This window comes from Haliotis rufescens, unplaced genomic scaffold (assembly GCF_023055435.1).
Source record: "Haliotis rufescens isolate VD_foot unplaced genomic scaffold, xgHalRufe1.0.p SCAF_2, whole genome shotgun sequence".
Taxonomy (NCBI): Eukaryota; Metazoa; Mollusca; class Gastropoda; order Lepetellida; family Haliotidae; genus Haliotis; species Haliotis rufescens.
The window spans coordinates 15,457,076-15,689,385 of NW_025963890.1; the positions used below are offsets into that span (position 1 = coordinate 15,457,076).

A 232,310-nucleotide genomic window follows, 5' to 3' on the forward strand; every position below is an offset into this window, starting at 1 on the left:
TTGACAACAATATCATCACGTGACTAATCACGGGTCCGGGTAGTCCCAGGTCCTACTCAGTACCACCAGACCCGGGTATCCGATTTACCGATCCCAGCTCTAGAACATGCAACAAGCATAAGTTGCTGGGGACCAACTCTAACCCTGAACCCAAGTGAACAAAAGACATCTACAACCCCAAGACTTGTAACAGTCAGTACAATATCTACAGGACATATTATGACAAGTGTCTTTTTATAAATCTTTTATTACCAAAGCTGATGATGTTAACACTGGCTGCAGGAGGAGCAGCCATGCTCCACTTAGAAGTATTTCTGTAGAGGCTCTCCCAGGGTCCTCTCCATGTCAGCTATGACAGTCTGGCAGCGTTTTTCAACTTCCTCGTTTTCATCTGAAAAACCAAAACAAAGGTAACATATTTTTAAAAGCATGAGCAATCAAACAACCATTATGGTTACTGATCCACTGCAAGATCAGACCTGTGAAGATCCGGGTAGAATAGCTCTTCAGCAACCCATGCTTGCCGTAACAGGCAACTAACAGGATCGGGTGGTCATGCTTGCTGAATGGGTTGATGCATGTCATCTTATTCCAATTGCATAGATCGATGCTCATGATGTCAAACACTGGACTGTCTGGTCCAGATTCAATTATTTACAGTACGCCGTCATACAGCAGGAATATTGCTGAAAGTGGTGTTAAACAACAAACAAAAGCAAACAACAAACAAACAAAACAAGCAAGATTTAAGACACTAACCCTCCATGAGTTCCGCGAGGAAAGGAATGGTCTCGGGCAGCAGTGGCAGGAAGTCGTCCAGAAGCTTCTTGTGGAACTCTTCTATTACATCCAGGGAGGCAAACTTGACCTGCACAACAACACCTGAATACTACAAACTGAGTCAGCATTATGCATCTTGAAAGTATGTTAGGAGTGAGAATGCAGTAAAGCCCCTTTGAAGTGGGGAAGAGTGATGCACGTCTTGGACATTTACCATTTTTGGCATGGTGCTGACAACCAGACTCACCCTGATTGTAACATGGTTCAGCTTCCATGAATAATGGCAACTACCTTCCACGCAGAAATTAATGAAAGTATCTGTTTTACCACAGCTCACCTGGGGGGAGGGGTTCCTTGTCTTCAGAAGGATCTGGTAGTTCATGGATTTCCAGAGGGAGTCATCTCGAGCTGCCACAGCAAACTGGCCGATACATGGAACCAGATTCTGAGAAACTCGACTCTTGTACTTCTCCTCATCTCCCTGGGTGTTCTCAATCTGAACATATATAAATGTGAAATAAATAAATAAATAAATAAATAAATATACATACATACATACATACATACATACATACATACATACATACATACATACATACATACATACATACATACATACATACATACATACATACATACATACATACATACATACATACATTCGTTTGTCCAGCCCACCCAGCCCGTCACTGTTCCCTCCCAAGTCCCTGTTTCCTCCACATCACTATTCCCTCTCTCACCTGCTCCCTCCCACCATGTGCCTGATTCAACTCTCCCCACCAAGCACATCTCTGCTCCCTCCATGTCCTTGATTCCTCCCGTCCTGCACGTCCCTGCTCCCTTCTTCCGCCCTCACATCCCTGTTTGCTCCCTCCATGTCCCTGCTCCCTCCCAAGCCAAATGTCCCCATCCCCTCTCTCGTCCCCTGCTCCCTCCCACCCCACATGTCCCCAGCCCCTCTCTCTCGTCCCCTGCTCCCTCCCAGCCCACATGTCCCCACCCCCTCTCTCTCTCGTTCCCTGCTCCCTTCCACCCCACATGACCCCACCCCTTCTCTCTCGTCCCCTGCTCCCTCCCACCCCACATGTCCCCACCTCCTATCTCGTCCCCTGCTCCCTCCCACCCCACATGTCCCCACCCCCTCTCTCTCGTCCCCTGCTCCCTCACACCCCATCCCCTCTCTCTCGTCCCCTGCTCCCTCCCACCCCACGTCCCCAGCCCCTCTATCTCGTCCCCTGCTCCCTCCCAGCCCACATGTCCCCACCCCCTCTCTCTCTCGTTCCCTGCTCCCTTCCACCCCACATGACCCCACCCCCTCTCTCTCGTCCCCTGCTCCCTCCCACCCCACATGTCCCCACCTCCTATCTCGTCCCCTGCTCCCTCACACCCCACATGTCCCCACCCCCTCTCTCGTCCCCTGCTCCCTCCCATCCCACATGTCCCCACCCCCTCTCTCATCTCCTGCTCCCTCCACATCCCTGCTCCCTCACATCCAGTGACACACACGTCCCTGTTCCATCCTTCTCCACCAAGCACTAACTGTAACTCACCTGGTCAATGATTGGCTGCATGAGTGTGTCGAACCTCTCGACTGTCACAAAGCCGTCACTGTCATGAAGGAAGCACTTGTATAGAGTGTCCAGCACACAGGACAACAGCTGGGAAGACATCTTCCTGGACCGCTTGCCCTTCCCGAAGTACCTGCCATCTGACAGAAACATCATCAATATTTCAACCGAGTCATTCATGTAACTTCAGTAGTTTCTGACAAACTTGTCCCAAGTATGCATGGAGCAATAACTTTATCTAAAATTATTTTTTTACCAACTTTTGAAGTCAGTTTGAGATGATTACCAGTACAACTTCTCTCCTTTAACTCAGTCTTTGCGAAAAAAATTCCCCAAATGAGAAGTGGATGAATTGACTCCATTCTTATAAGCCGCATTTCGTGGCTGGGGATAATAATTATGTGTGGATGACACACATTCAGCCAGGTCACACTTTGTAACCTTAAACGCCCCAGAATGTATGCAGAGCATGCTCTGTGATCTGCTTGGGTCCACAGCTTGTCGTACCTCCTTTACTGGTGTTGTTCTGGTCCAGGACCTCTGCAGCATGCTTCACAATGTACCCGGCAAACAACGTGAACAGACTCTTCAACTTCTCCGCCAGTCTGGAGAGACAAACAATACATCTGGTTTTACAGTTCCTGGCAAATTATCTCCAGAACAACTGGTAACCTGTGACATATTCATGGGCACCACAGTGGACATCCTCTAGAAGATCTATACGGAGCACAGTACAAATGAAGCTCAATCTCATTAAAATCAGACCTTAGTTCTTGCTACCGCTAAACAAAGATCTGAAGACATCCCATTGGGGGTCACGTCAGAACAACCTTTTATCTGACTAATCAGAGCCTTGCTTACCAGATTATGAAAGTGACAGTCGGAATGTGATTTCTAATCATGCAACCTCGAAAACTTTAACACAGGGTATTCTGAACGACAGTTACGGGTTAAACAACAGAATCCATACAGTCTATACCATCTATTAGCCATTCCAGAATGTTCTTTTGTTCAGGTTTCAAATTTGTAATCGAGAATTTGTCAAAATATGTTTCGAAGTGTAGTCGCCAATTTGAAATTAGTGCCGTAAAGCAAGAGAAAGGTCCCTTCTGATCGGACAATCTATTGGCCTGTCAAAGTTCGCACAAGGTCGGTCTGACGTGACCTGTAATGGGATGTCCTCAGATCTTTGTTTAGCGGAAGCAAGAACTAAGATTTGATTTTAATGAGCTTGAATGAAGCTTTGTTTGTTGTTGACAGAACAACACGATCCAGTGATTGATTACGAGCAACGATCCAGGGTACTATGACACCTGGCCCATTTGTTGCCTCTTACAACCAGCATAGTATGCTGGGGACAAATGCTAACCTGGATTCTCCAAGGATTAAATGTGGCAGATGATGAGCAGTAATTGTTTTACGCAGATTTTATCTATATTCCAGCAATATGACATCACAGGACTCCAGGAATGGGCTCCACACTTAGTACCCATGTGGGCAATCAGAACCCGGGCTTTTGGAGTGACAAACTAACGCTTTAACCACAAGGCTATTCACTGCCTATATTCTCCCCTATTGTCTAGAGATGGGACACAGACAGACAGACACAGACAGACACAGACAGACACACACACACACACACACGCACACACAGACAAACACAGACACACACAGACACACAGACACACACACACGCACACACAGACACAGACAAACACAGACACACACACACACACATACAGACGCAGACACACACACACACACACACACACAGACACACAGACACACACACACACACACACACACACACACACACACACACACACACACACACACATTCTGAGTAGACTGTAACTTGTCCCACCTGTCTGCCAGCCTGTAGAACACCAGGACCCGCATCTTCGTGTCATCTTGTCGGGTTGCCCAGTCAAACACCTGATACAAACAATGCAACATGTGTGATTGGCAAAAGATTTCACCACTGACTGATTTTAACCCTCCAATGGCACCACTTATGGTAGTTGTAGCCAAACATTTTCAACCAGTGGCGTTTTGCTAAAACTTATTAACTTATTATCTAGTCAGCATAAATGTAGGATGCAATTTACCTGGCATGATTTAAATATTCCACCGATGGCATGATGGATTTTTTCTCAAATAGAAAAACTCCTTCTAAATTCCCTTAGAATAATCTTGATTCATGATTATGCCTGTATCATACAGGTTGTTACGGGGGAACTGAGAAGCCATACTGACCTTGAAGAGCATGGGTCTGAAAGTTGCCTCCGACATCTTCATCACCATACAGATGACTGTGTTGATCACCGAGTCTTCAATCTGGTTTATCCTGCTCAGTGATTCCTAGTAATATACACATCATTGTTACCATTCTTGACATACCCGTAATTTGTGCCCAGTGAGTGTCACATAACACAGACACTTACATTTATTGCCAAAAGAAAAGAAGCCTTTATTCATAGTTGAAAGAGTGAGTGAGTGAGTGAGTATTGTTTTATGCCGCTTTTAGCAATATTCCAGCAATATCACGGCGGGGGGACACCAGAAATGGGCTTCACACATTGTACCCATGTCGGGAATCAAGCCAGGTCTTCAGCGTGACGAGCGAATGCTTTAACCACTAGGCTACCCGACCGCCCCCATAGTTGAAAGATGGCAAAGGATAAAAAAGTCCAAGCCTTGTCACATGGCCTGCAAGAGATGATGATACAGTCTGTGTTTGGCCCTAAACTACTTGCATTGCCACATCACCTCGCTGCTTACTCTCTCAATGTTTAACATACATTCCGAAATACTGTAAATGGTGGCTTATTTCCAACTGAAGTGGCAATGGTCCAGTGTTCGAACAAACAAAGTGAATTTGTGTCCCTGAAGTCTCACCTTGGGATAGTTTGACCTGAAGTCGAGACAGATGAAGAAGAAGGCAAGGATCTCGTTGTGGAAGCTGGCAAGGTCCTCTCGGTTCATCTCCTTGATGTGGGCCTCCAGCAGAGACATGAGACACTCCACACATTCCTGATACAGCACATAGTGGGTAAATGGCTGCCATAATCTCAAAGCTCAATCTAACAGTGACATTTGTGGGAGTTATACTTGGGGCAAAACAATTTAAAACCTAAACATGAAAGATAAAAGAATATAAGGCCTAAAAAAGATAAGTCTTGGTTCTCAGGCACCACCCACATCGTCATAAAGTCCGCCGCACGTTTTGTTTTTTATTTCAATTTTCAAAACATACTTACTTCTCAGTTACATGCGCACTGCTTTACTGCATTGACGTCTTATGGTCATGGCGGCAATAGGAGTTTGTATGCCTGTTTTTGTAGGGTGGCCCTTTCCCAGGTTGATGGTACACAACTGTTTATTTGGTTACATACTAGTTTGAATAAGCAGGAAAAAATCACCGCCCGCAATATATTTTCAAAAGTCATTGCCTGAGAACCCATTCTTTTATTTTTTCAAGCCTAAAGTAATTTAAAATTATGTATTGGAGAAAACACGCTTACAAGGTTTTGGTAGACAGAGCATGCCCTGGGGAGAGGGAAAAACCAAGGGGGCGAAGCCCCCTTGGTTTTTCCCGACCCCCGGGGCATGCTCTGTCTACCAAAACCGAGGGACAGTGTTTTTCCATACTTATGAACCGTTTAAATTGATTAAATGTTATAACGGGCATCTATAAATGAGGCGTTTCATTATAGCGCTTCCTTGGAGACGTGATATCACAACTTGCACGTGAAACTCGCTGACTTGCCAGGCGTCCAAGAGCACTTGGATGTGTCAACAACAAAACACAACTAAAATACTTACTTTAAAATGAAAGTGAAATCTTCGGTTTCTAAATGTTTGTGTTGCAATATTCCACGTCTTTTAAACTTTTCAAAACGAAAATTCGCAAATTTTAAAGGTGTTTTTTGCTTTATAAGATTTTCGACTTTAAACAATCAAACTGTTACATAGAGTTAGTTGCGACGTAACAGCTAGCAGTTACTGCACGTGCAAATTGTGCATCATTGATAAGCACTTGTTTAAAAGCACGTGTTTTGAAACCTCGCTGTCCTTTCACCAGAGACTCTGAAGTGATGTCGCTTTTAAATGTCCACGCGGAACTGTACACATGACATTCAATTTTAATTGAATTAAAATTTTGAAAGGCTACTTGTTGTCATTTTTTCAGTTACTTGGTTAAACCTGGGATTTGAGGTTCTACTTTGAAAGTAAAACCTCTTAATAGGTTTTAATGCCTATAGAAAGAACTCTCTTACTTAATAGAGATCCCAATGAATAGGTTTATAATCTGGGATAAGACATAGTAACTCATGCTATCGAAACATCAATGACTTGAAATGTGATCAGGCTGAATTCTCCCCTGATAGTTGGGAGCAGAGTTCCGTCCACAAATCTACGTGGGGGCAAGCCAAGAGTCGAGGATTTGATCCTACAAGCCGACCCTTCTCATCAGCAAGGTGTAGACACAAAACCATCTGTGCCCCTTGGTTGGTTTGTTGTTTAACGCCGCACTCAGAAATATTCCAGCTATATGACGGCGGTCTGTAAATAATCGAGTCTGGACCAGACAATCCAGTGATTGACGTCATGTGCATCGATCCACGCAATTGGGATATGATGACATGCATCAACCAAGTCAGTGAGCCTGACCACCCGATACCGTTAGTCGCCTTTTACGACAAGCAAAGTCGCCTTTTACGTCAAGCATTGAGTGCTGAAGACCTATTCTATCCCGGATCTTCACGGGTACTGTGCCCCTTGGAAAAGACTAAGAGTGACAACACATACTTGATGTTCTTCCACCAGGTACTCGTAGCATGACACAACGGTTGGAAGGATGACACGTGTTGGTAGAACTGTGGCCATCGCGTGACTGCAAAACAAGAAAGATGTAGTCTTGGGTGAACACACAAGCATGAGTATGATGCTGAGATTCTTCATCAGGATGAATCTGGGATTCAGAGTAACAATCAGCTGGCCTAGAACAGTACAGTCTCATCTCTGCACAGTTCACAATCCCTCATAGATAACACATCAAGAAGTCCATTCACTTAGTTAACAACCCTTCAGATGTCGTAAGGTTACATTTCTGGAGTGGCCCAGTCTGACATCACAATACTGTGAATGTGTCTTGTGGACAAAGACACCTCCAACCAGGTGTGTTAGTAGGAGGAGAGCTATACCAGAGAACTCTCTTGCCTTGGGAACATGCTGACTATAAAAGTCCAGTTTCCACCTTTGCCCAACTAGGCTGGTATTATGGAGTTACATTTTGGCTGGACTAATGAGTCCATGGTTAGTCCAATCAACAAGCAATTTCGGTTGACTGAAGGACTTTCAAAGCATGTGTACCACCAACTGGGCGTCGACAGATATTTTGCAAATCTTGTCATGCTTTTAATCAAGGTGCTCAAGTGATTTGATGCACTTCACAAAGAAAGGCCCGTTATATTTCAATATAGATCTTGATTATCGATCAGATCGTTTTCATATTTTGTTTGAAGCAATTGCAAGTCATAGGAGAGGTGGAATCTGATTGGTCAATAGGAGGGATATTGAAGGGACATAACTCGTAATAGCCACTGATGGCGCTACGATCGAGCACAGAAATTCCAGCCAAATTTGGCAAGGGTGGAAACTTGACTTTTATAGTCAGTTGACACCCTTGCCTCAGAAGATGTACTAGATAGCGATTTTATAAGGAACAGGTTTTCAACTGAGCCTTGAAGTATAAGAGTGCCATTGATTGCTTTAGATCGTATTCCAGCAAGCATATGATCACTACAGTCAGAGACTCTGAAAACGCTTGAAACAACGCCATAGAAGACAAAGCTAGTCTTACCGAATGGCTAGAAGACGCTGCTGAACTTGTGGCTTCTGAGGAGATTCCCCTCCAGACAGGAGACAGTACTGGAAACAAACACTTGTATACAACAGAGGACAAACTGGTCAGTAATAACCGAGCCGTTTCTTCTGAAAACTATTATCTGAAGAAGAGTCTCAATTCATCATCTACAGAAATGCAACACATTCATGGGATTTTAATGTATTCCAAACACACCAATAAGAAATAAAAGATTTGTGCATACATTTTTTTAAATTGTCTTTTTTACACTTCCATTGTAAGGGTCAGTGAAGGATCCTTATATTACTCCTATACAGTCTTTGAATAAATCCTAATGAATCTACACTGTTGCAAGGAAGATAGTATCTGTATATACTGACATGTTTGGTGATGTCCAGGATGTAGGGGCTGAGGAAGTGCGGCAGATTCTCCACCACCTTGTTGACGACCGTCACACAACTCTGCAGCAGCAGCTCATTCCTGCAACACAGTCGGTCTGTGAACATGTGGTGTTGGTCAGTGAACATGTGGTGTCGGTCAGTGAACATGTGGTGTGGTTGTGTCGGTCAGTGAACATGTGGTGTGGTGGTGTTGGCCTGTAAACATGTGGTGAGGTTGTGTCGGTCAGTGAACATGTGGTGTGGTGGTGTATGTCAGTGAACATGTGGTGTTGGTCAGTGAACATGTGGTGTCGGTCTGTGAACATGTAGTGTGGTGGTGTCGGTCAGTGAACATGTGTTGTGGTGGTGTCGGTCAGTGAACATGTGGTGTGGTGGTGTCAGTCAGTGAACATGTGATGTTGTGGTGTCAGTCAGTGAACATGTGGTGTCGGTCTGTGAACATGTAGTGTGGTGGTGTCGGTCAGTGAACATGTGATGTTGTGGTGTCAGTCAGTGAACATGTGATGTTGTGGTGTCAGTCAGTGAACATGTGGTGTGGTGGTGTCAGTCAGTGAACATGTGATGTTGTGGTGTCAGTCAGTGAACATGTGGTGTTGGTCAGTGAACATGTGGTGTCGGTCTGTGAACATGTAGTGTGGTGGTGTCGGTCAGTGAACATGTGGTGTGGTGGTGTCAGTCAGTGAACATGTGGTGTTGTGGTGTCAGTCAGTGAACATGTGATGTTGTGGTGTCAGTCAGTGAACATGTGGTGTGGTGGTGTCAGTCAGTGAACATGTGATGTTGTGGTGTCAGTCAGTGAACATGTGGTGTTGGTCAGTGAACATGTGGTGTCGGTCTGTGAACATGTAGTGTGGTGGTGTCGGTCAGTGAACATGTGGTGTGGTGGTGTCAGTCAGTGAACATGTGGTGTGGTGGTGTCGGTCAGTGAACATGTGGTGTGGTGGTGTCGGTCAGTGAACATGTGGTGTCGGTCTGTGAACATGTGGTGTGGTGGTGTCGGTCTGTGAACATGTGGTGAGGTGGTGTCGGTCTGTGATCATGTGGCGTTGTGGTGTCGGTCAGTGAACATGTGGTATGGTGGTGTCAGTCAGTGAACATGTGATGTTGTGGTGTCAGTCAGTGAACATGTGGTGTGGTGGTGTAGGTCTGTGAACATGTGGTGTGGTGGTGTAGGTCAGTGAACATGTGGTGTGGTGGTGTAGGTCAGTGAACATGTGGTGTGGTGGTGTAGGTCAGTGAACATGTGGTGTGGTGGTGTCGGTCTGTGAACATGTGGTGTGGTGGTGTCGGTCAGTGAACATGTGGTGTGGTAGTGTCGGTCTGTGAACATGTGGTGTGGTGGTGTCGGTCAGTGAACATGTGGTGTTGGTCTGTGAACATGTAGTGTGGTGGTGTTGGTCAGTGAACATGTGGTGTGGTAGTGTCGGTCAGTGAACATGTAGTGTGGTGGTGTTGGTCAGTGAACATGTAGTGTGGTGGTGTCGGTCTGTGAACATGTGGTGTGGTAGTGTCGGTCAGTGAACATGTGGTGTGGTAGTGTCGGTCTGTGAACATGTGGTGTGGTGGTGTCGGTCTGTGAACATGTGGTGTGGTGGTGTCAGTCAGTGAACATGTGGTGTGGTGGTGTTGGTCTGTGAACATGTGATGTGGTGGTGTCGGTCTGTGAACATGTAGTGTGGTGGTGTCGGTCTGTGAACATGTGATGTGGTGGTGTCGGTCTGTGAACATGTAGTGTGGTGGTGTTAGTCAGTGAACATGTAGTGTGGTGGTGTCGGTCTGTGAACATGTAGTGTGGTGGTGTCGGTCAGTGAACATGTGGTGAGGTGGTGTCGATCAGTGAACATGTGGTGTCGGTCTGTGAACATGTGGTGAGGTGGTGTCGATCAGTGAACATGTGGTGAGGTGGTGTCGATCAGCGAACATGTGGTGAGGTGGTGTCGGTCAGTGAACATGTGGTGAGGTGGTGTCGATCAGTGAACATGTGGTGTCGGTCTGTGAACATGTAGTGTGGTGGTGTCGGTCAGTGAACATGTGGTGAGGTGGTGTCGATCAGTGAACATGTGGTGAGGTGGTGTCGGTCAGTGAACATGTGGTGAGGTGGTGTCGGTCTGTGAACATGTGGTGTGGTGGTGTCGGCCTGTGAACATGTGGTGAGGTGGTGTCGGTCTGTGATCATGTGGTATTGTGGTGTCAGTCAGTGAACATGTGGTATGGTGGTGTTTGTCTATTGTTGTGGTGGTGTCGGTCTGTGAATATGTGGTGTCGGTCTGTGAACATGTGGTGTGGTGGTGTCGGTCTGTGAACATGTGGTGAGGTGGTGTCGGTCTGTGATCATGTGGTGTTGTGGTGTCGGTCAGTGAACATGTGGTATGGTGGTGTCAGTCAGTGAACATGTGATGTTGTGGTGTCAGTCAGTGAACATGTGGTGTGGTGGTGTAGGTCTGTGAACATGTGGTGTGGTGGTGTTGGTCAGTGAACATGTGGTGTGGTGGTGTCGGTCTGTGAACATGTAGTGTGGTAGTGTCGGTCTGTGAACATGTGGTGTGGTGGTGTAGGTCAGTGAACATGTGGTGTGGTGGTGTCGATCAGTGAACATGTGGTGTGGTGGTGTAGGTCTGTGAACATGTGGTGTGGTGGTGTAGGTCAGTGAACATGTGGTGTGGTGGTGTAGGTCAGTGAACATGTGGTGTGGTGGTGTCGGTCTGTGAACATGTGGTGTGGTGGTGTCAGTCAGTGAACATGTGGTGTGGTGGTGTCGGTCTGTGAACATGTAGTGTGGTAGTGTCGGTCTGTGAACATGTGGTGTGGTGGTGTAGGTCAGTGAACATGTGGTGTGGTAGTGTCGGTCTGTGAACATGTGGTGTGGTGGTGTCGGTCTGTGAACATGTGGTGTGGTGGTGTCGATCAGTGAACATGTGGTGTGGTGGTGTAGGTCTGTGAACATGTAGTGTGGTGGTGTAGGTCAGTGAACATGTGGTGTGGTGGTGTAGGTCAGTGAACATGTGGTGTGGTGGTGTCGGTCTGTGAACATGTGGTGTGGTGGTGTCAGTCAGTGAACATGTGGTGTGGTGGTGTCGGTCTGTGAACATGTAGTGTGGTAGTGTCGGTCTGTGAACATGTGGTGTGGTGGTGTAGGTCAGTGAACATGTGGTGTGGTAGTGTCGGTCTGTGAACATGTGGTGTGGTGGTGTCGGTCTGTGAACATGTGGTGTGGTGGTGTCGATCAGTGAACATGTGGTGTGGTGGTGTAGGTCTGTGAACATGTAGTGTGGTGGTGTAGGTCAGTGAACATGTGGTGTGGTGGTGTAGGTCAGTGAACATGTGGTGTGGTGGTGTCGGTCTGTGAACATGTAGTGTGGTGGTGTCGGTCTGTGAACATGTGGTGTGGTGGTGTCGGTCTGTGAACTGGTGTGTGGTGGTGTCGGTCTATTGTTGTGGTTGTGTCGGTCTGTGAATATGTGGTGTCGGTCTGTGAACATGTGGTGTGGTGGTGTCGGTCTGTGAACATGTGGTGTGGTAGTGTCGGTCTGTGAACATGTGGTGTGGTAGTGTCGGTCTGTGAACATGTGGTGTAGTGGTGTCGGTATTACAACAGTCTGCAAATAATGAAATCTAGACCAACAAACCAGTGATTGATATTCCACTGTCTAAAACGGCAAACAAGAAAATACCCATTTCAGCCCTAAACTGGTGACAAGAACATGAAACCAATGCCAATACACAAATCTTGATATTAACCAGGTTAGCAAAACAGAACCGGAAGTTACACAATGTTCTGAAAACCAAACGACGACATCCCATGGGGCTCACCCAGCCAGCTCTTCAGTGCGGCCCAGGATCTTGAGGAGTTTGGGCATGAACGTGGGGAGGTGGGGGATGACATGGACCTTGAGGTCGGCCGAGATCTCCCCAACACACAGCAGTGCACACGCCAACACATTAGGGCTGTCCTTCCTCTTGGTCAGGACCTTGCAAGTGAGCTGCAGAACCTGAAATGGGGAACATGCTGCAGTACTGCATGTGTCATATCAACATGGACCCAAGGGCTTTGAATTAAAGCCGGTTAAAGAATATTTCGACCAGTGTTTAAAATCATCTGATACCGAACAACACATCATGGAAGTGAATAAATATTCAGTTCTAACCTTATACTACGGCCCAAAAAACACAAATTTTGTGGTATTTGTTTTGTAAATTCTGCAACCGAATTTGATAATTCTGCACATAATTCTGCAAACTTTTAAGCATAGTTTCTTTGCACCAGGCATGTTTCTCGAATAGCTTATTGAAGTGAATCTGGTGATCTACAGTGTAAACATACAGACATGCACTTCCGGAAAGCAATAATACAAAATTCAACTTCAACTTGAAATCAGGATATTGATTTCATTTAACCATTTCTCGTAACGTAAAATGTCTAAAAGATATTTTTTTTCTTTAACATGTTTAATCCATATAACACAAACAACTAAAATAATTATTTGGAATGACATAAAATATACAATGCACAATTGAAATAATGTTCATTTCAGTAAACCTATGCGACTTTTAAAATTTTATATCCAGCTTTCGGCTCACAAGTTAACATTCTGCGGTGTATTTGACATTCTGTGACAGAAAAATGCAAAATTCTGCACAAAATGTGATTTTTTGGCAAGATGGATATATTTCTGCACCAAGTCTGCATTTCTGCAGATTCATCTGTCACCACGGAATCACAGATTACTGCTGGGACTGAATGTAATTTAACGTTATTCTTGCTGTATGATGGCTGCCTGTATATAATTGAGTCATGGGAAATACGAGTCAGACTTCTCAGTTGTCCCCTATTTTGACTTATTTCGGAGCTCAATTCAACTAGGGTTTATGTAACATTAGATTTTGAGAAAAAGGAAGAAGTCCTTCCACATTTCCAACAGCCTCAGGACTAGTGGCTTTGTCTAACCACATGATCCTACGGAACCTATTCTACTCCAGAACCCCACAGTGTCATGGCAGAGTATACTGAAACAAAGCAACTGTCACACAGTTCATGTTATCTTCAACACCACTGACCTTGATAAACCTGTCAGGGTGTTTAGTGCCCAGCAGACGACACAACACCTTCAGGCTGTAGAGAGCTGTCTGACCATTGACCCCTGTCTCCTCAAGGTCATCGGAGTCCAGAGTTGTCTGTTTCACTATGGCAGACAGTTCATCAACCAGCCCCATCATGATTTTCTCCTGTAGAAAACATCACCATCATACAATTCTTCTCTACACAAGAACATACAGCATTGAATGTGATATTCAGTTTCAATACGGAAGCTGTTATATTTTCCTGCGGACAAAGCCTTGAAAACCCAAGAAATTTATATGAGGCACATACCCTTTGCTATAATCAACCACATAGTCCGGACTCCCAGTTTCCCCAGTAACAGTGTCTGGACTACAGGGTTTCCCCACTTACAGTGTCCAGACTACATGGTTTCCCGACTAACAGTGTCCAGACTACATGGTTTCCCCACTAACAGTGTCCGGACAACAAGGTTTCCCCACTAACAGTGTCTGGACTACAAGGTTTCCCCACTAACAGTGTCTGGACTACAAGGTTTCCCCAATAACAGTGTCCGGACTACGGGGTTTCCCCACTAACAGTGTCCAGACTACATGGTTTCCCCGACTAACAGTGTCCAGACTACAGGGTTTCCCCACTAACAGTGTCCGGACTACAAGGTTTCCCCACTAACAGTATCCAGACTACAAGGTTTCCCCACTAACAGTGTCCAGACTACATGGTTTCCCGACTAACAGTGTCCAGACAATGAGGTTTCCCAACTAACAGTGTCCGGACTACGGGTTTTCCCCACTAACTGTGTCCAGACTACATGGTTTCCCCACTAACAGTGTCCAGACTACAAGGTTTCCCCACTAACAGTGTCCAGACTACGGGGTTTCCCCACTAACAGTGTCCAGACTACAAGGTTTCTCGACTAACAATGTCCAGACAATGAGGTTTCCCCACTAACAGTCTCCGGACTACAGGGTTTCCCAACCAACAGTGTCCAGACTACGGGGTTTCCCCACTAACACTGTCCAGACTACAAGGTTTCCCCACTAACAGTGTCCAGACAATGAGGTTTCCCCACTAACAGTGTCCAGACTACAGGGTTTCCCCACTAAAAGTGCCCAGACAATGAGGTTTCCCCACTAACAGTGTCCAGGCTACAAGGTTTCCCCACTAACAGTGTCCGGACTACGGGGTATCCCCACTTACAGTGTCCAGACAACAAGGTTTCCCCACTAACAGTGTCCGGACTACAAGGTTTCCCCACTAACAGTGTCTGGACTACAAGGTTTCCCAACTAACAGTGTCCAGACTACAAAGTTTCCCCACTAACAGTGTCCAGACTACATGGTTTCCCCACTAATAGTTTCTGGATTACAAGGTTTCCCCACTAACAGTGTCCAGACTACGAGGTTTCCCCACTAACAGTGTCCAGACTATGGGGTTTCCCCACCAACACTGTCAGCCCTATGAGGTTTCCCCACTAACAGTGTCCGGACAACGAGGTTTCCCCACTAACAGTGTCCAGACTATGAGGTTTTCCACTAACACTTCTGGTCATGAGGTAAACCCACTAACAGTGTCCAGACTACGAGGTTTCCCCACTTACAGTGTCCAGACTACATGGTTTCCCCACCAACACTGTCAGCACTATGAGGTTTCCCCACCAACACTGTCAGCACTATGAGGTTTCCCCACTAACACTGTCCGGACTACGAGGTTTCCCCACTAACAGTGTCAGCACTATGAGGTTTCCCAACTAACACTGTCCAGACTACGAGGTTTCCCCACTAACACTCATTTAAATGTGCCACAGCCTTGCGGCAGTTGTTCTACATAATGTACAAATCCTTTCATTTCCTGATCGTAAAGCAAAGTTCATTTTTCATTACCTGACAAAAAATAGACGCATATCACTTTTACAGCGCACTGACCTGTTCCTTATCCACAACGTCCTTGACCTGCTGGAGGCGTGAGTTGAGGAGCTCCATGGCCTTGCGCTGGACAGTGGGCAGGCCGTGCTTCAGCAGCCCCGATATCACCTCCACAAACACGTGGTCCCGCAGCAGGCAGGCGATCTGGAGAAACAAGCCATGAATATGGATATTCATCTAATTGTATACTTACCCCGACACAACATATTGCAATTTCCTATTTCGATCCTATGACACAGAACCCAAAACATGCATCTTCCTCCGCAGGAGCGACGTCTGCCCTTGGTTACAATGTGTTGTGTCAGGATCAGAAATGACCTGTTTTTGCCACACTCGGGGACAGTCCACCAATATTCTAGTGGCCTGTAAATAACAAAGTCTGGGCCAGACATAAAACACATCAGTGCATTATGATACACAATCAGCCGAACATTTTGACCAATCCTACTTATTCAGCTCTTACAAGTGTTGGGTGCTGGGGACTCTCTCTGCACAAACATAAAGCCGCCATGTTGTCTGGACAGGCCAGCCCGCCTGTATGGGTCCCTACAAGATGGCGACTGACAAATAAAATAGCTACAATCCTTACAAGTAATGACACTCAAAATGATAACAGCACTGATGGAACAATGAGTGAGCGAGTATGGTTTTACGTTGCTTTAAGCAATATTCCAGCAATATCACGATGAGGGACACCAGAAATGGGCTTCACATATTGTATCAATGTGGGGAATCGAAGCCAGGTTTTCGGTATGATAAGCAAACGCTTTAACCAGTAGGATACCCCACTGCCCTGATGGAACAATGAGTGAGTGAGTGAGTGAGTGAGTGAGTGAGTGAGTGAATATGGTTTTACGCCGCTTTTAGCAATATTCCACGATATCACGACGAGGAACACCGGAAAATGGGCTTCACACATTGTATGATGGAACAATGAAAGGAGACATGAAAGTGGGGGCCACGTCAACAATTGAAAATAGAATAAAAACTTTGACATATTTTATCGAACAATCCTGTTTGTATGATTCTATTGACAAGTATAAGGTCCCAGGCCTCTCCGTGGGGTGACAGTGTCTCACAGCTGCACAGGTAAGTCTCACCTTATCGATCATGTCATAAGGTCCCAGGTCTCTCCGTGGGGTGACAGTGTCTCACAGCTGCACAGGTAAGTCTCACCTTATCGATCATGTCATAAGCCTTGTGGAGGTAGGCCTTCCAGAAGCGAGAGGTGGGTTTGTTCTGGTGCTTGTCCACAGTCCTGGAGATCTGGCTGATGTACTGGAGAAGCGTCTCAAGAAGAGACTCAAAGTTCTTCTGCAGTGATTTCTTCCCCTCCTTGGCTGCAACCTTCAAATACCAGAACACCTCAACACAACTGCAACAATCAACAGATACCAGTTCACCACGGCCCAAAATTATCAGTCATGCCTTGACTCCAGCCCCAAAGTTTGAAATTCAAAATGGCTGCAGAAAGCCAAATATCTATTTAAATTGATTGAAAGATATCCTTGTAATGTGAAAAGGGAGTGAGTGAGTTGTGTTTTTGACTAGTATTTCAGTGACATCACAACAAGTCAGCTCAATGTGGGAGGAAAGCCAAGGGGATGCAGACTTTAGTCCTTGTAGAACCCACAAGCACGAGTATGGCGCCGATAAACCAAGAGTCGAGGTGAGTGAGTTGAGAGCTAAACATCACCTTGTGATTATCTCAACCATATAGTGAATGACGAGAAGCTAACTCAAGATTCTGGGATTCAACAGATCATAGACTGTGCCACACCTTACTCTGCACAGCCAAGTGTGGCGTCTTAGATGACTGGACCATGCAGATTATGGGGGGCCATTGGGAAAACAAATACAAAGTTAAAATAAAGGACCAAAGTATGCAATAATAGTCAAATGTTACAAAAATAGTATTAAATGTTACTAATAAAGGTCAAAATACAAAACAAACAGACGCCTGTCAAAAAATACAAAGTTGAAATAAAGGTCAAAAGTATGCAATATAAGTCAAATGTTACGAAAAGATGTCATATGAAAAGAAAGAACAATGTGTACTAAAGAATGTCAGTGCACACGAATGGACGCTAAACTGCTAAGGGACGTTGACAATAAAGAACACCAGATGGCGCTGCAATTTGTAAAACATTCCGAGTTTAATCGGCTTGTTCCACTGTGTATATGCTAACTGCATGGCCGCCCATAGCAGCTCCCAAGAAATGTCTAAACATATCAATAAACAAGTTCTGACCATATTTCTGAATTTGGTAAAAGTCAGCATCAACAATAATTAAACCTCAATAATTCATAATAAAATCCATTTTCTTGTTTTATTTATAGAGTGAGTGAGCACGAGTGGTTTTACGCTGCTTTCAGCAATATTCACACATTGCACCCATGGGGGGAACCAAACCTAAGCCTTTGGCATGAGGAGGAAACACTTTAACCACTAGGCTACCCACCCACACCTTGTTTCATAGAAGTGCCTACCCCAAATTTTGGGAATTTTTTAAAAATATTTATGTTGTTCCAATTAACATTGTGCTACAAAAAGGGTCATGTGATTGTTCTTTAACCAATCAAGTCCCATCCTGTAACGTCCTCCTACCTGTGACACAAACTGCTGATGAGAGAGGAGGGCGACGAACAGATGGACGCCAGCATACTTGAAGTGCCGCAGCTGCTTGGCAGTGTGGAAGGGTACACTGAAGATCTCACTGTCCTCCTTCTTCAAGGACCCCAGGGACTGAGGCACACTTTTAGCCTTGATCACTGTGTCTGCACATACACAAGTAATAGTGAGTGAGTGAGTGAGTGAGTAAGTGAGTAAGTGAGTGAGTGATGTGAGGGAGGGAGGGAGTTTAACGCTGCTTTGAACATAGTATTTCAGTTACATCACAGCATGTCTTGCAAGTGATGCAGGTCTTAGACATTTACCACTTTTGTGAAACCCACAAGCATGAGTATTATGCTGACAAATATTGAAACATTGTAAGGCCAAATCTTGGATTTGAAGCCAAGATCATAGGTTCCTGGCACACCTAAGGGATGCAACTCTGTACAACGAATTATTTGCCTTAGAAACTGGAACACCTGTGACCACTAAAGTAACAAAAAGGTCTCCATGCATAAGTGTAAGACAAATAGTAACAAAAAGGTCTCCATGCATTTGTGTAAGACATATACTACTAAAACAAAGTTAAGGACCATCCAATTCTTTCGTATTACTGTAGTTAATCTATCATGCAATGACAGATTAACTATGGGCGAGTTGAAATGGGGTTTAATGACACGTCCAAGATGTCTGCTTACTAAGTGACATGGATGCATGTGTGTGTGTGGCTGCTTGTACTAGTCCAGCTAATGCAGACTTTATAGCGCTTGCCCACTGAGATACCATGTGGCGGTTTAACATGTATATCCCACTCAGACACAGTATACTGACTCCTCGTTTAAGCCCCTTAATGCTGAGCACCAGACAGGGTAACAACAAGTACCATCTTTTAACATCTTTTGGTATGATGCGGCCAGGGATGGAATCCCGCACCTTCCGCTCTCCGAGCAGATGCCCAACCACAAAACAACAAGGGCGGTTAAGAATAACTATAGTAATATACATAAATCTAATGCTCCTTAAGTTTTTTTGAGGAGAATATGAGGCAACATACCATCTTTGTCATCCGGCAGCTGGGAGATATACACAATAGCATCCCGGGCCGCCATAAGCTGGGTTGCTGGTGAGAAGGAGGTTGACAGACTCAGGATGAATTCTAGTTCCGCAGGTGCTATAGGTCCCGACATCTGGTAATACAAGAAATATGATCAGACAACATGATCAGACATGTCATTATTAACAACCCACCAGCATTGTACAGGGATGTGTCCAGGGATTTATACAGGATTCAAAACTTGTCATAGAGAAAAACAAAATTGTTATTTACCTCAAACTGATCAATGAAATACAAGTCACGTCTCAAAGCCACAACATAAGTTTTTACTACACAACATGAACTGGGAAATTCGTAATTCCAATTTGGGAATATTTACCGACATTTGCTGCAGACTTGGGGCTGAATATCGTCCTCCAAGCACGTTTAGAAAAATCCCTGATGTCCCTTTTGGATAATAGTGTCACCACCTTGTGATAAACTGACAGCTTGTACCTCAAATTCTTTTCAATATACTACTCAAAAGAGTGAGTTGGGTTTAACGCCGCTTTTAACAGTATTCCAGTTATATCGCGGGGTGTCAGCTTAATGCGGGAGGAAAGCCCGAAATGATGCAGGCCTCAGACGTTTACCACTTCGGTGAAACCCACTAGCACAGGTATGGTGCTGACAAACCTAGAAACATAATCGGGGCGAACTGGGATTCGAACCCACAATCATAGGTTTCTGGCGTGCTCTGCTCAGCACCTTAGACGACGGGGCCACCCGTGTCCCCCTACTCGAAGGAAGTTAAGGAACATCCTACAGTTACTCTGTCCTGGCATGATGACAGAGTAACTATAGTAACATGAAAGAATCCTACAAAATTATCTCCAAGCCAGAGATGATGTGTTTTTGGTATTTAAAGGCAAGTGAAATACCTTGAGAGCTAGTAGTGGTCACTAGCCTATAACTAGCGCATAGAATACCCGGTGGTCTTACACTGCAGTGGTCAAAAGCATCATGTTACACAAACCTTCTCTTCCAGAACGAGATGGGAGTCGTCCGGCCTGGCGCTACGCTCCCGCGTCACCACATGCTCGATAAACAGAAGCAGGCATCTCCACAGGTATTGCTTCTGTCCCACAATCCTCACCAGCTTTGTGTACAGCATCAACTTCCTATGTTGTGGGATATAGGGATAGGCGTCGACGAAGACACGCATCACCATGGTGATGACCTCCTCTGGTTTGCTAGTCAGACTAGATTTCCGAGGAGAGGATTTCCCTTCACATGTCTGCAAGAAAAACGTTAAACCAATCCTCACTAGTCAGCTCATTCAACAATCATGGAGTGCTAGTTGCCTATCCTGCCCCGGAATCTTCATAGCGGAACAGAAATAAGTGATGGAGTGTGTGTTTAATGCAGCACTAAGCACATCTTCCCGAGGCAAGTGTGTAAACTGACTATAAAAGTCCAGTTTTAGTTTTGACTGCAGGATTGCAAAGAATGTGTACCTTTGTCAACTGGGTGTCGACAAATATTTTGCAATTCTTTTCATGTAAATCATGGTGCTCACGTGATTTGATCCACTTTGTGGTGTAAAGCACGTTTTATAACAATACTGATCTTGATTGGCAATCAGATCGTCGTGATTGGGCGGCACCATTTTGTCTGAGGCAAATGCAAGTGATATGAGAGATGGAATCTGATTGGTCAAAAGGAGGGACATAGAAGGGAGATAACTCATAACAGCCACTGGTGGCGCTAAGATCGAGCTTTGAAATTTCAGGCTATTTCGGCAAGGGTGGAAAATGGACTTTTACAGTCAGTTAACTCCCTTGTCTTGGGAAGATGCACTTAGCAATATTCCAGCAACATGACTGGTTTGTAAATAATCAAGTCTTGACGAGATAATCCAGAGATTGATATTGACAGAAACAAGTTATCATGAATGCAGTGACTCACACTGATGAGTGCGGGGATGACGTTCTCCAGGATCTTGCTGATGACGTGGAAGCTGTAGCTGTCGTCCTGGCGCAGGATGTTGGCGCCCATGAAGGTGAACACTGTCATGATGTTGTGCAGCAGGTGCTCCTACAAACAGACAGACAGATATATGTGAGATTGTAACAGGTGCTCCCACAGACAGACAGATATATGTGAGATTGTAACAGGTGCTCCTACAGACAGACAGATATATGTGAGATTGGCACTGGTGTTCCTACAATCAAACAACACATCCTACATGTGGAATTGCTATGATCCTGCACTGAATATCTTGTGTAATTTGTTAATCATCTTATACTTTTTAATACACCATAAATGTTAGTAAGAACAACCTTAGCTTCCTCACAAGGTGTGACAATGGATCAAAATAATAATAGACTTCCCACTTCATTTATTTCTTCCTATCAATCAGTTTAGTATCTGTAGGTAAACTCCACTGAAATAGCACCACATTATTCTGTACAGGGTATATTTGCACAAAAGAACTGCTGGAAATTCAGTTTTCAAATGGTTTCAGTGCAGTGTTGTACTTTCCTCATAACATGCAACAGCAACATGTGATCCATACCCTTTGAAAAATATTTTTCCGACCAAACTTAAAACATTAGGGATTGTTATGCAAAGATTGTCCGGCATACTGGGCATATCTTGGCGGACACAGTCAGCACGAGCAGGGCCTGATGATGAGTCTGTGGGTTGTCCGATGTCCGGATACACTGAACGATCAGCTCCATGCTGAAGTGTTCCTCGGGGATGGAACCTGCATCGTAACAATGGACAATACAGTAGATGCGTCGTCATCCTGAGCACTTCCCCTCTCTTACACAAATCATACAATCTTTGTTTGCAAAATACACATGGTATTGTTTTATTTTGCACTTTAATCATGTAATTTCTGATTAGAGATTAATGTACATTCTCATTGTGAAAATACTTTGCAATGAAAGGAAATTTCCTGAGATATTGATATTATTTTGAAACACTATTTTGAAAATAGTCAATAATCTTTCAAGCTGTTAATCAAAGAATTTTATTGTACTTTAAAATAAGAATGTTCAGTCTACAGGGGTGTGAGTGTATAAACTGCAGGTGTGTGAGGGTACAGACTGCAGGTGTGTGAGTGTATAAACTGCAGGCGTGTGAGGGTACAGACTGCAGGTGTGTGAGGGTACAGACAGCAGGTGTGTGAGTGTATAAACTGCAGGCGTGTGAGGGTACAGACTGCAGGTGTGTGAGGGTACAGACTGCAGGTGTGTGATGGTACAGACTGCAGGTGTGAGGGTACAGACTGCAGATGTGTGAGGGTACAGACTGCAGATGTGTGAGGGTACAGACTGCAGGTGTGAGGGTACAGACTGCAGATGTGAGGGTGCAGACTGCAGGTGTGAGGGTACAGACTGCAGATGTGTGAGGGTACAGACTGCAGATGTGTGAGGGTGCAGACTGCAGGTGTGAGGGGACAGACTGCAGGTGTGAGGGTACAGACTGCAGATGTGTGAGGGTACAGTCTGCAGGTGTGAGGGTGCAGATTGCAGGGGTGTGAGGGTAGGGACTGCAGGTGTGTGAGGGTACAGACTGCAGGTGTGAGGATAGACTGCAGGTGTGTGGGGGTGCAGACTGCAGGTGTGTGAGGGTACAGACTGCTGGTGTGCGAGAGTACAGACTGCAGGTGTGTGAGGGTACAGACTGCAGGTGTGAGGATAGACTGCAGGTGTGTGAGGATACAGACTGCAGGTGTGTGAGGGTACAGACTGCAGGTGTGTGAGGGTACAGGCTGCAGGTGTGTGAGGGTACAGACAGTTGGTGTATGAGGGTACAGACAGTTGGTGTGTGAGGGTGCAGACTGCAGGTGTGTGGGGGTGCAGACTGCAGGTGTGTGAGGGTACAGACTGCTGGTGTGCGAGAGTACAGACTGCAGGTGTGTGAGGGTACAGACTGCAGGTGTGAGGATAGACTGCAGGTGTGTGAGGATACAGACTGCAGGTGTGTGAGGGTACAGACTGCAGGTGTGTGAGGGTACAGGCTGCAAGTGTGTGAGGGTACAGACAATTGGTGTATGAGGGTACAGACAGTTGGTGTGTGAGGGTGCAGACTGCAGGTGTGTGGGGGTGCAGACTGCAGGTGTGTGAGGGTACAGACTGCTGGTGTGCGAGAGTACAGACTGCTGGTGTGTGAGGGGACAGACTGCAGGTGTGTGAGAGTACAGACTGCTGGTGTGTGAGGGTGCAGACTGCAGGTGTGTGGGGGTGCAGACTGCAGGTGTGTGAGGGTACAGACTGCTGGTGTGCGAGAGTACAGACTGCTGGTGTGTGAGGGGACAGACTGCAGGTGTGTGAGGGGACAGACCGCAGGTGTGTGAGGGTACAGACTGCAGGTGTGTAAGAGTACAGACTGTAGGTGTGCGAGGGTTTGAGGGTGAAGACTGCAGGTGTGCAAGGGAACAGACTACAGGTGTGTGAGGGTGCAGACTGCAGATGTGGAAGGGTACAGACTGCAGGTGTGAGGGCACAGACTACAGGTTTGTGAGGGTGCAGACTGCAGGTGTGCAAAGGTGTATAGACTGCAGGTGTGAGGGTACAGACTGCAGGTGTGAGGGTACAGACTGCAGGTGTGAGGTCGCAGACTGCAGGTGTGAGGGTACAGACTGCAGGTGTTTGAGTGTGTAGACTACAGGTGTGTGAGGGTGCAGGCTGCAGGTGTGGAAGGGTACAGACTGCAGGTGTGAGGGTACAGACTGCAGGTGTGAGGGTACAAACTACAGGTGTGAGGTACCTCCATCCTGGTCAGTGTTGAACCTGTTACACAGGTTGTAGATGGTGGTCAGCAGCAACTGCTTAATGTACTCCGCACTGTTGTGGTCCTCCAGGTCAAGCGCTCTGTCAGGGACAGAAGAAGGCTATTTAGGTCTACATTAATTGTAAAGCATTAGTTCTGAGGGCTAATTCTTTCCATGAAATCCCCCTTGGCAAACTACTTAGAGTATGGGGATCAATTGTGCCTTTTTAAGCCCCCTGTAGACCTACTTCAAGTACTTCTTCCCTAAAGGCCCCTGTGAGATATGCCTGAGGTACCGCACACCAATCATGCCCCTGAAACTCCATTAGAGACATGCTTTAGGATTCTACTTTTCAGTGTTGATTAGTTGGTGTCTACCCCATCATTCTGCCAAGTCGTTCTATAATTACTGACTGGTCCCTGAGCAACTTACTTGGCCAGGACCTGGAAGCAGACGGGGATGAGTTGGGCTCTGTTGTCCAGCTTCTTCTTGTCCTGGACAGCCTCCAGGATGATGACCACTCGCTGCCACTCAGGACGATCAAACACAGCTAGTGTGCTGCTCTCCTCCTCTGGAAGCCTGGAGTCAAGGGGTTGCAGGAGTGAGTGAGTGAGTGAGTGAGTGAGAGAGTTGGGAGTGAGGTTTGTTTGTTGTTTATCACTACACTCAGCAATATTACAGCTATATGGCGGATGTCTGGACAAGATAATCCAGTGATTGATATCATGAGCATCTATCGATGCAATTAGACTATGATGACATGCATCAACCAAGTTAGCAAGCCTGACCTCCCGATCCCATTAGTTGCATCTTACGACAAGCATAGTCGTCTTTTATGACAAGCATTGGTTGCTGAAGATCTATTCTAACTATAATCGGGGAGTGAGAAAGAGTTTGGAGAGGGAGGGGAGCTAGTAGGTAAGTGAGTGAGTGAGTACGGTTTTACGCCGCTTTTAGCAATATTCCAGCAATATCACGGCGGGGGACACCAGAAATGGGCTTCACACATTGTACCCATGTCAGGAATCAAACCCGGGTCTTCGGTGTGACGAGCGAACGCTTTAACCACTAGGCTACCCGACCCACCCTGGAGCTAGTAGGTAAGAGATCACGTAAGTAAGTGAGTGGGAAGAGAGGTGAAGGGAAGGAAGAAGGGAAGGAAGGTGGGGTTGAATACAGCTTTAACAGTTTTTGAACTGTTTTTCTATTATATGTTTTTCAACTGTTTTTCAACTGTTAAAAAGTGACAAAGGTCATTGATGTTTACCCCTGTGAAGAAACTCATAATAAACTCGCTGATAAAACAATATCATTATCAGGGTGAATCTGGGATTCAAACACAATCAGCAGATCCTGGCAACAAAGGGATGCAACTCTGCCCCAAAATAGTGCATCAATTTCCCCATGGCAAGTGAGGGATGCAATGGTTCACAGATAGACGAATCATGAATTTCATGGTAGGCATTTGTAAACAGTTGACAAAATTGTTACAAAATTGGATCCAGTGACATTGAAAGAACCTTTAAACTGTGCCTAAATACCGTTTTTCACATACTGACAATCTTTACTAAGCAACTTCACATCACAGTTTCTTACTTTCTCTGTCGTTTAGCTTCTCGGACTTTGCGAGCAGTTGATATCTGTAGAACTGGTTTCAGTTCAGATATAATATGTTCTGCTTGAAGATGAAGCTGTGAACAGGACAAAATTTGAACATGTAATAATCAACTCAGGAACACATTTAAAACATGGAAATGTGAAAAAAACCCAACTAAATAGCCTGTAATCTACTGTAACATAGTTGGTATGTTATCTCATGTCCAACAAATATCAAGAGGTGTAGGATTCTTTGGTTTGTGTAGATGAAAGTTTGGCAGACTTCACAGAGGTTTCAACAGCAGTGAGTGAATGTTGTTTTAGACCGTAGACATCAAAGTTCCTGTCTGCAAAGGGCAGAACAGTCACCGACTGATCAAGCAGCCATCTACGTAATCTGGGCACAATCTGGACGTCCCTATCCTCACTAGTTAAGTCTCACAACAAATATGGGTACTGTTAGCTATAAGGGCTGGGTCGGGAAACTCGGGTCGGGTGGGAACTGAGTAGGACCTGGGTACCCACAGGACTACCCGTACCCGTAGTTAGTCACGTGATATATTGTCTAATGACAAAAATTATCTAGAACTCTATGGTTACACTACAAGTCACTTATGTTCGCAGTTCTTTCTGAATATTCACCCATTCCTTCCAACTTTCATATGTTTGAATAAAGATAACATTTTGTCAACTTCAGTGCTATGGTGAAACTTTTCCCAACCGAACTGTTTGTAAATATCTCATGAGACCCGGGTAGGTTTGGGTAATAGGAGGGTGGGTACCCAGGTAGTAAATCTGGACTCGTCCCAGCCCTATTAGCTATCCCCACATGGCATAGCTAGAGTGAGTGAGTTTAATGCTACTTTGGGCAGTATTTCATAATACAGGTTTTAGACATTTACAAGATGTGAATAGTGCTGACAAAGCTAGAAACATGGTCAGGGTGAATTTGGGATTCGGACCTATGAACTTAGGTTTCTGCCATGCCTAAGGGAAGCAACTCTGCATAGCAAATGAGAGGCCTTGAATGACTGGGCCAACCATGACCCAAACAATATGAGCAGTCAAAAAGGTGAAGTATTCAAGGTTTTTCATTTCTATAACAAAGATGGCACATCCTTAGTCGGACTAAACTTACAGTTTTCTTGACAGTCTTGCGGACGCTGTTGGACACGTTGATGTTGGCGGTGTTGAGCCAGGCAGTGAAGAGGCTGCTTAGGATGGCCTGTTGTACTGATCTGGTAGGTAGACCATCGTACACTTCACGACTTATCTGTAAGGGAACTCACTGTGTTGAGGGATGCACATTATATGTTTTCCATCTACAGTCAATGAGACTATCTATATCAAAGCTCATGGGAATCTTTTGTTTCATTTGATAAAATCACACATTTGTTATATACATGTATGAGGTGTAAACAAAACAGTTTTGAAAGGTAATGATTTGAGTGAGTGAGTGAGTGAGTGAGTGAGTGAGTGAGTGAGTGAGTGAGTGAGTGAGTGAGTGAGTGAGTGAGTGAGTGAGTGAGTGGAATTTATCACTGATTTGAACAGTATTCCAGCTATATTGCAGCATGTCAGCTTTATGTGGGAGGAAATCCAGAAGTGATGCAGGTCTCAGACATTTCCACTTTGGTGAAACCCACGAGTACGGGTATGGTGCTGACAAACCTAGAAAGTAAATCTTGGCGTACCAGGATCCGAACCCACGCCCATAGGTTTCTGGCTCCCACCCCATTAAACAGTACTAACATTATTTCAGCAGTGGGTTTCAATGCTTATTATGTGAGGAAGCCAAATAAGACACAAATTGTAGCGTTGTGAGGTGAGGTGAGGTGAGGTGAGGTGAAATGGGGTTTAACGTCGCGTCCAAGATTATTGCACTTATATAGCGATGTGCATGCACGTGTGTGTGTGTGGCTGCTTGTACTGGTCCGGACTGATGCCGATTTATAGTGCCAGCACACTGAGATACCGTGCCGCAGTTTAACATGAATACCCCACTCAGACACAGTATACTGACTCCGAGCCGACCAGTCCTTGTTTTAGCCCTTAAATGCCGAGCGCCAGGCAGGGTAACAACAAGTACCATCTTTTAACGTCTTTTAGTATAGTTGTGAGGTGAAATTGGGTTTGACACCACATTCAAGATTATTGCACTTACATAGCGACTTGCATGGATGTGAGCATGTTTGTCTGTGTCTTTGTGCATGTGTGCTTGTGTGTGTGCATGTGTGTGTGTGTCTGTGTGCATGTGTGTGTGTATCTGTGTGCATGTGTGTGTGTGCATGTGTGCTTGTGTGTGCGTCTGCATGTGTGTGTGTGTCTGTGTGCATGTGTGTGTGTCTGTGTGCATGTGTGTGTCTGTGTGCATGTGTGTGTGTGTACATGTGTGTGTGTCTGTGTGCATGTGTGTGTGTGTGTGCATGTTTGTGTGTGTGTGTGCATGTTTGTGTGTGTGTGTGCATGTGTGTGTGTGTGTGTGTCTGTGTGTGTGTGTATGTGTGCTTGTGTGTGTGTCTGTCAGCTTGTACTAGTCTGGACTTATGCTGGTTTTATAGTACTGGCCCACTGAGATGTATGCTTCAGTTTAACAGGAATACCCGCTTACTGCCTCTGAGTCAAAACTCAATCTGTTGCCAGTGTGACCACCTCTGGTCACCTCATGATCTTGGGCGCTCGGCATTCAGGGGACAAAACAAGAACTGGTCGGCTCAGAGATTACTGTGTCTGAGTTGGGAATGCATGGTAAACTATGGCATGGTATCTCAGTGGGCAAGCACTATAAAAACCAGCATTAGTCAATATCAGTACAAGCAGCCACATTATCATGTGCATGCACTTCAATATAAGTGATAATCTTGGACACGACGATAAACCTAATTTCACCTCTCCAAGCTACCAACTAGATATCGGAGCCATAATATTATCCTCCACTACACCCTGCCCGAGATGTGGAGCAGAACGTAAACCAAATGTGTTTCTATAAATAGATAGGGGATAACAAACCTGATCAATGGCCATCTCTGCAACCGATCGGCCGGACTGCACTGGGTTGAGTGGCGACTCAATGGCCTTCACAAGGACGTTGAGAGGCAGACTGGCATCCTGGACACAGGCGATGGTCTCCGAGGTGTACCTGCCTAGCAGCAGTTCCACACAATCCAGCTCCAAGCCACCAAACTTGTCCTCAGGGACTTGGAGCAGACGGTCAAGTAAGGGAAGTAACTGTGTCATGTTTTCCTGAAACATTATGGAAAAGTGACAAACTGCCTTCTGGCATAAAAAATGATGCAAGGATTCTCAACTGCCACACAAACACCAAGCTAATTCTAAGCGGTGAAATTGCACCAGTTCACCTCTTACATTTCAATAGCCCACACCATCAATAAATGAGTGAGTGAGTATGGTTTTACGATTTATGTGGTGCTTTAACAGTGAAGATGGGGCTAGAATATTGTGAGTGAGTCAGTCAGTTGGGTTGAACGCCACTTTTAACAGTGTTCCAGTTATATCACAGCGTGTCAGCTTAATGTGGTAGGAAAGCCCAAAGTGATGCAGACGTTTACCACTTCGGTGAAACCCACAAGCAGGGGTATGTAGCTGACAAACCTAAAAACATAATCGAATGTGCCCAAGGGGCGCAACACTGCACAGCAAATCGTGGCGCCTTAGACGACTGGGACACCTATTCCCCCCAGAATGTTGTAACATGCCTCAGTTAGCCTGTAAGTAATCGAGTCTTGGTCACTAGAGGGTCGCGATATAAAACATATCCCGAAAATATGGGTGCAATACAGTTATATTTCATAAGTTGATACTCTGTCTTTTTGCAGGAGAATCAAAACCCTGAATCAATTGTTTTAAAATTTCGGAGATCGAAGATAGGATATTGTAGGGCAGAAACAGGTAGTCCAGAGGGCATGGGGATATCCTATGTATAGTCTACCAGGAAATACTTTGTGTGAAGATCTGCATAAACTGGTTGTTGTCTTTATTCACGTTTTCAAACCAATATAACTTGTAAATGTAATGTCATATGTATCATGATACAGGGGTTGAAATTCAATGTATTGTATTGTGGGCCTCGTACCAGGATACAATACTGTGACGTCATATTGTTACACAGCTATGCGTCAATCAACCCAGTGGTTGATAGCGTGAGCAACAGCCATGCCTTTGAGGTAACAATCAGCCATGTTACTCACTGTGACCACCTGATCCTCACAATAGTCGGATCTTACAAAATGGGGACTGATCAAGGAACCACACAGCATGATGCTTTTAGTTAAGAAAAAAATGACTCAAGGTCGTTGTTTATTGTACAGTAACACACTGATGCACCCCCATGTGGTTTATTCTTCCTGCAGAGTTTCATTGCTTATAAACAAAGACCACGAGTCGTTTATTTCTTATACGAGATATCAACATTATTTACCAGTTTACAACCTCTTTAGAATGTTGATTAAAATGTACAAGCATTTAAAATATTTAGCCAAATAATAATGATGTCGGACAAGTCCATTTTATGAACAGGTGGGTTAAGTTTAGTATTTCCTGCATATTCTAACATCGATCATCCGTACTCTCAATATATCTCTCCTACTTTTGGATGCGATTGTTTAGTCACTGCATTTACCTGTGTAGCCCAGCTACATTTATGGGGAACAACTTACTAGACACTTCTCTCTCAAAAATAACATCGTCAAATATATGACATCATCATTTTGCGAGCACATATTTGAATCTCCAGAAATGACATCATGATGGAACAATGCTTTATCGTGAAATAAACCATGCTTCGTTCTTCATTGTTCTTTGCGATTTATCACATAGCTATCTTATATCAATTGCTGAGGACTTCAGTCTGATGTTTTGAATGTTTACTTGAAAGAAACCCTTGCCTATATTCTTTACTCATCAAGACCCGTGAAGATTCCGGGGTAGAATAGGTCTTCTGCAACCCATGCTTGCCGTAAAAGGCGACTATGCTTGTCAAAAAAGGCGACTAACGGGATCGGGTGGTCAGGCTCGCTGACTTGGTTGATGCATGTCATCGATCCCAATTGCGCGGATCGATGCACATGATATTAATCACTGGACTGTCTGGTCCAGACTCGATTATTTACAGACCGCTGTCATATAGCTGGAGTGAGTTAGTGAGTGAGTTGGGTTTAACGCCGCTTTTAACAGTATTCCAGTTACATCACGGCGTGTCAGCTTAATGTGGGAGGAAAGCCCGAAGTGATGCAGTTCTCAGAAGTTTACCACTTCGGTGAAACCCACGAGCACGGGTATAGTGCTGACAAACCTAGAAACATAATCGGGGAGAATTGGGATTCGAACCCACAATCAGAGGTTTCTGGCGTGCCCAAGGGACGCAACTCTGCACAGCGAATCGCGGCGCCTTAGACGACTGGGCCACCCGTGCCCCCGTCATATAGCTGGAATATTGCTAAGTGCGGCGTAAAACAACAAACCAACCAACCAACTTTACTCATCAAACACAGACTTCCAACATCAACCTGTACAAGAATGTACAACACTCACCACATTGTTGACAGAATGGAAGATTCCAAGAAGTGGTCTGACGATCCATAGGGGCGTTGTCTTGGTAACTAGAACCTCCAATAAGTTTTCGACAGCCCCTGATACAAAGGAATGTGAGCGTGACCTCCTGCGTCGCTGTTTGGGAGAAGACATCTTTTCTTTTGCCACCGTCTTTTCGATCATGTTTACAAACACCTGCAACAGATACAACTTTGAGATGACATGTCATCAAAGACAACTGTTTTGCAGTGAACCTAGTACCTCAGCCAGGAGTTCTCTAATCTGCCACAGTCTGTTCCATGTTTATCACCCTGTTTATTTTTAAAAAACTAAAAAACTCAGAAGTGATTTTTAAGTAATTGAGGAAAATTTCTTCACTGGGGTGACCCATTGCATTTAACCTCGCTCAACGACTTCCTTTAAAGAAATATTTTGATCTTATGTTGCTTTAGGTCTTCAAGCTTTTGGGTATCGCTCAATGACTTCCTTTAAAGAAATATTTTGATCAAGTGTTACTTTAGGTCTTCAAGCTTTTGGGTATCGCTCAATGACTTCCTTTAAAGAAATATTTTGATCATGTGTTACTTTAGGTCTTCAAGCCTTTGGGTATCGCTCAATGACTTCCTTTAAAGAAATATTTTGATCATGTGTTACTTTAGGTCTTCCAGCCTTTGGGGATCGCTCAATGACTTCCTTTAACAAAAAGAATGTTTAACTGAACTGCTACCTGTGTGAGGGATACGGTCTTAGACAGACATTGCTGAGACTGACCTGTGCCATGTAGGTTGGATCACTGCACAGCTCCTCCTGACTCAGTAGGACAGTCTCCAGGAGTGACTTGTACAGGGCGGTATTTGTGCCACACTGCTTGTAGAGAGTGCCGAGGCAGTGTAGAGCGAGCTCCCGGAGCCGATCATGGGGGCTGGAGAACACCACCAGCAGACTGCACAACACTGGGGAAGACAGCAGGGCAAATAATTAGTGAACATCATGCTTACTTTTCTGTCATCTTCAACCTCAATAAATACCTAAAAATGGCAGCAGGTTTATTGTGATCCTTTCATCTTCATTTCAAATGGCAACTAAAGATGTCCCTTTACGGAACCAACACTTACCTATTTCCAGGTGTAACCTAAGTCAGGCCAGTTTGAAAGATATTTTTGTTTCTGACAACAGTTTTTCAAACCTTGGTAATCAGTGAGGGTTCTATTTGCCCTGTATCTCTGTTATAAGGTTATAAATTCAATGAAATAATTCCATAATCAGAGTATTCTGTTTATTTTATCATGTTTTATATAAAAAAAAGAGTGCTATAAGCCTTAAGAAGATATAGGCACTTTGGTTGCCATATGTCATCAGAAAAAATGATCAAATGTGAAATTAATACACAAAAGGCCCCTTCTCTGGAAAATATAACTCAGTCTTGATAAGCATCATGATAAGATATGCTAAAGTACTCACGGAAATGAAAAAAACCCTGTTTTCCTGGATTTAATAATCGACACAAAGCATTACGTAGATGTAAATACGAATTATAAAACAACTGGAAAAGTACTAGTCTGGATTTGCTAGTTTTATCTCAGTGCTCAATACAAAATGTACTTTACAGGAGGTAATTTGTAGGCACTTTCAACATTCAAAAATAAAACTAAGTCCAAATTGACATGGCAGAAACAGGCTATAGGCATTATGCAAATTAGCCTGGAAAAAAGTTATCAAAACAACAATAAAAAAACAGCTATGTTTATGTACATAATAATAATGACATGTAAGTTGTTGTTTGAGAAGGGAATATGTTACTTTTACGTTCTGATATTTTGACGATGATTCACTATCCCACAATGCCACTCACAAATCACTAACCACTGACAAATCACATGCACGTGGGTTTCAAGCACCTGTTTTCACCTGTCGTCAAGGTGTCATAGGTCATGGACATTCACCTTGATCTACTAACACCTGGTTATGCTCAGTTTCACAATAGTCTGTTTTGTTCATATTTTTACACACTTTTACGTGTAAAAAGACATATAAACCTTTGATACGCTGTATTTGTGCCAAGGCCCAATTAGTACTAATTGAGTTGTTTGAATATTTATATATTTTGTATATTAACTGCATTTATTTAAAATCTGAGATCGAAAAAACAGGGTTTTTTCATTTCCATGAGTACTTTAACTTCAGGAGTTTCTGAGAAAAATTGTCCCCATTGCACACACAATTCACTAAGCAAAATAATTTCAATTTTCAAACTTTGTCTGAGATGAGCATTAATACTTTCATTCAAGTAACTTTAGAGAGAACTTGTCCCCATTTCACACAGTATGCACTAAGTTGAAAAGCAGGGAACAAGGGCCATAACTCTCCAAAATAATAAATGACAGGACCAATTTTCAAACTCACTCTTGACAAGTATCTCTTTGATAAGCATTTAAACTTTTATTCATGTAACTTCAGGAGTTTCTGAGAAACCTTGTCCCCATTTCACACAGTATGCACTAAGTTGAAAAGCAGGGAACAAGGGCCATAACTCCATAACTCATTTGAGATCATGACCAGTAACATTAGTGTGTAAAATTACCATTTCTCTGACTTAAATAGTTTTTGAGATTAATTGTCCCCTTTGAGAAGCGGACGGATGGAAGGACGGACAGCCGGACGATTAACTCTATTCCTATTTATTCCACCCCACTTCGTGGCGGGGGATAATAATAATGACATATAGAGGGCGTGTCTTCCGACACCAGATGTCACGAGGGTCATGGAGGTCATGTTGGGCAACAGAGTGCTGAACACGCTGATAGATCGTCATTCATTTCCAGGTAAGAGCAATGTGCCACATCGTCCTGAGGCAAGAGCGTCCACCGGCCTTATTATCAAAGTCTTGTTTCCACCCTTGCCACATCAAGCCCACTTTCCTGTGCTAAATATGATTGGACTATCGAACATGTCGAGTCCAATCAGAGAACGTTTCACAAAATCAACATCCACAACTTGTGATCTACGCGAGGTGGCGACAGGGTCGAGCCAAGAAAAGTGGCCTTGATGTGACAAGGGTAGAAACAAGGCATTGAGGCTAGTGGACACGTTTGCCTCGTGAAGATGGTTTAGAACCGAGGAATACATTGTTTCTTTGGTGGAACTTGAAGATACAGTGGCAAGGAGATACGTCTTAGGTGAATAAAGAGGACTTCACTTGTGTCTGAGTGGACTGAGAGTGAGTGAGTGAGTGAGTGAGTGAGTGAGTGAGTGAGTGAGTGAGTGAGTGAGTTGGGTTTTCGACGCTTTTAACAGTATTCCAGTTATATCGCAACTCTGCACAGCGAATCGTGATGAGTAAGACGACTGGGCCTCCCGTGTCCCCCGGCAGACCATAAATAACTGAGTCTTGCCCAGACAAACCAGTGATTGATATGAGCAATGTCCTACACATTGGGGTACTATGACAGGCAATCCACTAAGTAGGGTTGAAACATTACATTGGCACACTCTTGCATAGTGAGTTGTCATGCGACAATACGATACACGATACGTTTTTTCTGTATCGATTCAAGACGATACACTTGCTAAAAGAAATTACTTACTACTCGTAAAACGAAACAGCACTTTTGTCAGTCCAATATCATGAAATGTGTTGTAATTAGCATTTCAAGTTCACTACAAATAACAGCCGCTACGAACATCCGTCTACAGCTGGCTTTACCTTTTGAACATACTCTGAAATAATTCTAGGCAAGAAATTTTTATGTGATTTGACGTAAATATGTGTATTGCGATATGTATCATATCGTGACCTATATATCGTGATGCGTATCGTATCGTGACCTTGCTGTGTCGTTTCACTCCTAACACCCAACCTGACCACTGATCCACTAGTAGCCTCCTACAACAAGCACAGGTTGCTGGGGACCACGTCTAACCAAGAACCCCACTCCACAGTACCTGGGCCTGGTCTGTCGAGGACCTGCACAGCTGTCTTCTCCTCTATGGCCTGCAGCTGCATGAAGCCGAGACAGAGAGCCCGGGCCTGGAGGGGCTCGGACAGGTCCAGCTCCGCTCTGTGCGGGTTGGCATGCTGGGTCCATAGCAGGCAGAACAGCTTCAGCAGCTGCAGCTTGTCAGGGAAAACAGTCTGCAAAGGAAGTGGTTAATAATGACCCTTCGAAACACATGAACAGAAAAACATTGAGGTGAGACGTAAATATAAACAGTTGAAGAATCTTTAAATACACAATGCCTTATAGAAAGTGGTCAAATGTAACAAATGTTATATTTGGGAGTACACTTTGTTAGTAAAGTACAAATTTTCGTACGTTTTTCGAGTGGAGTCCCATCTGGAATTCAAACCCACACTGCCAGAGTGAAGCACCTAATCATTTGCAAAAAGTCAGCAGGGAAGGTGGATGCCTCGGTGGCTGAGTGGGTTACATAGCGATTAGGTGCCTCAAGCTGAGAGTGTGGGTTTGAATCCCGGATGATACTCAAGCCCCTAAAGTACTAGAATTTATACTTGACAAAGAAAGTGTAATCCAAAATATAACACTTGTTATATAGAATCTAGTTTCATAGATTCCAGTAATAAGCCAGACAAAGCAGTGACGTACTTCACAAGCAAAGATCCGTGCTGTTGGGGCATGATTACAATCATCCAGGCCACACACTGTAACCACACATTGTAACCACACACTGTAACCACACATTGTAACCACACACTGTAACGACAAACTGTAACCACACATTGTAACCACACTGTAACCACAGTTTAACCACACACTGTAACCACACATTGTAACCACACATTGTAACCACACACTGTAACCACACATTGTAACCACTGTAACCACACAGTTTAACCACACACTGTAACCACACATTGTAACCACACACTGTAACCACACATTGTAACCCCACACTGTAACCACACATTGTAACCACACTGTAACCACACAGTTTAACCACACACTGTAACCACACATTGTAACCCCACACTGCAACCACACATTGTAACCACACTGTAACCACACAGTTTAACCACACACTGTAACCACACATTGTAACCACACACTGTAACCACACACTGTAACCACACATTGTAACCACACTGTAACCACACAGTTTAACCACACTGTAACCACACATTGTAACCACACACTGTAACCACACATTGTAACCACACATTGTAACCACACACTGTAACCACACATTGTAACCACACACTTTAACCACACATTGTAACCACACACTGTAACCACACATTGCCATCAGTCATCTCTTACAACAAGCATGGGGTACTTAGCCATGTCTATATGATGTTTTAGTGAGGTGAGGTGAGGTGAGGTGAGGTGAGGTGAAATTGGGTTTAAGGTCAAGTCCAAGATTATTGCACTTATATAGCGACGTGCATGCACATGTGTATGGCTGCTTGTACTAGTCCGGACTGATGCCGATTTATAGTGCTAGCCCACTGAGATGCCATGCCGCAGTTTAACATGAATACCCCACTCAGACACAGTATACTGACTCCGAGCCAACCAGTCCTTGTTTTAGCCCCTTAATGCCGAGCGCCAGACAGGGTAACAACAAGTACCATCTTTTAACATCTTTTGGTATGACGCAGCTGGGGATCGAACCCCGGACCCTCCGCTCTCTGGGCGGACGCTCTACCACCAGACCACGGAGGCGGTCGATGTTTTAGCAACACATTCCAGCCATATCACTGCTGGGGACAGAAGTACTGGATAACAGCAGCGTTAACATACAAACATCGCTGGTTTTCAATGAATTATACAGTAAACTACGGCTATAATGAACTCAAAGGGACCACTAATTTTAGTTTGTTATACATTATATAACCGTTGTACATCATAACCATATATACAGCATATACACTGCAAAAGTCCGGGACAAAAAAACCAACATGTTATATCCATCAATTCATTATAAATGTGTTCGTTATAAACATAGTTTACTGTATATTTCTTCCCCTTCAGTTGTTCCTCATAATCATCTTAAATCAAAATAAAAATATAATATATTTTTTTGAAAAATTCATGATACTGAATATTTTCGTAAAAAGGCATATATACTGTATGAAGTGGCAAGAAGTAGCCATGAAACACTGTTAAAAAGAATAAAGAAGTTGGTATCCATAAATCCATCATGTATTCACGTTCTTCCAAATTCTAAATGCCTTTCAAAGACTTCAGTCATATACATAGGCCACATGTCAAACGGTTAACTAATATACAAGGAGTTAACAGTTAGACCTTCTTACTTTCATCAAAGCAGCAACCAGGCTCTTCCCATGTGCTCGGGTAGCATGTTCATCCACGAGATCTAGCAGTAGGTTAAACAGCTGGACCACTGTCTTCAGCCAATCATCCACCTTCCTCCCATCACCATGGAAACACCAGAAGTCTGTTTCTACAACACGTATCAAGTAACCATGGTAACATTTATTGGTCTCGACTTCTGGACTATTGAGGGAGTGAATGTTGTTGCCATAGCAACATTACCCATATCGTCATGTCTTGTATAATAGTAAAAGTCTTGGGCAGGCAGTGGTCTATACCATAATCAACAGTCTAATCTGTCGGGGCCATGTCACACAGTGCAACCACCTGATCCTCATAAATGACTTTATGGAACCGTGAAGATCCGGGTTAGAAAAGGTCTTCAGCAACCCATGCTTGTCAGAAGAGGTGACTAACGGGATCGGGTGGTCAGACTCGCTGACTTGGTTCAAGCATGTCATCGTATCCCAACTGCATGGGTCGATGCTCATGATGTCAATCTGGATTGTTTGATCCAGATTTGATTATTTACACATTGCCGTCAGCGGCGTTAAACAACAAACAAACAAACAAACAAAATGGCTTTACAACGATCCAGGGAACAATTCTGTTTTGCAATAATATTGGCACATAGCTCTAGTAACAAGTCCTATCATGCCTATAGCTTTTGGCGATTTATATTTCAGTATTAACATGTAGATATATATACTCTTGTAACAAGCCATACACGGTCATTTTGAGAAAACCAGTGAAAAAACTACACAGATTATGATAACAGTGACACAAGTAAGAATTCATGATAGGTAGAATATATTCCATTCTTGAAAGCTTAGCCTATGCTTATATGGTAATGCTCAAAAGTATTGCACATTGCCATACTCAAGTGAGTGAGTGAACATGGTGAATGAGTTGGGTTTAAAGCAACTTTGAACAGTATTCCAGTTATATCAGTGCACGTCACCTTGATGAGGCAGGGAAGCCCAAAGTAAAGCAGGTCTCAGGCCATATATGGTGCTGACAAACCTAGAAACATATTCAGGGCGAACCTGCATTCTAACCCACCATCATAGGTTGCTGGTGTACAAGGGATGCAACTCCACAACGAAATGCAGTGACAGAGACATCTGGACCACCAATGCCTGCCCAACTTTGTCAAACATGTTAAAGGGTAAAACCTGCTTACAATTATGCCTGAAGACTTGCAAAGTGAACAGGATTGGGACGTGTCCGAGGTCCACAAGTATTACTCACTCAACAGCTCCTCTGGTACGGTCATCGACCTGATCAGCTGCCTCAGCAGGTGCACCATCACCTCGGGGGGAATCTTGCCGTTCTTCTTGAAGTTGACCACACAGCTCTGCAGGACAGACTTGAGAGATATCTTCCCCGATGAGGAGATGGTGTGCTTGGTGGACATCAGCTTCTGGAATACACATCTTAATGATTACTCATGTCCCATTTTGAGAGATGTCATTGCTGGGTTCATTCTTACAATCTTTCATCATCCTACATCTTGTAGTTCCAACAAGCGTCATCGAGAGATGACATATACCCCCAGTCTGGTGCAATTCAGAAATGGAATTTGGCTACTTATACCCTACTACTGGTTCATTGCCATTAGATACCTGCAGCTCAGTGATGAAAGAAATAATGCTGTTCAGTAGTTTTCAATATCCCAAAGCATCAATAGGCACCCGTTCACCATTAGACTGATCTGAATAGCAAGTTCATTCAAGAAATATTTAACTGTTTTGGAGTTCTGCTCCAGAAACAAGCACTACTCTCAATTTTAATATAAGTCCAACCTGTTGTCATGAAGACAAACAATTTTTTTTAACAAAAACCTTCCAAATCACGGACAAGCTGAACGCCATATCCCCTTTTTTTCAAACTGGGGGTAAAAATGTTCAAGTAATATCGATGGACAGACCAATGAATGGGCAGACTGACAAACGAAATGAGCCACATTTGAACTTTCATGCAACAGTGATGACTGCAGATCGTGGCAGTTCCCACTTCGGTGATACCATGGTGCATGGGCATCATAATCAGAGTGAATCAAGGAGGATTCAAACCCATACAAGACTTTTGAACAAGAATACAGTTACAACCAGAGGTAGGAAATGGAAATGATGTAAAAACTCGGTTTCTCTGTGGCAAAGCAAGAGTTGTGTAATTACCTTGTCCAGTGTGACCTTCTGCACAATGTGGAGCAGCTCAAGGCCAAGTTGTATCTTCAGCTTGTCATCATCAGTAGTGGTCATAGATTCACACATGGCCGTCATCACCAGGCATGTGAAAGCACCCAGTCTCGGAGAAGAGTCTTTCAGATCATACAGAGCTCGGAACTGTAACCATGGCAACCAAGTCATATTCCATTAAATATCTGACAAAAATGTAAGTGGTTCAATTTCAGTGAACATGTGCTGACATAGTAAAGCAACAAAACAGCCATAGCACAAGCATGGGCTAACATTATACCTGGGTGAAAACTGAACGAGTGAGCATGGTGAGAGAGTTGGGCGTAACGCAGGCTTGAGAATTTCAGTTACATTATGGTGTGGCAGCATTATGTGCGAATACAGCTAATGTGATGAACAAGTAGAGGCATGGTGCTGACAATTCTAGAAATACTCAAGGCAAACCTGAGATTCAAACTCAATATATGTTTCTGGCTCTCCAAAGGGTCCCAACACCATGAACACTGCACAAAGCATTGTGGTGCCCTTGACCACTGGGCCACCTGTGGCCTCTGGTGAGGCATGAACCAGGGGCTTTGGTGCATTGTCCAAAATCAGCCTGCCAGCAATGTTACCAGACACACAGTCAGTTGTGCAGTGCTCCAGTGCCATATTTCAGGATGGATTAGTCTCTGTTTAGCAGAAATTAGGCAGACACTTTAACTTAAAAAGAAAGGGAAACAATTTTAACAATAAGCAATGAGCCTGACCACCCACACCAGCATAGGTCACGGATTCAAACCCAGAATCCAGGGAGGCTGCAAGGAGAGAGTGACAAGCCTCAGATTCTCACCTGTTTCACGGAGTCAGAGCCATGACACCCCAGCATCGCCTGACCGAGACACTTTGTCAGCATCTCATTCATACCAACAAAACTGTCCACAGAGCGACCGGACCCAACAACTTTCAAGAAAGAAGGCAACCAATCTGGAAAAAACCCATAGTCGTCCACATCACAGAAGGATTGCTTTGAGAGTGTTGAGAAATGAACAGCATATGACAAATCAAGCTGAAGATGAAACACGTCGTTGGCATGACAATTACAAATGAATATTTTAGTTAAATCATGCGGGTTTGGTTTGTTTCTTATTTAACGCCGCACTCAGCAATATTTCAGCTATTTGATGGCGGTCTGTAAATAATCAAGTGTTTACTAGACAATCCAGTGATTGACATCATGAGCATCGATCCACGCAATTAGGTTGCGATGACATATCAACCAAGTCAGTGATCCTAAACACCCAATAAAATTAGTCGCCTCTTATGACAAGCATGGGTTGCTGAAGACCTATTCTAACCCAGATCTTCACAGGTATTAAGTTCGTGACAAGGAACATGGTGAGAGCACCTCCAAAGTAAAGTAATGGTGGAAAATAGGTCCAGGGTAATGAACACAATAGCATTGAGACATAACACACAGGATCATCAAGGATGCAGCTAGCTGTTGAAATCTCTCGGCATAGGACAAAATGTTGGCAATTCAGGCCCACCTTTCTTTAATGCTTTGAGAAGCTTGTTCCTCTTGGCCAGGGATGACTCAAACACCTGCTTGACCAGGTCGACCTGGGACATGTGCCCTGACAGGAGGAAGAGGTGAGTTACCACAGCGACCAGGGCGACGTCCTCCGAGACAGCCTTCTCCTCACACACCCACTTGAGGATGTAGGGGCACATGGGGCTACAAGAACAACACACTGAATCAGCATGATAGACACATCAATGCTAATAATCCTGACTTGGTATGAGATAGCTATGAGATAGATGGCATGGCCGGAGTTCTATCCTCTGACTAACCAATAAAATTGCTGCAAATGACTGAATGAATATGATCGTATCTGATATGTATGAATGTAATGGTTGGTTGGTTGGTTGGTTGGTTGGTTTGTTGTTTAACGCCGCACTCAGCAATATTCCAGCTATATGACGGCAGTCTGTAAATAATCGAGTCTGGACCAGACAATCCAGTGATTAATATCATGAGCATCGATCCACGCAATTGGGATCGATGACATGTATCAACCAAGTCAGCGCGCCTGAACACCCAATCCCGTTAGTTGCCTTTTACGACAAGCATAGTCGCCTTTTACTGAATGTAATGGAGGTGCAAAGAACAAAGTATTACTCAAGTACATACTGCATACCAGGCTATTGAGGCAAACTTTGAAGAAATGAATTTAAAACATTTGAAATAGAAAAAGACATATCTAGGTGCTCTGTTTGTTGTTTGACACCGCACTCAGCAATATTCCAGCTATATGATGGCGGTCTGTAAATAACTGAGTCTGGATAAGCATCGATCCATTGGGATATGATGAGATGCATCAACCAAGTCAGTGAGCCTGATTACCCGATCCCATCAGTCACCTCTTATGACAAGCATAGTTGACTTTTATGGCAAGCATGGGTTGCTGAAGACCTATTCTACCCCGGGTCTTCACAGGTCTCTCTTTATATGAACACATGGTTGATGTGTATAAAAATAAGTATAAACATGATGAGATTTTGCCCCGAGGCAAGGTGAGTGAATGTTGTTTTACACTGCAGTCAGCAATGTGCCTGCTGTATTACGGCAGCCTGTAAATAATCAAGTCTGAACCAGGCAAATAATGAGTTCATAGCCTTGGACCTTGCTTTATGGTTCCGATAACACAATCAGCCAGGTCTAACAGAGATACTCTCAACATTGCCGGCTGGGGACAAGGCTGAATTGGGTGGGTGAGGGAGGGAGGGAGGGAGGGAGGTAGTGAGTGAGTGAGTGAGTGAGTGAGTGAGTGAGTGAGTGAGTGAGTGAGTGAGTGAGTGAGTGAGTGAGTGAGTGAGTGAGTGAGTGAGTGAGTGAGTGAGTTTGGTTTAACGCCGCTTTTAACAATATTCCAGTTATATTGCGGCGTGTCAGCTTAATGTGGGTGGAAAGCCCGAAGTGATGCAGGTCTCAGACGTTTACCACTTCCGTGAAACCCACAAGCACGGGTATGGTGCTGACAAACCTAGAAACATAATCGGGGCGAACCGCGATTCAAACCAACAATCATAGGTTTCTGGCGTGCCCAAGGGACGCAACTCTGCACAGCGAATCGCGGTGCCTTAGATGACTGGGCCACCCGTGCCCCCAAGGCTGAATTGAACTACCTTTGCTGGTTGTTGCTATCACTGACCTGCTTGGTGGTGTGCTGTACGTCTGGAGCAGCTGCAGCAGACAACTCTGGAGCTCTGCCTTGTCATCCACCAGATCAAGCAGCTGCCAACACAAAATGAAGCTTGCTTGAAATTTATTTTGACTACATTTAAATGCTTGCAAATAATGTTAGAGAACCAATTCTCAATCAAGCTGTAAACGTGGTAAATATGGTAAAAAAATATACATTTTACTGAAAAGAACACACCTTGAGAACAGTTTTGAGCTTTGAAATCAGGGCCAACATCAACACAGGAAACAGGATCAATGGGTCAAACAGGGTCAAGTTATTTATAAGACAAGAAAAAGAACAAATCATCTTTCATTCATTGCAAGGCGAGCCTCACCTTCTCATACTGCAGAATCATCTTCACGATCTCCGGGTTGTCATCTCGCAGTCGTGCCAGTACTGACTCGGAAATGAAGTCAGTGTCCTCAAGCTAGGCAAAACAATCAAACTGTTTTTTTACTTCAGAAAAAACTCTTGATCATAAATGATGAGATTTGAGTATACAAGCTGTTGTATTTCACAGGGATTAGTTGTACATGTTCTGTAACAGATATCGCAGAGGAAACCTCTGACCAGGGCTTACAACTTAACAACTGCTGGTGAATCGGATCCCGGTAATTCTTTATTTGAGTAACTGTGACCTTGACCTTTCATTCAGTTCAATTAGCTCATGTTTGGTGCAGACTGAAAGAAAGTATTTCTGTCACGACCACATCTCTCAGCTACCCCCCTTCCCAACATGTTGAAGCATGCTGAATGACTGCAAAGACAAGACTGGTCTACTAGAAACCAACATCTCTAGCTACCCACCTTCCCCATGTGTTCAAGCATGTAGGTGACAGCGCTCTGTCTGACTAACAGTACAAGACTGGCCTACTAGAAACCAACATCTCTAGCTACCCACCTTCCCCATGTGTTCAAGCATGTAGGTGACAGCACTCTGTCTGACTAACACAGTACAAGACTGGTCTACTAGAAACCAACATCTCTAGCTACCCACCTTCCCCATGTGTTCAAGCATGTAGGTGACAGCACTCTGTCTGACTAACACAGTACAAGACTGGTCTACTAGAAACCAACATCTCTAGCTACCCACCTTCCCCATGTGTTCAAGCATGTAGGTGACAGCACTCTGTCTGACTAACACAGTACAAGACTGGTCTACTAGAAACCAACATCTCTAGCTACCCACCTTCCCCATGTGTTCAAGCATGTAGGTGACAGCACTCTGTCTGACTAACACAGTACAAGACTGGTCTACTAGAAACCAACATCTCCAGCTACACACCTTCCCCATGTGTTCAAGCATGTAGGTGACAGCACTCTGCCTGACTAACACAGTACAAGACTGGTCTACTAGAAACCAACATCTCTAGCTACCCACCTTCCCCATGTGTTCAAGCATGTAGGTGACAGCACTCTGTCTGACTAACAGTACAAGACTGGTCTACTAGAAACCAACATCTCCAGCTACCCACCTTCCCCATGTGTTCAAGCATGTAGGTGACAGCACTCTGTCTGACTAACACAGTACAAGACTGATCTACTAGAAACCAACATCTCCAGCTACCCACCTTCCCCATGTGTTCAAGCATGTAGGTGACAGCGCTCTGTCTGACTAACACAGTACAAGACTGATCTACTAGAAACCAACATCTGTAGCTACCCACCTTCCCCATGTGTTCAAGCATGTAGGTGACAGCACTCTGTCTGACTAACACAGTACAAGACTGATCTACTAGAAACCAACATCTCTAGCTACCCACCTTCCCCATGTGTTCAAGCATGTAGGTGACAGCACTCTGTCTGACTAACACAGTACAAGACTGGTCTACTAGAAACCAACATCTGTAGCTACCCACCTTCCCCATGTGTTCAAGCATGTAGGTGACAGCACTCTGTCTGACTAACACAGTACAAGACTGGTCTACTAGAAACCAACATCTGTAGCTACCCACCTTCCCCATGTGTTCAAGCATGTAGGTGACAGCACTCTGTCTGACTAACACAGTACAAGACTGGTCTACTAGAAACCAACATCTCTAGCTACCCACCTTCCCCATGTGTTCAAGCATGTAGGTGACAGCACTCTGTCTGACTAACAGTACAAGACTGGTCTACTAGAAACCAACATCTCTAGCTACCCACCTTCCCCATGTGTTCAAGCATGTAGGTGACAGCGCTCTGTCTGACTAACAGTACAAGACTGGTCTACTAGAAACCAACATCTCCAACTACCCACCTTCCCCATGTGTTCAAGCATGTAGGTGACAGCGCTCTGTCTGACTAACAGTACAAGACTGGTCTACTAGAAACCAACATCTCTAGCTACCCACCTTCCCCATGTGTTCAAGCATGTAGGTGACGGCACTCTGTCTGACTAACAGTACAAGACTGGTCTACTAGAAACCAACATCTCTAGCTACCCACCTTCCCCATGTGTTCAAGCATGTAGGTGACAGCGCTCTGTCTGACTAACAGTACAAGACTGGTCTACTAGAAACCAACATCTCCAACTACCCACCTTCCCCATGTGTTCAAGCATGTAGGTGACAGCACTCTGTCTGACTAACACAGTACAAGACTGATCTACTAGAAACCAACATCTCTAGCTACCCACCTTCCCCATGTGTTCAAGCATGTAGGTGACAGCACTCTGCCTGACTAACACAGTACAAGACTGGTCTACTAGAAACCAACATCTCTAGCTACCCACCTTCCCCATGTGTTCAAGCATGTAGGTGACAGCACTCTGTCTGACTAACAGTACAAGACTGGTCTACTAGAAACCAACATCTCCAGCTACCCACCTTCCCCATGTGTTCAAGCATGTAGGTGACAGCACTCTGTCTGACTAACACAGTACAAGACTGATCTACTAGAAACCAACATCTGTAGCTACCCACCTTCCCCATGTGTTCAAGCATGTAGGTGACAGCACTCTGTCTGACTAACACAGTACAAGACTGATTTACTAGAAACCAACATCTCTAGCTACCCACCTTCCCCATGTGTTCAAGCATGTAGGTGACAGCACTCTGTCTGACTAACACAGTACAAGACTGATCTACTAGAAACCAACATCTGTAGCTACCCACCTTCCCCATGTGTTCAAGCATGTAGGTGACAGCACTCTGTCTGACTAACACAGTACAAGACTGATCTACTAGAAACCAACATCTCTAGCTACCCACCTTCCCCATGTGTTCAAGCATGTAGGTGACAGCACTCTGTCTGACTAACACAGTACAAGACTGATCTACTAGAAACCAACATCTCCAGCTACACACCTTCCCCATGTGTTCAAGCATGTAGGTGACAGCACTCTGCCTGACTAACACAGTACAAGACTGATCTACTAGAAACCAACATCTCTAGCTACCCACCTTCCCCATGTGTTCAAGCATGTAGGTGACAGCACTCTGTCTGACTAACAGTACAAGACTGGTCTACTAGAAACCAACATCTCTAGCTACCCACCTTCCCCATGTGTTAAAGCATGTAGGTGACAGCACTCTGCCTGACTAACACAGTAGAAGACTGGTCTACTAGAAACCAACATCTCTAGCTACCCACCTTCCCCATGTGTTCAAGCATGTAGGTGACAGCACTCTGTCTGACTAACACAGTACAAGACTGGTCTACTAGAAACCAACATCTCTAGCTACCCACCTTCCCCATGTGTTCAAGCATGTAGGTGACAGCACTCTGTCTGACTAACACAGTACAAGACTGGTCTACTAGAAACCAACATCTCTAGCTACCCACCTTCCCCATGTGTTCAAGCATGTAGGTGACAGCACTCTGCCTGACTAACACAGTAGAAGACTGGTCTACTAGAAACCAACATCTCTAGCTACCCACCTTCCCCATGTGTTCAAGCATGTAGGTGACAGCACTCTGCCTGACTAACACAGTAGAAGACTGGTCTACTAGAAACCAACATCTCCAGCTACCCACCTTCCCCATGTGTTCAAGCATGTAAGTGACAGCGCTCTGCCTGACTAACAGTACAAGACTGGTCTACTAGAAACCAACATCTCTAGCTACCCACCTTCCCCATGTGTTCAAGCATGTAGGTGACAGCACTCTGTCTGACTAACAATACAAGACTGGTCTACTAGAAACCAACATCCCTAGCTACCCACCTTCCCCATGTGTTCAAGCATGTAGGTGACGGCACTCTGTCTGACTAACAGTACAAGACTGGTCTACTAGAAACCAACATCCCTAGCTACCCACCTTCCCCATGTGTTCAAGCATGTAGGTGACAGCACTCTGCCTGACTAACAATACAAGACTGGTCTACTAGAAACCAACATCTCTAGCTACCCACCTTCCCCATGTGTTCAAGCATGTAGGTGACAGCACTCTGTCTGACTAACAGTACAAGACTGGTCTACTAGAAACCAACATCTCTAGCTACACACCTTCCCCATGTGTTCAAGCATGTAGGTGACAGCGCTCTGTCTGACTAACACAGTACAAGACTGGTCTACTAGAAACCAACATCTCTTGCTACCCACCTTCCCCATGTGTTCAAGCATGTAGGTGACAGCACTCTGTCTGACTAACACAGTACAAGACTGATCTACTAGAAACCAACATCTCTAGCTACCCACCTTCCCCATGTGTTCAAGCATGTAGGTGACAGCACTCTGTCTGACTAACACAGTACAAGACTGATCTACTAGAAACCAACATCTCTTGCTACCCACCTTCCCCATGTGTTCAAGCATGTAGGTGACAGCACTCTGTCTGACTAACACAGTACAAGACTGATCTACTAGAAACCAACATCTCTAGCTACCCACCTTCCCCGTGTGTTCAAGCATGTAGGTGACGGCACTCTGTCTGACTAACACAGTACAAGACTGATCTACTAGAAACCAACATCTCTAGCTACCCACCTTCCCCATGTGTTCAAGCATGTAGGTGACAGCACTCTGTCTGACTAACACAGTACAAGACTGATCTACTAGAAACCAACATCTCTTGCTACCCACCTTCCCCATGTGTTCAAGCATGTAGGTGACAGCACTCTGTCTGACTAACACAGTACAAGACTGATCTACTAGAAACCAACATCTCTTGCTACCCACCTTCCCCATGTGTTCAAGCATGTAGGTGACAGCACTCTGTCTGACTAACACAGTACAAGACTGATCTACTAGAAACCAACATCTCTAGCTACCCACCTTCCCCATGTGTTCAAGCATGTAGGTGACAGCACTCTGTCTGACTAACACAGTACAAGACTGATCTACTAGAAACCAACATCTCCAGCTACACACCTTCCCCATGTGTTCAAGCATGTAGGTGACAGCACTCTGCCTGACTAACACAGTACAAGACTGGTCTACTAGAAACCAACATCTCTAGCTACCCACCTTCCCCATGTGTTCAAGCATGTAGGTGACAGCACTCTGTCTGACTAACAGTACAAGACTGGTCTACTAGAAACCAACATCTCTAGCTACCCACCTTCCCCATGTGTTCAAGCATGTAGGTGACAGCACTCTGTCTGACTAACACAGTACAAGACTGATCTACTAGAAACCAACATCTCTAGCTACCCACCTTCCCCATGTGTTCAAGCATGTAGGTGACAGCACTCTGTCTGACTAACACAGTACAAGACTGATCTACTAGAAACCAACATCTCTAGCTACCCACCTTCCCCATGTGTTCAAGCATGTAGGTGACAGCACTCTGTCTGACTAACACAGTACAAGACTGATCTACTAGAAACCAACATCTCTAGCTACCCACCTTCCCCATGTGTTCAAGCATGTAGGTGACAGCACTCTGTCTGACTAACACAGTACAAGACTGATCTACTAGAAACCAACATCTGTAGCTACCCACCTTCCCCATGTGTTCAAGCATGTAGGTGACAGCACTCTGTCTGACTAACACAGTACAAGACTGGTCTACTAGAAACCAACATCTCTAGCTACACACCTTCCCCATGTGTTCAAGCATGTAGGTGACAGCACTCTGCCTGACTAACACAGTACAAGACTGGTCTACTAGAAACCAACATCTCCAGCTACCCACCTTCCCCATGTGTTCAAGCATGTAGGTGACGGCACTCTGTCTGACCGAGGCCTGTCGGTGGTTGAGACACAGGACAAGACTGGTGCTGTTGTCAGGGAGGATCTGGTGCTGGGTTGTCATGGCCGACAAGTTCAGGAAGGAAGTGATGGCTTCTTTCTCTTCCTGGCAACTTGTGGACAGCATCACATCATCCGTGGCAATATCCAGAGCATTCGGGTACCTGGCACACAAAACACCATGTATTTCAGCATCTTAAGCTATTTCCTCTGAACAAACGAAACAAATCCTTAATTCACACAAACATTACTACTTTTCGGCTGTTAAACCATGATTCCCAACCACATCAGTTTACAGCAGCAATGGATAGACTTCAAACCATGTGAGCAGGTCAACACACAACAGCTTGAGGTGCTCTGTGAATACAAAATCCTACCAGCCCACATCCTTAACCCTCCCTAAGGATCACATACTTGGCCTCCAGCTGCCTGACGATGCCTCGGACGGTGGTGTGGTGAGACTCTTGGTGGTCCTGGTCGCGCAGAAGGTTCGAGATGAAGTTACGCAGGACGTTTCTGAAATAATAAATGTCACAAGTTCAGGCAGCTTGACTTGGTTGACCTTTAATGAGACAAAGTAACAATGTATTAAAGGAAAAGAACAAAGCGATAGTCTCCAAAACCCACTTAGCCACACTAACAGCAGCCTTAATTTGCTACAATAAAAGTAGTAGGCTCCCCAACTTTATTTTGCAACAATGACGGGAGTCATCTCCCCAGGTGCATTTTGCCACAATGACAGTGATAACGCCCAGCCTTACTTTGCCACACCAATGGCGGTATTCTCCTGCAGTGCCACGTTCGTCAAGAGATCCTGCAGCAGTGACATGAGCTGTGGTCGTGGTCCACCCTCGTCTTCGCTGCTGTCGCTGCTGATGATGTTGAGAGCGGACTCTTTGAATGCTGCAGGCACAAGGTTCCCGAGGAGAGGCTGCAGAAGAGGCTGGACGTTGTAGGTTTCTGACAGCTTCTTGATGACTGATGCGAGGGTGGGCTGGCGGGAGAGGTACTTGAAATTCCTGAAAGTAGGCAGCAATAAGGAGGATAAGGTATCAATCAGAAGAATTCATTATCCATTTGTTTCAAAAGAGATACCTTCAGATTGTTTATCTCTTCCAATTTTATTTCTTAAATTCAACCTTGACATACTAAAATATGTAGGCTCTTAAAAGAATCAAACAAGTATAACACCAAGAGAGGCAGGATCTTAAACATATCTACAGTGTAAACGGAGGTGATGGATTGTGCCAGTAGACTACTTGTATATCGCAAATGGGTTTGTTTGTTTGTTGTTTAACGCTGCACTCAGCAATATTCCAGCTATATGACAGCAGTCTGTAAATAATCGAGTCTGGACCAGACAATCCAGTGATTCATATCATGAGCACGCAATCGAGATATGATGACACGCATCAACCAAGTCAGCGAGCCTGACCACCCACTCCCGTTAGTCGCCTCTTACCATGCTTACAACAAGCATGGGTTGCTGAAGACGTATTCTACCCAAAAATGGAAACAGCGCTTACTTCTTATGCAGTTTGGTGACATCTTGAGTCTGAAATATGATGAGGATGCAGGTGACCGCCTCTGTAGCCATCTGGGGGTTGATGAACTGAAACAGAGTTGATGGACCATAGATATGATGTATCTTGTCAGGGGTGTTCGGTAGTGAGGTGGGGGATGACAATCTTATATAACATAGCTACGCAATAAATTGCAAAGAACAAATTGCATAAAACATTGTTCTATACCGATGTCATTTCTGGAGATTCAAACATGCACTGGCAATTTGATATGATGCGTAAATTGGACAACGTTATTTTTGGGAGGGAAGTGTCTAGTGAGTTGTTCGCCATAGATGTAGCTGGGCAACACAGATATAAACGCAATGGCCGAATGATCACATCCAAAAGTGGGAGAGATATGACAACCGGTAATGGGAGAAAAGTACAGATAATAAACATGAAAATTGTGAGAATATCCAGGAACCCCCTGTTCATAAAATTTACTTGTCTGACATTCCCAAGGTTGGATTGTATTCAGGGAGTCATAATTATTTAAATACTTTTAAAGCTTGTACATTTTATTAACATCTGTAAAGAAGCTGTACAAAATGTTGATATCTCATATAAGAAATAAATAAATGACTTGTAGGCATGGTTATTTCTTAAATAATTAATTCCTAATGACCTTATAAGATCAAAGTAATTATATAACAGTTATAGGTCTCCCCATTGTGTACCATAAGAGAAAATGAGAAGAGAGTGAACTTGAAACTTACTTTGCAGACAAGATGTATGAAGGTTTCTGATAGGTCCTTCTTGACCTTTGCCTTGTGAAACAGCTCTGCCATGATCATGTAAGAGGCTGCCTGATAGGCTCGAATTCGAGACTGTAGGCCTCGTCCTATTGGCTCAATGAGAACAGACAGCAGACGTTCATTGACTTTGTAGACGTCCAGCACAGATATGACAGTCATTGCATAGAAGGAGAAGACAGTCTTCAGAAACTGAGGGCTGTTGGTGTCTTCTGCATCCTCATTGGCCTGGTGAGAAAAGATACATTTATTAAGAATGGGTGGATGAATCTGGTCTTAACACCACTGAGAAGGAAAGCCAAAAACTATGTAAGTTTTAGTAGTATACAACTTCAGGTTAACCAAAAATAATCCTTTTATTATATTGACGGACTAACTAAGGCTAATAATTAAGGAGAATCTGATCAAACCACTGAACAGCAGATCCTGGCACTGCTAAGGGAAGCAACTCTTGTCTCAGATAACTTTGCCGCCCATGCACCTCTTTTAACAATATCAGGATCATGAAGTCAATGAGATATTGCAGAAAAGAACACACTTCATTCCGAAAAAGTTTCCCATTAAATACAATATTTACAGTGAGTGAGTGAGTGAGTGAGTGAGTATGGTTTTACACCGCTTTTAGCAATATTCCAGCAATATCACGGCGGGGGACACCAGAAATGGGCTTCACACATTGTACCCATGTCGGGAATCGAACCCGGGTGTTCGGCATGACGAGCGAACGCTTTAACCACTAGGCTACCCGACCGCCCCCAATATTTACAGTCATCATCATGATCAAACACAATAAGACATATGCACCTTAAGATTTGCTGTGCTTTTTAAAAAACTACTAAAATGTTCAAAGCATAGATTCAGAATTTAGATGCCCTTCAGAATCAAAGATACACAGTTTGTTCATGAGATGAATGATGCCAAACTCACCTTTACAAACTTCGGCACCATATCACAGAGGAAAGAGAGGAAGGCTGTGTTCTTCCAACAATGGCTGATCAAGGTGGACCTTGCTAGGTGCACTCCGGGTTTCTGACAAACAGTAACCATACACCAAATAGAGTAAACAAAAGAATACATGACACAGATCCAGTATGACACTGAGGCAACTTTCTCTTCCAGGTTACCTCCCTTTGAAGCAGCTCCGCCAAGCTCCCTACAAAAGCCTGATGACAGGGCTCTCTATACTACCACTGCTACCAGACAACTCCTCTCGCCACAACCTTTAGCTTAGCTTGCCACATGCTTCGAGGTGAACTCGCAACCAACTGACCTTCACATTTACATCAAGTGATCACTGTCTTGAGGCTGAATGCTCTTCCTCTAACTTAATGATTTTCTGTTTTCTCAGTTTGAATTTCCATTTCATTTCAACTACCATTGGTATAGTGAGAATGTTACTGGAGTTGGGTGCTTTTTTGTTTGTCTCAAATCAGATTAAACAAACAAAATGTAAATTATTGTGGGAAATAGAAAGTCAGCTGTAAAGCTATTCAAAATTCACAATGACGTCCCAAAGACAAAGAGACAAACATAAATGTCACTTCATTTGGGGTTATAGGACAAATTTCAAGATTCCATACTAATGGCAGCGATGTTACTATTGGGAAGGAGCTTGCAGGTTCACAACTTAATTGCATTTAAAATATCAAACTGAATCAGTTGGGACCACCACAATAACATATTATGCCCTTGTAGTCACATTGATCCATTCAGTTATTTCACAATCACATCAATACAATATATCAAATTAAATTACATTTGAAAAATGAATTGCTACAAATCTGACAAATCTTCACATTCATCAAGGTCCTGTCAGAAAATGCTATCATTATGTTTATAGATACAAATTTCTGGTGTATGAAAGAAATATACTACAGCTCAATCACAACAGTCTCCATGAAACTATGGGTGTGCAAGGCAAACCAGTGGTTGATAACATGAGCACCCCATCAATGCCGCCAGGTCCATCGACACACAATCAGTGATTCTCGTAGTAGTTGGCTATGGATCTATCATGGGTACTGGGGACTAGCCTATCCCAAGATGCCCTACAAGGGTGTTCCTGGCATTAGACGGACATTTGTAACAGCAAATGAAGAGAAGGAACAGGCCACCTGTATGGACTGCAGCCAGCTCCAGTGTCGGACATCCTTGTTGTTGAGATCCAGCAACTGGACAGCTCGGACGAAGATCTTCGTGTCGTGATAGGGCAGGATACACATCATCAGGTCATCCACGTTGTAGAAGTGGATGTGATATCTGGGACCAAAGGAGACAGATTCGTAACAATTCTACAACAGTTAGACCTCAACCTTACCCTCAATATTTCAACTTCATGGCTCTGCTTCAGACCAAGGTTTGAATTTGTCTGTTTGTTTATTGTATAACACTCAGCAATACAGCAATATTCCAGCTACCGGTATATGACCGCAGTCTGGAAATAATCAAGTCTGGACCAGACAATCCTGTGATTGAAATCATGAGCATCGATCCATGCAATTGGGATGCGATGACATGCATCAACCAAGTAACCCCGAACCTGTTAGTCGCCTCTTACGACAAGCATGGGATGACCTATTCTAACCCGGATCTTCACGAATCCATGACTAGTGGAATCTAGTACATCTAAGGGATACAACTCTGCTCAGCAAACTGGAGCACATTAGACAACCAGGCAGCCAATATCCATTAAAGCAGATACTTTTTCCTCATTTTAATCCAAACGTTTTAAACTTCTTGGTTTAACTAATTTTTAGGGATAAATCCTTGTCAGTATGTAGGAAAATAAAATGTAAATATTTATTCAAAACCCTCTATGAATATGTCACTGTGAGTGTTGTAACAGTTGTTGAGAGTGTCACATCATTTCACCAACTGTAACCTATTGCAGTTTAACCATTTGTTTGAGAAAGATTTTTGTGTTGGGACTCATGTTTGTTTTGGCGGCATAAAAAAAATTTACCCAAATTTTGTGGGGTTAGTGGAGCGCATAAAAGCATGGTAAACCAATTAGAAAAAAGACTTACCTAACAAATAAAATTGGAAATTTTCCAATAAATTGTATATTTATATACTTATATTCTCTCACACTAAGCATTTCCTCTTCCTCTTCGATTTTATGTGGAAACTCTGCAAATCCTATCAGTGACGGAGATGACACGGAGATAGGGGGAGGCGAAAACTGTATCTGACTTCCAAAAGCACCCTTCAATGATGGCGGAGAGGGTGCAATTGCTGTGTAAGGCCATGGTGGATGCGGCAGCCCGAGTTTCATGTGGGTTGCATGCAACAGGTGGAGGTAACCCAGCAAAAGTGAAAGCCCGTAGGACGATCGAGTGGAGCCAGAAGGAGATCGTGGTATGGTAAACTTCCTTTTCTGCCGCAGTCGAGAGCGGAATGAAGAGCCTCTTCCAGCAGCATGGACATGGACTCGCAGGCGCCAAGTAAGTATGAAGCGCTTTTACTGGACATGAGATACTTTTCCGAACCCAAGATCGACATCAGTGGCGGGATCATAAAAAGGCAATCAGACAGTCCTGGAAGCTGGTTCTCCACCACAAAATCCCAGGGCAGACCCAATAATACTTTTCCATTCTCGGACCATTCAAACTGAACCCTGTTGACAACCAGAGCGTGGATCTCACTAATATGTGCAGCAGTTGCATGAGCCAGTAGAAGATGGGCTTGGAAGTGATTACCTCAAAATCTTTGTCAGCAAGCGCTTCATAATCCGCAGAAGTCAGATGTTGAAGTATGTTAAGATCCCAAGAGAGAGGCCAGAACTGGGATGACTGGTCTGCCAACTTGTAGGACCGAATGAGCGATTTGAAGTTTAACAGTTGGGATATTCGATCCCGTGGTAGTAGCAATGACAGAGTTCATCGCAGCGAGATACTCATGGATCGCAGGCCATGAAGATATTCAGCGATTCTGTTGTGTTTTAGCAGAAGTGTAGAAGTGGAAATGTCATGAGCGTGACATTAAGCCTCAAAAGCTGTCCACTTGTGGTAGTAAAGATGCTTGATGATTTTCACTACCCTCTGGGAATAGCTTTTAGCAACAAGGGATCTATGCAAATGCCCCAAATGCAAAGATGGAGCGTAGCGAGTGACGGGTGGAGCAACTGGGAGTGAGGCTGCAGAAGGTCGTCTCAAACTGAGGAGCTCACATAGATCTGGTTGGGCAGTCACAAACTGAGGGTACCTTTGTTCCTTTTTCTCACATTCTTCTAATTGGTGTTGTTGAAGACGAAGGAGATCCACGGAAACCTGCAGATGAGTGTCCCTTGTTACATCCTGGTCCACTTCCTGGATACGATCAGTGAACTCATTCTGCTTACATACAGTGATCCAGATGTAGTTCATGGAGAGAGGGAGAGGGATTTGAGACTTTGCGTTTGCACTCTGTACAGCATGATTCAAGGCTACACCATCCGACAATTACAATACTTTGATGTGGGTCAGAGGTCAAGTAGGTTCGTCGACATTGCAAACGATCAGAAAGCAGAGTATCTGTCGCTTTTTCCTTCTTCTTTCCCATTCCCATTGGCATGGTATCAAAAACAGCTACGCTAAGGATAGGGAAATTGTTGAGAGAAAAAAACAAAACTAACATGTATTCTCTAATGATCAAACTCGAACAAAGGAGGCACGTGATCAGGTTGTGTAGGTCGCTATTCACGGGATCACATGTTTGACCCTTTTGGTTGGGAGGTGACTATAGTGATGCTGGGGTGTGTTCTGGTGGATTCTTTGTTAGAGTGAGTGAGTGAGTGAGTTGGGTTTAACGCCGCTTTTAACAGTATTCCAGCTATATCGCAGCATGTCAGCTTAATGTGGGAGGAAAGCCCAAAGTGATGCAGGTCTCAGACATTTACAACTTCAGTGAAACCCACGAGCACGGGTATGGTGCTGACAAACCTAGAAACATAATCGGGGCGAACCGGGATTCGAACCCTCAATCATAGGTTTCTGGCGTGCCCAAAGGACGCAACTCTGCATAGCGAATCGCGGCACCTCAGACGACTGGGCCACCCGTGCCCCCGCTTTTTTAGAAGCTGATAACTCTGCTCAAGCATGTTACCACACAGAATCGAAGAAGAAAGAAGAAATGCATAGTGTGAGATAGGACAGGTTAAAAATTACACTTTGGTTCAAAAACTTGTGAAAAAACAACCCAGATATGCTACTGCCTTACCTCTGAATTAACCATTCAACAGACTTTTGGGCTGCCTTGAGTAAGAAAAATGGAGATAGTTTCAGCAGAAATTTGGAGATGACGGTGTTGAGTTTTTTGTTGACTTCCTTGGATTGGACGCTTCTCTCGAAGGTGAGGGAGCCCTCGCTGAATAGACTCTCATGGAAGTCCAGGAAGGAGGGATCAATACCCTCCAGCTCCTCAATACCATTCACACCTGCAACACACAACACCAAAATAAAGTCCAAATTTGCATTTCTGGGTACCGAACCCCCCATTTCAAGACCCCTACCCGTTGTAGGTGTCAAGAGTTGGGTACACAAAATGTGAATTATTTTACCGAAGCCCTGGCAAAAAGTATTTAGATATATGTATAAAAGGATCTGGTCATGCACACACTGATGTCTGTAGGAGTGGGTGCATAGTCAGAAAAAAATACTAAAATTAGTGACTTTTAGTGTTACCATGGTGATATAGTGAATTTTTTCATTAATTGTCAAAATTAAAAAAGATCCTGATGATGAACATAGAGCCACAAGAATTCTTCTGGGATAATTGGAACATTATATCATCATGATCATCATACAACACGTAAATGGGAAAAGAATATGAAAAATAAGTTCCTCCACAATTATAACATGTTGATATAATAGCTAAAAAAATAGCTATTGATAAGAAAAATAGCTGTATTTTTTAAGAAAATCCAAATATTGAAATCAAATTTACACCTCTCCTATTGGTGTACAGAATTTTCACCAAGTTTGAAATGAATCTACGAAGTAGTATTCAAGTGATAGGTCTTACACAAAAATGCCTACAGAAGGACGGACGGACGGACAGAATTCCTTGATGTATGGTAATTATATACCCCCGTCATTTCTAGTCCTTATAATGATAACATATAGCAAAACCCTTAAAAAGGGCAATTTTCTACTAGTCCTTATGATACCTTTACCATTGGGCAGTTTGGCAAGGACTATAGGACTAGTGCCAATTTCTAACCCTGATCATCCTATGAAATTTATGAATGAACAATTTCATCAGTGATTTGAAAGTCCCAAAAACTAAACACTAAGTGTATATTACTGTTTGACATGTTTAAGTAATACATGTTAATCTGAAAAATAAAAGTCTGACCTTAACACCACAAAGTGGGGGTTCTGAGAACCTCAGTTTACATTTTGTAACAAAGAAAAGTATATACCCTGATGTAACATTACATACCAAGGGCATAGAAGGTTTCTTTATCAAATGTAGCAGCATCTTTGGGGTCGAAGAGAAGAGAGACTTTCCGCTTGTCTTCCCCGAGTATGGCCTGTGTGTGAGGGACAGCCAACTGCTGCAGCTGACGGGCTAGAGACGTCGCCATCCTCGCTCACGTCACTGTATACCAGCTATCTATCAAATACAAGCAATCTATGATCAATAAACAACAGAGTTTGAGTGAATGTTGTTTCAGGATATATTGGGCTGTCAGTTAAATTCACGCCATATCATGGCATCCTGTTGATAAGCAATGTGAACCAGTGGTTGCTGGCATGAACAACAATCTATGTCAAGATATGACACCATAATTTATTAGTTTGTTGTTTAACGTCACACTCAGCAATATTCCAGCTATATGACAGCAATCTGAAAATAATCTAATCTCCAGAGATTGACATCATGAGCATAAATCTACACATTTCGGATTTGATGACGTGCATCAACCAAGTCAGCGAGCCTGACCACTTCATCCTGTTACTCTCTTACGACAAGCATGGTCACCTTTTACAGCAAGAATGGGTTGCTGAAGACCAATTCTAACACGGATCTTCACAGTAATGATCTTTAAAATAATCGAGGCAGGGGTTACGGACGAAGTTTTACCAAACACGCTTCAAGTATTCAACACAAAATCAAGTGTTTCAAAAAAAGATGTTAAAACTGTTGCTTTACCATATAAAACACCCAATATCTTGTGCAAGTCAGATCCGAGCACTTTTCAACACGTGGGTTACAAGTCGGAAGTTGTTATATACGATGCGGAGCTAAGCACATAAGACGTTTCGGAGGAATTGACTGGGTCCTGTCTATTACAAGAAATTAACGGATCCGCTAAGGGGCAAAACTTCTAGTCCTTAGAATCAAGTGTAAACAATGTTCAGCTCTCAAGAATATCTGGACAAGAAGACGGGTCCGTATGGCATCGGCAGATTCAGTTACTTGCAGTCGCTGGTTACAGAATACCAGGACATCGATGATCAAGGTTAGATAGCAACGAAAAGATCAAGACAACCTGCAACAATCGCAGGAAAGGGAGATCACGAGGTCCCCGTTTTTCGCGCACCAAAACATTTATGGGTGTAACTTTAAACAGAAACGAAATTGCGTTATTAAATCTGATACAGTATAAGACTGTAGGAGTATACCTCGAAACTACGATGTCTAATCACCCAACTGTTTGTCTAACCCAACTAAATACAATCCTTTTACCATGTTTAGACACAGCAAAATAGTATCACCACGATCACAGTATATCTTTCTGAAATCGGCAGATAATTTAACTTTAATTTACCATGTGTACGACAAACAAACCTTAGCCAAGGAAAAAATAATTATGTTTTGTTACAGACATACTAAACATGATAAAAGCATATCATAAAATTGTCTACCAGGTATATTGTTGGAAGTTGTGATAGTTTATTGTTTGGTGTTTAACACAGCACTATTCCAGTTATATAACAAATGTTCTGTAAAGTCTGGACCAGACAATCCAGTGATTGACATCATGAGCATTGATCCATGCAATTGGGATACGATGACATGCATCAATCTAACCAAGTCATTGAGCTTGCATGACCACCTGATCCCATTAGTCACCTCTTACGACACGCATAGTCACCTCTTACGGCTAGCATATGGGTTGTTGAAGACCTATTCTACCCTGGATCTTCATGGGTCTGTTGTGTTTGTAATCAAAATATCATAATAGTAATACAGGATATTTGTGATAATGACAGCATTGATCATGTTGATGATGCAGTTGAGGAAATTGTAATGTGACGTCCAATAACAAGCCCATTACCCATTGTCTCTGTCCGTCGAAGCATCTTGTATTGATGGTCATCATGGTCATTTCTTGACTAATCTGTCTCACAGTCCCTGAACCATATTATTTTCCCTTCCCCCCACTCCTTTCTGTAATGCAAAAGTCCTAAATGAAGCAAGTCTAGATTTTCCAAAGTATATCCCAACTCCCAACTTAGGGCTGCTGCTCAGTTATTTGTTTCTTTCAAAATTCTATATTTAAGCATTAGTCTATGTCTTGACATTCAGACCCCATTGCAGCTCTTGGCTGGACTGCATGATGCTTCTGAATGACCATATATGTACCGTATTTGACATAATAAGCGCCCAGGGCGCTCTCAAAATTAGATATAGGGGGCTCTTATTAGAATATTATCTTGGTGAAAAAAAGGTTAATGTACGACAGATATATTTTTCCAGAATGTAATTTCCCATAATTAAGGGTGCACATAACACATGTGTGCGTATTATACGCGAATAAATAAGTCTTGTGTACATTGATCAATTGGAAGGGGTGCTAATCATGCTAATTGGGATTGTTCACCAGCCAATATATTAGCAAATGTTACCGTGGACGCTTATTAGAGCGGGGCGTCATTACGTCGAATACGGTATATGTGTACAGTTGGATGTTCTTAATCTCACATTAAATTTAACAGTATAGAATTTCAGTGTAACAACAGTTGACAATATACACTAAAACCTTGCTAGTCCAGACCTTTATTTTGGGCTCCTGTATATGGAACTCGTTGGGGATGTCTCTATGTTCATGCTAAGAATGCTTTTGTCTTTTAGGCAGGATTTTACAAAGTAAATGAATATATAAATGCTTAAAGACCAAGATCAAAGAAATCTTACAGATGGATATATATAACAATGCTGTACAAATTGCATACAAATAAATTTATGATAGAATTCTCTTTCTTTCCAGAAGCTAAATGTCAAGTACTGGCCAACCTTGCTAACTTTGCATACGACCCAATTAATTATGACTACTTCAGGAAGCTGAACGTACTGGACCTGTTTCTGGGTAAGACTCATGACTGATGATGAACTCCCTTAGCAGAGATTTTTTATCACAAAGCAGTCAATCTATTTGTAATTTTACTCAACTGGAAATCATACCACACATTTCATGAGCCACAATCATGCAGTTAAGATTCGTTTAGTTAATGCAAGAGAATTCGTTATATTCATTTTAGCTCACCTAAAAGAAGGATCAAGGCAGCAAACATGATGGGTACAATTTTGATGCTGATGAAAACATTAGTGTTTTCTTCCAAAGATCAAACTTGATGATTGTTAGTTTGTTGTTTAACGCTGCACTCAGCTATATTCCAGCTATAATCCGGTCTGTAAATAATCAAGTCTAGACCACACAATCCAGTGCTTGACATCATGAGCATCGATCTACACAATTGAGATACGATGACATGCATCAACCAAGTCAGCAAGCCTGACCACATGATTCCGCTAGTCGCCTCTTACGGTACGAGATGATTGAAACCCTGGAACATGTTTCTGAGATTTGCATCTCTTAGGCATTCCTCCCACATTAACATGATTAAGTTGACACATCAAGATATAACTGGAATACTGTTTTAAAGCAACATTAAGTCCAATTTTTCATCTTGATACTGTCAGTATTTGCTTTACACTGCCGTATTTGATTATTTGCCAGATGCACTGGATGAATCGGATGAGAAGCTGGTAGAGTTTGGGGTCGGTGGTTTGTGTAACTGTGTGCTAGGTAAGTACTGATGTACACACTTGTGTGGTAGTTAGAACGACAGGCGTGGTGAGGAGATATGGTGTTGAACGTCACTTTCAGCATCATTGCACTTGTATTTATTGTTTATAGCGATCTTGTGGGTGTGGGTGCTTGTACTTGTCTGGACTAATGCCTATTTTCTTCATAGTGTTAGTCCACTGAAAAACCTTGCTGCAGTTTAACATGAATACCTCATTCCGACACAGTATACTGGCTCCAAGCCGACCAGTCCTTGTTTTAGTCCCCTGAATGCCAGATGCCAGGCTAGGTAACAACAAGTACCATCTTTTAAGTCTTTTGGTATGACACGGCCGGGGATTGAACCACATGACATACATCATGTACATGCGAGATGTCTGTCAGATGACAGGGATGAAATAACGCATAGGCTTCAGTATTTTGAAGTTTAATGTTCAAATGTATGTTATATACATGATAAACATTAGAAAGTTCCTTGAGATTTCGACCCGTGAAGATCCGTGTTAGAATAGGTCTTCAGCAACCCATGCTTGCCGTAAAAGGCGACTTTGCTTGTTGTAAGAGGCGACTAACGGGATCGGGTGATCAGGCTCACTGACTTGGTTGAAGCATATCATCGATCCCAATTGCGTGGATCAATGCTAATGATATCAATCACTGGATTGTCTGGTCCAGACTCAATTACCTACAGACCACCGTCATATAGCTGGAATATCGCTGAGTGCGGCGTAAAACAACAAATCAACCAACTAACCTTGAGATTTTAAAATAAAACGGTCCTCTAATGTGATATTTTCTTCATTCCTCATAGACAAGCTGAACAAGGAATATATTCTTCAGAATGGTGGGGTGGCGCTTGTCATCAACTGTTTGTCTAGGTGAGTTGGGGCAATGATAATATAGATTGCATGTCTCTATTAACATGTCATTATAGTTTCCTTCACACGTTTGTTATAAATGCAATTGTACCTATGTTTTAAGGACGGTATGCTGTTAATTAGCACAGAATGTATGGACATCATGTATATTTTGAATATTTCATGCAGACAGCTATTTTCAGGTTAAGATACATTTTAAGCATATCTGATGATGAATCACTTTATTTGTTCTCATATTTCTGCAGCCCAGTAGAGGAGACCGTGCTGTCAGCTATCACAACACTGATGTATCTTGTCACCAATGAATCGAAGCAAGGTGCAGTCATGTTCATCTATTTTCTGGTTACCATGGTTACAGAGTATATCTAGATATTTCCTCCAAGGAGAATTGGTGGCACAGTGGGCCAGTCGTCTAAGGCGCCACAATTTGCTGTGCAGGGTTGCATCCCTTGGGCACACAAGAAACGTATGATCGTGGTTCGAATGACGGTTTGCCCGATTATGTTTCTTCAACATCATGCTAAGGCTCATTGGTTTCACCCAAGTGGTGTCTTTGCATCTCTTCAGGCTTTCCTCCCTAGTCCCAGATCAAGCTGGCTCACCGTGATATAGCTGGAATACTGTTCTAAGTGGCAGTTTACCCATCTTACACACTCCAAGGAAAATAACTGCTCACTATGTTACCATGGTTAATCTACAAAGAAGCCAATATCATTATCATCTATTTAACATTACAAGTTTGGAGTAAAACATGATTATCATCTATTTTACATAACAAGTTTGGAGTAAAACAAGATTATCACCTATTTAACATTACATGTTTATCTTTGAACCTGTTCACCGTATATACTGAGCAAAAAGATATAGGAAATATGAATTTTTTGGGCAATATTTTTTTGAAATTGTGTGCTGACTCTTCATTACAAAAAATATATCCTCCCAAAAATTCATGTTCCCTTACTTTTTTGTTCAGTATTGTATGCCTGGTGCACTATGAGTGAGTATGGTTTTACGCCGCTTTTAGCAACATTCCAGCAATATCACAGTGCGGGACACCAGAAATGGGCTTCACACATTGTACCCATGTCGGGAATCGAACCAGGGTCTTCGCCGTGACGAGCAAACGCTTTAACCACTAGGCTACCCGACCAACCCCTTAGTCAGTGAGAAAAATTTCATAATATTCATAGAAAGTATTAAATGTCCAAGTGAAAGTGATGCAATAACAAGCTGCATAATCCGGTTAAAAAAATAACCTATATGGGGCGTGGCTATGATTGTTATAAGGGGTTCTTATGATAGAGGTTAGCAGGTATTGATGGTCACTTGGTATGAGTACTTGTGTGGCGGAGTACCATGGAAGATCTTATCTCTGAAACCGTGTTCAGTGGCACAGATTTTGGTTCACTTAGTGACCACTGATTTGCCTGGGCAAGGTCTGCTTACTTTGCACGATGCTGTAACATTGCAGTCTACTATGTACACCCCACAGATGCACTCTAGCAGTGGATCAAGGGAGGATGTTCACAGTGTTTGAACCTATCACTCCCCCATCCACCATTTGAAACCAATCTGTAGTGACCCAAGCAGGGGACCATTGTTTAAAGCGCCAGTGGTTTGAAGTTCACCAGCATCACCAAGTTGGCCTCATATTCAACTCCATCTTGTTTTTACTTCAGAGACATCTCATAAACCACTCTGCTTTCCATGACCATTTACAGAGCTGAAATTTTGTGTGTGGTCCCTACATTGGAATCTCTAATATTGTATTCTTGGTGGTGATTCTTGGTTACAATAGGTCCTGAGTAACCTATGCTTGACGTGAGAGGTGACTTGTTGGATCACTCTCAGTTGATAGCCAGTCTTTGCACCAAGATGGCTTTAATCACTGCTCTGCTGGCAGTTCACAGGCCAGTGCGATCTACCAGGACAAACAGCAAAACAAAAAACCTTTTAGGCTGCATAACAAATTATATGTTTCTCTGGTTCAGTTTTCTAAACAAGGAAGAGAACGGTTGGAAATGTTTATATTCTATTGAAAACAACAGTGATGCAGGAGGAACAACTTGTATCTCCCCCCCCCAAGGATACCAACAAACAAAACTAGGCACACTTGACCCTCACATACAATGTCGCTTGTACATCTTGCTTATGGACCCATGAATATCCGGGTTAGAATAGGTCTTCAGCAACCCATGCTTGCTGTAAAAGGTGACTTTGCTTGTCCTAAGAGGCGACTAATGGGATCGGGTGGTCAGACTCGCTGACTTGGTTGAAGCATGTCATGGATCCCAATTTTGTGGATCGATGCTCATGACGTCAATCACTGGATTGTCATGTCCAGATTCGATTATTTACAGACCGCCATCATATAGCTGGAATATTGCTGAGTGCGGCATAAAACAACAAACAAACAAACAAATCTTGTTTATGGATACCAGAGTAAGCTTCATATGACAGGAAATTGGGAAAATATTTTTGATTTGCAATTAAAATGACTGATGCCCAGGATTTAAAGTGATGTGCCGATGCCCAAGAAACATTTTCTATTTTTAGCTGTATGTATTTGGTACTGGTTTTACAGCTGGCTGTTCCAACATTCAGACAACATCTTCAGACTCATGTTGCATATAGACTTGGGAACCACCTTGTTCTTCCAGAGATCACAGCCCTGCCTGTGGTGGAGTGTATGCTGAGATTCTCCAGATCCTTTAACAAGCAGCTCTCCAATCTGGCGCTGGTCTTCCTACAGGTACTAGAACCTTATGGTCAAGTGGTGTTGTGGATAGAGTGTCTGTTGAAGTGTGGAAGGTCGGTGGTTCAGTCCCCAGCAGCGTCATACCAAAAGACAGTAAGAGATGGTACTTGTGGTTACCTGCCTGGCGCTCGGCATTAAGGGGATGAAACAAGGACTGGTCATCTCAAAGTCAGTACATTGTCTCTGAGTGGGGTATCCATGTTTAGTTTGTTTGTTAGTTTGTTGTTTAACGCCGCACTCAGCAATATTCCAGCTATATGACGGCGGTCTGTAAAATAATCGAGTCTGGACCAGACAATCCAGTGATTGATATCATGAGCATCGATCCACGCAATTGGGATACAATGACATGCATCAACCAAGTCAGTGAGCCTGACTACCCGATCCCGTTAGTCGCCACTTACGACCAGCATAGTCGCCTCTTATGACAAGCATGGGTTGCTGAAGACCTATTCTACCCTGGATCTTCATGGGTCTGAAAGCTTCATAAAATCAGTACAGAGATAGTATATTTCTGGGTCCAGTAAATGTACCCCCAAATCCCTGCATTACTGAGGAGCTATGCATTGTCTTATGTCTATAGCCAGCTTTGATCTAGGCATTTTGTGTCATGCTATGTGTGATACAGAGATTTGTCTGTGTCATTAATCAGGGTAATCATTACTTGCTACATAAATAAACAAGTGTTGCTTGCTGAATTTTGAATAAAACATTCAAGGACACCGAATTGGCCCTTACCTCAAGTGTTATCTAGTGGTACTATCCTCTCGGTTCATCAGTGAATACTAGGAAAATGATCTGATTTCATTTGAGGTCCTTTTAACCTGTCTAATGTTCTATTGGTGATAAAGTATTGCCCTTTTGAAAGATACACTTTTATGAAATTCCACCATGTTTTGTTTGAAGGACTATTGTACCAGGGCCCAAGTAGAGGAAGCCCAAGCAGTCCAGCAACAGCAGCAACAGCAACTGCCTCACCCTCTCAGTGAGCAGGTCTCCTGAGTCTTGTCATGTATTATCTTTATCCTCCATGTGTTGGAGCCAAGGAGTGGAGCTGCAGGAAGACCAGCCACACCCCTCCCTGTGTGTAAGGGGTTGGGACTTCTGGGGTGCTTGGTTTGTGGTGACACATGGTGCTCAGAACATGTGATGACTTGTGCATATGCCACAGCTAGGCCATGTGGTGACTTGAGCAAGTGATGACTGGGCCACATGGTGACTTGAACAAATGATGACTGGCCAACTCAGTGATGAACAGGTGATGACTTGTGCATATGCCACAGCTAGGCCACGTGGTGACTTGAGAAAGTGATGACTGGGTCACATGGTGACTTGAACAAGTGATGACTGGGCCACATGGTGACTTGAACAAATGATGACTAGGCCACATGGTGACTTGAACAAGTGATGACTGGGCCACATGGTGACTTGAACAAATGATGACTGGCCAACACAGTGATGAACAAGTGATGGCAAAGTCACATGGTGACTTGAACAAGTGATGACTGGGCCACATGGTGACTTGAACAAATGATGACTAGGCCACATGGTGACTTGAACAAGTGATGACTGGGCCACATGGTGACTTGAACAAATGATGACTGGCCAACACAGTGATGAACAAGTGATGGCAAAGTCACATGGTGACTTGAGCAAGTGATGACTAGGCCACATGGTGACTTGAACAAGTGATGACTGGTCACATGATGACTTGAGCACACACTGATATTTATCAACAATGATCAAGTGATGACTGGGCCACATGGTGAGTTGAGCATGTGATAATTTGAGCATGTTGGATGAATGGAATACTGGATGACATTAGCACACATAAAAGGACCTGAGTTTGGCATTAAACAACAAACAAACATAAGAGGACAAAATGAATGTCTCGCCATGTCAAGAATACTGAATAAAAAAAAAGAAAACAAATAAAACAGCATAAATACAGTGTTGTTGTGTGCATGGTGTTGGGAGGTTTTAGTGATGCAGGCAGTGTGGGAAAGCAACATCTCAACAGTTGATGTGATGCAGCTCCTGCTGACAGTGAAGCCTGAGTTCTGTACAAGCTGTAGGACTGCCCCTGGGCCCCTCTAACATACATGGGCCGCCGACCTGTTCAAGTGGATTAAGAGAGGGACAGGAATTCGATCTGCATCATACCAAAAGATGTTAAAAGATGGTACTTGTTGTTACCCTGCCTCAGCATTAAGGGGCTATAACAAGGATGGTCGGCTTGGAGTCATTATATTGCTTCTGAGTGGGGTATTCATGTTAAACTGCGACACGGTATCTCAGTGGGTTAGCACCATAAAACCGGCAAAAGTCTGGACTAGTACACAGACACACACATGCATGCACATCGGTATGTAAGTGCAGTGATCTTGAACACAATGTTAAACCCTATTTCACCTTACATATGAGCAGTCAGGTAGCCTAATGGTTAAAGCGTCTGCTCATCACGCCAAAGACCCGGGTTCGATTCCCGACACGGGTACAATGTGTGAAGCCCATTTCTGGTGTCTCCCGCCGTGATAGTGCTGGATATTGCTAAAAGTGGCGTAAAACCTCACTCACTCACTCACCTTACATATAGGCAGCACATTGTACTGGTGATGGGGGGGATGGGAAGTCCTTTGCCAAGAACTTCTTCAAATCACAAGGAAAGACATAATACTTGTACAGGCTTTTTATTTATATTTGGAAACATGCAGATACATTTGAGTCATTTTTCAGTCACAAAATCAAGTTGTAAGCAAGGTATATGTACACGCCTAATAAGAGAAAAAAATTAATGTTTTGCATGAAACACTTGTGTCAATCTAGTTTCACTCCCTGATACATCTACCTATGGGTCTACTACATCAAGCAGTCTGGCGTACACTTCACCTGCACCTATGTAGAAAACACAATGTGGTTCAAACACCAATATTATGTATTATCATTGCTTATAAGTACAAGTAAAAATTAAAAATATTAGTTAATATGAATACTGACAACCAGTGTTGACCGATGAATCCAGACTACAACCATGACAACACTGGTAAACATTGAGTGTAGGAGTTTTGCTTTTTGCACTTCTCCAGCCATGGTGGGGTACAATAGCATTCAAGGCACCGTTTGACTAAGGTTATAATGAATTGATATCAATTTTTTTATCATACATTTTTTATGAGCTTGTGTCGTGAAAATAATATTTTTCTAAACCTGATGTGTTATTCCAGGTCAGGTCAACTAGTGGGTCACAGAAAAAAGATAGATGAGAAATGGTTAACAAATCATGTAAAACTGTTTTTAGGGGAGTTGCAGTGGAGATCAAATTCATAATGAGTTGTTCAGGCCTTTACAAAGACTTGAAATTACAAAGCTAAACATTATTTTCCAAACACAAGTCAAGTTTCAAGGGGAGGTCTCAATTTGGATTTCAGGTCACATGCACCTGATAAAAATACTCACCAAATACTTGTGTGTGACAATAATCGTAATGTTTATGTTTTAAGATCAATACTTCTCCATTTGATGCATTAAAGAGTTTGTCACATAATGTTTAACAATGTTTATCCCCCGAGTTGATATTTGGTCTTCATAGAGATAGGCATTTTATACCATTGTTGGGGCAACTCTTACATGTAGCTAATTATGGACTATGAAAAAGACACCCACCCCTCACACACCTTCATTATAATGAATAACCTTTTTATAAAGACGAAAACAGGTAGTAATTTTGAAAAACAAACAACTTCTCGTGGGATTATTGGGATTTTATTGTCTTGGGTTATGATGTACAGACAGTGCTAGTTGAAATCTTCAGAGATCTCCCGGAGAAAGTTAGGATAGACTGGCCTGTGTCCATTACAACATCCCTGACGGAGATGTCTGCCTGCGACCAGTGCATCGCTCACTGGACATGTCCGCCTGTGTCCAGTACAACATATCCAGTCTCACTGACCATTACCCTTTGTTTACTCTGTCAATTCTTTTTCTGAAAAAACAACAACAAATATTACAGAACATTTATATCTTCATCTTGAGTTCACCATTTTGTAGGCAGTTTCCCTTTAAAGGTCAAGTAAAGTGAAAACATTGATTGCGATTCTTTTGCAAATTTTTATTTTTCAAGATACATTTAGTCAATGAGAGTGAGTGAGCATCGTTTTACGCCGCTTTTAGCAATATTGGGGACACCAGAAATGGGCTTCACACATTGTACCCAGGTCGGGAATCAAACCAGGGTCTTCCACGTGACGAGCGAACACTTTAACCACTAGGCTACCCGACCACCCCCTTAGTCAGTGAGAAAAATTTCATAATATTCATAGAAAGTATTAAATGTCCAAGTGAAAGTGATGCAATAACAACCTGCATAATCCGGTTAAAAAAATAACCTACATGAGGCATGGCCAAAAGCTACCAGCCCAGTGGTGACAACTGTTTTCATTGGCTGTTACGTTTGCCGTATTTATCTATCTTGTGATTCTTAGTCATAACATATACTTTTCCTGCTATTTCTGTTAATCCTACAAACATTGCATACTTTGATGAATGTGTAAAACGACCCTTGATCTTGACATTGTGAATAATTAAGATAACAATTAAACATCGGTAATTAGAGTTTTATTACAAAGACCCTTTTTGGGTAGTAAAACACCAGCTGCCCTATTCCCTATTCCACACAATAAATGCCTGTCAGGGATTAATCCCCTGAGTAAACAACTGAAGGCATCTTAGTGTTGTTACTGACGTGACATAAGTGGTGGACAGGGAAATCAAATGAATGAGCAGACAAGACGATGTATCACAAAACCCAAGGCAGAAGCATGCAGACTGGGTATCGGCCCGATCATCATGAGCCATTCGTCACCACTCGCCCCTTTCCGTAACCTGCAAGAAGACTCGTCCCCCTGTCGATGAATGTTATGTGCGAAAATACGATCAGAATGCGCGTATGATTTCAAGTTCTTCGTCAAAGAATCCCTCAGAAATAAGTTTTGATTTTACATATGTCTTGCATCTAAAAATATACCCAAGACACAGTTAAATGTGTTCTATCATACTGTATAATTCCGCATATCCCGATGTGCTTTTGAAATATAGAAATATATCTGGAAATATATATGAACCATTACGCAACGAGTTGACAATTGTTTTAGGTATACCCGTTTGCGCTAAGACGGAACCCGGTCGCAAAAATGGCCAAAAAGGGGCACGAGTCGCTATTCGGCTTGTCCCGGAAAAACACGAGTTGGTCACGAATGTATCATGAGCATTGAAATTGAACAGCGCATCAAACACAGGGAACCCGTTTTAACCTCCACCTCCAGGAAGGGGAATCTCCGCAATGGAGGAACTTTTCGTTTCAGGGACAATTTCAACTATGATTTTTTTATCATCTGTTTTATGCTATTTCTGTTTTTAAAATTTAAATTTGGTCAAGGATATTTTATTAAGTATGCCCCAAAAGTGACAAATCTGCTAGGTTGCTATGTCGACTTTACTTGCTTATGAGTTAGGATTACAATTTTTTTTCTGAAGTTGACAATATTTTGGTGTACGGTAACCAGTTCTCCGCATACAACTTGTTTGTTGTTTAATGCTGGGCTTGACAATATTCCTGCTATTTGAAAGCACCCTGAACAAATTCTTGTCTGGCCAGACAATCCAGTGATTGATATTATGACAACAATACATATGATCGGGGTATGCAAATCAACTAACACACCAAGCCTGACCATTTAGTTGCCTCTTACAAGAAACAATTCCTCAGCAGGAACAAACAGTTTTAAAATCTAGGTAGAAGCAGTTAACAATCCACAGATACTGACCCACTGGAACACTGGGTAACAAAACAATACATTCATTGGTGGAGTGTCATACTATTCAATGGATTGTTTGATTTCAATGAAGTAACGTCATGATAGTGCTCTTACGTCTCACAAAATGGTGGTAAAAATCCTGATGTGCACTGGCACCGATTCGGGTACAAACACCTGCCTCCATTCTGACATGGTTGGGAGCAGATTGCTGAAACAAAAGTGTTGACATAACATTTCTGCTGATCATTTCATTTGGTAATGCAACATGTCCTTATCTGTTTCTGCTTGTGTCTTTTAGATGTTACAAGAGATTCAGTGATGCATTAATATATATTGTTAGCCCAGTTGGTTTTCATATCATAAATATCATATATCAGGAATAAAAATTGTATTAAGCGAAATTTGGCTAGCAAAATACATGTTTTTTTCATAATATGTGATATTTACCATACAAAAACACAAAGTAGGCATTTCTGTATTGTATAATGTCATTTCTAAAGATGAAATTTCACTCAAAGAAGTAGCATAAGAAACCTTGTATTAATACAATGTTTGAGTAACCACCCAATTTATCATATAATGCAATATAATTTGCAGCCATGATTGTCTACAGAATTTCTGAACAGAATTCCAGAATTCCAAGGCTAGTCAACAGACTTTTGAGCAAGTAGGCAAGTATTGATATGGATAGCCTAAAAGTAGTTCCCGGTAGATGACCTCATTAGCGTACTTATCAGATTGGTTTATTGCATCGATAACAATATGTGAGATGAATTTTAAAAATGAGAGTATAATTCTGCATTTCAATGTGAATGATTAATATTGTTAGCAATGATCAGCGCCATGAGGGTAGAAGCCCCACAAGGTGTTCTCCGTGTAGATGGTTACCTCTATGACATCTTGTGCCCTCGTAGCCTTGTGGACAGCCACACCTGTAGGGAGCCGCGCAGGTGCCGCCATTCAGACACGGCAGGATGCAGATCGCTGGGGAGACAAGCAGTGAGTGAGTGAGTATGGTTTAACACCGCTTTTGGCAATATTCCAGCAATATCACGGTGGGGGACACCGGAAAATGGGCTTCACAAATTGTACCCATGTGGGGAATCGAACCTGGGTCTTCGGGGAGATGAGCCAACGCTGTAACCACTAGGCTACCCCACCGCCCCAAGACAAGCAGTACTCATTGCCAGACCATGTCTTCAGACAGTGCGTATCTCATCTCATTCAGAATCAAATACTATGAAACTCCGCCAATCTGGGTGGTACCGTTCCGAGTGAAATCACCCGGATTAATGTTGAAGAAATGACTCAATCTCATTAAAATCAGATCTTAGGTCTAGCTACCGCTAAACAAAGATCTGAGGACATCCCATTAGGGGTCACGTCAGAACGATCTTTCATCAGAGCGTCGCTTACCAGATCATGAAAGTGACAGCCGGAATGTGATTTCTAATCATGGAGCCTCGAAAACTTTAAAACGGGGTATTCCGAACGATAGTTACGGGCTTAACGACTGAATCTATACAATCTAGACCATCTATTAGCCATTCGAGAATGTTCTTTTGTTCAGGTTTCAAATTTTTAAGCGAGAATTTGTCAAAATATGTTTCGAAGCGTAGTCGCCAATTTGAAATTAGTGCGTAAAGCACGAGAAAGCTGCCTTCTGATTGGCTAATGTCGACTTCTTGTCAGTAATTCCATTGGTCGGTCGGAGTTTGTGAAAGGTCGGTCTGACGTGACCCGTAATGGGATGTCCTCAGATCTTTGTTTAGCTGCAGCGAGAACAAAGATCTGATTTTAATGAGATTGAGAAATGACTTTGGAGACAATTACCATTTGGTGAAACCCAGAAGCACAGATCTCGTGTGAACCCAATCAAGGATGGTGTCAAGACTTCACAGTCTGGTACACACTGATTCATGATAAAAGAATGCAGTGTCTGCAAGCTCAAGACTCCGGGATTTAAACTCACCACTAGCAGATCATGACAGCTAGGGGAGGCAACTCTGCACAGTAAACTACTTCACTTTTGACCGCTACCACAAATTTGATGTGCTAGTACGTGTTACGATAAACTTGAATAGAAAGCTCATGTGTGTAGAGGTAACAGTGTTTTGAAACTGACAGTGATATAACCATGTTTTTCAATTAGCTAAACAGTGACCTTAGATTGATCCCGACAATCTTCCAAATCCCAAACTAGATGATGCATATTATAAGATAAGTTGGGGATAAAATAATTTCAAGAGGGTATTTTACCTCATGTGACCTTGGTCTTATGACATGACCTTGTTTTGGTGACACACATCAATAACCTTCAATGGATACTGAGCTAAAAATAGACACACTTCTCAACACAGATTAACTGTATCAGAACATGCCAAAAACACAAAGACCATGAACAATACAATCTGGTCTTGCACTTGTCATATATTTGAGACCGTACCTGTTTGACATCTGATGCCACCCCATCCTGACATGCATTTGCACTTGTTGAGGCCAACGCATCGTCCACCATTAAGACATTCAAACTTGCACTGAGCTAAAACCAAATAAAGGTGAAGGTGAAGGTGAAATTTGGTTTAACGTCGTGTCCAAGATTATTGCAATTATATAGCGACATGCATGCACGTGTGTGTGTATGGCTGCTTGTACTAGTCCGGACTGATGCCGATTTATAGTGCTAGCCCACTGAGATACCATGCCGCACTTTAACATGAATACCTCACTCAGACACATTATACTGCCTCTGAGCCCACCAGTCCTTGTTTTAGCCCCTAAATGCCGAGCGCCAGACAGGGTAACAACAAGTACCATCTTTTAACGTCTTTTGGTATGACGCGGCCGGGGATCGAACCCCGGACCTTCCGCTCTCCGGGCGGACGCTCTACCACAAGACCACGGAGGCGGTCACCCAAAAAAGTAGTATCTAATCAGATCATGTGTATTTTGCAGTCATTCAGCACACTGAGTATGATGGGGATGAAGACTACAGAGGCCTCTGTATCTCAGAATCCCTTTCAATAGCGATGTAGTTCCGTAGACTAACATCTAGTCTTTGAATTAACATATTTTACAGATAAAAACAGTGGTTAAATCATAGTTATGAAATATAATAAAAAAAGGGACCCAGAGACTCTTCATTTTCAGATATCTTAAATGCAGTAATCTAGACTTGCCAAATGTAATAGACTTGCATGGGTTTTTATTGGGTATATTTGTTTTAGGGTTGGTATGATAGACTATGTAGTCCCTGCGAGTCTGGTCCAACTTAAGGCGCAAGTTGATGGAGTTTATGAATGCTTCGACAGTATTTCAGTTATGTGACAGCCTGTCAGTTTGATATGGAGGAATGGTGCTGACAAACCTAGAAACATTATCAGGGCATATCTGAGATTTGAACCATGGTCATAGTATCCTGACACATCTAAGGAACGCAACTCCGTAACTTGGATGACTGGGCCAACGGCGTCGTCGTCTTACTTAAGACCTGGGTCAGCTGCAGTAGATAATTCCATTTGAATACCATTAGTTTTACAAACCCAAGCTTCCCCTTTCAATCTCAGATACCTAAGGAACAAATGACCAGACTATAATGTGGGCCGGGTCTAACAAACTAAACTTAATATGAGTTCAGTCAGGGATTTATCAAGGACTCCAACATTGGTGCCCTTCGAAGGCAAATTTGGAAAAGAACATCATAATCTTAACATCTTCTCAATGAAATAATGTTAGAGCCCGTTTTGGTTATCTACAACAATAACAGCATGAATTGGGTAACATTTAATTCCAATTTGGGAATTTTTACTGACATTTGCTCAAGGCTTGGGGCCAAATATCAACCTCACAACAGGTCTAGATGACCCAGTGATCCACGCCAATATTTCGTGATGTTACGGAGCCTGATCACCAGATTGTCTTGAGTTAGCTCTTACTCTCATGGGATACCAGGAACCAATTCTACCCCCGAAACCACGAGGTTTTTAACAGGATTTCTCCCTCTTTAAACCTGCTGCAACGCAACTGAAGTCCTAAACTGTTCAATCCCGACTGTGCATTCTGGCTACCCAGATAGCCACACCCTAATTCCACTTATCATACCTCCATGTCAGAATGATGAGATCTGATTGGGCCACGTGATCTTGATAAAATACTTTATCATTCCTCCATGTCAGAATGATGAGATCTGATTGGTCCATGTGATCTTGATAAAATACAATGTATCTCGCCTTGGAAGGAAATCAATTTCTGAGCAGGAGCATTAATCCCTTATACCCTGCCATTAGCAAGACAGCCTGCTCATGGTTTTCTGAGAGGCAGAATAAATATTTTATACCCCGCTTCGAAGCAAACAGCCGCGCGCTTTTTCCGAGTCAGCGAAAGTCACGTGACACAGCCTAAACATAACCTCAGCTCAATCGACGAGCTGTTTTCTATCAATTTTGAATTTGTGTTAATTCTTTTACAATGTCATATTAAAACATATCGTTAAGATAAGCTTGTTGTAGACGAATCACTCGGGGTATATTGTATTTTGTGTCCCTCGTCTCCGGGGGAGACGCAAGACACATAAAACCCCATGTACCCGAGTGATCCTGCCACAACTTATAACACCTCCTGGTATATGGTGTGTGTTTTTCTATTTGGACTACTGCACCAGTTTACCTGAACACCCGATCTCGCCGTCCCAATCACCGGTCTCTCCACACGTCAACCTGGGTGGTATCCTAGCTGGGGTGAGGCCAGGCCGGCACATGAACATGACGTGGTCACCATAGAAATAGGACCGACCAATCAGCATCACGTTCACCATGTCTCTGATCTTGGGACGACCACAGTAGATTTCTGTGACAGATGACAATAACAGTCAAACGCCTTGAAGAGATTGCATGAAAGCAGGGCCAAGAAAAGTTCAGTTGGCCAGGTCGGGCCCCCTTACTTACATTGCGCATTGTTAATGAGTGATTGCTCCTTAATGTCATGTGTGTATGTTAATAATGTGTGTATCAATAACACATAGGTCTAGTCGTCGATAATGGAGTAACTAGCAAATAGTTTTGGTCAGACCCTAATTTTACGCAATCCCTTCATTTAAGAAGAACATGGGTCTGAGACGATGCATGGACCATATATATTACTATCTGAAAATGATAGTTTTACGCCCAATCTCATTAAAATCAGATCTTAGTTCTCGCTACCGCTAAACAAAGATCTGAGGACATCCCAATAGGGGTCACGTGAGAACGACCTTCCATCCGACCAATCAGAGCGTCGCTTACCAGATCCTGAAAGGGACATTCGGAATGTGAATTCTGATAATGCGACCTCGAAAACTTTAACACGGGGTATTCCGAACGATAGTTACGGGTTTAACGACTGAATCCATACAATCAAGACCATCTATTAGCCATTCCAGAATGTTCTTTTGTTAAGGTTTAAAATTTGTAATCGAGAATTTTTCAAAATATGTTTCGAAGCGAAGTCACCAATTTGAAATTAGTGTCGTAAAGCACGAGAAAGCTGTCTTCTGATTGGTCAATCCTTTGGTCGGTCAAAGTTCGCGCAAGGTCGGTCTGACGTGACCCCTAATGGGATGTCCTCAGATCTTTGTTTAGCAGTAGCGAGAACTAAAATCTGATTTTAATGAGATTGTTTTACGACTGGCGATAATGCTCCTATGAAAGTATTTCAGTTAAAAACGCAACAAAACCCTTTTCATTTTCAATAGAAATCACTGCTGAAAACAAATTGTTTGATTCTGACAATACCATGCGCTTGTGTTTATGAATCACTGTCAAAAAGTGATGATACCAGGTGTTCGTGAAAAGGTGAGCGTATCCTGCCCTACCAGTGGCACCCATCACAAACACATGCAAATGCAAGGCAATTGTTCACCTGAAAAAATACAGGAACAGGTATTGTTTCAGCCATGGTACTCACTGGCACAGTGTCCAGTTGGCCTTGACCACAGTCCACCCTCGAGGCACTCGGCCATCATGTCCCCCTGGGGCTGGTACCCGGCCTCACATTCTATGGTGGCGCTGTCCCCCACCAGGTACCCTGACCGGATCTCGGCCGTGTTGGGAAGATCCACTCTCGGCTGACAGAAGTCAGCAACACCTGAGGAAAGAAAAAGCTGAAAGTTACTATAAGTAATCTTATGACTTGGTTCAAAAATAGTTAGTTTAAAAACCATATAACCGAGGGTTGAAAAATTAAAAAATATATCCCCATGTTATGGGTTTTCGAAGGTTTAAGAAACATTGATAGTTTTCTCTCTAATCACATGAACAACTGAAAAATATCTCATTCACTTATAAAGGAAAACTTTCTCTTAAAAACAGGTCATCATCTGAGTATTTACAATGTCTGTGTGACACCAAAAACCTTGTTATAGCGCGAGTAATCGCAATAAACATGTCCGTCCGAAAACGTATGATGTCCGAAAACCTATGATCCGACGATATATGCAAAAACGTTTGTAATTGATTTCTTGAAAATATTTTCGTGAGGTTAAAATTAAAATGGATACAAAAGTACATGTGCTCAGCAAGATTGGACAGTTAAGTCACAGCACTACAGGCAGCTCGTACATCACATTTGTTTTGGTATTGTATTTGTTTTTGCTGTAGCATCTCACTACATTTTATGGTTTGTTTTATCACTACATGATCATTTGCAATCTGTGTTGATCTCCATTTCTACATTTGAATCTTTGAGGTTTTGTTTGTTGCTTAACAACGCACTCAGCAAAATACAAGCTGCATGACATCGGCCTGTAAATAAACAGATCTGGGCCAGACAATCCACAATCTCATAAAAATCAGATCTTAGTTTTCGCTACCGCTAAACAAAGATCTGAGGACATCCCATTAGGGTTCACGTCAGAACGACTTTTCGCGAACTTTGACCGATCAATGAAATGACTGACAAGAAACGACATTAGCCAATCAGAAGGCAGCTTTCTCGAGCTTTACGACACTAGTTTCAAACTGGCGACTACCCTTCGAAGCATATTTTGACGTATTCTCGATTAAAATTTTTAAAACTGATAAAAAGAACATTCTGGAATGGCTTATGGATGGCCTAGATTGTATGGATATAATCATAAAACCTGTAACTGTTGTTCGGAATAACCCATGTTAAATATATCGTGGTTGCATGATTAGAAAATACATTCCCACTGTCACTTTCATGATCTGGTAAGCGACGCCCTGATTGGTTGGATGAAAGGTTTTTCTGACGTGACACGTAATGGGATGTCCTCAGATCTTTGTTTAGCGATAGGGAGAACTAAGATCTGATTTTAATGAGATTGGACAATCCAGTGATTTATATTATGTTGTCAGGGTACAATGACACTCAACCAATGTTTGCCTCGTTAGTCGACAAACATAGGCTACTGGGGACCGACTCTAACCCGGAGTCCCCCCCTCCCCCCTCAATGGCCAAATAAAGTCATCAAAAGAAAACTACATATGAAACAGGTAGCATGTAATCGTTCTTCTAACTGAAGTTGTGGATCTTGTTGTCAGAACAAAATAGCAGATTAGAGGAGAATTGTTAATATTTATAAATGATGTTATTTTCAGTCAGGAAGTGGGATGGAAGTAAATCAAATTGAAGTGTCTTATTTTTACCACATTTAAAAACTGGACGATTCTATCTGTCTTGACATTATATGAGGTGAGGTGAGGTGAAATTTGGTTTAATGTCGCGTCCAAGATTATTGCACTTATATAGCGACGTGCATGCACGTGTGTGTGTGTGTGTTTGTTGCTGCTTGTACTAGTCCGGACTGATGCCGATTTATAGTGCTAGCTGACATTATATGACCTTGAAGGGTCAGTTGTGAGTACTCACGGCGACACTCCCCGGCAGGCACTGACCACGCCCCTCCTGCCTGACACACCGACTCCATCTGGCCCTCGGCTTCATACCCCGGCAGACACTCCACTGTGAGGGAGTCACCCTGTACGTAGCCGGAGGAGACGGGGCGGGAGTGGTCCACATCGACAGCGAGGTCACACAGGTTGGTGAATGCTGAAAGTTTACACATGTAACATAGCTATGAACACACAATGCCGTTGAGAAAGTGGTCAAATGTAACACGTTATATTTGGGATAACACTTCTTGGTAAAGTACAGATTCTAGTACTCTGGGTTGAATCTTTACTAAGACAGTGTTATTCCAAATATAACATTTGTAACATTTGACCACTTTCTAAATGGCATTGTGTGTTCATAGCTTTTGGCCATGGGAGGTGTGTCAATTTACATTGTCAGAGGGGTACACGAAGTATGTTATCTAGACTACCAGTTGTCGGACTTTGATTTTTGTGGAAGTCTTGATGGCTGAGTGGGTTAGATCGCTGACTTTGTGTGCTGGCGATTAAGTGCCTCACTCTGGCAGTGTGTGTTCGAATCCCGAAAAAGTAATAGAATCTGTACTTTACTAAGAAAGTGTTATCCCAAATATAACATGTATAACTACATGTAACATTGCATGAGGTGAGGTGAGGTGAAATTGGGTTTAACGTCGCGTCCAAGATTATTGCACTTATATAGCGACGTGCATGCACGTGTGTGTGTATGGCTGCTTGTCCTTGTCCGGACTGATGCCGATTTATTACTGATGCCGATATAAAGTAACACCTGGTCTCTGAAATGAACATATTTTACAGAAAATGAACAGTTGTTAACTTATAGTTATAGAGATTCCTGAAACTGCAGTAATCTAGACTTGCCAAATATTATAGACTTGCATGGGCTCCATTGGATATATTTGTTTCAGGGTTTGTAGGACAGACTATAATGGAACTAAACATCTATTTTTCAAAGCCATCTCTTACTTGAACTAACAGATATAGACAAAAGTATATACAATCTGTATCTTACAGTGTTAAGCAAATAAAAGTTACATTATCTGACCTATACTGCAGGCAGGTAGTTCACCGCTCCATCGCCCCGAGATGAGACAGATCATTGTAGACTCCCCGCTGAGGGAGAACCCATCTCCGCAGGAGAACTGAATTGTGTCATTGTAGTGGGTGCCGCTGACCGGGTCTCCGGACACGACCACGACATTGGTCGGCACCGAGATCGGACCACAGTCCACCACTGAGAACATAACAATGACCGTCACCCTTAGGGATGAAGTATCCTCATGTGGCTAGTCAAGGAACAAAATATATTCTTGCTCTCCTCTTGCTTTTAATGAATATTCAATGAATATACTGCAAGATGAAATCAATTTGTCTGTTCTTACAAACACTGCTACGAAAATCATCATGACTAAATCTAATCACGTCTTATTGCTAATAGAAATAATTTTTGCACACTTTCAGTATGAGGATACATTATTAGAGTCATCAATGCTGTTTTTATTAAAATATTTCTCTCAGATTATTTTGCGTAAACAAATTCGTCATTTGAGTAACCATTTTATATAATGCTTAAAATTTTCAAATATAATTTTATAATCTTAAAATTTTCGTTCATAATCAGGCTTTAAAATGTTAAAAATAATGACAAAGAGTAAAACGCATGTTCAGGGCACACACATGCGTATAAGTCGAATATAGCACTTACGTGAACAAGTCTGCCCTTCGCCACTCCAGGTTCCATCCTCCTGACATGTCATCTCTTCTTCACCAATCAGAATCTGTCCCTCTTCACAATAGTACCGCACGGATCCACCATAGCTGAAGTCGGACCCCACAAACAGTGCGTCAGTTGGCGGGATCCCACAGTTCACCTTGATGCATATCTGTCCCGAGGTGCTCCAACTACCATCCGCCTGACAGACACCCTCTGCTTCCCCAATCAGAGTGAACCCAGTCTGACAATAAAACCTCAACGTTTCTCCATACGTGAACTCGCTTTCATCATACAGCACCTCTGTCTCGGGTCTTCCACAGTGAACAATATGACAAGATGGCGCTGTCCCTGACCACTCTCCATTTGCTTCACAAGTCAGATCAGCATCTCCATCAATATTGTACCCTTCTGGGCATGTGTACACTATTCGGCCCCCAAACAAGAAATCTGACCCACTGAAATCAGCAGTTCTTGGAGGCTCTCCACAACTGACCCGCTCACAACGAGGAGCAAGACCACTCCACACCCCACTGATGAGGCAGGTTAATACAGCATTGCCTACCATATAATATCCTTCAGGACAGGTGTATGTCACTGATCCCTCATATGTAAAGTCCGATCCGGAGTACAGTGTTCCTGATGGTGGTTGACCACAGGTGACCCTGGAACAGTTCGGTGACCTGCTACTCCATGTTCCGTCAGCTTGACATGTAATCTCTGCTTCACCTTCCATATTATACCCAAGAGGACATTCATACACAACCCTTCCTTCAAACGTGAAATCCGATCCAGAGAAGGCTACACCTCGAGGTGGTTCACCACAGTTGACTTTCTGACAGAAAGGAAATGACCCACTCCATGATCCTTCCTCCATGCAAGTTGACTCTGCCTGACCGACAAGTTCATAACCAGGAGCACAAACGAAAGAGATTGTTCCCCCAAAGTAGTAATCCGTTCCTGTATAATCAGTTTCAGTTGATGGCATTCCACAGAAGACTTTGCTACAAACCGGAACCTGTTCGCTCCATGTCCCATCTTCTTGACAGGTGTGCCTGAGTGCTCCAGAAGACAAGCTGTAGCCAGTTACACAACCATAATCAGCCACGGAGTGTAAGATAGTCGAGGTGTAACTGATGGAGGTATAATCAGCTAGTGCAGGAGGCCCACAGTCCACAGGAACACAATCCAGCCTGGCATCACCCACCCATGTTCCCATGTCACAAACAGCTCGGGGATCTCCTTGCAGGATATATCCCGAATTGCAAACATATTTTGCTACTTGAACTACGCCCACAGTCTCCACAGTGACTGATGAGTGATCAAAGACAACGGGAGGGCCACACTCGATCTTTTCACACAGTGGAACATCTCCTATCCAGGAACCCGAGGCTCCACATTCTAAAACATAGTTGCCATCTCGTCTGTATCCTGGATAACACTCGTAGGCTACTGCTTGTCCAAAGTCAAAATTGTCACCAATGATTGTGGAGAATTGTACAGGGGGTGGTTCATGGCAGTTGACTGGGTAACAGATTGGGGCCTGGTTGGTCCACCCACCTTCTCCGTTACATTGTCTAAGCACGTTTCCTACGACATTGTATCCAGCTTCACAGAAGTATGTCACTTGGTCATTAAATCGAAACGGTCCCTCTGAGGTACCTCCGTTATGTGTCCTGAAGCCACCATATTGGATAGAGTCTGGGGCTTCACAAGAGACGGGTTCACATGTTGGTGTGTTACTGCTCCAACTGCCATGTTCCTGGCACACGAGCAGATCATCACCAACGACCTCATATCCACGACTACACTGGAATCTCAATGTTGACTCGTATGTATACTCAGTCCCAACAACCAGGCCATTCTCAATGTAGTCTATGGAAGGACAGGATACTAAACTGCACTGAGGAGGACTGTCAGACCAGCTTCTGCTCTCCAGGCACCGCAGCGTGGAGGCGCCGTCGATCTCATACCCAACGTTGCATGTGTAGGTGATGGTGACCCCCACGGAATACTGACCAATGTCCGAGCTCAATGTAAATTGACTGTTTAATACCTCGGGTGGTGATTCACAAACAATTATTTCACAGAAGGGTACTTCCGCACTCCATTTTCCGTTTGCTTCACACACGTGTCTATTCTCCCCCACCAACAGATAGCCGAAATCACATGAGTACTCCACAACATCCTCAAAGAGGTAGGATGCTCCTGATACCATTCCGTGCTGGGGTGGCCTTGGCATCCCACACGTTGCTCTGTCACAGAATGGACTCTCTGTCTCCCAAAACCCTGTCGCCAAGCAACGTCTGACCCTACTTCCAACCAACAGGAATCCTTCATCACAAGTGTATGTGATGCTCTGTCCGTATATAAACTCCCCGCCTTCAATCTGTCCATGGTTGATAGGCACGGGAGAAGGACAATGAACAGGAAGACAAGCTGGAGCATCAGTGTCCCACAATCCTGTGTTGAGACATCTTCGCGACCGTGATCCCATCAGGTCATATCCATCATCACACGTGTAAGTTAAGACTTCATCCGTGGCTACAACATTACCGTGTTCAACATTTCCTGGTCTTGGACAGACGATCTTGGTACACGATGGTGGGTTGCTGCTCCAGGCTTTAGTGGCTAAACATCTGATCCTCTCATTTCCAATCATTTCATAGCCATCGTTGCAAACGTAGGATGCTTCGTCGTTGTAACTGTAGCTTACTTTAGGGTATATCAGCCTTCCGTTTGGAATAGTGGTTTGTGGATTTTGGCATCGGATGAGAATACACATCGGTGTTTGTCCCGACCATGTTCTGTCTCCCTGGCATTCTCTTGTTTCTTCTCCAATTATTTCAAAACCTTGATCACATGTGTACACAAGCTGGCTCTGATACGTGTTGTCCGACTCGGATATAGTTCCATGATCAAATGTTCCAGGCTCTGGACAAGAAATTATCTGGCATGTTGGGAAAGGTGAATCCCATGACCCGTCTGGTCTGCAGCGACAGGTTGAAGCAATTCCAATAAGTTCATATCCAACCTCACATCTAAAATTCAATTGACTTCCAAATGTGTAAGTGCCCTCCACCGTTAGATGCTCAGTTTGTGGTGGAGCTGGGCAGGATACAATCTCACATCGGAAGGAAGGTGACGTCCACGAACCATCACTCTGACATTGTACCTGAGCATCTCCTATAGGATTGTAGCCAATTACACATTCAAGTGACACTGCAGACCCAAACACTGTTCCATTTTCCAGATTTACCACAGCATTGGGAACCTGAGGAGGTTCTCCACAAGGAACTGGCTCGCAGGTTGGTATTTCTATTGTCCAGGTAGCATCCGGTTGGCAAGAGGCAGATGATTCTCCAGTCAGTATATATCCAGTGTGACAGGAAAATAGCACTGTATCACCGTATGTAAAGCTATCCCCTGACATCTGTCCATGCACAGGAGCTTCTGGTGGTGGGCACTGGACCTTGTTGCAAGTTGGGTGCAGACTCAGCCATGATAGAGTTGGTAGGCACTGATTCATCCCTACCCCGTCCAGCTCATAACCTTCATTGCATATATACTGAAGGATCCTTCCTAAAGCATAGCTATCACCAACCACACGACCATTTTCCAATTCAGGTGGACTTGGACACTCTAGCATGACGCACGAAGGATCTGAGCCTGACCATTCACCTGTATCTAAGCATGTTCGTGATGATTCTCCACGAAGGACGAAGCTCGGTTGGCAACTGTATCTCACTAAACCATCAAGCGTGTTTGACTGCATGATAGTCCTTCCATAGTCAATATCTGGTAAGTCTGGACAGACAATAGAATGACACCTTGGAGTTGATGGTTCCCAAAGTCCATCTGCCCCGCACGTTCTCTCAGCTGTTCCTTTTAGTTCAAACCCTCTGATACAGATGTAGGATGTGGTTGACCCATACGTATACACAGAGCCGGTTATTTCTCCATTGACAAAAGCACCTGGTGGCCCACATGATACTATTCTACATATTGGAACTTCTGACGACCATCTTCCTTGTAAGCTACACTGAATTTTCCTTTCTCCGTCAAGGACATACCCTACGTCACACTCAAAAGAAGCATATGAACCATATTCCAACCCCGCCATAATGACGCGCCCATGTTCGAAAGCGTATGCTGAAAGGTCATCACATGTAATTCTATCACACACAGGTTCGGTCAAGCTCCAGGTACCGCTCTCCTGACATGAACGTTCTGTGGCCCCATTAAGAACATATCCTTCAAAGCATTCATACGTTGCTTTAAGGCCATTAGGTGACACAGTCACTCTTCCTGAAGTCAGCTGTGCTGGTGTCGGACAGACAATCTTAATACAAATCGGGTCATCCCCGCTCCACTGACCACTGGAGAGACACGTTCTTTGGGAGGGTCCTTCAAGACGGAATCCTCGCTTGCATGAAAAATCAATGACAGTGTTGAATTCACGTTGAAAGCTTGATGCACGCCCGTGTGCTAGCTTTGGCCTCGGGCATTCAACAATTTCACAAATAGGAATAGATGCATCCCATTCCCCATTGGCCTCACATGACCTGTTCTGTGACCCTACAAGGTTATAACCCTCATCACACACGTAGGATATCAAGGCCCCGTACGTGAAGTTATTCCCCAGCATGCGACCGTTAGATGTAACAGCTCCCGGCTCGTTACATTCAACAGGTGTGCAAACTGGTTCTTCGCCAGTCCATACTTTGGATGCAGAACAAGTTCTGAGAACTTCCCCCCTTAAGGTATAGCCTTCGTTGCATGAGTAGGACACGACTGTCTGATATACAGTCTCAGTGGTGTTCAGAACTCCATACGCGATTACTGTCAGACCTGCACAGTGAATAGGATTGCATGTCGGCTCAGCCCCTTCCCATGAAAGATCGGCCTGACATCTTCGGACTTCTAAGCCAACGAGTTGGTACCCAGAGTCACACGTATATCTTACTATTGACCACAGTTTCAGATCTTTGTAATGGAGAGCCCCATTGGCCACATTCTGAGGAGGCCTACATTTAAGAGGGCTGCAGACGGGTGCTTGATCTGTCCATGTTTTGTCCGCTTGACATGTCCGCACAGTTTCCCCCAACAATTCATACCCTTCGTCACAGGTGTATTCCACTTTACTCGTGTATGTCAAGCCGAGGATGTTCACGCTTCCATCTTCAACTGCCTCTGGCTGAGGACACTCAACAGTCTGACAAGTAGGAGCCTCTGCTGACCAGCGTCCATTACTGGTACAGGTCAAGGCTGCCTCCCCTAACAAATCAAACCCATCATTGCAAAAATAAGTGACCGTTTGTCCATAAGTGCTCCTTCCAACCAGTCGGAAGTAACCATAGTCAATGTCTACAGGAGGAGGACATTCTTGAGGATCGCACACTGGAAGTGTATTGGACCAAGTGCCGTCTTCCTGGCATGTCATCTCAGTGGCGCCATTTATAATATACCCTTCATCACATTGAAACGTAGCGACACTTCCATATGTGATAGCCACAGCTAGGACTCGGCCGTTTTCAAGCTTGGCAGGTTTCCCGCACACAAGAGGCTTACAGACAGGGGCTGCTCCGCTCCAAGAGGAGTTGGTCAAACAAATACGTCTTTTGTTTCCTTTAAGTTTAAATCCACTGTCACATTCATAGTTAACAGCGCTGTTTAAATAGAAGTCATCACCAACGATTTCGCCATTTCGAATTTCATTCGGCTCTCCACAATTGACAGGCTCGCAATTCACCTCACCACTCCACTGTCCGCCCTCGAGACATTCAATAGTATCGTCTTCACTGTGCTGGTACCCGTCATCACAAATATACTCTATCAGTGACAGAAACTCAAAAGTGTCGCCAAAATGCTGCGCATGCGCCACAACAGGTGGATCCGGACAGACGATGATCTCACACACTGGCAAACTGACACCCCAGTCTCCAGATGGCTGACAGCTGATTCTCTGTTTTGAATCTGCGGCAAAGTCATTTCCATAGTCGCACTCGTAGTTGATAAGAGCTCCAACAAATGACTGATCTGGTGATGACGATGGTCCACCATTGTCTATATTAGGCGGACTGCCGCAGTACACTGGGTCGCATGAAGGGACGCTCTTGTCCCAGGTACCGTCTGACTGACATCTGACGGCATTGTGTGGCGTTAGGAGGCGGTTGCCTGGAGTACATTCAAATTCAACCACAGTTTTAGGTCGGTATGTATCTAATGGGTTGGAGATGCGGGTGTTCTCAGAGATCGGTGGTAGCTCGCAGCTGATTTCTGAAGTACAAAATTATGGAATAATAGCTCATACATGAATCATAATATATGTTTTATTCAACAATATTTATCATCACATTTGCTGTAGATTCACTGCATCTGAACAGCACCATATTATAAATTGTCCTAATAAAAGTAGCTAGTAGTAGAAAAATAGCATGGGAGTTTACATTTTAAATACCTGCCCGTTAGTAAGAATATGGGACATCTATGTCTATGACAGGGCATCATTCCCCATCCCCGAGGTCTATGATGGGGCATCATTCCACACACCCAGGTCTATGATAGGGCATCATTCCACACACCCATGTCTATGACAGGGCATCATTCCACACACCCAGGTCTATGACAGGGCATCATTCCACACACCCAGGTCTATGACAGGGCATCATTCCCCACCCCTAAGTTTATGACAGAGCATCATTCTCCACCCATAGGTCTATGACAGGGCATCATTCCCCACCCCTAGGTTTATGACAGAGCATCATTCCCCATCCCTAGGTCTATGACAGAGCATCATTCCACACACCCAGGTCAATTACAGAGCATCATTCCTCACCCCTAGGTCTATGACAGAGCATCATTCCCCACCCCTAGGTTTATGACAGAGCATCATTCTACGCCCCTAGGTCTATGACAGGGCATCATTCCCCACCCCAAGGTCTATGACAGAGCATCATTCCCCATCCCGAGGTCTATGACAGGGCATCATTCCCCACCCCTAGGTTTATGACAGAGCATCATTCCCCACCCATAGGTCTATGACAGAGCATCATTCCACACCCCAAGGTCTATGACAGAGCATCATTCCACACCCCAAGGTCTATTACAGAGCATCATTCCCCACCCCTAGGTTTATGACAGAGCATCATTCCCTACCCCAAGGTCTATGACAGAGCATCATTCCTCACCCCTAGGTCTATGACAGAGCATCATTCCCCACCCCGAGGTCTATGACAGGGCATCATTCCCCACCCCGAGGACTATGACATAGCATCATTCCCCATCCCTAGGTCTATGACAGGGCATCATTCCCCACCCCTAGGTCTATGACAGAGCATCATTCCCCACCCCGAGGTCTATGACAGGGCATCATTCCCCACCCCGAGGTCTATGACAGGGCATCATTCCCCATCCCGAGGTCTATGACAGAGCATCATTCCCCACCCCGAGGTCTATGACAGGGCATCATTCCCCACCCATAGGTCTATGACAGGGCATCATTCCCCACCCCGAGGTCTATGACAGAGCATCATTCCCCACCCCGAGGTCTATGACAGAACATCATTCCTCACCCCTAGGTCTATGACAGAGCATCATTCCTCACCCCTAGGTCTATGACAGAGCATCATTCCCCATCCCTAGGTCTATGACAGGGCATCATTCCACACCCCAAGGTCTATGACAGAGCATCATTCCTCACCCCTAGGTCTATGACAGAGCATCACTCTCCAGCCCCGAGGTCTATGACGGGGCATCATTCCACACACCCAGGTCTATGACGGGGCATCATTCCCCATCCCCGAGGTCTATGGCAGGGCATCATTCCCCACCCTAGGCCTATGACGGGGCATCATTCCCCACCGGAGGCCTATGACAGGGCATCATTCCACACCCTAGGTCTTTGACAGGGCATCATTCCCCACCGGAGGTCTTTGACAGGGCATCATTCCCCACCGGAGGCCTTTGACAGGGCATCATTCCCCACCCTAGGCTTATGACAGGGCATCATTCCCAACCCTATGTTTATGACAGGGCATCATTCCCCATCCCGAGGTCTATGACGGGGCATCATTCCCCACCCCCAGGTCTATGACGGGGCATCATTCCCCACCCTCCATCTTCTGTGACGTACCTGTACATGTTGGGGCATCATTCTCCCATTCTCCGTACTCGTTGCAGTATCGTGTCTTAGAGCCCTCAAGCTTGAAACCTCTCTGACACTGGTAGCGTATTCGGTTGTCATAGTTGTAGTTGAAGCCTTCCACGTAGCCATTTGCTATGTTACCAGGGTAGCCACATTGCACCTCTAGAATACAATCACACATGCATGAAATGACACTGTTTTGTTTTATGTTCATGTAGTGTTTTTCGGGCATGGGTGGCCCAGTCGTCTAAGGCGCCGCAATTCGCTGTGCAGAGTTGCGTCCCTTGGGCACGCCAGAAACTATGATTGTGGGTTCGAATCCTGGTTTGCCCCGATTATGTTTCTAGGTTTGTCAGCATTATGCCCATGCTCATGGGTTTCACCGAAGTGGTAAACGTCTGAGACCTGCATCACTTCAGGCTTTCCTCCCACATTAAGCTGTCACGCTGTGATATAACTGGAATAATGTCAAAAGCGGCATCAAAAACCCAACTCACTCACTCATGCAGTTTAATGTCTCACTCAGCAACATTCCAACTATAGTACAGCAGCCTGTAAATACTCCCACTAAACTAACCAGCCATGGATACTATGTGCAATGTCCCATGCCATCGCAATCAACAAAGTTGAGACAGATCACCCATCTGATCACCAATTCTAACCTGAAATCTTCACAGCACTACTGTAGTAACTATTAACTTCCTTCATTCATCTAATATGCACCCAGTTTATCCAGAGATTAGTCAGACCTATTTGGCAATATTCCACTTTCATTATAGCATCATGTGCATAACCGAGTACAGCGCTGTCAAACAAGTGATTGTAGATCAAACAAGTGATTGTAGATCAAACAAGTGAATGTAGCGTGAAACAAGTGGTTGTGGCATCAAACGGGGATGTAGCATCAAACAAGGGAATGTCGTTTCAAACAAGGGGTTGCGGTGTCAAACAAGGGGTTGTCACATCAAACAAGGGGTTGTCATATGTGAATGTAGTGTGAAACACGGAGATGTAGCTTCAAACAAGGGGTTGTAGATCAAACAAGGGGTTGTCATCAAACAAGTGAATGTAGATCAAACAAGCGATTGTAGATCAAACAAGTAAATGTAGTGTGAAACACAGGGATGTAGCATCAAACAAGGGGATGTAGTGTCAAACAAGGGGGTGTAGTGTCAAACAAGGGGGTGTGGTGTGAAACACGGGGATGTAGCATCAAACAAGGAGATGGGGTGTCAAACAAGGGGTGTAGTGTCAAACAAGGGGGTGTAGTGTCAAACACGGGGATGTAGCATCAAAAAAGGGGATGTAGTGTCAAACAAGGGGGTGTAGTGTGAAACACGGGGATGTTAGCATCAAACAAGGACATGGGGTGTCATACACGGGGATGTAGCATCAAACAAGGGGATGTAGTGTCAAACAAGGGGTTGTAGCATCAAACAAGGGGATGTAGCGCCAAACAAGGGGATGTAGTGACAAACAAGGGTATGAAGGATCAAACAAGGGGATGTAGCATCAAACAAGGGGATGTAGCATCAAAAAAGGGGATGTAGCATCAAACAGGGGGATGTAGCATCAAACAGGGGGATGTAGCATCAAACAGGGGGATGTAGCATCAAACAAGGGGATGTAGCATCAAACAAGGGGATGTAGCATCCAACAAGGAGATGTAGCATCAAACAGGGGGATGTAGCTTCAAACAAGGGGATGTAGCATCCAACAAGGAGATGTAGCATCAAACAGGGGGATGTAGCATCAAACAGGGGATGTAGCTTCAAACAAGGGGATGTAGCGTCAAACAAGGAGATGTAGCATCAAACAGGGGGATGTAGCTTCAAACAGGGGGATGTAGCATCCAACAAGGAGATGTAGCATCAAACAAGGGGATGTAGCATCAAACAAGGAGATGTAGCATCAAACAGGGGGATGTAGCATCAAACAGGGGGATGTAGCATCAAACAGGGGGATGTAGCATCAAACAAGGGGATGTAGCATCAAACAGGGGGATGTAGCATCAAACAGGGGGATGTAGCATCAAACAAGGGGTTGTAGCATCAAACAGGGGGATGTAGCATCAAACAGGGGGATGTACCATCAAACAAGGGGATGTAGCATCAAACAAGGGGATGTAGCATCCAACAAGGAGATGTAGCATCAAACAGGGGGATGTAGCTTCAAACAAGGGGATGTAGCATCCAACAAGGAGATGTAGCATCAAACAGGGGGATGTAGCATCAAACAGGGGATGTAGCTTCAAACAAGGGGATGTAGCGTCAAACAAGGAGATGTAGCATCAAACAGGGGGATGTAGCTTCAAACAGGGGGATGTAGCATCCAACAAGGAGATGTAGCATCAAACAAGGGGATGTAGCATCAAACAAGGAGATGTAGCATCAAACAGGGGGATGTAGCATCAAACAGGGGGATGTAGCATCAAACAGGGGGATGTAGCATCAAACAGGGGGATGTAGCATCAAACAAGGGGATGTAGCATCAAACAAGGGGTTGTAGCATCAAACAAGGGGATGTTGCGCCAAACAAGGGGATGTAGTGACAAACAAGGGTATGAAGGATCAAACAAGGGGATGTAGCATCAAACAAGGGGATGTAGCATCAAAAAAGGGGATGTAGCATCAAACAGGGGGATGTAGCTTCAAACAGGGGGATGTAGCATCAAACAGGGGGATGTAGCATCAAACAGGGGGATGTAGCATCAAACAAGGGGATGTAGCATCAAAAAAGGGGATGTAGCATCAAACAGGGGGATGTAGCATCAAACAGGGGGATGTAGCATCAAACAGGGGGATGTAGCATCCAACAAGGAGATGTAGCATCAAACAGGGGGATGTAGCATCAAACAGGGGATGTAGCTTCAAACAAGGGGATGTAGCATCCAACAAGGAGATGTAGCATCAAACAGGGGGATGTAGCATCAAACAGGGGATGTAGCTTCAAACAAGGGGATGTAGCGTCAAACAAGGAGATGTAGCATCAAACAGGGGGATGTAGCTTCAAACAGGGGGATGTAGCATCCAACAAGGAGATGTAGCATCAAACAAGGGGATGTAGCTTCAAACAAGGGGATGTAGCATCCAACAAGGAGATGTAGCATCAAACAGGGGGATGTAGCATCAAACAGGGGGATGTAGCATCAAACAGGGGGATGTAGCATCAAACAAGGGGATGTAGCATCAAACAGGGGGATGTAGCATCAAACAGGGGGATGTAGCATCAAACAGGGGGATGTAGCTTCAAACAAGGGGATGTAGCATCAAACAGGGGGATGTAGCATCAAACAGGGGGATGTAGCATCAAACAGGGGGATGTAGCATCAAACAAGGGGATGTAGCATCAAACAGGGGGATGTAGCATCAAACAGGGGGATGTAGCTTCAAACAAGGGGATGTAGCATCAAACAGGGGGATGTAGCTTCAAACAGGGGGATGTAGCTTCAAACAAGGGGATGTAGCATCCAACAAGGAGATGTAGCATCAAACAGGGGGATGTAGCATCAAACAAGGAGATGTAGCATCAAACAGGGGGATGTAGCATCAAACAGGGGGATGTAGCATCAAACAGGGGGATGTAGCATCAAACAGGGGGATGTAGCTTCAAACAGGGGGATGTAGCATCCAACAAGGGGATGTAGCATCAAACAAGGGGATGTAGCATCAAACAGGGGGATGTAGCATCAAACAGGCGGATGTAGCATCCAACAAGGAGATATAGCATCAAACAGGGGATGTAGCTTCAAACAAGGGGATGTAGCATCAAACAGGGGGATGTAGCATCCAACAAGGAGATGTAGCATCAAACAGGGGGATGTAGCATCAAACAGGGGGATGTAGCATCAAACAGGTGGATGTAGCGTCAAACAAGGTGATGTAGTGTCAAACAAGGGGATGTAGCATCCAACAAAGGGATGTAGCATCAAACAGGGGGATGTAGCATCAAACAAGGGATGTTGCGTCAAACAAAGGGATGCAGTATCACACAGAGGATGTAGCATCAAACAAGGGGATGTAGCGTCAAACAAAGAGATGTAGCATCAAACAGGGGGATGTAGTGACAAACAAGGGTATGTAGCATCAAAAAAGGGGATGTAGCGTCACACAAGGAGATGTAGCGTCACACAAGGAGATGTAGCGTCACACAAGGGGATGTAGCATCAAAGGGGATGTAGCATGAAACAAGGGGATGTAGCTTCAAACAAGGGGATGTAGTGACAAACAAGGGGATGTAGCATCAAACAAGGGGATGTAGCGTCACACAAGGGGATGTAGCGTCACACAAGGGGATGTAGCGTCAAAGGGGATGTAGCATTAAACAAGGGGATGTAGCGTCAAAGAAGGGGATGTAGCGTCACACAAGGGGATGTAGCGTCACACAAGGGGATGTAGCATCAAACAAGGGGATGTAGCATTAAACAAGGGGATGTAGCATCAAACAAGGGGATGTAGCGTCACACAAGGGGATGTAGCGTCACACAAGGGGATGTAGCGTCAAAGGGGATGTAGCATTAAACAAGGGGATGTAGCGTCAAAGAAGGGGATGTAGCGTCAAAGAAGGGGATGTAGCATCAAACAAGGGGATGTAGCTTCAAACAAGGGGATGTAGCTTCAAACAAGGGGATGTAGCATCAAAAAAGGGATGTAGCTTCACAAAAGGGGATGTAGCTTCAAACAAGGGGATGTAGCTTCAAACAAGGGGATGTAGCGTCAAACAAGGGGATGTAGCATCAAAAAAGGGATGTAGCTTCACACAAGGGGATGTAGCTTCAAACAAGGGGATGTAGCTTCAAACAAGGGGATGTAGCTTCAAACAAGGTAATGTAGCATCAAACAAGGGGATGTAGCATCAAAAAAGGGGATGTAGCGTCACACAAGGGGATGTAGCGTCACACAAGGGGATGTAGCGTCAAAAGGGATGTAGCATGAAACAAGGGGATGTAGCATCATACAAGGGGATGTAGCGTCAAACAAGGGGATGTAACATCAAAAAAGGGATGTAGCTTCACACAAGGGGATGTAGCGTCCAAAAAGGGGATGTATGGTCACACAAGGGGATGTAGCGTCAAAAAATGGGATGTAGCGTCAAACAAGGGGATGTAGCGTCACACAAGGGGATGTAGCGTCACACAAGGGGATGTAGCGTCAAAAGGGATGTAGCATGAAACAAGGGGATGTAGCATCAAACAAGGGGATGTAGCGTCAAACAAGGGGATGTAGCATCAAACAAGGGGATGTAGCGTCAAACAAGGGGATGTAGCATCAAAAAAGGGATGTAGCTTCACACAAGGGGATGTAGCGTCCAAAAAGGGGATGTATGGTCACACAAGGGGATGTAGCGTCACACAAGGGGATGTAGCATCAAACAGGGGGATGTAGCATCAGACAAGGGATTGAGTTCAGGAGCAACAATTAACACCACAGAAACTTGACCAAAGGGTGACACACTGTAACCAATCGATTCTCATTAGTCGGATATATGGATAAACAATAAAACATTGGGCACTGGGGATATCATTCATTATTATTTGAATATATTATATACATATCATAACAGAAAAAAGATATCCTACCCTGGACAACCAGTGATGTCTGGCTCAATTCGGCCATCTATTGTTTTCTTAGTCTGTGGAATACTACTAAGCTTATAACTCCTTGTTCAATGTGTCATGCCCGTAAAGGTTACTACTGATCATGAGTGAGTGAGTGAGTGAGTTGGGTTTAACGCCGCTTTTAACAGTATTCCAGTTATACCGCGGCGTGTCAGCTTAATGTGGGAGGAAAGCCCAAGTGATGCAGGTCTCAGACGTTTACCACTTCGGTGAAACCCACGAGCACGGGTATGGTGCTGACAAACCTAGAAACATAATTGGGGCGAACCGGGATTCGAACCCACAATCATAGGTTACTGGCGTGCACAAGGGACGCAACTGTGCACAGCGAATCGCGGCGCCTTAGACGACTGGGCCACCCGTGCCCCCACTACTGATCATGAGAAGGCTGCAGTATTACAGAAAGTGACATAGATACCTGTTCTACTTTTACCACGATATAGCCAGTGTAAACATGAATTAAACCCTTACTCTGACAAGCCGGCGATTCTGTCTCCCACTCCCCAGTGACAAGACACTGAAGCCTGTCGTAGCCCGCCAGCTGGAAGCCCCGGATGCACGAATACTCCGCTGTTGACCCTGGACTGATGCTAGTGAACGACACCTGGCCGTAGTCTGGCTTCATTGGCGTCGGGCAGTCTGAAACAGTAGGGTTACATCTTTACCCCATTTCCACCCAGCTTCCCGGTCAGCACTTCAAAACATACACGTTCTTCTCTCGAAGGCTGAGCCAAACAATTTCCATGTTACTCACAACACATGTTTCAGAACATCCGTGTCCAGAGGACGATTTACTTTTCTGGGTACAACCTGTCAACAAATCATAGTGTCAAGCTTTTTCGAGAACAGATTATTTTGAAATTGTTCACTTGGTCAGGTAAAAAGATTTACTTTGGTCAATACGGACAAGGATTTGGATGTTCCATCATAATTTAAAAAGTCATATAATTATATCGAAAATGTGTATCGTATGAAAAGTTTGCTTGTTGTTTTTACGCAGCACTCAGCATATTCCAGCAGTATGACGCCTGCCTGTACATATTCAGGTCTCGATAAGTCAAACCAGAGATTGACGTTTTGAACCACGACTCACGCCGGCAGGTTGCGATGACCCAATCAATTAAGTCATGTTCTGACCAATCGTTTTCTTATGTCGCCTTTAACGACCAGCATACCCGGAATCCCCACAGGGTGTGTGAAAGGTAAACAAAGTTACTTTCTAGTTCGGTTGAAATAAATATATTTATGACCAATATACGGATATGTAGAAAATATAAAGAGATGTAAGAGCTCGGAAGACAATTCAATTCAATGCAACGAATGACCGACTGGTATAATGTGTGCCTTACATAGTACCATCATGTATTCTACATTGTACTTACCTGTAGTTTTCAGACACACAGTACCAATACATGGGTACCCGTGAAGATCCGGGTTACAATCGGTCTCCAGCAACCCATGCTTGCCGTAAAAGGCGACTATGCTGATCGTAACAGGAAACTAACGGGATTGGGTGGTCAGGCTCGCTGACTTGGTTGATGCATGTAATCGTATCCGAATTGCGTGGATCGATGCTCATGATGTTAATCACTGGATTGTCTGGTCCAGTCTCGATTATTTACAGACCGCCGTCATATACCTGGAATATTGCTGGTGGCGGCGTTAAACAACAAACAAACCATTCATCGGTATCCCCGTAGAGGTCACTGCACCGTGAGCGATGCGTCCATACAGAACCCCGCCGTGTGGTTAGATGGAAAATGGACATGCTGTTAGGAAATCGTGTATGGAGTCATTCCAAAGAGGTAAATGTGGTGTCGTTCAGGTGTTTAAATAACAGTTTTGCACAAGATTGAATAACAGACATTTTGTTGTTTCCACCCATGCTTACTTACCCTGCTGTTGCGGTTTTGACGACACAGGCATGCACATTGATTTTTTAAAAACAATCGAAGCGATTTCATTGTCGGAGTCGAGCATGAATTATATATAATGACATAGGTTGAAAAGACTGATCGTTTTATGTCAGTCACTGGATCGGTCTGACGCTAATTTCCATCATCAAATCTTTTCTCTCTCTCTCTCTCTCTCTCGTGTGTGTGTGTGTTTGTGTGTGTGTGTGTGTGTGTGTGTGTGTGTGTGTGTGTGTGTGTGTGTGTGTGTGTGTGTGTGTGTGTGTGTGTGTTCTGGTGGAGAATTGTTCGGTATATTTTCTAATGTTCTGACATTGGCTCTCTGTGTGGCTGAAATATCGCCGATATGACTTTAAATATTCACCCCAAATAAAAACCGGAGACATCCGTACCGCAAGCTCTGCACAGCAACATATCGCTCCCAATGAGTGCAACACGGTCAGTGAAAAGCATTCTTTCTTCTTGTGTATGTGAATATGGTTTCAAGCCGCTTTTGGCAACATTCCAGCAAAACGCACGGCAGGGAAAAACCAGAAATGGGCTTGACACAATGTACCCATGTTTGGAATCGAACCCGGGACTAAGGCGTGACGAGCGAACGCTGTCGTGTATGAGATGCGTCACGTTGATAAGTGTGGAGGGTTTCCTATTGATATCTCATCTAATGACTATTTCCTTAAACCAGATGGTTGATCTATTGTTAAAGCCCATATGTCAGGTTAGGGTGTGTTTTTCACTTGACAGAAATCAGATGAGATATTTAACAAAACGATCTGTGATGTTCACAAGTTTTTTTAACTTGTTTATAACGGAGAGGAGAGACGCTTACACTGACTAAACGAGAATAAGTCTGTATTACGTTTACCATTCTCACAAAGCTTTGGTTATTTGAGCCCCACGTTCAGGTTGTGAGAATGGCCAATTAATAAACAGTGAAACTAAGTTAATACACAACGCACACACGCACGCACGGACACTAGTTAATGGTCAGTGCCTCACCAATCATGCATGTGTTCCCAGCAGTAATCGTTCTGAATGCGGGGTGTCCGGATTAACGGTGTCCGGTCTAATGAGGTTTCGGTGTACATGTCACTCACGACCATCCCCATCCCCGTGTTCTTCGGCCTGCCTCTTTTAATGGCCACAGTCAAACTTTTGCCGACATATTTACAGGTAAAATCGTCAGTGTTACCATACAACTCGAATGAGGTCGCCATTTAAACAAGATATGTCAAACGTCAAGATATGAAATGGCATGCTACGTTCAACCGTGTCATGCAAGCACAAGCACTGTTTGAGCATTCTGGAACAGGAGGCTGCAATGATGTTGATGTCAAAGCAGAGGTTCAACGCTTGTTACTTGTATTTGTTTGGACAAAATTGATTTAAAACTTAACACTAGGATCAAAAACAACCCAAAAACATGAAACGTATGTCAAATAAATTTATTGCAGCTGGAATCAGTTTTGGACAAAACACGGTCTGGCGCTGGCATAATACAAAATGACTTTATACAATATCCCGAATTTACACAGAAGAATTTGAACAACCAGAAGAGCACCGATGGATACAAACAAACTAACACTACCTATGTTTTGTTTTAAGGGAGATAGTATTTGACCAAAATGCTCAATCTCAACAACTGACGTATATGACCATGGACGTACGATATCATGTACTGTGTTCAAAAAGCAATATCTTAACAAACATGTTCTAATTGCCGTCCCAAATATTCGTAAGGAACCAACCATGTGCAATGTATTGCGAAGTTGTATTTTGGAGTTATGTTGTTGTCGTTCGTTGTATTCAGCCAAATTCGAAATACTGCATGTCCCAAAGGAACTGGAGGCTATGGACCTGACGTCAACCAGGGTTATATAACAGACGTAAGACCGACGAGACCGGCACACTTCTAGAATTCCATAAAGATAGAGTGAGCAGGTTTTACGCCGCAGCTAAAAGTATGGCAGCGAGTGAGTACAGTTTTGAGCCACTTTCCAGCACAACGCACGGCTTGGGAAAACCAGAAATGGGTTCGACTACAGAAGCCTTTTGGGGCAACTTGTTTTTTCTCTCTTTTTTTTCGTGAAATTTCAAGATACTTAGTTGAAATTTCAAGAATTTATCTTAAAATTTCAAGTTATTTTCTTAAAATTTCAACTTATTATCTTGAAGTTTCGGCTTAGTATGTATCTTAAAATTTCAGCTGAGTTTCTTGAAATTTCAAGAAAAGAATAAAGAAACAAATGGCCCTAAAAGGTTTCCGTACGCGACACATCGTACACACGGAAAACAGACATAAGACCTACAAGACTGGCGCATGTCTAAAATTAAAAAAAGAGAGTGAGCAGGTTTTGCGCTGCATTAAAAAGTATTGCACAGAAAGTTGTGGCAGAATACAAAAAAACTGGATTAACAATGTTCCCTAAACGTTCTTTATTTATAATAACATTTATTTATTAATTTTTTTTCTCAATGTATACTACTCAAAATATGTTAAAAAACTACAATTAGAATGCTGTGTGTTGCAATACCCACTAACCATGACAGATTAACTTTATGAAAAATAGGGTGTCCTTTGACTTCTTTGAGTAGTAAATAAAATCTTTCATATCTATCTATTAATCATGTCAAAGAAGATATGTTTTATGGTCTTTTTCAGTATGACATATGCACTGTTCGTCAGCATGGTCATACACAGTAATGGTCATCAAACAAGCACATTCACATGCAGAACAGACTTGATACATGTCACTACCCTTGTAGGTGTTAATCTGCAAACTGATTAATAGAAATGCAATTACACCAACATAGAAAATATAACATTGACACAGGCACTAATAGCAAAAATATACCACTAAAAAGTTAAGGACCACACGATTCATTCATATGCCATGACATATTTACTTCTGTAATATGAAAGAATTGGGTGGTCTTTAACTGTTTTGAGTAGTATAGGAAACATTGTTTTCTGCTGTGAGCTCAGATGCTGAAGATGTACGGTGGAGAAGTCACATGTTGTGATACGAATGTCAGTTGGTTCACACCTCAACCCATCAGGTACAGATGTCGCAGGGGGTGGGGAGGAGAGAAAGGGTATTATTTTTTCAGGTGATGACAAAGTGTTACTATATTGGGTGTGTGTGTGTGTGTGTGTGTGTGTGTGTGTGTGTGTTGTTGGGGTGGGGGGGGGGGGGGGGGGTGGGGGGTGGGGGTGGGGTGTTATGGTTAATTTGATAGTTTAAGACCAATTCCCCAGCCCCTAGTTAAGTCCAAAAGAGGGGTACAACCTCGCTGACAGGCACACACAGGGGGGAGCTTCAATTGAGCCCCAGCAACTCTATGCTGACGTATCTTTTTCATTTTTCAAGAAATCTCTGCACAATGTACGAAGAAACTCTCCATCTCACTCTTCTATCTCTGAGACCAACTCTACGGTGCATGTTCTGTGTTCAATAATTCTTCGAGGCTTTCCTTATTTGTCCCTCAAACTGACAATCAAGCTGATAACATATATATATGGCTGTTCATTTCGGCGACAAAGCTCAAATCACTTCATTTACAAATGATGCATTAAATACAATCACATAGCACGACCATGCTTCATTCATACTGACCAACGAAATAAAAGCCTCACTTGAAATCATGGCTTATAAAATTTCCCCAAGATTGAAACAAAATGTTGTTTGTTGGTTGACCAGATAAAAAATATATTCCGAAAGTTAAAAGCATGCATACCATCGTAGACATGTATGTCAACAGCTTCATTCATTAGTAGACCGTTTCATGTACTGACAATGCTATCCTCCTTATCAGGTGCTTCTGGTTTGATTGATCTGCATTAGCAGATTTTGAGGGGGAAAGGTTATATGCGACAAAGCAACATACGTTCTAGGTGAATGATTTCTTTTTGGTAAACGGTTCATAAATCAGATTTCATTAAATATCTTATTTAAAAAAAACCCCCATATATATGATATATATATATATATATATATATATATATATATATATATATATATATATATATATATATTGTACACAAGCTGTTGCGGTTTTTTCGTGGGTCAGTATATTGCCATTCGGTTACAGAGCATTCGACGCAGGCATATCACAAAGGTGGACTACAGATTGGACAGCCTTCTAGTCACAGTCGTCATCATTTACCTCCACAGAACGTAGACGTGGCGTCCTTCAGTGCCCCCCTGATTCCATTCCTGACGTCGGGCCAAGCGACGATGTTTCCGTAGAACTCGGTACACTCTGTCCTCATGGAATCGATGCTGTCGAGTGGGAGTTCCCTGTCCCACACGTTCAGGTGAGCGATACTCCCAACGAAAGCCTCGCGTGGATCGAACCCACCGCCCACCGAGTCTTGTTCCTGGCCGATCACAAACATGCCGCCACCTGGTAATACAAAATAGCATTCACGTCTCAGGGGTTAACAGTGTATGGTTTTGGTGTTTTGTTTGTCGTTGGATGTATTAGATAATAATAGTTTGTTGTTTAACGCCGCCATCAGCAATATTCTAGCTGCATGGCGGCGGTCTGTAAATAATCGAGTCTGGATCAGACAATCCACTGATTGATATCATGACCATCGATCCACTCAATTGGGATACGAAGACATGTATCAACCAAGTCTGCGAGCCCGGCCACCCCATCCCATTAGTCGCCTCTTACGGCAAGCATGGGTTGCTGAAGACCTATTCTAACCTGGATCAACGAGCTAAGAGGACTTATGGATTATCTGTCATGTTTGAATAAATGGCGCAATTCCCGAGCCTTTGTCGAGGAACATACAGCTTTCATTCCCGAGGGACTGATAATCTTAAGGCCGAGATTCAAGAAGGTTATTCTGTAAATTACTCATTGACACTTCAGGAGAGAAAATGAAGAAACACATATGAAAAACATTATGAAAAGCAATGTCAGCTCTACAGAAAGACTTCACTAAAGGAGCCTATTCAATTGTGATGTCATGAACAATGGAAAACGTCATGTCATATTTTTCTCAACAATAAAAAAACCGTGACGTATTACTGCTTCAAATGACTAATCAGCATTGATAACCGCTTAAATGCACGTGCAAATATGGGAAAGATATTACACATGTATATAGGTAATATTAAACTTTAACCCATGGTCCCACCCTTCTCCCCTTGGCGTCCTCCCGTCACCTCACACAGCGGACTTTGCAGGATAGTGAGTGAGTGAGTTGAAGTTTAACGTCACACCGGCAATATTTCACCCATATCGTGACGAGACAAAATTACACATTCATAACCAATATCTTCAGACTGTAATATCGTGTCGTCCTTTCCGGGATAGAACAGGTCCCCATCACTCGATGATTGTTGTAGGGATGTATAAGTACACTGGTTGATAGTATGTCATTGTACCCTGATGACGTTGATTATTCCTCATGCTATCAACCACTAGTGTGTCTGAGCCAGATTCGATTTTGTACAAGCTGTCGTAATATATAGCTGGAATATTGCATAACTCTCTCACGCATTTGTTTCGGAACTAGTTCCACCAACGCAACTACCTTATGGCACTATACGCACCACGTTTATGCTACTGTAAAAAGGTGTATCATGTTTTTTAAACTCTCTGAATCAAATCGTTTACCCAGTTTCTGTTGAGAACACAAATCTTTCTTTTCAGTGAAATAATGTAATGTCACAACGCTACTGCTGCACAATTGTTAACTTGCTACACGACCTGGCCAGGTCACCCAAGTGAACACCATCAATTACCTGCAATTGGTTTTCCAGTGGAGAGATTGAACCCGCTGTCACTCAAGAGGCCGTCGATATATAGTTTCCAGGAACCCCTGTTGGCTGACCACGTGATCACGATGTGATGCCAGATGCCGTCATTGGTTGGTTCATCCGTCATGACCTTCTCCTCATTTACCATGAAAGCGAATCTGAGGAGAGGTTCCAAGATTATAAAAAAAAATCAAAAAGTTCAGAGTGAGTGAGTTGGGTTTAACGCCGCTTTTAACAGTGTTCCAGTTATATCGCGGCGTGTCAGCTTAATGTGGGAGGAAAGCCTGAAGTGATGCAGGTCTCAGACGTTTACCACTTCGGTGAAACCCACGAGCACGGGTATGTTGCTGACATTCCCGAGAAACATAATCAGGGCGAACCGGGATTCTAACCCACAATCATAGGTTTCTGGCGTGCCCAAGCTACGAACTCTGCACAGCGACTTGGCCACCCGTGCCCCCTAAAAAGTTCAGCGATTAACAGTATTATACGTATTATAATTTGACATGTATGTCCCATTTAATTTTTTGAATTTACCATTCTTTGTGTTTTTAGATAGCTTGATGCTACTATTTATGGACTCTCTATGGTTTGCGTCAATACACACAGTACCTACCCGTCATAATCTGTCAGTGTCAGAGCATTGTCAGAGCCTGGTATGGCGTACGAAAAGGGCGTTCCTTGGTTGATGTTGTCATTGGTCTTCATCCAGAAGGAGACCGTGACCACAGACATGTCCTGCTTGATGGGCACCTGGACATGGTCAGTTCCGGCCGACGGGAAGTCCAGCTGGTAGTTCTTGTCTAACACTGTGGACAAAGTTTTACATTCTTGTAAATTTTCTATTTTCTATTGTATTGTTCTATTAAACCCAAGGCAAATTTTTCAAGTATTATCAGAGCCCCGAGAAAATTGAGTGATCAGGCCCAAACAGGCGTTCTGCTGAATCCGGTGGAATTACAAGATGAATTCCAAAATGAGTTAAACTTTGTATAATGTGAATATGTCATCAAAGAGCAATCCATGTGATGGTTTTAATGTCAGTTGGTTCTTGTGCAAACTGCATATAGTGAAACCTCATTAAACTGGGCGATTGTTTTAGGAACGTCTACTTTAAGATATTAATCTGTAACAATGAATCATTTAACTACACATTTGTTAATGCATTAAATGTTATTGAGTGGTGACAACAGTTACATTGTTTGTTTGTTGTTTAACTCCGCAATCAGCAATATTCCAGCTATATGACGACGGTCTGTAAATAATCCAGTGATTGACATCATGAGCATTGATCCACGAATTGGAATACGATGATATGCATCAACCAAGTCAGCGAGCCTGACCACCAGATCCCGTTAGTCGCCTCTAACGACAAGCATAGTCGCCTTTCACGGCAAGCATGGGTTGCTGGAGACCTATTCTACCCCGGATTTTCACGAGTTACATTGAGCTTGACTTATGGCAGAGATTGAATGTTGTTTAACGCCAAATCAATTATATTCCAGCTACATCGCGGACAGTAAATAATCGAATCTGGGCTAGACAAACCAGTGGTTGATATTATTAACAACGTCTCCTGACATCAGGGTATTATGACACACAATGAACACCATGTCACCAGGCTGTTCTTTGATCCCATTTAACTAACTCTTACGACAAGCTCAGGGTCACTGGGAACCTAATTTAACCCATGTTCAACGGCGTTAACGATGTATAGTTTACGACATATTCACGCGCTGTTTGCGAACACCCAGTGTTATTATTGGAACATTCCAATAATTCGTAAAAATATGTTGTATTTTGCAATGTTACTTCTGATCATGTGACAGACATTCAAGAACAAAAACTCCCAAGGATTTGAAATAAGTCGGCAAAACTAGCATTGTTTTAACAAAACAAACGAATAACTGTGAAACCCCGCTAATCCAGACGGTGCATTTCCCAGAGAAACTGTTGTGTTAACAAATGTCCGGATAAACAAATGGGTACAAAATAATGTTTCTGTGAATTTATGCATGCATTACGGGCACTAAATGTCCAGAAGAGTGGTTTCCGGATTAACGGCGTCTGGACTAATGAGGTTTCAATATACATATCAATGCAGACACTCACCTGCGTCACAGTTGACGCCGGTATAGTTGGCGGGGCAGTTGCAGGTGTAGGCGTTGATCCCGTCCTCGCATGTGCCGCCGTTTTGGCATGGTGTGGAGGCACACTCGTTAATGTTTCGCCCGCACAGCCTCCCTTTGTAGCCCGCCTCGCACTCACAGCTTCAAGCACAAATTGAAATAAAGAAAATAAAAACCAGCGAATTGATATTGTCTTGTTCTGTCACAGTACGTGTGTGATCGCGAAAAACTGCAATAACACCTTGGCAGTGGACACCAAGAATGGGCGTCCAACATTGTGGGAGTTCCAACCAACAATCCCTTGTACAATTTCTGTCAGGGGTAGTATGTGGGTTGGGAGGTATGTACATTAAGCGACTCATTAAAGCCCCTTATTATGGCATTGCGTTTTTACCATCAAAATGTTAAATGAAAAAAACGTTGTCTCGATCTTATTGATGCATGGAACTGTAAAAAACAACGACAGACAATATAAATGTTGCTGTCATATGTGCACCTGTGTGCCACCTGTTCGTTGACCTCGTCGACATTACTAACATTGCCAAATATGAAATATCATCAACTTGCGATATCAAGAGACGGGATCCAGCTTATCACTTCTGTATGCTAGTTTAAGAAAATGCAAGGATGTGCTTCTTGCTATTGTAAACAGGCATCAAACACGGGTTCAACAGAAGCAGGCTGATCTACCACCATTGGACAAGATGAGGCATACAGAAGTAGGCCGATCTACCACCATTGGACAAGATGAGGCATACAGAAGTAGGCTGATCTACCACCATTGGACAAGATGAGGCAAACAGAAGTAGGCTGATCTACCACCATTGGACAAGATGAGACATACAGAAGTAGGCTGATCTACCACCATTGGACAAGATGAGGCATACAGAAGTAGGCTGATCTACCACCATTGGACAAGATGAGGCATACAGAAGTAGGCTGATCTACCACCATTGGACAAGATGAGACATACAGAAGTAGGCTGATCTACCACCATTGGACAAGATGAGGCATACAGAAGTAGGCTGATCTACCACCATTGGACAAGATGAGGCATACAGAAGTAGGCTGATCTACCACCATTGGACAAGATGAGGCAAACAGAAGTAGGCCTATCTACAACCATTGGATAAGAGGTATCAGTCTTTTCCTCAAAGGCGAAAGTATCTTATCACATAAATGTATTGATAACTGAAACAGGCATTTAAATGCTATTAACGCATTACTAAAACACACTTGTCAAGTCATCCTTTGATAGATCATGTCATTTTAAAGAGAATTGAAGGCAAAACGTTGGTAACATAATTTGAGCACAATAATCACCTAAATCCGTTCTCCTCATCGTGACAAATCCCGTGCCTGCACGGGTTCTCCAAACACTCGTCAATTTCAATCTCGCATGTCTCGCCTGTAAAGCCACCTCGACACGTGCAGGTGTATCCGCTGACGTCATCGATGCACGTGCCACCATTATGACAGCGAGTGTCAGAACAGTCGTTGATATTTTCCTCGCAGGTCGCACCTGACTTCGTGATTAGTGCATCATTACTAACAAGCACACATACATAATAATCATCATAATCATAATCATAAGTAAAGCGACAAAACCCTTTCCATATCCAATAGAAATCTCTGCATAAAGCAGAGTCGATTGTACAATTCCGACTATATCATGAGCATGTGTTTATGAATCACTATCAAATAGTAATGATACCAGGTGTTTGCGAAAAGGAGAGCGTATCCTTCCCCACCAGTGGCATCCGTCACAAACACATGCAAAGGCAAGTCAATTGTTTACCCGAAAAAATATGGGAACATATGGTTCAAGTCAAAATAGGGAATTGCAACGGACATCATTTTTGTTGCTGATGCGTCAGGTTAGGAAATGTCCTCCACATGTCGAACATAAAACTTTTGGAAAGCTTAAACAGTTCAATAAAATGTATTTTGAGGTACTTGATCGTCTACATTTTCATGACTCATGAATTTATTTTGAAACCGTTTTGAGCCGGAAAAAATATTTGAACCAAAAATGCATAAACTACATTTATATCACATATTGAATACTATTTTGGTCGTATTTCGGATGCCAAAGCTAATTTCCATAAATTACGTATCTGATCTTATGCTTGTATACTATACTTTTATCAAGATTACTCATTGGGATCAATGACTATCTAGCTGTAATATTGCCGATGCGGCGTTAAAAAATAATCACTCACTCACTCTATTAATATAATTATTAATAGTGGTCATAAACTGATGGTAAGAAATAACGAAACATACTTGGAACGGCGCTTGTGAAGGACAATGCAAAACCAGCATCGCATTCCATAAAAAATTATTCTGTGAAGGATAGTTTCCGGATCAGAAAAAAAACAACCAGAAAAGAGTTTCGATATTTCACAGCGATATTCTGGTGCTGTCGGGGGAGATGCTCTACATGAACCAAACAATACACGGGCACAGGGTGAAATTTGGCGCTACGTTGCTAAAAATTATCCGGAACATAAAAAGACATATAAAAAAAATATCTTTCCACGTGTTTCCTTATTTCTTCGAACCAGTGTATACGAGTCTAAAGAAGTTAAGGACCACCCGGTTCTTTCACATTACTATAATCTGTCATGCCATCTGAAGGAATCGAGTCGCCCTTAACTTCTTTTGAGTGGTATATATACTATATTCCACATAACCTCCAGCAAAGATGACGAATTGTCTTTCCATCATTGAAATCCCAGCATGTATTGTTTATTACATGAGGTGAGGTGAAATGGGGTGTAACGTCGCGTCCAAGATTATTGCACTTATATAGCGACGTGCATGTACGTGTGTGTGTTTGTGTGGCTGCTTGTACTAGTCCGGACTGATGCCGATTTATAGTGCTAGCTCACTGAGATACCATGCCGCAGTTTAACATGAATACCCCACTCAGACACAGTATACTGACTCCCAGCCGACCAGTCCTTGTTTTAGCCCCTTTATGCCGAGCGCCAGACAGGGTAACAACAAGTACCATCTTTTAACGTCTTTTGGTATGACGCAGCCGGGGATCGAACCCCGGACCTTCCGCTCTCCGGGCGGACGCTCTACCACTAGACCACGGAGGCGGTCTGTTTATTACATGAAGTGATCAGGTTACTATTTCCAGGTGTATCTCATGCAAGGCATACTCTCACCTTGATAGGCCGAGTCACAGTGACACAGGAACCTGTTGGCGCCGTCTATGCAAGTACCGCCATGTTGGCACGGGTTGGATGCACACTCGTCCCTGTTCACCTCGCACTTTTTACCTGGTTGATGTTTCCAAAAGTCAGTAACAAAAGAATTTTCACATTCCTTCTATTTACATAATTATGTTAATGTAACAGTTTCATGTTAAAGCTCATCCCCAAAGAATAAAAACTGTATGCTTATTTTATATTATTTTGGGGGTTATCAGAAAGTTTTTTAATTAGACTTTGATTAGTCTAAACAACCTTAAAAGAACATTAAACACAACTTTCTGAACCATCCCCCAAAACAACAAAGAAACACAATTTGTAGACCCAGTAAAACGATTATTTCATGCATAGTTTTGTGATAAATCTAACATACAATTTTCGTGTTGAATATTGTTTATCACATCTTCCTGAGGCAAGGGAGTTATCCGACTATAAAAGTGAAACCCGGACTTTATTATAGTCAGTTAACAGCCTTGCCACGGGAAGATGTGCTTATCAATACTCGAGGAATACTAAAATATATTCGTTTCTTTTGCATCATCCTGTTGGCCCAAGTTTTCCGATAACTATCCAATCTATACATCGCTCAAGAGTACGAATATGTTTCAAACATGTGAGAGCTGAAGCGATATTTACATATAGCGAGTTGACTGGAACCCGGCTCCAGTAACAAAGACACCGTTTCGTGGACTTGGTATTTTTCCTCAGCAAGATATGTATGAGCAGAGGTAGAACATTGCTTTCATTCTTCAGTGAGGAGGGGTGTGGTCAAATCATACATTGGATGATATATCTGATTGCGGGGATACGGATGATTTACTGTCTGTGTTTCAGTGAATCAAACGATTCATTGGGGGTAAATTTCATTAGGGACCACATGTGCTTTTCAAAATTGGGTGGGGTCAAGCCCGAGGATGTGGCATGTAGCAGTAGAAAATTTTGTAAATCTATTTGTAATGAATGTCGGCAACAGCAGAATATTGAAACGCTACTAAAACATCAAGCGCAAGTCGTGACCAGATTTTATCCGCGAGTGCACAGGCGGAATCCAGATGGAGGTCCAAGTGGTCCCCCTTTTGAAAACCAAATGAAGATGTTGTAGCCTGTAAAATTGACTGAGAGAGGATTTTGATATTTTGGATCCCTTCCTTTTAAAAATGTTGGATCCGCCCTTGTTTACAAACACCAAAAGCTTAATCATGGGAGAACTTTCGGGATGGAACATCATCTGGAAGGTTGGCTTTACCTGTAAAGAGCAGCAAGAGCGCGATTCGAAGCCTTTTCGACCTGACTTATGTCTTATAAACTTGCCAATTGCACTTATTTCTTGCTACTCTGGCTTCAAGATTTAAGTATTCTGGACAAGCCTGGTTTTTAGGACATTCGGAAGTGACAAAATTCGGAGCATTCGTGAGTGCACTTACATTAAATCCAGGGCATGTTACTTGTTGCTGACACCATTTATTTGACCCACTGCATTGCCTCTTTGATTGTGAACCGAAAGATTTGTGTGGTCATATACTAATTTAGTTCTGTACATTCGCGAACACCTGGTGTCATCACTGATTTTCAGTGGCCGATTCATATAATTTTCACAGCCCTTTGTGCCAAACGGAATCTGTTTCAGCGGATAATCAAGATTTTTCTTGCATTAACATTTTATTTTTACCGTTTTCTGGGTTAACCTTTGAGTTTCAGTTTTGGAAATCACATATAACAAAATGATCTTGTAAAGGTGATGATGATGTTTACCTGAAAAACCGTCCGGGCACGTGCATACATAGTCTACTTGTAGGTTCACGCACGTGCCGTTGTGGAGGCAAGGTAGGCCTTTGCACTGGTCGACTTGTGTCTGGCACACGGTCCCTGGGTGGAGGAGAAAGGGAGAATTAATTCACGAAATATGGCTCTGGTCAATACTCAGTTATATCCCTGAGCGTAGCTGAACAAAGGGGGAGGGGTGACAAATCGTAGAGGTGCCGGGGGCACGGGTTGCCCAGTCGTCTAAGGCGCCGCGATTCGCTGTGCAGAGTTGCGTCCCTTGGGCACGCCAGAAACCTATGATTGAGGGTTCGAATCCCGGTTCACCCCGATTATGTTTCTCGGTTTGTCAGCACCATACCCGTGCTCGTGGGTTTCACCGGAGTGGTAAACGTCTGAGACCTGCATCACTTCGGGCTTTCCTTCCACATTAAGCTGACACGCCGTGATATAACTGGACTACTGTTAAAAGCGGCGTTAAACCCAACTCACTCACACGTAGAGGTGCCAACAGGCCATGGATCATAATAGAGGCGAACATTGGATTCGAAACCAGGACCAGTGGATCCTGCCATGGATTAGGGACCCATTTGCCCAGTGGCCACACCTTGTATAAAGCAGATAACTATCATGTGTATTACATCAAAATATTGGATTCCCACATTAACCCGATTCCGATCCAGTTATATAAGATGTGACAGGGTGATATTTTAATTCGATTAGTTGACAATTTAAAATGACAGACATCATGGTTGTGTAGATAATCTTGATTATAGAAAATTATTACATTTATGGTTTTATCAAAACACAGTATCCTTTGAAATATCTGGGCCCGTGAGGGGGGGTCGGGTAGACTAGTGGTTAAAGCGCTCGCTCGTCACGCAAAAGACCCGGGTTCGATTCCCGACATGGGTACAATGTGTGAAGCCCATTTCTGGTGTCCCCCGCCCTGATATTGCTGGAATATTGCTAAAAGCGGCGTAAAACCATACTCACGCACTCACTCATTCACTCTGGGCCCGTGTAGATTCAGGGTCAGAATAGGTCTCCATAATCTTGACTTACTTACAAAATACCAAATTCTGGTCTTACCAGTAAATCCAGGCATGCATATGCATTTGAAACCGAATCCTCCTTTTACTTTACAGGTACCGCCATTCTCGCAGGGTTCTTCAAAACAAAGATTAACCAGGATCTGTGTCTGCTCATTTTGGGGAAGAGAGGCGTCACTTTGGAGGTCCCAGTCACCTGATATACAGAAACATGTGTTAAGAAAAAATTGGAAACAAAGGCTTTGCACACTACAAAAGAATTAGTAGTAGCAGGTGCTGCTGAGGCAGAAGAGGATGCGGTGGTAAAGGGTAAAAGTGTTGTTACTGTTGTAATAGAAGCATTAATGAACGTTATTGTAGGTTATGGACGTGTGTCAGTTCATCCATACTGACTGTTGTGAATCTGTCTGTAAATCACCAAACGTTCCACAATAGTTGCATACATTGTAGACCCATGAAGATCCGGGTTAGAATAGATCTTCATGCTTGCCGTAAAGTGCGACTATGCTTGCCGTAAAGTGCGACTATGCCTGCGTAAGAGGCGACTAACGGGATCGGGTGATCAGGCTCGCTGATTTGGTTGATGCGTGTCATCGTATTCCAATCGTGTGGATCGATGCTCATGATGTCAATCACTAGATTGTCTGGTCCAGACTCGATTTTTATATATACCGCCGACATACAGCTGGAATATTGCAAACAACAAACAAACAACAAAGTATTCATTGTAGCAATGGCATTTAGTCGGGTGCTGGTTTCAGTAAAGATCAGTATTTACTTCAGGTGCATTGGCACAATAAGAACATGCAGCACCGTTTTCATCTCACGTCCGGAAGGACAATTTGTAGCAAGGGGTAACAGACACTTTTATGGGTTGGACGATCTGACATGCTGGAAGGGAGGTCTGTACCCGGACTATGTTTCACACTGGACACGCTCTCACATGACAACGATCATCCCAGTAATAAAGGTACTAGCCGGACTATCACTCATCCCGGACACGCTCTCACGCTACAACGATCATCCCAGTAATAAAGATACTAGCCGGACTATCTCTCATCTCAGACACGCTCTCACATGACAACGATCATCCCAGTAATAAAGATACTAGACGGACTATCTCTCATCCCGGACACGCTCTCACGTGACAACGATCATCCCAGTAATAAAGATACTAGCCGGACTATCTCTCATCTCAGACACGCTCTCACGTGACAACGATCATCCCAGTAATAAAGATACTAGCCAGACTATCTCTCATCCAGGACACGCTCTCACAATACAGCGGTCGTCCCAGTTCTTATAATAGAAGCAGCGATAGTTGTTTAAGAATTAGCAGCAACATCACTAAACGTGTTGACAAGAAACGATTGTGACCTCCATACAGGACAGGTGACAATACCTTCGCAGTCTGTGACTGATGACGCCGCGGAGTGAGTGGTCAACGCTCGGTGTGGACACTGGAAGCAGGCAGACTGGCCCTCCTCCTGTTGGAACGTCCCCTTTGGACATGGAAGACATGGCCTGAGGCCGCTCTTGGACACATAGCCAGCCGGACAGCGCTCTGGAATAGCACCAAAAGAAAGTGTTATTTGACAATGTGGTTTTTGAAAGGCCCGAATAGCACTAACCGAGTTGTCTAAGTAAACATATATCCCTTTAACGGAAGGTCATGTTATTCCCCGAGGTGAAAAAAAGTGATCCCAACCATATCCCATGACTACATTTTGTACAAGTAGTCTTTCAAACAGACCCTGAAATGAAGACATCAGCAAAGCCCCAGGCAAAGTCTACATGTCTAAATACCCGTGAAGACCTGGGTTAAAATGGGCCTTCAACAAACAATGCCGGCTTTGTCGTAGGCGGCGACTATGCTTGTCGTAAGAGGCGACTAACAGGATCGGGACTCGCTGACTTGCTGGATGCATGTCATTGTATCCCAATTGCGTAGATCGGTGCTCATGATGTCAATCACTGGATTTCCTGATCCAGACTATATTTTTTACAGAGGACCGTCATATAGCGGGAATATTGCTGAGTGCAGCGTTAAACAACAAACAAACAAACAACATGTCTAGATTTCTTCAATTCTGAAAACGAAGAGATCCACTCGGCTCCTTTATGCTATATATCTGAAGACAATATAAAGAAAAAACTGTTTCATTGATAGTCTGAGTGGAAGTTCATTTATTAGGTTGAAGAGTATATACAAACGTGGACAAAACAAACCTATGTAGTTCTGCATTATCTGCGAATCTGAAAGGTGTAACGTAAGTCTACCTTGGCAGTTGTCAACCGTCCGGCTGCCCCGTTTTCTGGTGGTTCTGTTGGTAGGGCAGGGAAGACACTCTGTCTGCGCATACTCCGACCGGTAGAAGCCTACGTCACAGGTCTCGCACCGCTCCAGACCGTTGAAGGAAAAACTTCCCGGAAGACACTGAGCTGAAAGGTAACCACAGCAATTAAATATGTCTGCAACGTATACCATGGTACGTGGTGATTCCATGTTAGACTAGAGCACCAGCAACCTATGCTGGTCGTAATACGTCAGGTTCGGTGACTTGGTGTCATGTTCACAACATCGATCACTGGAATGTCTGGACGCGATTATTTTCAGACCGCCATCATATAGCTGGCATATAAACAAATCAACAAAAAACAAACTGTTACAAATTATATCATGGATACAACAGAGAAGAACTGATCCCAAGGTGCGCTATAGACGATAGAGAGAGCAAGAGAGTTAACTGACTATAAAAGTCCAGTTTCCACCCTTGCCGAATTAGGCTGGTATTATGTAGTTAACATTTTGGCTGGACTAACGAGTCTATGCATAGTCCAATCAAAATCGCGCACCGAAATCGAAATCCGGTTCGTGAACTGTCGTGCAGATTTCGGTCGATAGCAGGATTTGCAAAGCATGTGCACCGCCAACTTGTTGTCAGCTGATATTTTTCAAATCTTTTCATGTTTTTAATCAAGGTGCTCACGTGATTTGATGCATTTCGCGATGTAAGACCCGTTTTATCACAATATAGATCTTGATTATCGATCAGATCGTCCTGACTGGGCGCCACCATTTTGTGTGAAACAAACGCAGGTGATACGAGAGGTGGAATCAGATTGGTCCATAGGAGAGGCATAGAAGGGGTATAACTGGTAATAGCCACTGGTGGCGCTACGATCGAGCCAAGAACTCCAGTCTAGTTCGGCAAGGGTGGAAACTGGACTGGATGATTTAATGTTGCTGGACGCCACAGTGAGGAAAATGTACGAAGGATACTAGATCCACGTAGAATCGTACTCAACGACAATGTCTGACATTCTCGTCAGATTTGTACCTGTTTTGGAGCATTCGAACTGTATAAGGCTGACTCGTACCCAAATGTGAACGATTCGTACCTATTTATGTTTTAAAGCAAGATGTCCGATGTCCTTTAATTGGTATAGAACGTGAATAGGACACACCCACAAATATGTTTCTAATCATGTATTCAGCACTAAATTCTTATATATTCTGACCTGCACGTTTATAACAATGTTTTCACAGCACACTTACATTGCCAAAGACCCATGAAGATCCGGGTTAGAATTGCAACCCATGCTTGCCGTAAAAGGCGACTAAAGTGATCATGATGTCAATCACTGGATTATCTTGTCCGGACTCTCGATTATACAGACCGCCGTCATATAGCTGGAATATTGCCGAGTGCGAACAAAATTTAACAAACAAAATATGGCGTTGTATGGCTTATCGACCGTTAGATACGTTTTGAAAGGGGCGGTGGATCATGAGAGACATTTATTTTAACAAGCCTTACCTTTGCACTCTTTTGACGTCCTTGTGTTTGTCTCGATTGTGGACTGGTTCCCCGGGCACACGAGGCAGGCCACGGACCCCTCCACTGGCTGGTAGGTCCCCACAGAGCAGCTTTCACAGGTCTTTCTGATCACGTTGAAGTACATCCCGACGGGACATTTGACTGAAAATATGAAACAAGTTGAGGGCCATCCGACTCTTTCATATTACAATAGTTAATATGTCTTTTCCTTATCCCTTTTTAGTAGTGTATTTCAAGACATCCCTTTATTGCTATCAGCAGAACATAACCCGGAGCTACTACACAATGAGACCGCCTCCACCCGGAGAGCGGAAGGTCCGGGGTTCGATCCCCAGCCGCGTCATACCAAAAGACGTTAAAAGATGGTTCTTGTTGTTACCCTGTCTGGCGCTCGGCATCAAGGGGATAAACAAAGGACTGGTCGGCTGGGAGTCAGTATACTGTGTCTGAGTGGGGTATTCATGTTAAACTGCGGCATGGTATCTCAGTGTGCTAGCACTATAAATCGGCATCAGTCCGGACTAGTACAAGCAGCCACACACACACACACATACATGCACGTCGCTATATAAGTGCAATAATCTTGGACGCGACGTTAAACCCCATATCACCTCACCTCACCACTGCAGGAGAGTGAGGGTTAACGTGGGAGGCAAAGACACACTGAGTTGTTGTTTTTGACCTTATAACTTCGACCTCAAGTAAGTCAAAAAGAAGGTCGTAGACAACCACTACTTCTGGTGAAATCTGGACGGATCTGGTGCCGAGAACCATGGCTATGTCAACCACGAGTACATAAGAATTTTCATTTCTGTTATGATACACCAAAGTGCCAGTCCGTTTTCTTCATAACCCCCCCTCAGTGAGTGAGTGAGTGACTTGGGTTTTACACCACTTTTAGCAATATTCCAGCAACACCAAGACGGGGAACTCCAGAAATGGGCTTCACGCGTTGTAACCATGTTGGGAATGGAACACGGTTCTTCAGTATGACGAGTGAATGCTTTTAACCAGTAGGCTAACCCTCCTCAAGCGCGCAACATTACCAAATGTAGTTTGTCATGATCATAATCACATAAAAGGCAATATATTATACAAAATAAATGCCCAGTTTTTGTCATGATTTGTATATTTTTAGGGGCTCGATCCCGTGGTGTGTTGACACCCATTCCCCGATGCTTTTCAGCCTATCCATTCCTATAAACCATTGGGGCGGTCGGGTAGCCTAGTGGTTAAAGCGTTCGCTCGTCACGCCGAAGAGCCGGGTTCGATTCCCGACATGGGTACAATGTGTGAAGCCCCGCCGTGAAATTGCTGGAATATTGCTAACAGCAGCGTAAAACCATACTCACTCACTATAAACCATTACATGCCCTCGTAGAAATACTATTTGTGTTCATGCCTACCACACGTGCTTCGAATCTGGACCATGCCCTCAGGGCACATGAACTTGGGTTGGTTGGGGTTGAAGGTCATGTTCTTAAAGTTCATCTCTCTTCCACCAAACCGGAAGTTGAAATGTCCTGCCTTGGCGTCTTGCTGCAATGTCTGAAGAATCGTCTTCAGGTTTTTGGTAATGGCGAGTTGGCGTCTGTCATCTTCTGTCTCGTTGCCAGTCGCTGTTACTGTACCTAGTGAAGAATGAGACCCACTGATATCCAGCCTGCATGTATACATATACATATACGATAGCTACGCGATAAATCGCAAAGAACAATGAAGAACGAAGTCTGGTTTATTTCACGATAAAACATTGTTCTGTCATGACGCCCTTTCTCGATGACGTCGTTTATTGGACGACGTTATTTTTAAGAGTGAAGTGTCCAGTGAGTTGTTCCACATATATGTAGCTGGGCAACGCCGAAAAACGCGATTGCTGAACGATCGCATCCAAAAGGGGGAGAGAAATGACAATCGGTATTGGGAGAAAAGGTACAGATGATCGACCTGAGGACTGTGCACCTGTGCATAAAATGGACTTGTCAGACATTGCCGAATTTGGATTCTATTAAGGGAGTCCTCATGGTTTATTCTCCCTGCAGAGTTTTATTGTATGATAAACATCGCCCACTCCTAACTCATTACTTAAATAGTATAACCACACTAGTGCTACGGCTTTTGTGCATGTGGGAGAGTTAAGTTTAACGCCACTTAAGTAGGAGGAGAGACCAACTTGATCAGAGCGAATCTGGGATTGGAACCCATGATTATAGGTTCCTGGCAAGCCTAAGGGGCGTAACTCTACAGGCTTATTACCCCGTCTGAGGCGACTAGGCCACCCGTGCCTGAGCTGACATACGTACTATCATTAGATATAATCAGTGTTGGGATCCTACCTTCCAGCTTGAAGTCAAAGATGAGCAGACTGCGACCATGGCCTCTACTTCTGGCGAGTTGTTTCTGGTATTTGCTGATACTGCGCTTCCTGCGTCGGCGTTTTCCAAGACCAATGTGGATCTTGTTGTAGTCTAGGTAATATAAACGTTTTGTAAGCTGAGAATGAACATGTTTGTTGGCAGTGGAGTTCTTTAAAACAGTGCGTTGTGTTTCACGCTGCTTTCAACAATATTCCTGCCCCACCACGGCCGGTAACGCCAAGACGTTAGATGGATATGATTAATTCTGTGTTCTTCATTGTATTGTGTGACGAAGAGACTTTGAAAGAAGGAATGAAAACTTCACTAATTCTACTCAGCTTGCTCAGTACAAACATTATAACAATGATACCGGAACATTTGGAGGACATAGGAATATATTTTACAATATTTTTATCTTTTATAGAACTTTGCTATTTACATATTTATTACCGTATGTGCGACAACAACAAAAACATAATTAAAAAAGAAGGGGGCCTCACATCTTGTATCAACGTGGGGATCGAACCCAGGTCTTAGGAATGCACCGGGCAGTGTTTTCATATTATTCTTTCTTACTGGTTGTCTGACAAACTTACCTGATCAAATGACGTTTACGGTAACCGTATGTTTCATGGTTTAACCAATTAGGGATTGGATTTCTATGGGGCGATAGGAAAACGTTTTGAATGAATAGTTTGTTAAGAAAATGACATTGATGAATAGTTTGTTAAGAAAATGACATTGATGAATAGTTTGTTGAGAAAATGACATTGATGAATAGTTTGTTAAGAAAATGACATTGATGAATAGTTTGTTAAGAAAATGACATTGGTGAATAGTTTGTTAAGAAAATGACATTGATGAATAGTTTGTTGAGAAAATGACATTGATGAATAGTTTGTTAAGAAAATGACATTGATGAATAGTTTGTTAAGAAAATGACATTGATGAATTGTTTGTTGAGAAAATGACATTGATGAATAGTTTGTTAAGAAAATGACATTGATGAATAGTTTGTTGAGAAAATGACATTGATGAATAGTTTGTTAAGAAAATGACATTGATGAATAGTTTGTTGAGAAAATGACATTGATGAATAGCTTGTTGAGAAAATGACATTGATGAATAGCTTGTTGGTAGTGGTGAACAAAATGAATAGTTTGTTTTGTAGAAAATACCCAATGGTAAATGTGTACGTGTTGATAGTGACAATGAATAGATTGTTTGATGGTGTTTAGTACATAAATAGTTTGCTGGATACAGCTGGGGAAAAATGGATCGATTTCAAAAACACAACTCCACCATATATAATCAAATGGATGCTCCCTATTCTAATAATTGTCTTTCCACTACAACATGCATCAACACGCTTTGCGCTTTAATGGTTGTAGAATATATACGGGACTATGTCATGAGCTGTGGATAAATATAAATAATGTGGGCATTTCTCTTACAAATTACAACTTTCGTTACTATTCGACAAACGCGTAAACTCGGACTGACCTTCACCTTCCTGACACGTGGTCTCAACCTCATCAACTGAGCAGATGAAGTTTTCTTCACAGAGGTCGGATACCTTGAACACAACATTTCAAAATCACCAGCTGACACAAAAAACATCGAGTGAGTGAGTATGGTTTTACGCCGCTTTAAGCGGGGCCGGTCGTCTGAGGCCCCGCGATTCGCTGTGCAGAGTTGCGTTCCTTGGGCACACCAGGAACCTATGATTGTGGGTTCGGATCCCGATTCGCCCCGATTATGTTTCTAGGTTTGTCAGCACCATACCCGTGCTCGTGGGTTTCACCGAAGTGGTAAACGTCTGGGACCTACATCACTTCGGGCTTTCCTCCAAGATTATGCTGGAATACTGTTAAAAGCGGCGTGAAACCTAACTTAAACAAAACACGGTCGCTGCACTCGCTGTGCCGCTCGCAGTCACCTGATCCATACCCAACTATCTTCATGAATTAATCATCGGGATATTGCGATATTTTAAGTGGCGATGACTTAATATTAGCTGAGATCATGATGCGGAAGGAGTGACTCATATCTAGGCATCCTGCATGGTTTTAGTAGTCTCCTGCTGAATTCAGAGGAAATGCGTATTGTCGTAAAACACCAAACAAGATTACCGCCTCCGTGGCGTAGTGGCGTCTGCCTGTTGCATCCCATATGCGTGCCCTAAACCTATAATTGTTGGTTCGAATCCCAGATTCGTCTTGATTATGCTCCCAGGTTTCAACACCCGTACTCATTTCATCAAAATGGTAAACGTTCAAGACTTGCATCACATCGGGCTTTCCTTCCACATCAGACTGAGTGAGTGAGTGGGTGAGTATGGTTTTACGCCGCTTTTAGCAATATTCCCGAAATATCACGGCGGGGGACACCAGAAATGGGCTGTACACATGTCGGGAATCGAACCAGGGTCTTCGGCGTGTCGAACGCTTCCACATCAGACTGACACGCTTTGACATAACTAACTGCAGCGCTGTTCAAATCATTGTCAAGCTAAACTCATTCACTACTTCCCGTAGACTAGGAGTGAGTGAGTGAGTATGGTTTTAAGCCGCTTTTAGCAATATTCCAGCAATATCACGACGGGGGACACCAGAAATAGGCTTCACACATTTAACCCATGTCAGGAATCGAACCCGGGTCCTCGGCGTGACGGGCTAACGCTTTAACCACTAGGCTACCCGACCGCCCCCGCAGACTAGGAACACATACCCGCAGGGAAACATTCTTCTTGAAGTTCTCCTCTATTTTGTGCAGGATCTTCTTCTCCCTGCACGGAACCTTTCCCGTGAACTTCACCGATGCCGGCTGTACGACATCATTAGAGATTTGCTTCGCTGTAGAGAAAACGGTGACGTTAAAATATGAGACAAGTCGGTTCTTACGCAGATTATGAAGGAATATTTTATCCTTGACGCAATGAATTTGTGTGAGTGTGTGTTGGAGGAGGAGGGGTACTGATTATTTGCTTCAGAGTGTTGAAAACAAATTGCCTGGCACAAAACAAAAAATGCATTGTTGGAAGATGTTTTTAATCCAAGGCACTGTATATTTAGACGCATAGTTCGTATTTTTGAAAACAACATCTGCAGCTGAAAACTGTTCATGTCTGATCTCAGTTCAAATACATCTCAGACCGTCTCCGTGGTCTAGTAGTAGAGCGTCCGCCCGGAGAGCGGAAGGTCCGGGGTTCGATCCCCGGCTGCGTCATACCAAAAGACGTTAAAAGATGGTACTTGTTGTTACCCTGTCTGGCACACGGCATTAAGGGGCTAAAACAAGGACTGGTCCGCTCGGAGTCAGTATACTGTGTCTGAGTGGGATATTCATGTTAAACTGCGGCATGGTATCTCAGTGTGCTAGCACTATAAACCGGCATCAGTCCGGACTAGTACAAGCAGCCACACAAGGACACAGGTGCATGCACGTCGCTATATAAGTGCAATAATCCTGGACGCGACGTTAAACCCCATTTCACCTCACCTAAAATACATCCCAATACACCAATCTCACCTGAACAGTCGGGGAAGGGTACCTTCCCTTGGGGTTCCCAAACATTGTCATAGGCGCACCTGTAGTCCTCTGCAGGGGGTATGGCGAAGGCGTAACCAGGGTGACACGAGATGGAACAGTGCACAGCCTCATCAGTCTCGTGACACGTGCGGTTACCATTGACAGGCGGTGGCGGGAACTCACATGGATGGGCTGTCATGTTCATATTAATTATATATTTCCTTTGGATTCATTAAGACAATAGAAAATGGCTTCTTTTGCCACTACCAAAGTTAAGCAATGCACTATCGTAGATAATCATATTACTTTATGATGTGTGATAAGAAAAGGTATTTTTCGGCAAAATATAAATTCGATATTTTTTTTAATTTGATGAAAAAAAAGGCGAAACCCCGATCATCCGGACAGAACCGTTGCCAGTAGATTCGCCCGGACGCACATAATTCCGGATAAAAGAAGTACGTAGAATTACATTTTTAATTATATACAGGCGTTTCAAAAAGCGATCCCCGGAAGGAGGGATTTCCGGATTAACGGATTTCGGTCTTACCATAAATTCATTTAGGGTTTTCCCGGTAAAAACACACACACATGTGAAAATTTTAGGTTTTTTTATCACGAGCTGAAGGTAAAGTGTTAGTTTTGCCTAGTTCGGCAACGGTGGTAAATGGACTTTTACAGTCAGTTAACTTCCTTGCCTCGGGAAGATGACTGTGGACTTGGTAGGTATTTTTCGGATAGTTTGTTTTGCAATATTAACACTTGACCTTCTTGTTTAAATATTCTCTTGGTTGCTTTCTGTTATACATTAAAAGACAATTTAATAAAGAAAATCGTAACAAAATGTTCATGTCAGGGATTTTTAAGTCCAGTAAAGTGTAGACCTAGGTGCCGTTGTACAAAGCGATCTTAGCGCTAAGGTGATCATAACTCCCATACCGTAACATAGACTTACGACAGGCGTAACGCTGAGGTTGTTTAGTACAACGACACCCAGAACAAGTTTATTTAGATAACACAATTCACCTACGTATGACGCTGATATCCAGGATGCACGTGTTGTTGTTGCCGCTCCCGTCTGTGGCCGTGTACGTCACCTGGGTTACACCAATCGGAAACCAGCCCTGGTCATGTGACCTAGAGATATTCAGGCCCTCCTCAGAGTTGTCGCTGAACTGTGGCTCCTCCCACGTCACGTTGCCGTACTTATCAGGGGAGACAACCGATGGTGGCGAGAAACATTTGTCGACAGTCGGAGGGATTGTGTCTGAAATAAGGAATTATTGATGTCTTATAACGAACATTTATGTTAGGTCCAAAGACATGAATCCGTACAGTTGTAATGGTGACACTTTTGGCTTGTATTGTGTAATGAAGCAACAAATTGTCTAGTAACGAAAGAAAAAAAAAACCTTTTAGAGGTAAAGTTGGTGGGTTGGTTTGTTGTTTAACGCCGCACTCAGCAATATTCCAGCTATATGACGGCGGTTTGTAAATAATCGAGTCTGGACCAGACAATCCAGTGATCGACATCTTGAACATCGATCCACGCAATTTGGATACGATGACATGCATCAACCAAGTCAGCGAGCCTGACCACCCGATCCCGTTAGTCGCCTCTTACGACAAGCATAGTCGCCTTTTACGGCAAGCATGGGTTGTTGAAGATCTATTCTACCCCGGATCTTCACGGGTACTACTACAGCATGTCCGACAATACCCCACATTGACTTAACCCGCTCTAATGCAATTTATCTATAGTTACTTAACACTGATAACTGATGAAGAAAACGGTGTGGAAACTGCCATTCCTAAATCTTATCATCAGTTCATTTACTCCGATACGATATGAGATTGCACCACTTACCTTTGACCTTGATGGTGAACGAGCAGTTAGCCTTGTTTTTGCTGAAGTCCTCCACGATGTAGGTGACGACATTGATGCCGATGGGGAAGCGTGATGAAGGCGACACCGCCGGCTCGGCTGTCATGGTCGGCAGGAAGCCTGAGTTGTCGACAGACACCGGCACCTGCCATATCACCTCCGCTGTGCTGTCATCAACGCCCGTCTCAGTCTCGATGCTGCTGGGACACTCAACAAATGGTGGCTTCTCATCTGGAAGAGAGAGTGAGCGTTTTGAAAAGTATTCCAGTTAAATCACGACATGTCAGTTTGATGTGGGAGGAAAGCCCGAAGTGATGCAGGTCTTGGACAAGTCCTGCACCATGACCGTGGAATATATTTATTTTATGAAAAATAAATAAATCTAGAAACGCATACAAAAGCAAGTCTAGCCAGCTCTAGCTAGCTCTATTCCACGTCAGCATAGGGATTTTTTTAATTTTTAGAGTCAAGAAGGATATTGTGTAATATAAGATTTCAGAGACTAAATGTTACCACTTCGGTGAAACCGCAGGGCACGATATGATGCTGACAAACCTAAAATCATAATCGGGGCGAACCGGGATTCGAACCCGATATGGGTTACTTGCTTGCCCAAGGGGCGCAACTATGCACAGAGAATTGCGTCGCCTTAGACGGCTTGGCCTCCCGTGCCCCCTCATCTGGGAGAAGGCTTGTTGAAATATTAGGGGACTGAGTGAGTTACTGTTGACGCAACTTTGAACAGTATTTCAGTTATATCACGGCATGTCACCTTAATGTAGAAGAAAAAACGATAACATTAATTATTGGTGCACAAAACGGAAACCAGTGTAAAACTGAACCGTTACTAAGTGTAGCAATAAATCACTTGTTCCCACCGTGCCACCCCATTGCCGAGCGAGACAGATATACCATATACATCATAAGTTCACCTTTTTCCGAAATCAAAACATAGGGGCAAACAAGCAGCTTGGGTTATATACTCCCCAGGGAGCTGATAATGACCCTCGAATGCTTACTGATTCCTTGCCAACGTAATAATGTGGTGACGAATGTGGTGTCGAATGTGGTGACGAATGGGGAGAATGGAGATACTATACACTGGACACTCGAGGATGATGAAACAGTTCACTGTTTCACTGTCAAATATCTCATTCACTTCATATATCAACTTCATATGTCAATCTATGCACACACGTTATGGAGCGGAGATTGGCCGGTGCTGTTCGTAAATTTCAATTTGTAGGTGTTTAAGGAATGCCAGTGAGGAAATTGGACCCACATGTACACCTGAATAACATTTCCTGAACCAAATACTTCTCTAACATATGTCAACCGATATCTTAGCTTGCTATAAACAACATAAAACACGTCTTGAATGTGGTCTTACATATAATGTGTAATATACTGAACAAACAAAAACAGGGATCATGAATAATTTTGGGGATATGTTTTATTAAATTTTGCGCTTCTTAACGTCTTCACTACCAAATATATACCCAACTTAATTTGTTCAGTATTCAACTGCTTTAGCATAAACATATATCTCGTGTCTGAGGAGATGAGAGAATGTATGTTAGAGAATATATGTTAGGTTTAAAATTAAAATTCCGAGGAAAAATATTCCAATGTCAAATCAAGAAAAGGTAGAAATCAACTAAGGTTTATTGGAATTGTATACAGAAATGGCAAGTACCAGTTGAACTTTGCCATGAAGATATTGTCTAAATCGAGTGGAATGAGTGAGTGAGTGAGTCGGAGTTTAGGCTGCGTGTAGCAATAGTCTCGCATACCACGACGGGGGGCAGTCGGGATGCGCTTCACGTGAATCGAACCCGGATCTTCCGCGTGACAGGTGAACACTTCAACTACTGGGCTACCTCAACACCTCTAAAAGTAACGTTCATTGGGATTGGGTATAGTAACATCTCACTGTATTTCTGTGTAGAAATGTCCGACCTAGACATAAACACTTGATATCTCGAACCTGTGTGTAAGTAATTAGGATAAAACTGACACGTTTTTGAATCTCTGGATGTCTTAGATTTCGAAAACAATAATGATTCGACACGGGCAAAAGCTGAAATAGATTTTTGCTGCTTTGGATGAAATAGATCAAATCTATATTGAGGATATTGCAGAAATCCCTAAAAATGGACCCTCTAAGTATCAGATGTCATGACAGTCATGACAGTCAGGCAAAACACCTGTCAACTTAACCCCTACAGAGCGAGAACATCTGGGTGCCTGGTGGCTCAAGGATTACCAGCACGTCATTTGATCAAGTTGAACATTCATACATCAGCACTATACATTAAGTTGTATACATTTGCATCATTAATCCTTTATACCTGATGTAACACTGACTCAAAATCGACATTTTATATGACTTTTAATTATTAATTATTCAAATTTGAATCGAAGCTGCTAAATTTTGAATAATTCAGATCATTCATCACTCGATATAAGGTATGTCGAATTGTTGCAAAACCCAAACCAAAAAATTAGCCCAAATTTTCAAAATAACCTATCTGGAACCATATTATGGAAGCAAAGTTAATCTTGTCATAATTGGTAAAAAAAACATGCCCGCGTTGCAAACATTGCGAAAAAATATTGTATAAACGAAATTTGAACGAAAACGAAAAAGTAAGTAGGTCTCTGACCTTTTGTGTGACAATGTTACATCTCACCTAAACACTCGTTGTACTTGTCTACTGTAGGCGCCCAGTTACCGTCAGGAGTACACTGCATGGTGTGGGGACCGTACATTGTGTAGCCTCGCAGACACGTCATTTGACAAGTTGTGCCAAATGATACCTCCCCGGCTGTGCACACGGCAGGGTGGACGCTCCCGTCCTTCAAGGGCGTCAGGGGCTGACACGTGATCTCTGAAGAAACATGTGAACGATTCCATGTATTAATATGTTTGTAACTTTTCGGTTGATTGAGGTGCAGCATTGATCGTCAAAGTTGTTGTTGTGTATACCCATGTGATCAAGGTCGAATTTATTTTTAAGAAGCCTGTTAGGAATTACCCCGAGCTCAAACAGCCAGTCAAATCAGAGACCATAAAAGATATTTTATGGTCTCTGGTCAAACACAGTGTCTGTTTCTTTGTTTGTCGTTTAGCGCCGCAATCAGCAATATTCCATTTCTATGACAATGGCTAAAAGTAATCAAATCTGGGCAAGATAAAACCAGTGGTTGATGTTATGAACACCATCCAACACCATCGGGTTACGATGACGTGCAAGTCAACGAGCCCGACCATCCGATCCAGTTTAGTCGCCCCTACAGAATGCAATAGATCGGTCCCGAGACGATTCCGGGTTAGAACTGGTCTTCAGCCAACCATGCTTGCCGTAAGAGGCGACTAACGGGATCAAGTGGTTAGGTTGGACTTGGTTGAAGCATGTCATCATCCATATTGCGTATGTCGTAAGCGGCGACTATGCTTGCCGTAAGAGGCGACTAACGGGATCGGGACTCGCTGACTTGCTGGATGCATGTCATTGTATCCCAAATGCGTAAATCGATGCGCATGATGTCAATCACTGGATTGTATGGTCCAGACTTGATTATTTACAGACCGCCGTCATATAGCTGAAATATGACCAAGTGTGGCGTTAAACAACAAACAAGCAAACAAAAAGCAATAGAGAGTTAGGGACCAATTCTATCCCGGGTCCACACCTAAACAATGAAATTCTACCTTCCTCCAGAAGACAAGTATGCATTTACAGTCTTTGTGTGAAACGAAAAAGGAATGTAGCTTATTGAAGTGATTTTCGTGATACAAATTTTCAACAATCGTTAAGCCACGTGTATTAAACTATCCAACGACATCGAAGCCCATGCCTACCCCTGCATCTGGTGGGAAGTCCAGTCCAGACTGCAATGGCAACACATGTCCTCTTCCTGGAGCCGACTAGCTGGTAGCCGTTGTCGCAGGTGAACCTGCACACGGTGGAGAAGGTGAAGTCGTCGCGGCTGCAGATCATCTGTCCGTCCTTCGGTACCGGGAGCGTTGGACACGTCTTCGCTGAAAGAGTGAGTTGGTGTTAACGTCGCTTTGAATGGTATTTCAGTTATGTCACGGTGTGCCAGCTTGATGTTGGAAGAAAGCCCGAGTTGGTGATGGCCTTTTACGTTTTTAACCTTAATCCAAGCGACAAAACTATTTCAATAATCAGGAGCAACCTCTGCTGAAGGCACTTCATTGTACGATTCGGACTTAGTCATAAGCACGTGTTAATGAATTAATATTAAATAGTGATGATACGAGATGTTCGCGGCAGGTGAGCATACCCCACCAGTGCCTCCCGTCACAAACAAATGCTGAGGCAAGTCCGGCATACGGCAGAGGTACAAATACTCGCGGTTTCCTACGCAGGCCATACTCTCGGCTACTTCTGTAGGTCATACTCTCGGCTATTTCTGTAGGTCATACTCTCGGCTACTTCTGTAGGTCATACTCTCGGCTACTTCTGTAGGTCATACTCTCGGCTACTTCTGTAGGTCATACTCTCGGCTAGTTCTGTAGGTCATACTTTCGGCTATTTCTGTAGGTCATACTTTCGGCTATTTCTGTAGGTCATACTCTCGGCTACTTCTGTAGGTCACACTCTCGGCTAGTTCTGTAGGTCATACTCTCGGCTACTTCTGTAGATCATACTCTCGGCTAGTTCTGTAGGTCATACTCTCGGCTACTTCTGTAGGTCATACTCTCGGCTACTTCTGTAGGTCATTCTCTGGGCTACTTCTGTAGGTCATACTCTCGGCTTCCTATGTAGATCATACTCTCGGCTACTTCTGTAGGTCATACTCTCGGCTAGTTTTGTAGGTCATACTCTCGGCTAGTTCTGTAGGTCATACTCTCGGCTACTTCTGTAGGTCATACTCTCAGCTAGTTCTGTAGGTCATACTCTCGGCTAGTACTGTAGGTCATACTCTCGGCTAGTTCTGTAGGTCATACTCTCGGCTAGTTCTGTAGGTCATACTCTCGGCTAGTTCTGTAGGTCACACTCTCGGCTAGTTCTGTAGGTCATACTCTCGGCTACTTCTGTAGGTCATACTCTCAGCTACTTCTGTAGGTCATACTCTTGGCTAGTTCTGTAGGTCATACTCTTGGCTAGTTCTGTAGGTCATACTCTCGGCTAGTTCGGTAGGTCATACTCTCAGCTACTTCTGTAGGTCATACTCTCAGCTAGTTCTGTAGGTCATACTCTCAGCTACTTCTGTAGGTCATACTCTCAGCTAGTTCTGTAGGTCATACTCTCAGCTACTTCTGAAGGTCATACTCTCGGCTAGTTCTGTAGGTCATACTCTCGGCTACTTCTGTAGGTCATACTCTCAGCTAGTTCTGTAGGTCATACTCTCAGCTAGTTCTGTAGGTCATACTCTCGGCTACTTCTGTAGGTCATACTCTCAGCTAGTTCTGTAGGTCATACTCTCGGCTACTTCTGTAGGTCATACTCTCAGCTAGTTCTGTAGGTCATACTCTCGGCTACTTCTGTAGGTCATACTCTCAGCTACTTCTGTAGGTCATACTCTCGGCTACTTCTGTAGGTCATACTCTCAGCTAGTTCTGTTGGTCATACTCTCGGCTACTTCTGTAGATCATACTCTCGGCTACTGGCGTAGATCATACTCTCGGCTACTTCTGTAGGTCATACTCTCAGCTACTTCTGTAGGTCATACTCTCGGCTACTTCTGTAGGTCATACTCTCAGCTAGTTCTGTAGGTCATACTCTCGGCTATTTCTGTAGGTCATACTCTCAGCTAGTTCTGTAGGTCATACTCTCGGCTACTTCTGTAGGTCATACTCTCAGCTACTTCTGTAGGTCATACTCTCGGCTACTTCTGTAGGTCATACTCTCAGCTAGTTCTGTTGGTCAAACTCTCGGCTACTTCTGTAGATCATACTCTCGGCTACTGGCGTAGATCATACTCTCGGCTACTTCTGTAGGTCATACTCTCAGCTACTTCTGTAGGTCATACTCTCGGCTACTTCTGTAGGTCATACTCTCAGCTAGTTCTGTAGGTCATACTCTCGGCTACTTCTGTAGATCATACTCTCGGCTACTGGCGTAGATCATACTCTCGGCTACTGACGTTAGTCATATTCTCGGCTACTAAAGTAGGTTATACTTTAGACAACTAAAGTAGCTCATATTCTTGGCTTCTAACTTAGGTCATACTTTCGGATACTAAAGTCGGTCATACTCTGGGCTACTAACGTCGGTTATACTCTCGGCTACTAACGTAGGCTATACTCTCGTCTACTAACTTAGGTCATACTCTCGTCTACTAACGTAGGTCATACTCTCGTCTACTAACGTTGGTCATACTCTCGTCTACTAACGTAGGCCATACCCTCGTCTAGTAACGTAGGTCATACTCTCGTCTACTAACTTAGGTCATACTCTCGTCTACTAACGTAGGCCATACTCTCGGCTACTAATATAGCGTTGTCATACTCTCGTCTAGTAACTTAGGTCATACTCTCGTCTACTAACGTAGGCCATACTCTCGTCTACTAACGTTGGTCATACTCTCGTCTACTAACGTTGGTCATACTCTCGGCTACTAATATAACGTGGTCATACTCTCGGCTACTAATAAAACGTGGTCATACTCTGGGCTACTCACTGACACAGCTGGCGTCTACACCTGACCAGGTTCCATTCTCCTGACAGATCCTCAGACTGCTCCCCTGCAGCTCGTAACCTGGCTTGCACCGTAGTCCACATGCTGCGTTAAACACGTTGTTGCATTTGTTGTTGACGAAGTAGCCGTTTTCCGGAGGGTCGAGAGCTGGACAGGTGAAAGCTGAAACAAAGATATGTTTTTTGGTGTTTAGCTCTTGACAACATGCACGGGTGGTATGGTGGGTATGCGTGTTGTGGGTAAGAACGGTGAATGAGTGAATGTTGTTTTACTCCACAGTCAGCAATAGACAAGCTATCGCACAGCGACTTCTCAATATAATGGACTCTAGGTTGACAGCAGGAACAACGCTCCAAACCGCCGGGAATCAATGACACAGTCAGATGTCACGAACAGGCGGCTCTTGCGACAAGCACGGAGTGGAGAGGATTGCTATGTCCCGCTTGTGTGTTTGTTAAAGTCGCCGTCAGCGATACTACAGCTGTATCATGGCGACCTGTTATGATCGAATCTGGACCAGACAAACCAGCGTGTGAAATTTTGAGAAATACCCGATGCAGTACGATAAAACTAGCAATTAGCCTGACTACCCAATCCATTATAAACTGCCAGGCTAAGCAATATACACCCATGTTTGATTGTGGCTAAAAATGAAGCCAACAAGAAATGGTTATACGATGGTGATGCATTTGATACGGGCCTAACGTTTGCAGATTTTCGGTGACATTTTCAGCTTAGTAACGTCATGATAACATTTGTAACCTTTTGTCAAAACCAATTTTTTTCAAGTGTGTAATTTCTTTTGCCGCTGTGTAGTTGAAGCTGGATACAATATTATATGGATATCAATAATTTACAACTTATTTGTGGACAATTGGACGATATGTGGCAGCCTTGGAACTCATTTTACGCTTCTTGAAAACTCATTTACGTTCTAACCTGCGCACTCCGACGTGTTCATGTTGACGTATCCCTTTTTGCAGCTGCAGTCGGTTATGGCCGCCGTCCCCGAACCTGTCGTCTGATTCTCATCCGGGCACGGCATGCACATGCTGACGTCGCCGGGACCGCTTATGTTTTTGTACGTGCCGGGGGGACAGGCTGACAAAATAATTACAGACAAAACAATTATACATCAGATGAATCATACATGGGAATTGTTATTCGTCACCCAAAAAATCAAAGTCGTCAACTACATATTTGGCGACATATACTACTCAGAAGAAGTTAAGGACTACCCGATTCTTCCATATTACTATAATCAATGTCATGCCCTGAATTGGATGGTCCTTAACCTTTTTTGAGTTGCATAATTTAGGAATGGATAGGCTTTTCTTCTATTTAACTGAACTTGAAGCCCATGAAAAAATCGTTCACACGGCCTGCTTTAAGAGACCGGCAGATCTTTTCATTTTTTAAAGTTTAACAAGAGTATTTTCAGTGTTTATTTCACTGTTATTTCGTCAAAGGGATAAGTTTAGAGTTTATCCGAGTTCAATACATATTGAGTAACCAGATATCAAGGTACTTAAGAGATAAACCTTCTGGCTTTTGAAATTTGATGTTGTCCCATTAGATTAGATACCTCTTATTATAATTTGGAACTGAGCGCTTGAGCTTTAAACAAAAATATCTTGATAAAAACTCAACTCTTATCATAGCCCGTAAACATTCTTAATTCCCTTCACAGCGATATCAGCGACAGATGGCCCTTGCCAATCCCATGCATCGCGCCGTTGCAACGTGTTTATATGGAAGGCATACTACGCAAAAGAAGTTAAAGGACCACCCGGTTCTTCATTTTACTAGTATAGTCATGCATGAAAAATGAAGTATGGTAAAATTAAAGAATCGGTTATAGTTGCACTGTGTAAGTACCTCTACACATCAGCTTCTCGCGACCTTGAAATGAACGACCACGTTGTATCAATGCGAGTATCTAATAATCTATAAGTGAGTGAGATGGGTTTAACGCCGCTTTTAACAGTATTACAGTTATATCGCGGCGTGTCAGCTTAATATGGGAGGAAAGCCCGAAGTGATGCAGGTCTCAGACGTTTACCACTTCGGTGAAACCCACGAGCACGGGTATGGTGCTGACAAACCTAGAAACATAATCGGGGCGAACCGGGATTCGAACCCACAATCATAGGTTCCTGGCGTGGCCAAGGGACGCAACTCTGCACAGCGAATCGTGGCGCCTTAGACGACTGGGCCACCTGTGCCCCTTAATAATCTATAAGCGTATTGTGTAGGTATGTATTGAAATACGAAGGAAAAAATATTTTTGTCCACAACAAGTTCAGTCTATTAGCTATATATCATTATCTTAAAGACCCATGAAGATACCGGGTAGAATAGGTCTTCACCAACCCATGTCTGCTGTAAGAGGCGACTTACGGGATCGGGTGGTCAGACTTGCTGGCTTGGTTTATGCATGTCATCGTATCCCTATTGCGTGAATCGATGCTCATGTTGTCAATTACTGGATTGTCTGGTCCCGACTCGGTTATATATACAGAGCGCCGTTATATAGCTGGAATATTGCTGAGCGCGGCGTTTAACAACAAAAAAACAAACATTATCTTAAAGAAATAGGCTTCAGACATTTTACCCATGTTGGGAATCGAATGTTTTGGATGTGATGAGGCACTGCATCAATCACTAGGCTACCCTATCACATCATGGGTAATGCGCTGAAACAATGGGACAAAATGAGGAGAAAGTGTTCATTAATGGTCTTTTTCATGGGGAATAAGACTTAGTGGTAATTAAGTGTCCGACATCGCCTCTCATTTGATTCTAGCTGCAGAAGAACACTTAATTAAACTGATCACGTCGCTGTATTCACATGTGCAGTCAAAGCCCCTGATTGGTTTATACTGCCATATGTTAATCCGGACGATTTTACATTATAACGTACCGCCCGGATTATCAAATTTCCGGATTAACCATTCATGTGTAAATTGTCATATCACATACAGAGATTCCCAACAGCAGTTGTCCGGATTAACAGGTTCCGAACTAACGAGGTTTCACTATAAAGGAGTGGGATATCACCAAAGAAACCGTTTTAAATAGAATGACTGGCATTTTGTAACGTTTCGAATTTCAACTGACCCTGTACACCAGTTCCTTGCATATATCCAACAATTACTGTATGCTTTCGAAGACACTGATGTCAAACACTTTTCACAATATGTTTGACCATGTCTTCTTATAAACCGTGCTTTGGGTATTTTAGAAAGTTCCACAATGATGAGAGTATGATTAATTACCTTTACATCCATATTTTCCGATTCCTTGTCCGTAAAATCCTGGTTTGCACTGGCATTCGTATTTTCCTGTATGTGTCCCGCACGCGCATGTCGCGTTGGCATGGCAACAGTTACCTCCATTTTTACACAAAATGTTACATCTGCTCCTGGGCTGGTACACGTAAGATCCGGTGTGGAGATCTAATAATAGAAGTAATCAATAATTGATCTGGAAATTTGATGACATGTTCATACTATTCCATCTTGGCTTACAACACAATCACATATATTCAATATGCCGAAGACCCGTGAAGATCCGGGGTAGAATAGGTCTTCAGCAATCCATGCTTGTCGTAAGAGGCGACTATGCTTGTCGTAAGAGGCGACTAACGGGATCGGGTGGTCAGTCTCGCTGACTTGCTTGATGCATGTCATCGTATCCCAATTGGATGGATCGATGCTCATGATGTCAATCACTGGATTGTCTGGTCCAGACTGGATTATTCACAGACGCGGGCATAAAGCTGGAATATTGCTGAGTGCGGCGTTAAACAACAAACAAACAAAATGTCGGACGTGCTCATATTGGAAATCAGATCGGACACATATTGGGATCATTAACGTTTCAACTTAATACATGTTGCGGCTACTGATTAAATAATATCAAGATTTAAGTGTTCAAAGTTTGAAGGTCAAAAGACGTCGACCACCATCAAAATGCGCCCATTAGCGTCGAAATATGTTTAGGTTCTATCATGGATACAAACATGAATAGCGTATTTGTTTTATGAAACGTTTCAATTTCATTTGCCATTTGATTTTTTTTAGCGAAAGGTGAGTGAGTGAGTGAGTGAGTATGGTTTTACGTCGCTTTTAGCTATATTCCAGCAATATCACGGCGGGGGACACCAGAAATGGGCTTCACACATTGTACCCATGTTGGGAATCGAACCCGGGCCTTCGGCGTGACGAGCGAACGCTTTAACCACTAGGCTACCCGTTCGAAAGGTGAGACAACACGCCATGTTTAACATTATTTCCATCGCGACCATTGTATTCAGGCATATCCATATTGCATGTATACTAAGAAATATATTTGGGGATAGTTTTATTTATTTAACCTCAATATGATAATAAATGGTAAAAGACTTCTTTCATGCTGACCACGCCAAACATAATGCAACTGTAACGCGCAATTATGAACCTTTTTTACGAGTAGACCTATTCTTAAAAAAACATATCGCACGCGAGATCAATAGTTACTACTGACACAATTCTTGACTCCAGACCATGTGGCTATTGTGCTGTTTAACTGGTAGCACATGTAAAACTGGGTCCCAATCTTGACATTGCGACCATTGGCTTCGTGACCTCAATACGGAACTAAGTGAGTCTTGATCTTAACATCAAATATATGACCTTGACCTCTGACCTTCATGGAGAGCCCGTCTTGCCAGAGCCTCAAATTCTTCAAAGCTGTCGAGAATGTAACAAGTTTCGTTCTTGGGCACAGACGCCATGTCGTACAGCTCCCTAAAGTTGCCATTTCGGATGCCGAACGTGAATATCTTCACTCCATTGTCCCTGAGAGATTTAGCTTCCGGTCTGGGGTCTCCGCCATTAGAGAACCCGTCCGTTATCAGGAATATGGCTTTAGTAGCATTCTTCCTGGCCCCCTTCAGAACCACCTGCATGTAGGATGTGAACAGCGCGTTATTACATTCATTAATATTCATAATATGCTTGTCGACTTATCACAGTGGAACATCCTAACCTTAAAGTACTATACCAACCTAAACTATGAGGGGCCTTGATGACTACAACAGCAATAAGTATATAAGATACACTAGGTGTTATTCGTTCATGTGCCTATATCAAGTGAAATGTGAAAATAACTACTAAAAATGTAAGATTCTTCTCGCATAGCTGCTGCATTTAAGGCAAAATATAATTTTACTATGAAATTGGAAAATTACCCGATTCTGATTGGTAAAAATAAAGTATCAAATCACCATAATCACCTCTGATTGGAACAGCCTATTTGACGACCGTATTACCACGGAAGCATTTTTATAGAAAAGTACTTCATTTTTCAGTCATTGTCGCTGAGCATTTTTAAATAATAATATGTACAATTATAGGTTACAAAATGCAGAGGCGTGGCTCTGCAATATTCAAAGCATGTGTAGCAATACATTTTGTGCTGAAACACGATATGAATCGACAAAGAGATGTATTTCAACAGAGAGCTTGAAATATGGCATTTTGCTACACTCTCCTACCCAGAGTTCCTTGCGGCCAGCCTAGTGCCTCTGCAACATCTCGAACAGTCCATTTAACAGATAACATATTTTTTAATCCATTTCAATTTGTGAAAAGTCTACACATTTATCTAATCATATGTTATCATGTTTCTATTTGCGTGCTTTCCCGTACGTGCTGTCATCTAATTTCTATTGAGAGCTAGCAATACGGCCACTTTGATGAATAAAGGTATATCGTCATGCTCCTCACTGTTTATTAAGATATCTTTATAACTATACAAAAGAAACTGTTAAGCGCACTAAAAGACTTTCATGAGGCTGAAACGCACTTCCGCGACTTTTCTGCATTATTTTGCGTCAATCAGCAATAATCTGACATCATACTCGTGACGTGGTGTCCAGAACAACACCTTGCAAGGCATGCTTAGTTTTCCTACTTCATACTAACTTAAAAAGTTGGTGTGCTACATGCTTACAAGCCTGTTTATTTGTTTGTTGTTTAACGCCGCACTCAGCAATATTCCAGCTATATGACGGCGGTCTGTAAATTATCGAGTCTGGACCAGACAATCCAGACATGAGCATCGATCCATGCAATTTGGATACGATGACATGCATCAACCAAGTCAGCGACCCGATCCCGTTAGTCGCCTTTTACGGCAAGCATGAATTGCTGAAGACCTATTCTAACCCGGATCTTCAATGTCTGTCATATGTTCGAGTGAAGTATATCTGCTTGAGCATATACAGCGCCATATTTTGTTTCAAGGATGTTGATTCCGTTATTCAGATCGACTACCCATTCAAAACTTTGGACTCAACCGCTGCGTCATTCAATATATCACCAAAGAGTTCGCGTTTCATATAGTCAATCATGGCGTTCCAAATTCATTTCAGCGCGTTTAGATCTACAGGTAACCTTGCTCTACATTAGAATCACAGTATGTTTATCCCCTAACTTGTATGTAAACAGTCTTGTATGTAAACAACTGTTTGTATGTAAACAGGAACTCGTAAATAACCAGATACGTGTATGTGAATAAACAGCTAGTCATTAAACAGGTTATTGTATATAAAGTAGTGAGTGAGTTGGGTTTAACGCCGCTTTTAACAGTATTCCATTTATATCACGGCGTGTCAGCTTCGTGTGGGAGGAAAGCCCGAAATGATGCAGGTCTCAGACGTTTACCACTTCGGTGAAACCCACGAGCACGGGTATGGTGCTGACAAACCTAGAAACATGATCGGGGCGAACCGGGATTCGAACCCACAATCATAGGTTTCTGACGTGCCCAAGGGACGCAACTCTGCACCGCGAATCACGGCGCCTTAGACGACTGGGCGACCCGTGCCCCACGTATATAAAATAATTACTCCTAAATAAACAGCTACTTGTATGTAAATATTCAGCTACACGTCGATTTACAACTACTTGCAGGTTAACAGTCATATTTAAGAAATAAACGACAAGTGTGAGTTGTTTATCGTACAATAAAACACTGCAGGGAGAATAAACCATGGGAGGCGTACGATAAACAACGACCATTCGTCGTTTATTTTTTTATATGAGATATCAACATTATGTACATCCTATTTAATGATGACGATAAAATGCACAAGCTTTAAAAATATGTACCCGTATTTAAATAATGATGACTCCCTCAATAGAATCCGACCTTGGCAATGTCGGACAAGTCTATTTAATGCACAGGTGGGTATTTCCCGCATGTTCTCACAATCCTCACGTCGATTACCGGTATCTTTTCTCCGCCCAAAACCGATTGCCATATCTCCCCCGCTTTGGAATGGGATCGTTCGCGTTTATCTACGTTGCCCAGCTACATCTATGGGGAACAACTAACTAGACACTCCCCTCTCAAAAATAACGTCGTCCAATTTACAAGGTCATCAAGTAACGAGCGCATGTTCGAATCTCCAGAAATGACGCCATGATAGAACAATGTTTTATCGTGAAATAAACCACGCTTCGTTCTTCATTGTGCTTTGCGATTTATCGCGTAGCTATTTCATATATGTAAATAGTTACAAGAATATTAACAGCTACTTGCATTTAAACAGTATCAAAGAAACTATCATGTTATTCCCTCTTTAAAAACACCTTCTGTGGCGAGCAATCCTTATTAGATGTGGGGCGGTCGGGTAGCCTAGTGGTTAAAGCGTTCGCTCGTCACGCCGAAGACCCGGGTTCGATTCCCGACATGGGTACAATGTGTGAAGCCCATTTCTGGTGTCCCCCGCCGTGATATTGCTGGAATATTGCTAAAAGCGGCGTAAAACCATACTCACTCACTCACTCACTTATTAGATGTGACACTAAAAGCATTTCACATTGCACTTGCAAGATTCAGATGTGGTTCACACGAACTATTTATCGAGACGGGAAGATATATGGGGATCGTGAAAGAATTTGTCAGTTTTGTGATTTAAACACTGTAGAAAGTGAATACCATATCTTACTACTTTGTCCGTTGTATGCTGAACTCAGAAAATAGGTCATTGATAAATATTATATCCGTTATCCAAGTTTACAGAAATTTGTTAAATTAATGTCAAGTAAGAATTAATGTAGTAATAAAGAAAAAGCTGTCAATGTACATTTTGCATGCTATGAAGCTAAGAAGCTCCAAATGCGTTACCTTATAAATGTAAATACACCCATTACTATGTTACACGTACCGTTACTATAGACCTATGGCCTCGCAGTATTATGAATAAACACATGTACGAGCATTTGAACAGCTGCGTGCATGTAAATAACTTTGTGTAGGAAAATAACTACATATGTACTTATTTTTTTATATATTTAAAGCAGGCCAGATCATTCAACCCAGATTTCTGTTTATAACAATTTAGCGTAAATATTTTTCAAGGCATGGACTTTATCTAAGATTCGTTAAGGATTCATATATATCTTTAATCTTCTTCGTCTGTTTGTCAGTAAATAAATCTTCAGACCTGAAGGCAGGGTTCACTAACGCATATTCAATGAAGGAGTGGAAATGTAAACATATCAGCACATGGGATGGTTGTGACTTCTTACGCCATAACTCCCGCAGCGCGCAATTAGAAGCGCCATGTGAGAAAACTTAACCTTTGCCTCACAGATAACGCCATGTTATCGCAACTCTTGCTGATAACTCTATAACTCTAAATCATCGCTTGTGGTGCTCCCAAACAACGTTTACTTTATTATTTCCATTGCGATCCCTGAAAAAAAGCTTTACCAAACATAAGCCATGCATCCATGCTGAAGTGTAGTTTCCCTTATGTTGACTATTAGACATAATTATTAACGTGCCACGGTACAATCCTATTAAAACTATGAATATCTCTGGCATGTGTTTAGTAATGTATGTGTCGCAGCAGTATGGTAGTAATGTCTTTTAGATAGGCCCCCCTCAACGTTAGCATGTTTATTTGGTTTTATTTACAGATCTATTACGTCTCATATGTTAGAAAACAAAAACATAATCATATGGAACTTTAATTGTTTGTTGTTTTATTAATGTATTATTAGAGAAAATAATAGTATTCTGGCTTACATATCATTTTGAGGAAGATCAACGAAACAAGAGAATATATCTAGGGACAGATTTTAGACACAAGAAAACGGATATTAAATATTAGGACACTGGAAGTGTTTCATTTCTTGAACATTATACCGTCTCTGTTACATAAGTATACGTCTGCTCCATAAGTATACGTCTGTTACATAAGTATACGTCTGTGACATAAGTATACGTCTCTGTTATATAAATATACGTCTCAGTTGCAGAAGTATTTGACTCTGTCACATGAGTATACGTCAATGTTACAGCAGCACACGTCTCTGTTATAGAAATATCCTTATCAGTTGCACAAGTATTCGGCTCTGTTACGTGAGTACAGTCCGTGTTACAGCAATATTCGTCTGTTACAGCAGCATAGACTCTGTTATAAAATTATAAGTCTCAGTTGCAGAAGTATTCGGCTTTGTTACGTGAGTATACGTCCATGTTACAGTAATATTCGTCTGTTACAGCTGCATACGTCTCTGTTATAGAAATATGTCTCTCTTCCATACGTGTACGTCTCTGTTACACACGTTTACGTCCATGTTACAGCAGCATTACATAAGAATACGTCTCAGTTACATAAGTATACGTCTCTGTTACATAGGTATACGTCGCTGTTACATACATACATCTCTGTTACATGAGTACATCTCTGTTACATAAGTACACGCCTCTGTTACATACGTACACGTATCTGTTACATAAGTACACGTCTGTTACATACGTACACGTCTCTGTTACATAGGTGCATGTGTATGTTACATAAGTACACGTCTCTGTTACATAAGTACTGGTCTCTGTTACATACGTTCACGTCTCTGTTACATAAGTTCACGTCTCTGTTACATAGGTACATGTCTCAGATACATAAGCAAACATCTCTGTCACATACATTCACGTCTCTGTTACATAAGTTCACGTCTCTGTTACATAAGTTCACGTCTCTGTTACATAAGTACACGTCTCTGTTACATAAGTACACGTCTCTGTTACATAAGTACACGCCTCTGTTACATAGGTGCATGTGTATGTTACATAAGTTCACGTCTCTGTTACATAAGTACTGGTCTCTGTTACATACGTTCACGTCTCTGTTACATAAGTTCACGTCTCTGTTACATAAGCACACATCTCTGTCACATAAGTTCACGTCTCTGTTACATAAGTTCACGTCTCTGTTACATAGGTTCACGTCTCTGTTACATAGGTACATGTCTCAGTTACATAAGCACACATCTCTGTCACAAAACTTCACGTCTCTGTTACATAAGTTCACATCTCTGTTACATAAGTTCACGTCTTTGTTACATTGATACACGTCTCGATTACATAAGTTCACGTCTCTGTTACATTGGTACACATCTCTGTTACATAAGTTCACGTCTCTGTTACATAGGTATACATCTATGTTACATAAGTTCACGTCTCTGTTACATAAGCACACATCTCTGTTACATATGTACATGTCCCTGTTACATAAGCACACATCTCTGTTACATATGTACATCTCTGTTACATAAGCACACATCTCTATTACATAAGTACACGTCTCTGTTACATAGGTATACATCTCTGTTACATACGTTCACGTCTCTGTTACATAAGCACACTTCTCAGTTACATAAGCACACATCTCTGTTACATAAGCACACGTCTATGTTACATAAGTACACGTCTCTAATACATAAGATCACGTCTCTGTTACATAAGTTCACGTCTCTGTTACATTGGTACACGTCTCTGTTACATTGGTACACGTCCCTGTTACATAAGTACACGTCTCTGTTACATTAGCACACGTCTATGTTGCATAAGTACACGTCTCTGTTACATAAATTCACGTCTCTGTTACATAAGCACACATCTCTGTCACATAAGTTCACGTCTCTGTTACATAAGTTCACGTCTCTGTTACATAGGTTCACGTCTCTGTTACATAGGTACATGTCTCAGTTACATAAGCACACATCTCTGTCACAAAACTTCACGTCTCTGTTACATAAGTTCACATCTCTGTTACATAAGTTCACGTCTTTGTTACATTGATACACGTCTCGATTACATAAGTTCACGTCTCTGTTACATTGGTACACATCTCTGTTACATAAGTTCACGTCTCTGTTACATAGGTATACATCTATGTTACATAAGTTCACGTCTCTGTTACATAAGCACACATCTCTGTTACATATGTACACGTCCCTGTTACATAAGCACACATCTCTGTTACATATGTACATCTCTGTTACATAAGCACACATCTCTATTACATAAGTACACGTCTCTGTTACATAGGTATACATCTCTGTTACATACGTTCACGTCTCTGTTACATAAGCACACTTCTCAGTTACATAAGCACACATCTCTGTTACATAAGCACACGTCTATGTTACATAAGTACACGTCTCTAATACATAAGATCACGTCTCTGTTACATAAGTTCACGTCTCTGTTACATTGGTACACGTCTCTGTTACATTGGTACAAGTCCCGGTTACATAAGTACACGTCTCTGTTACATAAGCACACGTCTATGTTGCATAAGTACACGTCTCTGTTACATAAATTCACGTCTCTGTTACATAAGTACACATCTCTGTTACAGCCAGATACAACTGTTACAGCAGCATGCGTCTCTGAAGCATACGTATACGTCTCTGTGTACGAATAAGATAATATACCTAGATGTACATAATGTCCTGAAAAAATGTCACATTCGTACCGAACCAGAACAAACTCTTTTCGATATAACCATCTAATAAAAGGTAATTTGAAAAAAATCTCAGTTCTAAGTAAACCCTTTATTAGGTCAAGTGCTATCGGGGCTTTTGGTGTACATGAAATGTTGTTTCTGCCTCCTATTTCTCCGCCTCGCGAGGTACTGAAAACAAGAGAGTGTGACCTAGTTTTCTGTCGCATTGTCGTCGTCCTCTGTAACAACAGAAACTGCATTCCGGGCATGTATTACAATAACGACTGCGACGCGACACAAGAGCTCAACTAACATTGTTGTTTAATTCTTCAAATATCTTCCTCAACGTTATCATATGTAAACCGACCGAAATAAATATAACAGTGTATGTTACTTTCAATTACATCATATTATTTTTTGAAATCTTAATTTCTGTTTGTTATCATATAGAAGTGTGATTAAGATGCGTTTACATTCACCAATGCAAAGTGATAAAAATGAATGTTAGACAATGGATCATATCCACACGTCATTTAAAGTCGCGTTAGCCATTTAAACACATTTCGTTCTAGGAATTGCATTAAAGGAGACAAACAAGATGCGTTTACAAATTTCAGTTAAAATAATACTGTCAACGTCATGTAAAAACAGTATGATCTTTGATACAAGATGTCTGATTAATACCTTACCTCATTAAATTTACCATATCTGTTGCATAACTCTATTTGATTAAACAAGGGGGGCATTTACTCAGCATAATAACTAACATGTGTCAACATCGAAGGGGTTAACCGTCCGTTACATAATGTTTACCTTTGCTTCAAGGAAGGCCCCAAGGGTATATGTACCCCCTCCAATGTAATTAACCCTTGGCAGCTCTTCTCCAAGTAAGCGACACTTATGCTTGTCAGCATTGGGCTGTGTTAGATGGTCGACATGTCTGATGACCTTCCCTCGAGACGAAAACGTAATGACTGACACTCTGGTCTTGTTCACATCCACTGTAAAATCAGCCAGCAGTTTGCGGACGAACCGGAGTTCCTCGAAGAAGTTATCTGCCCCTACACTTGATGAACTATCCACTAAAAAAACAAGTTCCACTTGACCGTTCTCTGTTGCCCGGAGACGCTGGACATGGCGCTTCAACACAGCGCCTAATGTCTCCACTTTAGTTTTAAAATCCGCACTGAGGGGTCGGAACAACGAGTTGTAATAATCTCCTCCATAAAATGCCGCAGAGCTCGTGTGAAGGAGATATCCTAGAGTTAATAGCTGTAGCAACGTCGGCCCGAATCGAATATCCCGTATCATTGTAATACGACTGTTTAACACATATTGAGAACATCCACTCATCCACAGGCAAGCTGCACGGCTTTTACCAAGCAATGACCAACAGCTGACGGTGGGGGTTCGTCTTCCAGAATGAAAGAGGTTCCAAGAAAAACGCTGATATAAACAGTTCCGATAAGCCGCTGCGGGTTGAATAACAGAGGAACCGGTACGGCGAAGATGGTACACAAGGCACTGATTTTCCGTGTGTCCACGGTGCGATTTCCCTCTCCTCGGGGAAGGTGTTTGGATATGTAATTAACAGGACATGTGTTTCGTGTGGCCAAATACTTGTAACGGGATCTGCAGGCTCAATCTGATCCCTACACCTCCACTCGGATTTCACACACGCGGCACACATACCAAGACATCTGTCCCACTTTCAAGACGCTGCCAGAGTGGTCACAACATGTATGGTTGTGGTGTTTGTCGGACGTCTATGTGTTCATGCTGTGATTGGGCAGTAGTATATGGTGGATGGAATCACTAGGGTATGTCAACTCAAGGATGTGGGGAGTGTAAACAGTGTTTAAGACCCGTGAAAATATGTATTCAGATATTGTGTATGCATTCTTATGAAACAAGATCATAAATCATAAATACGAATATTTATCTTAGGATTTTAATGATGAATATTACCTTCTTTTCAAAACGTAAATTCTTGCGAAGGAAAAGGAGAATATTTGTATTCTTTATTGTTTAAAAAAATCCTTTTTGTTTTATTTTCCGCACGACGTTGTACTGGTCGTTTTAAGCTCGTAGTATTATGTTACATGCATACCAATTATAGAAGGGATATTGTGCACATGGAACAACAGTTGCATTCCTGATTAAATAAAATATTCGTCCAAAAGAGTTACGAAGTATTTTAAATTTAGGGAGTTGTAATTTAAATGTGCATCGGTGATATTGCTGCCATATAGTGAGAAATATGCAGTGCGTGGCCAGTTCATCTGTTGCAGTTACCTAAACCGTTAAACATGTTTATTCTTTTCAAAATTCGTGTTCCTTCACCAACCATAATATTGAGTCACACAAAGAATATATAGCACGCCACTTCCTGAACCAGGTCCTGTCTACACATTTCAGAATCAGCGCAAATCTTAAATCGCGTCCCTATGTGAAAACTAGTCACTGTACATCCTGGCTCCATAACACCGGAAGTTGTTTCATCGCCGCTGTCATCGCGGGCTCCATGATGCCCCTTTCACGGCCAGATTGTATGGCGTGCTCGTTGTGTGGGAATTAATTGGAATCGGCTTCAAGAATTTTGCATCAGCACTTTCAGAGGTCAACCACATGAAAATTCTGTTTATGCGCGAATGACGTGTCAAATAATTAAACGCAAATGTGTGAGGCCTGTGCAATTCTCAAATATCACGGATACAATGCGAACCACATGCTTATCAAGAAGCATATTTCACTCGTTGTTGAGAGAAGATTGACATAACGCTTCTGTGGAGTAATAGTTTAAACATTCCATTATGTAATATCAATAAATGGGGGAAAACATCTTGAAAACATTTTTCATACACGTGTTTAAATTGTCTTTTGCCTCCATCACGATTTACTGTCAAGGACCACTATCCCCATCACATTATTCTGTCAATAAAGAACCATTACCCCCCATAAGAACGTGCCGTGAAGAACCATTGTCTCCGATCGCAATTTTTTTTGTCAAGATCAAGATCATTATCCCTATCACGATATGTTGTCAAGAGGCATTAATCCGCTAGCATAATATGCTGTCAAGATCCATTATCCCCATCACAATATGTTATCAACCATTATCCCCATCACAATATGTTATCAACAACCATTATCCCCATCACAATATGTTATCAACAGCCATTATCCCCATCACAATATGTTATCAACAGCCATTATCCCCATCACAATATGTTATCAACCATTATCCCCATCACAATATGTTATCAACAACCATTATCCAAATCACAATATGTTATCAACAGCCATTATCCCCATCACAATATGTTATCAAGAACCATTATCCCCATCACAATATGTTATCAACCATTATCTCCATCACAATATGTTATCAACCATTATCCCAATCACAATATGTTATCAACAGCCATTATCCCCATCACAATATGTTATCAACAGCCATTATCCCCATCACAATATGTTATCAACCATTATCCCCATCACAATATGTTATCAACAACCATTATCCCAATCACAATATGTTATCAACAGCCATTATCCCCATCACAATATGTTATCAAGAACCATTATCCCCATCACAATATGTTATCAACAGCCATTATCCCCATCACAATATGTTATCAACAGCCATTATCCCCATCACAATATGTTATCAACCAATATCCCCATCACAATATGTTATCAACAGCCATTATCCCCATCACAATATGTTATCAACCATTATCCCCATCACAATATGTTATCAACAGCCATTATCCCCATCACAATATGTTATCAACAACCATTATCCCAATCACAATATGTTATTAACAGCCATTATCCCCATCACAATATGTTATCAACCATTATCCCCATCACAATATGTTATCAACAACCATTATCCAAATCACAATATGTTATCAACAGCCATTATCCCCATCACAATATGTTATCAACAACCATTATCCCCATCACAATATGTTATCAACAGCCATTATCCCCATCACAATATGTTATCAACAGCCATTATCCCCATCACAATATGTTATCAACCATTATCCCCATCACAATATGTTATCAACAGCCATTATCCCCATCACAATATGTTATCAACCATTATCCCCATCACAATATGTTATCAACAGCCATTATCCCCATCACAATATGTTATCAACATCCATTATCCCAATCACAATATGTTATTAACAGCCATTATCCCCATCACAATATGTTATCAACCATTATCCCCATCACAATATGTTATCAACAACCATTATCCCAATCACAATATGTTATCAACAGCCATTATCCCCATCACAATATGTTATCAAGAACCATTATCCCCATCACAATATGTTATCAAGAACCGTTATCCCCATCACAATATGTTATCAACAGCCATTATCCCCATCACAATATGTTATCAACCATTATCCCCATCACAATATGTTATCAACAGCCATTATCCCCATCACAATATGTTATCAACATCCATTATCCCAATCACAATATGTTATTAACAGCCATTATCCCCATCACAATATGTTATCAACCATTATCCCCATCACAATATGTTATCAACAACCATTATCCCAATCACAATATGTTATCAACAGCCATTATCCCCATCACAATATGTTATCAAGAACCATTATCCCCATCACAATATGTTATCAAGAACCGTTATCCCCATCACAATATGTTATCAACAGCCATTATCCCCATCACAATATGTTATCATCAGCCATTATCCCATTACAATAGGATATCAAGATCATTTTCTCCATCACGATGTACTGTCAAGATCCATTATCCCCATCACAATATGTTGTCAAGAACCATTATCCCCATCACGATATGTTAACAACCATAATCCACATCACAATATGTTATCAAGAACCATTATCGCTATCACAAAATGTTATCAACAACCATTATCCCCATCACAATATGTTATCATCAGCCATTATCCCATCACAATAGGATATCAAGATCATTTTCTCCATCACGATGTACTGTCAAGATCCATTATCCCCATCACAATATGTTGTCAAGAACCATTATCCCCATCACGATATGTTAACAACCATAATCCACATCACAATATGTTATCAAGAACCATTATCCCCATCACAATATGATATCAAGAACCATTATCCCCATCACAATATGTTATCAAGCATCATTTTCCCCATCACAATATGTTATCAAGAACCATCATCTCCATCACAATATGATATCAAGAACCATTATCCCCATCACAATATGATTTCAAGATCATTTTCCCCATCACAATGTGCTGTCAAGAACCATTACCCCCATCACACTATGTTAACAACCATTATCCCCATCACGATATGTTGTCAAAAACCATTATCCCCATCACAATATGTTAACAACCAAAATCCACATCACAACATGTTATCAAGATCATTTTCCCCATCACAATATGTTATCAACAACCATTTTCCCCATCACAATATGATATCAAGATCATTTCCCCCATCACGATGTGCTGTCAAGAACCATTATCCCCATCACGATATGTTGTCCAGAGCCATTATCCCCACCACAATATGTTATCAAGAACAATTATCCCCATCACAACATATTATCAAGATCATTTTCTCTATCACGATGTACTGTCAAGATCCATTACCCCCATCACAATATGCTGTCAAGAACCATTATTCCCATCACAATATGTTATCAAGAACCATTATCACCACCACAATATGTTATCAAGAACCGTTATCCCCATCACAATATGTATCAAGAACCATTATCCCCATCACGATATGTTATCAAGAACCATTATCCCCATCACAATATGTTATCAAGAACCATTATCCCCATCACGATATGTTGTCAAGAACCATTATACCAATCACAATATGTTATCAAAAACCATTATTCCCATCACGATATGTTGTCAAGAACCATTATCCCCATCACAACATATTATCAAGATCATTTTCTCCATCACGATGTGCTGTCAAGATCCATTATCCCCATTTTGATATGTTATCAATTACCATTATCCCCATCACGATATGCTGTCAAGAACCATTATCCCCATCACAATATGTTATCAAGAACCATTATACCCATCACAATATGTTATCAAGATCATTATTCCCATCACGATATGCTGTCAAGAACCATTATCCCCATCACAATATGTTATCAAGAACCATTATCCCCATCACAATATGTTATCAAGATCATTTTCCCCATCACAATATGTTATCAAGAACCATCATCTCCATCACAATATGATATCAAGATCATTTTCCCCATCACGATGTGCTGTCAAGAATCATTATCCCCATCACATTATGCTGTCAAGAACCATTATCTCCATCACAATATGTTATCAAGAACCATTATTCCCATCACAATATGTTACATGTATCAAAATCATTTCCCCATCACGATGTGCTGTCAAGAACCATTTTCCCCATCACGATATGTTATCAAGATTAATTATCCCCCATCACGATGTGTTGTCAGGAACATTATCTCCATCACGATATGTTATCAAGATCAATTGTCCCCCATCACGATATGTTATCAAGATTAATTATCCCCCATCACGATGTGCTGTCAGGTACATTATCCCCATCACGATGTGCTGTCAGGAACATTATCCCCATCACGATGTGCTGTCAGGAACATTATCCCCATCACGATATGCACACTTTGCAATTTTAGCTATTACTGTAAGTAACATTCCTTATCACCGGAATGGCTTGTTTTCACTTTATAAGTATTAGCTATATGCAGCTATTTTCGTTACTTAATCATCGCGATATTTCATGATTCTATTTCGTTTGTTTTTTTGTTGTTTAACGTCGCACTCAGCAATATTTCACCTATATGACGGAGGTCTGTAAATAATCGATTCTGGACCAGACAATCCAGTGATTGACGTCATGAGCATCGATCACACGACGGGGACATGCATCAACCAAGTTAGCGAGTCTGACCACCCGATCCCGTTTGTTGCCTCTTACAACAATCATAGACGCCTTTTACAGCAAGCACGGGTTGCTGAAGATCTATTCTATCCCGGATCTTCACGGGTTCGTGATTCTATTTCAAGTGGAGAGGAACAGTCTGGAGGTATAGTGAAAATACAATGCCGCAAATTAATTTTTCATACCCTTCTCACTCACAACATTCTGCCTCCGGTTGGGCCAGTCGCTGTTTTATCTCCGTAATACCGCACGCAGGCAGGGAAACAACAAGACCCATCTTTTGACGCGGCCAGGGAACGAACCACAGACTTTACGTTCTCGGGGCAGACGCTCTATATGCATTTGCTATCGATTCATAAACAAATTACGGTATTAATTCATTCCAAAAAATATCCATAAATATCCTACATCAATCTGTATCACCATCAACCGTTTTTATCAGCACCGCGCATGCATAAGTAGGCCAGCATCATGTGGGTTCCAGATCTCCGTGGGAAGGCAGGCATGTGGTTGTTTAGCTCCTAGCTTTGAACACACATACACCAGCTCACACCCGCACGATGCCTTCTGAGATATGTGTATGATCTTATCTATAAAGGAGTTGATAAAGGTTAAAAATTTCATCGAACTGTGGGTTTTTAATGTGGAGTGATGTCTTACATATCTACAGCTAAACCGCCTTAAGATAGCAGACTCGAGGAAATCGCGTTCTCGTAAACCCGTGAAAAGAGCAGTCCATTTTGTTGACATGCGGAGATGAAGGGATAGTGCACGTGCAAGTCACGGTGTGGTCGCACGTGCAATACGTGAACATACGTGCACTAAGAATCGAATCCTCAGATAACACTTTGCAGCTAACTATCATTGAAGATCTGAAACTTTCGACAAGGTGGTGAGGTGAAATGGGGTTTAACGTCGCGTACAAGATGATATAGCTACGTGCATGCACACGTGTGTGTGCGTGCGTGCGTGCGTGCGTGTGTGTGTGAGACAAACACAGCATATTGACTCCGAGCTAACCAGTCCTTTTTTCGGTCCCTTAATGCCGAGCGCCAGACAGGGTTACAAGAAGTACCATCTTTTAACGTCTTTTGGTAGGGATTGCCTAAAAGTCGGGCCAAGAAAAGTCGGGCCGGGCCGGGCCGGGCCAGCGGGTAATACTAAAAACGGATTGCAGAATAATAAAACGAAACGCGCATATCTAGGCAGATCTCAAATGTCCACAAACGTATAGCTTTGCTCATTTAATTGAGTTTGAATAGGACGCGGCCGGGCCTCCCGCTCACCGTGCAGACGCTCTACCACTAGAGCCCATTTCTGGTGTCTCCCGCCGTGATATTGCTGGAATATTGCTAAAAGCGGCGTAAAACCATACTCACTCACCCACGGAGACGGTCTCATTGACAAGACCTGTATTCACTTGTAGCAACAAAAATGGCATCGAGGGTAGGGTTGGAGCCGTTTGTTCGAAACCGATTAGGGGTAATATATGTATATTAACACACTTTGTAAACATAGTTGCTGTAGTAGTATGTTAGTTTGCTGTTTGTTGTTTAACGCCGCACTCAGCAATATTCCAGCTATATGACGGCGGTCTGTAAATAATACAGTCTGGCCAGAAAATCCAGTGATTGACATCATGAGTATAGATCTACGCAATTGGGTTATGATGACATGCATCAACCAAGTCAGCGAACCTGACCACTTGATCCCGTCAGTCGCCTCTAACGACAACTATGGGTTGTCAATTCTAACCCGGATTTTCACGGGTCAGTAGTAGTAGAAGTAGTAGTAGTAGTAGTAGTAGTAGTAGTAGTAGTAGTAGTAGTTAGGATCTACATAGCTATAGTAGTAGTAGTAGTAGTCGTAGTAGTAGTAGTAGTAGTTAGGATCTACATAGCTATAGTAGTAGTAGTAGTAGTAGTAGTTAGGATCTCAAAGCTATAGTAGTAGTAGTAGTAGTTAGGAACTACATAGCTGTAGTAGTAGTAGTCGTAGTAGTAGTAGTAGTAGTAGTAGTAGTAGTAGTTAGGAACTACATAGCTTTAGTAGTAGTCGTCGTCGTAGTAGTAGTAGTAGTAGTAGTTAGGATCTACATAGCTATAGTAGTAGTAGTAGTAGTAGTTAAGATCTACATAGCTATAGTAGTAGTATTTAGGAAAACTACATAGCTGTAGTAGTAGTAGTAGTAGTAGTAGTAGTAGTAGTAGTAGTAGTAGTAGTAGTTAGGATCTGCATAGCTTCTGCGCTATCACAGTGTTTAAGGAAATTTAGTATTGCTTACAGTGTCCGGCGTAAACCAGGGTTCGATTCCCCGCGTGTACAATGTGTGAAGTTCATTTCTAGTGCCGATGACTTATTGCATAACCATAAAACACAACTCACCCACTCATCTCCGCTCCTCACCGATCCGTTCCAATCCAATGCGAAACAAACCAATTAAAATTTTACGTTACGCCTTGGTAGCTTTTGCCATCATCAATTGAGTTTAATCATTACATCTCCTTCGGGGGTTTTCTCTACTTAAAATCCTGCGCTTTCATCTTCATCATCACAATCAGACAACAAACGAACTGAAGCTTTATACACACTCAATAGATGCAGCAATTTAGTCATAAAGCCACACGTGAACTAGACAGCGGTTTTAACAAGAAAACAGGTAAAGAGCAATAAATGAGACTATTATCAATTCGTAAATCGCCAATAGCCATAAATCGTAAGAGGTATACACAAAAAAATACAACTCCGAAACATACACATCAACGGCTCCTCGGAATTCACTATGTAATGTGCCCCTGTACGTGGTATTGCAATTAGTCGGTTCTATGACTATTGGATTTGAGAGTGACTGAAATCTGTGACGGTCTGCTAATTTAATAATTGCGAAATAATCGTTTTGAACTCGGTGAGTAGATTATATCTGCCCTAGTGTCATTCAATCCAACTCAATATCCTCACGTAGTATGGAGGCCGAGAGGGGACATCACTTTCTCGCTCTATCGCTATCTCGCGGTACAGCAATATTCCCTCTTGGCTACTATAGGGGTCGCATGTGTTATGTGTTTCTATACGTGGAGGACGAGATACACGTCTTACTTTTATGCCCACTATATAATGATGTGAGAACAGATCTTCTTAAACGATGTACTTTTACTTATCCGTATTTCAAAGGCTATTCCTAGTGTGAGCAATTTACACTACTTCTATCCAGCTCCGATCTCACCTTTTACGTTGCCAAAACCTGCTATGATATTTTATTGAAGCGCCGATCTATTTTATATTCATGATGTATATATATTGTATGTATATTCATTTTAGTATATAAGTTGGTTTTATGATCATATCGTCTCTCATAAGTCGTTTTACGACTGGCCGTAAGTTTTAAGCATGTTTTGATTTATATGTATATTGTACAATGAACCTTATGGGTGAGACGCAAATAAATTATTGTCTGTCTGTCTGTCTGTCTGTATAAGATAAAAAGTATATACGTAAAACAACATTAATTGATTGTTAAACCTGACCTCGGTGGGCGGAGGCTGGGGTGGGTTTTAATCATAAAAGAGAACTGAGATTTTTCCAGTCACATTTCAAATTATACATATGGAGGGAATGTTGAAATTTTCTCACTATCTTCTTAAACATAATTTAACAGTACAGACGTAGGTGCTTTTATCACAGTCCACGGATTTGATTGATTTATGACCCTATTTAGGAGTATTATTGTAGGCCCAGTTATCAAAACAAACAGCAAATAACACCGCTTATTAGCGCTGAGTAGAGTACTTCCTAAAAACAATAGTGTTTTCCTAAAAACAACACTTAGGTTATATTAATGTTTATTCAATTTGCGGAGTAGATGTCATCAAACTAGAAGTCCTCACCCCAGCAATGGTAAACTACCGGATGTCCATTATGTGTTTTCTAAGGTTTGAATGACATATTGTTCTCAGTAAACCGTAATGTGGAATGAGATAGTTGATCGGTTTTATATTCAAGCTGGTATTTCCACTATTCAAAGTGCGCAGTGAGGTCGTCTTATCAACAGTCTTTTCTGAGTCATAAATGCAAAGTTTAATTAATTAAGTCTACTCTCATTTTTTGCATTTATAATTAACTCTTACGTTTATTTCAAGATTTGCAGCACCTACTATTAAAAAGAAGTTAAAGAACACCCGATTCTTTCATATGACTATGGTTAGTCATTAGAGAAATCGAGAAAGCTATGTCCCGTCTCGGCCACCATACTCAAGCCACTTTCAGGAGCATGCTTTTATACACACATGTTCATTCAGTTGTTGGAAATATACAATGAACTGCTTTTAGTAGTGATTTCCAATGATTATGGAAGGGTTTTATTTTGTCGCTTTTATTTTTCTGTGAGATATGTTTCATTTGTAGAGATTAGCTGTAAACACAACTGATCAAAGCAGCACTGGAATCGCGTAACAACCGGTACCGCGTTTGATACTTACTGTTGGTATCGATTGTGTGTTTTATCGCCATTGATTAACAGGTCTTTGTCGTACATGTGTGGGTACTGCGACGGGAAGTCAGGGACGTCATCAAAGATGTGGTATCTCTGTTTAGGTTCACGACACTCGAGTGCAAATTTAATATACGAGTGATTATAGTAATGAAAATATTTTTAAGCTGAAAACTTGCGTGTTTTGTACTTTCGTAAAGTCAGTGTAAGAAAAGAAGTTTGGAATACCTATCCTAACATGACACTATAAACAATTAACTAAACCTTCGAGCAAAAGAAAGTACACACATATAAATGAAGTTGATTAAAAAATGTAAACTTTATGAAACCGTTACTAGGTTGAAGGGGCGGTCGGTAGCCTAGCGGTTAAAGCGTTCGCTCGTCACGCCGAAGACCCGGGTTCGATTCCCGACATGGGCACAATGTGTGAAGTCCTTTTCTGGTGTCCCCCGCCATGATATTGCTGGAATATTGCTAAAAGCGGCGTAAAACCATACTCACTCACTAGGTTGAAAACAGTCTCCGAACACTGCAAACCTAAGATCCAAACCACAACTCATCTTCTCGAGGCAAGGGAGTTAAATGACTATAAAAGTCCAGTTTCCACCCTTGCCGAACTAGGCTGGAATTTATGGGCTCGATCTCAGCGCCGACAGTTCTATAACGACTTTTGTCCCTTCTAAGCCTCTCCTATGGACTAATCAGATTCCATCTCTCGTATCACTTGCATTTGCTTCAAACAAAATGGCGGTGCCCGTCAAGACGATCTGATCGATAATCAAGATCTATGTTCAATTTGTAATAAAGCGGGTCTTCCTGCGCGAAATGCAACAAATCACGTTTTGTTTGTTGTTTAACGCCGCACTCAGCAACATTCCAGCTATATGTAGGTCTGTAAATAATCGAGTCTGGATCAGATAATCCAGTGATTGACATCATGAACATCGATCTACGCAATTGGGATCGATGACATGCATCAACAGGAGTCAGCGAGCCTGACCACCCGATCCCGTTAGTCGGCTCTTACGACAAGCATAGTCGCCTTTTACGACAAGCACGGGTTGCTGAAGACCTATTCTAACCCGGATCTTCACGGGTCGCATCAAATCACGTGAGCACTTTGATTAAAAACCCGAACAGATTTGGAAAATATCTGTCGACGCCCAGTTGACGGTACACATACTCTGCAAATCCTGCAATCGACCGAAATCTGCACGGCAGTCGCCATGTTGTTTTACGAACCGAATGTCGATTTCGTTACGCGATTTTGATTGGACTATGAATGCGCTCTTTAGTCCAGCTAAAACATAACTCCATAATACCAGCCTAGTTCGGCAAGGGTGGAAACTGGACTTTTATATTCAGTTAACACCCTTGCCTCGGGAAGATGACCACAAATATGACACACGTATCAAATACATAAACCTTCCAATAACCATTCCTTGTTTGTTTCATTTGTTAGCTTTTGCTTTTGCCCGACAATTTCATGTGAGTGAGTATAATTTTACGCCACTTTTAGCAGTATTCTAGTAATATAACGGCGGCGAGCATCGGAAATGGGCTTCACACATTATGTATCCACAGCAATAGAAACTAACAGGTTTAGTCCACTAGTCCTTATAATGATAACATATAGCAAAACCCTCAAAAAATGGCAAATTTCTACTAGTCCTTAGGATACCTTAACTATTGGGCAGGTTGGCAAGGACTACAGGACTAGTGCCAATTTCTAACGCTGTATCCAATTGGGGAATCGAACCCGGGTCTCCCGCGTGACGAGTGACGCTTCACCCACAAGGCTACACCACCGGGGTACCGCACCTTAACGTGAAGACGTATGTATCAAATATATGTTATATTTTTCGCAGTTCGAGGTAACTGATATGAATGGAATTGCCGGTACTATAAAGTTACATCGTCTTAAATACTAACTCGAGACAATGAAAATAGAATTAACGATTCTATTTTGTGAACGAAACATCGGGATCTGTATTATCCTTGATAGTTCACGTGGGAATGGTCATAAAATGCCTTTAAATTGTCAAATAGCCTGCAAATGTATCGTGCAGAGTGAAACTATAGTCAATGAGAATGACACGTCTGTTCAATTGATTTGAACTGAAAAAACCCCTGTCCAAACCCACCGTCATATGCCATGTATACGTTAATCAAATCACGTAGCCACATGGAATACCTTTGTTACATCAAACCAATTGTTGGTTGTAAAACAGTGTTATTCGTAACGAGCTATCGCACCCCAAATAACAGGTTCGCTGCTGATGCGTACAGCCGTTAATGCTCGCATGAATAAGCAATAACTCACTTCGTGTTGAAGTTAATGCTGATTCCGTGGTGTCAGTCAATCAGTTCGTTCAATCAAATTTGATTTTGGATGCAAATTAAATGAATCGATTATTTAACCAAGCCATAACTCGTATAGGAAGTAGGCTCCTTGTGTGAATTGACTGGTAGGGGCACAACGATAATTTATCAGTTTTATTCCACAAAGCCTTCTGTTAGGCTGAGCGCCTGCCCGCGTTTCCTTACTGTAAAAAAAACCCAGACTGGATTATTTACAGACCGCCGTCATATAGCTGGAATATTCCGGAGTGCGGGGTTAAACAACAAACCAACCAACCAACCTTACTGTAAAACAAGTTAACTTTGATCCAGAGGATCAACACAGCGTAAAGAATTTTTGTAGCATACCTACCTATTGATGCATGTACCTAGACTGTTATAAAGTGCACGTGTAACCCAGAGGATAAAACAAATTGTTATTTGCATGTAGCACCTTCAGAATCAGGAATGAGAATATGGCACATTTCAGTTTAAATATTTATGTGATATTAAAGTACAAAACAAACATCTTATGAAAAAATATGTTTTCAGAACAATGACTTCATGAAACGTGTTATTGTTTTCGAGGAACATGGGGTATTAACTTGACGCAATCATAGTGATATACATGATTGTTGACATTGATAGATATATATATATGTAAGGTTATCAATATTATTTCATAAATAATATTTTTAAAGTAATAGCTACAATGTTGTAATATTATTGGACAAAAAGCTACTGTCATCACAGGTTGTATATGCGAGTACTGACCCGTGAAGATCCGGGGTAGAATAGGTCTTCAGCAACCCATGCTTGCCCCAAAAGGCGACTATGCTTATCGTAAGAGGTGGCTAACGGGATCGGGTGGTCAGGCTCGCTGACTTGGTTGATGCATGTCATCGATCCAAATAGCTTCCATCGATGCTCATGTTGTCAATCACTGGATTGTCTGGTCCAGACTCGATTATTTACAGATCGCCGTCATATAGCTGGAATATTGCTGAGTGCGGCGTTAAACAACAAATAAACTTATTTGTAACAAATATCAATTATTACTACGTTTGCATACATTCTTTTAAAATATCATGAATATCAAACAATCCATAATTTTAAAATGCCAAGTTCATCATCAAATTCAACCATCTAAACGCATTTATCAGTTCATAAATAAATTGCGACAAAACCCTTCTACATTTCATTAGAAATAAAAAAGCAGAGTCGATTGTACGATTCCGACTATATCATAATCATGTGTTTATGGGGGGCCGGGGGCTACGATGAAACCCCAGTTTAACAGCGGAAACATGGACCCAGTTTCAGTAGATACAAAACGTCGAATATGAAATTCGAACCAACGATCATAAGATGCTGGCTCGACTAAGGGACGCAACAGTATGTCTTCCTCCGAAGAAAAATATGTCAACGCATCAGATCACCTGACTATTTACACTGAGGCACTGGTTGAAAACTATGTGTTTATAACACAGGTAACCAGCCGCACGTGCTGCACGTGGAACGTCATCTCTACATGGTCTGGTTACAACAGACCTCCTTGGATACCAACTGCTGCTCCCCGTCATAGAATGGCTAACCCTACACGAATCAAGGAGGTGTATACCCGCTACACTTACAGCTCAAGAAGTGTATTCCCGCTGGTTTATAGCTTAAGAAGGCCTGTACCTGCTACATTTACAGCTCAAGAAGACGTTTACCTGCTACATTTACAGCTCAAAAAGGCGTATTCCCGCCACATTTACAGCTCAAGGTGTATACCCGATAGTTTACAATTTAAGAAGGCCTATGCCCGCTACATTTACAGCTCAAGGTGTATACCCGATAGTTTACAATTTAAGAAGGCCTATGCCCGCTACATTTACAGCTCAAGGTGTATACCCGATAGTTTACAATTTAAGAAGGCCTATGCCCGCTACATTTATAGCTCAAGGTGTATACCCGATAGTTTACAATTTAAGAAGGCATATGCTCGCTACATTTACAGCTCAAGGTGTATACCCGATAGTTTACAATTTAAGAAGGCCTATGCCCGCTACATTTACAGCTCAAGGTGTATACCCGATAGTTTACAATTTAAGAAGGCCTATGCTCGCTACATTTACAGCTCAAGGTGTATACCCGATAGTTTACAATTTAAGAAGGCCTATGCCTGCTACATTTACAGCTCAAGGTGTATACCCGATACACTTACAGGGGGCACGGGTGGCCCAGTCGTCTAAGGCGCCGCGATTCGCTGTGCAGAGTTGCGTCCCTTGGACACATCAGAAACCTGTGATTGTGGGTTCGAACCCGGGTTCGCCCCGATTATGTTTCTATGTTTGTCAGCACCATACCCGTGCTCGTGGGTTCTTACTTTAAGCTGACACGCCGTAAAATAACTGGAATACTGTTAAAAGCGGCGTTAAACCAACTAAGTCAGTCAGTCGATACATTTACAGCTCAAGCAGGCGTATACTCGCTACATTTACAGCTCAAGAAGGCTTCTTCGAAAGATGACCGATCGCCTCCGTGGTCTGGTGGATAGAGGGTCAGTCTGGAGATCGGAACTTATTACCGTGTCTGGCGCTCGGCAATAAAGGGATAAAACAAAGACGGGTCGGATAAACAACAAAAGAGTTTTCGTTTATAAACCTATCAATATTTATTTTATATCACAACACCGTGTATGGAATTGCAACAATTAACACTATTTTACGCTATTTTTATCCTGACAGTATAATGTTTGTATTCTACACAACTTAGCCGCAGCAACCATATCTCTGTGCTGCTCCCAGTAAAAACTTTTGATATTGACTTGTCGCTACACAGAGCTACGGGCAGTCATGGTGTTTTCGTAATATATCCAACGCCAACTGAAAGTTAGCATGTCATTCGTCATTCGAATGACGAAAGACGAATCATTTCGTCTTTCGTCATTAGAATGGCGAATCACGAATTTTTTCGTCATTCGTCATTCATCTTACACCATTAAAATAAATGCCAATAAATCCACGATCGCAACTTGATCGCAACGCCAACTTGAAGTTAGCATGTCATTCGAATGACGAAAGACGAATTTTTTGGCCATTCGTCATTCAACTTACAACACTAAAATAAATTCCAATGGCGAATGACGGATAACATGCCAACTAACGACAAAATGAAACACGATTCGCTTCCAAAGACACTTGCCTTCAATACACGGGTACTTTTATAATTGGCATTGGCGAGCATTGGCGAGCTAAATACATAGTGTTTATTCCTAATACAGGATATTTACCATCCCCAAACACACAAGCGTGATAACCTCTTTATCATATAATGTCATTCTTTAATTCTGTGCTTTAAAATCGCTTTCCCTCTCTCACAAACATTACCGAAAAATTGCGAGTTTTCTTGGAATGCGCGCATTAATATTTATTACGTCACAGGGTAAGTGATGTGTCAGTACGACTGTGACAGTAGCCAATATAGTTCCAACTGAAATCTGTTTCATATACAGTGGCGAAGCAACTTATTCGCAAAACAATAGTTGTTTTTAATTGCCTTTCGTGGCAATCCATCGGTCTGTCCGCTAGAGTAACTGCCCTTTGTCAAAGGGAAGCTACTCTAACCCTAGTCTATGAGTCACGGCCACGGTCAGACGTTGTTGACAGTCGGTCTGTCCTTTCATAACGTTAAGAAGTGTAGTCAGATGTACATACAGCGACAAATCGAAACAAGGTAACAGTTCAAACATATTTCGGCCGAATCCAACCATTTTGGTTTGTGGAGAAGGTTTCAAGCCACAGAGGTCTACAAGCACAGATATGGCTACTGATCCCGCTTGGCTAGGCCTCGTGCCCTCGCAAAATTGTTTCGAAATTTATATATCGAAAGTTACCAAAACTTATAAAATGCCTTAGCTGACGTCACGGTTAGACACTGATTTTCAGTATATTAGACTGTTCGTTTGATAATGATAGCAATTATCCCTGTAGTTTATCCAGATTCACGATGGTTAATTCTGACTCGATCGCCGAATGACGAGGGCGACGCCATGTTTGTTTATAAACAGTGAAAGTAGTCCTACTTGACCTTTGGTATTTGCATCTCTATCCGCATATGACCCCAACGGATATCGTTTTTATCCGTTGGCTTTATCCTGCCGAGAAACCTACCCATTATATGATAAAGAAGGTTCCATGATCTCAAAATATTAATACACATATCAGAAGGCTCGTGTTTTAGGCAGCGAACCCTGTTGCAGTTTTTCTTGGGAGTACGGTTCATGTACATTATGGCAGGGTAGTTAGTGCGGTATGTTCAAATTTGGGAATCTATTAGGAAAAGGGGCGGACCAGCCAATATGGTCAAGTCAATATGAACCTTATTATAGGGCGCACCACAGTTATATGGTTACCGCGTCTTATCACAACTGTGCGTCACATCATTGAATTTTCACACATATGTATAATGTAAATATATACACATATATACACACTCGGCAGTGGAGAGATTATGCGAAGAGATATGAATGTCCATACAATCATCTTATCGAATACGTCATTAAACGATGACGTCACTATGATGATCCCAATTGCGTGGATCGATGCACATGATGTCAATCACTGGATTGTCTGGTCCAGACTCGATTACTTACAGGTCGCCGTCATATAGCTGGAATATTGCAAAGTGCGGCGTTAAATAACAAACAAACTTATTTGTAACAAATAACAAAATAACACACGGACCACGTTTGCATCTATAACAAGTAGTAAGCCAAATACGTAGATCCATGCACATGATGTCAATAACTGGATTATCTGGTCCAGACTTCATTATTTACAGGCCGCCGTCATATAGCTGGAATATTTCTGAGTGCGGCGTAAAACTACAAACAAACAAACAAACACATACAGTGAGCCACTACATAGGGCAGTGGGGTAGCTAGCCTAGGGGTTAAAGTGTTCGTATGTGTCGCCGAATGCCCGTGTTCGATTTCCAAAATTGGTACAATTCTGGCATAAAAAAGCCATGACATCGCTGGAATATTGCTTAAAAAAACGGCGTAAAACTATACTCACTCAATCGTTACATGTCGTCAACAGGAAGCTAAAGTGAGGATGTGAGGTGAGGTGAAATGGGGATTATTGCACTTATCTAGCGACGCGCATACACATGTGTGTGGCTGCTTGTACCAGTCGGGACTGATGTCGATTTTTAGTGCTAGCTCACTGAGATGCCATGCCGCAGTTTAACACGAATATCCCACTCTGACACAGTACACTGACTCCGAGCCGACAAGTCTTTGTTATAGCCCCTTAATGCCGAGCGCCGGTCAGGGTAACAACAAGTACCATCTTTTAACGTCTTTTGGTATGACGCGGCCGGGGATCGAACCCCGGACCTTCCGCTCTCCGGGCGGACGCTCTACCCCTAGACCACGGAGGCGATGGCTAAAGTGGGGATCGGATGGTATCAGACTTAGGGGAATATGTCACCACACCCTACGGCGTATGAGGTGATCATGCTATTAACCACTGGGTTTATTTACAAACCGCCGTGAAATAGCTGAAATATTCCGGCGGCGTAAAACAACAAACTCCCGTTGTGTTCACACAAAGAATGGTTCGAGATCAAACAACTTGTATCCTTCCTTCGTCTTGAGGGCTTTCCTGTCGTAGTCTTTGTTCACGGAGTTCAACACACAGTGTTTGGGAACACTCAGATCGTTCTTTCCGTCCGTCAACAAATATTCATAGTTGAATGATTTGCAGGACCCTGAACGAAGACATAAACGCGCGCAGGTCAGGGGCCGATCCACAATCACTTCCTCAATTTCGTAGCCCACAATCACCCAGTCCTCCAGGTCCTGGCCAGTGAATATGTCCTCCTTTATTTTTGTGTTGGACACTTTATCCATAATCTTTTTCAAACCCGCCACATGGTCCGGTGGGCATTCCCGCATCAGCTTCTCGACAGCGGCCACGTCTGTAAAACACATTAAGATGAATCCATAGCATCGTCAGTTGAACTTTGTGAAATATAAGTTAGTAAGGGAATAATGTTCTTAATTCTTAATGTTCTTACGAGCGCAGACTGCCTCGCCAATGTTATTTAATGCTCAAATCACTGGACCATTCTGGTCGCACCACATGGGCTACTCACATTAAGAATATTTTGTTTAAATTAGGTTTTGGATATGTATGGTTAGCACAAGATGTTGGCAATGTGAAGGTATTTATTCATTTTTTTAAGCAAAGATTATTTGATAACCTTCAACAATCATGGTGTAGTTCTATCAATAGTATATCTGATACCTTTTATTATAAACATTTTAAATGCCTGTTAAATGTAGAAAAATATCTTACACTCCCCATACCAGTACATCTGAGAATATGTATGACTCGTTTCAGATGTAGCAAGTTTAAACTTGCAATTGACTTGGGGAGATACACAAATGTCCCATACACTGAACGATTATGTAAATATTGTATAGAAAATGGTATATCTTTTATTGAAGATGAATTTCATGTTTTACTTGTATGTGAGCGTTATTCAGCCCTAAGAAATATGTATCTTAAACAGTATATCAAGTTTCAAACTGTAACATCTTTTACTGAAATTATTTCATCAGAAAACGTTGATGTTGTATATAACACATGTTTATATCTATATAAAGTCCAACGGCTAAGAGAAACTTAAATCGATTACTTCCTTGGCATGCGTAGTTCATGCAATCAACCATTGTCTGTATTATGGGCCTATGGCCTTCTTACTGAATAAACTGTCTGTCTGTCTGTCTGTCTAATGTCCTTAATCGTTTTCAGCCATATCAAGTATAGATGCATCTGTAAGGCTCGCATTTCACCGATCTGATTCTACGTCATCCATCGTGTCAGTGATCTCGCCGAGAAACAGTTCAGATTAGTTTATCCGGGTACTTATTGCTAGAAAAGAACACAGAATAATTAGTCTACTTCCTTCGTTCACACATTTGTATCTATTAAAAACTACAGCTTCATTCAATCACGCATTCTATAAAAGACCATCGTTACCCCTGCAAGGAGCCAGGCATCGTCTAGACTGGGTTTCGGATCCTCTGCACGTGTTGATGACGTCGCCGTCTGCGTTGACGCATTGACGTTGTCGAGTCCTCACACCGACACCGCACGTCACCGAACAGGCGCTCCACAGATCCCATTTGGTCCAGTGGCTTTTTCCTGTAACAGGGGAGTTTTGTGTGTGATATATATGTGAGTGAGTGAGTGTTTGTTGTTTAACACCGCACTCAGCAATATTCCAGCTAAATGACGGCGGTCTGTAAATAATCGAGTCTGGACCAGACAATCCAGTGATTGACGTGAGTGAGTGAGTGAAGAGGATGATTGTACGCAGCCTTTCGTACTATTCCAGCAATATCAGGACGGGGGGCACCAGAAATGGGCTTCACACATTGTACCAATGTGGGTAACGAACCCGGGCCTTCAACGTGATGAGCGAACACTTTAACCACTAGGCTACCCCGCAGCCCCAGACTAGAGTGAGCTGGGTTTGACGGGATTTTGTAGAGTTTGCAAACATACCACGTCGTGCCAGTTTAAAGGGGAGTTCATGTTGACCACAATGGCATATCTTAAATAAACACAGATATGGTGATGACACGTCCGGAATCATATTGAGGTCGAACCTCAGATTCGAACCAATGGTCAAAGACATATAACACTTGGCACCGAGATAAGTCTTCATCGACTTTATATACTGAATTCAGCAGAAGCAGATGAGGTGAAATGGGGTTTAACGTCGCGTCCAAGATTATTGCATATATATAGCGACGTGCGTGTGTGCGTTTGTCATCGTTTTGACTTATGACGTTTTTATAGTGCTAGCCCACTGAGATACCATGCTGCAGTTTAACATGAATACCCCACTCAGACACAGTATATTGCCTCCGAGCTTAGCAGTCCTGTGTGTTATTCTCGTAATGAAGCCGGGAATCGAACCCCGGACCTTCCTCTCTCCGGGCTTACGCTCTACCACTAGACCACGGAGACGGCCCGTGTCTCAGTTTGAGTTGAGTTAACCCCAATGTCTGAACCTTTTGTCAGAAAATTGGCACCACACACTGTACTACGTTTTCATTTTGTTGGAGTCGGAATATTTGTTTCGCTAACTGCATGTAGACATACAAACTTTAACTCCAAAAGGAAGTGTATATGTATTTTGTAATACCCTCGGCTAAATGTGAGGAATCCATATTGGAACATGACTATCACGTGACATAACACATCCTACCGGCAGAAGTGATCCTTACATAACGGTTCAAACAAAATGCTTCTGAACGCTTTTGTTTTAAAATCAAAGCCTACACATGTACCTAATTTCTGTTAAGTCCACAACAACCCGTCTTCACAGACAGCCGTCGTGTCATACGAACTTTATGCGGGGGTTCTGGCGTTACACGGTCTACTCATGAAAAATCACTACACCATTGTTGCCCGAGGTATTATGGATGTAACGGAATCAGCCGAGTGAATCCGAGTGCGTGATACAGCCAGATGAACGCACCTAAATCACTTAAACAGACAGACTCACAATATCTCACAAGACGTTCAAGTAGTTAATCAATTAGAATAATGGACCCCGACAATGGCCACCTGTTAAAAACGGAATCAAATTGTGGTATTCCCATATAGGAGGGCCCTTTTTCTAAACACGTGTAAACAATAAGTATGTTTGTTGAGCCGAGCAATACCTTAAGCTTACAAAAGGATATCGATGTTCAGTGTTTATCATCCATCACATCAGAGAGACTTCAGAATGTGTGTGAGAGGAGACACAACCGCAAGGCACTGATTGATGACATGGCTAGGACTTTTGTGTTAGACCGATAGCAACGATGACGTTTGTCAGTTTGATGTTACGGCCGACTATTAAATTTTCCTGGGAGTGGGGAGACCGGGATTTGTTCCAGAGACTGAGTGAGTAAAAGTGTTACAGTTATATCACAGTGTGTCTGGTTATTGTGGGATGAAAACCCGAAGTGAAGCAGGCATCAGCGAGTGAGTATGGTTTTACGCCGCTTTTAGCAATATTCGAGGAATATAGGCTTCACACATTCTACCCATGTGGGGAATCGAACCCGGGCCTTTGGCGTCACGAGCGAAGCTTTAACCAGCCGGCGACCCGACCGCCCGGATGCAGGCAACAGTGTGGTGCTTACAAATCTAGAAACATAATCGGGAATTATAAACATATCACCGTATTTCCCTATAGTTCCTAACAACCTGACCGCCTCCGTGGTCTAGTGGTAGAGCATCCGCCCGGAGAGCGAAAGGTCCGGAGTTCGCGTCATACCAAAAGACGTTGAAAGATGGTACTTGGTGTTACCCTGTCTGGCGCTCGGCATTAAGGGGCTAAAACAAGGACTGGTCGGCTCGGAGTCAGTATACTGTGTCTGAGTGGGGTATTCATGTTAAACTGCGGCATGGTATCTCAGTGAGCTAGCACTATAAATCGGCATCAGTCCGGTTTAGTACAAACAGCCACACACACACACACACATGCACGTCGCTATATAAGTGCAATAATCTTGGACGCGACGTTAAACCCTATTTTACCTCACCTCACCTCACCTCACCTCACCTCACCTCACCTCCTAACAACCTCGGGTAAACCTACTAACCATCTCATCTTCCAAACCTTGGTTTTGAAGCCGTTCTCTTTCAAACCTAGGTTTTGAAATGGGTCACTTCTAAACCTGATTTGAGTTTTACATTTCAATTGTAATACCTTGGTTTTACAATTAACGTTTTACTAACTTGCCTATTGATATGAACACACATGTGGTTGATGATCAGTTACTAGTCACAAGTTTTTTTGCATAAAAATTTCATGAACCTGCAACCACACATATGTTGCTAAGTTTTGTAACCCACTGTTTTCCCACTGAGCTCCCTGGGTATGTGACAGGTTGTTCAGGGGGTCCATGCTTTGCGTGTTTTTTTCTCTCGCACGCTTTGATCGAATTCCCTTTATACCGCGACACACTGTATTGTTTCACTATAAGGTATGTCGATGTTTTCTGGTATTTCTTGCATTTAGACGGTTCATAAGTCGGATAAAACACGCCTTTTTCGGGTTGGTTCAATATGTTAAACCTTGAGCTCGGGAAAAGCCCGACATTTTCAACCAAAACCTCGGAGGCGTGTATTATCCTGTTGCATCCTAATGTACTTCAAACCCACCATCATAGGTTTCTTGCGATTCCAAGGGACGCAACTCTGCACAGCGAAATTGCGGACGACTTGGACGTCCCCTATTACCAGAGACAATAATCTGTTCCGGCTTCCAGATATTCCTATGATTGTGGGTTCGAATCCCGGTTCGCCCCGATTATGTTTCTAGGTTTGTCAGCACCATGCCCGTGCTCGTGGGTTTCACCGAAATGGTAAGCGTCTGAGACCTGCATCACTTCGGGCTTTCCTCCCACATTAAGCTGACACGCCGTGATATAACTGGAATACTATTAAAAGCGGCGTTAAACCCATCTCACTCACTCACTAATACCTCGGGTTACACTGGAGGCTGGTTGTGCAGAAGACGGCGGTCTGTAAATAATCGAGTCTGGACCAGACAATCCAGTGATTGACATCAGCGTTGCTGAAGAATAAGTCTTCAGCAACCCATGCTTGCCGTAAAAGGAAACCATTTTTGTCGTAAGAGACGACTAACGGGATCGGGTGGTCAGGCTCGCTGCCTTGGTTGATACATGTCATCGTATCCCAATTGCGTGGATGGATGCTCATGGTGTCAATCACTGGATTATCGAAATTATCGACTATTAATTTATAGCGGAAATGACAGCTGAGTGAGTATGGTTTTACGCCGCTTTTAGTAATATTCCAGCAATATCACGACGGGGGACACCAGTAATGGGCCTTCGGCGTGACGAGCGACCGCTTTAACCACTAGGCAACCCCACCGCCCCTTAATGACAGTTGATATACATGGCATTCGTATATACACATCTTTAGGTATAGCTGGCGTAATCTCTCACAGGGTCGTGGACATGACAAAGCATCATAAATGAGAGAGTGAGTGAGTTATTTCAGTTGTATCACGCAACTGTTGGATGTGAGAGCTAAGCCCGTACTGACGCTGGTTTAAGACTTGCGTCTCATTGGTGAAACCCACGGGTAAGGAGCTGACAAACCCCGAGCCATAATCAAACGAATCTGGGAGTCGAAACCGTGATCAGATTTCTGACGTCTCAGGGACGCAACTTAGACAAGCCAGCTTTTCCAAGATCGCAAAGGGGCGGTCGGTAGCCTAGTGGTTAAAGCGTTCGCTCGTCACGCCGAAGACCCGGGTTCGATTCCCGACAATGTGTGAAGCCCATTTCTGGTGTCCCCCGCCGTGATATTGCTGGAATATTGCTAAAAGCGGCGTAAAACCTCACTCACTCTCACTCACTCACTCACTCACTCACTCACTCACTCACTCACCCACCCACCCACCCACTCACCCACTCACTCACAGAACGCTAAAGACAACCTAACATGTCACACACTCTCTCCTCATATCACGATTATCAATCTATTATGGGTGATTTTTTATTTTATTTTTTTACTATATTGCGTTGTCATTTATTTTCAAAATTATGTTATGTCGATCACCCTTGTGCTGAGTGTTGCTTTCATAAGCAAATGTAAGTCAGGAAATTGTGTCTCACCTTTGCAGTTTTTCATATTGCAAGTCTTGGTTTGTGTTGTCTCCTGTTTGCACTCCAGTCCCCTACATGACCTTGACCTTGTGATCTTCCCCTTTCCGCAAGTGACGCTGCAATCTCCCCAAGGGCCCCACTGGCTCAACTCTGGATACAAAGGAAAGGTCATATAAAAAAGCATTGTTTGTTCATTTGTTTGTTACGCTGCAATAAAAGCTTCATCTCAGCTGAGTGGCTGATTTCGTTATAAGCAAGAGTGAGCAATATTCGACCTATATCACGACAGCCTGTAACTTATGGAGTCTAACAAATCAAAAGGACTCCAATCTTCCCATCGAGTCCAGACTGCAGTACAGTAACATTGGGTCACATAAGAATCGTCGATATTTCTCATAGCTACAGAAGTATTTTAACCAACACTAAATTAAAAGAAAGTGTTTTAAAACCGAACCTGGGCATGTGGTCTCCCCACATTCTTCGGTCTGTCGAGAAGTGCCGTCTTTACATTTTCTCCCTTCACATAAACTTGTCCTTGACCTTTCACCTCGTCCACAGGTCACACTGCATTCAGTCCATTCACTCCAGACTGCGAATAACAAAACATTATTGAAGGGCGTTATAAATGTCCGTTCTATGTCTTTTGCATGAAAAGTGTGGGCATAGAGTTATTTAATTCATGTTGAATGTTCGTTCAAGATCCAGGTGGGATTGGGAAATGAATTAAGCAACGAGGCAAATTATACCTGAAAATAGTGTCTTATTTATTGGTCTGTTAAGAACCGACATTGGTTCCAACATTTTATGTATTACGTAGGTTTGGATGATTACGTACACACAACATCAGTCGGATGTTTCGACCCTATATCCTGTTTTATAGGGGACAGTTTCTCACACGACACTAATAATACAACAGGCTGAGGGCGAATATGCCGAACTGATGACCTGACCTTCGAAGAGGAATCAGCTGTTGGCATCACGGTTTTGGTCTATTTCAAGTGATTTAGGGAGAACAGATGTAGCGTTAGATAATATTGAAGAACTCACTACGAGAACAAAAATCTGATGTAAGGTGCCATCGTTCCATACTTACTTATACAATCCGTGTTTTTGCAAGTGTTTGTTTCTGCTGATTCTCCTCTACATCCATTGACAACAGAACATGACCTTGACCTTGACCGAGTACCGGTGTCACATGTTTGACTACAAGGACTCCAATCTTCCCATCGAGTCCAGACTGAAGTACAGGGACCATGTTAACATTCGGTCACATAAGAATCATGGATATTTCTCATAGCTAAAGAAGTATTTCAACCAAAACAAACTCAAAAGAAAGTGTTTAAAAACCGAACCTGGGCATGTGTTCTCCCCACATTCTTCAGTCTGTCGAGAAGTGCCGTGTTTACATTTTTTCCCGTCACATGAACTTGTCCTTGACCTTTCACCTCGACCGCAGGTCACACTGCATTCAGTCCATTCACTCCAGACTGCGAATAACAAAATATTATTGAAGGGCGTTATAAATGTCCGTTTGGGGGCCCTGCATGGTATGGGTGATCGTAAAGTTACACAGACATTCTATGGAAGACGCAGATTGGAGTAGAGGATGATTTAAGTCAGCAAATATTATAATAGGATCTTATTCATACGTCTGTCAAGGACTGACCTTGGTTCCAACGTTTTGTTTGACACGCAGGTGGGATAATTCCTTTTATCTCACATGGGACGAATGATAACGGTATATCTTGTTTGACGAGCGACTAGTTTCTCACACAGCACTAATTATACAGGACATACTGCAGATCGAATATGCCTGGTCGTTGATCCTATTTTGACAGTGGAGCCAGGATAAGTGAGTTAACATTGGTTTAACGCCGGTTTGGAAAGTGGTTCAGTTCTATCGCGGCGTTATGTGTGTGTGTGTGTGTGTGTGTGTGTGTGTGTGTGTGTGTGTGTGTGTGTGTGTGTGTGTGTGTGTGTGTGAGGGGGGTAGGGGTAGGAGGGGATGGGGGGTGTGGAAGCATCAAGTGATGCAGGTCTTGTTTGGTGTAACACAAGAGTACAGTATGGTGCCGACAAACCTAGAAATATAAGTGGAGCTAGAGCTTGGCACCACGGTTTAGTCTACTGCAAGCGAAGACCTGGAGTTTTTCGGCCCTGAGTGAAAGAAAACCTATACATATGGGTTCGAACATAGTACATAGGTTCTTTGGATCACAGCACGGCAAAGGGCATGGGAAAGGTGAGAAACATGACACATTATATAAATCATTACAACCCACCTGTCGACACTATCCTATCTCAAGGCTCTCCCCGAGACGATAACACCTTTGCCACATTTCTGTGACCTTGACCTAAGATCAATACCGTTTGAGACGCTGCATGTATCCCACGAGTGATATTGATATTTCAAGTGATCATGAGAATAAAATGTAGCTTAGTGCAATATAGACGCAGTCACTTAGAGAACAAAGTCATATCAGCTGTTATAGTTCCTTACTTACTGAGACAATCCGTGCTTTTGCAACTGTTTGTTTCCGCTGATTCTCCTCTACATCCATTGATAACAGAACACGACCTTGACCTTGACCTCGTTCCAGTGTCACATGTTTGGCTGCAAGGACTCCAATCTTCCCATTGAGCCCAGACTACATCATAGAGGACAGTCTTAACATTGGGTTACATCAGAATCGTGGATATCACACAACTGCAGCACTATTTCAATCAAAACAAAATTAAAAGAAAGTGTTTTAAAACCGTACCTGGGCATGTGGTCTCCCCACATTCTTCGGTCTGTCGAGAAGTGCCGTGTTTGCATTTTTTCCCTTCACATGAACTTGTCCTTGACCTTTCACCTCGTCCACAGGTCACGCTGCATTCAGTCCATTCACTCCAGACTGAGCAGAACAAAGTATGAATAAAGGGCGTTATAAATGTCCATTTCTGTGACTGTTGGATAGAATGTGTGAAAACGTATTCAAGAAATCACTACAAGAAAAAAAATATGATATTAGCAGCCATCGTCCTGTACTTACTTATGCAATCCGAGTTTTTGCAATTGTTTGTTTCTGTTGATTCTCCTTTACATCCACTGACAACAGAACACGACCTTGTCCTTGACCTCGTACCGGTGTCACATGTTTGACTGCAAGGACTCCAATCTTCCCATCGAGTCCAGACTGCAGTACAGAGGACAATGTTAGCATTCGGTCACATAAGAATCGTGGAAATCTCTCATGGCTAAAGAAGTATTTTAATCAAAACAAAATTAAAATAAAGTGTTTAAAAACCGAACCTGGGCATGTGTTCTCCCCACATTCTTCGGTCTGTCGAGAAGTGCCGTGTTTGCATTTTTTCCCTTCACATGAACTTGTCCTTGACCTTTCACCTCGTCCACAGGTCACGCTGCATTCAGTCCATTCACTCCAGACTGAGCAGAACAAAGTATGAATAAAGGGCGTTATAAATGTCCATTTCTGTGACTGTTGGATGGAATGTGTGAAAACGTATTCAAGAAATCACTACAAGAACAAAATTATGATATTATCTGTCATCGTCCTGTACTTACTTATGCAATCCGAGTTTTTGCAATTGTTTGTTTCTGATGATTCTCCTTTACATCCGTTGACAACAGAACACGACCTTGACCTTGACCTCGTACCGGTGTCACATGTTTTGCTGCAAGGACCCCACTCTTCCCATCGAGTCCACACTGCATGATAGAGCACAATATCAACGTTGTCACACCAGTATTGTGGACGTTTCTCAAACCTCTTAATTAATTTAAAACTAAACTGAAAGAAAGAAATTGATTTTTATGCGAACCTGGGCATGTTGTCTCCCTACACTCTTCGGTCTGTCTAGAAATGCCGTGTTTACATGATTTTCCGTCAGAACATGAAATCGTCCTTGACCTTTCACCGAGACCACAGGTCACACTGCATTCTGTCCATTCACTCCAGACTGCGAATATAAAGGACGAGAATATATGACTTTGTTTACATGTCGTGATGGTTCATTGAAGATCTTCATACAGAATTCCCAACTGGTATCAGGTAGGATAAGAGGATGATTTAAGCAACAAACACCATACATTTACACAATCCAGATATTACACTAAACCAAACTCACTCACCCACTGACTAGATACCTAAACGCTACTTGGCTTCACTGACCAGGACAATCCTCCACTGAGCACTCCACGTTGTCCTCCGACGCCCCCACACATTCACTGGCGTCCCCCGAGTTGAGGCAGCTTCTCGTCCTCCTCTTCTGCCCCGCCCCACAGGTCTTGCTGCAGGTACCCCAGCCGCTCCACTCGCCCCACACAGCAGGCACTGTACACACCCACAACACAATATATATACTACTCAAAACACGTTAAAGAACCCACAATTGGAAGGCTGTGTGATGCAGTACCCACCGGCCGTAGCAGATTGAATATTGTCATGAAAAAAGGTGTTCCTTAACTTCTTTGAGTGGTATACATAGGGATGACATATCTCCACTGCCTATATCTAGATCAGGTAGTCAAAACTGTTTTATGAATAAACACTTCCAATGTACGTTGTTACACATAAAACAGATTTTTGTCTACTTGTCACATGTCAATTTCCAGGGAAGTATTAACATTCTAGTGGGCTGATAGGTGACAACAAACTATCAAATATTTCCACCGAGATCTAAGCGTTGACGAAACGTGCAGTTAAAAATTTGTCCTCTCGAAATCATGTCGAATTATCTGAACTTCGAAACAAGCAGACTGTCATATAACTTGTATGGTACTTGGTATTTCTGCACTGTACCCGTGATCGTTGGTTTCGTTGCTATATGTGGTACAGTAAACTTCGTTTATAACGAACACGCTTATAACGAACTGACGGATATGACGAACTTATTTTTTGTCCCGGCCACTTGTTGTTGCCACCTTTTACGACAATCATGGGTTGATGAAGACCAATTCTTACCCGGATTTACACAGGGGTTAAATGCACACTGTCCACATTAACGGGGGTTGCCTGTACTCACGTTGGCACTTGTTAGAGCACACCTCCGTCTTGGCGGCTTCCCCTACACACTCCCCTGAAGCATCAGAAGCACGGAGGCAGGTCCGGGTCCTGGTTCTAGATCCATCCCCACAAGACACTGAACAGTCTGTCCACTGACTCCAGCCAGACCATCGCGCGACAGCTGGAACAGTGAACAAGGAGCGGGGCAGTTCAGAAACTTTCAACTTTCTTGCAGCTTTTAGTAAATGGTATTATTTAAACGAGTGTTGGACCAGATTCGTGTCGTTTATTGACACGGGTCCCAGTCGTCTCAGGCGCCGCGATTCGTCGGCAGAGTTGCGTCCCTTGGACACGCCAGAAAACTATGATTGTGGGTTCGAATCCCGGTTCGCCCCAATTATGTTTCTAGGTTTGTCAGCACCATACCTGCTTCACTTCTGGCTTTCCTCCCACATTAAGCTGACACGCCGTGATATAACTGGAATACTGTTAAAAGCGGCGTTAAACCGCGGCCGGGGATCGTACCCCAAACCTTCCGCTCTCCGGGCTCTACCACTAGGCCACGGCTTTTAGCAGAGATTTCTATTGAACATGGAAAGGGTTTTGTGCTTCTATTTAGATTATATATTTACGTAAAGCATAAAAACAAAGTACTTCAAGGACTATCGATGTATCCAACAAACAGGACGTGGATGTCAATGAACTTATATCCTGGGTTCCTGATTCGGAAAAAGTCAAATGTATAATCACTTCAATCAGAGTCCATATATCGATTTATCGATATGGGGTCTCTAGTCCAATACTCACACAGTTGTATCTCGCAGACAAAAGGTAACGATTCTGTGCAGTCCCTCAAATCCCAACTCTTGCTGTTGCCTTTGCTGCCGCTGGACCTGAGCGCCACGCAGTGTCCGGATCCAGAGGCTTCGTTCAGCATCTTCTTCCAGTTGGACTTTGTGACGTCACTTCCGTCTGCATACCGGAAGACGCGGTCCTCATCCTGATTGTGCACACCCATCCAGAAATGCGGTACTGAATCTCTGAGTGGACACGGAATAGCCATTTAATGCCAAGCCGCTGTGACAGAAGCATCACCTTATACAACTAAAGCCAGACCGTTAACACCATACGTCGGTCGTGGTCATTTTTTACCCACTTTCGTTTTAAGGGTTTATTATATGCCTTCCAGTGCGTTAAGTGACTGTTTTTTAATTCTCTTTAATAGGTAATTATACTTTTTTTTATCAAATCAGTTCCCAGACATGTTTAAAAACCGCCGGGCAAAAGTAACTGTAAATTTGAATATTGGACGCGAACAAAAAATAGTGAAAACAGTCGCTAAAACACTGCAAACTTAAGGTCCAAAACACAACCATGATACCGTCTCAAATATCGCCTGGAAGGTAATTTAAGGTACCGACGTTGACTACAATATCTGAAAAACTATGGGACCTACTCCAGTCAAAGTTGGTATGAGATTATTAAACAGTCATACATAACTGGATATTACATTTAAAGACAATCGGTGCATGAATAAAAAATCTGTCTATTTAGCTATCACTATATTTCATCAACAACCAGACCTATACATCACCATCGAATAACAATTTCTTTCTTGTTTCATTTTGGCCTCCTCCAAACATGGGTGCATACTTTCTTTTGTTCAGCGGCTTACTAAATTACCTTTTATCGTGATTTTGTGTTATGATTGTGTTATATACTCACCGTCTAAAGAAACGTGAACCATAGAAACATATAGAGATGTATGTATGTGAAGAAGTGATGTTTCCAATCTGCACCACTTAATGACAAAACTAACAATCAGTCAAGTGTTACCACAGTGTCTTTATTCTTATGGTGCACGATATTTCCAAACTTACACGTTAATCCTGCACAAGACAAATGGTGCATCTCGTGTCATGGATCTATGACGTCACATGTGATGCGTTCATGAGCGTCGATTCACACCACATACCAGTACGTTCGTTTGTGCATCGAACCAATCAAATATCTCTTGTTTATGGGCCCGTGAAGATCCGGGTAGAAAATGTCTTCATCAACCCAAGCTTGCAATATTCCAGCTTTATGACGGCGGTCTGTAAATAATCGAGTCCGGACCACACAATCCAGTGATTAATATCATGAGCATCGATCCACGAAATTGGGATACGATGACATGCATCAACCAAGTCAGCGAGCCTGAGTGAATGAGTTTGGTTTTAAGCCGCTTTTAGCAATATTCCAGCAATATCACGGCGGGGGACACCAGAAATGGGCTTCACACATTGTACCCACGTCGGGATTCGAACCCGGGTCTTCGGCGTGACGAGCGAACGCTTTAACCACTAGGCTACCCGACCGCCCCTCAGCGAGCCTGACCACCCGATCCCGTTAATCGTCTTTACGACAAGCATAGTCACCTCGTATGGCAAGCATGGGCTGCTGAAGACCTATTCTACCCCGGATCTTCACGGGTATATGCATTATTAAATAGTTTTATGAATAAAGTTTAAACGTTTTCGTCTTCTACTTACATATGTTTGGCAATTTCTTTGATCTTTTTGAAAACCTTGGCCACCTCGTCCTGTGACTTAAATATGAGCAGTGTTCCGCCTCGGGTCTCACAGTCCTTCTCGCCAGCGTTCCACGTCTTCGTCGTCGACAGATAATAGTAGCACGTCGAATCCAGCTGGGCCCAGTTGTTTCCGGGGCACACATCTACAGCATCAAATCACAGGTTTATAATGAAAACAACAAACCACTTTACATTAGGAAAACTTTAAAGACATCTCTGTTTAAAGCAGAGTCCGGGGAAAAGATGAGCGTGTACTGCCCAACCAGTGGTATCTTAACAAATGCATGCAAAGGCAAGTCAAGTGTTCACCTGAAATAACACGGGAACATTTGAAGCTAAAATAGGTTAATACACCAAATATCAATTTGGTAACTAATGCGTCTAACCTACCATTAAACTTTTGAAAACCTTAATGGCCTTGAACGTTGTATCTCTGATAGGCGACATGGGCGGCCAGTCGTCTAAGGCGCCGCAATTCGCTTTGCAAAGTTGCGTCCCTTGGGTACGCCAGAAATATGTGATCGTGAGTTCGAATCCCGGTTATCATGTTGTCAGCACCATACCCGTGCTCGTGGGTTTCACCAAAGTGGTAAACGTCTGATGCCTACATCACTTCGGGCTTTCCTCACACATTAAGCTGACACACCGCATTATAACTGGAGTACTGATCAAACATGGTCAAACCTCGTTTACCCTAAATCCCGACTTGAGGGACATTATCCAGAAAACGAGGTGAATGGGTTAGGTGGTTTTTCTGTAATATTGAACCTATTTTAGGCGTGTGAGCATAATATGGGAGGGGCGATGGTGTCTCCTAGTGGTTAAAGAGTTCGCTCGTCACGTCAAAGGCCCGGGTTCGATTCCCACATGGGTACAAAATGTGAAGCCCATTTCTGGTGTGAAAATGATTTAACGCCGCTTTTACCACATTCCATCAATATCACGGCAAGGGACACCAGAAATGGGCTGCCCACATTACTGAACGACAAGCCCACCGCCCAAAAATACAGTAATATGAAATAATCGGGTGTTCATTAACTTCTTTAATTTGTTTTAAGTAGTATACATAACTGCAGGGTTCTGGTTGTCGTTGATGAAGTTAAGTCGTGTCATCATTAAAAAATATTAATGTACCCGCAAACTTAGGTCTCGTCTAAGGCGCCGCGATTCGCTGTGCAGAGTTGCGTCCCTTGGGCACGCCAGAAACCTATGATTGTGGGTTCGAATCCCGGTTCGCCCCGATTATGTTTCTAGGTTTGTCAGCACCATACCCGTGCTCGTGGGTTTCACCGAAGTGGTAAACGTCTGAAACGTGCATCACCTCGGGCTTTCCTCCCACATTAAGCTGACACGCCATGATATAACTGGAACACTGTTAAAAGCGGCGTTAAACACAACTCACTCACTAGGTCCCGTTCTTGAAAACAAACATACACTTACGTTTTATGTCACATTTACAGCCCTACAACAGCTGTTCCGCTGTGATCATATAGTGGAACAGAGAGTCGTAGGATTCATTTAGAGTATTTCTGATACCAATATCAGTACACAATGGTTACAAGAACATCAGCCATGCTTTAAAGCGAAAATAGATATCTTTCATTTATTGCCATATCAGTGTTTGAACGTGATTGTGTAAAATATATCAAATCATTGATTAATCATCAGACTGAAACAATATTCTCCAAGGCGTGACGAATAATGGTTTCATTCCCTTGTCTGGATGTCAAATGTCTATCAGTCTGCAAGACAGACATAGGTCGTAAATGTCGTGCCATTAACAGTCGGATATGGTTTTACACAATATCAATGATCTGTCTTTACGAGTATATATCTTATCCACAGGTTGGTTGGTTTGTTTTTTGTTTAACGCCGCACTCAGCAATATGCAAGCTATATGACTGCGGTATGTAAATAATCGAGTCTGGACCAGACAATCCAGTGATTGACATCATGAGCATCGATCCGCGCAATTGGGATCGATGACATGCAGCCTGACCACCCGATCCCGTTAGTCGCCACTCACGACAAGCATAGTCGCCTTATACGTCAAGCATGGGTTGCTGAAGACCTATTCTACACCGGATCTTCACGGGTCTCCGATCAACAGGGTTCTCGCCAAGAGTCGTTACACTTAGTCAGACTAAGACCTTGAAACAAATATTTTCAAAACAGCCCACGCAAGTCTATTATAGTGGCCAAGTCTAGATTACTGCAGTATCAGGAACTTGCAGAGTCTCTGGGCTCCTTATTGTTATATTTTATTAAGATAATTTAACCCCAAAAAAATTCTGTAAGATATGTTCCTTTCAGAGACGAGATGTTAGTGTACGTGACACATGGTAACTTAACACTCTGTGTAAACTGATGGGGAAAATAATGCATTGCACACCCAAGTTTGATGGTGGATGAAAATGCCGTACGATAACACTGGCAATCATCAAAATATCCAAGCCTTCTTACCCGATCCATGTTACCCTGCCGGGCAAAAGCATATACATACATGCTTGATGGTGGTTACAAATGCAACAAACAAGTAATAGTTATTCGATCGCGGTGTAATTAATACGGGTTTCAAAATTGTGTTTCGTCAGAGACCATAAAATAGACCCTCTATTATATGGTCTCTGGTTTCGGGGACTGTTTTTCAGCATTGTGACGTTTTTATAACGTTTCTAATGTTTAGGCCAAATCTAATTTTCATGCGTATACTTTCTTTTACCCGGCAGTTTATATCGATAAAAATGTGAACGAGCGTTTCAGGTCTGTTACAGAGTGCCAGTTTAATGTTGGAGGAAAGCGGACGGGTATATATGGTGCTGAAAAAGCCAAGGATCATACTCGGATTGAGTCTGGGATTCAAAATATTGAAATTGAGATAACCAAGGATGGAACATCGGTTATCCTTCTGTCATGTACGGTTATCGGTTATCGTAAACACTGTAATCTTTGGACCGGAAAGGTCAAAGAAAATTTGATCAGTAAGATCGTCCCACGTGATAGACTCCAACGTGTTCTTTAAAACTTTGATTATTTTTGCAATGATTATTCTTGTTTTGAGGAGTTCTTGTTGCCTCATCGATCGTGTTTGTTAATTTAGGTTTCTATGGAAACATAAGTTTGGTTTTGTGGTGCTTATTATTACCGGAACCGAGTTTCTGTACAGAGCCCGGTTTCATTTTAGATAGAATATCCCGAAAACTCCTTTTTCGTTCTGAGTCTTATTTTTAATAATTGCATTTGTTTTAATATCAAATTAGGTCTCACCTGTTGTCTTCGTCTTTTTATGAGCGTCTCCTTCATAAATCCAAAAGGCAGAAGCCAGTACAAACAGAAAACACACACTTGGGAAACCCATGTTCCTTTAGCTTAAGGTATCCAGCCATTAACACTTCCCAACTTTCCTGAGTATAAGCGCACTCCCTTTCATCTTAAGAAAGAGTGACACAACCTCCACCATACCAACAGCCTTTGTCTTGGGAACAAATCAGCCCTGGCAACCATTTCAACGCAGTTTACAAAACCATTAAATGGCATCAATGGCAACAATGGTTCCCGGCCCCAGCAACCAATCAGCGCGGGTATTCTACCCGGTATTGGAACCGTCCAAGACCTGTCGATATCCCATGAAGCGGCGCGGAGGACGGTCGTGTTACAGTGCCTATATTGGACAAAAGCTGTGATTGAATTTCTCTGTATCTTCCTTTTCACTTGAAAGCATCGGAAGCGTACAGGCACATGCGTCCTGGTGGTTTTAATATAACGTCAACTCTTTCTTTCTAAACGTTAATGTTTCTTTGACTCGTGGATTATATTTTATACTCCGTATGTCCGACTGCTTCAAAATATTTTATGGGTCGATTCCTTTCGCCAACTTTGTTTTTTCAGGTCATCTGGGTTAGACATCTCTGTTGGAATAACAGTAGTTAAATCTGGAGATAATGCATGTGTATTTAACGCTATGGAAACCTCACGGTTCGCTGATGTGCGTTCACGCACCAGTTGTACCTGTTGTCGGAGAGTTAGTGGTGGAATAAAATATCCTGATTGTTCCTAACAGCTGGTAACATCCACTCATAAAATGCATTTATAACAAAAGTTAAAATACACTCTGTGGATGTTGTTTGTTAACGAACGAACTAAATAAGCACATTTACGATGATAGTGTTTTTATAAGAAATTATTCATGATGACTTTTCCGTGGCATTGATGGAATGGTATTAAGTGATAAGAGATTACTAACGATGACTTGACAGTGCTTATCGTGAAATGACATTAAGTTATTAGGAACAGCTAAATAATGACATTTCACGACTGGTACTAAGATATTAAGAACGGCTTGATTGTGATTGTCGTGATATGACAAAGTTATTAAGTGAGTGAGTGAGTATGGTTTTAAGCCGCTTTTAGCAATATTCCAGCACTATCGGAGCGGGGCATTAAGTTATTAAGATCGGCTTGATTGTAAACCGACACCGAACATAAACATTTCCGAGATAGTACGCCCTTTTAGATATATAAACTAGGGCTGGTACGGGTAACTCGGGTACTCGTGACGGGTGGGTACTGAGAAGGACCCGGGTACCCACAGGAGGTAAAACTTCAGTCAATTTCAGCGTATGCATGACCAGATCGTTTTATACGTGTATCCTAATACATTTTGTCTAGGGCTACGGTCAAACTATTCCCCATCAGACATTTTGTACCTATCTCTTGAGACCTGAAGCGGGTACCCGGGTAGCGTCGGGTAATAGGGGATGGGTATCCGGGAAGTAAATTTGGACTCATCCCAGCCTTAATGTATACTGATGGAAATGAATAAGGGAAACTTAATTTCTTCAGCTTCCCAGTCAGAATGTTCGCCTGATGTGACGTACCTGTACAATCCACAGGTAGATACGTATTGACGTACAGATACGTATTGGGTATAGAGTGAAATATCTGATCTGAATGAGATTGACAGTTACCGGAAGTACAGAAGATTGAGCGTGGTATCATTATGTCTGTGGGTGCAGAAAAGGGACTGTTCTCCCAACACGGGTGTTCTTGTGAAGCAGTGAACCAGAGCTTGGTGTGACCCACTAACCTACCCGCGTATCAGCGCTCACATTCCCCGTGGGAATTGTGTTACCAGATCCAATTACATTATGCATCTGCACGCGCCCAGCTAAATCACAATTAAAAACACTCCGACAGGAATAACAGGCAGGTGAATAAGATCGAAGTCAGAACGAATGGGTCTGATACATTTGTGTTAATCCAACAACGATCCTCAATTTATTTAATGGGTATCATGCTGTGCTATGAGCATTAATAAATCTAAATGAAGTAGCATTGACTCTATGGCCTATATTAGGACGCCTGTCATAAAAAGGGATTGACTATTGCTGTACAGACAGACCAATAAATTCCACTGTAAATTAGTAGTGATATTCATCCAAATTTTTTCAAAATAGTGCTTCGCCTCACCATCTCGCTATGATTATGTAATCAACACTGAGAACATAAGTATTTTACATATGGAACAAGAAACTAAATATCGACACTGTTTGTAAATCGCAAAGAATGGATGTTCTCTTGTATAACACAAACTGCCGGGTAAAACCGTATCCGTCACCCATGTTTGATGAGGCTAAAAATTTAACAAACATAAAATGGTTATTTGATAGTGATGTATTTGATAAGGATGTCATAGTTGTGTTTTGGGCCTTACGTTTGCAGTGACGTTTGATTTTTGTGTCAGATCCAATTTTCGAGTGTGTAGTTTCTTTTGCCCGGCAGTTTACTCGCACATCACACCAGTTTTACTTACTTTGCACAAAGTTTCAACTCTGAGCTCTATATAATTTTTAAGGAGAATAATGTTTGTAATGCCATTCATTTTTGGCAAATGCTTCGTATAAAACACACCAAACTCCTTATGATCTGAAAGTGATAAGTTATCATGAAGAGCAAGATATATGCCACAGATCAGCTTTCCCAGTCTGGCAATTTCAGAGATGCTTTCAGAGCCACAGTGCATTTTTGAGAAAATTTAAGAACATAATACCGTAAAATTGCTGGAATATTGATAAAAGCGGCGTAAAAACGTACTCACTCATATCGGTGATTTTTTTCGGCAGAGATTGTTTATGATTATGGAAAGGGTTTGTCGCTAGTATTAACATTGTGCGTGTCCTACATAAACTGATTCTATTTACTTCTTCCATCTTTTAAACACGTCACACCGCCTGGCGAGATTCCACGGCGAGATAGGTTTCCTGTTCCCCATATGCTTTTTTTTTCTGTCTTTATTCAATGTTGCCCATACTTGTCGGAAGAACCAACAAAGGATCGGATGGTAACAAAGTCCGTATCATCGTACCCCGACTCGGTGATCTTTTCTCATGCTGTCAGCAACGAGTTAGCCTCCCCAAACTCGTTGATCTGGTTCCTGACTACGACGTAAAATAATACTCTCTAGCTTGTTGCTGTACATACACGTCAATCATCATACAACCCGTAGAGATCCGTGTTAGAATAGGTCTTCAGCAACCCATGCTTGACGAAAAAGGCGACTGTGCTTGTTGTCGGGGGCGACTAACGGGACCGGATGGTCAGGCTCGCTGACTTGGTTGATGCATGTCATCGTATCTCAATTGCGTGGATCGATGCTCATGATGTCAATCACAATGGACTTATGTAGTGACGTTATATTTTGTTTAAACATAACTAGGTATTAAACAGCCATAACATATACACGTATCTACAGTCTGGCCTTAAGGCTGCAATAAAAGAACACATTTTGGCTACTTGGCCGGTTCTTTTTCCGAGTACCGGAAGCTAAACACAGTTCCGCACCAAATAATACCTGCCTGAAAATATCTGTGATCACAATCAGCATCATGCTCAAAAAGACAGCACAAAATGTTGAAAAACATGGTCAGTTTTAACTAGTGACTGACTGGATGTACATTTGAAAACTTCAAAATCTTTCAAAAATCGTCCAATCACAGCTGCCATATTTCTCAATCTACATTCAGATCTATGTTCCACGAAAACCACTTCCCGAAAGACAGATTTTGATTTGGTGGAGCAGAACCTCGTGTCCAGTGTTCAGCTCAGTTAGGTGCCAAATATCTGATATTGAGGGAGGGGAGAGGGGGGGGGGGGGGGGGGGGGGGGGGGTGGTGGTGGTGAATTGGAGGGGGTCGAGAAAACATGGTGTTGTAGGTCAAAAATAACTATGGTGGGCCTCCTTTTCAGAGAATGCCTGTTTTGAAGGCTGCATGACAGATCATGTCCCAACAACATAACACACTTCAGTGTCAGTTGTAGAGTGCCTTGACCTTTCGGGGGCTTTAGGCAGTATGTGTAAAATATCCTTGTGGCATCACAACCTGTGGTACACATTAGAGTGAGGAGATTCAACCTGTGTTAAATATCACTGTGTTTGTTTGTTTGTTTGTTTGTTGTTTAACGCCGCACTCAGCAATATTCCAGCTATATGACGGCGGTCTGTAAAATAATCGAGTCTGAACCAGACAATCCACTAATTGACATCATGAGCATCGATCCACGCAATCGAGATCGATGACATGCATGAACCAAGTCAGCGACCCTGACCACCCGATCCCGTTAGTCGCCTCTTACGACAAGCATAGTCGCCTTTTACCGCAAACATGGGTTGCTGAAGACCTATTCTACCCCGGATCTTCACGAGTCAGATATCACCGTGTCGCTTATTTGTCGATGTAGTGTGACCATAATAAAAATAGTATTCCATGGTTACGTCAGCAACCGAAAAAGAAAAACTTGTTTTATTCACTAAACGGTTTGTATCATGACTGAGGATCAGCATTAAATACATATTCACAGTAATAGCAAGGGCACAATTCGTGTTGACCACGTTGGAATTCCTAGTCAGGGAAGGTCCCCAGTAACGGATGATTGTTGCAAGAGGCGCCTCGATAGATTCATTGTTTGTCATCGTATCCCGTTTGTTGGTCTTGTTTGTTTACTAAATACATGATAAATAAACAAACAAACAAAACATCAAATGTAGCTTAAACATTTAACATAATTCTCATTTAACATTATACAACTGATCACATCCGTTCATCCGTTGCATAATTGACGGTAAAAGGATTAAATGAACGGTAGTTTGTTTTATGTCCAACCTCTAGAGAGGCTAAATAATCTACAGACGTTAAAAGATAGGACTTGTTATTCTATCTAGCGCTCGGCATTAAGGGAATAAAACAAGGACTGGTCGGATCGGAGTCATTTACTGTGTTTCAGTGGGGTATTCTCATACTGCAGCATGGCATCTCAGTAGGCTAGCACTATAAATCGGCATCAGTCCGGACTAGTACAAGCACACACACACACACACACACACACACAAACACACACACACACACACACACACACACACACACACACACACACACACGTGTACGCACGTTGCTATATAAGTGCAATAATCTTGGACGCGACGTTAAACCCCATTTCACCTCACCTCAAATTTCCTTAGATTTTTAAGGTCAACCCCATTCTCAACATAACTGCGCCCGAAATCACAAACTTAAGTATCACATCAAGAAGTTTTGATTATTTCAACGTGTAATCCACTTTTTAAACATGGCAACATTTACTAACATAGTTTTAATGCCAGACACGTTATAAGATCACAGCCTCGTCAGGGGTGACAAAGAAAACATCTACCGACTTCTATTTATTACAACGTGTGTATGAGTTAACAGCTCTTGTTTCTACTTGCACAAAGCATTATCATTTGCCTGTATGACGGGAAACACGATTTATACGTGGGCAAGAAATCTCTTCATATTACAGGCTGTCATAATCACAATATCACATTAATCAATCAATTCTATTTGGTAAATGACATTTCCATAAAGCGATAAATCTGAAATTGTTATATCAGATAGCCACATGTTACGGGAGCGGACATTTCACATTAATCCGACACAAACAGCACCGTTAACCGATACCGTGGATTACGTAATGGAGCGACCGCCATTCTTCAATGTCTGCTTCCCAGATAGCATCACACAGCTTGTTGCTGAGTAAATAAAACTGCATTAATGGGTCTCACAAAGTGGAACATTCTAAGCTGGCTTCATGTGAGGCGGTTTATTGTTAAATTTCTGGTATACAGATTCAACGCTGTTTCACTATGGTAGAATAAACGGTTTCAATAACCATAATAATCGTTCAATTATAAATATTAACTTTTCCACTGGGTAAAAGTTCAATAATAATGATAATCTTTCAGTTATAAATATCAAACGTCAATACCAGAAAATAATCCGTCTCCATTTTCTGCCGAAACATATTCCATTGGGCGTAAAAGGCAAAATAGTCATCAGTGAGTGAGTATGGTTTTACGCCGTTTTTAGCAATATTCTACCAATATCACGAAGGGGGACACCAAAAATTTGCATCACACAATGTACCCATATCGGGAATCGAGCCCGGGCCTTCGACGTGACGAGCGAACGCTTTAACGACTAGGCTACCTGGCAGCGCAAAAATAGTCATGGAAATTATATAAATCGATAATAGAAAACCTCTTTTCAGTATAGTTAAATGGGGATTCCAGATATATGTTTGCTGCCTGTAAATATTATGGTACAGGCAAACCAGTGGTTGATGTTGGGAAAAACGTCACACGCCGACATGATACGATGACACGCAAGTCCCGTGACCACACAATCCAATTTGGTCGCCTGTTATGACAAGTAACAGAGAGCTGGGGACGTATTCTAATCTGCAATGTGACGGCGTGTCAGTTTGACGTGGATGTAAACCCCGAATTGACGCACGCTTTAGACTTGGGTGAAACCCACGAGTAAGGGCACGGCGCTGACAACCCAAGAAACGTAATCAGGCGATCTGGGATTCAAACCCACTATCATAGGTTTCTGGCACGTCGAAGGACTCCATAGCGAATTCTGGCGTTATATAGTTACCCTTACTACTCGTACCTACATATAATGAACCCGAAGTCCAGCATTATTCTATTATACAACTCAAAAGAAGGTAAGGACCACCAGATTCGTTCATATTACAATAGTTAAACTGTCATGCCAGGACAACAGGGACCAATAACTTGTTTAAGCCATATACACAGGATAAATTACACTGGATTGAATATTAAATGTGAAGCGACCAAAACATTTTTGTCAAATATATGAACTACGTATGATCCTTTTGAAATAAAACAAACAAATTGTTACCAAAATTTAAAAACATTTATGTTTTCAGCATTTTTTTAGTTCAGAGACAATTTCTTTATCATTTACTACCTACTTGAAGTTTTGAAGACATAAATACGAGCGTCAAATAACGTATTTCATATTTGTGATTGAGTTAGTATGGGTTAACGCCGCTTTTAGCAATATTCCACCGATATCACGACGGGGGACACCAGAAATGGGCTTCACACATTGTACCCATGTCGGGAATCGAACCCGGGTCTTAGGCGTGACGAGCGAACGCTTTAACCACTAGGCTAACCGACCGCCCTCCATATTTGTGAAATTTCTTTTCGCCAGATCGAGAAATCAAGCAATCAAACCCGTTCACTACGTTTATATTTTGAGTTTTAAGTGTTAACACCACATAAAGTACACCCACATTGACCTCTCTCATACAACAGTTATATTGACCTATATTATACAACAGTTATATTGACCTATCTTATACAATAGTTTTCTCTAAAACTCCCACCTCCTCGACACTCGTTGAAGGTGGCCACATCAATCCATCATGTTGTTTGACAGTACAGGACACACAGCTCGGACCACACAGACATAATGACCCCCAAAGTACTTCATGAAAGGACTGGAATGGGACAAACATCCCCACCCGGATCAATTCCAGGAAATGGACAACCGTGGTTCGCCGGGTACCCAACACAATACCATCTCGATTCAGCGCTGAACCTTTTGACAGGTCTTGTCACTAATTCGGTCCATAACGTGTACTAGTATAGTGCTGTGATGTCCTTGGTGGAGCTGATGGCCTGTTTACATGTCCTGGACATCTGTGTTGACGAACCCAGGAGGCTCTTGTACCCACCATAGTCGAGGTTTTCTCTGAGCACGTTCGTCAACATGTTTTTTTCGGGATGGTGTCTTTTATGAAGAACAATAAACATTCTAAATCCAGACGTATTAGAATTTGGTGTGGTATGGATTACTAAAAGGACCAATGTTTGTGGTGGTTGCCTATTGACATATTCCCCACAGAGTGATAAAGCGTTACATGAATGTTCCGCCACGCTTAAATGACCTACCACATTTCATGCATAAACATGCCCATTGATTTACACCCAGAAATACCGTCTGGTCCATTTGCCGTCCACTCAAATTGCCACATTCAAAAGTAATAATCCGATTTTAAACAGGGGCTGCGAATAATAATTAAATATTTCTCGTTAGGGTTTCATTTGCAATTGTTGTACCTGTCAGTTATTCATTGAAACATTCCTTAGTACGATACGATATCCAAAGGACCGACCTCTAGGATCTGCACTTACATGTTGAACCATTAAATGAAAATTGTTCAGGTCACTCTAAAATACATGTATATGTACACGTTGACATCTTGAACGGAGGGGAGCACAACGGTAGGAGGAACAGCGGAAACACGTACTGCACGTGCTACACAATGGAACAGGGAATGACAGCATAAGAGGTAGACAAAGATTTAGTCTGTGAAATCATAAATTACACAATATCCTTCTTGACTCTAAAAAACAAATACATAAGAGGGGTCGTCTCACGATAATCACAAACCGACTCGATCATGTCACACGAATCGTGGGAAATGCTTGTGTCATTGCTATTGGCCACAACTATGGCTGGGACTGTCCCTCAGAAAATGGTCATTTCTTGAAAGCGAGGGGCGGTTGGGTAGCCTAGTGGTTAAAGCGTTCGCTCGTCACGCCGAAGACCCGGGTTCGATTCCCGTCATGGGTACAATGTCAGGAATCGAACCCGGGTCTTCGGCGAGCCCATTTCTGGTGTTCCCGCCGTGATACTGCTGGAATATTTCTCAAAACGGCGTAAAACCATACTCACTCACTCACTTGAAAGCGCACTTTGCATTTTTGTCATTACTGTTAGTAATATTCCTTGTCGGCGGAATGGCTCGTTTTCACTTCATAAGTATTTACTGTAATTTAAGTATTATAATATTCCTTGTCGGCGGAATGGCTTGTTTTCACTTCATAAGTATTTACTGTAATTTAAGTATTATAATATTCCTTGTCGACGGAATGGCTCGTTTTCACTTCATAAGTATTTACTGTAATTTAAGTAAAATTCCTTGTCGGCGGAATGGCTTGTTTTCACTTCATAAGTATTTACTGTAATTTAAGTATTATAATATTCCTTGTCGGCGGAATGGCTTGTTTTCACTTCATAAGTATTAACAGTAATTTAAGTAATATTCCTTGTCGGCGGAATGGCTTGTTTTTACAGTGTATGTATTTACTGTAATTTAAGTAATATTCCTTGTCGGCGGAATGGCTTGTTTTCACTTTATAAGTATTTACTGTAATTTAAGTAATATTCCTTGTCGGCGGAATGCCTCGTTTTTACAGTGTAAGTGTTAGCACACGTGCAGCAAGATTCGTTAATTAATCATCGCGATATTTCGTGATTCTATTCAAGTGGCGAGGACTACAGTAGCCGCCAAGACCCAGCGTCGTGGTTTGTTTATGTATTACTTTGCCTACCATATCAACCATGTCGCTGCATTTCATTACTTGGTGAAATAAATATAATATTTTTATAATGTCAACACTGCATTTTATGAAGACAATGAAAAAAACATTATTGACCACTGGTTTTGACCTCGATCAATGTCGTTTTCACTGGGCTGTAAAATAGGCTCAGTTGCTTCTTTGTTGTGCTTTATGGAAATCATAAATATCAACTTCTTTAAAGGGTACAGTTTACCCTACCAATAAAATCAATTTTAGACTCGAGGATAAATAAGTCATGTATTTGCACCAAGCAATGTCACGTGAAATGTTCCATATCCTTTATGTAGAAAAATATGCGTGAAGTGTTCTGTTACCAGAACGTTTAAACTGACTTAAACTAAGCACTTATGTCCTTTAGGTGAGGTGAAATGGAGTTAAACATGGCGTCCAAGATGATTGCACTTGTGTGTGTGTGTGTGCGTGCGTCAGTCCGAACTGATGCCGATTTTATAGTGCTAGCCCACTGATATACCATGCCGCAGTTTAACATGAATACCCCACTCAGACACAGTATACTGACTTCGAGCAGACAAGACCTTGTTTTAGACCCTTAATGCCGAGCATCAGGCAGGGTAACAATAAGTACCATATTTTAAGGTCTTTTGGTAAGACGCGGCTGGGCATCGAGCTCTGGACCCTTACGCTCTCCGGGCGGACATTCTACCACTCTACCATGCTAAGTTTCAAGATCAGTTGGGGGAGATCGAGATTTCAACGTTGACCATTTTTCATACTATCCACCACTGGTTTACGTTGGTCAGATCCGATTATTCACAGCCGCCGTGATATATATTACTCAAAAAAATTAAAGAGCAGCCGATTATTTCATTATATGGTTTATCTGTCATGGTATATCGCAATATTGACGACTGCCACGTAACATATTCACTCACTCATTGAAGATCCGGGCTAGAATAGGTCTTCAGAACCCATACTTGCCGTAAAAGGCGAGTGTGCTTGTCGTAAGAGGCGACTAACGGGATCAGGTGGTCAGGCTCGCTGACTTGGTTGATGCATGTCATCGTATCCCAATTGCGTAGATGGATTGTCTGGTCCAGACTCGATTATTTACAGACCACCGTCATATAGCTGGAATATTGCTGAGTTCGGCGTTAAAACAAACAAACACATCACTCACTCATTTATTTAGGTAAATAGTTAAGATACGGGTGGTTTAGTAAGTTTGATCCCGCTGCCTGGCGCTCGGACCGCTCGGCTGAGAGTCTTGATTTCCATGTTAAACTGCGGCATGGTATCTCGGTGGAAGAGCACCACAAACGACATCTGTCCGGATCAGTACAAGCAGCAACCACACGTGCATGCACATCGCTACGTAGGTTCAATGACCTTGAACTCGATATTAACCCCATTTAACCTCACCTGACCTCAGCCCTTAGTTCGAGATCATGTTTGTCATTCAGTTTGTGCTACCTGTCAGTCAACAAAAGGACAGATGGAGTTGTTTGGATATCTGCATTTCAAGAAGAATTTCATAACCATGTTGGATTGTATTTCATGGTCCCCCCAGGAAATTGAAACAGTTCCTGTCTCTTTAAGGAACAAGAGCCATCTGGAGAGTCAGTGATATTGCTACAACTATGTCATGACTATCGACAATATCGAACCTATTGCTAAAAGCTTCCAGAATTCGAAATCTTGTTCAAATATTTAACTTTATCCTAAAAACAACAATAATTGACAACGGTGTGTTTGTCGACATGTTAAGCATAGATTTATGCCCTTACTCACTGGCAACTTCAAAGCACCTATAGTGGAAATCACGTACTCTAACCATTGGTACTTCAACGATTTATCACAATAGAATTATCAATTGACAGTATGGAGACGCCACGTGGAACACGCAGCAATATATCTTCATTGCTTCTGTGATACTAGTAATTCAATATGATTCAATTTCTCATATACCATCTGATCTTTCAAAGATTAAGAATCGAACACTTTGTGATATATTACTGTTCCCTGTAGCACAAAATGAAGACTTACACATTATCAATAACCAGATGACGTTCATGACGACGTCGCCTTTACAGACGGAGTGCTCATTATGCAAAGTGAAGTATTTGATCGCCATTATCCAATGGTATGTCTGTTTTCACGCTAGGTCTGTCAATAGACCAACCCAGAACTACTCTCGTAATGAAAGCGGTATCCGGTGCTTCTGTGGAAAAGAAAAGTGGCCAAACTTGTTCCTAGATTTGAGCATGTTTAATCACGACAGTGTACAGCTGTCATTGCGAATGTCTGTGGTTCGGGCGTTGACTAGGATTGTGTGAATTCTCTCTGACTTTGCTTTGTGAAGTCCTTGACACAATCAATTTTCTTTCTTCACCGATGATTGTCTTTACTACGTATACCCTTGTGTGTATATAACAGGCTTCTCTAACTACACCTGATGTCTACTCTATTGTAAAAACATTGCCTCCTACCTGTATATATACTTGTCAACCATACTCTGTATATAAATCACTTGCTTGATAACGGTGTAAGAACCTACACCGAAACGTCGCTCTTAATTGTAATAAAGAAATTGTTCATCCATAAATTCTTATCCTTACTTAGTACTCCAACTTCTGAATGCCTATCAAAGAAATTTTCTTTTTGTTTTTAGTATGTCATAAGGGAGCCGATACATCTTTCTATGTCGGATAATAAATGTCATTCTTAAATATAAGCCATTTTTTTCAGCAAGCTCCTCCAGGCAAAACACTAATTGTGAAAATGTTGAGATTTTGAAGAAGTATGAACACACAAATCACAGAACCATTGCATAAGAGTGAGTGAGTGATTATGGTTTTACGCCGATTTTAGCAATATTCCAGCAATATCACGACGGGGGACACCAGAAATGGGCTTCACACATTGTACCCATGTCGGGATTCGAACCCGAGTCTTCGACGTGACGAGCGAACGGTTAAACCACCAGGCTACCCGACCGCCCCAACTGCATAAGAAATATCAACGCATTGCATAACATGTCATAGATGCTCAACATTCAGTGTCGATTTGGAGCATCCTTTCTGGGGGCAGTGGGGCAGCCTATTGGTTAAAGCGTTCGCTCGTCGCACCGAAGACCCGGGTTCGATTCCACACATGGTCACAATGTGTGAAGTCCATTTTCGGGCTTTCCTCCCACATTAAGCTGACACGCCGCGATATAACTGGAATACTGTTAAAAGCGGCGTTAAACCCAACTCACCCATCCAACAGCCCAACTTAATAAGCTGCAGCAGAGACCATATAATAGATTAAATAGATTATGATATGGTCTCTGGCTGCAGTAACCCGCTGCTGTACAAAACGTATTACCGCCACAACGCGCACAATGAACTGCGAGATTTTACTCGGGAGGGTATGTGTTTTGAGGATTTTACGTCCGCTTGCGCACATGTGCTTCCGGTCAAAGCGTACTGATTCGGATATTTTTGGGTAAACAAAATAAACATTACTTAACATCAACATCATTATTGTATCGTTGAATTTGTTAAATGTTCTTTTAACGGGTTAAAAACAACTAAACATCATGAAACGTTTGATCTCGAAGCTCTCGCGGCCTCGATACAAAACTTCCTAAACTTCATAACGAAGCTCTCCAACTAACTGATAACGTTTTATCAAATTTGAAGAGATCCTGATGATCAAATTGAGGTAATCGACGATTCTGAATAAATTTTCAAATATTCAGAAATATTGCAAACTTTGTAGCCCAAGTGAAAATGTTTTACCAGTAATTAAAAGGACCTTCACCGCAAAGTATACTATGCAACAGAACAGTCTGTTACCGAGTCGAGTCTGAGGGTAATTTTGCTTGCGACCACAAAATCTGTTCTTAGGGGAAAGAGGTAAAAGAGTAATACATTTTGTTTTCTATTGAAATTATTAACACCCATGTATAACGTCCGTAGACAGATAGGTAATTCACAATACCTAATTCGTCCTGCACGTATACATGTTAAAATTATTGTCTTTGACAATACACATTTATGTACATGTAGTAAACACCACTGCCATTCTCAATGCGAACATTCATATGCACACATGTAGGTATTGACATTGTCATTAACAATGTCCACTCTCATATGCACACATGTAGGTACTGACATTGTCATTAACAATGTCCACTCTCATATGCACACATGTAGGTATTGACATTGTCATTAACAATGTCCACTCTCATATGCACACATGTAGGTATTGACATTGTCATTTACAATGTCTACTCTCATATGCACTCATGGAGGGACTGACATTGTCGTTTACAATGCCCACTCTCATATGCACACATGTAGGTATTGACATTGTCGTTTACAATGTCCACTCTCATATGCACACATGTAGGTACTGACATTGCCATTTACAATGTCCACTCTCATATGCACACATGTAGGTATTGACATTGTCATTTACAATGTCCACTCTCATATGCACACGTGTAGGTACTGGCATTGCCACTTACAATGTCAACTCTCATATGCACACGTGTAGGTACTGACATTGTCGTTTACAATGCCAACTCTCATATGCACACATGTAGGTATTGACATTGTCACTCACAATGCCCACTCTCATATGCACACATGTAGGTATTGACATTGTCGTTTACAATGCCCACTCTCATATGCACACATGTAGGTACTGACATTGTCACTCACAATGCCCACTCTCATATGCACACATGTAGGTACTGACATTGTCACTCACAATGCCCACTCTCATATGCACACATGTAGGTACTGACATTGTCACTCACAATGCCCACTCTCATATGCACACATGTAGGTACTGACATTGTCACTCACAATGCCCACTCTCATATGCACACATGTAGGTACTGACATTGTCACTCACAATGCCCACTCTCATATGCACACATGTAGGTACTGACATTGTCACTCACAATGCCCACTCTCATATGCACACATGTAGGTACTGACATTGTCACTCACAATGCCCACTCTCATATGCACACATGTAGGTACTGACATTGTCACTCACAATGCCCACTCTCATATGCACACATGTAGGTATTGAAATTGCCATTTACAATGTCAACTCTCATATGCACACATGTAGGTATTGACATTGTCGTTTACAATGCCCACTCTCATATGCACACATGTAGGTATTGAAATTGCCATTTACAATGTCAACTCTCATATGCACACATGTAGGTATTGACATTGTCGTTTACAATGCCCACTTGCTCTTAAAACACCCTCCTCTCACTGTATATATCACTAATTAGATCTAAACTAGACTACGGCTGTGCCATTTACAACACCATAAACAACTCTCTCATTAAAAAAACTAGACTCAATCCAGTATCAGGCCCTAAAACTAATCACACGAACTCAACATGGCACCTCAAGCACATCACTCCAGGCCTTAACAGGAGAAATGCCACTAAAACTACGTAGGGAACAACTTACCCTAAACTGCTGGGCCGCGTCCCAATCAAACCCTCTAATCCAAAACTTAATAAAAAACAATATTAGCCCTAGAAACCAAGTCCTAGCCCGGAAACATCCACTACTTACTCCAATTTCCCAAAGAATAACCAATTACCTAAATGAACACAAAATAAATAATCTTAAACAAAACAATAAATCATCCAATATCTTCACTCCAAAACTTAAAATACCAAAAATAGACACAACACTAGCCGATACACTAAATAAACAGGCCGATCCTAACATCGCTAAAACCACCACACTAGCATACATACATGAAAATTGGCCAAATTGGTGTCACATATACACAGACGGATCCTCAGATCCGATCTCAAAACACACAGGTTTCGGAGTCCACATCGCACAACCAACCAAAAACACACAATCTAACCGACTCCCAAACAACCAATCCATATTCACGGCCGAACTAATGGGCATGGCCTCAGCACTACACAATCAGCAATCTAAAAAACACCAAAAAATCCTCATCCTAACCGACTCCCTCAGTGGACTACAAGCCCTCAAAAATAAAAACACTAAAAACCACCCCAAACTAATAAATCAAATACTCAATAGCTCAAACAACTTAACTAAGGCAGGTAAACAAATAGAGTTCATTTGGATCCCGGCCCACGTAGGAATCTTTGGAAATGAAAAGGCCACACCAAACTAAATAATCACCGTAAAATAGCTAATCTACACACAACAGGAAACTGCCCGCATTGCAAACAACAAGAAACACCAGAACACATACTCATTCACTGCACACACTACCAAACACACCGAACAACACTACAGACCACCCTAAATCTTAAAACGGGACTTACACTAGAATCAATCCTAATTCCACAAAATAAATTAGAAAAATCCAAAGCCTTAGGCATATACCTAATTAAAACAGGACTAGTTAGTCGCATTTAAACCCCAAATAAAATATTAAAACCAAAACTACCTTATCTAACAACCACCTAACACACACAGCTCCCTTAGTTCGTCCCCCACCCACTCTTGGCATTCTTTCCAAATCTCAAAATTTCAAAATTACTATATAGGCAACCCCTAAAGCCCCCCTCCTAGGTGGCACAAACTCACTTTTCCCCTGTTTGGAAACACATTAAATGGCCTGGCCGGGCCCGTGTGAGACATACGCTTGCAGTCGGAAAGCGCACGTTAAATCTCCAATATAAGTAAGTAAGTCAGACGCGCTCATACGTCTTTTTGGTATGGCGCGACCGGGGATCGAACCCCTGACCTTCCGCTCTCCGTGCAGACGCTCTACCTGTGATCCACGGAGGCAGTCCTGTCGTTAATAAGCCCCATTTCAACATTCATAATATTCATGAACGCGACATTATTTTGACGAACCCTAGGTGTAAACATTACCATCGCAAACGTTTGAAGTTCAAGTCGAACATGCTCGCAAAACATACTCAAATAGCAATAAAATCCTTTTTATACAAGAGCGCTCTTAAAACGTGGTGACAAAAACCCGTAGAACTTAATAATGAATTCTCAAGAACACAAAGAGCCAGTGTTGATTTCAGTTCATATACAGATACAAGTAAGCAGATATATAATTAAATATTTTTTGTTTTGCTTGTTGTTTAACGCTGCACTCAGCAATATTCCAGCTATATGACGGCGGTCTGTAAATAATCGAATCTGGACCAGACTATCCACCGATTGACATCATGAGCATCGGTCTACGCAATTGGGATACGACATGCATCAACCAAGTCAGCGAGCCTGACCACGTGCACCCGACCCGTTAGTCGCCTCTTACGATAAGCATGGGTTGCTGTAGACCTGGAATCTTCACGGGAAAGGTTTATATTAAGAGAGGTTGCTATATGTCAATAATTTGAGTAAATAACGAAACAGCAAACAATTCCATATTCATAAAAAACCATCTGTTAAAATCAGCGTCCATTGTACGACTCCCACTATATCATAAGCATGTGTTAATGAATCACCATCAAATAGCCACGTTCGAGTTGATCGTATTGTGTTCATACAGTACACCTGATCTAAGTGTGCTGTACATTTGATCTGCTTGAACTGACTTTCACCTCGGCAAGGTGATGTATAATAAATCCTTTATAAACCTTTAACAAAAATACTTCCCGGAGAAAATTCACTTTTGAAAAAAGCAATAAATAGATCAATATATTCAAATACCATGGCCCCAACCCAATCTCAAGGGGATCAATTGACATCATCAACAGTAAACTTCACAATATTCAAATGAGACGGTGCGCAGTATCGATGTCATTGAAATTCATATTAATGAATATGTGTCGGAGTTGGTGCTTTGCTTTCTGAAGACATTGAATTTGTAACATCTGCTGGACGTAACTTCAATGGGGTTTTCACCGCTGTAAAAGCGACCAAGCTAAGACGTGACAGTTTTATTCACTGTTTGTCTGTTTATGAGGTCTTCTCGCTCTCTGGTCTTTTATCAGGTTTGTAAATTTGATTCTACGCTATTGTGTGGGTGTCAGGTGGTAACGCATGTCGAGTCCTGTTAGTCAAATATTTTCATTACACAGTAACGACAATAAACGTCCAGTGATCGGATTTACTTGAAGAGTACAGGGTGCCGTTTCGGCGAATGGGATCGACGAAATGGTTATTTTGATTTATCAAATAGACTGACTGACTGACTGACTGAGTATGGTTTTACGCCGCTTTTAGCAATATTCCAGCAATATCACGGCGGGGGACACCAGAAATGGGCTTCACACATTGTACCCATGTCGGGAATCGAACCCGGGTTTTCGGTGTGATGAGCAAATGCTTTAACCACTAGGCTACCCGACCGCCCCCTTATCAAATAGAAGCAGTTCTTTTCCATGAGTGAGTGAGAGAGTGAGTGAGTGATCTGTTTTGCGCCTTTTTATAGAAATGTTCTAGCAATATGACGACAGGGTACACAAAGAATCGGCTTCCACATTATACACATGTGAGGAATCGAACCCGGGTCTTCGGAGTAACGAGCGAATGCTGTAACCACTAGGCTACCCCACCACCCTATCACGTGATGATGGAAGACCTTTCTAAGATATGTTTTTGTGGAAAAGGTTCCTGAGCCTGTTTTTAAACAATCACAGAGAGTGAGGGAATGGGTGCGGTTGAATGCCACTTTGAACATTACCTTAGTAAGATAACAGCTTGGAGTGGGAGGTTATCCCAACGTGGTACAGAATTTTGCCTTTGCATGTGTTTGTGATGGGTGTCACCGGTGGGGCAGGATACGCTCACCTTTTTGAAAACCTGCTATCATCACTTGTTGACAGTGATTCATAAACATGTGCTCATGATACTGTCTGATTAATACAATCAACTTCGCTTTCAGCCTAGATTTCTTGTGGCGGTGGAAAGGGTTTTGTTTCTTTTCATCTCCGCATTTACCCTCTGTAACTCACACGCATGGGTGCGGCGCTAACAAACCTAGAAATATAATCAGAGCGAATATGGAATTCGAATCTACGGTCATATATTTCTGGCACGCCTAAGGCACAAGGCTCTGAAATGGCGGAAATCACCCCCCCCCCCCCCCCCCCAAATCTCCGTGACAAGTGACAACTTGTTTTTCTTTCTACGTAGATCTGATTGCGCTCTGCAAGACGTAATGGTGTGACTGTCATACTGGTTATTCAGGCATTAAACCTCATTAAGTACTTCCACAATGAAGAGAACATCGGATCTGATAAGCACGACATTCGCATATCCCCCCGACCGTTTAAACAACACAATGAGCAGGATTTAGATGTGTCTAGCCGATTACAGTGAATGTCTTCTCAATGGCGTCCAAAACACAAATAGCACCAAGACTGATTCAGATGTATGCTCAAACAAGACTCTATGACAAGTATGATGTTACAGGTCAACTGTAATACAGGTTGTCTTTGAAAATTGTGCTAGAGGTCAATTATTATTAATAATGATGTGAAAGGTTAACTTCTTTTTATCCAAGACAAAGTATAATCTTAAAGGCTAACTTCTTGTAATCTATAACCAATATGATGTTAAAGGTTAACTTCTATAACCAATATGATGTTAAAGGTTTACTTCAGATCTATAACCAATATAAAGGCTAACTTCTTGTAATCTATGATCAACATGATGTTAATGCTAACTTCTTGTAATCTACAACCAATATGATGTTAAAAGTTAACTTCTTGTTATCTATAACCAATATTATGTTAAAGGTTAACTTCTTGTACTGTATAATTAATATGACGTCATGACAAGCATGATGTACAAATTAACTTCTTGTCATCCATGACAAGTATGATGTTAAAGGTTAACTTCTTGTAATCCACGACAAGTATGATGTTAAAGGTTAACTTCTTGTAATCCACGACAAGTATGATGTTAAAGGTAAACTTCTTTTAATCCACAAGTATGATGTTAAAGGTTAACTTCTTGTTATCCATGACAAGTATGATGTTAAAGGTTAACTTCCTGTAATCCATGACAAGTATAATGTTAAAGGTTAACTTCCTGTAATCCATGACAAGTATGATGTTAAAGGTTAACTTCTTGTAATCCATGACAAGTATGATGTTAAAGGTTAACTTCTTGTAATCCATGACAAGTATGATGTTAAAGGTTAACTTCTTGTAATCCACGACAAGTATAATTTTAATGGTTAACTTCTTGTTATCCACGACTAGTATGATGTTAAAGGTTAACTTCTTGTTATCCACGACAAGTATGATGTTAAAGGTTAACTTCTTGTAATCCATGACAAGTAGGATGTTAAAGGTTAACTTCTTGTAATCATTGACAAGTATGATGTTAAAGGTTAACTTCTTGTAATCCACGACATGTATGATGTCAATGAATGATTACACATTTCGTTTTGGTTTCTAATTCCATTTTATCAATCAAGTTCCTTGGCACTATTTAACGACTACAGTTGTATTTGCCGTGTAAGATAGAGTATTGTGTGAATATTTCTACAGAGACCTAGCCGTATGTTGTTGCATAAAGGTCACTTCTAGCAAAACAACATTACGCATCCATAGATCACATCCTGCTTCGCTAAACTTGACAAAAACTAGAGGACAATGTAGACACCTAGCGGCAGTTTTAGCAACTAACTCAAGTGCCTCCAGAATACATTGTATCCTACTTGCGTAGAGTGATGCTCATGATGTCAATCACTGGGTTATCTGATCCAGACACGATTATTTACAGACAGCCATAAAATAGCTGTTCCATTGCTGAGTGCGGCGTTAAAAACAAACAGAATATGTACCTGTTCCCATTTTAAACCTACTCGGTGTTCAAACTCGCTCAAACGCACCAACAAAACCTTCACTATAAGGGGATCCACACCCGGATACAAGAGCCTACCTGGGTAAAACATACACATATTTGTGGGATATGCAGCGCTAATTCGAGTGACAGGTGTCGGCAGAGTTGATAAATTATTCAGTCGTTGATATTTCCCGGCAGGTTGTAATCAGATCACAGGAGCGAAGGAGGAAGGACGGACATAGCGGGGTAGGTAAACAGTCCTGATTAGTGTTGCTCTGTAATCGTTCCACGCTCACAACACTGTGGATCAGAGTGATGTAGAAAAAAAGTTACAACGTACACTTCTATAACATAGCATTGCAGAGAACGTCTAAATGCAAACTACAATATTTCTTTGTACATAGCGCTATTTTCTCGTATCGCGTGTGTTATTTGCTCTGGTCAGTCGAGATCTGTACTGGTCATTCGTCTTTTGTGGAAATGGTCAAACCAACAGGGGTCTGTCATTGTTTGTTCCAATGGCACTGTTGATATTGTGTGACTTCAATACTCGATTCTAGCATTGACGTGCATCTTGGAATCATTCTGATTAAATCGCGTTTGTAATGCCCGTACGCCTATGTTTGTTCATTAATCATTGAATGTTGAACCAGCATCAATAGCTGCTGAGACTATTCCTGGGTTCAAGAGCCGTGTGGCCTTCGCCTCATGTAATATTCAATCCATTGCGTCATTCTGATGTTCACCTCTCAGCCAGATCAATATTTATATATGAGTCTATGACCATGATTGTACGTCTGACGTCGGGGTAAGCATTGTTCTCATCAATACTTATGGTTAAGTCTCTTATCGTGGAACTAACGTTCTCGTTATCCCAAACTGCCAAAAGAGAAATGTCTAGGGCAGCAGCCCCTTCTTCAACCATGGCTTAACCTTTGTGTTGACGAGAAGCATTCAAACACAGCGTTTGAACTATGGTTTCAAATGCAGTGTATCCATGAAAATAAGCATTTCATAATAACCCCCCTTTAACCTAAGTGTATCTATATAGTCTCACAGTTCGGTTAGAATAATACCTATATACTATCTGTTTATCTTCTGATTTTACTTCTAAAACACAAACGAACAATGATTTGGCTTTACAAATTCGCAACCATATTGTTTAATAAAAAAACCAATATAAATTAATATTTAAAAATTATTAAATACTATATTTTATCGTTCGTTCCAACAGAATAGTCAGAAACTTTTTAAAAATCTCAAAACGAATACCATTGTCAAGATAATATCATTTTGGTGTATGATTGAGCTGTAAATCTCGGATGCAGCGGGATACTGCGAGATACAGCGAGAGACTAGGCCGCCTATCTCACGGTATTCAATCGACCGCCTCGTAATAATGTTTCGCCCAATATTGATTGGACATTGTATCTGCAGCATTGTGACTTCTTCACACAATACTCGCAGACCTAATTGGGAGTATATTGATTTATAACGTAACTCTACCTCCGCTGATCCGATGGCAGCTTATTGTGATGTAGAGATTTGTTACCTGCGATAAAAGGGGCAAATATAGATTATGTATTGCCGTTGACTGTTTGTATTCAAAACAAAAATGTTGTAGACACAAGTAATATTGTTTAGCTTAATCGACACCTGCCACACAGATCTCGTTATATTAAAACACATGTACGCATACACTGTTTATGTCATTACCACCTTGAACGTTGTGATGGCATTTTTAAAAAGTCGATTTGGAAAGGTAACGAAACGAAGTAGCGTATTTTTGGTGGTAAATTTTAACAATTGGTTTTGTTCCGTTTTTCATTTAATAAAAGATAGACTTAACATATCAGTTACAAAAACTGTATGGACATTAGCAATCAAATGTTTATGTTTATCGACCGCGTTGAAAAAATCATCGACACGAGGGCTCTTCGTTTCTAACCATATGAATGTCGGTGTCACAAGGTACGCAAACACCATTTGTAAGTCCCCTCCATGGAGAAAAAACATTAAGATATCGCACAGAAGGGACTAGCGTGTCAACATAAGATGCCGACGCCTGCAGACTATCTTATCTCGCACTTTAGTCCTCTCTGTAGTTGTAGTGAATGTGTTTACATTCGCATAAATACCCCTTAAGGTGACACTGTATGATTAACGCATTACGGTGGTTTGGGATTTTATAAAAGTAGGAATAGGTTCACCGAGGCTTTGTGATCCGTGTTTGTTTATTTGTTTTATGTTTAACCTGGAATATTCCAGCTATACGTCGGCCTGTTAATAAACCAATCTAACCAGACATATAAGTGATTGATATTATGAGCATGACACGCAAGCAACAAGTCAACGAGCCTGACCATCGATCCAATTAGACGATATATAGGTCATTGGGAGCCAATTCTAACCAGGAATTCCCACGGCGCTTGTAACCTTGTAAAGTTAACTCTTTCTTTAGCTTTAACATTAAGCGTATAAACATGACCCATGTCGAACCGTCAGTTTCTGGTTACAACAGGGGATCGTTAAAAATCTCGATGGCTGTTAATCCGGTAAGAAACATGTAGAGGTTATGACGTTCAATATTTTACAACAAAAAAAGTACAAGCTGTAGTGTGGGTGGGGTGAGATCAGCTTTCTGTCTTTGTTCGTTGATCGGCCACAGCCCAGATACAACCAGCAACAGGAGAACGTTAACACTGCGGTAACAACCATAGAGAAGGTCCTCATTAGATGGGTGAGTGGGTGGGTGAGTGGGTGGGTGAGTGGGAGAGTGAGGGTCGGTGAGTGAATGTTGTTCAAAGCCGCAGTCAGCAATTGTCCAACTATGTCAAGGCAGCCTGTCAAGTCCGGGCCAGGCTAACGTTTTTTTCATATGAGCAACAACCGACGCCATTAGGGCACAACTTGACTACTCTATCCAACATTTTAATTACCTCTTACGAAAGCATGGGGCACCTGTCCTGACCTGGAACACCCACAGGGGTGTTAGATGAGACCTCGTACATCAGGTAGCCACCAACTGGGCTCTGCCATTCCTTACATAACATAGACTAAGATAGTTGTGGTGACACGATTGCGTTATTGAACAACTGCGAGATAAAGGCTGGAGTGAGTGAGTGAGTTTGGTTTAACGCCGCTTTTAACAGTATTCCAGTTATGTCACGGCGTGTCAGCTAAATGTTGGAGGAAAGCCCGAAGTGATCCACACAATTGGGATTGATTACATGCTTCAACTAAGTCAGCGAGCCTGACCACCCGATCCCGTCAGTCGCCTCTTACAACAAGCATAGTCGCCTTTTACGGCAAGAATGGGTTGCTGAAGACCTATTCTACCCTGGACGTTCACATGACATAAATCAGTTTACTTAACATGAGCTGACATTGGTCAACCAAGGTTAACTTGGGATACCTTTGTCAACACGGGTTCATCTGGGTTTTTAAGTCGAACGCAAGCAGTATACACTTCATGGGACAATACTTTAAACCATGATTCTTTAATCCGGCATGACTGGAGAGGGAAGAGTCCGGATTAGCGGGGTTTCACTGTACGTGTATCTTATGATAGGCAACACAGGCCGTACCTTGTTATCCCAGTTGGGTGGATGCATTATTTACACAGGGCAAGGTGTGGAGATATCAAATATGTTAAATGAATTGGTTCCTTGATCGGAGATTGTTCAGCTTGGAATGCGGTTGTTTAATTAGGGGAGGAAAAGTTTTATGCGAACAATGTTGTTTCGTGTAGCGGAATGTGTTATAGTTGCTTCCTCGTATGAATGTATTACGTCTAAAGTATAGTACACTAGCCTGTTGTTCCGACGACTAGGGACGGACATGCCTCTTCATAATCAGGGTAAGATGTACTTCTCATCTCGGGTTTGTTTGTTTGTTTGTTTGTTGTGTAACGCCGCACTTAGCAATATTCCAGCTACATGACGGTGGTCTGTACATAATCGAGTCTGGACTGACAATTGATGCTGGAAGGTTGTCAATCCCAATGCAGCAATAAATGCTATTTGCATGACAACATCTACAAGCAATCTGTCAAGTTGCCACTTGGGCATGTGCAACATCCCAATCAAAAGTTGTGAAGTATATAGTATTTACATACCGGAGTTTGTTCTGACACAAAAGAGACGGGAGTGGGGGCGTGAATGATGGGAACTGGAGTGGCCCAATAGTCGGAGTTACTACCTGGATCCGCTGATCTTGAGTTCGAATCGCCCCGATTAAGAACCTTGGTGTGTCAGCCTCATACCCGAGTCGTAAAAAGTCAAAATTACATCAGTACAAAAAGTGACTTGCATGACCTGTCACCTTAAGAATTTATATCAAACCGTCAGAAATCAGGTGGAAAATTGACTGAGCTAATTCAGTATGTCTCCTGCGGTGGCCATGTTTAAAATCAAACCGAAACTCTGTGGTCTATTTCTAGTGATACCATTTTGGGATCGTAGCCATGTGGTTTCAGGTTTGGAAAAGCTGTTTTATAGTGTTAGTAAATAAACGAATAAAATAACATAACATTCAGCGTAAATAAAGGTGACTGACGTATTAACACATAATACAGCATTCAGTCCATACATTGCTTAATCCAAAAAAGGCCGCTTTTTAATTTGTACTAACTACTTTAGCGCACATTTATGTGTCTACGCATACTTCCTAGCGGTGACGGATGCGACGTTAAATATTAACTCCCTCACTACTAGCGGTGGTTATGATACTCGTGTGAAAAAGGGTAATGCCAGTGACGTAATTAGGTCACGTGTTACCGTTGGTATTCAAGTCTTTGAGTATCCCTTTAAGTATCCCTGACCGCAAAAAAATGAAGCGGACAATGCTAAAACGTAGAAAATCTTTTTTTACATAAATGAAACAATTGATCAGCGTTTTCGAGGTGTTGAAAAGTTAAACATATATGACACCTAGTTAAGGCATTACAACGAACCTTTAACCCAGCTGAGCTAAACGCGCCCCGAGAACTAGTTACATGGGCGACAGTGAAGAATGTAACACAGATCCCAGTGTCATAAACACACCATGAAGAGGTCCTCCCGAAGACTTAGTCGCGCCGCGTTGGTTGTCTTAAGACTTACCAGCTGATTTAAGTTAATCTTATCTCAGCAATCAGCTGTCCGGGTTTAGACGCTGTGTTAAACACGGTTGTACATTACAGCTCGAGTGACACGAGGAATTAGCAGTACAAATATTATGTACGTGCATTAACACATCGGATAGAGTCGCAGCCATTGAGACAACGCTGATGTTTATATGATTGTTGGGCCAAACTGGTAAACGCGAATACAATTGGCAAGAGGATATACCAGTTCACGTATGGTATATTTGCGATAATATCTAGGTTCAAAGAGGGCATAGACAAAACCTTACTGTTCATGCATTGTGTTTTATACTTATTAGGGCAGTGTGTATACTACTCCGATAGGGAACTACTGCTCGAACAAAATGTTCAAATACATATAAAGTGATACCTCGTTATTACGCGAGGACATGGTTTGGACATGAAGACATTTGGAGGGTCATCCAAAAATATGACAAGCTTTAGGGGAGGATAATTATTTTCAGTAGGTTAGTGTATCATACCCCCCCCCCCCCCCCCCCCCCCCCCCCCACACACACACACACCACACACCACACACACACACACACACACACACACACACACACACACACATACCTCACAACACGCACGCACGGACACACAAACACACCAGCCCACACACCCCTTTACTATATGACCGGTCCCTCTAAAGTCAGAGTAAAATGTCTAATTTATTTAGCTTGGAACAGAGCTGCCCAGTATAACGGGGTTATGTGAATATATCAAAACATTATATAAATACGTATAAACATACAAAACAAGATTCAAAGTAACAAACCCTACACAACATGTGTATTCTGATATTTAATAGTAAAGGACCGTTTTTAAATGAAAGTGAAACATTGAACCTGGAACCAGCGGCGGAAGGGAGTTTTGACTGTAGACTGGTTCGCCCAAAGCTCTGCTCTGGCTGCAATGGAAAGCAGCGAGGAGCGCAAGCGCTGTTGGGCAGGCAAACCAGTCTAGTCTGGACTGTCGCTTATGCAACTCCAAATGGCGAATCATTGCACGTCAGGGAATGTCATATGATGTCAAGCTGACTGCTTTAGTTACAGTGTTATTTCGATGACTATAAAGATCAGAATGCGTGTTTAATATTTGCATTGAGATCAAAGGAAAGGGTATTAACAGTATCGATTGTGATGTTACACATCCAAGAGAAGCAAATCACACTGTCGTCACATTAATCCGTTTGAACAATTGAGATAACTATTCCTGTCGGCTTTGCGAACACCACGTGACACTGATTTTCAGTGATCCATTCATTTCATTTTCATCACTATTTTGTAATTTACCACTTCGGTGAAACCTACGAGCACGGGTATGGTGCTGACAAACCTAGAAACATAATCGGGGCGACCGGGATTCGAACCCGTAATCATAGGACGCAACTCTGCACAGAGAATCGCGGCGTCTTAGACGACTGGGCCACCCGTGCCCCCAATTGCACTATGAGCACTTAGTACAATATATTAGTACAATCAAAATTAAACAAATATATACATTATTACAAGGGACGGGTTTTGCTGGACCCTCAGAAGACCGGGTTCGATTCCTTGCATGGGTACAACATTCGAAGTCAATAATAGTTGTCAACCGATTTCGTGAGGTATGTGGTGCGATGTACCCCGAGCCATTAGGCGAGGGTTCGTAGGCTCACACACAGGGTACATCACACCATATGCCCCGTGGGATCGGTTGACAGTGAGTATATTTCACCGAAATTCATTCATACAGACAGACCCGGAATAGATGTCCGAAGTTTCACGGAATGACTTCAGTCATTTTCACAGCTAGCAGACGATGCACACGAAGAGTGACTCCCCTTTACCCAATGCATTCGGATAAACATCGGTCTATTTCATTTAACCATACTTACGCGTGAAAAGCAAGTTACCTAAGGTGTGTTCCGATTGATTCTCAGCGGGCTACATGAGCGGGCGACATGGCAAATTATTGCCCGCTCCTTAACCAATCATAAGCTTTGTATTTTAATGTCAGGTAAGATAATATTTGGTGTCCCTTGCGGTCATATGGCTCGAACATTGCTGGACTATTACTAAGACTTTGTCACGAATGTAACCGGATAAGAATGTGCAACAATTAGGTTTCGTTATTACTTAACGACAAATTTATTGTAACTGACAAATTGTTAAAAATATATAATCTCGTCTCCTAGAACTATCACATTAGTTCATGTAATTTAAATTTAATTTCGTTTTTAATTTCAATTAAATCAGTAAACGTGCTATAGTGTCACAGGATTCGATTGTTGACCGACCGTCGTTGTATGGCAGGGGTATTGCTGGGTGGGACGTTTATTTTATGCAAGTTGTGTGAGTACTAGTGTGGCGCGTGCTACTGGTGGAGCAGAGTATTCTTACCATTTTCAGTGATCCATTTGTATAACTGGTATCAGTATTTTGCCTTTTACGCCCAATGGAATCTTATTCGGCAGATAATCGAGACTGGTCATCCCTGGCGTTGACGTCTAATATTTGCAAAGCCTTCTATATCAGGGTTTGATACATACTCAAGAACAGTTCTTCGGGGCTTCCCCAGTTGCAATCAAATTGGGAGTTGCTGCAAAAATATAAGAATTCATTCAAGCCTTCCTAAAATATGTCATGAATGTGACAGAATAACAACAGAATTGTCGCCATATAGTCGCTGCTGGATCTTCTCTGTTACGGTCGGCGGGGTTGCCCTGTGGTTAAAGCGTTTGCTCATCACCCCGAAGGCCCGGGTTCGATTCCCCACATGGCTACAATGTGTGAAGCCCATTTCTGGTGTCCCCCGCCGAGATATTGCTGGATAATTGCTAAAAGCGGCGCAAAACCATACTCACTCACCCTTAACTGTTAGGCCATAATACATTAGTTAGGTAGTACCTACAGGCGAAAAATAATTCTGTCTTGTGTTTACTTTATGAAATACACAATATTCTTCGTCCTTGAAAACATTCATGCTTGATGTGAATAACATCCGTCAACAATTTATGTCCACAGGATATAAACTGTAAAAAAAAATATAATGCATTTCGAAAAATAATAAATGAAATTCTGATAATATATTTATTACTGCCTTGGACCAAATGGCCACCGATACAACCTCAACCCCTTTATATACCTTAGCACCACAAGGGGGACGGGTGGTGGCCCAGTCGATTAAGGCGCCGCGAATCGCTGCGCAGAGTTGCGTCCCTTGGGCACCTATGATTGTGGGTTCGAATCCCGGTTCACCCCGATCATGTTTCTAGGTTTGTCAGCACCATACCCGTGCTCGTGGGCTTCACCGAAGTGGTAAACGTCTGAGACCTGCATCACTTCGGGCTTTCCTCCCACATTAAGCTGACACGCCGTGATATAACTGGAATACTGTTAAACGCGGCGTTAAACCCAACTCACTCACTCATAACACCACAACACATACATACATACAGACAGACAGACAGACAGACGTAAATACAACGCGCATTACAAAGGACGGAACGGTATTCGTGTTGAATGACAGGTTAATTGGGCAAGTTGATCGAAGGACTCCTCTAGACATTTGATGCTACTCGAGATTACTATGTATGTAAATGTGTATACAGGGATAGCACTGAATGAATACCGTGTAAATGACCATGTTCATCTGATATTGATGTTAGCGATTTATCTTACAGGGTACCTTTAACAGCAACACTGTGTGCTGAGGGCGTTACAGTATGGCGACCCACCTGTTGCTGGTAGATAGTAAACACGTAGCATTTTGGGGGCGGTGGGTAAGCCTAGTGGTACCGAAAAATTATGTTCTATTGGAAATATGTCTAAAGCCCATTCATGGTGTCGCTTGGAGTATTGCACAACAACGGGCTACATCAACAGCTGAAACACCTTGAAAACGCCTTTTCGATTTTTTAAGGAATATTGGGCAAAAGGGCCACACAAACCAAATCTGTTCTGTGTACTTCGGCCTGAGGTAATCAAACACAACAATGTTGTTTTTCGGGGTCGAATCTTATTCGATGTGTTTCGCAATGGACAAAACCACATCACGTCTTCTGCATGTCTTCTTCGTGACATTGTACTCCTATGGCGTGACATTGTACCTCTATGGCGCGACATTGTACCCCCATGGCGTGACATTGTACCCCTATGTGACACTGTACTCCTATGGCGTGACATTGTACCCCTATGGCGTGACTTTGTATCCCCATGGCGTGACATTGTACCCCAATGGCGTGACATTGTACCCCTATGGCGTGACATTGTACCCCTATGACGTGACATTGTACCCCTATAGCGCGATATTGTACCCCTATGGCGTGACATTGTACCCCTATGATTGTAACCCCAATGGCGTGACATTGTACCCCTCTATAGCGCGACATTGTACCCTTATGGCGCGACAGTGTACCCCCATGGCGTGACATTGTACCCCTATAGCGCGACATTGTACCCCTATGGCGTGACATTGTACCCCAATAGCGCGACATTGTACCCCCATGGCGTGACACTGTACCCCTATAGCGCGACATTGTACCCCTATGACGTGACATTGTACCCCCATGGCGTGATATTGTACCCCTATAGCGCGACATTGTACCCCTTTAACGTGTCATTGTACCCCCATGGCGTGACATTGTATCCCTATAGCGCGACATTGTACCCCCATGGTGTGACATTCAACCCCATGGTGTGACATTGAACCCCAATGGCGCGACATTGTACCCCCATGGCGTGACATTGTACCCCTATAGCGCGAAATTGTACCCCCATAGCGCGACATTGTACCCCCATAGCGCGACATTGTATCCCTATAGCGCGACATTGTACCCCCATGGTGTGACATTGAACCCCCATGGTGTGACATTGTACCCCTTTGACGTGTCATTGTACCCCCATTGCGTGACATTGTATCCCTATAGCGCGACATTGTACCCCCATAGCGCGACATTGTACCCCCATATCGCGACATTGTATCCCTATAGCGCGACATTGTACCCCCATGGTGTGACATTGAACCCCCATGGTGTGACATTGTACCCCTTTGACGTGTCATTGTACCCCCATTGCGTGACATTGTATCCCTATAGCGCGACATTGTACCCCAATGGTGTGACATTGAACCCCCATAATGTGACATTGAACCCCTATGGCGCGACATTGTACCCCCATGGCGTGACATTGTACCCCTATAGCGCGACATTATACCCCAATAGCGCGACATTGTACCCCCATAGCGCGACATTGTATCCCTATAGCGCGACATTGTACCCCCATGGTGTGACATTGAACCCCCATGGTGTGACATTAAACCCCTATGACGTGACATTGTACCCCCATGGCGTGACATTGTACCCATATAGCGCGACATTGTACCCCTATAGCGCGACATTGTACCCCTTTGACGTGGATCGTTAGGTATGCCGTCAGTCACTGGTTTGCCTGGCCAAATACTCGATTGTCTACAGGCCGCCCCGAAAGACTTAGAATAGTGCTGACATTGACAATATTATTTTGTCACTCTCAACCATATCGTTTAATTGCTATAAGGTTAGAAACATGTGAACATGGGAATACACTCCTAACATAATTTTCATATGGCTGTGTCTTCTGTATGACTTCATGGTGTCCATATGGTAGTGAAAATAAGGAATTGCATCAGACGTCATTTTGGTCGCTGATGCGTCAGTCTTGTAATATCCTCCACGTACAATAGAACTATCCTATACAATAGAATTTTTTGAAAGCCTTGTGAAGACCTTGAATACTGTCACCCTGATAAAACATCCTTTGAGCAAGAGTCGTAAAGCGCAAAGAATACTGCGGGGACCAACTGAGGAACTAGTTTAGTCTCTGCATGTCATGTAACCTAATCAAACGGATCCTATGCGTATGTAGAGCTGTCAACCCTATTGTTCTCATCTATTAAATCAGAGTTCTGTTTGACTTCTATACACAAGACCAGGCACGGGACACGAATCAGTTGCCACGCACGCCATTGAGTATTCGTTACCAGCTCGTGTTATTCCGGGACAAGCCGAAAAGCGATTCGTGCCCTTCTCGTGGCCATTTTTGCGACTTGGTTCCGTCTAAGCCCAAACGGTCGTAGCTAAAATAATTGTCAACCCGTTGCGCAATGATCCACGTTTATTTCCCCTATCCTATATATTCCAGATGCAATTGAAAACACATCGGGACTTACATTATTATACAGTGTGATTGAACACATTTTACTATATCTTGGGTATTTTTTAAATGCAAGATATATGTAAAATCAGAGACCATATAATAGATTATATGGTCTCTGGTAAATTTTTTAGTTCCTGGGGAATTCTTTGAACGAAGTATTTGAAGTCATACGCGCATTCTGATTGGTTTGTCGTATTTGACATTCATCGATAGGGGGGACGAGTCTTCTTGCAGGTTACGGAAAAGGTCGGGTTGTGACCAATGGCCATTGAGGAGCCCTGTTCCCCAACCGGTGATACTGGGACGTCCGACCAGTTCCCCGGAATGTCGGGACTAGGTCGATAGGTGACTGTTTCCCAGAGGAGAGGCATGCAGGCGCTGCGCGTGTTGCAGATTACTCCCTGATAACGTGGTGTCTTACGACGGAGACCGTGTCCAACAACGTTTGTCGTAACTGTGCGCGAGGGTTATCAGGGGGATCAAGGAGTTTATCTGAGGACGACGTTTTTACAAGACTTGAAAAGAACTGAAACTGCCGTACTTTTCCGACCATTAGTTAGTATAAGATTTGAAGAGGTGCTTAGCCAGGACAGTTGGTAGCCCAGTAAGTTTCATTCACTCTGTTGTTATTATGCAAACTCATATATTATCATGTGCAGTCGATCTTGTAGTCTTGAACTCCCGGAGTTCAATTTATCCTGGGTTCGACACATCTGGTTTGTAATAGTGAGTGTGAGTGAGTTGGGTTCAACGTCGCTTTTAACGGTCTTCCAGTTATATCACGGCGTGGCAGCTTGATGTGGGAGGAAAGCCCGAAGAGATGCAAGTTTACCACTTCGGTGAAACCACGAGCACGGGTATGGTGCTGACAAACCAAGAAACATATTCGGGGCGAACCGGGATTCGAACCCACAATCATAGGTTTCTGGGGTGCCCAAGGGACGCAACTCTGCACAGCGAATCGCGGCGCCTTAGAGCGACTGGGCCACCCGTGCCCCCAGTTTGTAAAAGCAATAAAAATAGTAAGAATTTGCTGGGATCCGACAGTGAGTTCGACAGAACCGGGAATTCGACACATCCGAATTCGAGACAACGGGGTTCGACTATATATCAGTCTAACAGTAAATGATCAACTGCAAAGACATTAACTGAAAGTGGCATAAAATCCATACTTACTAATTCATTTTTTTTATTCATTTGTTTTGTTGCGTGTGATTTCCACCAGATTCAAATGTGATGACAAATAACAATGTTTACAGCATGACTATAACCTAGTCCCAATGTACGAGCATCTTTTACAGCACTGGCAGAACAGGTGTTGCATCAGTACAATATATGGTTATCTTAATACATTTAGACCGCTACCTGAAAAATGTATGGATGTTTATGTCAAAATGCTACAGCGTGACAGTGCTGGTACACACTGAAATATCAAATATAAACAAATAGTCATTATGATACGTAGTTAATCAGCATCCATCCGGATATTTGCATAATTAAGGATCAAAGTCAAGATTGTTAGAAAACAGATTCTTAAAGGTAAAAGATTAACTTATTTTGTCTTCAAAAAATTTTTTTTCTGAATCATGTGTATAAGGAACAACGTGTATAACAAGGCCACTGTTCAGTGTCCGCAACGCTAATGATAATTAAGTATAATTAAAAGTAATTAAAAGCAAAAAAAAACATTTCCATAATCATAAAAAATATCTGCTACGACGTTATGAGCATGTGTTTATGAATCACTATCAAATAGTTCTGATACCGGTTGTTCGTGAAAAGATGAGCGCATCCCGTCCCACCGGTGGCTCTTGTCACAAACACATGCACAGGCAAATCAATTGTTCACCTAAAAATACACGAGAACTTATGATACAAGTTCAAATAGGGACCTGGACATAATCGGACATATTTTTTGTCTCTGATGCGTCAAATTTGAAAATGTCCACCATATGTCAACCATAAAACTCTTTGAAAGAATAAGTAGTCTCGCTTTAAGACGCCCTACAAACAACACTGATCTGGACTGGCCACAGAAGTGTTGTACGTTTCAACGTATAAAAGTGCAATTCGGATCTCATTTATTTACATCCTCAGAGTGACATTAATATCGAAGCCGAGACACGTCTGATAAAGAACACGGGACCTCTGGCCTATATTGAAATTGTGCCGATAGCCGTGAACAGAAATAACAAGCAGTTTATTTCCCTTACACGGGTGCTAATCCTGTTGTAATTACAACGTAATATGTCTTAATACGCTGTTCTTATATCCCGATTTATTCTCCTCAAACTTCATGTAATACATCACCTTATATAGGGCAGGAGATTGTAATAGTTCCTCAATATCTTTTTTTAATTTGGCTCTCTCCGAAAACGAGATAACCATTGAACTTTTAATATGAAGCTCATTGTTGAAATTGTATTTATCAAGTTGGTCTATTCCCATATATCAAAAGGATTAGCCAATAAATTGTTCCCTGTCGGAGTAGTTAAAGCGGGTCAAAACTGTAATCAAGCTCAGCCTTTTCTGTCATATATAGCGCTGGAGTGTATGAATGACATTCTCATTGTAGATTGATAAACCACGGTAAAGCCGTGTGTAAACGAGGCAGTGTTAGACGGGTAGCGACACCACGACCATACCGTATAATCATGTCCCTTGGGAAACAAGGGTATTGATCTACCCTGAACAGTAGAGGGGAACCCTGGACGGGCAGTATCAGATCGGGTATGTGTGTTTAACCATATACTATCATATACTGTTTGTTCTTATCGTGTATGTATCTTGATTGGATTTCCTCTGTACGAAATGTGTCAAATATTCTTTGGATTAGAATGGGATGTTTCATAAAACTATATTATAAAGAGAAGGTTAATGGATTTAGCACGAATACACACAAAGAGATGATACCGGTATGAGAAAGGTTGTTTGGAATTGTACGAATGAGTGAGTGAGTGAGTTGGGTTTAACGCCGCTTTTAACAGTATTCCAGTTATATCACGGCGTGTCAGCTTAATGTGGGAGGAAAGCCAGAAGTGAAGCAGGTATGGTGCTGACAAACCTAGAAACATAATTGGGGCGAACCGGGATTCGAACCCACAATCATAGTTTTCTGGCGTGTCCAAGGGACGCAACTCTGCCGACGAATCGCGGCGCCTGAGACGACTGGGACCCGTGTCAATAAACGACACGAATCTGGTCCAACACTCGTTTAAATAATACCATTTACTAAAAGCTGCAAGAAAGTTGAAAGTTTCTGAACTGCCCCGCTCCTTGTTCACTGTTCCAGCTGTCGCGCGATGGTCTGGCTGGAGGAAAGCCCGAAGTGATGCAGGTCTCAGACGTTTACCAGTTCGGTGAAACCCACGAGCACAGGTATGGTGCTGACAAACCTAGAAACATAATTGGGGCGAACCGGGATTCGAACCCAAAATCATAGGTTTCTGGCGTGCCCAAGGGACGCAACTCTGCACAGCGAATCGCGGCGCCTTAGACGACTGGGTCACCCGTACCCCCTGTACGAATGAAGAGTAACATTGTCAGGATGTGCTACTCGCATAATTCCTAACCAGCTTTCTAAAGCTAGCTAGTTACGACTGGTATAAAATGAGATGAGGTGAAATGGGGTTTAACGTCGCGTCCACGATTATTGCACTTATATAGCGACGTGCATGCACGTGTGGGTGTGGCTGCTTGTACTAGTCCGGACTGGTCTCGAATTTTTATTGCTAGCCCACTGAAATACCATGACGAGGTTTAACATAAATACCCCACCCAGACACAGTATACTGACTCCGAGCCGAGCCGGCTTGTTTTAGTGCGAGTGCCCATTAATGCCGAGCGCTAGACAGGGTAAAAACAAGAACCATCTTTTAACGTCTTTTGGTCTCGAACCCCGGACCTTCCGCTCTCCGGACGGACGCTCTACCACTAATCCACGGAGGCGGTCTGGCATAACATTATGACACGAGGGGAGCAACCACTTGTCTTGCGGTGAACGTATTGTCTTTAATGTTAAGCTCAATAACATTTCCCAGCACCCGTGAAGATCCGGGGTAGAATAGGTCTTCAGCAACCCATGCGTGTCGTAAGACCGCTACCTGAAAAATGTATGGATGTTTATGTCAAAATGCTAACTGGATCGGATGGTCAGGCTCGCTGACTTGGTTGATGCATGTCATCGATCCCATTTGCGAGGATCGATGCTTATGCTGTCAGTCACTGGATTGTCTGGTCCACAGACCGCCGTCATGTTGCTGGAATACTGCTGAGTGCGGCGTTAAACAACAACCAAAAAAACAAAACAAAAAAAACCATTTCCCAGCATAAAGAGGTGCTTAATTATTATTCTTGAATCGAAGAAAAATATAACGAACTGTATTCTTTAGACAAGTGTCTGCAAGGAAAGGGCACATTATGATTTTCCGGACAATGCGAGGCATGTGTACTTTTTTTTAGTAAAACAGGGCCTTGCCCCTTGACACCACCACCACTCACACCCACACCCACCTCTTTGAAATTCACATGATTATTTTCTAATTAAAATAGGATTAACTTTTTTTAACCAAGCATTCTACGAAGATACCATCTTTTCGGTATATCTATTTCGTATTTCAAAAATTTCATGAGATCAAATATCCATATCGTTGACGCAAACAGCCGCGCCTTCTTTTTTCTCATGGAAAGTCTCTTCTTCTATTACCTTTAATTATTTATACCTATAACCTAAACTGCCTAAGATCGGACGTCAAAACACATTTCTAAATGAATGTGGGCATGCAACATTGCCGATCGGAAAGGGTTCGTTTCATTTTTATTGCCAACAATAGGTAAAGATTTCAGGTAAACGCCCAATTCAGATGTGTCATTCATTGGTCTGTGTTTTAATGGGTAATATGACCTTTCGGCAATAGATCGAGTTGACCTCTGGCTGTAACCCCAAGGTGGCAAATTCATGCTTGGTACATGAATGCCCGGATGTAATTTAATACCCGTGGCGGGCACACAATCTGATATCTATCTTAATGTTAAATCTTCTTATGTATAAAGAATCACGGTGGACACTCCTGTAGGTATAGCGTATCTGTACACAGGTGTATAGAGTGAAGTTGTACAAGTGATTGTCGATGTACATGTGTTTAGACGTCGTTAATTGGCCCAATAGAAGTGAAAGTCAGGTAAGTCTAGTCACGGTGTCCCGCTGTGAAAGAAGGCCATGGTATTTGGGGAAAAGGATTCCTATTATACTACCATTTCAACAAATACATTTGCATTGTACGTCTGGTAAGTGGAGTCATACCGTCTCGCATCGAAAGTGTGCAACGACTTTCAGCAAAAACAATTAACACTTCTATTATAGAACCGTTTCAATAAATACCTGCAGTGTTTGCTATCAAGATTACAGGTTGAGAAAAAGCTGTGGGCCATGCTCTGTGGCAACAAAATGGCATGTCTACTTGTTTACTTAACAAAAGTTGTTTTCGATGTTGCAGGTAGCGCTTTGGGAGTAGCAGACAGACGTACACCACACAGAAGATGAGTGCACTAAGAAGGCTGTTTGATCGCGGCGGGCAACTATTTTCGACTGCAGCTCAAAGGCATGTTGGATGGAGCTATGCACACGGTTAAAACACAGGTGTAATCATGTGAGAACACCTGACTTCACGGCTCAAGGAAAGTCTTACCGAAACAGCATGTATAAAACAACATAAGATGTTCTTATGATGTAAAGTCACCATACGCGATTGACTGATTCCGATTCCAGTAATGCGTAGCTTAACGAAGGGAAGACCATACCACAGAAGGCTGTAGCAGATCAGATATTTGTACATCAAGATGGTGAACCCTTTACTCACAATAAGTATCATCACCATGTACCTGGAGACGCTGCTTATATCCTACCTAACCACCGAGCTGCACGACCATATGGCCTTCTTCATCACCTACATCGTCATCATCCTGCTCTCCTTCGTCCTCACCAACACGTCTTCAGCCATGATGGTCAGAACGTCGATGGACTTCTCGGACAAGTCCTTCGGGAAGCTGCTGTGCTTTGTTCTACACCTGTGTCAGTTTGGCCTCGCATGGAGGTTTGGGAAGCTGATCTTTCTGTATGACAAAAGAGACTGGTTGGAAATGACGAGTCTAAGACTGACTCACGTCGCCATTCAAACCCTGCCTTTCCTAGCGCTTCACGGATGCTTAACTTTTTCTACTATGACTATTAAAGCCGTGCCCGTCTTAACACTGTCCGTAGCTCTACTATCGGCTTCTATCAGCCTGACCATGTTCTGTGTCCGCGAACAGCTCCATTCCTGTTCCTGGAACGATGACACTGGCGTGCCCACTGGCAACGCCAAGAGATACTGTGGAATATTCCTGCTGCTATTGGGAACGACTCTTGCTCTCACTGCCAGATTCGCGTGTATTGTCCTAATGAATCTCGCAGCGCCATACTTTGTGTTGATACTCCTTGCCCTCCACATGGTGTTCTTGATATTTGGGTATATGAGCTGCAAGGCTGTGAAAAGCGAGTCCTTGGTCCTCAAAGATGTTCTCATGAGGATTGGATTATCCTTCCTGAATATTTTTGACCTCGTAGAGAAGGATATATATAAAGTGCAATGTAAGTATGTGTCTTTTTATACTGTCATCCTGGTTGAAAACATTACCATGGTGGCAGTGTGGCTCTTGAAAGCAGAAGCGGATTATGATTATATCACCAAACTTATAGTCATTGTCACGGTTCTAGCACTCTACATCTGTGCGCTGATTTTGAAATTCATGAGCTGTGGGTTCATCATTCCGCCGTCAAATGTACAGCTGATCCAATCGGAAACGCCAGACCAGGCCACCATCCTAGAAAGCAACAATATCATCAAAGGCATACCTGCAATACCATCCATCAGTTCCAATATTGATAACCATCACGACACCTCTGATGGGAAAACTCAAACGACGCAACATGGCCTCCCTGCAAGGGGAAAGGACCAGTCAAGTCGATCGTCTCCAAGGTTGCCGTTTCCAGGTGAAGGTGTAGCAGAAAGGATACCATTTCGTGAAGGCGAAACTCGAAGTGGTGAAGCATCCATGTGTTGTGGACGTGTTTCTGGGCGGACAGTATCCGTGGATCCCAGGCCTAGTGACACTCCTACTGATTATGGAACGTACAGAACGGGAACACAAGAGTCTTGTTCTATCGATGACCCAACTCGTGTGTCTAAATATGCGTCGCAAGCGCCTGCTGCTCTTAATGTGGAGAGTCAGCCAAGATTACCAAGGAAAGGACATAAATTCATTTTGGGGAAGTCTGGAACGAATGGAAGGGCCAGAAATAGAAGTGAAGTCAGTCTGGATATCTGTTCCTCTAATAGTCGGAACACGAACACAGTCGGAACTAGTTTAGTTGGAACTAGTGAGACATCAGGAGTTATTGCTTCTCGTGGTGATATTTCAAATGATAATAGATGTGTAGTGCAGCGTAGAACTAACAAAAGCTCAATGTGGCAGAAGTTACAACTACGTTTACCTTCCATGTCACATTTTCTAGTCACGTCCGGGAAGCAGTCTGGTGTTAAAGAACCCGAGGCATCTCGGGAGATTAAGGTGATCAGTCCCGAGGAATTCAAATGGAATGACAACGATACTATGACAGCAAGTACGAATACGTTCAGACACGCTCATCAAAAGCTTTCCGGTAGGACATCATCGCAGTCGCTGACTGGGGGAACGAACTTCACAGCCGTGTGTGTAGGCTCGTCTCGAACCAAGGTCAAGGACACAAAGCAAGTTCGACAACTCACGAAAGAAGACTGTGTTAAAATGTGGTTAGCAAACGTTGAGTATACCCAGCCGATGCCGAGCTGTCAGTGTAGCAGCGAATCTCACTCCTCTGACTGCACTTATGTACTGCCACCAGACACCCGATCAAAAGACGTACCAAATTTTGAAGACTTCTTAGCTGAGGTTCCGCCTCATCCGGAAATGACGTCATGTCGACCTTCTAGAAACAGACACAAGTCTGAATCCTGTGTCCGTGAGAACTCAGAGTTACAGCTCAACTGCCAAACAAGATTTAAGCCAATCAAACATAAACGATCCTTCTCAGAAACGTGCTCAGATTCATCTGCCATGTTTGAACTGCAGCCAATATGGCTGACATCTCACCAGAGTGGAACTCAGTTGCAGTCGGACAATGAACCTGTCGTCCCTTTCATTGTGAAACTTGGTGCTATGGAATCGTTAGTGTGAACATCGTCGTACTTGACATCTGGTCAAATTCATTATAAATGAACTGTCGTTTGACCGGCTTATAATTGGTCTTCAGCAACCGTTGCTTGTCGTAAAAGGCGACTAACTTGATGCATGCTACCGTATCAAAATCGATGCTCATGCTGTCAATCACTGGATCGTCAGGTCCAGATTACTTCAGACAACAAAAAACAAAAACGTTTGTTGATGACGTCGTTATTATACAAGGGATATACAAACAAATACGAGGACAAATCGTCACCAGATAAACTTAAACACACTCCACAGTTTCTTCAGGTCATCATTTATATAAAACCCAGCACAACTAATCATTCTGTGTTAGGTCATATAGATTTGTTGGTTGGTTGGTTAACGCCACATGTACACTCAGTAATATTCCAGCTGTATCACAGCGGTCTGTAAATAATCGAGTCCGGACAGGACAATCCAATGATTGACATCATGAGCATCGGTCTACGCAATTGGGATACGACATGCATCAACCAAGTCAGCGAGCCTGTTAGTTAGTCGCCTCTTACGACACGTACGGCAAGCGATGGTTGCTGAAGACCTATTCTTACCAGGATCTTCACGGGTCAGGGGGCATTTCTTGTCAAACATGTTCTTCTAATCGAGTTATCTTACATAGTGGCATTTTCATAATATTGATATAACCACTAGTGAAAACGTCAACTTCACGTCACGAGATGAGAGTGAGTGAGTATAGTTTTACGCCGCATTTAGCAATATTCACGCAATTTCACGGCGGGGGACACCAGAAATAGGCTTCAAACATTGCACCCATGTGGGAAATCGAACCCAGGCCTTCGGCGGGACGAGCGAACGCTTTAACCACTAGGCTACCCCACCGTCCCTCACGAGATGAGAGGATAAGACAACTATTTATTATGAATTTTCTGACTGTTCTTTGAGTAAAACATTGTGTCAAATAATTCAGTGGCATCCATTCATTTATCAATAATGCAATGAGGTACACTGATAATATTTCCGTCACAAAGTGACTATCGATTTGGTTTACAGATGAACACAATACTTGACTAAAACATGATATATGTAGTGTCATTTCAGTACATAGCATCTAATGTATTTTCGCCTTGCGGAGGGTCACTTCGTAATGGTAATGAGTAAATGTACCATGTTTTCATTCTGTTTAAAGCACAGCATATTATGGCATGATTAAGAATGAACATTTTTGTGTCCTTCCACCATAAAAATTAATTTAACTTTAGGTTCTTCAAACTATGAACAAAATACGTCATCGCACAGATGAACCCATGTCATGTTGTGACTCCCGGTCGTCCAAATTTGATGTGCAGAGTTGCCTCCCTTTGACGTACCAGAAACCTATGATCGTGCTTTCGAATCCCAGATACGCCTAAATTACGTGTCGTGGTTTGTCGGCACCATATCCATGCTCGTGGGTTTTACCAAAGTGGTAAAAGCCCGAGACCTGCATCACTTCGAGATCCCCCCCCCCCCCCCCCCCCCCCAAACATTCTATATAAAGCGGCGTTAAACGACACTAGCTCACTAATGTGACTCGAGGTTTAGAATCCACGACAAGCCGTAAAAATAGTCGGCCTGGTGTCTTCCAGTGTGTGACATCGTTCTGTAATGGCGCGAGTCTTGTTCATGCTATCAACCACTGGGTATTTAAAGGTCGCCGTGACGTAACTGCATCGTTACTGACTGTGGAGTAATCTATTCACTCACTTATCCACTGCTGTGATATGGGCATTTTTTAGTTGTTTTTTTACCGTGGTCGAGTAATAATCCAACATTGTTTGTTTCTAATGATATTACTGCGAAAATATAAGTTCCTGTGCCAAGTTCCTGAAGTCAAAACTGCGTTATCTAACATATTTTATTTCCATTTCATTGCACATAAAAATAAAGTTTTGTTTTATTGTAAATAAAACATTGATCTCATGTTTAACGTGTGTTGTTTCTGACATGGGGATTGATTGTCACGCTTAAATCAAGAAGGGCGTCTTTTCGACAGAAATTGACCATTTCACCAAAGAACCTTCACACATTATCCATATAATAATTAATCATAAGGATTCTTGAAATTTGCCATTTTAAGGGTTTAGCTATGTGTTATCTTCACAAGGACTTGTGAACTACAAATGTTAGTTTCTACCACTGAGGACCCCTAAGGCTTGGAGTGGTGCTCACAATGGGGCGTCTGGACCAGGTTCGGCTATTTACAGGCTGACGTCATGAAGATGGAATAAATGCGCCGTGAAACATCAACTTATAAACAAACACTCACTTTATATTTTACCGCCTCCGTGGTCTAGTGGTAGAGCGTCCGCCCAGAGAGCGGAAGGTCCGGGGTTCGATCCCCGGTCGCGTCATACCAAAAGACGTTAAAGGATGGTACTTGTTGTTACCCTGTCTGGCGCTCTGCATTAAGGGGCTTAAACAAGGACTGGTCGGCTCGGGGTCAGTATACTGTGTCAGAGTGAGGTATTCATGTTAAACTGCAGCATGGTATCTCAGTGGGCATCGGCATCAGTCGGCATCATCGGACTAGTACAGGTAGCCACACACACACACGTGCATGTACGTCGCTATATTAGTGCAATAATCTTGGACGCGACGTTAAACCCCATTTCACCATCACCTCACCTTTTCCAGAAACGACAAGCAAACCTGCACGAATTAAGATATTTTACGACTGCTTCGATTGCCATTTGAAAATTATCCTGTTTCCTGGTGCGATTCCAAAACAACAATCCGTAAATGTAAAACTATACCGAGTTTACACGCGTTATTTACGAACCATTATATGTGACCTTGAGTCATGTAAATATGACCTGATGTCAGCAATAAATACGAATCGAAACTCAAGCACATGTTGTTTGTTTGTTTGTTTGTTGTTTACCGCCGCACTCAGCAATATTCCAGCTATATGACGGCGGTCTGTAAATAATCGAGTCTAGACCAGACAATCCAGTGATTGCCATCATGACCATCCGATCGCGTTAGTCGGCTCTTCATACAAGCATAGTCGCCTTTTGCGACGAGCATGGGTTGCTGAAGACCTATTCCACCCCTATTCTTCACGGGTTTCAAGCACATGTAACAAGCCCGAAGACCGCATGCACATTGCGGTGTCTGTCGGCATGTTTTCATTCAGCGTTCAGTGTGACACACAGAGCATCATTGTACAGAAATAAGATGCGTTGATTAGCTGCAAGAGATTGTAAATGAGATGTCGTACACATGTACAACAACAAAATGATTTTTTTTGAATTTTAAAAAGGATTTGCTCAAGGAAAATGTCACGGTTTTTTCACTTTTTTAACTAGCATCACCTCGACTTTCAGAATTTGTCTTTACTGGTACTAGAAGATCAAGTGTATGTATGAAAGTGCTATGTGTACTCACCGCCCAAAGAAACGCGAATAATACAAACGTTTAGAGAAGTATCTACGTTAAGAAGAGACGTACCAATGTGTACCACTTAATACTTAAAAGTATATTCCGGTGTTTAACAATAGACATGAAAACAGGATGTTAAAGATCAGTTTAATACAATGCTCTGCTGTTATACGTTCATTAGCCATATTGTTGAAACATATATTCTCTGTCAGATAGATTTTATATATCATGTATATCACGTGACTAAACCAATGAAACTGAAAATGTCAACCGTACAATGGGCCATGTGGCCTTAAATACCGAATAAAATATCTATCTATATAACTTAATGACAAAACTAACAATCAGTCAAGTGTTTCCACATAGTGTCTTTATTCTTATCACGTTATGCTGCACGTAAGTTCCAAACTTTTCACACTAATCCTGCACTAGACAAATTGTGCATCTAGAGTCAATGATCTATGACGTCATGTGTGTGATGCGTTCATGAGCGTCGGTTCACGCAACATACTAGTATGTTCGTTTGTACATCGAAATCATCTAATGTCTCTTGAATATGAGTAATTCCTCATATATTAACCAACATGTATGGTATTTGTGTTTCGTTTGGCAGTGAGTATATATGTGTGTGTGTTTATGTAACGTAATCTTTGTACTTTCGGTGGCATTGTAGAACTGTTGGCAATGGGTAGTCTCTTACCTTCCAGGGCTGTCGGGTAGCCCAGTGGTTAAAGCGTTCGCTCGTCACGCCGAAAAAACACGGGTTCGGTTCCCGACTTGGGTACAAATGTGTGAAGCCCATTTCTGGTGTCCCCCGCCGTGATATTGCTGGAATATTGCTAAAAGCGGCGTCAAACAATACTCACTCACTCACTCACTCACTCTTACCTTCCAAGTTGAAACATGACGTTTGCACGATTAACCTCGTTGTTATCTGCTGGCTTCTCAACTTCATACATCTTTTTTTTTGTAGTGTGGGTATATAGTCGGGACTAAAAAGTTAGTTCGTTATATCCGTTAGTTCGTTATAAGCGTGTTCGTTATAACCGTAGTTTACTGTATTTATAGGTAAACCGACTGCAAGTCTATAATAGTTGGCAAGTCCAGATTACTGTTGTTACATATTGGATATATTTGTGAAGAGTCTCTTGGCTCCTTTTTATTACGTCTTATTATACTAATTTAACAACTGTTTTTACTTAAAAACCTTTTCATTTCAGAGACCAGATGTCAGTCTATCACGAGTCCGTGTAAACAGCTGTGTTTCTAAGGACACGTCTATCCCGCGACAAGAACGGGCGATAGAAACATACATCATCTGTTGGAGAAGTTATTTGCCTCGGCGCAGGATGCTGGTATCAGATTGGATACATTATAGATGATACATTATAAATTTATTTCATGTTTTGATGATATAACAGAACTACAAATGTTTGCAATTACATTTATCTACAATGTACAACCGCGTTCTGTCACAACTGAAACGGGTAAATTAATGTTCACAATAAAATTTAAGTGTGTGTTTGACTGAGTGACAAAAAATAGGTCTCTATAGTAACCATATTGTATTTCTGAAACGTACGATGATACTTTCAGTTAAACGGTTATGGGTTTTCGTGGATTTTACGACCTGTATGCATCGGTAAGGTTAATGCCTGTGATATATATCGTTTTGGCAAAGGAAATATGAACTCACGGGAGGTAACTGTGTCAGTTTTATCCGATGTTTCCTTAACGCGACTGGTGTGCTGGTGATACAGGGCGATCGACAGTGGGGGGAGATGAGGCCCACGAAATACAGTGCTGGAGATTCCTGCTTGTCGGTTGTCCCGGGAGAAGGGGTATTTTGACATACCTGTAATAAGTCAACCACCCCCGTACCAATAGTCTTGTAATATATTTGCTGATTGTTTGTTGTTTAACGCTGCACTCGGCAATAGTCCAGCTATATGATGTCGGTCTGTCAATAATCAAGTCTGGGCCAGACAATCCAGTTATTGACATCATGAGCACCAATCCTCACAATTGATCATCGATCCACGCAATTGGGATACGATGACATGCATCAACCAAGTCAGCGAGCCTGACCATCCGATCCTGGCAGTCGCCTTTTACGACAAGGACAGTCGCCTTTTACGGCAAGCATGGGTTTCGCTGACTTGTTTCCCGATGTTCAATCGAAAAGCTATTGAGAGATTTCATATTTGAATTACATGTATAAAAATTAACCAGTATAGTCACTTCATAAGTATCTATGTGGTAATAAAGCTGCAAACATATTAATATACATCCCGTGAAGATTCCGTGTTAGAAAAGGTCTTCAGCAACCCATGCCTGTCGCAAGAGGCGACTAACAGGATCGGATGGTCAGGCTCGCTGACTTGGTTGATGCATGTCATCGTATCCCAATTGCGTGGATCGATGCTCATGATATTAATCACTGGGTTGTCTGGTCCAGACTCGATTATTTACAGACCGCCGTCATATAGCTGGAATATTGCTGAGTGCGGCGTTAAAACAACAAACAAACAAACCAACCAACATCATTTGTGTCTTGGTGAGTTGATTTTACGCCGCTTTTAGCAGTATTCCAGCCATGTCACGACGGGGGACACCAGAAAAGTGCTCCACATATTGTTTCAGTATGGGCAATCGATCCCGGGCCTCCTGTGTGACGAATGCTTTAACCACAAGGTAAACTACACAATACCTCTATGACTAGATATCTTTGCTGGGGGGTGGGGGATGGGGGGCTGTATGGCGTTTGACTAGTTAAATATTTGATTTTTTTGCAACAATGTTAGTCACAATAAACCCGAGTTTCACACAGACAGCAAGTATTGATTTATTGCGTTGACGGAGCAGGGTAAGGATACACTGTATTTACATGCTCTGTCTATAATTTCCAGAAATATTTCTCGTTCAATAATTAACCCACAGTCGTGGATCTAGCCTTCAGTAGAGCATAAAATTGCATTGGTTAATTATACACTACTTGCAACTATGTCATAATTAATCACCATTTAGTAAATCCTTTGTCAAATATGTAAGTGTCGAAGTTGCTAATTGTGGATTAAAAGCAAGAACGTCCGTAGTTGAATGATTCACTGATAACGACGCACAAAAACAGAGAGCCGCGTGGACAGGAATGACTGACGTTGAAAAGAACAACTCATCTATACATATCGGGAGTCAATATCTCGAATCAACGGTCATTAGGGAAGTAGCTCTAGGAACATGTATTATTAAGTGCGTCTCATCTGAAGCCAGTGTTTTTGTGCCGATTCTGTAAACGCAGGTGGTGTGGTTAAAGATCGCCGTGGTTTTATCAAAGCGTTGGGTTGAACCAAGTATGGATCAGCAGTTCCATAGAGACAAGTCGATCCGATAAATGTTTGCTTAATTTGGTAAAAGGGATGGTGCATTGAATTGAAAAGGTTTTCTGGTGGATACCCAGCCACCGTTATTTACAAAAAAAAGAAAAGAATCATTATTATTAATTGAAAGGAGACTTGTGGGTGTTTAGCTTTAGGATACAAAGACTGTGGAATTTTGTGAATAGAAAACTATAGAATTCCAGAATTTGCATCGATCTTTCCCCCTTTGTAAATATTCAATATTCCCAGTTCATTTCTGAAACAGTAACCTAGCAAATGCTTGGGTATCAATGTGTGTGTGTGTTGGGGGGGGGGGGGGGGGGGGGGGGGGGGGGGCTTTGCTGGGGAGATAACATCAGTAGATACGAAATATGTGCACTTATATTGAGGGGTTCAGTTCACTTTCATTTCAAATTAGGCGCCGCAATTCACTTTGCAAAGGTAGCCCTCCAAGACACCTATAATTGTGGGTTCGAATCTCCGTTCGACCCCAATGTGTTTAGGATTGTCAGCACGATACACGTGGTCGTTGGTTGAATCAGCGTTGTAATTCAAACGCCAAGACCAACGCGGCAATGGAATAGCCTAGTGGTTAAAGCGTTCGCTGGTCACGACACAGGTTCGATTCCCTAGATGGGTGCAATGTGTGAAGCCCATTTCTCGTGTTCCCCGTCGTGATATTGCTGGAATCCTGTTAAAAGCGGCGTAAAAACATTCGCACTCACTCGCTCTAAGATCTGCCTTACTTTGGTGTTTTTCTCCCAGGTCAAGCTGACAAGCCGTGACTGTGATCACTAACGTACTATTCATAGCAGCGTTAAACCAAATTGACTCACTCACTCAGTCTCAAACCAAGGATTCGCTGACGTACCGCGACACACAGCAACCTTTAACCAGGGCACGTTGACACGAAACTACAACATATCCCCTTTTAAATCTATGACAAATATATCCCTGTGTCAAGCCAATGTTTATTTAGACATGAACTAAACTAGATCGCCTGCTTCCTGAGTATATACATGTACGAGTTATCCCCCTCTTATCCCAAGTCGCACCTGTATGGCGAGGCATTTCAATCCGCCTACAGCATGGTATCAGTAGAAGCGTGATCAGGATCAGACAACTTTGATGGGAGACAGAAAATAATCCAGGGATACAATTTCAAGTAACCCCAAACCCAAATATGTCCTCTTTGAACTGAACTATTAGCGGGATTACGTGTCTTTAGAACTAATCGTACCCCTAACCGGTGTTTTTTTCTTTGCAGATAACATTTAGGTTATAATACTATCATTGAAAGTTTAAATATTATGTTTAACAGTTGAAAAAGGAAAATGATAATGACATATAATTTTCCAATCGATCAAATTCAAACGATTTCCTGTATAAATGTAAGATACAAAATGACCTATCATGTCTTGTACGTTTTAAGAACGATTTAAAAATGAGATACTATATTGAAAAGACTATTCATTTTAGTAAGATGAGTTTCATACCAAATGGGCAATGTGGGTATCATGGTGTATTCGAATAAGAACACACACTAATTAGAGAAGATGTTATAACATTTTACATGATAATGTATGGCCGCCTCCGTGGTCTAGTGGTAGCGCGTCTGCCCAGGGAGCGGAAGGTCCGGGGTTTTATACCGCCAAATAATTGACGTTATTTCACATTGCAAAAGTTCGGCGTTTTCCATCCAAGGATCATTACCCATGAGACAGAGAAGGGTGTAGCTCGAATGAAACGGCAATGAAATTAAATAGTCAATGAAACTCTAACTGACACGAATCTTTGTAATGGCTATACCATACTCCGACATATTCCCTACGTCGAAATGACGCCATTGAGTTGACAGATACCCTGAGGCATTCAGCTCAATGGCGTCAGATACACGTTAATGGTTCTTATCATACCAGAAACTCGCTTTAACATGACACACTGTGTGTAGCGGCTGGCTGATTGGTTTGATGAGCGGTTGATTGGGTGGGTGGTTGCATGGATGGATGGACAGATGTATAGGTGTGTGGGGTGGAATGGATTGATGGAGACATGATGGTTGAGAAGCTCGTCTTCAGGTGGAGTGACTGCTTGGGTTTATTCCGTAACAGGCAGACCAACAGCCCCTACAGTTAAAGCATTAACAACATTAAAAGTGAGTGAGTGAGTGAGTGAGTGAGTGAGTTGGGTTCAACGCCGCTTTTAACAGTTACAACATTAAAATAAAATATTTTTTTCAAAAACATTAAAAAAAACACTTGAGTGAGTTTGGCTTACGCCTAAGTGACAAATATTTTTTGCCTTATACCCTCTTTTCCTTGTGGCCCATTCAGATTCACACCATCCTCGATCATCACGGGAATTATATTTCCATTCTATTATTTGTATGTAACAATATAATTGTTTGTTTGTTGTTTACGCCGCAATATTCCAGCTACATGGCGGCAGTCTGTAAATAATCGAGTCTGGACCAGACAATTCAGTGGTTGACACCATGAGCATCGATCTACGCAATTGGGACACGAAGGCATGCATCAGCCAAGTCAGCGAGCCTGACCACCCGATCCCGTTAGTCGCCTCTTACCACAAGCATGGGTTGCCGAAGACCAATTCTAACCCGGATCTTCACGGGGACATAATGGAACGGAGTATTGATAATACAAAAGAGAAAGGATACACATGACAGTCGAGGATGGATGACAAATGTTTCATAACTCGATGAGTTATTTATCCAGAAGCCGTGGTTCTGGGTTCGAATCCAGGATTAGCACCAATCATGACCCTTTCTCTGTGAGCAGCGTCACCGGGGTAGTGGGTTTAACTAAGGCATTAAAGACATTCGACGTCCTCCTGGGATAAGCTGCGACGCGGTGACTGAAACATGTTTCAGCGCAGGGTTAACACCAGCTCTCTCGCCCCACTGGGCCCATTTGCACAAAGAGACCTTAGCCCTAATACTGTTGTAATTGCTTTGTATTAACACAGACTAGCAGTAGTCGTAGCACCGAAGAACACCTTGTGCAAGTCGGATCAGATGGATACTAAGGTATTCCGGGATATGCATTCGATATTTAATTGTTTGGTTTGTATTTTTTTTGTCTGGACCAGACAATCCAGTGATCGATATCATGAGCATCGATCCACGCAATTGGGATCGTTGACATGCATTGCATGTCGTACCCAACAGCATGGGGTGTTGACTAGTTCACTAGTTTGTCTGGTCCAGACTTGATTATCTACAGGCCCTAGTCATACCGCTGAACTATTGTTGAGAGCGGCGTTAAAGTACAAACAACGTTAATTAATAATCTATGCGAATTAGTGTAGATGGTCGCTTCAAGCGGACCCTGTAGTAAAAACGACGAAGATGAAGGGATGGGAAAACGTACTAGGGTGATGGAAGGAAAATAGAATACTAAACATAGACCGAAGAAATATCCTCCTCCCTCTTTCTCTCTCTCTCGCTCTCGCTTTCTCTCTCTCTCTCTCTCTCTCTCTCTCTCTCTCTCTCTCTCTCTCTCTCTCTCTCTCTCTCTCCATCAATCAAGGAAGTTCGTGGCTTGACAACAATCTTTTAAACAATAAGTCCCTGCGCCGCGCAGGACTGCTTCTGGTATAGTCACCTGCACCTCCAGGAATGACAGGTATGCCTGTCACCGACTCCCCTGATTAGAGTCTAAACTCAGGTGTAAAACAGTCCCCCATTCTCTTCCCGTCATTGTAGACTATTCCTAATCCTCACATCACCCCAACAACCCGCGTCAGCACCGGTACATCAATCCCCATATCATGTCAACACTGCAATAGGAAATACCGTACTATTCCTTGACAAGAGAACAAACACGTACATATCATGACGACTTGCAATAGATCAACCACCAAATACATTAACACGGCCAAATTTCTCTTGCCCCTCTCGAATGCCCCCATTTTCACAGCAAACAATCCATAATGTCCTTTTGGATAAGAAAAGACGGTGCTTGGGTTACCAGGATGAAAAGTGCCACTTCAGACTCAGTTCAAATGGATTGTACAAGCAGCGGTGTTTATTGACAATTGGGATTTCCTCTAACCTATTCATAATAGGATTGTTTAAATCACCCACATTCCTCCTTAGCCAAGCTGGTCGCAAACGACATAGTTTTGCTGGAGTGTCAAATTATTATGTCCCTATTCACTTTATCTTGAAAATCAGCCTGAAAATATTGTTTCAGGTGGAGGCCATAGTGTGACAGGTGAAGGGGGATGGGGGTCGTGTAGTTTTCAGGTGTTAAATGCAAATACTTTCCCTTTATAACTTTGAGAATTTGATGCTTAAGTACCGTAGGCTTTAAAGTAATTATAATGGTTTATCGATTTCTACTTCATTAACTATTTTCTCATTGGTCAGTACACTAAATTTTCATGTTTTATTGACGAGTTGCAGAAGTAGAAAAAAATTACTTGAGATGCAGTATTTTACACATTTTTCTCTTTCATATATTGCCTCCTGTGGCTTTTAGCATATTAAGTACAATTATACAGTTATTTTTTTAAATAGTATTTCATCTTCATTGAAGAAGAGTGTTACCTGCAAGTTTTATAATAAAAACATATACCCCACAAAAAAACCCCCAAAAAAACGTTTTCGGGTTTTTAACAAATATTTATAAAGCAAGATAAATGCATGGATTCTTTATGTTTTTGGGTTGTTTTTTATATTTATACAAAATATTTCATCTGTCATTCTTGGTGTTCAATGATTACAGGTGTAAAAGAGAGTAAGACAAAAGTTAACATCTCGAATTAACATCACAGCTGTATACAGCTGACAACATATAACAGCACAGCTAAGTCAATATTGTTCGTGTGGCATAACAAAGTGGCTTAGAGGGACCTTGCAACTCTTTTATATAAAAAATGGGTGTTGCATCATTCAATATCAGCTGTTTCGATTTTCGCCTAAACCACCCAAACAGCGAATCCAAGATGGCCATGTTATGTCTGAATGCTGGGTTGTGGCTGTTATTTCATAAGCTGCCACCAAACACTCACTGTCAACACCACACATTCAATAGCTTCCCACTGTCAGTGCTCTTCATACGAACTGCAAACATGCCTCTTTATAACACCAACTTTGGGATTTTTTTTCACTTACCTCATTATTACACAGACGAAAGTATAGATCTACATAACTTAGCTTTGGTCCACAATTAGATAGAATTCAGAGATCATTTCAATTTAATACGATTCTTAATGTTTTGTAAATTCCATTTTCTGTGGATGTTTATTGTAATGTTTAACGCCGCAATCAGCAATATTCCAGCTATTGGGTGGCGGCATGCAAATAATCGAGTGTGGACAAGACAGTCCAGTGACTGATATCATGAGCAATGACCTACGCCGTCGGGGTATGTTGACATACCATCAACCACGTCACCGAGACTGACCGGCCGATCACGTAGGTTGCCTCTTATGACCAACACAGGTTCTGTCTACTCCTGTGTTCTGTCTACTCCTGTGTTCTGTCTGCTCCTGTGTTCTGTCTATTCCTGTGTTCTCTCTACTCATGTGTTCTGTCTATTCCTGTGTTCTGTCTATTCCTGTGTTCTGTCTACTCCTGTGTTCTGTCTACTCCTGTGTTCTCTCTACTCATGTGTTCTGTCTATTCCTGTGTTCTGTCTATTCCTGTGTTCTGTCTACTCCTGTGTTCTGTCTACTCCTGTGTTCTCTCTACTCATGTGTTCTGTCTACTCCTGTGTTCTCTCTACTCCTGTGTTCTGTCTACTCCTGTGTTATATCTACTCCTGTGTTATATCTACTCCTGTGTTCTCTCTACTCCTGTGTTCTCTCTACTCCTGTGTTCTGTCTACTCCTGTGTTATATCTACTCCTGTGTTCTGTCTACTCCTGTGTTCTGTCTACTCCTGTGTTCTCTCTACTCCTGTGTTCTGTCTACTCCTGTGTTCTGTCTACTCCTGTGTTCTGTCTACTCCTGTGTTCTCTCTTCTCCTGTGTTCTGTCTGCTCCTGTGTTCTCTCTTCTCCTGTGTTCTGTCTACTCCTGTGTTCTGTCTACTCCTGTGTTCTGTCTACTCCTGTGTTCTCTCTACTCCTGTGTTCTGTCTACTCCTGTGTTATATCTACTCCTGTGTTATATCTACTCCTGTGTTCTCTCTACTCCTGTGTTATATCTACTCCTGTGTTCTCTCTACTCCTGTGTTCTGTCTACTCCTGTGTTATATCTACTCCTGTGTTCTGTCTACTCCTGTGTTCTCTCTACTCCTGTGTTCTGTCTACTCCTGTGTTATATCTACTCCTGTGTTATATCTACTCCTGTGTTCTCTCTACTCCTGTGTTATATCTACTCCTGTGTTCTCTCTACTCCTGTGTTCTGTCTACTCCTGTGTTATATCTACTCCTGTGTTCTGTCTACTCCTGTGTTCTCTCTACTCCTGTGTTCTGTCTACTCCTGTGTTATATCTACTCCTGTGTTATATCTACTCCTGTGTTCTCTCTACTCCTGTGTTCTGTCTACTCCTGTGTTATATCTACTCCTGTGTTCTGTCTACTCCTGTGTTCTGTCTACTCCTGTGTTCTGTCTACTCCTGTGTTCTCTCTTCTCCTGTGTTCTGTCTGCTCCTGTGTTCTGTCTACTCCTGTGTTCTCTCTTCTCCTGTGTTCTGTCTACTCCTGTGTTCTGTCTACTCCTGTGTTCTCTCTACTCCTGTGTTCTGTCTACTCCTGTGTTATATCTACTCCTGTGTTCTCTCTACTCCTGTGTTCTCTCTACTCCTGTGTTATATCTACTCCTGTGTTCTCTCTACTCCTGTGTTCTGTCTACTCCTGTGTTATATCTACTCCTGTGTTCTGTCTACTCCTGTGTTCTGTCTACTCCTGTGTTCTCTCTACTCCTGTGTTCTCTCTTCTCCTGTGTTCTCTCTACTCCTGTGTTCTCTCTACTCCTGTGTTCTCTCTACTCCTGTGTTCTCTCTACTCCTGTGTTCTGTCTACTCCTGTGTTCTCTCTACTCCTGTGTTCTCTCTTCTCCTGTGTTATATCTACTCCTGTGTTCTGTCTACTCCTGTGTTCTGTCTACTCCTGTGTTCTCTCTACTCCTGTGTTCTGTCTACTCCTGTGTTCTGTCTACTCCTGTGTTCTGTCTACTCCTGTGTTCTCTCTTCTCCTGTGTTCTGTCTGCTCCTGTGTTCTGTCTACTCCTGTGTTCTGTCTACTCCTGTGTTCTGTCTACTCCTGTGTTCTGTCTACTCCTGTGTTCTGTCTACTCCTGTGTTCTGTCTACTCCTGTGTTATATCTACTCCTGTGTTATATCTACTCCTGTGTTCTCTCTACTCATGTGTTATATCTACTCCTGTGTTCTCTCTACTCCTGTGTTCTGTCTACTCCTGTGTTATATCTACTCCTGTGTTCTGTCTACTCCTGTGTTCTGTCTACTCCTGTGTTCTCTCTACTCCTGTGTTCTGTCTACTCCTGTGTTCTGTCTACTCCTGTGTTCTGTCTACTCCTGTGTTCTCTCTTCTCCTGTGTTCTGTCTACTCCTGTGTTCTGTCTACTCCTGTGTTCTGTCTACTCCTGTGTTCTGTCTACTCCTGTGTTCTGTCTATTCCTGTGTTCTGTCTGCTCCTGTGTTCTGTCTACTCCTGTGTTCTGTCTACTCCTGTGTTCTGTCTACTCCTGTGTTCTGTCTGCTCCTGTGTTCTGTCTACTCCTGTGTTCTGTCTACTCCTGTGTTCTGTCTATTCCTGTGTTCTGTCTGCTCCTGTGTTCTCTCTACTCCTGTGTTCTGTCTACTCCTGTGTTCTGTCTACTCCTGTGTTCTGTCTACTCCTGTGTTCTATCTACTCGTTGGTTCTAGCTTGTCGTGGCTTATGTCTACTTGTGGGCTCTGTCTACTCGTGGGTTCTATCTACTCATGGGTTATATCTACTCGTTGGTTCTATCTGGTCGTGGCTTATGTCTACTTGTGGGCTCTGTCTACACGTGGGTTCTATCTACTCATGGGTTATATCTACTCGTTAGTTCTATCTTGTCGTGGCTTATGTCTACTTGTGGGCTCTGTCTACACGTGGGTTCTATCTACTCATGGGTTATATCTACTCGTTAGTTCTATCTTGTCGTGGCTTATGTCTACTTGTGGGCTCTGTCTACTCGTGGGTTCTATATACACGTGGGTTCTATCTACTCATTGGTTATATCTACTCGTTGGATCTATCTTTTCGTGGCTTATGTCTACTTTTGGGTTCTATCTACTCGTTGGTTCTATCTTGTCGTGGCTTATGTCTACTTGTGGGCTCTGTCTACTCGTGGGTTCTATCTACTCATGGGTTATATCTACTCGTTTGTTCTATCTGGTCGTGGCTCATGTCTACTTGTGGGCTCTGTCTACTCGTGGGTTCTATCTACCCATGGGTTATCTCTACTCGTTGGTTCTATCTTGTCGTGGCTTATGTCTACTTGTGGGCTCTGTCTACTCGTGGGTTCTATCTACCCATGGGTTATATCTACTCGTTGGTTCTATTTTGTCGTGGCTTATGTCTACTTGTGGGCTCTGTCTACTCGTGGGTTCTATCTACTCATGGGTTATCTCTACTCGTTGGTTCTATCTTGTCGTGGCTTATGTCTACTTGTGGGCTCTGTCTACACGTGGGTTCTATCTACTCATGGGTTATATCTACTCGTTGGTTCTATCTTGTCGTGGCTTATGTCTACTTGTGGGCTCTGTCTACTCGTGGGTTCTACCTACACGTGGGTTCTATCTACTCATGGGTTATATCTACTCGTTGGTTCTATCTTTTCATGGCTTATGTCTACCTGTGGGCTCTGTCTACTCGTTGGTTCTATCTTGTCGTGGCTTATGTCTACTTGTGGGCTCTGTCTACTTGTGGGCTCTATCTACTTGTGGGTTCTGTCTACTCGTTGGTTCTATCTACCCATGGGTTATCTCTACTCGTTGGTTCTATCTTGTCGTGGCTTATGTCTACTTGTGGGCTCTGTCTACTCGTGGGTTCTATCTACTCATGGGTTACATCTACTCGTTGGTTCTATCTGGTCGTGGCTTATGTCTACTTGTGGGCTCTGTCTACTAATCGTTATGTCTACTCGTGGGTAGAAAACTCAATAAAAAGATATTTCACATTTCTTTTCTTGTTCTTCAAAAACGTATCTGAGATACATACATACAGTTATTGATGGGAGCTGTGTCGGTTCAGCTTGTCTTGTTAGTGACCTATTGTTTTGTAGTTTCATCTGCTGCATGAACAATTTTGCATCTGCA

General features: G+C 42.6%; 5 protein-coding genes across 9 annotated transcripts; 2 read left to right on the forward strand and 3 right to left on the reverse strand.

Annotated features, from left to right (window-relative positions):
• Positions 1-231: 231 nt before the first annotated feature.
• LOC124135566 (HEAT repeat-containing protein 1-like) lies at positions 232-58,553 on the reverse strand. Its single transcript, XM_048399673.1, has 45 exons — positions 58,464-58,553; positions 57,750-57,923; positions 56,526-56,742; positions 53,444-53,588; positions 52,257-52,358; positions 51,294-51,557; positions 50,539-50,624; positions 49,774-50,031; positions 49,427-49,528; positions 48,957-49,176; positions 43,234-43,326; positions 42,867-42,949; positions 41,202-41,389; positions 40,505-40,638; positions 39,652-39,819; positions 38,723-38,894; positions 37,453-37,601; positions 35,121-35,310; positions 31,950-32,131; positions 31,179-31,373; positions 28,638-28,871; positions 26,767-26,901; positions 25,629-25,723; positions 24,465-24,611; positions 24,029-24,132; positions 21,895-22,016; positions 21,215-21,343; positions 20,283-20,543; positions 19,268-19,400; positions 18,208-18,377; positions 16,776-16,946; positions 15,600-15,743; positions 13,674-13,841; positions 12,429-12,607; positions 8,598-8,697; positions 8,215-8,282; positions 7,161-7,245; positions 5,247-5,381; positions 4,605-4,709; positions 4,213-4,283; positions 2,856-2,953; positions 2,331-2,488; positions 1,118-1,276; positions 760-868; positions 232-391 (listed from the first exon to the last, which is right to left on the reverse strand). Exons 2-45 carry the CDS (start codon positions 57,892-57,894, stop codon positions 303-305), a joined length of 6,462 nt encoding a protein of 2,153 aa, XP_048255630.1. The 5' UTR covers positions 57,895-57,923; positions 58,464-58,553; the 3' UTR covers positions 232-302.
• Positions 58,554-58,618: 65 nt separating this feature from the next.
• Positions 58,619-66,928, forward strand: LOC124135593 (armadillo repeat-containing protein 7-like). Its single transcript, XM_046500975.2, has 7 exons — positions 58,619-58,773; positions 60,526-60,624; positions 61,276-61,344; positions 62,156-62,222; positions 62,468-62,538; positions 64,883-64,974; positions 65,887-66,928. The coding sequence occupies exons 1-7, from the start codon at positions 58,665-58,667 to the stop codon at positions 65,980-65,982; spliced, it is 603 nt and encodes a 200-aa protein (XP_046356931.1). The 5' UTR covers positions 58,619-58,664; the 3' UTR covers positions 65,983-66,928.
• A 726-nt stretch (positions 66,929-67,654) lies between these two features.
• On the reverse strand, positions 67,655-141,645 carry LOC124135594 (sushi, von Willebrand factor type A, EGF and pentraxin domain-containing protein 1-like). The gene is made up of 36 exons (XM_048399672.1): positions 140,901-141,645; positions 132,986-133,241; positions 131,575-131,754; positions 129,236-129,397; positions 128,279-128,458; positions 125,490-125,669; positions 124,318-124,515; positions 121,607-121,855; positions 120,770-121,006; positions 119,740-119,931; positions 118,939-119,063; positions 117,712-117,784; positions 116,188-116,319; positions 115,258-115,482; positions 113,831-113,992; positions 112,290-112,451; positions 111,412-111,573; positions 110,050-110,205; positions 108,949-109,062; positions 107,152-107,265; positions 105,296-105,494; positions 103,956-104,113; positions 102,460-102,652; positions 101,829-102,001; positions 100,234-100,473; positions 94,625-94,792; positions 88,525-88,698; positions 80,385-86,669; positions 79,725-79,913; positions 78,657-78,836; positions 76,734-76,913; positions 75,459-75,638; positions 73,240-73,335; positions 71,682-71,777; positions 70,908-71,001; positions 67,655-68,962 (listed from the first exon to the last, which is right to left on the reverse strand). Exons 1-36 carry the CDS (start codon positions 141,438-141,440, stop codon positions 68,932-68,934), a joined length of 12,435 nt encoding a protein of 4,144 aa, XP_048255629.1. The 5' UTR covers positions 141,441-141,645; the 3' UTR covers positions 67,655-68,931.
• Positions 141,646-159,216: 17,571 nt separating this feature from the next.
• LOC124135596 (A disintegrin and metalloproteinase with thrombospondin motifs gon-1-like) lies at positions 159,217-177,083 on the reverse strand. The gene is made up of 17 exons (XM_048399679.1): positions 176,446-177,083; positions 173,138-173,321; positions 171,411-171,643; positions 170,623-170,784; positions 169,770-169,931; positions 169,420-169,557; positions 169,163-169,306; positions 168,890-169,024; positions 168,630-168,773; positions 168,357-168,491; positions 168,099-168,242; positions 166,947-167,081; positions 166,688-166,831; positions 166,049-166,183; positions 165,604-165,744; positions 160,928-161,092; positions 159,217-159,860 (listed from the first exon to the last, which is right to left on the reverse strand). The coding sequence occupies exons 1-17, from the start codon at positions 176,534-176,536 to the stop codon at positions 159,484-159,486; spliced, it is 2,769 nt and encodes a 922-aa protein (XP_048255636.1). The 5' UTR covers positions 176,537-177,083; the 3' UTR covers positions 159,217-159,483.
• A 19,675-nt stretch (positions 177,084-196,758) lies between these two features.
• Positions 196,759-216,726, forward strand: LOC124135598. 5 transcript variants are annotated; one of them, XM_046500988.2, is made up of 3 exons: positions 196,759-196,938; positions 210,572-210,726; positions 213,492-216,726. In XM_046500988.2, exon 3 carries the CDS (start codon positions 213,835-213,837, stop codon positions 216,247-216,249), a length of 2,415 nt encoding a protein of 804 aa, XP_046356944.2. In that variant the 5' UTR covers positions 196,759-196,938; positions 210,572-210,726; positions 213,492-213,834; the 3' UTR covers positions 216,250-216,726. The 5 variants fall into 5 exon arrangements, with proteins under 5 accessions (XP_046356944.2, XP_046356945.2, XP_046356946.2 ...); XM_046500990.2 differs by lacking the exon at positions 196,759-196,938 and adding an exon at positions 200,460-200,551; XM_046500989.2 differs by lacking the exon at positions 210,572-210,726.
• Positions 216,727-232,310: the final 15,584 nt, after the last annotated feature.

Excerpts from the sequence above, each read along its gene's own strand:
- LOC124135566 (XM_048399673.1), bottom strand. The coding sequence starts at position 57,894 with ATGGCGACGTCTCTAGCCCGTCAGCTGCAGCAGTTGGCTGTCCCTCAC. Across the intron at positions 49,529-49,773 it reads ACCGCCATTGGTGTGGCAAA|AAACGTCCTGCGTAACTTCA; the intron begins GTAAGGCTGGGC and ends TTATTATTTCAG. Across the intron at positions 31,374-31,949 it reads ATCCAACCTACATGGCACAG|GTGTTTGTAAACATGATCGA; the intron begins GTCAGTCTCAGC and ends TATCTGTTGCAG.
- LOC124135593 (XM_046500975.2), top strand. The coding sequence starts at position 58,665 with ATGTTCAGCTCTCAAGAATATCTGGACAAGAAGACGGGTCCGTATGGC. Across the intron at positions 58,774-60,525 it reads CCAGGACATCGATGATCAAG|AAGCTAAATGTCAAGTACTG; the intron begins GTTAGATAGCAA and ends CTTTCTTTCCAG. Across the intron at positions 60,625-61,275 it reads CGTACTGGACCTGTTTCTGG|ATGCACTGGATGAATCGGAT; the intron begins GTAAGACTCATG and ends ATTATTTGCCAG.
- LOC124135594 (XM_048399672.1), bottom strand. The coding sequence starts at position 141,440 with ATGAGTGGATGTTCTCAATATGTGTTAAACAGTCGTATTACAATGATA. Across the intron at positions 131,755-132,985 it reads AAGACGGGCTCTCCATGAAG|ATCTCCACACCGGATCTTAC; the intron begins GTCAGAGGTCAA and ends TTCTATTATTAG. Across the intron at positions 86,670-88,524 it reads TGATGCCCCAACATGTACAG|AAATCAGCTGCGAGCTACCA; the intron begins GTACGTCACAGA and ends TTTGTACTTCAG.
- LOC124135596 (XM_048399679.1), bottom strand. The coding sequence starts at position 176,536 with ATGGGTTTCCCAAGTGTGTGTTTTCTGTTTGTACTGGCTTCTGCCTTT. Across the intron at positions 170,785-171,410 it reads TGTCTGCGAGATACAACTGT|CTGTCGCGCGATGGTCTGGC; the intron begins GTGAGTATTGGA and ends TCACTGTTCCAG. Across the intron at positions 169,558-169,769 it reads CTCAGTGGAGGATTGTCCTG|TCTGGAGTGAATGGACAGAA; the intron begins GTCAGTGAAGCC and ends TTATATTCGCAG.
- LOC124135598 (XM_046500988.2), top strand. The coding sequence starts at position 213,835 with ATGGTGAACCCTTTACTCACAATAAGTATCATCACCATGTACCTGGAG.